Source organism: Spermophilus citellus (genome assembly GCF_964194105.1).
Source record: "Spermophilus citellus genome assembly, chromosome: 10".
Classification (NCBI taxonomy): domain Eukaryota; kingdom Metazoa; phylum Chordata; class Mammalia; order Rodentia; family Sciuridae; genus Spermophilus; species Spermophilus citellus.
Window position 1 is genome coordinate 93,888,261 of NC_138197.1, and position 251,590 is coordinate 94,139,850.

At 34.4% G+C, this 251,590-nt stretch overlaps 1 protein-coding gene and 2 pseudogenes across 13 annotated transcripts; 2 read left to right on the plus strand and 1 right to left on the minus strand.

Moving 5' to 3' along the window:
• Positions 1 to 9,350: 9,350 nt before the first annotated feature.
• Positions 9,351 to 203,622, minus strand: KCNC2 (potassium voltage-gated channel subfamily C member 2; the record flags this gene model as incomplete). Of its 11 annotated transcripts, none has more annotated exons than XM_081310923.1 (4): positions 9,351 to 9,460; positions 15,101 to 15,265; positions 17,335 to 18,262; positions 202,930 to 203,622. In XM_081310923.1, the coding sequence occupies 4 exons, from the start codon at positions 203,620 to 203,622 to the stop codon at positions 9,351 to 9,353; spliced, it is 1,896 nt and encodes a 631-aa protein (XP_081167049.1). The 11 variants fall into 11 exon arrangements, with proteins under 11 accessions (XP_081167049.1, XP_081167052.1, XP_081167048.1 ...); XM_081310926.1 differs by lacking the exon at positions 9,351 to 9,460 and adding an exon at positions 10,551 to 10,612; XM_081310925.1 differs by lacking the exon at positions 9,351 to 9,460 and adding an exon at positions 11,335 to 11,471 and having other exon boundaries at positions 15,101 to 15,214.
• LOC308658371 (protein tyrosine phosphatase type IVA 1-like) lies at positions 124,694 to 125,149 on the plus strand (annotated as a pseudogene). The gene is made up of 2 exons: positions 124,694 to 124,964; positions 125,038 to 125,149. The product of its transcript is annotated as a protein tyrosine phosphatase type IVA 1-like (transcript).
• Positions 203,623 to 233,428: 29,806 nt separating the features above from the next.
• LOC308658487 (oligosaccharyltransferase complex subunit OSTC-like) lies at positions 233,429 to 233,877 on the plus strand (annotated as a pseudogene). Its single transcript has one exon. The product of its transcript is annotated as an oligosaccharyltransferase complex subunit OSTC-like (transcript).
• Positions 233,878 to 251,590: the final 17,713 nt, after the last annotated feature.

Genomic DNA, 251,590 nt, shown 5'->3' on the forward strand with positions numbered 1-251,590 from the left:
AATTTACAAAATGTAACAAATTAACAAAAAAATAAGAATTTCTTTACCTCATTTTTTCATTATATGAAATACATAAAAAAATGAAGACACCAGTTCCATGGAATTATAATGCTTATGCATTATTTTACAAACAAATGTGCCTCAAATATGGAATCCCATTTGATAATTATGAAAAGAAAATAATTTTCTAATAAACATTTTCCCACTGGCAATTGATTGACCTGTATAGAAATTAGGAGCTTGATATTTCTAAAGTCCATAATGGTTATTTTGATTCTCATATCTTTTTGCACTTAAACACCATTAACAAATGATCACAGACAAAAATATATGACATTGATATGACAATTTGTTACATGCATAAAATTATTGTTAGCAAGAGTATATTTTCAAATTATAACAAAGCTAAGAAAGTTGTCTCAATAATATTAGTTTTGTTGATTTTTAATGAAATATAACTTTGACATAAAATTTTTATTTTTAATATATTATCACAAAAATTGCATATTTATTTGATGCAACAATTCCATTCTTAAGAGTAATTTTCAGGAAAAATACTCCTGCCAAAAAATAAAATGAATGCACAGAAAAATGATCCATACTTTTTACTTATTAAACAGTAAAAAGAAGTCATTAATGGCTTAGATGAATGGATAAGTATAGAACATCAATCTAATGTAATATTATGCTTCCTTTTTACATTTTTAATTGCTAAGACACTCATCTATGTAGTAAAAAAATATCTAGAAAAGAATTCTATCCTGTTACATGCAATTTCAAGTATCTCTTTTCCATGATAGGACATACTAAACAAGACAGACACCTGTGGATGATTTTTTGTTTGCACTTTTTCCTTTAGGTTGTTACTAGTATGTGTTCATAGACTTATTTTTTAAATAATATATGCCTAGGCCTTATTCAGATTCCCTTTATTTCAAAAGGATTTGAGTTGAGCACTTTTTTTACCTTAAAGGGCATCAACAATATTCTGATGTAGAGCCATGCTTAGAAACTAATATGATAGATGGAATTTTTCAGTGGCAGAAATTCACTGTTCAGCTGATCTGGTGTGCTCCCATGAGATGTATGTAGTTAGGATTCAGTAGAGCAACTGAGACTAAAAAGGTAGATGGAGACCAAATTGAGGCATGATGAATGATAAGTTACTTGTGCACACACACACATACAAACAAACATATATATATATATATATATATATATATATATATATATATATATATAAACAAAATGAAATAATGAGATAAAAACAAAATGGTAAGAGGCAAATTGATGAAATGAAAAATTATATTTTTACATCTCTTCTTAAAGGACAACTTTCTTTTTAAAAAGAAAAAAGTATGCTGGTGGGTAATAAGCCAATATATTTAATATAATATATTTAATATACAACCCACACAAAAGAAGATGAATTAGGAGAACTAAAACCTTGTTAACTAGATAAGATAATCAAATTTTTAAAATCAGTGTAAACTAAACATAATCTTAACAAAGGGTCCATCAGTTGTGTTTCATCGCAGCTTTATTCATAATTGCCAAAACTTGGAATCAACCAATTTCAGGAAAAATAAAATTGACATTAGTTCAAAAGACAAAGTAAGACTCTATGGAGTTTGGGTTTTCCTAGAATTAATGGAGCTCAGGTCCATCCTACAGTGGGTCTGGGGGATTCCTAATGGAATGGTTGTTATTTTTCCCGATCCAGCATGCATAATTTTAATAGATATGTTCAGTGGCTGGCAGAATCCCTACACTGATTACATGCCCTGTGGAGTAAGTGCTATGATGGTGGGAATAGTCAACTGGAACCCATAAGAACTGCTAGTAAACCAAAATCGATCCTGAATTCCTAGAGGCATTGCCACCATCCAAGAATTGAAAGTTGGAAGGGTGGTGATTGTTACAAAATCCCCTTTCAACTAGCCTGTATGGTTTATGCAGAAGAAAGATGGATCTTGGGCAGTAAACTATTAATATAATAAAGAATTATTCTGATATTGGAGGATGAGTTATTAATGTAACAATGAATTATTACTACCATGATTGCTTTACCAGATGTGGTTTTATTGCTTGTGTAAATTAATACATATCCTGATACTAAGTATGCAGCTATTATCTGACAAAGGTCTTTTCATCCATACTTATCGATAAGACCCATTAAAAGCAGTATGATTTCAGCTGGCAAGATTTAATCACTTTTCCCTTCACAAGATCACTGGACCATGACATCAATGACATTTTGTTAATTGGATCTTAGGGGCAAAATATCACCACTACTCTACACCTATTGGTAAGACATTTGTATGTCAAAAGGTGGGAAATAAATCTGACAAAAATCAGTCTTATACCTCAGTGAAACTTCCAGAAGTCTAGTGGTGTGTGCCATATCATCGAGATATTCTTTCTAAGGTAAAGGAGAAGTTGTTGCATCTGGCACTGCAACAGCTGAAAGTGAGGTACAGTGACCAGGGAGGGTTTAGATTTAGATTTTTGAGGTTGGTCCAAAAAGTTGCTAGTTTTGAGTGGCACCCAGAGAAAAAGAAGGCTTTGCAACAGATCCAGGCTTCTGCCCAAGTTATTTTGTCACTTGGGCCACATGATCTAGTAAATCAACTGTGCTTAAAGTGTCAGTGACAAATAAGGATGCTGTCCACAGCTTTTGGCAGGAAACTACAGACAAATCATAGCACAGGTTCTTAAGATTTTGGAGGAAAGCTGTGCTATCTTCTATAGATAAGTCCTCTCCTTTTGAGAAATATATGTTGGCCTGCTATAGGGCCTAGTAAAGACTGAATTTGGGGGCCACCAAATTACCCTGCAACTTGAACTTCCTATTATGAATTGAGCATTATCTGACACATCCAGTCATTAAGTTTAGAATGCACAGAAGTTTTTCACTATCAAAATCAAGCAGTGTATAAGGGATAGCACCCCAAGAGACCCAGAAGGCACAAGTAAGTTACATGAAGAAGTAGCTCATAAGCCCACTGTATCAGCTCCTGCTATACTGCCTTCCATCCCCTAACCTGCACATCTGGCCTCATGAAGAATTCTGCTGCTATTACTTAGCAGACAAAAAGACTTTGGTCTGGTATATAAATGATTCAGCATCACATGTGGGTACCACCTGCAAGTGGACAGCATTAGCACCACAGACCCCTTTCTGGAACCTCCCCCAAGGGGCAGTGGTAAGTGAATTCCTTCCAGTATGCATTATCTAGCAAATCTGGCTGTTCCTCTTGTTTTGAAGGAGAAATAGCCGAACAAATATAGAGTGATACGTGAGTTGTGAACCAATGGTTTAGCTGGTTGGTCAGGAACCTGGAAGGAACATAATTGGAAAACTGGTGACACACCTCAATTTTTTTGAATGGGAGAAAGTGTGAAGATACTTGTGTGCTCTGTGAATGCTTACCAATAGTGAACTCATCAGAAAAGTATTTTAATTGTGAAGTGGATAGGACTACTTATTCTGTCAATATCAGTCAGTCTGTCTAATGGCTGTCATTACCCATTGTGTTTCTGAGCAAAGATTCCATGGTGGCAGGGATGGAGGTTATGCACAGATTTCACTCATCAAGACTCATCTAACCCTGGCCACTGCCAAGTGCCCAGGCTCCAGCAGAAGAGACCAACACTGAGTAACTGATATAACATTATTCCCTGGGCTGATTAGCCAAGTAGCTTGTGGCAGGTTGATTATATGGACCACCACCATTAGGGTGAATAATTTATTCTTATTGAAATAGAGACTTACTCTGGATATGAACTTACCTTCTCTGCATGCAGTGCTTCTACCAACACTATCATCTGTGGATTCACACAGTGCCTTATCCACCATCATGGTATTTCACAGAGCATTGATTCTGACCAAGGAACTCACTATGCATCCAAAGAAGGGTGGCAACGGGCTCATTCTCATGTAATCAGCTGTTCTTTCTATGATCCCCACCGTCCAGAATCTACTGATTTGTGAGTGTGGCAAATAACGTTTTGATGTTTATAGTTCTAGCTATTTAGCAACAGCTTTCAGGGCTGGGGCAGATTCTGTAGAAGGCTTTATATGTCCTGAAACCATATCTAATTTGTGGTGATCTTTATCCTATAGGTAGGATACATAGTTCCAGGAAACAAGGAGTGAAAATGGAAAAGACACCATTACTCATAGTAGCCTATTAGCAAAATCTTTGATTCTGCTTCCTACAACTTTATGCTCTGCTGGTGTATATTTCTTACTTTTAATGAAAAAATATTTCTACCAGGCTCCATAATGAGCCAAAGACTACTGTCTAATCACTTTGGACTCCTCATGCCTCTTAATCAGAATACAAAGAAGAGAGCTACTGTGCTGTGCTGTAAGGCTGACTGGTCCTGACTACTAAGGGAAATTGGACTAAAACTCTACAGGCAAGGAGGAATATGTCTGGAAAACATCCCTTAGGACATCTGTTATTATTATATCTGGTGATTAAATTCAATGGAAAATTATGACAACACTGTCCCGGTAGAACTACTGAAGATCAGAGTTATCATCACACAGGTAAAAGAAAAAAAAAACAATTACCTTGTGGAAGGCAAAGGAGTATAGATTGAATGGTAGGAAAAGACTGTTACAAAGGTCAGTATGATCATGTCATTAGCATTCCCTCCTTAATTTGCAATGCCTGTGTTCTATATGTGTGTAGAAAATAGTTTTCCCTTCCTTATTCATTTATCATGCAATATGATATGCAAAGATTTTAGATCATATATTTAAGTATTATTGATTCTATGTTATAGTATCTAAGCTATTGGATGCCAAAGAGAAGAATAATTATTATTGAAGAATTTTACTTCCTCTTCTGGAGAGGAAGCTAGTATATTTTCAGATGAAAGCAGAACGGTTATCACAGTCAACTTCACAGATGGATGCAGAGTATCCATGAGGGACTGGTTTCAAACACTATGCCCCAGGTTACCAAAATCTGCATACGTTCAAGTCCCTTAGCGTCTACATATAACCTATGCAAATCTTCCTATGCAGTTTAAATAATTTATACATTATTTATATATCTAATACAATGTAAGTGCTATGTAGAGCATTGTTACACTGTGTTATTCAGAAAATAATGACAAGAAAAATGTCTGTACAAGCTTAGTAGTGAGGCTATTTTTCCTAATATTTTTTTCATTCTGTGGTTGGTTGAACCTATTGTTGTGAAATCTGTAGTTACAGATGTTCATTTTCATTATGTTAATCAGAATTACGATCTTTGTATTGTCCTTGTTTATAAATTAAGTACAACTTGTGGAGATGCTTCTGGGTGTGAAGGTAACAAGGATTGGACATGTGATTTTATGTGTCAATTTTACTAGGCCAGAAATCTGGTTAAACATTTTCTCTAGATGTTTCTCTGAGGGTATTTCTGAAAGAGATTAACATTTGAATCAGTAGACTGAATAAAGCAGATTACCCTCCCCAATGTGGGTGGGTATAATTCAATCTGTTGAGTGCTTGAATGGAACCAAAAGGTGGAGAAAGGAACAATTCAATCTGTCTGGCTGACGGTTTCATTTGGGATATCAGTCTTCTCCTGCACTTAGGCTGGGACTTGAATCACCAGCATAACTGGCTCTCAGGTCTTTGGATTTGGCCTGAAATTTACAGCATCAGCATTCCAGTCTTAAAGCCTTCTGACTTGGACTAGAACTTATACCACCAATTTTTCTTGCTCAGGCCTTCACACCCAAACTGGAAATACACTGCCAGTTTCCTGGATCTCTATCTTGCAGATAACAGCTCCATAATTTCATGAGCTGTATTAATCAGCTTTTCATTGCTGTGACCAAAATACCTGACAACTTGAAAATATTTCTTTGGGGCTCTCAGTTTCAGAGATCTTAGTTTGTGGTTGGTTGACTCCATTGCCCTGGGTCTGACATGAGACAGAATATCATGATGGAAGGGCATGAGGGAGGAAAGCTTCCCAGCTGTTGGCAGCCAAGAAGCAGAGAAAGAGAGAATATGGTGGAAGGTGAGGAAAGAACTTACGTGCAAAGAACCAGGAACAAAATATAATCCCCAAGAACACACCCCCAGTAGACTACCACCCTGAAGTTCATTCAAGCTATTAATCCATCAAGTGGATTAATCCATTGATGAAGTTATAGCTGTCATCATTGCCTAAAACTCCTACTTCTGAGCCTTCCTATATTGGAGATCATGCTTTCAAAATATGAGGTTTTCAGGGACCATTTATAGATCAAACTGCAACATGAATAATTCTTTAAAATAAATATCTTTATTTCCTATCTCTCCCCTTCTTCCATACACATACACAACACACACACACACACACACACACACACACACACATAAATATGTATATAAGAAGTGATCTAATTCTTCCAATTATGTTCCATGTGCCTAAATACCACCCCCTGACCCCCAGTAATCTATTCCCCTGGATGGATTAATCCATTGATGAAATAGGTGCCTCATGATCCAATAACTTCCCAAAGGCCTCACCCATGGACATTGTTGCCCTGGGAAACAAACCATAAGTTTTGATAGGACATTCCATAAAATGTACAACATCTACAGTGTACATAAACTGTGGACTTCGAAAGCAACGACGTATAAGAGCAGGTTCATTGCATTGCAATAGATGTACTATTGTAGTATGGGATATTCATATTGGGGAAAGAAGTTCATATAAGGGGCAAGGATACAATGAAACTCTGTGTATCTTCTGTTCAATTTTGTTGTGAAGCTGAAACTACTTTAGAAACTAAATTGTATTTTAAAAAGTGAATGTTAGGAGGGGAAAAAAGTGAATGTTAGGCTACCTGGGATTCTCAATGAAGATGGTCAGATTTTTTTGAAAATCTTAATGTTCAAATTGCATATTTAGTCATCAGTCACTTGCACAGTGATGAATAATAAAAGAAAGAATGTGATACTAAATTACATCATTTAATATTAGATAATAATGAAACATATATCTTCAAAATAAAGTTAGTGTAAGAGAGAATGGGAAATTATAAAATTTTAAAACAATATTAAGGATTCTGAACCATGTTAGAGAAAATTAGTATAGATCTATCATTTAATAATGCTTAATCATGTAGATAATTAAATTTGGGCTCTAGAAATTGGGAATAAAAAAAGGGAAAGAACTTTTTTAAGTAAGGTTATATTTTTAACCACATATTTTAGTCATTTTAAACTCCTAGGAATTTCAATACTTTAATGGATTCAGCTATCTCTAAATGTTTTTAAGCATGTAGTGAATTCTCTGGAGACCCTGTAAAATAGTCTATTAACATATTCATTGTCTTTCTAAGATAAGTTCACTATAGCTAGTCTATTAGTCTATCTTGTGATTTATTTCAAAGACAAAATGAATGTCTTCATTTTTCAGTCATGACTATTAAGTCCTGATTTTTAATCAGAATTTGAGAGCAATTATCATCTATTCAAATGCCTTCATTCCCTTTCCTAGATATTTTTCCTTCTGAGAGTAAATCCTACTTGACACCATCATTAGAAACAATTTATAAGTAATTATATTTGGACATATTCCCTTTTCTAATCTTAGTTTTTTAAAATAGTATCTTAATAATCAACACTGAACATTTTTAGATAAAGAAAAATTTTGCTGATGTTCCAGAAAAGGCTTGGTTTTGACATTTTTTCTCTTTCATTGTATTCTTCTCCTACTCCTGGATGTTGTCAAAGAATTTCACAAGGCAAATATACACATATCCTCACAATATAAATAGAATTCCATCTATGTGTGATATGTGGCTGAAACAGAGGTTCATATCCCAAAGCTGAGACAGAAGCCATCTGTATGATGGAGTATTTACAACAAGAGGCTCTGTAAATATTTAAATCATAAGAAACTATGGCAGGGACAATTATCTGTGGCAAACACATAAATAAACAGTGCTGCCTCCTGAGCCTTAACTTTACTAACAATAAGATGAAAGCAAAAATATTTGGCTCTAGAATAGTGATGATTAAGTTGGGAAAATTAAGTAAAAGTTTATTATTAATTATAAAATGCCATCTAAATATTGGAGAGCATAAGAAGTAATAGTTTTACAACCTGAGAATTGAGAGAGAAATTAGGCAGGCCAAGCAAGAGGAGGAAAAGGAAGAGGAAAGCACTGGCTGTACATCTAAGACTTGAATGAAAGTGAGGGCTGCATGAAATTCTTTCATCACAAATTCTTTATTATGTATGAGTGTCTGTTATGGTGCCATAAAACATAAAAATAGTAAAGCCTGTGAAAACTGCAACACAAAGAAAGAAGCCAAGGAAAGAATATGAATAATTTAATCAGATAAATTCAAGTTCATCCCCAGTTCATTTGCCTTTTATTCTTCATTTCAGTTAGTTACATGTCCATCGGTTATCACCAAGGTTGTGCATGCATCTTGAAATGTTCACAAAAGGTCCACGATACAGGGGGTCATATTTAGGTTATATATTATATTCAGAATCCCAGGGGAACTAATAGAGTCCAGAAATATTGATTAAGCAAGATGAAAAATTCTTATATAGTTTCAATTGCAACAGTTTTAAAGACAAGTACAAGCTTCATTTGCCACAAAACTCACAAAAATTAATTGATTGAAGAATATCTCTTTTATGCAAAATATACATTTTACGATATAATTTGATTAATATACTACAATATACTGACATTGTTCCTTGATCATTTAATAAAAAAATACTTTCATTGCCAGAATTTTATATTTCTTAATATTTATAATTGAGGTCACAACGACAAAAGACTTAAAACTACGAACACTGTTCATGAATTTCTTTTAAGCCATAACAATTTTCCAGAATAAAACAAATATGTGACTAAAAATAGGTCAGTTTTGATAAATAGACAAGTAAAAAGGTTGCAACGTAATTGACAAGCTGATAACATAAGAGGTTTATAAGAGAACAATATAGTCAATGCTTATGAATCCAACCCATACAGTAGAAATAAGAGAAATTAAAACAGACCTATACTAAATCAGTATTACTGCCTTGTATAATTCACAGCACAACCTATAGCAGGCCCATGAGGAGTAATTCAAAGCAGCATGGGCCTTACTTGAAGCTTCGAAGATGTTGATCATGAGTTTGGCTTCCCTTGACGTGGGATGGCCAAGGGCATTGACCCATGCATACGTGTTGGTATTTACAGTTGTTTCATGGACACTCGTCAGTCCTACAAGCAGAACACTCATATGGGGAGCACCAGATGAGTTCCAGCCACAGTCCTTTTATAAGCTTTAAATGCCTCGTGAAGATGCGAGGACCTCCTCCACGTATAACTTGGTCACATCAGGGCACATGCTGCAGCAGAAGCCTGTTTCCAGTACAATCCTTGGTATGGCTAAATTCCACTGTCCCTTTTTCAGCAGTCAAAAATCCATGATAAATTCTGTACAACACTGCAGTCAATAACAGCAGCACCAGACAGCATATTAATTCCTTTACCATAAATCTGTGGGTAATTACAACACTCTATGTATGGTTTTTATCAAAATGATCATAGTATCTCTAAATATAGATATTTCGTCTGGGTAAATACATTGTTGTACAAGATCTCTGACATGCAGGTCATGCTGTAGGTCTCAGGGATATAGAATATTAGATATTTCTTGGCCAATAATAAAAATGACAGTTGTCTTCCTATCAAAAAATAACCATGAGAACTAGGAATTACTCTATAATCTCAAGGATCCTAAGTGCCTTAAAAATATATTTTTTTAAATTTCTCAGTTTATCTTATGGCATTTTCTTCCCTCACATGCCCGATACACCAGACACACTAGTGCTATTGCATTTGGTAAGGATGTGTAAACAGACTTTCTTCTACTCAGACTAAGACTCCCTAGGGATTTTGTTGGCGTGTAGTGACGAATGCTGGTTGCTAGGTAGTAGAAACTGACATTGCAGCAGGCAACCAAGTGCTGTGGTGAGATTGCTGCTTAAATCCTGCTTGTCGAAAATTTTCACAGTGCGATTAGCTTAGGTAGTTTACAGGGCATCATTAATTTGTACACAAAGCAGAGAGGCTACTCCAAATAGCCAAGGAGACAGGGAGACTGGATGAGGGATCCACTACTGAAATCATGAACACTTTCTCAAGGCATTTCTACAATTCATGGAGACAGATGGCAAATACAGTTAGGACAGGGAGCTAAGACAGACGGAAACAACATACAAGACAAAGCACCTGATTAAACACTGCATGAAAATCTGATTAGTCCTTTGATTCAGAATTTTAAGGCTAGTCAAAAAAGCCTCCTGTGAACACCAGTGACCTTTGACATTTGCACAAAAATTAATAAGTAAAAATAAAGGAAGGGGCCAAAAGCTTTGGGTGATATTTGTCACTCTGTCTCTGAAAATGATGACAAATTCTGGGACAGGAAAAAAAAGAAAATGACTCCAGTACCAAGCAGTAATTCCTGACTAAACAATGCAAGCCTGGTTGGCAGTTACCTTTCTCTCATGTTTTGTGCCTTCCCCAAGTCATTAAGTAAGAGATCTGGCCTCAGCTTGCGTGTAACCAGTAATGACAACCTCTTTGCAGTTATCTGTGTACAAACAACCAAAGACATTCAGAACTCCAAGATAGCACTTTTGAAGTCAATCAATTAAGAACTTAAAGTATTTTAAACAAATATTTTTATCAAAGAATACGGAGAAAAGAAACATCAAGGAAAAATTCACCCTCCTTGTCCCACAATCCATGCAGAACAGTCAACCAGTGAGTGATTTCATATCAGGAGGATGGTTCGATGAACGTACACATATCCTGAGCCATCCACAGTTCCCAAACTGCAACACTGCTTTTCAGATGATAGAGACAAGATGGTCCATGTTTATGAGCTGACCAGAGTCATTATTTTGTGCAATCGAGATTGGATCCCGGACATCTTCAGAATGGTTTAGAGTCACAAGAAATGAAGTTCCAGTGAAGTGGTTGGCATTTGGATGCACACTGTTTTAAATATATCTCCCTGAAATATGTTTATGTATTAGTATACTGGCCAATACCTGACACTAGCTGTCATTTTATTGCAAACAGAAATCAGGGCAATTAATATGGAGAAGTAGTAGCATGACTTTAGATAATCGTTGAAGCCAGAATAAGATTGGTTAACTACTCAAGTGGCATTTCTGAATTCAAATAGTAGTATCATGCAGGACTTACACTGTATTAATGGAACCTGAAGTAACTCTACATTTAATTATTTCCATTATGGGGTAAAAAGTACTTGAGTTAATACAATTTAGCTGACTGGTGCAGTTTGGTTTACAAGATAGATGGGATGGGAGATCGAGAGCGCCTCAGAGGACAAGGAGAGTTGTAGGGTGATGTTACTGGAGAGAGCCTCAGAGCATTGCCTGCCAAGCCCGCTATGTTGTTTAAGCTTCGGGATTTTTCATAGCCTTTTATGAAAAAATGCACAGACGTCAGTTGAATTCAACCAGAAAATAGACAGAGACAAACAATACCATGCAGGGTATAATCAAACGTGCTATTTTTGAGCTCAAAGAATTTGTTTATAAAGAACTCAATATTGAGACAATTTATAAATCTAAAAAAAAATGAAATTCACTAAAGATGTCATCCCCCCAAAAAATTAAAACAGCTATCACAAATATTCTCACCCACATTATGGATAGTCTTGACCTAATTTTGGCAAATAGAATACCAGAATGCTTGGGAATTGGGCAAAGCAATATAAGTAAGATATGGACGTCATGTTTTTAAATTTCAGAATGTTTTTCTGAAAATAAAAGAAAAAAATGAGCTATTTTTTCTTTTCATTTTATTACTTAGTAAGCTAATAAATTATGCCTAACTTGAAGTGGACAAATCTTTTTCCAGCATATATTTTTTCAGCTTTATAGGGTTAAAAGGATGATTCTTAAATAATGGCATTCAGTGCCATTATCCAGGTGGTAAAGAATGGAATGCCCAGGTCTCATCATCTGGATGAAATTAAAAGTAAATTAAAAATGAAGTAAAAGAATTATAAATTGAGTCATAATTTCAGTGAAATAAATCTGAATTTGACAATATACTGTTTTCAGCTAACTTTTTCTCCTTCCCCTTGCACCCAGGAATTTTAAAAAATAATAATAATAGTTTAATTCACCTTTTCTTGCCATTATCTTTCTTCCTAATCTTTTGCTGAAAATTGCCATGGACAAAACAGCCTCTCACAAACATTAGCCCAAAGGCTTTCCTTACCCACTCAAGCAATCCCCATCAAGGGATTCATATAGTTTCTTTTATTATAAAATATTAGAGATAATTAAATGAGATGGGGAGTGCCTAGTATAAAGTTAGAAGCAGGACAGCTATTGACTAAAAAATAGCAATCATATTACACAGCTTCAGAAATGAGCATTCTTATAACTCTGTAGAACAATGTTATTGAGCAGGAAAATGAACATCCTTTTGGGCAACCAAAGTTGATCAAGTCCACACAATTCCAGTGAACTCTTTGCATCCTTAAGGCTACATAACACACTCTTTGGGTTCTCGTTAGCCCACAGTGTACTTGCTGATCATGGAAGAAAAAAAAATGAGTCTTGTGCTTATTTTTATGTTATTTGCAGCTACTTATTTCTTTAATTATTTTTCATAATCCCTCCAGAGAAGAACCATTGCTATTCCTCCTCCTTTTGCTGAAGAGGAGAAGTGGCTTCTTTGATTCATTGATATATGAGAGTCCAAGACAGATATGGATATAGATTGCAATATGAGCTCTATGACAGAGTAAAGCTGGACTGATTAGGAAAGGGAATATGAACACACTCTTTCCACATACACATCAGCATACATGACATGCATTTTATTTGGTTCTTAAGAGCATGTGCTTATTTAGAACAATGTAAAACTTACTATATATGTACTATCCGTGAATAGTTTTATTGTAGCTAATATGCTTTCTTTTAAATTAAAACATAGGTAGTAGGTATAAGGAGATTGTTTTTAAAGGAACCTTTAAATTTTCTTAAAACTTATGCCTAAATACCTTCATATTTGTAGGTTAAACAAATGTAATTGGAATCCAGTAAATTTTCATACACTATTATAAGGGGGAAGATTTAGAACTCTAAAATAAAATCAATAGAGAGACCAAATTTAAAGTTACATGAAGGTATTCTACACAAAATAAATTTCTGAGTAGAAAAAAAGAATTTATAACCTACATTAAAGGAAAAAGAAGAAGAAATAATGAATTTATGGTAGATATGAAAGATAACACACTAAAATGTTTAAGTAAGTTACCAGAAATGTTAGTAGGTCTGGAAGAAAAAACACATAGCTATTAAAGAAATAAGCAAGAACGAAAAAGAGTTGACACAATAAGGAAAGACAAAGCCGAAAAAGCTTATGGATAAGTTTCAGATTCTCACTGACAGAAAGAATCTGTGTTTGTGAAATTAAGTTGCATGTACAACTGTTCCATGCAAACTAAATATCTTATTAATTGCTTTGCTCATGAAACTTTTCAATTTTACAGTAAAACTTTAGATTTAAATCATACCTTATAGTTTTCATAATTTCTATAGACAGTTTAAAATACAAAATATTATCTAAAATGGAAGTAAAATTCTGGCAAGGTCCTTAAATACATAATCTTGGTATGAACATGGCATATAATACTTTATTGGATGATGCACAAGAATGTAGGTATTTTAATCACATATATATAAATATGTATTATATATGTACACAAATAAATATGTACATATACATAGTAAGTTAAGAAGTGCACTTCACTTAGAAAAGTATGTTCAGTATGTTAGTATTATTATCATTATTTAATGTATGTACATATATGTTGCTCAAATACTAGGGTAGGATACTAAGTATCTCCAAAAATATTTTAAACACTTTGCATTATGTAAATGTATAGTAGTAAACAATCAAACCCATTTAGATGATTGAAGTACATTTTGGTTTAAGTAACATATACAAACAATGAAAGTAATTAGAATGGAGAAGAATCCAAAATATTTCTTATCAAAAAATAACAAAAAAGTGTCCTTTGTACTCTCTTTTGAGCCTTAAAGATGTAAAAGCAAATGATCAGAAGAAATGAAAGAGGAGTATAACATAAGTAGTGAGATATTTAAGAGAAAGAGGCCATCACAAAATAAATAGTGTACACTTAAAAGGGTAATGAACTAACAGGAAAAACCAGAAATGAATAACAAATATGCACATTATTTTAAAAATCCAGTTGCACTAAAATGAAAGTTTGAGTAGTTTTTCATTCGAATTTAGTCAGTTTTCATAAGAAATCATTATAGATGTTTTCTTATTATGCTATTTAAAAAGACACCTGCCCCTCCATTTTTATTAATTCAACAAATATTTATATTCCTCTCTGTCAGGTCTTATTTAATGCCTATTAGAACTAGTAATTTACTTAAAATTATTTTTATTGGTCCTAAAGAAAAACTCTATATGCACATTTTCAAATATAGATGTGACTTTTCAAGTGATTGAAATATAGATATGACTAAGGATCTTGTACCTTCAAATCCTTGAGACATTTGGATAAACTATTAACAAAAACAACCCATGTATTGGATGAAAGATTTAGAGTATGCTCAGTACTTTGAGAAGAAAAATACCTTATAATTTTTTAGGCATAAATTGCCTGTCAAATTTATTCATAGAACCAGTTAGTGTGTTTAATTTTTCATAATGAAAAGATAACTTCAAAAGACTGTTGAATACATTATATTAAAATAATTAGAAGAGTGATTTAATATTTACATATTACATTACAACTTCTCCCATAGGCAAATGACAAGCCAAAGAAAGGAAGAAAAAAGGTGAAATGCCTTTCAGAGATGACAACCAAGTAGGTTATTATGATAGGTATTTCAAAATGTTTATAGGGAGGGAAGATGTAATAGAGGTAAAGAGCACCATATGCTGTGTCTTTCCCAGAAAATGATGAATGAGCATTTTACATCATTTCATATTATTTCCAGAACTTACTTAATCGATAGGTCACCTGTTAGGGTCTGATTAAATGCATGCCTACCTTTCCTGATCCCTCCATCAGATGCACACGTGTAATCACCTGTCGTCAGTAGGAAACATGTTTCCCCTCTTCTGTTTTTGTCTCTGGTACTAGAGCGTCTGATGGGGAGCCTTTCTGGGGGTGACAATGGCGGCTCACTTCCTGTACTGTCGTCACCTGATAACACTGGTCACAGCGCCATGCCCATTGACAGACAGTGACGGATGAGGAAATGAGACAGTACAAAGAGTTTACACTGAATGCCCATAGTACAGTCACTCGATATACAAAACACAATAATCACATCACGATAAGAAAAATAATTTTCATCACTCATCACAAAGAATAAAAAAAACTACATGGAGCAAATGGAAAGATATTGAAAAAGAGAAAAATGTTCTTTCTGCAATAGTAACTATTTTTTTGGATTTTGTCTAAAAGAAAATTGGCTTTCACACAACTGGTATGGACTCAAAATAACTGAGATAATGAATTAGCACACATATTTGTTATGAGCTAGCCATTTACTACGAATAGGAGTGTTTTAAAATGGAGTCTAGTTAGGGGAAAACTCTTCAAGTATTTGTTTTTGAAGTTCCTTAAGAGACATACTTTTATAATTTTTTTGAAAATTTCTTGAAAGTAATTTCCCCAAAAAATCTTAATAAAAATAATTCCAAAGCACAAAACTTTATGTCCAGGTACTCTATTTTGAAGTAGCAAAATATTTTTGAGCATTGAGTGAAACAAGATAGACTTCTTAATGCCCTTTAAATAGCTATCTGTTTACTTCTGTATGCTTGCCAAAGACTTTCACATCCTATCAGCCTGGATACTAGCTTGCAGTGCTTACCCAAGATGAGAGTGTGCCCTCTTTTCTCCATGCCCTTCTTAAGGGCTCTGCATATTCTGAGAACTGTCTAATGAGAGCAGAAATACCAACTAAACTCCCCCTTTCATGAAGACATTCTAAACAGTTTTTGTATCTATACTGACAGAATTCACATAGCAGTCTATTAAATGAACATAAGGACTCTGACTAAAAATTTTAAAAGGCAATTGAGCTCCCACCACAGTGATTTTCTGTTTGACTCATAAAAATTCATGGAAGCTAAGGAGGGGCCTATAAAAATAACACCTGCTTTTTTTATTTGTTTGCTTCATTCATTGGTATTATTTCTAAATGCTGCAAAATTATTCACGTGGGCTCATCATAAGTCACTTTTGCTACAAGAAAATGAAGAATTCTGCTTCAAATACAGGGAATGCATATACCTTAAATTTTCATAGTTGGATAAGAAACTAGTCAAACCATTGCGCTACAAAACCTTCCATCTGAACCAGGTAAAATAGACTAGAATTGACACTATTGACTATCACTTTGGCATACTGAATGTCACCTTAGAGTCAATTAAATCTAGTTTACCTATGGCAATGGAGGAGAGAAGGGATTCAGCTAATCTCAAGCAATAAATTATCCAAAATTCAATTCTGGAATAGAGTAGAGCTCAATGCATAGTGCATTAAAAAAGGAAATCCACACACACAAAAAAAATCATCTTTGTTCGTCCAAAGCAGGTCATCTGTGCCCAAATAATGGTGTGTGATTATATTACATATCATCATCTCACCTTACCAAAAGGGTTATATTTAGTTACCCTATCTAATTTTATAATGATAAAAATTTAGTCAATCCTTCAGAATATTACTAAAAAAGACATTTGTTATTGAAAGAGTTATCTTCCATATCACCTCTTTGGTGGTTGGGCCTTTGATATGCAAGCATCCATTTCTCTTAATTAACTGCTTCTTGTGAGTTAGGTTGAGATGCAGAGCACCATGTGGCAGAGATAAAACTGAGACAAACACACCAAGCCAAACGATATGGAGATCAACGTTTTGAGAATGAAGGATGAAAAATGGCCAATATCATACCATCACGTCGTGCAGAGAAACAAAGAAACATTGGCACAGAAGCAACAAACAGGCAAAAGAAAATATTGGCACCATCAGCAAAGGGCATTCCCACTAAAGCAAGAAAACTCTATAGACCAGCTATGTTCACTTCTATTGGGGGTTCATTTAGAAAAGCTGCAGTCTAGTTGTCTACAGGCCTGACATAAACACACATTTTATGAAGGAATAGGACTGAAAACTCATAAACATTTGCAGAAAATGAGAATAACTACCTTCTTCCTAAGGGACATACTGGTCTATAAAGTATTTAATGACATGCATTTGAAATTGTGCCTTACCTGATCTGTTATGTTCCAGGAGACGGTTGTCTTTGCCCAGACATGTGTCACTCTGTGTGCTATTGCAGGCCACATTTAACTCCGTCTTGCAAAATGTAGGAGAGCTTGCCTGAGGGGCAGGAGGAATGTGCTTCTTTCTTTTTCTTGGAAGTTTCTGCTTCGCCATTGCCAAGGAGTAGTACATTCCAAAATTGTTGACAATGACAGGCACCGGCATGGCTATTGTCAGCACTCCAGCCAGAGCACACAAGGCTCCCACTAGCATCCCTGACCATGTTTGGGGGTACATATCCCCATAGCCCAAAGTAGTCATGGTCACCACAGCCCACCAAAACCCAATGGGAATGTTTTTGAACTGCGTGTGCTCACTAGCTGAAGGGTCGTTAGGTTGAGCTCCCACTCTCTCGGCATAGTAGATCATGGTAGCAAATATCAAAACTCCTAGAGCCAGGAAGATTATCAGCAGCAAAAATTCATTAGTGCTAGCTCGAAGAGTGTGTCCAAGCACCCTCAGACCTACAAAATGGCGGGTGAGCTTGAAGATTCTCAGGATCCTCACAAACCTTACCACCCTGAGGAAGCCAAGGACATCTTTAGCAGCTTTGGATGACAGCCCACTGAGTCCCACCTCTAAGTAGAAGGGTAGGATTGCCACAAAGTCAATGATATTCAAGAGATTTTTGATGAACTCAAGTTTATTGGGTGAAAAGACAATACGGACTAAAAATTCAAAAGTAAACCACACCACACAGACTCCTTCCACATAGGTCAAGGCAGGATCCGTTTCAATTTCATACTGTAGAACAACACTTGTGCCATTGATGACTGGTTCTGTCTTGTTTTTAACGATATTGAAAGCTTCATGTGTCTCCAGGCAAAAGGTTGTGATTGAAACCAAGATGAAGAATAAGGAAGCAAAAGCAATAAACTGTAGAAAAAAAGAAAGAAAAAAAAAGAGAGATCTGAATCCTAATATACTTTGATCCAAATCTAAGTACATTGATCACTGGAAATAAAAACAAAAATCAGTATATCTGGGGATTTCGCTTAGATGCTACTCAAATAAAAGAAAAAAATGGATAGGCAACATTAATTAGAGTGCACATGCAATGTTTCAAGAGTTTTCTGATTATATGGAGTTTTCCTTTATGTTGGAAAATAATTTATTGAAACATTCGTATGAGAAAATAAAACCTGTTAAGACAGCATAAAAATGACTCTGAACAAATTTTTAAAAACAGCAGGCTGAAAAAAAAGAAAGAAATTTAGACAATGGTTCTAGATATTATTTGTGATCATAGAACTTGTCATATATTAGATCAAGTTTTAAACCAATAAATATAAGGTTCATCGTACACTGATGGAGATTTGGAAGTCACCCAAATTTAGCAGAATCTTTCTACTTATAAATAAAATGCTCTAGATATTACCGGGAATAAACATGAAAAAATGTAGTATATGGCACCAATTAAATCCTATCAACTTAAAGGGCAGACTTGTCCAATACAGCGAATCTAGTGAGGAAAAGTAAGGAAACAAGACTGAAAGGAGAGAAACTGAATTACAGAAGGAATTAAAAGACATTTGTCTTCTACTGAAAAAGAACCTCAAAGTGTTAGAGTCACAAAGTTGAAGTTTTTAAAAAATTCAATTCTGTATTTCATGTCTTCAGTCAATAATATATTAATGGTCACATACCTACTCATACAGACTAATAAGAAGAGATCCCACTTATAGTTCTACCATTACCAGGCACTATTAAAAGCAGTTTACATGATTTATTTATATTAATCTCAACACTATTATCACCCCATTTTACACTTGAGGAATATCAAGCCTGGAGAGTTGAAGTCACTCTTCCTAAGTCATAAAACACAAAATGATAATTCTGAGAAACTAACCTGACAAGCTTCTGTTCCCTTACCTTACCAAGTTCTCAAATGTAGAATACAAATGTGTTGGAATTCATTTACTTAGGCTGGGATCACACGCTTCTAATATTTAAGATCTGAAAATGTGAAACCCAATTGTTGTAATGAAAGGCATTGCTGTAGCAGTATTCGAAGCTTTCAAAATAACTGGCAGACTTCGAGTGGGCTCTCACAATGCTCTCAGATGTAGCATGCTAAATGAACAACATTCCTTGAACATCTAAACAAATGAAGTACTCACAAAAAGGAAATTGCCTGTCAAGTGGAAGGAAGCCTTTATTGAGAAATAATAGGGTGTATCCAAAACCCAAAGTGGAACCCCAGGATCTACTCTTCAAGCATTGCCACTGAGAAGAGATGATCCAGGTTTTAAGATGGAAATTGCCTCCTTTTTTACCTGGTTGAGTTTCTTTACGTGAGGGCTATGCAAAAGGACTAAATAACCAGGATTGTGCTACCCACCTTAAAGATAAGCACCCTAAACTATGGAACTGTTTCTGAGTTGTGTGCCAGTGGGTACATCAGGATTATGGAATCATATGACTGCCATTTTTATGGCTTTGACTTGCTTTCCCATGAACATCTTCTGTCTTTGTAGCATTATGATCCAGCCATTAACTTTTCCAGATGAATTGTGAGATAGTAAGTAAGTTTTCACTCAATTTTCTCTTTGTGCAAATAAGTGCACAGTTCTTAAAGTCAACTAGGTATTGTAAGACTTAGTATAACTAATATTAACACTTTAAAAGGTGGTATCTTTTAGGGAAAGAATCAATTATTCTGGATCATAAATTGTTTCTTAAACCACTCCTAATTTTGTCAATAGAATTTAGAGTTTCATTTATTTCTGATTCAACCCCAAATCTTATATTATTAGAATTCTAATGATACAAACTTACGGACCTTTCCCATCCTGGGTCCCTACTATTCACCATAGTCTTCAGCATTTCAGGCTAAATATCAAAACTTTTAGTGTACAAATTCTATCTGTGAGGCAATTGGAAAGTGTAAGATACCTAAACTTCAATTTTCTTTTATGTTTCTATTTTATTTGGTCATTATTTTTTTCCACTAATTCTGTGCTTTCAAACTCTGCCTACATTCTTATGGCGAATTTGAAACTTTCCAGGGGTTTTCTCTTTCAAAATCAATCTCAGTGTGCCTGCTTAGAAATAATTTTATGGTGCATATTGATACTTATAAATATAAAATACTGAGTGAGACCTTTGCTCATCAGAAAATTTCCTACCATTCATTCATTCAATAAATGAGTACCAGATGCCTATGCCGTAGGTTCTTAAATTAACAGCAGTTGATAAGACACAGTCCCTTCTTTTTAGAAATTCACAGTGTACCAGGGACATAGGTATGAAATTCATTCATCAACACAAAAGTTATATAATTATAATTGTCATAAATGTGATGAAGAAAAAATGCAGGGTACTTCGAAAGGATCTAAAAAGAACTTTATTTAGCCTGAGAGGTCATTGAAACCTCTGACAAAATGTCTACAGATTGAAATTTGAGGCATATATAGAAGTCACCCTGATGGAAAGGGAAGATTTGTACATCCCATGGTAGAAAAATATTTTTAAAAACTTCTAGATTTCTTTGATTCTACTTTCTCAATTGATTCTTGGCTATAATATTACAGAGCCCCAGATTTTTTCATATCTCCTTCTATTGTATAGACTGTGATGTATACATTCCAATCTAGCATGGAGACTCTGCCTTTTTAAAAGGATTACCCTATTCTTGAGGAAATTTTAATATATCAGAATTATTAGCTGGGTCTTAACATGAGGCTATAAGGTCACATTAGAGAGTCTAATTACTGGCTGTTGGGTTTTGTTGCACTATAGAATTCTCTTGTCTTAAACTATTGTACCAGCCACATTGTTTGATATGTGAAAATAGGAGGTAGCTATTTCAGGGGTTTTTAACTTAAAGCATTATACAAATTTTAGAACATAAGTATGTGTATATTTTTGATAGTTATCAATTCAATATGAGCTTTAGAACCTGATGTTTATGTTCATTAAAGAAGCCATTACATTGTGAGAAGGTCAACAGAATCTTTGTGGTTGGAATGTAGTATCTTGATTCATCTTATACTTGGAAACAATTTACGTTTTCTACCCTGGAAGAGCAGGGTGGTACAAAGGTTAGATTCATTAGAATATACCCAAAGAGTGTACACAAACGTGAATTCCTCACCCTGACATGAGACATCAGACCTTATTGTGTGGAGAGAGGGAATCTGTTTTAACAAGCTTCCCAAGGGGATGCTATGCATACTAAAGTTTGAAAACAACTTCTAGTGTGCTTTTCAGAAGATTGATAATATAAGTTATTAAATGCATTGGAACAGGTTTCAAATTACAAGCAATTATAGCCCCTTAAGAGAATCATCCTGAAGTCTTCATAGTAATAACTCTCCTCTTCCTAAGAAAATTGATGTTTTGTGTATGTTTATGTGTTCATGTGTATTTTGACCTATTTATGATTTCTACACAAATGCTTATGAGTGGAATACATTGTCTGAATAGCTTATAAATATATTCAATTCTAAGACACAAAACTTTAGAGGCCAAGTGTTGTCTGTTTTTGTAAGTCATTTGATACTTGTGTTTATCAATATTTGTATTAGTATTATTTAAAGAACCACATCATGTTTTTTTCTATTTGTATAATCTAATTTGCTATTATGATAGCCCTAAATATCTTCTGTTTTAAGTATTTATAAATCTGCCGGGCAGTGATATCACTATAATAAAAAAATAAAGAATGTTAAAGAAAAAAACTTTGTTTTTTGATGACAAGACATAATCATCTCAGAAGTAAATGATTGTTTTGATTAAACAAAAAACAGCTGGATGTATATTTTTCTCTGTGTAAAAACTAAGGATATTAGGCTAGAATGAGAAGGTTGTAAGACAGAACAAAAGTATGCTTCATAATAATATGATACACACTTGGAAGTTGGCTTCTATCAGCTTACGAGTGGGAAATTGCATGAGCAGTTAAAAGCTTGAAGAGAGGGAAGAAGGAAAGCTCTAAAGAGAAAGAACAAGAGCCCATAACCCCTCCACACGGTACAGAAGCCGAACTTTGGAGATTACTGAATTTTAAGATAATGCTTTACAGTTATGCCTTTATCAAAAGCAAATTGATGTTGATGATTGTGGGAGGCCATCCTTGCATGTGATTTGAGTTACCTACCTGGCTGGGTGAGAGGTGCTTAGACACAGCTGTGTCAGAGCTATTCCCCACCCTTCTCCAGGTCCAAGGGCTTGTCCATGCAGAGGCGTGTCTGGTCACTGTCCCGAAGACCCAGTCGTTGCCCCTGACCTTGGGACCTTGGGATGCTGCCCCCCTTAATCTTCATTGGATGGGATTTTCCCGGGAATTCTTGTTCCCCAATAAAAGTCCACTCCCTGGCGCGTTCTCTCTCTCTCTCTCTCTCTCTCTCTCTCTCTCTCTCTCTCTCTCTCTCTTCCCCCCCCCCCCTTCTGTAAACCTCGCTACCACATTAGGTGGCTGGAGGCGGGAGCTAGGAGAAGCCATCCTGGAGCTGGTTTAAAGGTAATTAAAAAAAAAAAAAAAAAAACTCCCTAGCGTTTTGCTCAGGGTTGGAACCTTCTTTAATGAAGCCAGCGCGGGTCGCAGGCTAGAGATGATGCTTTAAGTAATGAAAGTATTGAGTCAAAGGAGAGAAAAAAGAGAGACGGCAACCATGGTAGGCAAGACAACCACAGAGGTTAAAAAACATAGAAGAGAAAAAAGAATGAAAGTTATCAGAAGAAATTTGGCCACCATGAGAATCCAGGGAGATTTCAAAAGAATGCAGCCAGTGAAATATATAGAAAACCAGTTTGTTAGCAATTTAGTTTGAGTATGAAATAAATGGGCAATCATGGGAGCTTGGAAGACCTGGAATTAGCCAAAGACAAACACTTGGCCTGCATTAGGACCCTGCCCTTCATCTGAACTTAATTCTAACCTGAGTGAATATAGAAAATGGCTTCTTTTGTTTCTGGCTCACTGAATGGAGTTAAAAAAGGGAAATATGAGATTGGATAGAACTATCTTAAGAAAAATAGCCAATCACAGAGGCACATGCCTGTAATCCCAGCAGCTCGGGAGGCAGAGGCAGGAGGATCATAAGTTCAAAGCCAGACTCAACAACTTAGTGAGACCCTGTCTCAAAATAAAACATAAGAAAAGGGCTGTGGATGTGCCTCAGTGGTTAAGTGCCCCTAGGTTGAATCTCTGATGCCAATAAATAAATTAATTAAAAAAGAAAAGAAATGGAGAGGGGGGAGACTTTATTTCTCCTCCACTAACTGATAAATCATTAAGGACTGAATAAAATTATATTTGATTTTTTCATCTCCTGCTCCTGGAACAGTCATTACTATTTAGTATGGAAAGAAAAGTGAATAGAAGGATGGAGGAATTAATGAAAAAATAAGTAAATGAGGAGGAAAATTAGGTAAAGCATATTTTGGTAGGCATTAAAATGATGTGAACTAAAAGGAAATTATAGAAATTAAATGATAAAGTATGAATATTAAATAAAAAATAGCAAAATATATAAAAGAAACCAAGTGAACTGGTCCATTGGTCCAGATATTGCCATTAGCAGCTCCCACTCTTTCTGTTAAAGTATGTGTTAAGGAGAGGTTGGTTAAGAGTCACATTGCCATTTTTCTTCCTTTTCCACAATGGTAATACCACCAACTCCTAAAGGCATTACAGAATGAAATTAAGTGTGTTAAATAATTAGTATGTTACAAAGTAAGGTGTATGGTGTCAACTGAATGCATGAGCTGATGTATCAGACCAGAGCATTTCAGAATGGAAATATTCTATTAAGAAATGGGTTGTGAGTCCAATAAGTCCAGGCTTTTCTCTATGAGTCCTGTATCCATGGTTAGCTGCAGAAACTGCCTAAAACACTTCCCACCACATCCCCTCATTGGCAATCTGGGGAGGAAGTCTTCAGAGCCCATGGAGAGTATTATATCAACCCACCACAATGCAAATATTCAACTAGATTTCCAGTTATGAATAATAGGCAGAGAGAAAGTGGAGAAAAATGGATTTGTTTTTATTTTCCTTATTTTCTCTTCCTTGACAGCAGTAAAGTAAATAGCTCTATAACCTACAAATGCCAGACTTTCAAAACCGTATGACAAATTGATTAAGTATCTCTGTTCTGCGCTCCTGTAGAATAAGATCACTGATATTTGAACAGTTTTTACACAAATTTTTGTTACTGATTCCATATGACCACAAGTAACTCAAAGATAGGGACTGAAACATTTTATCCTCAGAACCGAGGACAGGAACTGACCAAAAGCAGTGTTTAGTTCCTTTTGCACAATTAGTAAAGGAATATATTTTTAAATATGTTGATTGAGTACGCAAAATTTCCATTAACCCCAACACAGAAAGTACTTACTCTCTCCCCCTCCCTCTCTCTTTCTCTCTCTCTCTCTCTCTCTCCCTCTCTCCCTACCTCCTTGCTCGCTCTCACTCTTGCTGTCTCTCATTCTTCTGTGTGTGTGTGTGCTAGTGACTGGGCATTGAGCCAGGGACACTTTACCACTGAGCTAATCCCCAGTTCTTTTTTTATTTATTCTTTTCAGTTATATATAACTTAGGATACATATTAACATAATCACAAAATCATGAAATACAATTTGCTCTAATTTGGTCTCTAGCACTTCCCACCTACCCCCTTCTCGCTCCCCCTACTCCCTTCTCTCTACTCTATGGATCTTTCTCTAATTTATTTATAATATTTTTTAATCAATATCTTGTGGGTATACTGGATGTTGGGATTCACTCTTCTATATTCATGTATGTACATACAAACCTTCTGCTAGATCCATTCCCTTGTTCCTCTCCTTCTTCCTGCTTCCTTTCTCCTTCTCAATCCTCATTGTTTACTGAATTTTCAGCTATTTTGATGATATTCCTTCTCCCTTCCCCCCCCCTTTCTTTTTTTACCCTCCCCTCCTCATTTTGGATTAGCTTCTACAGATCAAAGAAAATAAATGACCTTTGACTTTTGAGGATTGGCATATTTCACTTAGCATGGTAATCTCCAGATCCATCGATTTACCAACCAATGCCATAATTTTATTCTTCTTTATGGCTAAGAAATACTCCATTGAGAATATATGCCACATTTTCTTTATCCACTTGTCTGTTGAAGGGCACCTAGGTTGGCTCTATAGCTTAGCTATTGTGAATTTTGCTGCTTGAAACATTGATGTGGCTGCAACACTATAGTATGCTGGTTTTAAATTTTTGGGATATATACAGAGGAGTGGGATATCTGGGTCATATGGTTGTTCTATTCCTAATTCCATAAGGTATTGCACACCATTTTCCACTGTGGTTGCATTAATTTGCAGACCCACCAACATTGTATAAATTTTACCGTTTCCCCCACATTCTTGCCAACATTTATTATTATTCATATTCTTGATAATTATCATTCTGACTGGAGTGGGATGAAATCTCAATGTAGTTTTGATTTGCATTTTGCTCATTGCTAGAGATGTTGAATGTTTTTTCATTTATTTGTTGACCATTTTTATTTCTTCTTTTAAGAAGTGTCTGTCCCCAATCCTTTTTGAGACAGGGTCTTGGTAAGTTTCTGACAGTCTCACTAAATTGCTGAGGATGGCCAGGAACTTGCAATTCTCCTGCCTCAGCACCCAGGTGGCTGGGATTATAGTTTTGTACCAACAGGGCACAGAATTTGTCCTTGAAAAGTCACTCTTCATCCTTCTATTAATTCATGATCAGAAACCTTGACCTATACTATAAAACTTAAAGGGTTAAATATGAAGAAATATGAAAGCTACCTCTATTTTGTGAATTAAAGTCAGTGAGACAATTTTATATTTGAAAATTAACATTATTGGGAGAATTTTAGAGAGTTAGTGAAAATTCGTACTATTGAATTACCATTTTCATAATTCCAATGAGGTTCATCTATTTTTAGTTTGTATTCTAAGGACATTATACATTTTCCAGATTGGAATGCCTCACTCCTATTATGCTCATGCAATTTTTCTTTCAGTGTGTGTGTGTGTGTGTGTGTGTGTGTGTGTGTGTGTTCCTAGGAAAGAAACCCAGGGCCTTGCACATGCCAGACAAGTGCTCTTCCATTGAGCTATACCCTCTAACCCCAGATTTTCTTTCTTAAATAATGAAATAGAGAGATGAGAAGAAAATCAAGGCTTTCTAATACTGAAGTATGTGAAGCTAATGCAGCTCCATGATCCAAAATTTCCACTTCTAGAAATTTACTATGATAAAATATTTATGTAAAAATACAAGGATAGATATAGAAGAATATACAAGGAAGCATTGCTTGTATTTCAGAAAATATAAATGTCCATGAAATGATGGTCTGTACATAATGTAGCCTTAGAAATTAGAGGTAGCTCAACATGTATGGATATGGGATGATCTCCAAGGAATCATGTTAAAGACAAATAGCTGTGATACAGCAATAAGCAAGATCTAATCCCACATCTATCTTTATGCACAACTGAGGGAACAAATGGACAGAAACACTATATTCTTAGCAGTGCTTATTTCTGGGTGCCAGAATGGCACTGGATGGATGTTCTTAATGGGGAATCCTACCTGCAAAGTTTGAATTTTTTACAAAAATTTTAATTATATATTTATAAGTTAAATTTTAAAACAAAATTCAAGAAGCAAATAATGGTCAAGTGTGGACTTAAACTTGGATCATTCTGAAAGATTATTAGGCTGCTTTTATTAGTCCATAGAAATTATACATCAGAAACTTTTCATATTTCCTACAGTATCTTGAACTTAGCAGATGCTCTTAATTGTGTACATATTTCAGTCTCAGACACTAGCTTTGCCATAATTAACAGGAGTGTGGTTTTGTTAACAGAATTGTGGTCTCTAGAGAAACAAAGAAGCAAACAGAAAATCTCTTTTATCAGGAAGAATACCCTCCAGGGTCCCCTAAGCAGGGATAACTAGAGACCAGTGTCTACTTCCAGAGTTGACAGTTATTCAAGCTCCCTCTGAGGCTGGAAAAAACAAGTTTTCTTCATCCAAGGCTTATTATTTAAAAGTAGATCCACAGATTTTATGGCATTTGTGACATTGAATTAGATTAAAGGAAACTGACCATTCTTCAGCAGAATCAGCACATATAATTACCAAATTAAATCAATACAGAAGATAAGTATTCACGTATCTACACATGAACATGTGTGTGGCTATAACACATGCAGTTTTATCCATATTTATTAAAAGTCTTTACATGTATGGATATATTTATTATATGCACACATAGGTTATATACAGACATTCATATGTAATAGAGATAATGTAGAAATTGAAATGAAATGATGTAACATTCACTTCTCACATGAAGAAAATGCACCCAAATGTTGCTTTTGACCACTGACATTTATGTGACCCCGGAAAAATATCCTTCACTCTATTTTTTAAAATATTCTTATTCAACATAAGTATATCACAATCCTCCTATATTTTTATTTATAGTCCACAGACTGACTTGATTTACATTGTCATTATTTAGAGGTAAGATCTATCTACTCCCACCCAAGTGCAATTTTCTGTAATACAAGCAGGAGACATTTGCATATATTATTTGTATTATTACAATGAATTATGGCATACAAAATTAGGTAACTTGAATTAAATGTTATAAATCATGAATACACAGCACCATTTTACCTCCCTAAGTTTCATGGTGAAATTTAAAGTGTTTTTTTGTAACTAACGTATCTCATATGAAAAATCTTCTGATGAAGTGATTTTTATAAAATGATCCCACTGAGAAGGGTGGGATTTTAAACTGAGGAAAAATCGCCACCCTTCTCAGTGATAAGAACAATAGAAAACTATAGTAATTTCATAACATGAGATAGAATTGTAATTGCTACATTATAATTATTGAAAACTCACCCCCCCCCAATTTCTCTCTCTTAAAATTTTAATGTAAACTTATTTTTAAACAATTTGTCTTGGGATGATATGACCTACCCCATCACTATCTTGGGTTAGAAAGTCACATTATTATGCCCTACCTGCCATGAGTCCCAGTGTGTCTTTCTAGAGACTACAAATCACTTACCAAAATGAATTATTCAAGAACAACACTTTTACTTAAAGGAAGGTGAGAGAAGCAAAGGGAGGGTAAAGTTGAAGGTAAAGTTAGGTGACTACTTTACAAGCCCCTGCCACAGAGATGCTTTAATTCTGATAAATTGTTTCTTTCAGCACTCTGGCACTGTGGCCCAAGCACATCCTACACAGGGCCATGGACACACATTTTCCCTACAGGACCACCTTTGCTAATCCATGACCCTGTACAGCAAAGTATCCAAAGTTTCAGCTTCAAACACTATTGTTCTCTTTTTCCCTATCTCCTTGTCCAGTAATGTTTTCTACGAATAAGATATTTCACCCTGGTAACTGAGTCCTACTCAGCCAGACTCAGTCATAGCTTTCACAGAGCTCCACAGTTGCATATTTAAGTTAGTACTTTAGACATCCTAAAGAACAATAGGATCCTTAAGATCGTGTTTTTGTAGTGGGCATTTGCTCCTTGTTGCCAGTCAGCTTAGGTCAGGACCCCTCCTGGCGCCACTCCGACAGGTATCCTCTTCATATAGAAGGGTCAAAGACACTAGAGTCTTAGCTCCTCCTCTGCCTGAATGTCTTGGGCTCATTTACAAATAGTTGTAAATTCTTCCTAGAGGATAGAGGCAAATTTGTTGTGCATCACAAAAATAAACAAACAAACAAATAAATAATAAAGATTCTGCCTGCTATAATTTGGTTGCAAGAAACAGAAAACCCTTATGTAATAATTGGAGAGGATTGCTTGATTATGTGATTAGAAATCAAAAGGACAGGGCTTCTGGTGTTGCTCGTATTGGCAATTTAAATTTATCAACAGATATTACATTGCAGTCTGGGGACGCATAGTGGACCTGAGATCTTTATTGGGATCCATAAAGTCAAAGCTAGCTTTGTAGTAATACTAAAATATTTTTGCCTTTTCTCTCCCATTGCCTTAGAAGATTACACAATGGAGTTTTTTCGAGTTTGCACAACATATGGTGTTTCAACAGATTAAATATGAAGACAGGTAAGAGAGTCCATTCTTCCTCTATTAAGCCAGGCATGGAAAATATTTGCAAAAATTTAGAAAAATGCCACTCTACTCATTTTATTTATTTCTCTTTTTGAATTATTTTTCTTTTTATAAACTTTGTTGTTTTTCACTGAAAACATTGATCATATCACCAGATAAGCTCCCAGTCAAAGAAAATAAATGTCTCTTAATCCTTTTGTGTATAACTACTTGGACCAACTAATGACTCTATTATGATATTCATAATGTCTCCAAGTGATCTTAAACACTACTATAAAATAAACCATGCATTTACTTTGTTAATAATTTTTAAAATTATTACTCCATTATTAATTTTTACTCCATGAATGAAGTAAGCTCTAACCTAAGGAATGTTCAGTATCCATTGAAATATGGAATAAGCAGAAATGTCTAACCCACTGCTTCAATTTGTTGACATGTTTGAACTCATCTACATCCTTGAATCCAATTGCCATCAGAGCATCCACAAAAATACAAACACCAATCTCCAGTTTATACCTACTTTTGTGGTTTATAATCATAATTTCATACATAGGCTCTTCAGTCTCACTAAGTAATAAGTGATATAAAGAAAATCAAAATGGGAACTTTCACATTTTATGATTAAAATTCTTAGAAGAACTTCAAGTCACACGTGCCTAATATATTGTTCAAATGAGCCCTTCTTTCTCCATTGTATATTTCTATTCTTTTCAACTTTTTGGTAACAATTTTTCTTCCTCAAAATTTCCATATGTTCAGACAATGAATTCTGTAGATTAACAGCCTCTAAATATTTCTAGCATTTTTCTCTAGTCCCAGTGCCTATGGCTTGTACATCTTTATGTGGACCTTACCTACCTTTCCTACCATTAATACCACTGTCCACATGGTGTACCAGACTTTCTAAGTTATGTGCCTTTGTACATGCAGTTTCTTTTTGCCATACACCTCTTTCCCTTATATGACTGGCAAAAAAAAACTATATAATACTCAAGATGCAATTCAGAAAGCTCTCGGTCTTTGGAAAACAATCTCTGAAACTGAGGCAAAATTAAGCACTTTCATGTTCCTTATTCATGTATTTGCTATAGCACTTTCTTCACTTATATAATATTTAATTTCCTGATTGTTTCAGTGGCAGTTTCTAATTTATGTTTTATGTTATTAATGGTATTGAGCTAGTCCTTAGTAAATATTAAGAAACAATGGCAAAAACTCTGACCACATTGAACACACAATTTAACTCATTTTTGGTTCATTGATTCACAATCCAATCTTCCAAATGAAGTGTTAAGAAGGCTCCTAGAAACAGACACAATAGAATGAGAACAAAGTATAGACTACACAGAAAAACATAATGTCCTGCTAGTTAGGAATAAATTACTCTGTATGTGAAAGGAGCAGGGCATTATAAAAGTAAAAAGTCCTTCAAGGAGGAGGGATTGACAGTCAAAATACACCAAGACCAAGTAGATGAACATGTCCATTGGTAGATATGTAGGCCCTACCTTGGTTTTCTTTATTAAAAAAATTTTGGTAAAGAAATAGCAGGAATACAAACAGAGATACAAAAATTGTGGTATATATGTGTATTAAGAATTGTAATGCAAAAAAAAAAAAGAATAGTGTTACCTTAGATTAGGTAGAGGGAAGTGAAAGGAGGGGAAGGCAGGGGATATGGAGATAAGAAAGATAGTAGAATGAAACAGACATTAGTACTGTATGTATGTATGTGACTGTATGACCAATGTGATTCTACAATATGTATGCTCAGAAAAATGAGAAATTAGATCCCATCTATGTATGATATATCAAAGTATATAAGTGCATTCTACTGTCATGTATAACTAATTAAAACAAAAAAAATTTAAAAAAGAGAAAGAAATAGGAAATACAGATCTGAAAAGATTAACAAACTAGTTGGTTCTGAAAAGTCTCTCCTCTCTTTCTCTCTCTCTCTCTCTCTCCCCTCTCTCTCTCTCTCTCTCTCTCTCACACACACACACACACACACACACACACACACACAAAAACAACAACTAGATTCACAGGGATTAAATTGGCTTTCTTTGGGTCTGGGGATATAGTTCAGTTGGTATAGTGCTTGCCTTAAATGCACAAGGCCCTGGGTTGAATTCCCAGCACCACAAGAAAAATAAATAAATAAATAAATAGGCTTTATTTATAGATGTTAACACAAATTATTACAAAATTTTAGTTTTTGTTCTGCTGCAAAAAATTTTTTTAAAATGGTTTGATTCTAGCAAACCTAAACAGCTACTCAGGTAATAACAGCACCAGATCATATTTTTGAAACTGTAAAGTAAGAGCTTAGTGTGAATGCTAACACCAAATGTTCCCAGATGCTCTTACTAAAATTCCCTAAATCACAGAACTTTTCTTTCTAAACCAATCAGCAGGCCACAGTAGCTTTATGATTGGTTATTATTGTTTTTAACCAATCTACCCCCAAAATCTAACTGGGTATATTTTCTCCCGGGAGGCTTCAGAACAGTAAGAAATTCAGGGATATATCATTGAGAGCTGCTCTTCGGGATAAGAAAGTGAAAATAAACTGGTAATTGTTTCCAGATGTTAGTACCAATACTCCCTTGAAATGAGAGAGGTGGCAAGCTTAAAAAATAAGGTGCATTTTTCTTGTAAAAATAACAGCTAAAATTCAGTGAAGACTTCCGTCCTAAAGATTTATTTTCATCTTGTTTAATCCTACCAACATATTGCATAGCACATTCTAGTATCCCAAATATCCCATTTTGCAAGGAAACAAACTGAACTTTACAGACACGGATCGAACCCCTCTGTTTTATAACATCGTGTTTATTCTCTGAATGTGCATTTTGTTGTTTTGCTGCTTTTTTGAAACAGTATCTTACCAAGTTGTTGAGGCTAGCCTCAAACTCAAGATCCTCCTGCCTTAGCCTCCCATGTCATTAGCATTACAAACATGCACCACTGTACCAGGTTTTGAATGTACTTTTTATTTTTCTTGTTATTATTTATGTATTTATGAGTAAGGATTGAACCCAGGGGAACTCTACCACTGAGCTCTACCCCCACCCTTTTTTAATTTTTTATTTTGAGATACGGTCTTGCTAAATTTCTGAGACTGGTCTTACACTTGCAAGCCTCTTGCCTCAGCCTCCTGAGCAGTTGGAATTACATCCATGTGACACCATGCCTGGTTGTACCGTTTTTTTCTTTTTCTTTTTTCTTTCTTTCTTTCTTTAGAATTTCCAGCTCTATTGATCACAAAGACTTAGAACAGAAATACTAGAATGTTCCTACAAATGGTATTTATTCACATGCACATATGCTATCATGTTTGCATACATGCACAACTTTGATCATCAATAACACAAGAGCAATAAAGCCAGAAGAATGAAATTCCTAAGCCTTTAGTCATCACTTGGCTTATGGATTTTTTATATGTACTGCTTTTCAAATGGTATAATAACCAAATGCTGATTCTACATAAGCAAAGAAAATGCAACAGATGGAGATCAGGCTAAACAAGTGGTGTGTTCGTTATTTGGACAAAACTATACATTTTGAAACTAAAGCATCTAGAAAATTGTGTAACTTGCATGAATGGACAAGTCTGAGTTTGGTGCCTCTTTTCCTTTTATATATTTCTTTTTTAAGCTCTATTTTCTAGCTAGAGAAAGAAGGGGATGTTTTCATAGATTATTTAGCTCATTTCAGAGCTTTCAGAGCAAGGTTTATAGGACTTGCCCTTGGTATAGAGACAACAGAAGGAAAACTGTTGAATATTTAATAAAGCTAGAAAATACTACATTTAATATTCTCTTGAGCTTACACAGTGCTGACTGAGAAGGAAACCCAAAGTGTCTCTTTCACCTGTAGTATTATGACAATGCAGTCAGTAAATCATTCTCTAAGATGACATCCACAACTAGAAAGGCTACATTCTAAAATCAAAATATTTTTTTAAAAAATGGATGCTGACAGCTCTTGATTATTTTGGGAAAAGATGACTGTGAATTATGTTTTAGTGTTTCATTTATGTTCTTTTATAAACGCTTTATTTCTTCATTTTAAAATTTCAACAGTTTTGGCAACATCCAGAATCTTATCTAAGCTTTGTTTTATTTCATTCCACTTTGTCATTTTTGTTTTACTTTGTTTGGATAAAAGACAAAATTCGGAAATACTAAGAAGATGAGTCATCTAAGAATCTTTAATAGTTGTTGTACATACAATGTGCCTTGTTAATATTAGTTTTACAAATATAAAAACTCCTTTAAATAGAGTAAACTTTCAAAAAGTATTAGGACTTGAAAAAGGACCCTCCTATCTAAAATGTCCTTTTCTAAGATTATAGTCATTCACTGGATTTTTAAAATATCCTCCACATTTTTTTAGTTTCTATTTTATGCATTTCTTTATAGGCTGTGGAAGCATATGTAACTCAATTCAATAAATATTTTTTGTTCAATTATTAAGTTGAAGATTCTCTGTTTTGAGATTCTGGAGAAACCAAGATGAATTCCGATATAGAGAAATGCCTCAAATAAAGGTAGAACACAGTCCATGCAATAAGAGAAAAATGCTGGAAAGTTCACCACAAATTCACCTCAGCCTGTTCCATCCACAGTTCTCCATTTAAGGCACCTTACTCTTGAGGTCATAAATTGCAATTCCATCACCAAATCCAGGTTACAGATGCTATCTTTATGCTCATGCTATCAAAATTAGCAAGTGCTGAGGTTCCTTCCTGTTAAGAGACCGATCAACTTCCAGGATACCCTGTTCTGATTTTTTTCTCCAATTTCTCTGAGCAATATTTCTCAATTTCCTTTCCTGGATCCCCTCCCTCACCTGATCTCCAAATTCTAAAATAGCACAGAACTTGTGTTCAACCCTCTCTCTGTCTAGGAAACTGTTACAGTCCGAATATTAGAACCTACATCTACTTGTTAGTGATTCTAAGTTTGGATCTCCAGCCTGACCTCTCTGAGCTCTAGACGCTTTCTTTGCTCAATTGCTTTATTGTAGTTGTCACAAGCACAGGATGTCAAATAGGTTTACCAAACATTTTTTTTAATCATTATTTCCTCACAAATTTGTCCTTCCCTTCAACCTTCCTATGTCAGTAAATAAAACCTGTACTAAAGTCAAAACAGAGAGGTCATCTAAATGCTGCCCTTTTCCTCCCTACATTAGTGTCTAATTCATTAATTCACCTGAGTATATATGACAATCATTTCTTTAGGCAATTGCTATAGTCTCCTAATTAGTCTCTTCACTCCTGTGCTTTTGGAAATTGTGGTAGTTATATATGTAAATATTCTCACAAAATGAATTTAAAACAATGAACAATTATTATCCCAATTTTCATATCAGTCAGGATGGGTAGGTCTGGTTCGGGGCCTCTTCTGAAATTACAATAAAGATTTTAGCCAATTTATTTAGTCATCTGAAGTCTGAACTGAGACCATAGGGTCTAGTACTGTTGTAGTTCACTCATACTGTTAGCAGGAGAACTCAATTCCTCACTGGCTATTGGGAGAAAACCTCAGTTTCCTATCATGTACACCTTTCCTTTGGGCTCTGTATTAGAGAAATAGAATAGAATAGAATAGATAGATAGATAGATAGATGGCTCATTCAATTAAGAAAGTTGAGAAGGCCCATTATTTGCCTTCTGTAAGCTGAAGGTATAGGAAAACCATTGGTATAATATTCCAGTTCAAGTCTGAAGGACTAAAGACCAGGAGAACAAAGAGCTAGAGATAAATGTCTCCATTCAAAGGTAAGTCAGAGAGCAAATTCAGTTTTCACTATCTTCTTTTCTCTATTCAAGCCCTCAAAGGATTGAATGATACCCACTAATATTCCAGAGGGCCTTCCTTTGTACACAATGCCCCAATTCAATTGCTAACCTCTTCCAGAAAGACAACCCCAAAATAATGTTTGAACAAATAGCTGGGCATCCAGTGGCCTAGTCAAGTTGCACCTGAAAATAAACATTAAGTGTCTTTATCACCTTACCACATGACAGCTGCTCACCTCAGAGCAAGGGATTCAAGAAAGAGAATAAGGGAGAAAATAATGCTTTTTGTGGCCTAGCTTCAGAAGTTATAAATCTCCATCACTTCATCATTTTCTACTTGTATGCAATAAATCTAAGTCCAGTCCACATGAAAAAGGGGTAAATTAAATTCTACTTCTTAAAGGAATAAATGCCAACAATATAAAGAAATATATATTTTGCATCTCTTCATTTTTTAATTGACAGATAAAATTGCATGTATTTTTCATGTACCAAGAGATGTTTTGAAGCATATATACATTATTAAAAGTCTGAGTCTAGCTAGAGAACCTGCTTTACATGACAGTTATCATTTCTTAGGGAAAGGAATGAACTAGACACAGAAATAAATGTTCATGATCTCATCATATACAATCTAAAAATGTTGATCGCATGGAAGTATAGAATGGTGGTTACCAGGAACCAGTGCAGTTGACCATGGTTGGTGAAGTAGGTGCTGACAAAAGGACTAATTTCAGTTAAACAGAGGAATAAACTCAAGAACTCTATTGTACAACATGGCTACTGAGCAACATAGAAGTTAGATGCATTGACCCTTACACCATTGAAATTCCACATATAACTTCAATAAAAAATCATTTAAGGCACTTATTAACAAATGCATAAAATTTGTAGTCTTTGCTTGAAAAAGCCAAGTTGTAAACTTTTATTACAAATGACAAAATGAAGTTCCTAGCAATGTCAACCTGACCAGATATGGAACAACTTTAAACCATTTAAAGGTATATTGAGAAAAAGAAGGTGTTTTTATTTTTTTTAAAGAACAAATTTGTTGCTACCAGAAAGAGATATCTTTAAATGAAAAGAACTTAAAAACCATATGCTGCAAAGAAAATGCTGATAGTTTAAAAAGCAAAAAGTAAACACATAGGGTCTTCAGCTCTAATCATTAATAAATGATTAATAAATTAATAAATGGTGCTGGAATTTCACATTTATTTCTTGTGGTTATATGACCATATGATGGTGGCTATGGTGTGCTTATGTCCACTCAGCACCTCTGTCCCTATTCAGTCTAAGATGGGTAAGATGGGTGCATTCTTAGCTGGTGGACTGGCTTTTTTTTTTTCCTCTCTCTCTTTGCCATTTGTGATCAGGGATTTGTGCATGTCTGTGGTGGCAGCTGAAATTTCCAGAATAAAGATGTTGCAATAGTGGCTGACCCTGAGTCTCATTTCCTTTGTTTTCCGTCTCCTCCTCATTGCCATCCTCTTTATATTGAAGGGCCTCTGTGGAATTGTGGTCTATGAACCACGCTACATGCTCTGTGTCACTGGTCACCTAGGTTTTCTGCACCCTGGTTGTTAGCAACCTCCATCATTTCTCCATGCACAGATGGGTTGGAATCAAGGACCACAGGGTTTCTGGAGACAGTAAGGTGGGAACTCTTGCCTGAGGCAGGACTAGTGTTGTTAGGCCAGGCCTTTGGGATATTCTCTGATCCCTTGTCCTTTTCCACACTCTCCCTGATAATTATCTCACTGGTAATTTTCTACAACATGGAAAGTGTCCATTATGGTTACAGTCTATTGCTTATTTACTGCTTTGAACTGGAACCCCTAAAGGGCCTATAACATTTGCTGAATTCATACCCTTTTCTCTTTAGCAACAATGAATGCCACCATCTCTCCATCTTTGATTGTGAAGGTACATTCCAGAGTTGTTCTCTATGGCAATCAGATGTACAAATACATCATCCTTGGGTCATTCTGTTAATGAAAAGGCATCTGCTTCTTATACTGAACCATTTGGCAGTTCTAAAATCTTTGTTGTGCCTGAGGGAAGGTGCAGCCTCCCAAGTCACTCCTCCCTGGACCACTGTCCATGGTGCTAGGCTTAACAGGGGCACCGCTAAAGGCAGCTCACTGTCTCCACCTCGCTGTCCATGGTCACTTGATGGTGAGGGAGAACCCTGCAGGAGTTGTGGCTCCTCCACAATGTGGTTGAAATAAGACCTGTGGCAGTACTGGGGCTACTCAGGGGTCTCTAGGGCCTACTTTCCGTTTGCTCTACTAATCAAAATTTTTTATAACTTTTGAATACCCAAAAACCTACTTGCTAATAGCCTACTATTAACTGGAAATCTTACCAATAACATAAACAGCTGATTAACATATTTTGTGTCCTATGCCTCATATGAGGTGAAAATTATATGAGAACCAGGAGAGATTACTGGGATATAATCTACAGTTTACTGGAGAGCTGACTAGCTCACAGGGAGTGTCATCACTTGGCATTTTAAGTGAACACCTGAGCTCACTGCAAAAGCAACAGAAGGTGACTATGAAAGTATTAGTACAGGATATACTACAGTTAATTTTATGCAGTTATGACTTAATACTGCATGTTTATATTTGTTTACATTTCTCTTGGCTGAAAATGGTGCCAAGTATGGTTTGTGTTCATGTGCATGAGTTTTGATAAATTTTATCTCTTTATAAAATATTTGTGCATATTTTATGAAAGTAAATGATATTTTGTGCATTATGACATAATTAACTATTTCATATTTTTACAATGTTTCCAGGAAGCATTATGAGGTTTTTTTCACAATTTTGTAAACATCAAAAAATATCTGCATGTAAGCAGATCAGCGTAGTTTAAGCCTATGATGTCTGAACATCAGTTGTTTATTGTATTCTTGAAAAATGCTGAGAAAATGGATGGTAGTTAAATATTTAAAAATAAGTCTTCTTGGCCTAAAATGCAGGAACTTTGCCCAAAATAACTCCAAATCCACAGTGGCAGGTGGTAAAGTATAATGATAGGGTCAAGCAAGTGGACACATGCACTCCAGGAATTATCAATTTATAAGGATATTAATGTGGAGAACAGCATCTGAAAGAAATCTAGGTGAAAAAGATTCACTTTACTAGCAAGAATGAAGGAGATTCAGAAATTCTTGGGTAATTTACAATGAGAATAAGCCTAAATGGACAGACTGTGGGAACAAACTTTGCTTCAAATGAGGAAAGTTTCAGAACAGGGCCAGGAAGTTAGCAGCAGCCAACAAAGTAAAGAATCAGCCCTTTTCAACGAATGCTAAGAGGAGGCGCCTCTAAGTAAAAGCAATCTTAGGAAATATTATGTTTCACTTAGGCAAGGAAGGGGAAAGTGGTAGGAAAATTAACTCTAATATGGATGTGCTAGTCAGAATGCCATCACAGAATATCACAATTTAAGCAAAAACAAAAACAAACAAACAAACAAACAAAAACAACAACAAAGGAAATCTCTGTTTTTACACTTATGGAAGGTGAAAGTCCAAGATCAATGTGCTGATAGTGTTGGTATCTGGCAAGGTCCCTCTTCCTGGTATGAAGATAGCTACTTTCTCCCTGTGTCTTCCCACTTCCCCTTTTCTCTTCCTCTTTTTATCCAACAGCAGTCCTATTGGCTCAGCATGCTGCCCTTGTGGACTCATTTAATCTTATCTCCATCCTTAAAAGCCCTATCTCCATATACAATCACATTGGAGTTAGGGTTTTAACATTTACATTTTGTAATGTGACAGGATTTAGTCTGTAACACTGGATTATTTAAGTTTTAGTATAACACAGTTTGAGGGTTCCATGGGATCACGAAACAGAAGAGAAGAACGGTGTCCTACACTGTTGTAATCATGGTGAATAGTTACAAGAGACTATTAAGAGGGTGGGGACACAGAGTGCAGAAAGTGGACCTAAAAGGGAAGACAGAATCAGAATCAGAAGTGGAGTAGTTGAGGAAGAGTGGGGTGTTGGCATACAAGTAATGAACATTGGAGGCAATGCAATTTAGTGGAGAAAATTCCGGGTTGATTATTATGAGAAATTGAACATTTGAAGTCATTAAATTTTGTATATTTTTGTAAATTCTTGTATATTGTGACTTGGAATGAATCAGTGCCAAATAATTGAGACTTCCCAGGGTAACTCCCTGCCTTATCTGTCCCTGAAAGGTCAATCACTCTACATATAAAAACAATTTCCAACACCAGAAATGAGAAGCTGGACTGCCAGGTGTGTGTTCTCAATGGGCAGAGGATAATGGTGGAGCAGAGTTGAATAGGCAAAGCTTAGTAGAGAAGACAGATGGTAGACTGTGATTTTGTGGAGTAGAATACCTCAAACACTGCATTAAATAAATAATCATTGTCAAGTTGGTAGTAAATAAAATGTTTGCAATCCTTGATTTTCTTATTATACATTTCATCAGCAGAGCATGCACGTGGACCAGAGACAGAATAATTTTTTTCATAATTTAGGAAGAACATGTTTAGGCAGGTGAGAAGCAGATGAAAAAAATGTGATTCAAAGGCAGGACTGGTCATGTATGTTTACACATTCTTAGTTTGCCAATGTGTTAAATTTCAGAACCAATATTATCTTTTCTCAACAAATTATTTATCTCAATTTAGATGGTTGTTAAACTTTACAACAAAAAAATAAATAATTTTCACTTTCTTGGTGTTACAAACTGATTTATTAACTATGTGACTAAAATGGGGATACAAAGAAAATATCTCCTTTGGTTTGAAATTTTGATTTTGTTTCTAAAACCATACCAAACTCAGATATCTGAATACTGAGAAACTGGAGTTGATAAAAGGTTTGAATAATCTTTGTTAAATTCTGTTTTGAAACACCTTTCCTTGGCCCTTTTTCTTCCTTTGTTTCTCACTATACTACTCTTAAGCTACTATAATATAAAGTCCATTAGACTCTAGAAGATTCTAGTGCAAAATTTTAGATAAATATTATCATCTCCCTAAAACATCTTTTTTTTCATACAGATCTATTTCACCAATGTGCCTAGTTTAATAAGGCATTCCAATATTTTTTTGAAATAATTTTAACTTTGTACTTCCTGGGGAAAAAGCCTGAGTTTAGGGAATCCTCTTTATCAGAAAATGTAAGTATCTAATAATTGCAGTGGGAATACCGTAAAAATATCTCTCTAAATCATAAGGATTTTAGAGAGGATACAAAGATAACATTTCTGATTTTTTTTGTCATTTTTATTAGAAAATAAATTTAAGTGTCTTCCCATTCAGAAGCTTTGTTCTGCTACTGTCAATGGTGGCAATGGTTTTGAATAAACATGAATGCTTTCAAAAGTAGACTTTGATGCCATTCCATGGTGAGTGGTTATACTCAAAGCTGAACTTGCCTGAGGAGCAATATCTCAGATTTAGCATTATGTGTATATGTGGGGTGCATACGTGTATGTGGTGTGTGCATAGGAGACCACAGATTTCACTTAAGTGATCAGCAAACAAACAAGCTCCCTCAGAGATGGTGAGGTAATGCCTTGGTTTGAATTGGCTCATTCCATCTGCAAAGACAGAGAGAGAGAGAAAGAGAGAGATTTTTTACTCCGTCTCTTGCCATGTGATGATGCTCTTTGCCACCATAGGATTCTGCCAGCAAGGCACCATCATCAGATGTGATTCTTCAACCTTGGAACAGAACCATGAACCAAAATAAACTTCTTTACTTAAAAAGGACTTTGAAATGGCAATAGACTTTGAAATGGCAATAGAAACTGTGTACAGAAATGTCATTTCCTAGTTTATTTCTTGTGACAGGTTATGTTGCTTTTTAACTTTTAATTCAACCGATCAAATTTTTTAAAGTTTCATGTTGGATTTTGTGAAGTTAGCTCCATTAAAGTGTATCATTTCACTTTTAACCTAGAAAACATTTTCTAATATACATTATGTAAAACATTAAATTGTTAATATATATTCTACATATATTTGAAGCATAGCACCAACTCATATAAAGATTGATAAAACTTTTATGAAACTTATGTGCCTGTGAGTATATGTCCCTAAAATAATGTAGGCAATTAGATTGGTGAATTTCTTTATTATTTCATCATTTATCAATTTTTATTTACTAACTTGATTTTCTTATGAGGTAGAATTAACATTCCAAAATCAGAAACTAAAAAATTACATGTGATTATCAGTCTTTGAAAAACTGGAGTTCAAAGATAAAACAAGACTAAACTACAGGGATTTAATGGATGCCTGGTGAGAACTGAAATAATTCAAAGGTCAATAATTATTGGTTCAGTTATTTTCAAGAGACATCTAAGACTAGTAAGAGTGTACTAAGTCAGTATATTGGTGTGTAAAGTCCCAATTTTATCTCATTTTAGACATTCGTGAATATGTTACTTTTTAATTTAAGTTAAATTTTATCATTTTTATAAACAGTATAGTATTATAAGTATTATAGCTTTTATTAGTTTTTCTCTAAAATTTTAATTTTGAATTCTCCAAAGATAATTAATACACAATATAATCAGATTTTCCTTGACTTTTTTAAGAAAAATTACATTCATGATTTCAGTTTGCTACATATTACCAATTTTAAAAAGTAAAATATGCTATTAAATCCTTATCTTGAAAGACATTTAAAATATCAAATATATGTCTATCAAAAGCATAATATTGTTTTTCTTTTATAGAAATAGAATACTTCAAGGACAATAAAATTTATGATAGCAATATTCTCTTTACAGTCTCATTTATCATTTTCTGATTTCCTCAACGTTCACTCCATACTATTTTTACAGTTAACTAATGCTTATAGTGTCATAATAAAATTTCTGTGCTTTCTTAAATTCTATAATTTTATTATATTATTACAAATATATTCAAAATTCATATATTTCTACAAGAACTGAGCTATATAATGTTCTCCTCACACTACTGGAAACAATATTAAGCTTTTTGCTCAACAGAGCAGATCTCTTATAAGTTTGTATTATATGGATGTTGCAAACTACAACAAATTAAACAGTTTCCTAGGTAATTTAAACCTTTGGTTATAATTGTGTCCTGGTTGAAATAATTTATTTGCATATTAAAATTAAAGATTTAGATAGTAACAAAATGAAATAACTAAATTTCAATTAATTTTACTGAGATGAATAGGAATTTGACTCCCAGAATGACATAGTTGTATTACATGGGTGCTCCTTACGCCAGATGGAATGTCTCCTGAAGTATTCAGCCATCATATGATGAATAACATTTAGATATTAATTTCAGGAAATCCCTGCAGCCAGTTCAGAGATGGAGCTTTGGGGAAGTGATGATCTCTTGAGTGTGTTGATCAATTGACAGGAAAGGACTACTGGGAGGTGGGTTCTATTTGGGGGAAGTAGGTCATTCTGGGTATGAACTGGAAGGGTTTATCTTCTCCCCAGTCTCTTCCTCTTTCTCCCTCTGCCTCCTGGCTGCCATGAACCTTTCTATAGCTATGCCCTTCCATCATAATGTTTGTACCTAGAAGCCAGCCAACCTTGGATAACATTGTCTGAAACCAGGGTCCAGAATAAATCTTTCCTCCTCTAAGTGTATTTGTCAGGCATTTTGGTCACCACAACTAAAACTGTCTAATGCAAGAACTAAATCAAATGCTAAGGAATGCCTGATGGTACAGAACAGAAGGGCTAACTATTCTTCACAAAGTCATTATAACATTAAGATAAAATTAAAGGCAAAGTCTTGAAGGACTGGTACAATTGAAGGATAGCCTATTTATATTAGTTTTGATTTTGATCTTCTTTCAGCAGAAGATATTTTGAGTATATGTTCATAGACAGGAAGAAAGAAATCAGCAAAAAGGAAGAGTTTGAGTATATAGGATAAACACACATCTGTGAAAACATCTTAAGTGAAGTTAAAATTAAAAGACCATTGAAGCATGTCAAAGAACTAAAACACAGCTTCAATTACATATAATCTAAAAGTCAAAACAATTTTCATCTCAGGTTTCATATATTGTTTACACTGAATGACTTCAATAGGCTGAGATTTCACTACCCAATATAGCTGTTGCAGAATAATTTTTATGGACAAACTTTATAAGTTTACAGAGATCTTAACTGAAGTTGTTCCTATCTCAGCATAACTGGGCTCCATTAAACAAACTTTATTACCAAATACTTACAAAGAGAAAAGGAAACCCTTTATTGAACATATCCAGAAAAAAAAAAGAGCACAGCCTTCCATACTTTCAACCTCTATATGGAAGCCCCATGATGATCTAAGTTTACAAACCTTTGAAATAAATGAAGTCTCTAGTCCATTGGAGTTAATATCTCCTCCATGATGTGGGTTAACTGCTCACACCATTCCTATTTCAGGAAGACCAAGTAGAATATGTTTGGGTCAAAGAGTTGATAAACCTATAAAGTCAAATTCAGCAGCCCCACCTGTACACACTAACAATAACAACAATAATAATGATGATGATAAACAATAAAATTGACTCCTCTGCAACAAACTTCACAAGAATCGGGAGATTTTTCCCTCTAGTTTCTTTACTTTTGCATAAAACGAATCATTACCATATGAGTTAAATTAATAAAATAAACTTAATGAATAAAAAATATTGATAAGTAAAAATATTCTGGCTAATTTTTTGATCAGTGCAAGAGATATTTTGATATTTTACACACTCTTTAAACTCAGAGTAAAATATTAAAAATTGAAAAGGCAGAGTCTTTCAAGAGGATGAAATACGTTGAGAGGAAAATTCCCACATATTCTTTTTTTTTTAAGAAAGAGGAGAAGGAGAGAGAGAGAGAGAGAGAGAGAGAGAGAGAGAGAGAGAGAGAGAGAGAGAGGAGAGGGAATTTTTTTAATATTTATTTTTCAGTTCTCGGAGGACACAACATCTTCGTTTGTATGTGGTGCTGAGATCGAACCTGGGCCGCACGCATGCCAGGTGAGCGCACTACCACTTGAGCCACATCCCCAGCCCCAATTCCCACATATTCTAACATGTGCATTGCCACTTCATTTTGATTCTTGAAATAGTCACAAACAGAAATTTAAAAAATTATATACATAATCTCAAAAACAAATACTATAAAATGATATTCATATATGTTAATGCATAATAAATTCAATTTATATGCACCCTTTATAAGACATATGGGTCTTAATTTATTTTAAAGAAAACAAATTTATAAATTATAAACATATTAAAATGACATTTATGGGAAATAATTGAAGAGTACCAATATTTTGAAAAACTATTTTTCAGACTAAGATGCTAAAATAGGAATACCCAGAGACAAAAAATTACATATGCATACATGCTTTAAAATTATTAGTCTATTTTTTTGCTACAGATGTACTTTTAACATTAAATTTTATTTTTCTGAGTTCTTTATTTTCAAGTTTTTTGTGGTTTTCCTGTACCTAATTATGTCTTCATGGTATAGTACAAAGTAAATTTTACTGTAATGGGGTTGAATTATATTTTTGCCATTTGCCATTTGTGTAACTCTGAGCAATTTACTTAGGCTATTTGTGTCCCACTTTAAGTGCAGAGATAATGGAACTCTTTATATAGTTGCTATTTGATCCTGAGCATGACCTGATGTATGTAAAGGCATTGCATAATGCCAGGCAGGGTCTCTTCTAGCATAAAAGACACCTTGATAGCACTTAAAAAAAAAAACCTACATCACAGCCCTATAAACTTTAAAAATGTGTTCAATAAATATTATGTTTCATCTCTTTTTAGGTATACCAGATTTATGAATAAAAGGATATCCTAAAAATATTGGGATGCTTTTGTCCTATACCTTTTTATGAAAATGATTCAAAAGGAAAAAACACATTTTTTTAAATCTCATATGGTTTGGTATAGAGCTCATACTTATTGAAAATTATGCTCTATCCCCCATCTATACTATGTAATTTCAAAAAATTAGAAAACAATGAGCTATGTTTCCTATGAAAATTGTACCCCAAGGAATCATACTGAGGAATAATGTCATTCTTCAAGGCCATCATCAAGTGAAACAATGAACCCTCCACAAAAGTGAGTTGGATAATAGAATGGAAGATACAGGGAGTTTATTTATATAAATCTATTGGTATAAAATCTCAAATACAGTTTTTTTTCAATACAAAGTCAATCTGATAACGTGTAAGTTTATTGATATAGAATTTATATTCATTGGAGATAATGTGGTACTACATACAGCTTTTCATGTTTCTGTTGCTGCCTGTGTTGCTTTCTATTTGTAGCTATTCATAGCTGATAAACATCATCTAATCAAAAAGGAAGAACCGTGGATCTTGGCACTGTGAGCACTATGGTCAGACAATTGTGGTATGGCCTTTGATCCAAGTAAGCAGATTTTAAAAGATGGTAAACACTGGTAAGTTATCCAACATAGGTGATTAAAATTGATATTTAAAGAAATAAAGATATATAATGATGAAAGGAGAGGAATATTTTCCTCTAATTATCAGAAAAATGGTACTTCAGAGATACATCTGCAACCCTTCCAGGAGACCTGTTATTTAAATATGTGTTACAGAACTTTAATCTCTCTATATTGCTGAGGTCTTAAAAATAGAGAACAGTTGGGAAACCAAAAGATCAGAAAATGTTAAAATATTCAAATGTCAAAAACCAATAGAAAGCCTCAAGTAAGTCCTATATAGAAAAGGTTATTTATGATTAGCTTTTCAGGAACTTTTCCATAAAACTCAAAATTTCTCTGTATCTTGCTGAGTGCTGGCAAATGACAACCTTTACTTGCAATTTTCTTTCTCTTGTCAGTCAGTTTAAATCAGAACTTTAACACTATTTCAGTAACAGTTTTTGAAGTAGAGATCTTGAAAGGGCTTTGATCTGACATGATTTTAAGACACAAATCTGTCAGAATTGCCAAATAAATATAATTTGCCGACTATTATGGGATTTCGGATCTTTTCATAAGACAGTTTCCATTGAAGTGGGCAGAAGGGTGCCCATTCAAAAGAATAGAAATGCATCCCTTGTTACACAGATGTCTGTTTATGTCAAAGAAAAACAAGTATGATCTAAATTGCAGCAAACTGAATTGATAGATATAGCTCTCATTCTCTGGCTTCATAACTCTACACAAGTTGTTTATCTGCTGTGACCCAATAGTCTATCATCATAAAAGAGCTACTGCCATTTCTTGGATTATTTTGTCTATGTTCATATGACTCTAAGCTCCTTTGAAACAAATGCTACCATACCGTAACATAAATAATGCTGATAATGACTTATAACATTTAGCTATTTTAAAAATAAACTCAATACTAACAAAAGTTATTCATTGGCTAAATTCTGCTGAGATAACTTGAAATTGTGAAAACTACATGAAAAATGCTTTCATAATAAAAGAAAATTTCCATACCAACTTATTATATTTTTGTAAGTTTGTGAATAATCTTGTTTCTTTAGATAAATAAGGTTTTCTCTAAATTAAATATAAGATAGAACTCAATGGAGGGGTATCAAAGTAGTTAATAAAAATTTTCTCTCTATAGTTGCAACATTACATTTGTTTCAGATAGATATAGATTATCTTATTTTGGGAGTTTTGTTTATTTCCTTACTTAAAATATTCTGCACATTTAGAAAGACTGCACCTAAATTTAGAAGGCTGTGAATTATTCATATAAACTGTGCAATTAGGATATCTGTTTAGAGAGGAAAGACTATAAAATTCCAGAAATACAGATAGATGATTTTTGAATACTTTTATTGAATAAACCATAGAAAAGATTTAAAATTCTGCAGAGCATATAAATTTATGGTCTATTTGCAGTCCAGATAATAATTGGGTTTAAAATATTGCCATGTCTCATTTTATAATCTTAACTCAATGCATCTAAATAAGGCTAGATATCTGTAGCCTAATTAATGTTGTTGTTTATATTGAAGTTATCTCTAAATATTCTGAACTAGTGAGTTTTCCCTATGTCAATTTCATATACAACAGCTCTTGATCATCAATTAATCATTCTTTTTATGGCTCTGCATATTGCCTGCCTATTGAAATTATACACATTTTGAGATGAAAAATTGTCAAAAAGGAGACGTTAAAGAAAAATGGACTTATAGTTTACAATGGTGGTTTGGCTTGAGCATTGTTTTAGGAACTTGTTATGCACACACACACACACACACACACACACACACACATATTCTGTTATAAAACAAGTCAAAAGAAAAATAAACAGGAAATCAGCAAGCTGAGAAAGAAAGTCTAACCAAAGCCTCTTACAGACATCTTTTTGGTCATTTGGATAAAGTTCCTATTGAAATTCTGCAAAATTCATCAACTCCTGTTTCGAGGATAGAAACCATAGAGGAATGCCATAATCAGATTTGAGACCAGGGCAGGGAAGAAGATAGGAAGAGGAGGTTCAGATTCTGCATTCTTTTCCTGGAATGCTCATTCTAATACCCTAATCATTATGAATTTCCTACTATTTAATAAATTCTACTTTCCTTGACCTTCTGGATATTTGGTATTATGTCAAGTTGCCTCAAGGCAAAAATTGAACTAACTCATATTTTTAGCCTGACATAGAATTTGTTTTTGGTCTGTCACTGAAGTCCTGATCTCTTGGGCATTGTGTATAATTCAGAATTTGAACCTGATCTTGGAGACCATTTCCAAATTTAAAAATTTAAGCCTGGCCTAAGAACTGAGCTTTGCTCAACTCTTAATCATTTTATAAATATTAAATATCCGCCATGTTCCAAACACTATCTAAGACAGTGAAACTACAAAGATGTACATAACATATTTCCTATCCTGAAAGAGACCAAAGTGCTAGACCAAGAAGGCCGCTAAGTCTAAAGTGCAGTGGTGTAATAAATGTTATGCTGGAGAAACACATTGTGCCTGTGGAAGCACAGAAAGAGGCAGATCCATCCCAGCAGAGGACACAGGGTGGCCAACTAGAATTAAAGTTCAGATTAGGGAGGGAGAAAAGCATCTCCTGAATCAAGAAATTGCAAATAGATGGATGTGTGAAACAGCTAAATGCACAGCATTGTTGGATGAAAGTTCTCTTGGAGGGTAGAGAACTGTGAGTCTAGAACAATCTGACAAAGAGAAAATTGTTTAAGAATCTTAGTGTTAGTCAATGGATTCTGAATTTTATCCTTAAAACAACATTGGAGATCTGTGCAAGAGAGGGATAGGATAGGATCTATACTTTAGAACTGTTAGCATGTGAAATAGCTGTATGTCATCAGTTAACATTTTTTAACCTTGTTTTATCCATGTTTCCCAACTCACATCCCAGTAGGCCAATGTTTCTGAATAAGATTTTGCTCCATAAAGAGATGCTATGATTCTTCTTCTTGTCATTATTTTAGAAGAAAACACCATTTCAGTATCTAAATAATCTACTTAAACTGCTTGAAGAAAAGTTGAATGTCTCCAAATATTAAACCCAAGACAACAGAATGAAAATCTTCTAATCTGATGACTAAAAAGTAATTAATAGACTATTCATTAGAAAACAGTTGCAGAGCCAATCTTGACTCTGTTGGGGATGGTTGGATGCAGGTGACAGTTATGGCTACATTATCTATATCTAAAATGTTAGAGTTCTTGAACTCTAAAATGTTAAGAGTTCTAAATGTTGAGCCTTCAGACTTAGTAGTCTATGAAATAAATGAAACTTTTGTTGTATTCATACTCCAGGTAAAAAGAATGATACGCACATGCGCAAGTTAACTCCTCAACAAGTTTATCTAGGAAGAACCAAAGTGTTGGATCTTTTTTTCAGTATCCTTTTACAATGTCTCCTTTAGGACAGAGACATAATAAATTGATTAATTCCTATGTCAACCGGCCTTAGCAGAGATAATGTTTCTATTTAACCTTAGCAAATGACCTACTCTAACTGTAAAAGCAGTGGTAAAATCTCCAAGTGATAAAACTGCTAGTCCAAAGAGCTTTCAGACCAAAATGAAACAAATGCATGTTGGTTTAACAAACACCTTCTTAGTTTTAGGATATATAATCTTAATGTTTACACAAAGACACACATCAGAGAGAATGCCAGAGTAATCTTAAGAAAGCCACATAAATAGGCCTAATATATACTTAAACACTGAGACTCTCTACTGAAAATAGACTTAGGAATTCTGACATGTATAATCAATGCCATAATTTTTTCTTGAACAGTATTATAGACTCTATATAGCCATCTGTGCAAATATATTATAAGTATTATTAATTGCATCTTAATAAAATTTGGGAGTTTTTTATTTCCGGTGGAAAAAAAATTTTAAATATAATCTAGTCAATGATAAACTGAGTTAATGTATAAGAAATTTAGTGACACTAACTTTTAGTAATAAGTTTTTAACATAAGTAAATATGTTTTGTTTTCACAAGTGCTAGTTTCATTATTATTTTCTGGGGAAAAATCAATTTCGGCCTCATTACTTAAGTAAGAATGCAATTATTTCTGTTTCTATGTAGTAAATCACATGAAAATCAGTTTCCTAAAACTTAACAAACTCCTGTGTTTATGGGTCTGAATGACTCACACAATAATCACTTTCTACACATGATCATTTCAGTCGTATCTTATCTAGTGCTGTCTGAGAAAATTTAGGTTTGATTCCTAATGGGATATTCCACAGTTCCTAGGAACAAATAATTGAGAAAGCAAGGTAAGATTTCTGATGCAAATCACTCCTTGGCACTACTCATTTGTTCTTTTATTATCTGGTGTACAACGACTTTGAAGGACAAAAATTTCCTCTCTTCAAAAGGATTCCAAGCATACATCTTAATTTTTAAGTATGAATGTGTCAACTATCTTAAAATAAACATGCTAATCATGAGAATCTTAGAAGGTAGGCTTAGGCAATTTAGGACCTATTTGATGGGTAACATTCTTTATTAGAATATATAAGTTATGAAAGGATGAGATCTCCAAAACATATTATAAGAAAGAAAGATACTGGTTAAGGGGCAAATCCATTGACCCTCACTTCCTCTAATATTTCTGACAGGAAAGGAAAAGGGAGAATAGAATATTTAGGAGTAGCAACACATAATATTCTGGCATCCTGAAAGGTGACTGGTGTTGGTAAAAGTCTAAATATCACATATTTGGTCACTCTTTGAGTTACGCAAGTAGATCCCTAGTTAGAATTATTTTCACATTCGCCTTTCTACTGTGTGACTCACATTCTCTGGCTGTACTTTTTTGTCACTTATTTCTGTGCTCTGTGCTGTTACTCTTATACTTTCACTATTATATGAGCATCTTTAACAAAATATAATATATTCAGTCCTTCCTAGGCACCTTGCTTATTATATTCACTAGAGAGACTGATAAGAACAAGATGCCATAAACTGTGAATAAGTGTAGTGAGAGAGAAAGTAGCCTGAATGAAGACTGGAGAATGCTGAGTGTGTTCCTTCCATGTATCACAAGACCAGAGTGGTCCTGGGGGACTAACCACCATAGGAGACACCATATTATAACTCAGATTCTCAGGATACAACCATCTAAGGGAGTTCACCTCACAACCTCACTCCAACATATCAATTTGAATGTTCAGTTCAATATTTTCACATACATCTGTCTTCTATAATTGTAATGACTTTTAAGAATATGTGGTACTGGAATAGAGAAAGCAGTAGTTGTTGAATCAGAACAGCTGTTGCCTTCAGTATGATTTCTCTTTCAGGTCATAACACTCAAAACCTATAGATGAGGCTTTGGTATGGAAAACAGCTCTGTTCTAAGTGCTGCACATTTTTCATCCTAGGGCAACCCTAGCAGCACATTCTTCTCTATTTTTCATTTTGTAAATGAATAAAATGAGGCACAGAGAGAGTGTAACTATGCATAAACAGAAGACACATAGACTAGAAGTGGTGGAGCTGGGATTCTAATCCAGTCTGCTTCTCAATTAAACAGAAAAGTGAATCTGGAAAGCAAAAGAAATTAATTAATGGTATTGTGCGAATGATTTAAAAATATTTTATATTCCTGCTCTATTACAGTTTCAATGTTTTTCACTTGAGATCATCTTTGAAGACCACCAACAAATTGATTTGGGTGTAGCTAGAGAATACTTTAGTAAAAGTAGGATACATTTCCCTAAGTTCTGTATATACTTGATTTTAAGGTAAGGGCACAGTGGATTTTTAAAAGAATATTTCTTTATATTAGTCACATGAGTAAGTGTTTAAACACAAAAGATTCCTATTTTACCTTGGGAAGTCAAAGTTAGACTAGGAGCTCAGAGAAAGTAAAATGCAGAATTGCTTCTTTGAACATAGGTACTACTAGACACTGCCAAACGGTGTATGCAATGTGGAGAAAATTTTCTGGTGTAAATATAAGAATTTGGGAATATGCTAAGCCATATTTATGGTCTATGCATCCCCCATTAAGAAAAATTGTTAAGCGTGAACCAAGAGGAACCTTTAATCTTTTATGAGAACATATCTGCAAATGTCCTAGATTTCCCCAGAGAGTTTCCATGCCCATCCAAGCCTCTATTGCTGAACATAAAATGTGTGCACTTAGGTTTTGTGGGACTGGGGAGTTAGAAATCAAATGCAGGGCCTCAAACATCCTAGCCAAGTACTCTACCACTGAGCTAGGCCCCCAGCAGTGGAAAACCATTTAATATTTTAATTTCAAAAGAAAATCATCTATTCAAAAATCTAAAATTTAAAAATTTTAAGAACATAATTTTATTGTAATTTGGCACATTTATTCTAAGTGAACAAGTGAATGAATAAATCCAGAGTGAAACATTTTGATTTATTTGTTTTTAAGTCATACAGGTTTGTATGTGTATATACTTTTGAACTGTTGGATTGTCATCACTACCTTCAAGTTAAATGTATCACACAGTATAAATATAAATAGTCTCTATACAAGGCTGCAATTCTAAGTAGAAATAAAATTAAAACTCAGTCACAGGATACCCAAACCTTGGTTGTTGGTAAGTCTCTGAATGAGGAATAGGCATTTGCCACTTTTTGAATCAGTTTCTCAACAAAAAAATAACAAAATAATCAAAAGATAATTCTCTGATCATATTTTTTGGCATTTCGAGCTACAGAAAGAAAAATGAGCATCTAACTTTGATAAATATTTGAAAACATTTCCTTCCTAAGTGCCGTTTTCTAGGGAAACAATGTGTTCCCCCACTCCTGTTTCCAGGGCTTCCCGCAATGCATCAGCAGTAAGAATAAAAAGGAATGAATGAGATTCTGGGTCTGACAGTGACTGAGGAAGAAGGGGCTGAGGTCTGGAGCTGCACTGGTCCTTCAGTGAATACTTTCTCCTAGCAAAGGAGAGTTTTGTTTTTTTTTTCCTTTTTTAAATTTCAAAATGTCTTTGTTTTTCCTACAGCCTTGCTTAATCTCCTGTTCAGTTCTGTTGGCAATGAATTATTCTTCCAAAATAACAAGAATTTTATTGAATATATTTTTAATCACAAATGTACAAAAAGTTATCAAATTACTTTCTAAGAAAAAGCAGATGCACTGCTCAAATGTTCCTTTCTTGGGGGCATTTTACACTAAGAGTAAGGATTGATTTGTCTTGAATACATGAGAAAATGTGTGCATTCACAATCATGCATGCATAAGCCACACCTATTGTATTAATGTAAAATAAATAAAGTCTCTAGAAAACTGTGTAAGTCCTCTCTCAATATAAACCAAATAGCCAGACATAAAGGGAACAGAAAATTCAATCTAACACCAGAGGTTTTAATGTTTACAACAAAAACAACAAAGCTTTATTGAATGTGCATAATATCTTTATAATGGAAAGGTTATACTGGGATAGAATTATATCAAATGACACCTAACAGACCCGTTTTCAAGATCTAATTATCCTACCAGGATTAACTCAAATGCCAATTCTATACTGAAGCCTTCCCTGGTCCCTTTAGTACATAGAGTCTTTCTCTGTATTCCCCTCTAGCACTGTGCCATTTATTTAGCATGCTCTCTCTCTCCCACCTCCACCCTCACATACACAAACATGCATACATGTGTACACAGCACTTTGATGATCCTAGACTAAAATTTAATTCTTGGATAGCTGTTTGAGTTTGTAAATGACTACCCTTTGACAGCATAACCCTTAGCACATAGTGCAGAACTAAGCACATATCAGAAGTCACGCTGATTGACTGATGGATTTAATTATTATTTCTTTATTTTAACATGGCAAATTCCCCCTGGAAAAATGAATATGTGCTAGCACAGAACAAAATGTGTGATTTCCAGGGTTTTTCTTATTTTCTATATTTATATTCTATCGTCCCCCTATAACTCTACATAATGACTATATATACTCAGCATCCATCCTTCTAAAAGTTTGTCTGTTGTTTGTGTGTTTTTAAATCAAGTTTGGCCTAATAACCTCTCAAATCCCTGGAATAGTATTAAATAAAACCTACCTACAAAAAATATGTACATATCAACTTGTTTTAATAATTGATGTAATTGGTCCTATTCAAATTCTGGGAAATTTAGATTTTGTTTGCATCAATATGTTCCTATTAAAATAGATGCACAATAGAACACTCTTATTCTTTATCCTTTTTTCTTTCTTTCTTTCTTTCTTTCAACTGATACTTTTTTTTTATTGCACATCACTCCTTTATTATACTGATCTGGAAAAAAGATTTATTACAGTTATGCTAAATGAGTACTGGGCCTTTGTGGTAGGGCCAAGCAACTGGAACAAGACTCAGAAATCAGACACAGTAAAAGACACGCTTGGACATGATCAAGAGGCATTTCACTGCCACAAAACAAGGCAGAGGAGAGATTCTCTAAGATACATAGCAAGATACACTCCTGCACCTTATAGGCCAAGGAGCTTATCCCATATTGGTGTGAGGAATGGCTTAGTTTCTGGTGACCACATGTGGGATTAACCACCCCTAGAAAAAACCCAGAAGGGTTTTTTCTTAGTATTTATTTATATATATATACTTTTTCTTTAGTGAAAGTAAATGTAACAAAAGTTAGGGTTGATCCCAACATTCTGGAGCCAGCTCCTCTGGGGTCAGGGAGTTGTCTTTCTTAAATCACCATGCAGGTTACTTTCATATTCCACTGGAATGACTAGAGCACCCTGCTTCCCATCTTCCCAGTGACCTGAATACAGAAGAGTACAGAACTGGCTAACAGGCTCTCTGGCTTCTTCTCATTGGTCATGCCTTGCCACAATTCCTCCCTACTTTTCTCAAGAAAAAAAAACCCAACAACTACAATCTCAACTCTTCTGGATATGAGGAGCCTTCCTGGGCTTAGATTGAGAACCTGTGTCAACTGATACTTTTTAATCATTCACGTTGACTTTAGAAGACTCCTTGGCCAAAGTCTAGCTTTGTAGACACAATAAAGTATATTAACAAGACCTAAGGCTGATTTGACCAACCTAAAAAAGAAAATGAAAAAAACATTTTTTCTACTGATCTACAGTTCTTTCTTAATGTAATAATTTAGTTGATGGGGGATAGTTCATAAATATTTTATCTACAAACAGCCTGATTCACATCTAATCATAAATTTTATGAACTCTCCTAGAAAACATTAGCAATAAAAATCTACATTTCAGTTAACAGAATTATGCCTATATAATAGTTTGAAAATATAAGAACACAAAATAAGAACTTCTGTACCTTAGAAAGGAGAAGCACAAATGCTTCAGTGGGCAGACAAACTAATTGAAAATCATGATGTGTATCTGAGAAGCTTAGAAAGTAAATAAAACCTTTGTTAGTACATGTCTTCTGGTATAACTGGTACCTGGAAGTCTGTGCTATACTCAAAGCCAGTCTTATATGGGCCTTTCTGCTGGTTTCCTCTCATACATGTGTCTTCCAAATGATTATTTATATAATTATGTATACAAGATGATCACAGTTTCCTAGCTGAATGCATTTTCATACACTCTCCTGAGAACCACTGATTTTTTTTTAAGCTTAAATGAGTTGCCTTTCTGATAACTTTTTTCAAAACATGCAAGAGTCACAATAATACTTGTTTCTTTCTATTCGCTCACAGGAAGAGTGTGAAGATCAATTAAAGCACTGTTTGTGGACAACTTTGAAAAGTGCTATCTAAACACAAGGTACTACAATTTGAGGAATAATAAGTTATTTCAAGAATGTTTTAAATCTAGGAAATTAAAGATACATTAGAAGGTATAGGAGTTATCTATTTTAAAAATCCAATAATTTTATTTAAAATTACAATTTTTGCTGGTTTTGTTATTGTTGTTGTTCTTGTTCTTGTTCTTGATTTGCAGTGCTTGGGATCAAACTCAGGGCTTCATGCTGCTAGGAAAGCATTCTACCACTGGGCCACATACCCAGCCTAAAATTGTAGAATGACAATGGAAGTGAGATTTCTATACTCACTCCTATAGCCACCACCAACACCAACATTTTATAGTAAAAGGAAAGTTTTCCTTACAGAACAACTAAAAAATACAACAATTAATATCACTCTCAACAAGTATGGAGCAAGGTTGGACTATACTCTTTTTTTTTTTTTTTTTTTGATACCATGGATTGAACCCAGGGGTGCTTTACCACTGAGCCACATCTGCAGCCCCTTTTATAATTTATCTTGAGACAGGGTCTCACCACGTTCTTTGGGGCCTTGCTAAATTGCTAAGAGACTGGATTTGAACTTGCCATTCTCCTGCTTCAGCCATACTAATCTCTGGGATTACAGGCCAGCTAGACTGTATTATTTCTTAAGCACATTATATGCCAGATTTTTTTTCCTTTTTTGGTATTTGGGATTAAACCCAGGGATGCTCTACCACTAAGCTACCTCCCAAACTCCTTTATAATTTATTTTACTTTGAAACAGGGTTTCTCTAAATTACCAAGGCTGGCCTTGAACTTGCAATCCTCCTGTCTCAACTTCCAGAGTTCCAGGGTTATAGACATGAGTCACCTCCCCTGGCAAGCCTGATCTTTTAAAAATTTGTCTGATACAATGATCTCATTTGAGTTTTACAGTAAACCTTAAGGTGAAAATAATTTTAATTATTTCAAAAGTAGGGCACAGTCTGTCTCAGGTGTGTGCAATAATGTGCTCAAATTGAACAGCATTTAACTACTAGAATTTCCATACTTGTCTTCTACATTTTACACCTCACCATATCATGAACATTTATTTTTGTCAATGTTCAAAATTTTATTAGTATTTCTTTAATTTCACCTCCTAAAATGAGAGAAACATACATATGTAAGGATAATACTAACCTATGTGGAGGTGGATAGATGATGTCACCCTATATGTACGTAGATAATTAAAGTTTATTGTGACAGTCACTATGCAGTAGGACAAGTAAAATTGCTAACATCAAAAAAGTATGTATATACATATAATATATATATATTATATGTGTATAATATATATGTATATACTTATATATATATACATATTATATATTATGATATATCTATAATATATATAAATAAACATGACTGGAAGTACAAATCATATCTCAATTGTAACCTTAAATGTTAATGGCCTAAACTCACCAATCAAGAGACATAGGCTAGTAACCTGGATCAAAAAAACAAATCCAACAATATGCTGCCTTTAGGAGACTCATATGATAGGAAAAGACATACACAGGCTGAAGGTAAAAGGTTGGGAAAAATCATACTACTCACATGGCCCTCGGAAGCAAGCAGGAGTGGCCATACTCATATCGAATAAAATCAACTTCAAACCTAAGTTAATCAAAAAGGATAAAGAAGGACACTATATACTGTTAAAAGGAACCATCCACCAACAATTATCAATTTGTATGCACCAAACAATGGAGCTGCAACATTCATAAAACAAAATCTCCTCAAGTTAAAGAGTCAAATAGACCACAACACAATAATTATGGGTGAATTCAACACACCGCTCTCGCCATTAGACAGATCCTCTAGATAAAAACTGAATAAAGAAACTATAGAACTCAACAGCACTATCAATAACCTAGACTTAACTGACATATATAGAATATATCAACCATCATCAAGTGGATACACGTTCTTCTCAGCAGCACATGGATCCTACTCAAAGATAGACCATATATTATACCATAAGGCAACTCTTAGTAAATATAAAGGTGTGGAGATAATACCTTGCACCATATCAGATCATAATGGAGTGAAATTGGAAATCAATGATGAAAGAAGAAAGGAAAAATCCTACATCACATGGAAAATGAACAATATGTTACTGAATGATCAATAGGTTACAGAAGACATAAAGGAGGAGATAAAAAAATTCTTAGATTGGTTCCACAGTCTAGCTATTGTGAATTGTGCTGCTATGAACATCGATGTGGCAGTGTCCCTGTAGCATGCTCTTTTAAGGTCTTCAGGGAATAGTCCGAGAAGGGCAATAGCAGGGTCAAATGGTGGTTCCATTCCCTTCAATAGACGAATGGATAAAAAAAATGTGGCATCTATACACAATGGAGTACTATGCAGCAATAAAAAATGACAAAATCATAGAATTTTCAGGGAAATGGATGGCATTAGAGCAGATTATGCTTAGTGAAGCTAGCCAAACCCTAAAAAACAGATACCAAATGTCTTCTTTGATATAATGAGAGCAAGTATGAACAGAGCAGGGAGGAAGAGTAGGAAGAAAAGAGTAACATTAAACAGAGACTTGAGATGGGAGGGAAAGGGAGAGAAAAGGGAAATTGCATGGAAATGAAGGGAGACACTCATTGCTAAACAAAATTACATATAAGAGGTTGTGAGGGGAATGGGAAAATAAACAAAGAGAGAAATGAATTACAGTAGATTGGGTAGAGAGAGAAGATGGGAGGGGAGGGGAGGGGGGATAGTAGGGGATAGGAAAGGTAGCAGAATACAACAGTCACTAATATGGCATTATGTAAAATTGTGGATGTGTAACTGACGTGATTCTGCAATCTGCATTTGGGGTAAAATTGGGAGTTCATAACCCATGTCAATCTAATGTATGAAATATAATATGTCAAGAGCTTTGTAATGTTGTGAACAACCAATAAAAAAAATGTAAAAAAAAAAAATTCTTAGAGACAAATGATAATACAGACACAACATACCAGAATCTATGGGACACAATGAAAGCAGTTTTAAGAGGGAAATTCATTTCTTGGAGTTCTTTCCTCAAAAGAAGAAAAAACCAACAAATAAATGAACTCACACTACACCTCAAAAACCTAGAAAAGGAAGCGCAAAACAACAGCAAATGTAGTAGAAGACAAGAAATAATTAAAATTTGAGCAGAAATCAACGAAATTAAAACCAAAAAAAAACCATTGAAAAAATTGATAAAACTAAAAGTTGGTTCTTTGAAAAAATAAATAAGATAGACAGGCCCTTAGCCATGCTAACGAAGAGAAGAAGAGAGAGAACTCAAATTACTAACATACGGGATGAAAAAGGCAATATCACAACAGACACTACAGAAATACAGAAGATAATTAGAAAGTATTTTGAAACCCTATATTCCAATAAAATAGAAGATAGTGAAGATATCGATAAATTTCTTAAGTCATATGATATGCCCAGATTGAGACAGGAAGACAGACACAATTTAAACAGACCAATAATAAAGGAAGAAATAGAAGAAGCCATCAAAAGACTACCAACCAAGGACCGGACCGGATGGGTATACAGCAGAGTTCTACAAAACCTTCAAAGAAGAATTAATACCAATACTTTTCAAGCTATTTCAAGAAATAGAAAAAGAAGGAGCTCTTCCAAATTCATTCTATGAGGCCAATATCACTCTGATCCCGAAACCAGACAAAGACACTTCAAAGAAAGAAAATTACAGACCAATATCTCTAATGAACTTGGATGCAAAAATTCTCAAGAAAATTCTGGTGAATCGAATACAAAAGCATATCAAAAAACTTGTGCACCATGATCAAGTAGGATTCATGCCTGGGATGCAAGGCTGGTTCAATATACGGAAATCAACAAATGCTATTCACCACATCAATAGACTTAAAGACAAGAACCATATGATCATCTCTATAGATGCAGAAAAAGCATTTGACAAAGTACAGCATCCCTTTATGTTCAAAACACTAGAAAAACTAGGGATAACAGGAACTTACCTCAACATTGTAAAAGCTATATATGCTAAACCTCAGGCTAGCATCATCCTAAATGGAGAAAAACTGAAGGCATTCCCTCTAAAATCTGGAACAAGACAGGGATGCCCTCTATCACCACTTCTATTCAATTTAGTTCTCGAAGTACTACCCAGAGCAATTAGACAGACAAAAGAAATTAAAGGCATAAAAATAGGAAAAGAAGAAATTAAATTATTGCTATTTGCGGATGACATGATAATATATTTAACAGACCCAAAAGGGTCTACAAAGAAGCTGCTAGAGTTAATAAATGAATTCAGCAAAGTGGCAGGTTATAAAATCAACATGCATAAATCAAAGGCATTCCTGTATATCAGCAACAAAACCTCTGAAATGGAAATAAGGAAAACCACTCCATTCACAATATCCTCAAAGAAAATAAGATACTTGGGAATCAACCTAACAAAAGAGGTGAAAGATTTATACAATGAAAACTACAAAACCCTAAAGAGAGAGATAGAAGAAGATCTTAGAAGATGGAAAAATATACCATGTTCATGGATAGGCAGAACTAACATTATCAAAATGGCGATATTACCAAAAGTTCTCTATAGGTTTAATGCAATGCCAATCAAAATCCCAACGGCATTTCTTGTAGAAATAGATAAAGCAATCATGAAATTCATATGGAAAAACAAAAGACCCAGAATAGCAAAAGCAATTCTAAGCAGGAAGTGTGAATCTGGAGGTATAGCGATACCAGAGTTCAAACTGTACTACAAAGCAATAGTAACAAAAACAGCATGGTACTGGTACCAAAACAGGCAGGTGGACCAATGGTACAGAATAGAGGACACAGAGACTAATCCACAAAGTTACAACTATCTTATATTTGATAAAGGGGCTAAAAACATGCAATGGAGGAAGGATAGCATCTTCAACAAATGGTGCTGGGAAAATTGGAAATCCATATGCAACAAAATGAAACTGAATCCCTTTCTCTCGCCATGCACAAAAGTTAACTCAAAATGGATCAAGGAGATAGATATCAAATCAGAGACACTGCGTCTGATAGAAGAAAAAGTTGGCTACGATCTACATATTGTAGGGTTGGGCTCCAAATTCCTTAATAGGACACCCATAGCACAAGAGTTAATAACAAGAATAAACAAATGGGACTTACTTAAACTAAAAAGTTTTTTCTCAGCAAGAGAAACAATAAAAGAGGCAAATAGAGAGCCTACATCCTGGGAACAAATTTTTACCCCTCACACTTCAGATAGAGCCCTAATATCCAGAATATACAAAGAACACAAAAAATTAGACAATAAGATAACAAATAACCCAATCAACAAATGGGCCAAGGACCTGAACAGACACTTCTCAGAGGAGGACATACAATCAATCAACAAGTACATGAAAAAATGCTCACCATCTCTAGCAATCAGAGAAATGCAAATCAAAACTACCCTAAGATACCATCTCACTCCAGTAAGATTGGCAGCCATTATGAAGTCAAACAACAATAAGTGTTGGCGAGAATGTGGGGAAAAGGGTACACTTGTACACTGCTGGTGGGACTGCAAATTGGTGAGGCCAATTTGGAAAGCAGTATGGAGATTCCTGGGAAAGCTGGGAATGGATCCACCATTTGACCCAGCTATCGCCCTTCTCGGAGTATTCCCTGAGGGCCTTAAAAGAGCGTACTATAGGGATAATGCCACATCAATGATTATAGCGGCACAATTCACAATAGCTAGACTGTGGAACCAACCTAGATGCCCTTCAATAGATGAATGGATTAAAAAAATGTGGCATCTATACACAACAGAGTATTATGCAGCACTAAGAAATGACAAAATCATAGAATTTGCAGGGACATGGATGGCATTAGAGCAGATTATGCTAAGTGAAGCTAGCCAATCCCTAAAAAACAAGTGCCAAATGTCTTCTTTGATATAAAGAGAGCAACTAAGAACAGAACAGGAAGGAAGAGCATGAGGGAAAGACTAACAGTAAACAAAGACGAAGAGGGGGAGAGAAAGGGAAAGCATATGGAAATGGTAGGAGACCTTCAATGATACACAAAATTATAAGAGGTGGTGAGGGGCAAGGGGGAGGGAAAAAATAAGGGGAGAGAATCGAACAACAGCAGAGGAGGTAGAGAGGGAAGATGGGAAGGGAGGGGAGGGGAGAGGGGATAGTAGGGGATAGGAATGGTAGCAGAATACAATAGTCACTAATATGCCATTATGTAAAAATGTGAGTGTGTAACCGATGTGATTCTGCAATTTGTATTTGGGGTAAAAATGGGAGTTCAAAACCCAATTGAGTCAAATGTATGAAAGATGATATATCATGAGCTCTGTAATGTTTTGAACAATCAATAAAAAAGTATGTATATATATGTATATAATATATATGTATATACTTATAGATATATATACATATTATATATTATGATATATCTATAATATATATATATATATATATATATATATATATATATATATATATAAATAAAATAAACAACCTCAGGAGAAAATAATATTTTGCTACATTTACTATCAGTATTAGTATCCTTAATATACAAAGAACATTGCTTAATAGAAAACTATGCAATTTGTTAAAAAGAATATAAGTATTAAATTTATAAGAGAATAAACACAAAAATCTATTATATATAATTTAGTGTTCACTTCATTAGCAATAAAAATTTGCAATTTTTTAAACAATATTTGCCATCAATCAAATGCCTGTATGAACCATCTATGGGTGATAAAATGCAGAGATATTTGGTCTTCTGATAGGAGTGTAAACTGGCAATCTGTTTCAGAAGATTAATTTAATGACATGAACCCAAAATCTCAAATAGCTAAATTCCATTTGATCCAGGAATTCTTTTTTTTTTGGCAGTTTTTTAAAGATATTATTTATACATAATACATGAGAACTTATTCATACAAAACTTGTGCACATATGTTTATAGAACCCCTAATTATCATGTCCCCAAATTTAAAACAACCCATGTATGCATCAACAGATGAATGAATAAACAAATCGTGGTATATTCATGCAAAAGAATACTACTCAGGAATAAGAGAGATGATCTATTACTACACTGAACAAAATGAGTAAATCTCAAAATATCATACTGAAAGAAGCTAAATAAAAAATAATACATACTTAATGCTTTCATTTATATAATTTCAGAAAATGCAAATTAACCTGTAGTGAAACAAAAGAGATTAGTAGTTGCCTAGGAACAAGGCAGAAACATAAAGAGAATAAAAGAGGGAGTTCATAAAAGGGCATAAGGAAACTTTTAGGGGTACTGGGTATATTCATTATCCTGATTGTTTTCATGATATACACATCAAACTGTATAAGTTAGTTCAATTCATGTAGTTATATAGTACAAACTGCAGTGAAGAAATAGCTTTGGTGATAAATACAATAATTACAGATAATCAATGTTTGGTATCTTTTTCTCCCCAAATATTTGCTTTTATTTTTAGCAACAATTTCAATACCTTCATTTAAAGGAGTAACTAAAATTCAGTTTGTGATGAATTGTAAAGATGCTTAAACTTGTGCCAGAACCAGACTGCTTCGGTTCAAATTCCATGATACTCAAATTTTCTATGTTTTAGTTTCCTCATCTGAAAAGACACATAGTAAATAGCGATATAAATAAGCTACTATTATTCAATATATATTTCTTGAACATGTACTATGTGCCTAATTCTGTGGCAGAAAACTAAAATTCTTCTTAAAAAGCCATCTAGAGGGACTTATCATGGATATGTTAAAAAATAATTAAGCTATAAGAATGTTCACTGGGCTGGGGTTGTGGCTCAGTGGTAGAGCACTTGCCTAGCATACGTAAGGCACTGGGTTTGATCCTCAGCACCACATAAAGTAAAATAAAGACATTCTGTTCACCTATAACTGAAAACTAAATATAAAAAAAAGAATGTTTACTGCAAAAATACCAAAATAGCATGAATACCCATGCAATAAAGAACAATTTAGGTAAATTCTGGTGCATTCATATGTTGAACTACTTTGTTATCAATTAAAGTGATATTCTGAAAAAATATTTAATGATATGGAAACATGTTCATATATAAAATGAAATCTCAGGTCACAAAAGAGTATTGAGGATAATTCTATTATAATTTATATAAAGAGTATATGTGTTTCATTTCTGCATCTAAAGATAAAGATATCTGTAAGGAGAGATACAAATAGGTATATACAGATAGAAAGAGAACTAGAAGCCCAGAGCTGTGGCTCATGCCTATAATCTCAGTAGCTCTGGAGGCTGAGGCAAGAATATTGCAAGTTCAAAGACAGCCTCAACAAATTAGTGAGACCCTAAGCAACTCAGTGAGACCCTGTCTCAAAATAAATTATAAAAAGGACTAGGGATGTGGCTCAGTGGTTGCATTTCCCCGGGGTTGAATCCCTGGTACAAAAAAAAAAAAAAAAAAAAGGAAAAGAAAAGGGAAAAAAAAGTAAGAAAGAACTAGCCATAGAATAAAACAGACAGGGGCTGGGGATGTGGCTCAAGCGGTAGCACGCTTGCCTGGCATGCATGCGGCCCAGGTTCGATCCTCAGCACCACATACCAACAAAGATGTTGTGTCCGCCGAGAACTAAAAAATAAATATTAAAAAATTCTCTCTCTCTCCTCTCTCACTCTCTCTTTAAAAAAAAAAGAATAAAACAGACAGACGTATTACAAAAGTGGATGTAGAGATTAAAAATAAAGATAATTACATAGAGTAATAGAAGTACATGAATAGCAATAGACTATATATTCATATACATATGGATTTATTTTTGTCATCATATATATTATATATACATATAACTTTTGAAAATGCTTATCTATGAGAAGTGAGGATTAACATTTTTTATGTATGTGTTATTTTTAAATTTATTGAATAAATATGTAATACTTGGTAAAACAAAGTTATTTTATATACACACACACAAAGGTCATAATTTTAACAAAAACAGTACCACTCCTATTTTCTTTTAACTATTTTAATTCATAGCAGGAAAAAGAAATTAAGATTATTTTAATCATCTCCAACTACATTTTAATTTGTTTATTAGTTGTATTCAATTTATTGATAACATACTTGAAATTTTCCAGATTTACAGATAATCACTTTGGGTGCATTAACTGGTCAATGTGTCAAGAATGTAGGGATTTAGTAGTTAATTTGATCTGATCAGTAAGGGTTCAAATTAAAGCTAAAAGAAAATAATAAATTAAGAGTCATTAAGATAAAATTTCTATTTCTGCTATTTAGTAAGCATAAAGACTTTAATGTTTTCTAAAAATCTCCAAGTCTAAATTTCTTTTTTTTTTAAGAGAGAGTGAGAGAGGAGAGAGAGTGAGAGAGAGAGAGAATTTTTTTAATATTTATTTTTTAGTTCTCGGCGGACACAACATCTTTGTTGGTATGTGGTGCTGAGGATCGAACCTGGGCCGCACGCATGCCAGACGAGTGCGCTACCGCTTGACCCACATCCCCAGCCCTCCAAGTCTAAATTTCAAGAGGAATGTGGAGCTCTCAAATCAAAAATCAAGTCTAAATTTTAAAGCTAAAATCAACTGTTCTTCTACCTTAACAGAGACATTTGAATAGTTATTCTGATAACATGCATTAAATCTATGGCTTATGTAAGCATTACGGTGTGGTTATTATTATTATATTATTATTTAAACTCAAACCAGAAAATTATCAACTCAAGTTCATTATATTTGTAAATCAGAATAAAAGAATTAAATCCAACATTTTTAAGCCTTTAGGCTTAATTTTCTTTAAGAAGATTTTACTATAGTAAGTATATAAATTTTGTACTTTTTCATGCTCTTACTTTTCTATTTATTTTTAATTTGTCCTAATTAGTTATAATGACCATAGAATGCATTTTGACACATTGTCCACAAATAGAGCACAACTTCTCATTTCTCTGGCTGTACATGGTTCAGTCACACAGGTAGTGTTGCTCTTTTTTTTTATAAACTAGAAATGCACTTTACTGTAAATAGGGAAAAAATCAGAAATAGCAAGATAGTTAAAATAAAATTACATTCACTAAAACTCAAAGAATAAATATATTCATTTTGTTCTCTTCATTCTCTCTTCTTGAACAAAACAAGAGTATGTGTAAGCACTGATGTTCCTAAATTGGGTGCATCCTTTTGATTAGACTCTTCTGCTTAATTTCCGACTTGAGAGCTCCACACTTCTCTTTAAGTATCCTAGAATTAAACCACTTCACATATTCACAATGACAGAAAATGTAGAGGTCAAAGAAATTAATTTATCCCCAAAGTATCTTAAGGGCATCTCTCCTACCAAGTACAATATAAAATTGAAACCCTACTTTATGGAAGGGCTCATAATCTACTTGATTTTACACATACCCACACACATACACACACAAAGATAGAAGAATATATTTCAATATACAGTATTGCAATATACAATTACATATATGTTTACATATGTAAGTTAAAAATAAAGGATTAAAATCCTACACATTGTCATAGGAAATCACAAAAACAGGACATCAGGTGACTTCTAGCATTTTTTAATTGATTAGTATCACCCTGGTAATTGTCAAGTTTTATGCAGTAGCTCTTGGTCTTCTTGGCTGACTTTCACCAAGAGTATATTTAGTTGTTTAGCTGCCAAGTGCTGCAGTCTGGCTGGGCACAAAACCACCGAGCCACCACAAAGCCTTGTAGATTCAAACAGCAACTCTTTATTCCCGAACTCTCACCGAAACTCTACCCACACTTCCCGTGAACATCTTGCCTTCACGGGCTCCGTGCACCAATTCTCTCAGAACCTGGGAGAACTCAAGGGGAACTCCAAAGGAGCCTGAGGCAGCAGGATATGCCCTAATCCCAGCAGGATCCGCCCTAATCCTGGAGCTGCCCTATTCCCAGCAGGATCCACTCTTAACCTGGAGCTGCCCTATTCCCAGCAGGATCCACCCTAAACCCTAAACCCAGAGCCACCCTAATCCCTGAGCAGGGTCACCTTTCAACCCAAAATGCCATGCATCATTCCTACTTGGCTATGGCTCTCAGCAGCCAGGTTCTTACAAGTGTGACTCATGCCTACATAAGTGAATCTCAAATTATTTGCTGTATGCTCCTGATTAGGTAAAAGTCTGTTATGATTTGAATATGAGGTGTCCCCCAAAAGCTCCTGTCTTAATGTAAGAATATTAAGATGTGAAATTATTGGATTGAAAGAGCTGTAATATAATCAATCCATCCGAGTTTGAATGGACTGATGAGGTGGTAACTATAGGTAGTTCCAACATGGTTGGAAGAGGTGGGTCCTTAGGGGTGTTCCCTGAAAGGGTTCATCTTCCCTGCTGTGCCTTTCACTGCTCTTTGCTTCCTGGCCACCTTGAGTATTTGAGCACTCTCCTCTACCATGCCCTTCCACCATGATGCTTATCTTGGCCCCAGAGCAATGGAGTAGACCAACCATAAACTGAAACTGTGAGCCAAAATAAACTTTTCCTTTTCTAAGTTGTTCTTGTCAGGTATTTTGATCACAGTGATGCAAAGCTGACTAAAACAACCTCTCAAATCTGAGAATCTTTTCTAAGCATTCACATTCTAGTGATACCAACACCATGATCACTGCCACTACTACCATTCAAAAAAGAGGAATAAGAAGAGACAGGAGGAGGAACTGGAGAAGGAAAACTGTAACAATGAAAACAACTTCTAGCATTTATTGAGCATATACTGTGTGTCAGGTCTGATGTATTTTATCTCAATCACTTTACTCAATATTCACAAAACTATTTGTAGGTACTCTTACTCCATTTTACAGATGAAGATATGACTTAAGGCTCCTATAATTTAGGAAGTGGCAGAGCCAGAATTTGAAATCAACACTTAGATGATATCTATAGATATCTATATATCTATAGATATATCTATCTATATATATATAGATAGATAGATAGAGATATCTATATATATCAGGGTGTTTGTTGACCTGTATCAAAAGATGTTTACTCCCAGTCTCTCATAATAAGTCTCCCAGAGACAGATTCCTTTAAGATGGTTATGCTCTTTTATCTACATATTTCCTTGTTCTTTGAAAATATAAAGAACAAGGGAATTAGAAAATTAAAAAATGACTTTAGAGTTGTGGCTTCATGGTAGTGATGGGAAAATACTACATTGAGATTCAAAAAACCCGCTGGGTGCTAGAACACATGCCTGTAATTCTAGCAGTTCAGGAGGCTGAGGCAGAAGAATCATAAGTTTAAAGCCAGCCTCAACAACTTAGGGAGACCCTGTCTCAAAATAAAAAATAAAATGGGCCAAGGATGTGGCTTAGTGGGTTAAGTGACTCTGGGTTCAATCCCTGGTACAAAAAAAAAAAAAAAAAAAAAAGATTAAAATAAACCAACTTCCTGCCCCCTCGACATTTCTCAGTTAAATTTATTTTCTACCAATGAGTAGGCACCTCACTCATTGTCCTGCCAAGTTCTAAAATTTATAATTTTAATATAATTCAGCTTCCTAGATATATATATAACTTCTTAGCATGCTCCATTCATGTTTTAGTAAAGATGTGGCTGTAAGAAACAGCAAAGTTGACTTGAAAATGTCTCTACTCCCAAATTCAAAAAACTAGTACTTTCCTTCAAAACCACCTGAACAAGCTTTCTTTGGCATGTGTAGGAAAAATGGGGGAAGAGGAGTCAATAGGTCAGAAATCTGATCATTAAAGGACAAAGCCATGTGCCAAATTAGTTCAGCTGCAAATGGCTTAGGGCTATTGAGCCATCTGCAGTCCCTGTCACCTATCACTTGTGCAATTTAGGCCAAGGTACCAGGACATGCATAAGGAAAGAACAATGAAAATAATTTAGTTGACACAAGAAATAAGATGCATTTTTTTGTACTTTAATTTGCTTGCTATATTTTACTTCCTTGGTGTTTCTTCTCTTGGAATACTAAAATACATATGAATAAGACAGATCTTTCTAATTTATTCTCAACCTACATTTGGTCATGTAGTAGACAAGCTCCGTGAGTCAGCACCAGGCTTCAGAGTTAAGAGGTATTTTTAGTTCACCTTCAAATAAGTAGAATACAGTGTCTTAAAAGCTAAATTCACTAAGGAAAAAAAAAGAAAAAAGAAGAAAAATTTTATTTTAAGATAAATGACAAATTTTAAAATATGAGCAGTTTATATTCCACATATTAAATAAGATATTAATATATAAATCATTTATATTCTTAGTAAAGTGGGATTTCTTAGTAACTAGATCAGAAGTAAATTGGAATCAAATTACTATAATACATATTTTTAAATGTTTGCAATATTCCAAATCATTTTTGATTCATTTCAGGTCATTCATGTAGTTATTTAAAATATTTATTATGTAACCAGCAGGAACTCAACATTCATACAGTCATTCATATAGTCATTCAAAATAATTATTATAGTTCACTGCTAGGTACAGAGGATGCCAAGATTAATGACACTTTGTTAACCCTGCCCTTATGGAATTTGGAGCTTGAGAAGTAAGATATATAAACAATACCTACAACTCCATCTGAAAAATGGCATAATGAAAGAATGTTCATGATGTTGAATGACTCTGTTGTCACAAAGACCTGTGAGCTAATGAGGGATATTATCTATTTTTCTGTATGAAAGATAACGTTGGCATCCAGGTCATAGAAGGACTTCTCTAAGGCCTCTGAGCTAATTAAAAGCAGAGTGATGATGAGAATCTCTTTTCTAATCACTCACCTTAGCAATAGTACTTGGCACCTCTTCCAATTAGTCAAGATCATATTCTAGAGGTTTCAATTTATAAATACTCTGCTAATATTTTAGGTGAACAGAGTAATATATGTTGGTGTTTACAACATCCTCTACTGAGTAATTGTTCCCAAGGTTGATTATTTCAGTAATATTTAAATCTCTAATGACCTTGTAGACTTTGTACATTTTCTGATTAATTATTTTCTACCATGTTTTTATATTCTGAGATTCAGGATCTGTATTCAGGATCTCCTTTAGAAAGGAGGCTGTCTGTATGACAGACTCATGTCCTTTGGATGAAACCATGGTCCCCAATCCCACTCTCTTCTTCCTCCATCAACTCATGATTGCCACAAGTGACAGAATCATAAATTTCATAACAGACATTGGTTCTGGAAAGAAATATACCTAACAATTAATCTAACATTTCTTATAGATCTGAATTTGTATCTAGTTATGATCTACTCATAACACTCATGACAATCATCAGGTATATAACAGGGCAACATATTTATCTTCAGCTATAAACTAGAGACTTAAAAAATTATTGATTTACTAGGTATATTATAAGGATTTAATGAGGAAATGCACAATTTTATTAGGTGCAAGTTCTGGCATGTGGTGAAATAAATAGTGTTCACCAAATAGTATAATTATTAAGTCTGAAGTTTTAGTTTTCTCACCTATGAATATTTAATCTACCTCTTAACTGCCAGTTCATTGACTATCCTGGTTAACCAAAACTTCTATTTTTTGTATAACAGATATGAAATGATCCATGTACAAAATATCTGAACATCAAGGCTAGAAATGTACCTTTCAGTTAAGGTAAACATAGGTCTCAGTTTGTCTTGGGCAGTCATATAGTTATGCCATCTTTCACTCTCAAAACAATCTAAACTTGTATGATAAATTATATGGTCATTCTACAAGTACACTCAAGACCTCTGTCTCTGCCCAAAGATCTGCATGCTTACCTATCCCCCCCCCAGTATCAATTCCCAGTGGTGTTTTTGGCAGTTTTACTTATTATTATAACTTCGTGATTCAATAAAATTTTCATAATCTGGAAAAATATCATGGAAATAGATACAGTGGAATTAAAAATTTATAGAAATTAATGAAAGTTCTATATTATTGGACCTCAGAGAAACTTTAAAAGATTAGGATGCAGGACTAAAAGTATTTTGAAACATAGATGTCTGCATTCATATTATTTTGCAGGTTTCTATAAGTCCTTGCTCTGACTCAAAATTTCAGAGAATGAAAAATAGAACATGTAAAATTTGTTAGTAGATATATACTCACATGTATTAGACTTCAAAATAAACTTGCAAGGAAATAATTTGCCTAAATCCACTAATCTAATAAATAACAATGCTGAATCCTAAACCAGAATATATCTTAAACAGAAGTTCTTGCTTTTATTTGCAAGATAATATTCCCCACATGCCCATATGAAGAGACATTATAAAGGCCAGAGTAGGCAAGAAAACACAGGATCCGACTTAGATATTAACCCCAAAAGTTATGAATTAATCCTAGAAGATCAACTGCATCACAAACTAAGGATAAATCTTTATGATCATGCATTGAAATTCCTTTGAAATATATATATATATATATATATATATATATATATATATATATATATATATATATGTATTTTTAATTACTAAAGAAAAAATTGAATAGATTAGGTACATATTGTAATTTATTATCTCTAGTTATAGTCTACTGAAAATGAAGTGCCTGTATATTTCTGCTGTAACACACTAAGGGAGTGTATTTAATCTGCAGTCAATCAATGCATGAAGTTTTGTTAAGTAAGGAGCTGTCATTGCTTTCTCAGCATTCACTATTTAATACTCCTAAATTGGTATCTTCTCTGAGAACACTGTGCAATGTAACTATAAAATAGGCTTCTGTTCCATCAATAATTGAATTGAGTTCTTCTTTGAAAGATTATCTTAATTATAGTGAAATGAGGAAAACAAATTGAAACTTAGATTTAAAATATTATTTATGAATTTTAAAATATTAAACACTGTTTTATACATGTTTCATTAACATTAATGGGAAATATACAGCTAAAAGAACATGCAACATCTACAAATTTTACACTTAAGTGGTTACTTTTATTCCCATTTTTGTAATGAGTGGGGAATTTGGTAGGATTATTTCAAATGGAGTTGGTATCCAAAATGCAAATAATGTGTTCTGCTCCAGATAAACATATCTACACCTATGTTATTCATCTTGGTAGCCACTGGCTACAGATGACTATTTAAAGAAATTAACACTTAACAAAATTTAAAATTTACCTCCTGGGTTGCATTATGCAGATATCAAGTTTTCAGTAAACACTTGTTGATAGTGGCCACTGTATTAAACAGCGCAGATATTAAACACTGAAATTTCTATTGGACAGCCTTAAACTAGGTTTTAGTGGAAGCTGCTGATAGCTCTAACTTGTTCCATATCTAATATCCAACATAAGACCTTCTAATAAACTGGAATAAAGTATTTTAAAATAACATATTATTTTATTAATACACCAGTCTATTTGGGGGTACTGCCTTATAAGGAGTTCCAAATCCTCATTTCAACAGCCTCTATGACATCTCTGCTAGAAATTTCTATATGCTTCAAACACATTGCTATCAAAAATTTTGCTCATCGTCTACATAGTTTTCTTCAAAACTCGTTTTCTTGCTTTTACTCTTTGTATTTATGCAACTGCCGTCTCCACAGTTCAAAAAAGTCTAGAAAGTCATGTCTTTCCTTTCTTTTTTTTCTCTTCACTTTTCTATATGACCAGACTTCATAAATTTCAGCACACTTTATGTGTGTGTGTGTGTGTGTTGTGTGTGTTGCTTTGTCTCTTCCTCCTCCTACTCTCCTAGCCTCTAGCCTAACAATCTCATTTTTGCACACCCATCTTCCAAAGAAAAGACAACACAGCCTTCTGAGAGCATAGATAAGAGGACAGATCTAACTAAAGTGTGATTGCTAACTACCTAGGATAGCACTAAGCAGCTTTATAATCATTTTCCCAATGCCCCCTCATTATGCCTTGAAAAATACTGTGGTGACTTTAAGGAATCTCAATGAACAAGTTTTAGAAGTCTTTTCCAAGTTCTGAGTTCAGGGTTTTTAATCTTAGTGACCTTCAGTCCCTGCATCTATAAAGTGAACAAAAGAAAACTTACTTTTAGGGATAACTTAGAGATCAGAACTAGAGCATGTAAGAAATTGTTGCTGTTAATTTCATCAACCACAGTAGTGGCAGCAGCCTTGTCAACAATTTGACGCTAGCCTCCAAGTCTCTAGTCACATTCTCAAAGACATTTGAATAGACAAATTGGTAAAAAACCCCTGTGTTTCATTTCACTGGAGAAGGAAAATGGATCAGACAATGCCCCATCCACTTGCCATGACCAATCATATCAATAAGGAGTAGCCTCAGGATACCAATTACCTTCTCATTACCAGTAAATATTACTCAGTAGTTGTATAAACCAAATATAATGAATGACCTTAACTTGTTTTTATAATATTTCTCAGCTAAGTGCAAAGATTTCCATTGTACTCCTTCTACATCCTGATACAGATATAGCATGTACAGTTTTCATGCATGTATTATTGTTGCATTACTGAGGCTGCCCAGGTGATGATATCCCATTGGTACTAAATAAAGTTTAAATGAAATATTACTATAAGGCTTATTTCCACTGGCTTCACACATGTACTTAGGGTAATGATGTTCGTCTCATTCCACCATCGTTTCTATCCCCATACCCCCTCCCTTACCCTCCTAACCCCTTTCCCTATCTTGAGTTCATCTAATCCTGCCATGCTCCCCCTCCCAACCCCACTATGAATCAGCCTCCTTATATCAGAAAAAACATTCAGCATTTGGTTTGGGGGGATTGGTTAACTTCAATTAGCATTATATTCTCCGACTACATTAATTTACCTGCAAATGCCATGATTTTATTCTCTTTATTTCTGAGTAATATTCCATTGTGTATATATACCACATCATCTTTATCCATTTGTCTACTAAAGGGCATCTAAGTTGGTTCCACAGTTTATCTATTGTGAATTGTCCTGCTATAAACATTGATGTGGCTGTGTCCCTGTAGTATGCTGATTTTAAGTCCTTTGGGTATAGACCGAGGAGTGGGATAGCTGGGTCAAATGCTGTTTCCATTCTCAGTTATCAAAGGAATCTCCATACTGCTTTCCAGATTGGCTGCACCAATTTGAAGTCCCATCAGCAATGTATGAATGTGCCTTTTTCCCCACATCCTTGCCAACACTTACTGTTGTTTGTGTTTTAATAGCTGCCACTCTGACTGGAGTGAGATGGAATCTTAGAGTAGTTTTGATTTGCATTTCTCTAATGTTGATCATTTTTTCATATATTTGTTGATTGATTGTATATCATCTTCTGAGAAGTGTCTGTTAAGTTCTTGGCCCATTTATTTGTTGGGTTATCTGGTGTTTTATTTGTTGTTGTTGTTGTTGTTTGTTTGTTTGTTTTTGGTGTTTAGCTTTTGAAGTTTTTTATATACCCTAGAGATTAGTGCTCTATCTTATGTGTGAGGGATACAAATTTTCCCCAAGATATAGGCTCTGTATTCGCCTCACAGATTGTTTCGTTTGCTGAGAAGAAGCTTCTTAGTTTGAATCCATCCCATTTATTGATTTTTTATTTTAATTCTTGTGCTATAAGAATCTTATTAAGATCGTAGAGGCCTAATCCAATATGATGAAAATTTGGGCCTACTTTTTCTTCTATTAGGTATAGGGTCTCTGGTTTAATTCTTAGGTCTTTGATCCATTTTGAGGTTGAGTTTTATGCATGGTGAGAGATAGGGGTTTAATTTCATTCTGTTGTATATGGATTTCCAGTTTTCCCAGCACTATTTGTTGAAAAGCCTACATTTTCTTCAGTATATGTTTTTGGCAAAATTGTCTAATACAAGATAACTATAATTATGTGGGTTAGTCTCTGTACCCTCTATTCTGTACTATTGGTCTACCAGTCTATTTTGGTGCCAATACCATGTTGTTTTTGTTACTATTTCTCAGTAGTATAGTTTAACTTCTGATCTAGTGATGCCACCTGCTTCACTATTCTTGTTAATAATTGCTTTAGCTATTCTGGGTCTCTTATTTTTTCAGATGAATTTCATAATTGCTTTTTCTATTTCTATGAGGAATGCCATTGGGATTTTGATTGGAATTGCAATAAATCTGTATAGTGCTTTTGGTAGTATGGACATTTTTACAATATTAATTCTGCCTATCCAAGAGCAAGGTAGATTGTTTCATCTTCTAAGGTCTTCTTTGATTTCTTTCTTTAGCATTCTATAGTTTTTTGTAGAGGTCTTTCGACTCTTTCATTAGGCTGATTCCCAAGTGTTTTGTTTTGTTTTGTTTTGTTTTTGAGGCAATTGTAAATGGGGTAGTTTTTCTTGTTTCCCTTTCACAGGATTTATCACTGATATACAGAAATGCCTTTGATTTAAGGGTACTGATTTTATATCCTGCTTCTTTGCTGAATTCATTTACTAGTTCTAGAAGTTTTCTGGTGGAATCTTTTGGGTCTTCTAGGTATAGAATCATATTGTCAGCAAATAATGCTAAAAGTTCTTTTCCTATCTATATCCCTTCAATTTCTTTTGTCTAACTGCTCTGGCCAGTATTTCAAGAACTATGTTAAATAGAAGTGTTGAAAGAGGACATCCCTGTCTTGTTGAAGTTTTTAGAGGGAATGCTTTCAATTTTTCTCCATTTAGAATGATGTTGGCCTGGGGCTTAGCATAGATAGCTTTTATGATGTTGAGATATGCTCCTGTTACCCCCAGTTTTTCTAGTGTTTTTAATATGAAAGGGTACTGTATTTTGCTGAGTGCTTCTTCTGCATCTGTTGAGATGATCATATTATTCCTATCTTTAAGTCTATTGATGTGATGAATTACATTTATTGATTTCTGTTGAGCCAACCTTGCATGAATCCCACTTGATATGTTTTTATATTTGATTTGCCAGAATTTTGAGAATTTTTGCATCAATGTTCATTAGAGATATTGATCTGAGGTTTTATTTCTTTGATGTATCTTTGCCTGGTTTTGGAATCAGGGTGATATTGGCCTCATACAATGAGTTTGGAAATGCTCCTTCTTTTTATAGTTCCTGAAATAAATTGAAGAATATTGGTATTAGTTCTTCTTTAAAGGTTTTGTAGAACTCAGCTGTGTATCCACCCTGTCCTGGGCTTTTCTTGGTTGGTAGGCTTCTAATGGCATCTTCTATTTCATTGCTTGAAATTGATCTGTTTAAATTGGGTATGTCATCCTGATTCAATTTGAGTAAATCATATGACTCTAGAAATTAGCCATTGCCTTCAATTTTTTGTATTTTATTGGAGTACAAGTTTTCAAAATAATTTCTAATTATCTTCTGTATTTCTGTAGTGTCAGTTGTGATATTACCTTTTTCATCATGTATATTAGAAATTTGAGTTTTCTCTCACTTCATTAACATGGCTAAGGATTTGTCAATGTTATTTATTTTTTCGAAGAAACAACTTTTTATTTTGTCAATTTTTTTCAATTGTTTCTTTTGTATTGATTTCAGCTCTGATTTTAATTTTATTTCCATTTTCATTCTTAACTTTCACTTGAGGTTTTTGATTCTTTGACTTCCCTACCAAGATTCTCCTACAGCAACACTTAAGGAATGGTCTACCACAAAAGTTGTCTTTAATTTCATAAAGGCAACTTATTATTAGCAAAACTGGAGAATTTGCTGAATGATAACGACATGTTTTTGACACTATCTTAGCAAGTGCATCTTCTTGAATTTTGTCTTTCCTCATATCCAGTTCTATTCTAAGAAAGAATAAAATAATGATTCAAAAAGCAGTTTTTAAACTAGAAGTTTCTGAAAGTAGTACCTTCATCTTCACAGAAAATAGGGGGAAAATCTGGTATTACATTGCTCTAATTTGAAGTGTCTAACATGAAAATTATGTCTTTATTTTGTCTCATTTTGTTTTTAAAACAAAGTTTAGAAGTTGTTACAATAAGTGAAGAATTCTCTCTCACTGATAATAAAAATATTTATGTTTATCAAAAATAAGCTACAAATGAGGGTTATATATATATGGATATATATATATATATATATATATACACATATATATGGATATATATATATATATATAGAGAGAGAGAGAGAGAGAGAGAGAGAGAAACAGAATACTATAAGAACTAAAAGATTAAATTGTGTTTTTTAAGATATATATGCAAATACTATATATTTTTCCTGCAGGCCAGAACCTATAATATCTTATTCATTGTATATTTTATGATAAATGATCAAGAGTTCAATTATTGTAACTAGTTAATTGGAGTTCCACATGATTTTCTATAAATATTAGCATCATTCTGTTATAGCCATCTGTCTCAAACTGTGTTCTCTGGGCCAACAATATCAAATCTACCTGAGAGGTTTACTTAAAATGCTGATTCCTGGTTTAATAAGAATTCTGAATGTGTGGCCTGATCTGCATCTTAATAATATCTTCAGATAACACTCAAAATTTATAAACACTACACTGCATTATTTGAAATCAGAGCAATTGAGTGGCAAAGCCAAAGGCAGTTGAGAGGCCACATGGAACTTCATCTCTGTCCCAGAAATCATACTGAAAAAATAAAGCTTTACTTTAGACATAGTACATAATCAGCCCGTATAATTTCCCTTTCTGATGACAGATCTGGTTTTCTAATTTTCTTGGCAAAGTTTTAATAGTTAAATAGAAAAATAGACTAATGCTTATACAGTAACATTTAATTTATAAAAATATTTTGATCAGCCCAGCACAGTGGTGCACATTGTAATCCCAGTGGTTCCAGAGGCTGAGACAAGAGGATTGCAAGGTCAAGGCCAGCCTCAAGCAATGTAGTAAGGTCCTAAGCAACTTGGTGAGATCCTGTCTAAAAATAAAAAATAACAAGGGCTGGGGATTCAGCTCAGTGGTAAAGCACCCCTGGGTTTAATATTCACTGCCAAAAAAATTTTATTCTTACTCAGTTTAACATTGCCATGGTGGGGGGAAGCTCATTTTTCATTGCTGTAAAAATATAGTCAAATATATTTTACTCAATTTTTCATTAAAATTCATTGATGACAACTTGTATAAATATCTTCAAGGCAAATTGGACGAACACATCTATTCAGGAAAAATAAGACTCCCTTGGGTAAATGATGACTATAATACTCAATTGTACAAACCTAAGCAACACAGAGAAAAGAAAAATCTTATGATTGACGAAAATAAATTACTAATTGCCAGTCTTACCTTTTCCTCGCATCTCCATATTTCTGCCACAATTTCTAACACAAGAAGGCAACATATCAAGTATTACATTTCAGATGCAAAGACAACATTGTTTCAATAAAAAGAACAAGTTAATGGCTTTGTTCAAAATTAAGCCTAATCCCAGTAGAAGTTATTCTTGCATATACTGCTTTATCAGCACATCCCAAATTTTTATCACAAAAATGACTGTGACTTTAAAAGACAATGAATCCAATATGTGATTATAATTTGACTTTTTAAAATTGGTTCAACAGTTCTGTATTCCTTTTCCCATATTTATACCTTCTCAAGAAATGAGGATGGAAGAGTGAAGGGAAAACAATGAAGCAATTTAAATTGTTCCTTTTTTATCATTTTATGAATTCATAGAACCAAAAATACTCTGGCAGTCATAAACATAAAAAGAAATGTGCATATTCAGATGGAATGGCAGCAATTCATAAATTAAATTCAGGAAAGTCTCCTTTTAGAGTCTGTTCTCTTTTTTTTCACAGCATTGATGGTCTCAGTAGTGTCAACTCTGCATATATTACAAGATCAGTTTACTTCCATAAAAAGAAGTACATTAAGACATGTTCTTTCCCTCATGCCATTGTGGAAAATCAATTTCTATAAGATGCTAATGGCCAAGCAAAGCCAACCCTCCCAGATGTGACATCCCTTCTTGTTGAAACCTGGCATAATCACCACTGATAGGATCACCCATGGATCAGGGGGATATTAAAAGACTTAAAGCCCTTTTCCACTTTACTCAGGAATGAAAACATTCATCCAAAAGCACAGACAACATATTAAAATTTAAATTATCCTAAATTTAAAGGGTTAAGAAAGTTGTCAAAGATACAAAATTTGCAGTGGATGTTTTTTAGGCATCGTGACCAGAAGACACCTTGACATTGTCTAGAGTTTATTGCACAATTTAAATGGATAATGGCATTTACAACCCATAGTTACCCATAAACAAAAGCTCAAGATTTTCAGGAAAAAAAAAAGTAAGTTTAGAATTATTATTATTTGCAGTTGGAAACATGTTTATTGACCAGCAAGAAAACAGATAACATGAGATTGCTTCACTGGAAGGTTCCACTTCAAGAGTTCACTTTAATATATATTGAATTTGTAAAATTGCATAGGCTATGAAGTGCTTCACTAAGTTTTCTTTTAAAATTGATATTATTTTCAGTTAACTGAAAAGCAAACTCTTACCTGCTATTTGAACTGAGACTCAGGATATCAGGACTGCACATACAGGTAGGTACAACTTAGCTGCTTGTAAAAGTATATGATTTCTGTTTTAAAGTTGCCTTTTGATTTTCCATTTAAATAAAATGATAAGGACACACAAAGAATGCATTAAAATTTTAAAAATTTGCTCCTCCTAACTATTCCATCAACTTATATTTTATAAATGAATCACCATAAACACTGCATTACCTAGATACTGCATAATTAAATCAGTTGTAATTTTCAAGTTGAACAATGTAACAGTCTGATTTGTCTGACAGGTTATAATGATGTAGCAAAATGATTCTAGTCTTCCATGCTCATAAGCAAATGCTTTTGCTCTCATATTCTCCTAGCTTAAATTCTGAACATAAAGGTCAAAATTCACCTCCACCCCTCAAAGTTATATTCAGTAATATTTTGTCTTCTTATTTAAATCAGTTGGTAAACACAACTCCTCTCCCACTCGGGGAAATGTCTGACTTGTAAAGTACTTGTTTCTATTTAACAAGAGTTTTGACCTTTCTACCAGCAAGGTTTCCATAAGGACAATTCAAGCAGACATTGAAAAGTATCCAGGAATTTTTTAACTGAATCAGAACTGATAAGGATTAATTAGCTACATCTGTCCTCCTGACAGTCCTGATGTGGGAACAATAATCCAGTGAAAATTCTGTCAACAGAAGCTGGCAGCGATAAAGACTTGCTGCTTCCCTCTCGAACCCAAACCCACATGGCAAAAGCCTTATAGAAAATAATGTCATGATATAGAGGATGTGTAACCCACTGTTCTTGGAAACATAGGGGAGAAGTCTAGGAACATCTGGGTGTTTTTAAAATAGCAAAGATTAAAAATGAATTAGTAATACTGAATGTCCTCTTGATATAAAAAGAGTCAAAGTTATGCTGCCACACCCAAGATAGAGCACATCCAGCTACTGAGGATGAAGCTCTGTTCATTCATGTCTGCTTTACACACAACAGGATTACAAGGACAGAGAAGGACAAGGATGGAGAAGGCTTCGTAACTCATCATCAGTACAGAAAACTAGGCAAACATACTATTTCTCCTGCTATTCCTGATCTTCATCCTTAGTGAGAGCAAGCAACTACTATATTGCCTTAGGTTAAGATTCATGGGTTTGCTTGCACAGTGCCCAGGCTTAGAAGGGCCCCATGCTTGGTTTAAAATGCTTTTGTCACCGTCTTGAAATCCTTATCAACTTTTGGAAGGATCCCCACATATTGACTTGTCCCTGAGCCCAGTGTATGATGACACCTGTCCTGTTACTAATCAAGTCACTCTTCCATTCCCCCAAAGGACTATCTCATATCTTGTTTTCTTTCATTTCCCAAATACTTGCCCCTTTTCTCTTTTTCTCTTCTTGGTGATTTGGGCATATTATACTACCACAGAGAAAATGAAAACAATTGAAAGAGAATTTTCACCTTCCTCCTACAACTATATTGAATAATTTACTTATGGCTATACTCAAATAAACTCTAGTGTCCTGTTAAATTGGATGAATAGTTCTTTCTGTCATCTAAAGCCACATAATCCACAAGGCACATAAATTTTCTCAATTCCTAATTTATACAATCCCATGATAGAACAATAAGTCTACCTAATTCTGGAATACAATATTAGGAAGCCCATTTCACTTTCAAACCTGACCCACATTCTCTGTTTTAGCCTTTATTAGGACTAGAGGTAAAATTTTTGGACCTCTATCTATCTGTTAACTCTTTGCCTTCTTTCCAGGAAAAATATAATATATACTACATTTAGGTATCCTTCCAAGCCTCAACAATGATAATTTAATAAATATTTTCTGAGTAAATAAATGAGATTAAACATTTTCTTAAATATTTGCTTATTGAATCTACTAAATAACATTGAAGTTTGACTTTTTCTTAATCATGACTCTCCTAATGTAATTATGACCATTTATTCTCCACATCATTAGAAAGTGATGTGGACAGATGCTTATTTGCCATTTTACTATCCATAGAAATCTATTTCAAGTAAGATGGTAGTAGCCAGAGTCTCAGTTTTCTTGAGAATGTAATTTAGAATGGCTTGGGTAAAATGGAAAAACTATTAATGACTACAGAATTCAGGCTTCACTCTCCCTATAACACAAAGCCATCTGCATCTTCACTGAAGTCCTTAATTTCCCCAAACATTACAATGGATAGATCCTATAATTTGCATTGCATTATACCCCTTCCTACTAAGTCTTCTACAAACAACTTAGAGCAATCTTACTTTCCTTTAGAAATAAATATTCAGTTCAATATCCCCATGTCTATAGAAGATTCAATTTACATAAGAAAACTGGAGAGAATAAAATAGATGTATATTTTCCATTGTATTCTAGAACCTTTCATTTAAAAAAAAAAACACATTTTGGAACAGCTTTGGGGGAATTAAGTGGGAAAATAGAAGAAATCCCAGTGGCTTCCCCTCTTTCCTACAAAAATAAATCAGCATTTATCTTTCTGATGTATTAAGTTTTCTCATAACATTTTGTTCAAAATATTCTTCTGCTAAAAAAATGGTTTAAGTTCCCTTACAGTTCCAAACCCTGAATTAAAAAATTGTTTATTATTTTTTTTAAAAATCATATGATCAATTTGTTATTCAAAGGATCTGTACTGAAGTGAGACAATATGTTTCCTCAAAAGAAATATTGTGTGACAGTAAATCTAAGTAATTAAGCAGCTTTTCAAGGAAAGGGGGTAGGTAGTGAACAACAGAGAAATAAGAAAGTGGCAAAAATCAAAAACCCACAGACCCCCAGCACCCTACCCCCATCCTCAAACACGTAAGAAAGGAGCTCTCTCAAATTGAATAAATTCAAAAAGCCCTGAAATTTGTAGATTAAGACATAAAAGCTTATAATCAACTATCACTCATAATATTTAAAACCCAAATACACTCTCATTGATTTTAGACCCTTAAGAAATTCGACTTTAAATTAATGAGGAATAGTTTAATTTTGAAAAATAGTTTTTTGTTTGGTTTGAGGTTTTTATTTCCTTCTGTGTTTGCCTAGTGCTGGGGATTGAACTCAAGATCTTCTATAAACTAAACACACTCTCTACACTGACAAACACCCTCAGCCTGAAAGATTATTCTTTAAAATAAAAAATTTAATGAAGTAATATTCACAGTAAAGCCTCACATGACTTCAAGTAGCAGCTTTAATGATAATTACTAAAACTTGAAAACAACCAAGATGTCCTTCAACATATGAGTAAACAAACTACCATATACCCATACAGTAGAAAATTATATGGTGATAAAGAAAATGAATTATTAAGCCACAAAAGGGGACAGAAAAACTTAAATGCCTTTTGCAAAGTACAGGATGCCAATATGACAGTTGGGGGAGACAGAAGAAGATCATGGAAAGTAGGATTGGGAATAGAAAGCCAAGAGGTATAGGTAAGAACAGATGAATTCAAGGGTTGTGGAATTATTCTATATGGTGCTGAAATTGTGGATATATGTCATTATACATTTGTCAAAACTCATATACTATACAACATCAAAAGTAAACCTAGGATAAACAGGGACTTTAGTTAATATTCATGTGTATTCAATGTTGGCTCATAAACCATAACAAATATACCACACTAATGAAGGATATTAAGATCATAGGAAAATAGCTTCAGGAGAGTGAAGGGAATATATGGGAACTCTATACTTTCTGCTCAATTTTCCTGTAAATCTCAACAGCTCCAAATAAAGGTCTATTTTAGAAGGCCTATAAGAAATGAAAAGAGAAAACAAAAGTATACTAGTGAAGTAATTCTATCTTATAAAAATAAAGTATTAGGGGGGGATAGTAGAGGATAGGAAAGGTAGCAGAATACAACAGTTACTAATATGGCATTATGTAAAAATGTGGATGTGTAACCGATGTGATTCTGCAATCTGTATTTGGGGTAAAAATGGGAGTTCATAATCCACTTGAATCTAATGTATGAAATATGATATGTCAAGAGCTTTGTAATGTTTTGAACAACCAATAAAAAAACACAAATAAAAAAAAAATAAAATAAAAATAAAAATAAAGTATTAGAAGCCATATACATTTTTTTTTTTTATGGCAAAGATTTTGAAGACAGGTGGACCAGCATTTTAATTTAAACTTCACTAGTTTTCAGCTGTTAGAGCTGGAACAACAACAACAAAAAAATGTTTTTAAACGTTCAATGTCTAAGTCCCCTCGTTTACAAAACAGAGATAATATTTGTACTTAATCCTTGTTTGTTTTTCTGGGTGTAAAATTTGTAAAAACTTAATAAATTCCTTTTATTTGTTCTTATGAGAATAAGAACAGTATCAAGTTATGAGACGGTTCAGGTTGAACCATTGGTATAAATTTGCTACTTTCTACCTTCGAGTTCTGTAGTAAGAAAGCTTTTTTACTTACATTTTTATGAATGTGTACAATTAAGAAGTCTTTCTCATTTCGAAGCCTTAAGGAGATGGTCAGTGTATAGCCATAAGTCTTCAATCTGAACCTCTTTGTAAGTAGACACAAATAACTTAAAGATATGGTTATCTTGTTGAATGTTTTATGTTAAAACATATTTTCAACATTTAGTAGAAGTATTCTACTGTTTTCCTCAATTAAAAAAAAGAACAGCCCTTTAAATACTCACATATCTTCCTGGGCACTGGTATGACTGTGCAAGCTGTTGGTATTTGTCAAATATTTATTTCACATTACTCTGGTCGGTTGATTTAAGTTTTATTTCCACAGAGAACTGCAGAGAAGCTTTTCAAACATTCTAAACCTATCCTAAATCCCTTTTCTCTCTAGAATTCTTAGATGGTGTTGATCTGAGAGGAGAAATTGTTTCTAAAGTAATCATACTGGAAGAATTTTGAGGTTACACAAAATCACAAACAATGTGTGGTCTGAAAAAGGCTCAGAAACATTGCACCTTGACTCTGGAGGCCTGCTGATACCAGAGTGGGACTTTGCCCTCAGGAGAACTTGGAAATGTTCTCTGCTCAGTGTCCTGCTGATTCACTGTTTGACCTTGCTCAAGGACTCTCTTTCACTGTGTGTGGTAAATGAGCAAAAAGTGTCAATATCCCCTATGTTTCTTTAACATAGCTTATGAATTAATAACCTTATCACAAGACAGATCTTAAAAAGAATGCTGCTAAGAAATGCAAAGTATCACTATTATTTATGCAAAATGCAAACAGAGAATTGGAATGTATTCATCTAAAAAACCATGAATAGTGCTTAGAGGGCTGGCACAAATGCAAGGGGCCATTTGTTCTGACATAAATTTACTTTCTATTTCTAAGATTCGAATGAGAGAAAAAAATTGAATATTGCACACACAAACCCTCAACTGTACCATGCATTCAGGGGTCTTGGGGTTGAATTTAGTTCTCTTTCAAATAAAATTCCATTTTCACACACTTTTGTTTTGTCCATGAAAAGCCCAGCTGCTTGCCCAGCTGTCTATCAGTCATTCTTGACCATGGCTTTATTTGTGGAATTCTATACTCTTGCTATTTCCTTCAGAGCTAAAAATTATAGACATATTTTCTTCATTTGAAGGTCATACAGAAAAGTTTCTGATTCTATGAACATGAAGACTATTAGGGAGACACGATTTAGCTATACTTATAAAAACATGTGTATCAGAACTCAATCCTGATTGTGTTCTTAGGTTTTTATATCATAGCTGTCAAATAATCAAATATCTAAAGATAAAGAGCTCGGCTTTTGTTCAAATACTAGATTTCTATTATTCCCATTCTAATATCAAGCTTCTATTGAATAAATTAATATACCAAAATATGCACTGCAAAAAAAGAATGTCACATGTCTATGACTTACAACATTTGTCAGAATGAGCACAATGACTGTGAGCTATGGAATAGCAGCACCAGGGTTAGCCTTCTCTGACACCAAAGGATGGTCTGACCTTGGGAAACCATCCAGGCTTCAATTTACACATAAAAATTGAAGGAAATGGACTAGATCATAGATTTCAAATTGTGTTACAGAGTTTCTGAGTCCTAAGAAGGTATTTTAGTGAAGATTAAGGTGAAAGAAAAGAAAAACAAAAGAAAGTCAGATAGATGGGGTTCTTACTCCCCTAACTACTAGTACAATTCTGCATGTATTTATATTGAAATTCATAATAAGACTTGGTTTAACAAAAATGCTTCCTCTTCTGAATATACTTTAAATAATTGGAAATTATTTGATAAATATAAAATCATATTTAAATTGATAAATATATTTGATAAATATTTAAAATTATGATCTTCTGTTGTTATCATGGTATTATGCAGTTATATAAATTCCATCATGTTCACAGAGAAAAACATTCTGACAGTCCAAACCAATTGATAAAGTCATCAGGAAAATGTATAAAATAATTAATTAATTACTTAATTTTGTATGCTTACTATAATATGATTTTATGTGGAAATAATATTTATAAAAACATATATGAACAACTAGTTTGGAATCTCATTGACTACTCTATCATGTTTTCTAGTGAATCATATTGCTACTACTATTTCAGTGTTTTTCATTCTTGATTTAATACTGAGAGCATACATTTTAAAAGTATTGATAAGGATTATAACAAATCTAGAGTTACAATAAAAATCTTGACAACATATTTTAAATACACTTTGGTCTTAGGAACAAATCTGACAAAAATACAACATAAAATAGTATTTTTTTTCTCTTTTTAGATCATAAATAACAGGCAGGCTGTATGCACAGTTACTGATGAGAGTGAAACTAGAATTTCAAGTAATCAGATTTCAAGAGACATACAACACAAAGCACAGTGGGATTAAGAGGCAGTAAAGGTGTTTAAATAAAGCAGAATCACACATACAAGCATCAACTTAATTAGGATCAAAGACCTAAGTCAAAGCCTAAAGAAGAAGAAAATATGGAAAAAAGTCTTTGTGAAATTGCATAAGGAAACTTTTTTTGGATAGTATGCAAATCTTGTTACAAAATCAAGAATTTATAATTGTACATTATCAAAAATAAAATCTTGTTTTCTGTTATATTAATAATATGGTTAAGGTAGACAATCTAATATAAGAAAATATTTGCAAAATACACATCTTTAAGGACTTGCCACCATGATATGTAAAGAACTCTTATAACAATAAGAAGAAGGCTAACAACCCCATGAAAAATTGGACCAAAGATTTGAACAGATAGATACTTCACCAAAAAAGAAGAAGCATGTGATGAACAGACAAAAAGATGTTCAGCATCATTAGCCAACAGTGAAATACAAATCAAATCACAATGAAATATTACACAAAACTCCTAGAATGACTGGAAATGGCAATATGTCTAGAGTGGCCAAACTGGTGCTTACATTAAAATTATGAGAGAAAATCAGACGTTTTTTCTGTCTTCCTTCGTGCAAACACATGCAATCACACCATAGTTTTGGGTGGAGTCACATAAGCAATTTGGTATAGGCCCTACATATACATTCATAGCAAATTATTTGCATTAAGAGGGAATATTTATTCTGGAATAAATGAATCTGGGTAATTCTGTACATATAGGATCATCACACCAGTGTGTAATTAGTAAAAGCTAAATGGTTAAGTGGTAACTCATTAGCAACTCAGTGGTTAAGCGATAGCTTGAATAAAATTGTATTTAATTTATACAGTTGACTCTCTGTTGTATTTTTTTATGAAACCTAGATGTTTCACACTTTGCATTCAGTCCCTATCCTTCTCTTATTTATGGGTTTTCTAACCTTGAGTCGAGTCACAAGTGAAAATTATACAGAAAAAATACTAAATGGGTGTCAAGAGACTAAAGTCCTTATAACCTCTGTGAATCTGACCTTATAACCTCTGTGAATCAATTAACCACAGTGACACTCAATTTCTTTTTAAGGGCTCTTTAAATGTTAAAATATCTAATTCCACTGGATGACAAATGAAAAGAAAGGAAATGTAGTTACCCAAGCCACTTATGTCATGACATTTAATTTATGTTATTAATAACATTTTAAAATTTAAAAACCTTTAACTTTTTAAAATGTTCCTCATATGTTCTACTTTAGTCTACAAAGCTACTATTTTATATATCATTTCAAGTTGTTTTAATTTCATATATTCAACAATGTAACATATTAAGGTAAACTAATCCATGCTGTATACAAGTAAACAAAAACATACATTTATCAATGTAACTTGCTACTGAAAACTCTCTAATTAATAGTTTAAAGAAGAGTAATTTTATCCATATATTATTAATTTACTAAGATTTATAACATTTCTTGATTTTTCTGGTCAACTGTAGTAAGTGCTATCTTTGCCATAGATGAATATTTAACCAGATTCACCGCATACACAATTTTCTACTGTAATAGAAGAGGAAACCAACCTCCAAAGTAGAACAGGTTGAAAGATATTTGATCGTATTCTGGTACATTGGTTCATTAAAATACTAAATTATGTATATTAATTCACTTATGGAAAAGAGTCACTTTAAAAGGCATGATATTTGCTCATACCTAATATAACAGTATTGATAATTTTAAATTAGTACTTAAATTATGACTTGTTATTTTCACTGAAGACTTGCTCGCCATTTCAGATATGAAAATTGTTCATATCCAATTTGGCCCCTGGTGTGGGATTGCGGGCCTAATTCATATTATACAAAATTGATAAGACAAACTTTCTAATGAAGGAGATATCTAACCCATGCCTAATTGTTTTTCTGAGAAGTAGAGTTAATTTTCAGGTTGCCCAATGTTCATTCTGAGGCAATTTCACAGGTTGGATCCAGTCTGGGAACATCTACAAAAAAAATTTGATGTGATATACCAAGAAGCCACATTTTGTTTCAGAGGTGACTCTGGGGTCTGTTACAGACTCTAAGGATGCAGTTTTGGATACAACTTGGCAACAAATAAAGAATTTGCTTCAATTTAAAAGTATAAAGAAACCTTGATTTCCACAAAACGAATGTCTCTGAAAGAGAAAATCTGGCTAGTCTCTAAGATTACTTGTTTTCTTCCTAAGATTTAACTGATACCTTAGAAAATTGAAGCATCAAAAAGGAGAGTTTTATATTATCCACACAGGTTTCCGAAAGCTTCAGGTGTAGTAACATGCTATGGGATTCACTCTTAATCTCAATACCAGGGGAAAAGAGTGACAGCAACCACAGAAATAGAAATAAAAATTCCTATATATTCCTCTGTGGCTAAAATTAACAAGCCTTGAAATGGCTAGAAAATGAGATTTCATTTAAGAGGAAGGAACAGCATTTAGATTACCCAATCATCAAGTTCAAAGCACTTATCCTAGCAATGCGAACTGACAGCACATGCACATGCATAATCAAATAGGAAACAATAATGGTACACCTCAACGGACCACCCAGCAGGGGAAAGTCAAGGGCCCAAGGGACATGTCAAGAATAATTTCTTTACAATAATGGTCTCATGTTGCATTTTGTCACATGGTAATTTCATCAATGGAGAGTGTATGAAGATCTCAGGCAACAAAAAATCTTTATTCTCAGCCAGGTTTTTCAGTGGGGAAAGAGGTGTCCGGTTATAACCCTTCTAGTGGTGGAAGCTTTTGCTAAACAGCCATATTTTTGTGTATGCATAGGAATGACGAGAGAATGAAAATGAGCTATTTCCAAAAAGTAAGTAAGGACAAAAGGAAAAAATTATGTAGTAAAGCAAATTTCACTCTTGTTTTTTTCCCCCAAAGGAAAATTCCATCACTTGGAATAGCTTTTCGAATATAATCATTAGATGCAAATGAGATGACTAAGGTGACATCTGCACTGGTTGCATACTTCTAATTTTGGAGAAGCCCAGTAGCATCATACCCAGGAAGAAAATATGCCTGTGGCCAAAATGGCGCTCAACAAAAAGCAACCGTAATGTAAATGTCACCTGGACGCTTACACCAGCTCTGTATTCCGTAGAACTTCCTGCATAATGACCTCTAGCAATGGCCAAAGCCAAGTAAGTAGGCATCCTAATTATGCATGTGTATATGTACACACACATATTCATGCTTCTAATAAGTATTTTCATTTATTTCTAATTACATAAGCATATATTTCTAATTATATATGCATATACATCTATAGTTTAGCTTTTTGGTTTGGTTTTGTTTTTTAGATCAAAGTTTCATCTTAAGTAAGCTAATTTAAAGCAGTAGAGAAAAAAGAAGTATTTTCTCACCAACATAGTTGAGGAGCTTTCAGGGGGTTTAGAAAGTACCACTGCCCAGCAAATACAGCCCCTCCCCTGCAATATTACAATCATATCATTTGTTCTAAATACTTTTCAAGTATCAATTTATTTATGGCAATACAGGAGATAGAACATTTGTTTGAACCTCCCATGTGGAGAAAAACAAATTGTAACTAATGCTTTGTTCAGCACAGGTCTTCACAGCAGGGGGAAGGTCATTGGATGACTCAGATAGGCACATGCATGACAGAGAAAGGATGCCAAGAGTGGATACTGGGAAGGATGAAGGCAATTTTCAGTTTTCCCTAAGAGGGTGCTGAATTGTTTGCAAAATAATCTCCAAGGATAAGTCATAGACTCTGCAAGTGCAGATAATTAAAAGGGTAAAATAAAAACTCACATGGAAAACAAACAAGCCATTGAGTGTAATTGGAAATTTCCAGCCATGAGTCACACTAGGCATATGGGTTCTACATCCCCACTATTATGTCTCCCTATTATGCATGGCTTATTTTCTCCTTATTTTTGTTAAGTAGAATTGTTAAGGAGAGCTTCTGATGTGTTCTTATCCATTATCTTGAAATCTGAAAAAAATAGCCACTCATAAAATTCCACCATAACCTTGCATAAGACATAGAAGCAAGATCAAAAATTATATGGAAAAAAAAAGTTGTATGCCCTGGGATTGATTCCTATTTCTTCACTGCCAGTGTTATTTATATAGTAACCATTCTTCTGGATATGCTAAACCTGTTTCCTCATTTGCTTATTTGCCTGCACTAAATGGTGCATAAATATTCCCTTTTAAGATGAGGTGAAAAAAGTTTGACATTAGTAACTTAAAGCAAGTAGAACTGAGAACACAAATTGAGACTCCAAAAACCCATTTCCACTGTACAAGGTGATACTCATATAGAGATCAACATCACAGGTTCCCTCCAAAGACATTATCGGAAAGAGACAATATTAATGACTGAGTATATCTAAACTAACTTAGTAACCAGAAAAGCATGGTTTTTTAATGTCTCCTTCACATGTAAATTTAATAGTCATAATAATAAACTTTTACCTAGTATTTACATATTCTGAGTCTTGTTCTAAATACTTTTCAAACATCATTTTATTTATAATATATTTGTGTAGCAGATACACATAGGAAACTGACACCCAGCAAAGTTAAGTAATTTGTCCAAGGAAATACAGTTAAATAAATGAAAAAGTCAGAATTCAAACTCAAGCAGTAGAACTTCAGATGCAAAGCATTGTGCCATCAAGTAGTGATTCCTTTTAAGTAATAAAGACGTTTTCTCAACACCAGTGACAAGGATAACAGTCCATTTATTCAATGTATGTATTTTGAGCATCTATCATATTGGGCATTGATTAGATGCTTGATGTGAGGCAAGAATCAAAATGTGTCAAACTCCCTGCCTTCAAGAAAGGTATGTTTTAATGCTGAAAACAGAAAAGAGAAACATAGGCAAGATATATATTAGTCAGTTGGAAAAAAAAAATGAAGCAAATAAACAGACCAAGAAAAGCTAGGTACTATTTTAAATCTTTTCACGGCAGAGATGACATTTGGGGAGAGAGCTGAAAAAGGTGAGTGGAAAACAGACAATCTAGCAAAGGAACAGCAAAGCAATGGCTCTGAGGCCCAAGAATGCTTAATCGTTTTGAGTTGCTGTGGCAGCTGAATGAACAAAGGGACAGATGGATAACAAGGGAGGCCAAAAATAAGTGGAGGCCTCCGTCCCATGAGCTTGGAAGAATTTTGACTTTTACTTTGTGAGTGATTGGAAGTCTTAGATGAATTTGAGCTGGAAGATGTTTTTGTGAGTGACAAAAGAGAAGGCAAGGAAGACCCATTGGAAAGCTACACCTGCACAAATGCAGGTGAGACAACACTGGCTTGCCTTTCAGCAGTGGTGATAGATGGAGAGAGCATCCCATTCTAAAGACTTTCCGAAGGCACAGACACAGAATTTCCTAAAGAATTGGATATAAGGATTGAAAAAAAGTGAAGGATAACATGTGATTTGAAAGTTTCTGTTCCACACAAATCAAAGGATAAAGCTGTTCTCTAATGAGATGGAGAAGATTTTTAGAAAAAAGTGGGTTAGAGATTATTGGGATTTCATTGGGGAGGATGCTGAGTCTGCAATTGTGGCTCTAAGGCAACTGGTAAGACATGTCCATTGAAGAAGTCAAGTGTATAAATCCTGTATTCAGGGAAGAAGAATCAGACGCATTGTCATAGAGATGTCATTTATATTTCTTATACTGGAGGAGATCACTTACTGAAAAAAGTGGGAAGAGACAGACATACAAAGGCAAAGAGGGGGAATGGGTTTTGAGAACGGAGTTCCTGGAGGATTCATTCAACCATTAGGGACACTGAAGAAGAAACAGCAAAAATGACTTTGAAGAAGCAGATAGAAGGAAAAGGACAACCATATGACACGGAAAACAAACATTTCAGGCAGAACAGGATGATCAACTATTGAGGCTTATCAAATGCTGTTAATAAACCTATTTTGTCGAGGATTGGTGATTCGGTTTTAGCAACATGGTAGTGAGAGGTGAACTTGGAAAGAGCCCTTGGGATGAAATTGGGAGGGGAAAGCCTGAAAGTGATGGGTTCAAGCAAGACTCAGAAGACAGTCACCAGAGGGAGGGCTTTTGGACCAGGCTCTGGAGAAGTTTCTCTGTAAAAGTGAACAAAGAAATAAGATGGTGGCTAAAAGAAATTACTGTGCGTTTATATGCTACTACGAATTATCCCAGAGGTGAGTGAGGAAAAAAATGGCCCCCAAGAGAGAAGACAGAATGGCTAGAAAGATGACACTATGGAAATGAGATGAAGCCAATGTTTGAAGAAAGAGCAGGGATTGTTACCAGGCAGGAGGAGTAAAAGTTCATTCATAGAAATGGGAGAGAAAGCAAAGAATGAAGATGTGGGCAATGAAGGCAGACAGGTGGGTAGGAGCATATAGAGATTTCTTTCAAATTGACACTAATTCCTCAATAAAATAAGAAATGAGAGAGCTGGAGATGTAGTTCAATGTAGAGCACTTGCTTAGCATGTACAAGGCCCTGGATTTAATCCCCAGCACCATCAATCAATCAATCAGTTAATAATACACAACCACTAATATGGACTGAATATTAACTATATGGCAGGCACTGGGTTGGGCCTATTGATTATGCCTTAATTACTCTTATAATTTATATATCTACATTACTATGGAGAAAGTCTCAGTAATGGCACAATTCATATACTCTATTTCAAAAATATTTTAAAATTCAACACACTATTATTTAGGGAAATTCAGTATTAGTCAAGTACCAATAAACTAATGGATATTTTTTAGAATCAACTTCATTTTCTCTCAGCAAATTTAAAATAAATTCTGCTTTTTCTTTTTGCTAAGATCTGCCAAAAAATAATACATGAGGCTATGAATAGAGTTGAAAGGGTAGAGATAATTGCTCCTTAAAACAAATCTATAATTTATTATAAAACCAAATAGAAGTAATAGCACTAAATAATTTATATCTTCTATGTGTTTTCTGAAATGTTTAGTCTATTTTACTAACCTCTATCAGAAAAGGAAAGATTTCTTTAATTTCCAGTGAATGACATGGCCGGTCAATCTTCTCAAACCATTGTTAGATTTATGGCTTCAATTGAAGGGCAAAAGAAAAACATGAAATGCATTGGTTTATTTGAATAAATTTCTTGCAAAACTTTCAAGTAACAAAACTGTAATTTTCAAGTTTAAGAATCAGAAGAGTAAAAGGAATGTGTTGGTGACAACCCAAAAATATATGTTTTAGAATAAACTGTAAGAGCAAACAGAGAAAAATAATTCCTAAGTCATTAGTCTTACCTTTTCTAAAATATTCAGGATAAACTGAAAAAGAATTACTTTTACCTGATGCATATTAAAATATAGGGTTCTCTAGATATTCTTATTTTCTGAAAGTAGCAAGTAGAATCCTGGTTATAAACCTAATTTGCTTTTAAATTCTGTATTCGAATCAGAAAAGATTAAAAAAAGAAAATAGGGAAAGGAATTGCCAAGTTTAAAAATGAAAAGTCACCAGAATCATCCCTAGCAATATCACCTTTGGGAGCTGGCACATTTCAATCGATAGTAAGAAAGAATGTAGAATACATCAATAAATAAATACTAAGAAAATATTTAGTACAATATTTTGTATTATTTTTACCCACTTTTTTTTACAAAAAAATGATATATTTAGTTAGCTTCTTTCCAAATATAACTAAATATATCAAAATAATGATAATAATTAATTAACAACATGAATTTTTGACTCAGAATGACTAGTATTTAAATAAGAGGCATGCAACTTGCTAATATGACTTGGGGCAAGTTACTTAGCTTCTCTGAGCATTAGTTTCTACATCTATTGGATAGAAAATACGTATTTCTAATGTGATGAATTGTTATGAAATAACATGACAGTATACACAAAGCATTTAGGCAAGGAGACTGGAACATCGTAAAATAAGAGCTACTGTCATGATATTCCCTGGCCTGGTATTACATTTCCCAACCTCATAGTGATCGTGTATGTCTCCCTGCTCCTTCAAAATTGTTAATGGGTTCTGAAATATCCATGCACATTCTTTAGCCATTTACATCCTCAAATATATAGCTTCTTATTATATCACTATGTTGTCAAGTTTGAGAAAACATGTTAATAACAAATTAGAGGAAAAACACAGGATAACTTGGCTCTGGTTAAAGCTATATATAATCGCAGTATATTATATATTAGAATCTATAAAATAGATATACTTATAGATGCTTATTTGTCTTTGTCCTCTTTTCCATGCCCAATGGGGGAAAAGGAGACCCTGCCTTTTTTAACCCTTCATAGTCTCTAGATCAATTTCTCTAATAATGTTGTTTAACCATTCACCTTAAATGAAATTATTTTAAAAACACATTCAGAGTTGAGACTATGGTTTCCACAACTAAGCCTTTAACTGCCTTTATCCATTCCAAAGTAGCTGCTGAGTTTCATAAACCCAACAATTACTACTTGCTTCTCATAAGCCCTCACAGCTTCTCACAAATGGATCTTTATTTGCTTAAATCTATGATAAAATAAATAGGAAAAAGTGTTTTCATGAGCCACTGTGGTAGCTCCAAGGCTAAGATGGTTTTGTTGGACAGGAAGAATTGAACATTATTCTAAGAAGTTCAGCTGAAATTCACACTATCACATAGCAGTTCAACTTTGAAATATATATACCCCACTCCAAAATAGTATTTTCATATGCATCCTGGAAGAAAATAAGGAAATATGATAGCAACTTTCACAATTTCTCTGCTATCAAGTTCAAGGTAAGATGGAAAGTAATAGAGTTAAATGCTAGCAAAGAAAGTTTAGAGTCCAAACAAATTAAAATCAATATCTTAGGCATTTACTGAAGCAACTGTGAGCAAGTTATTAAAAATGGATATCATTTAACACATAGCAAATTCATAAATGGAAACATCTTTTATGTGTAACTGATCAGAGTCTTACAAAAAGACATGGAAGATTCTAGAGAGACAGCATGAACTGAACATAACCTCAAGACACCCCTCCTCCACCCTCATGATTTATGGCTCAAGATAGTATCTAAAGGAAGACAAACTGGATGTTCATTTTCCTCTGAACTTGAAGGGAATCCAGAAACCAGGGTCTTGTAATTTTTTGCAGCATGGTACGCTGACAGATAACTTTTGCCTTGAAGATCTTGAGTGGATTTCAGGAGGTCATGATTATGTGGCATTTGCAAACCTACAGAGGAACTGTAATTAGGGACACATTGCTAACCAAATTTGAATATAAGCAAATATTTAAGGTTGCATGGCATCCTAGCAGACACGGAAGAATCAGAGAGCTCCTTCAGAGTATGCCACATCAGAAGATTTCAAGTCCCCTGAACATTCATCTCAAGCCAAGAAGAATAAAAACCAATTGGACTGAAACTCTCTCCTAATTTGTCAGCACTTATGAGATCCTAAAATCCTGACCTGATGTCTTCTAATAGGCAATGGAACCCAGGAACTTGTGAGAAAACTCTCAAACAGAAGATCTCATAGCCAAGGCTTTTATTTTAAATAGTTCATTATGAAAACAGCTGGTGACAACCGGAAACAAATAAAAAGCAGTACAAGCATACAATAATATCCTTTAAATATTAAAAATAATAAGAACTTTTAAAAAATCAGTAAATGAAAGAAAAGAGGAAAACTTTTAGGTATTGGCCCAGATCAATAAACAGAAGTATGTCAAAATAATGGAAAAAAACATACAAGAATATAAAAGAATCATGAGAGAAAGGTTGAATCTGAAGAAAAATACAGGAGATTTGATATGCAAATAAAAAGAATTTCAGATGAAGGAAAATGAACAGATGGAAGAAAGAGAATAATCAAGCCAACAATAGACAAAACATTTTCTGAACTGAAGAAACACTTGAGCTGCAGATTGAAAAGGTTCACCATGTCCCAGAGAAGATTAATGGGAAATAAACACATTGTTATATGCATCCTAGAAAATTATTCTGCATTTCTAAGATGAAGTAACCTCTTTTAAGCTTCCGTGAAAAGTAACTTTTGAAATAAAGTGTATCAGTGTAGCATTCAAACTTATCTGAAATATCAAAAAATAGAAACTAATGTTCACAGTTGATGGTAGTCATGGCCTGGTACTCAAGGAGACACCTATAACCTGGGAAGATGAAAGAAGAAATCTTCAGGTATGCAGAGATTCTGAGAACGTGTCATCTATACATCCCCATCAAAGGAAAATATGTAAGAAGTTAGCAAATATCAACTGGCAAGACTGTAGACCCTGGAAGAGGAAAAAGATAGAGTGGCAAGCCACCTGCCTTGGAAAGTATATACATAGATCTATATGTATGATCTTTATTTGCTTAAATCTATGGTAAAACAAATAGGAAAAAGTGTTTTCGTGAGCCACCGTGGTAGCTTCAATTGACGTGTGGTATTCTAATTGTGGATTCCTTTTGGAAGTCTTTTTTTATGGAAAGTGTTTACTTATAAAATATGTTGCATATATAATATTTTATAAATGCAATAAGAATAGAATATCCATGATCCAAATGCCTGACTGTTCCAGTACCTTAACCCTAGACTGTGAACCTGTCTGACCACAGCAGCAGAAATCACTGTCATTTTCTTGCTTTTTTTGAATTTGTGCTTTTTAAAAAAATACATGGACATGTCTCTATACACTGCATGATTTTCTTGTTTTTAAGATTTACAAAAACTAGCATTTGAATGTCTGTGGTTTCTGGCACTCATGTTTTATGCAATAATATGCTCCTTAAATCCATTCATGCTTTTCTGTAGATGATTTGATTTCATTTCAGAATAATAATCCACTCTATCCACCCAATGCAGCTCATCCAATTTCCCGTTGAAGAACTCTGGGGGTCACCAGTTACAAAGAATATTGCTTCAAGCAATTTAGATACACTTCCTGATGAAAGATTTCTCAAGGAGTAAATTTAAATATATCAGCTTATTATATCCTGATAAATATCCATTCTAGAAGGTAAAGTTCCCTCAATACTGCTAGCTATCCTAGCAGAGGTGTTTGGAAAGGTAGACAATTTCTGAACACTCTCCTAATTTAAATAGTAGAGATTCTTTGGCAAGATAAAAAGTATGAAAATATTGAATGTTCCATCTAGTTTACACTAAATTTCATTCTTCAAACAATTTTTAGAAACCTTTTCTAGAAAAATACAAAAAAGGGTTTGTTACAATTTCTTTTTGGTTAAGTTCACTGTTTGTTTATAACTTTACTTAATATGAGAAATACACAAAATGAGCCAGCAAAAAAGATTACTAGAATCTTAAGAACAGTTATCCAAGTCAGCTACTTCTGAAGCAACATTCATAACTCAGCCTTGAATTATCAAATATCACAAAAAGAACCAAATTTTATTTTATCTTATTTTATTTTGGTACCAGGGATTTAACCCAGAGGTGCTTTACAACTAAGCCACATCCCCAGTCCTTTTCATTTTATTATTTTTGAAACAGGGTCTCACTAAATTGCTTAAGGGTCTCACTAAGTTGCTGAGGCTGGCCTCAAACTTGTGATCCTCCTGCCTCAACCTCCTGAGTCGCTGGGATTACAGGAGTACACCACCACTTCCATCAAGAACCCTATTTTTTCTTTTAATATTTAAAAGTTTTGTGGGGTTTTTTGTTTGTTTCTATTGTTAACTCTTCCTACAATTGTCCTATCCCTGTGTATTTTACTATCTCAAGTCTAGTCACTGCATTTTTATTCTCCCATCTAAAAATTCAACTATGTTCTTTCCCTACACATTTCTCCTTTTTGTTTTATTTTCTAAAACAGTACTTCCTTTAATAACCCCTCTGCTGCAAATTCCTACAATTTTCTCCATTTATCTCTAAGATCAAAATGTTCCTGGATTGGTTAATATAAGCTACTAGTTCACTCAGAAGCAATATTCCCAAGGTGTAGGTTTCACACATAACAAGCAATCAGAAAATGTAACAGCCATATAATGAAGCACTGACACCCACAATTTAGTAGAAATCTAGAGTACATTACTCTCAAATTAATTGCAAGCATAGAAAAGATGAACACTGATAAAAAGTAACTATGCCAACACTAAAAATTCAAAAACACAGGAGATAAGCACTAATAAATGCCTAGAATATACAAATATTCAGTTTCTTCTTGAAAGTCACCATTGCCTTGATATTAACATCATATGAAATGGGAATACCATAGAAAATTCTCAAACTTCACAGGCAGAATCAATGCAATCTAATAATCAGGTAAACTTCACTCAATTTACAGTTTATCTCAAACCATAAGCAGTAACAGAGTGTGATTCAGAAGATACCAAAAGAAAGAAGGACTTTATAAAAAATGGTGCTTGTAATTACTTATATAACAAACCTTGAACATCTGGAGTGTCCAAAGTGAACAAACACACATGGTGGTGCCTATCATTTGACAAATTCAAAGGTTTTCAAATTACAGCACCGACATTAATCAAAATGTTTGCCTCTAGGGATTAGGACCAGTAAGGTGAACATACTTAAGTTTCATAATAAAAGACCTCAGTACTCTTATCTTGAAAGTTGAATTCCAAACCTAGATGCAAATTTAGCAGTTATTTAGATATGAAGCTTCTGACCATCAAAACTTTAAAGTCAGTGTTTCTCTTCATAATTTTTTTTAAAAAAAATGAAAAATAGAGAATTTACTTCAGTATAACCTTCCAAAATATTCTTTCATGGAGGATTTGTATTTATAAGGAATCACACCATCCTGTGCCAGAAATCCTGGCCTGTTAACTTTCCCACACTGCAGGCCAACCTTCCTACCAGCAGCTCAAATGCCATCCCACCCTCTCTTCAAATGGAGTCAAGAGTGACTAAGCACACATGGGCTGCCCACTGGTTTATAAGAAACCATCAGCTAAATCTCAGAAACCCATTTTGCAAATTCATAATATAGTAGTACTGAGATGGGAGAGCCCCTGCTTAATTTGCATTTTGATTCTGAAGTTTAGTTGCCCTGTGTCCACAACAGTCTGATGATACCTTTTACCTTTCATCCTGCATCATAAGATTACTGTACTGTACTGGTAAGTCATGGAGTTTCTGGCCAGCTAAAGTCTCTTGAGGGAAGAGATTTGCTGCTATTGTTGTTGTTGTTTAAATCAAGAGAATCCAGCTTAACTATGAATTATTTATTGATAAGCCTATTTTCTTTCCTTACCCAACACACACACATACACACACACACACACACACACACACACACACACACACACACACACTTTTATGAAAGCTTAATTCCATAGACAATGGCTTAAGGTAAATTTAAGTTGTCAGAAAACTTAAGTAATCTAATTTACATTTTACATTTACATTTCACACAACTAAATTTTTAATTTGAAGCAGAATGCCTCTCAAAAATTAATGAAATAATAAGTAAAATATTCAACCAAAGTGAGAGTGCTTTTCACTTTTCGGTTTAGAGACTGAAAACCAGGTATAGCTTGGTACAATTTAATAAAAGCTATAATTAAGAAAAAAATGTTAGATAGTAGCCAGGTTTGACCTTTCCTCCTTTTGCATTTATAACCATTAGTGAAAAAATGTGGTAGGTGTTTTCCCTAACATCTTGTTGGCACTATTTATTTATTCAACAAATATATAATGTAAAACATATAATAAATATCAGGCACCCTTTCCAGCAATAGAGATATTGTGTTGCCCAAACTGGATTAAGATTTTCCATCTTGAGCCTGTTATTTCAATTAGTTTTAGTGTCTCTCTTACCAAAATACTTCAAAAGTACAACTGAAAAGAGGAAAAGTTTATGTGGGGCTCACACTTTCAGAAGTCTCAGTCCATAGACTGCCAATTCCATTTCTCTGGGCCCAATTCCCCTCTCTCCAAAGAAAACAGTATTGCCTTAACTTAAGCAGCATATCATCACAGAAAGGCCCAGTGAAAGAAAGCTGCTCAGCTCATGGTGTGCCACGTAGGGTATGGGTGTACTATATGGGGAACCCCTAGTGACCCACCTCCTCTAGCCTACACTTACCACCAGTTAGTCCATGCAAACTAAGATGAATTAATTAGGTTATGGATCTCATAATCTGATTGCTGTACCTCTGAATATTCCTGCATTAACACAGGAATTTGGGGGTATACCTCATATCCAAACTATAACAATGCATCTGCTACTATAAGTACTATCAAGAAAAGTAAAATGGAATGAGGAAAACATTGGAGAAGGTTAATTAAAGGATTAAAACACAAAGAGATACCACTGATCAAAGCCTGACTGATGTGAAGAACTGAGCCTTCCTCTATGGAATGTGAAAAGGACCTGTTTTTTTTTTTTTTTTTCTGTTCTTAGAGCTACTCATATTAATCCATTCATCTAACCATTTACTTGTATTGTTCTTTCTCTACAATATTCTAAACTCTTCTACTGTCTTTTGGAATCCAAGCAGTTCTTTGCATATCTCAATGCTTTCTCCAAAACCCAGTCAACATTCGCCTTTACCTCTCATGAGTGGCTGTCCCACTTAACTGGGATCTATACCAAATGTCATTGCACTTAGAATCTGAAAGAGAAAAGAACTGGTGCTTTAAAAACTTCTAATGTGAACCAGGAGATCCATATGTTATCTAATTTAAGAGTCATATGCTTCTATAAGAGATGTTGTCATTCAGTTTTTCAGAAGATAATTGAGCTTCCGAGAGATTCTGACCACATACCTTAAAAATGGCAAGTCCGAAATTCACATCTAGGATTTCATACAACTCTGAAGTTTATATATTTCATTTTATTTACTTAATTGCAAATATATTTAATTTTATATTTTAAAAATGCAGTTTGTCCCATGTCTTATTTTCAAGATTAGGAGGTGGTTGCTTTTGCCTACAATTTTGTTCCTCTTCTCCTTTGAGTATTGAATTCTTCAGGACCCAGCATGCCACAATGCTTTCCCAAATTAATTCAGGTCACAATGGTGTGTCTCCTCTGAACTCCTAGTACACTTGGAATCAGAATTGCACAAATTGGTACCCATTTATTGTATCTTCTGTTTGACTCTTCATCTTTCTTTTTTATTTATTTCTTTATTTCTTTATTTTTGCATTACAATTCATCTTTCTTTTAAGCAAAATTATTCAAGAATCTAATGAAAACTCTGGATAATATCCCCAGAAAAATAATGAGTATAATTACAATATTGTGCATATTTAAAACCGTGGGCTCTCTGTTTTGAAGCCATTTGTTTAAACTTCTGAAGGAAATTACATATTATTTGGGAGAAGCAACTATAATTTATTTTTTTCTTAAGCTCCAGCAGTGCCTAGCACAGTGCTGAATAAACACTAAGTGAATGGCCTGTTGCGTTAGGTAATTTAAAGTGATACTTGAAGTGATAGCTTTCCAGCATAAACTCATCTAATTCCATTTTGCTAAATAAAAATGTATGCATTTTGCAGAATCCAAAGTTTAGGGGATCATGATATTACAAAGGGAGCCCAGTTGGATTCAGCAGCATGGTTTCAGGGTCACCAAGCAGCGAATTCAGAAACTGGCTGCAGAATCTGGATTTACATGTTGCATAGCGATATCTGAAGGGAACTGCAGGGACAGCTGGCTCATCCTGGGCTTTCAAATTTCCTGCCTCCAAGAAATAATCAGAACAAAACTTCTTCCTAATGATATTCCATTTCAAACAAGCCTATAAATATTCCATATAAAAGCATCTAATAAAAATCATTCTTAATTCTTCTTCCAATTCATATACACCATTTTCTTCTTCAGATTTAAATAATGTAAACATTCTCAGGGAACTGGTCATATATACATATATTTTTTACATCTAGAAAAATACTAGAAGAGCAAATCAATATTTTAAAATAGCCAAATAGGAACAGTAGGAATAAATAACAGAAAGATGAAATGCAGATCACTAGATTAAAAAAAAAAAAAAGCACAATTAAAAGTGAAACAAAAGGGTAACATAGAAAAGATTAGGCTGCCAGATGACCCTGTCCCTAATATCCTCTGTCCTGGACCTCTCTATCCATACCCAGGACCCCCATCCTTAGAAGGCACTTCGAGCTGACCCTCACCCATGCACACACCTGCAATTCATAGTTGATACAACTTATTCCCTGCAGTCCCCTCCCTCCAAAGAAAACAGTCTTGCCTTAACTTCAGAGGATGATATCTCATCTGCTCCAACTATAATTTCCAGCTAGCATAAAAAAAAAAAAAATTCCTTTTACAATTGTTCCCCCTACAAATCCATTCACATAGCAACACATTTATTTTTTCTTCTGTTTCAGGCACAGTTACTCCCTGACTCTCATTATCACCAGTAATTGGGCTTTTTTTTTTTTTTTTTTTTTTTTTTTTTTTTGCATTGCAGTTAAATTTTTTAAAAGGAGGGGTGAGGCGGGGGAGACAAAAAGAAAGAACTTCCAGATTTAATTACACATTTGTCTCCGTACACCGAGAAGTTTCTGGGTTTAAAGGCTTAATATTTTTTGTGCTTTCTGATGCTCTGAGAAGGTTTTGTTTTGAATTCATTTTGCCTACTCCTTTCAAAATACACAAAGGAAAAAGTCTGGGGAAAATACAAGCTGCACTGTCAACAGGCTGGCCCAGTGCTGCTTTTATTATGCTGATGCAGCCACCAATAGGATCACAGATAATTTGCATAACAACCTGTTCCCCAAAAGGCTACAGCACTGACTTTCTTTTGTTTCTATTGTTAAGACCTTGGGAAGTCTGACAGAGTCCCAATGACTTTGGAGGCCAGGCACTATTTTTCCATATCCCAACTACCTTGCTGAAGTTTTCATCAGTACTCCTTATCACATGTAACGTTGACAAGTGTTCAGGATTTTTTTTTTGTTTGTTTTTAAAAAGGGAATTAACAACCTATGAAAATAAGCTAAAAATTTAGATAGAGTTTCTACATTAGGAAAGAGAAATCTGAAAGGGTAATAAAGCTTAAGCTTATAAAAATACAGATAATAGTATGTAATAACAGTTCATATTTCAGTGTTCAAAACAGTGCATGCTGTAATATAGGGCTATAAAGCTTGGCCATTACACTATTGAAGAGGTCACTGCTCACCCATACCACAAATTGAATGGCATCCCTGAAGCTGCACAACCCAGAGATCCACATGGTGATTATCATAGTCAATTATCTATACAAGTCTTTCATCTCTCTGTCTCAGTCCTCATACAAGATCTTAAAAGGTAAATGGTAATACTTTAAGAGAACTTCACAATATCTCTAGGGTCTCAGTAGAGCAAATATTATAATTGTAAGATGCCACACCGCACTACAAATGGAAGATACCACAGGACACAAATCACCGGAGAGGTTCCGCTTTATTACAAAAGGCTGTGGGTTTAGATAGATCTAAGGAGAGGTAGCAGGGCTGAGGTAGATAACGGGTCACCCGTTTATTGGCAAGCTCTTCCATATGTCAGTTCCAGAGCCCAAGAAGTTAATTCTAATTGGGGCTAAGGCTTCCCACCCACAGGATTTGAACATTGGAGCCGGCGGGAACGTTTGGAGCCAGTGAAAGAAAAAAGAGGAGAAAGAGGGTCGTTAGGCACCATGTTGGGGTTTTTCTCTGGGGTGCTGCTGCCGTTATATGTTTTCCCAACAATAATCTCTTTTAAACAAATCTCAGAGAATGCAAATGACGTAAGTTCTTTCTGTTAAATGATCAAAGTCATTTACTGGGCATCCTTACGAATAACTTGCAATGTGCCAGATGTCAAGGGTACAGGTGGGGACAATACATACTTGTCACTGTAGAAGAGCTAACATTCCAGTGGGAAAATCAGATAATGAACATGGAAACAAATATATACAATAACTTCAGGTTTTACCAATCTAACTGCTTCAAGAGATGAAACTATGGAATGGATAACTGGTGTATGTAAAGTACTTGGAGAAAGCCTTTCTGAAGGGTGATCTTTGAGATCCAATCTCAGAGCCCAGAAAAATCAGGAAGAAAAGCATTCCACGCAAGAAGAAATTAAGGATCAAGATGTGAAAGAAACTGGGAAAGAACAGAAAGACCAGGATGGCTGGAAATCTGTGAGAAAGCAGATCTTAGGAAGAAGTCAGAGGAAAGGTTGGATATTAGAGAATATGGTAAAGAGGACAGATTTTATTCTGGTTACAGTGCAAATTAAAGCAGAAGGCTTTAAGAAGGGAAGCAATTGCAAAATAAGATAACTACAGAAAATAAAAATACACTATATATTTTTTCAAAACTAGAAGAAAGGACTCTGAATGTTTTCATCACAAAGAAATGAAAAATGTTTAAGGAGATAAATATGTTTAACCCAAATAATTGTATAAAGTATGCAGGTTATCAAAATAGCACATAATACCCCATAAATATTTACAATTTTTGTTTTTATGTATCAGTTAAATATAATTTTTTTAAATGAAGGGAAGCAGTGATATTTGATTGAAGCTTCAGATAACACGCCAACTAATATGGAAAAACAAAATGAGAAAAGGACAGAGGTGTCAGCTAGTGGCCCAGTGTAGTAACGCAGGAAGGAGACTGAGGTATATATTACATCTCTTTCTTCCACCATCAGACAGAACACCTAACTGGGCAGAACATAGTACAAATTAACTCTGACATCCTTGAAGTTTATGCTCTCATGATTTATACACAGAAGAAAGCACACAGGAAAAGAGAAGTTTGCTTATCAAAACAAAGATGGTACCTCCGTTCTACTTTTGGTCAACTTCACTGTCGTTCTCCTGGCCCAGGAAGAATTCTCCTAAAGTATCGTGGAAACACTAAAATTAAAAATTAAAAAGAATAAAATGATGCACCAAGTCACTGAAATGTTTCATGGAATGTGTTTTCTGCATATCCCTCCCATTGTACCCCCCAAGGCATTTTCACTCAATGGCCCTGTCAAATAAATTAATATTATGTACAACTTGATAACTGCCAGACTAGGATCTAAGGATGCTCAGAGTTGTTTCAAGAATACAGCCTCTCTAGAGAGAGGCTGCCAAGTGAGCCATTTCATATATAATCTTAAAATTTAGGCTTTCTTTAACTTAAATTGCATGGATTTTCCCAAACCAGATCACTTAGAAACATGCATATTCTGTGTCTCTAATAGGGATAATGAAAAGGATTTAACTAAAAATAGCTAATACAAAATATCACTTTCATATTTATAAAATATTTTCTCATATAATGTATCTTATAATCCTCAGACTAACACTGTGGTGTGAAATTATAATAATTATTATTATCTCCAACATACAGTCAAGTAAACCGCTGCAGGGAAGTCGGCAGCTTCACCAAGAAAACTCAGCCAACACCTGCGTGAATAGGCCAGGATTTAAAAACCATTCTTCTGACTCTCAAGGTCATGTTGGCTCTATCATGCTATACTGTTGGCATTTGAAACAGACTCTTTCCCCAGAAGCTGCCCGGTGCCAGGCTAGAGAAGATAGACTTTAAAATAGGCATGCCCAGCACTTTGACACTTGAGAAGCTCTTTGTAACAAAATTTTCAGTTTCCTTATATAAACTTCACTTTACAAATATCTATTTTTTTTTTCTTTTGAGGATTAAGATGATATATTCGAAAAGTGAAGTATGATATCTGAAGCAAAAACAACTCATTAACTCTTAGTTTAAGAAAGGGGCTGACCCTTGCTGCGGAATGAAGAAGACACCCTAATTGTCTTTAGGATTAAACTGTAAAATCAAATCAGGCATGAGGGGAACCAGGAAGTTACCATGCTCTACATAAAGCTTTCAAAAACGATTTCCAGCCCATCCTCTCCATCTCACTTATAATAATTAATAGAAGACAAGAGATTTAAGTGTAATGAATACAGAATGAATAAAACAGAAGACTACGCCTCTCAGGAGCTTTAGTTTAATAATTCTAGTCATATGCACTTTAAGAGTGGGTAGAGCAAATCATTTTTCAATGTCCCCAAATGTTCTATTATTTTAATAGTTGCAGAGACTCCACAATATGGCAGCGCGGTGTTGTCGATACTTACAACGGATTTATGATACAGTATAGACCAAAGATTCCTTGGGCACCCTGGCAGTGAAGCCTGGCAGACAGCATCCTGACTGTCTTTGCAGCAGAAGCTGTAGCTTCCCTCTGCTGGCATCCTATAACCCTGTATTCTGAATCATGCAGGATTTACAGCTGGGAGTGCATGTAGCAGCACTTCCTCATAATGCCATTTCTTGAGTTCAGCCAGTTTTTCACACAGTTGGAAAAAAACCCATATGCTGTCTCCCAAGTCCTATGGATTGGCACTCTTATTGAGCTTCTGAAACTGCATGGACTGAGGCCACAAACGAGGCCAAAGCCATCCAAAGAATGTTCTGACCCTGCCACAGAAGTACTAAAGTTGATGAAAGACTTTGGCAAGAGGAGAGACTTTTATAAAACATTCCTTGGCATGTGGCTATTAATTACTCTGCCAGGAAAAGCAGTGGCTACTCAGAAGCTCTGGAGATGATTCTCTCAGTTCTTTGCAGTTTGCATCTTTTCGTTTCCTTTTAATTATTGTAATATGTTTTCTCTGATATACTAGGTTGGAGTATGAATCCACAAACGACTTACCCCTATACACTTTTTAACAATAAGTAATGCTTTGAATTGAAAATGACTGCCAAGAGCCGTGGGCTATATACGAGATCACCAGCCTGCAGGGCTATCAGGAGGTGGTGGAAATTTTGAGAGAGGGGCCTGATTGGAGGAGATGAGTGGCTAAGGGAATGTCCTTAAAGGTTATATACTCTCTCCAACCCTTACTGTTCCCCTGCACCCCATCTACTTCCTGACCACCATGAAGTGAGCAAGTTTGCTGGGCCACATCTCCCCCTGCCATGATGTTCCAACTCACCATGGCCCACAGTGATGGGGCCAAGCAGCTCTGGACTTAAACATATAAAAGTGTGAACCAAAGTAAATTCTTCCTCCTCTAAGCTTTTTTTTTTTTTTCCGGATATTTTCTCATAGCAATGGAAAGCTGACTATACTGTACATTTACTGTATTCCCTTCTACTCCATCTGCAGTTAATAGGTGCAACACCCCAACAGCAGCCTTCAGTGCAGTGTCTGCCTTCCAAATCCTCCAGTCTTCTATGTTCTCTTTGGGCCACAGGTGCATGCTAAAACTAGCCTTGATACCCTCATCATTAGCCCTTAATAAGATTCCCAGGTCTTGATGAATCCCATCCCTCGTGCTTAACACTAAGTTAACCTGTGTTAAGATATCCTGATTTGGCTTTTAAATACATATTTCATTTGAATGGATTTCCTATTAATTACACCTGATTGTTTCCAAAAATTTTTCCTTTTGAGTCTCATAAAGAAGCCAAGTGTTCTTTCTACCAGTGTCAGCTGATTTGGAACAATTGGCTAACAAGTCCCCTTTTTCATTCTACAATTAGTTACTGAGCACAGGGCCAGGCCTAGCGTGAGGTGCTAAGGACAAGGCAGTGAAAAATAGAAATGACTTCTGCCCTTGAGAAGGAGCTAAGCAAAGCAATCACACACACAGCTAGAAAATGTAAGTTGTCATATGTGATAGGAAAAAAAAAAAAGGGTGGTGGGAGGGAGTCAGGGAAGCTCCCTGGGGAAGTGATTGCCTTTGTCACGGGACCATAATCACTCTTTTTTGTTTAATTGTGCTTTTGATGAGCTATTGAAGGCAGAATGTTGTATGGGTTTGGTTAATAGTCACCATGTGATTCAGATACTCTGCAGCTGTGCTGGGAGAGCTAAGTTCTGTTTCTTTCTTTTGGAATTTCCTATGGAACAGAGCAATCATGCCCTTGGCATATTTGATGAATAAAAAAGAAAATGTTATTCGTTTGCCTGCTCAGTTATAATGTCAGAGCAGAATTCTCCATTCTGTTTCTGATGTTCTCCATGATCTTTGCCTACCTCCACTTCATACAGAAATAAAATGAGGCCCTTTATATTGAGTTCACCCAGTGATCTCTGCAAGAACTGGCAAAGAGGATAAGTCAGAACACAAAGTTCTGGATTATCAGCTTCACAAACACTGACTTGGTGTGGAGAGTGAGTGATGAGAATCTCACACCAAGGTGGTTGCTGACAATGCTTTACAAGTTAAACCAGGCAGTGACCTAGACAGAGTACTTAGAAGAATGGTTCAGGAAAGAGAAAGACCATTTGGGAAAGTCATCAAGGTCCACCACCACCAAGACAAAACTGTCAGTCTCTAACCAAGAAGAGTGGAGACTTTTCTATCCTCCTGCCTCCACCAATGCCAAACACAACTGTAAATCTCTTCCAAGAAGAATAGAGACATTTCTACCCTCCTATAGACCAATAGACATCTGCTAGTATGAAGGGGAAAGGGAAATGGAAATTGTTTTGTACCAGTCTTCACAGAAGATACCCTATAAAAACTGACATCCAAATGTCACAACAGTCCTATAGGCAGGCACTACAATTCTTATTTTGCAAACACAGACACCGAATCCCAGGCCACTTACATGGTTGAAAGAAACATCCATTCATAACTCACATAGGATGGAATCTATGGACAGTCATGTGGTAAAAGGACTAAAGAACTGGAGAGCAGAGGACCAACCGAGCACAAACTTTCCATCTATGTCTGAATGATCTTATGTACCTAATCCATATGAGAAAATCAGTACTGCTACATTTAAGAGGGCAAAACAATATTCATCTCCTCATGTTTTCAGTATCAAAGAAAATCATGTCAAAGCATATCAAAAGCTATTAAGCATGCTTTTTAGTAAGCAAAACAGAATTCAAGGACAAGGTTTTCTTAGTTCATCTCCTAGGGCAAATAAGGAGTAATACAATTAAAAGATATCAAAGCAAGCCAGCAAGTACAAACATTGTTTTGGGTTCATCTATGGAATATTCATTATCTTCTAATATTTGCAAAGGTTGTATAATGAAACATCAGATACTAGCTAAAATCAAAAAGCTAAAATATCAAGCAGTGTTGTAGGTCATAGTTTTACCAAAATAAATGATATTTTGGAACTTTTATTTTAATCAAAGAATGTTTTAATTCAGGCCTAAAGCCAATCTGCCTTGGTAATTTGCAAGGACATTTTATCAAGTATTTTAGTTTTTAAATCGGGTCTTTAGCAAACTCTAGGTAAAATAAAGTCTCTATCTAGACAAGTCAAATAATTACATTAATTGTATCCTTTTTAAAAGATAGTATGAATTTTGAAGAGAAAAATTTTAAGATTGGCATAAAGTCCTAGCTCATTTTTTAAAAAAATGAATGTTTCTCTATTATCATTAGATAAATTTAAGATTTGAGCCATAAATACAGGTATAAAAGAGACATGCATGTTAAAATATTCTGCTTTTCAAGGCAATTTTTACTGCATATATTAAACCTAAACACTAAGCTTATTTTAGTTGGCTTAGAATCAATGATATGTAAATCTAAATAGAGTATTGCTTGAAACCAATTCTATTCTTAATAGCACAAAAATACATACAATGAGATACTTCTCTTCTAATTAAATGTTTTAAAAGTACACTTAAAGAGGAGAGCAAACAAACAGCTTGGTACCCACCCATCATCCTATCCAATTACCTTTACCAATGCCTCTTTTGAGGCTATATAAGCCATTTGTAACCCTTAGTTCTGCTTTGGTTCCCTTCCGTTGTTGTTCTTTTTGCCACTGAAAACAATGTAACAATATCTCCTGTTCTTGATAAGGGAAGATCCTGAATGCATCTGCAAACAAGCTTGAAAGGCTTGATTCTGGACCAGTAGGATTCAAGCCAGCTCAGTCTGTCTCTAGGTGTTGGGGCCCCCCACCAACCAAAAACCCTCTAATTCTTTCTATGCATGGTAAAACAGCTGGGGACTTGATTGTCTTAGGAACCTCAGTTATCCATGAACATTGCTTATAATCACAGAAAAACAACAGAAGAAACTTCAAAACAAGCCAGGACTCAGTGCACTGAACACCGAGAAAATTCACCTGAAGAAATTCCAAAGATTACTTGTTCAAAACCAAAACTGGATGTCACTTTGGCAACAAAAACAAGTCATTCTTTAATGAACACTACAATTGCAAAACACTTGTATACCCTGCATTCATCTAGCCAAGTGAATAACATCTCAACTGAGATGACTAAAGGAAGATAATACAAAATTCCCTAAAACAACCCAAAGCTTTCAAATTCCACCACATGAATGTTTATATTGTGTTCTATATGCTCTTATATTATCACTCTCTTCCCAAATCAGTTTTTTACATTGTATGTAACTCCAGAAAAAGCAATATATATACTTTACTGATCAATTTTTATGCTTCAAAAAACAACAAAGATGTGATTATTCCCATTTTACAAAACATGTCCAGGGAATTTATATACCCTCAAAAAAACCTTTACTTTTTTTTTTTTTTTTTTTTTTGGTTGTTGTTGTTGTTAAAGGGCTGCAGGATTACTTGATCATAATCCTCAGGTCAGTGAAGATTTACTATAGAACAGATATACGATAGCAGCTGGTTAGCTGTTTCATACCTTCAGTGAGAGAAAAAAAATTTAAATTACAACAAGAGGTATTTTTATACGTGATGGAAATACAAAGTACTGCAGGAAGGACTTTTAAGATGTTTTTTTCAGGTTATTAAGGATTAACTCTCTAAAATAGTTTAAATACTTAATCATACTCAAAGACAAAATAATGAGCTTGGGCAATCCCTTGCAGACCTATGATTCTGCAGAAATGAGCCATGACACATGTGAGTCTTTGAAGATAAAGATATTTTCTACACATTTACGAGGGATAAAGCTGTACAATTTCCATATGCTGTGACTAAATATCCATCTCCCACCAAGCTCATAACACCTAAAAAATGAAATATATTTTGGTTTGTCATTAGTGATTACAATGTTTTATACAAATATTCATAATCCTTCCTCTGAAGTGTGGCATGCTTGATCTCTTCCTCACAAGGCCTATTGAGCAGACCTTAATCAGAATGGATCACAAATGGTTAATGGGATAGCAAATAACATCAAATAGGTTCAGGTGATTGGTGTAATTTCTACCATAATGGAAAATAATTATGACAACTGGGAGAGTCATGAGCCTATCAGTGTCCTGTAACTATTTGCTTATAAGTGTGACTATTCACAGTATCAACAAAGAATACAAAAGTACAAGTCTTAATTGAGTATTTTGGAAAATAATCTCTATGTTTTGAACTTGAGCCAAAATTAGAACCATTAATTTTGACCAATGAACCAAGCATTTAGGACCATATGATTATATTGTTATTCTTCTTAATAGATATTTTTCAATATACACAAAAAATATTCAATAGAGTCCCTCCAGCAACGATTCAAATCAAGCAGAGAAAAAGGAACAGATGTGTCTGTTGGCATATCTTTATGGAATGGTAGAATATTTCATGTTTAGACATTTCTTCTTTAGAAAATATTAATGCTGATCCTGAGCCACTGCATTCTAATTCTGTTTTAATATCACGTTTTAATATTACTTTTTTAAAAAAAAGATTTAGATATGACTATTAGATCATATACAGATAATTATGAAGTAAATAAGTTTTATGTTAACTGCCATTTTATGCACCAAACTTCACTTTTGGATTCCTTCTTTCCTTTTTATGTGCACCATTATCAAAACTATACACACTCAGACCACTGGCCAGCACCTTTGAAGAAAATTAATTTCTCTCTCTTATTCCTCATCAAAATTCTGGGTTTTTCCCTTTCTAGATTCATCCATTGGGAAATCAAATGTTTAAATATAAAATTCTATTACCCTTTAGACCTATAAAGTGCTTTAATATATATCACTTGGCTTTTTATAATAATCTCATAGTATGGATTTTATTTTCTTTCTTTTAAATAATGAGGGAACTAACGTCAAGATATGCATATCTAGTGAGCTGTTGAGCCAAGACTAAAACCCAAGTGCCTCTTTTCTCAATCTCATGGCTTGCCAATACACAAAACAGTTAATAAATTCAATTGTATAGCCTAGCACAGTGCTACCCAGACTAGTATAAAATGGATATTAACTTCACCAAAGAGAGTAAAAGTAATAGTAAGTTAACGTGTTATCTCACTCATATGATTGGTATTTTTCAAAAGACTAACTTGGAAAACTATGCTCTTAAGACAGTGAATTTCCATTATCAAAATATATTTATTCATTCACATGTTCACTCAGTAACCTTTAATTAACTAGTACAATGTGTCAGGCCCTGAAAGAAGTGCTAAGAATACAACGTGAATAAAACATTTTTACATACCCAAGTATTTCCTAAACATCATAGATTAGGGTGTGATAAATAATAAAAAGAGGTATCTACAGGATGTTATGCAATCAACAGTGGGGGAAAGAATTCCTTAAAGGCTTCATGTGTAATGTGATGAGTGAGGTCACATGTGTTTGACGAATTTGCTAAGAGGGGTGGAGGGTGTTCCAGGTACCTGGGACCTCATGAAGAGGACACAGGTGGAAAATAACATGAGATGTGGAAGGAACCACCTGTCATGCAGCATAGCTCTAACAATGTGCAGGACACATAGATGAATCTACAAATGAAGAACCTCATGAACTGAGCTGAAGACTGAATTTAACCCTGAATGCTATAAGGAGCCACCAAATGACTAAAAGAAGAAAGTTCAGCATAAGATTTTTGTTACAAAAATATTACGCTCCAAGAAAGGAAAATTAGAAATATCCCTTTGGAGATGCATTTGAGGCATGAAGGACTTCCCAGTATTCCTCCATCACATGGTAGACAATTTTTCCATCTGGCATTTTCATTGAATGACTCTGGCACACTAAAAGAAAATATTTCATAGTTTTGACTAAATCAATGCTATGTTAAACATGTCCTACATTATTGTACTATATATTTTAAAATATTTTGCTTTCTAATTTGTCTCAGTGTTTTGGGTTTGGCACTTGTCTCAAAGATTTATGAATGGGAACCACAGTGGAAATTATAGAACATAGGTACTAGCAATCTCCGCATTCTGGCAAAAGCCACGTTTTAACAAAGTGAGAATTAGTAGCTACATGGCAGCATTAGTTGAAAACGTAGCTCAAATTAAATTCAAGCAACATCGAAAATTACAGGATCTCTCACTTGCTTTCAGAGAAAAAGGTCAGTTCTCCTACTGTTGACAAGAAGAGAAAAAGGAGCCTTATATTTAAGGAAAATTGCCTAAGGCTTTATGGAACTGTGGAGGAAACTGGCACTTTCAGTGATCTACTTTATTTAATTCCAGTGTTTGGAATTAATAATTGAATATGCCAACCGCAAAACATGAGGGAAAAGGATGGGAAGAAAACTTCCTAGATCTTTCTCAGATAATCAAAACACATAGCGTCTCATTCCCAAACTGGAAAGCTTCAAAGAGGATCATGAAGCCAATTCATGCTTTGCCCATAGTAATGAGAATAATTAAGATCTGAGTTGCCAGAGAAGGCGATGTGGGGCAGCAAAGGGCATTTCTCTAAAATGAGGAGGCAGGTGAAATGAAAAAACGTAACATTTTAAAAAATGATGTAGTTGAGCATCTACATGGAAGACAAATGCAACAAGAGGAGGATTGAGCCCATCAAAAGAAATCGCAAGGGGAGATTTTTACCTCACATCTCAATGTAATTTTTCAAATAAGTTCTCATTATGGAACTGATAATGGAATCCTCTTCTCATATATAAGTAAAATATTAAAGATTTATACATGGTTTCTACATATAAAGGAACAAAGTCTATAGCCTTCTCTCCAAACTAAGAAAGAAAAACAAGCCAAAACCATTAATCAAGGTCACAATGATGAATACATTTTAGTATGAAAGTGGTATACAGATGAAAACATCTAGTAATAAAATAGGGTGTCTCAGTTTCAAATGTAATATTATAGAAAATTCTTATTACAGACTATCTCTTAAATCTATTTTCTACTATTTTTATAATGGATTCCCTTTTCTTGTTATAATATCTTACATCTGGAAATATTAACATTACAGATTTTAAAATGAGCATAAAATGATAAATAAAAATATTCCACAATCACAAAATTAACCAATGAAGAAAAATAACTCAAAATTAGCCAAAAAAGAGTAGTAAGTCAATTTGTGTTTAATTCTCTATGGTCTAGAAATCTACTCATTTGAAGGTAGAAATATATTCAACATAAAATTATGTGTAGATGAATGTCTAAACAAGCCTTTTCTCTGCAGAAAACTGTGATGAAAGCTGTGTAAGGTTGAGAAGTTAAATTCTCACCAGCCAGCTTCATAGCTGGTGTGCAGGAAGAAAGCATGAAGTGTACATTTATCGTATGTGGACCTCTCAAGGTTTCTCATTATTCCATGATTCCAACACCTAACTTATAAATGAATTAAAACTTTAAGTCAACAAATACCCCCACTAAATAAATGTTCAAAACAACTGAGTATTTGGAGTACAAAAGTAATCTGTCCTTTTAAGTTCAAGCACTTACTCAAAGAAGGGACACAAAGAAAGCATAATTTGTTACAAAGACAGCAGATCACATTCTCACCTTAGGAGTCGCAGATTTTTACATTTATTCAAGCCATACTCAAACTTCTTTGTTCAAGAGATCAAAAGAAAATCATACCTGGAGTTTTGTAATTCAAATCCTACAAGAGGAAATAATAAGCATTCAAGCCTCAGAAGGGTTTTTATTCACTGAGAAGTTAAGGTCTAACTTCATTAATTTCATTTGGAAGGCATGAGGAGATGCATAGTATCAGATACTGATGAGTGGAGAGACCCATTCTCTACTGATGTATGCTTTTTTTCCAGTTTTCTCCAAAGAAGATACAATTAGCCTTTCACCTGCTAATCAGATGCATGACTTCATGCCTCTCAACATTTTGATTGATATTGATTAATGAGACTAAGTTTAGGTTGTTACCAAATATGAAAATATTCATTGACTTTTACAAGCCAAGAAGGTGGTTGGATAACCTGTTAAAGCATAGTTCATACTGAGTTTACCAAGGTGCCAACTTGAAACTCCTATAGGCTAGTTATAACTTACTTACTCTGTCCAGTAGTAATGTGCTTCACCCCCAACTCCCATCAAGCTACTATGTCATAAAGGGGTCCTGAGTTTCAAATGCAAGTGAATGAATACAAACAAGCAGATCCTACTGTGGAATGGACTTCTCTTCAAGCACACTACACAGCCAGGAGCCAGGGCACCAACACGTGATGGAAGATTTGTCCCTCAGCCAATCAGATTGACTATGATTGCCAAGTTAGCCTGGGAAATAAATCAGGCAAATACCCAGGGTTTTGTTTTGTTGTGTTTCAATGGAGGAAGTGACTAATACTGAGCTTATCCTTCCCTACATTTAGTTTATCAAGGGCTAAGTATTAAAAATGTGTTCTTTCATTGGTTTTTATAATTTTTTTCTCACTCTCATACATTCTCATTTCCTTAAAGTCAGGGCTGTGCATATATACTCATTTGATTTTCATTCCACATGCTCGGCACACAAGAAGTATTCCATTTCACAACCAGAAATAGATGAAAGTGAGAGGGGAAAGCAGAAAAAGAACTAGGGGGAGAAATAAAACGATTTTCATCTCTTCCATGATGTGAATATCATGCAGGAAAATGATGGAAAGTGTGTTCTAGAGAGGGAGTGCTCCAAATGGCCATGGTAATCAGTACACCAACAAAATATCCATGAGATGATATGATGCCCAGGACCTTGCTGTACCTTAATATATTTTAGAAGGATGATAAATTTAGGACATATAGGTAATTTATGTATTTGCTTGACTGGATAAATATACAGAAATATATGCAGGCATAAATCTCATACACATTGTGCCAAAATCTTAGGTCTATACAACTATTTAAATTTTATGTAACACCATGATATGCCAGTAGCCTTAATCCAATCTATGAAATAGATCTTTTTTATCTTTATCCTTTATGATCACCTGTCATGTTTTAAACATGGGAGGAATATCCTAATTATGAAATGCTATTCCAAAATAGGTCCTATACACTATTCTAAATTCATGCATGTGTGTGCATGTGTGTGTGTATAAAATCACTAATCACAACACATTTTGAGTCTTAGTTGATATGACTTTATGAAGAGGCACTACATACATATTTCTTTCAAGTCATAAGCCTCAATTATGTCGATCTCCTCTATGTTTCTTTAATACTCTCAATGGCAGCCATATAACTATATATCAATCGTGCATTCACTTATTGTTCTTTTCAACTAGTCCATGAACTTTTGAGAATTATTTCTGTTTATCTATCTCACTGCAGGATCTAACCTCGACTAACACAACAAAGATCAACAATAACTCTGTAAAATAAATGAGTGAATGATGAAACTAAATAATCAAAAAGGAAAGACAGTGGAATGAATCTGTCACAACTTCCCTATGTACACATATGAATACACCACAGTGAATCTCATCATTCTGTGAATCCTCAAAAAAAATGATTTTTAAAAAAACTTCCTACTTTGTGCTCACACCAGCATTAGGAAATGGAAGGATTATAAAGATGAATGATATCTAAGTTATACTCTTAATGTAGTTACAGAAAATATTATAATATAGAAAGTGAGGGACACATCAAAAAGAATCTTGTGTAGGAATGTGGTTAAGAATTAATTCATTTTCACTGGTTTGGATGTTTAAAGCATGTGATCCATATTTGTAAAGGACAAAGTCTTTTCATCTCAGCTGGGTATCTTTACTTTTTGAATCATAAAGCATTGTCTTATCATATGAAGGATCTCCTCATAGTAAAAACCAGTGTATATGCTGAATATAGTAAAATTAGGAAGAAAAACAAGATAAGGAAGAGCAGATTTAATCTTTCCTTTAGCTCACATCAGCTCACTGGCAATACTGAATGACCAACATCTGCCATTCACAGACAAATCAGTCCCATCTGTTATGCCTCCTGAATTACTGCTATTTGGATGCTCCAATGTGATCATATAAAATACCCTTCAGGACATAACTAGAATAAACATATGTGGAGAAAAGGCTTAAGGCCTGGGAGCAGTTATGGCACTTTATGTATTATCCACCAAAATGAGCAAGACTATATAATTACAAATTATCATACATGACAGAAAAAGTCAGCTAAATCGCCTCAAATAAATACAAAATGACTCATTGCATGAAGAAGGAAACATTTTACAGGAAAGAGGACTACAGATTTATTGATATCTTGATATAATTGGGGGCATTCAAATTTTTTCCCAGAAATAAAAAAGATGAACTTAATCATAATTTATTATATATTTTCCCAAAGTATACTTTATTCATGCTATTATTAGCAAAAGTATGCTTTTAAAAATCGTTGGATTATCAGAAATACTTTTTTTAATGCTAAAGGACTACTTAAAGCAGTAGTACATAGTTGTGGTTGCAGTGGGTAGAAATGTTCCCCAAATAACATCTCCGGACTTATAACCTTACATATTCCCTTCCTTGGTAAAAGGTATTCTGCAAATGTAATTAAGGTTATAGGGCTTAAAACAGGGAGATTATCTTGGATTATATGGATAGATCCAATCTGATCTTATGAGCTCTTAAAAGCAGAAAACTTTAGCTAAAGGCAGAGACGGCCAGAAAGAAAAGTTAGAGAGTTCAAAGCCTGAAAGAATAATTTATGCTATCATTGCTGGAATTAGACTCCCTGAAAGGGGAGTCAGACAGACTCTAGGTGCAGAAACAGTACTCTCTTAAGCAGCAGACAATAAAACACAAGGGGAACTCTGTTCTGCAAAACAAGGAATGAATTCAACTAATATCTCAGTGAGCCTGGAGGTGATTCTTCCCCAAAGATAGAGCTCAACTATCTATCTTTGAGGTGACACTTTAATTTTGATCCTGGGAGAACTCGAACAAAGATTCCAATCTTTCTATAGCCAATCTCTGTATAGACTTCTGACCCATGAAACTATGAGGTAGTAAGTGGATATTATTTTAGCCACTAAGATCGTGACAATGGATTACAGAAGCAACAGAAAATTTATACAGAAGCCGCGTCTCTGAAATCAGACTTTCTGGGTTCAAATATCAGCCCCATCCCAGAGACATGATCTCAGAAAGATTACTCCTCTTACACAGGTTTCTTAAACTTTATAGCTGACTATAACTTCAGGAAAGTCATACCTCCACTTTAAGGCTCTGCATTTTCATTGGCAAAACTAAATTAACAAAAGCATATCTTCTTCATATATTTTTTGGGGGAATTGCTAAGTAAGCACCAACTACCACAAGCAAGGTGCTTAGTTAGCACAGTGCTTCATATATAAATATGTGATAAACAAAAAACAAATATTAATTATTTCTATTTAATATTGCATTTGTTGATGTATTTAACTGGATGGTACTTTTATCTGAAATGTACTTTGAAATGTATTAAAAATAAGTAGATTGATGGATTAAAAAGGTTAAATAGACACGTGACAGACAAAGTATGATATAATGTGAATGGTAGAATTGAAGTTATGGATGTGTGGATGTTTACTCTAAAACTGCTTTGTATAGCTCACAATTTTTAATATAAAAATTATATAAAATTGGAATAAAACAAAATTAATGAATGCCAGGGGCTGTGGTTATAGGAAAAAAATAACCTTATGTGGAAGTGAATCAGATAGTTGTTGTTGGCAACATTGCATTTTGAAATGAACCCTGGGTTCCAGCACTACCTCCTTCCCTCGCTTTTTCTATGCCCTTTTTCTGAGATGCTAAGAGAATTAAATTATATCAGGAATGTAAATTCTCAGTGTAGTATAAAAATATTACACAACTAATAATTCTTCACAAAGTGATACATTAGTATGTTTTAAAATAGATTCATTAAGTCCAATGAAATTATTTCACCAAACACATGAGAAAATGTAACATGAATTTCAGGACAGCTCCCCCACTAGTGTACATCCCCTCGATCTTCTGGTTGCTGAGCATTGCTTTCATTCCTTTCTCAATAATTGTCTCTCAAATTGACTTGTGTGTCCTCAGGTTGATTAATTCTTAAGTGAGTTTGCTTGGAATTTTCCAGCAAAATTACTATGAATTCTTGGTTACTAAAGAAAGGTAGTTACTAGAAAGATTGACTACCGATTTTACTAAATGTATTATGTACCTCATTTTTATCCAGAAACCAAAAATGTAATAGTTCTTTTTATTTTTAGTGCATTATATTTGTATAAAATAGTGGGGTTTACTTAGAAATATTCATAAACCCACACAACATAGTTTTCTCATTACAATCATCAGTATTTCCCCACTCCTGTCCTTTCTGCCCTCCCCCTAACCCTCTTCTCTAGTCTATTATTAGTTCTTTTGATAATTAGCTACTTGTAACCAAAGGTTTTAATGTAAGTTTATTATATACAGTTGGGTTAAGGATTCTGAAATTACAGGTATCTTAGCATGATACTAAATTCTTAAATCCAGACTACAGATGCAATTTCTATTGTTCAGCAGTTCTATTTCATATGAGTGTTCTCATATGCATAAAATGGAAATTCACTTTCAGATTTTATGAAATTCAATGTAATTTTTGAATTTACTTATTTAGAATGTAGAATTTATATCATATGCAACTGTATTAAATACTAATGATTGATGCTTGGAAAATATTCATAGGATTTAATAATCATATTCTGATTACAAAAAAAATTCAATCTATATGATTTCTATTTTGGGTACTACAATGAGTGATAAACAATAATGAGATTGTAAAAACAAGTAAAATAAAGATATGTAAGCACTGGATTTAATATGCATCTGGGCCCCACCAATAACCCTTAGAATAATATTGGGAAGACGTTGTTCTTATGTAAGTCAATTTTTAAAAAACCCTGTGTGTGCAGGTGTGTGTGTGTGTGTGTGTGTGTGTGTGTGTGTGTACTCCCCTCAGGTCCACTCAAGATACATGGGAAGGTTTACTTAAATTAGCATTTTTTAAATTCATCTATAATAAATTGCTAGCTCTCCTAGATGAATGCGAGAAGTGATATTTCTAGTGTTTATGTTGGAGTGGTTATGATTGATTATACACTATTTTCTTTAAAATATGCATTCTCACAGTCTGATAAAATATAAAGAAAAAAATTTAACCCAATGAACAATGTTTTTCATCATATTTAGAGAAGTATTGAGGAAACACATTGATTCAGTAAAGTTCAACTTGAACATAATTAGAAATAGACTATATACTACAAACTAAATGCAAAAAAGTAAAAATGTTTTAAATTTTCTCCTGAAAGCACAACTATATTGCACATTTACCACTGAACCATTAAGTCCATGGTCCATGTATCACTTGGACCATGAAGACCAAGTCAGTAATCATTCTATATGTAAAAAGATAACAGACATAAACTAAGTGAAGAAACTATATGTTGGCTCAACAGTATAACAACAAACAATAGGTAGAGAGAACAGGGGGAAAAACACAACTATAAGAAGGAACTGACTCCAGAAACTCTGTTGGCTAGCAAGTTGGGAAAAGTTTCATGGAATTAATATATTTACTTACATCTTCATTCTTCCATCATATTTTCACATGAAAAATAGCAAAACCAACATGGCTCAGATGTATTTGAAATTGAATTTAGTCTCTCTGCATATCAACTAGATGACATTCTAATTTATCTCTGTATAAGTTAGATGGCCCATTCAAACATTGATTAGTGAGGATCATTTAGTAAAGAAATGAGGTGTTTTTCATAGATGTATGAAGAAGATTAAGGAAACCAATGAGTGATGGTAAATAACCAAGGAGCATTCATGGTGGAAAGTGAATACCATCCCTAGGCCTATGAGACAAATGAGGGTGACAGTCACCAAGGAGAGCTGTAGCTCTTGAGATGCAGCCTTTGTTCAAGGACGATAGCCATTGCCAATTTAAGATCCAGTGAGGAAGAAGACAGAGGAGTCAGTACAGACACCCCTGGTCTCCTGGCACTTTTTCCAACTGCAGAATTCTGCTGGGATACAAAAAAATGTAGCCCATTATAGACCTTCTAGAATATAAGAAAATATAAGAAAAAGGAAGGTGGAAAGATGCTTGGAGAGACAAATAAAGACAAAAAAAAGACAAATGAAGATCTTTTCTATCATTCAATGTAATACATTCTTTTAGGGAGAAGACTGGCAAAAAAAAAAAAAAAAATTAAAACATGGCACTATGGGAACTCCATACCAGTCTCCGGCAGTGGCTGAGTCAGATGGCCGGATAATTCCCCTACAATTAACTGAACCAGGCCAGCCTTCCTCCAAGATAAAATATTGAAGTGGTCAAAGGGAACTGTTACCCATCTGAGGGGAAAGCATTCAGATTTTTTACCATTGAGAGTGATGTTAGGGTTTTTTCACTCACCCTAGCTTGTTAGGAACTTGTATTATAGAGTCATAATTCCCTCCCTCCCTCTCTCCTTCCCTCCCTCCCTTCCTTACTTCTTTTCTTTTCTTTTCTTCTTTTCTTCCTCCCTTTCTTTCTCCTCTCTGGCTTACTCTGTGAATATTACATTGTTTTCCTTTGTTACTTTGTTAATACAATGAATCCGTCAATTACATTGGTTTCCATGCTAAACAAATCTAATTTGTATTTCTAGAATTAAACCCAATGATCAATATATATTATGCTTTTTATATATTGTTAAATTCTATTTGCTAATATGTAATAGTTATTTTCAAGTCTATGTTCATAAGTGATATTGATTTGTAGTTTTCATATCTTGTAAGAGCTCTGATTTCAAATCACAATAAAACCATACAATGAGTTAAGAAGCATTTCCACTTCTGCTTTTTGTAAGTTTTTGAAGAATGTTATTATTTCTTTGAAAATTGTTTGCTAGAATCTATCAGTGAAGGCATCTAGGCCAGAGATTTTCTTGGCAAGAAGATTTTAAGTCTAAATTCAATTTCTTTAATAAATTTGGGGATATTCACATTTTAAATTTATCTTTTATTTGTTCTAGTTAGTTCTAAATGACAGTAAAATGCACTTTTGGCAAATCATACATAAATGGTATACAATTTGTTCTAGTTAGTTCTAAATGACAGTAAAATGCACTTTTGGCAAATCATACATAAATGGTATACAATTTATCATTCTTCTAATTGTATGTGATGTAGTCACTTATGTACGGGGTAATAATGTCTGATTCATTCTGCTGTCCTTACCACCATACCACTTCCCCTCCCTTCACTCCCGTCTACCTAATCTAAAGTAAGTCTATTCTTCCCTAGCCCTATCCCTTATTGTGAATTAGTATCTGAATATCAGAGAAAACATTTGGCCTTTGGTTTTTTGTAATTGGCTTATTATCAGCTCCATCCATACTGGCAAATGTCATCATTTCATTCTTCTTTAAGGCTGAGTAATATTCCTTTGTATATATATAATACATTTTCATTATACATTCATCTGCTAAAGGACACCTAAGTTGATTCCATAGTATAGATGTTGTGAGTTGAGCTACTATAAACATTCACGTGGCTGTGTCACTCTAGTATGCTGATTTTAACTCTTTGGGGTATAAACTGAGGAATGAGATGGTTAGGTCAAATGGTGGTTCCATTCCAAGTTTTCTGAGGAATCCCCATAACATTTAAATGGGCTCAATTCTTAACACCACAAAAGAAAAAAAAAGTGAAAATGGGTTTGGAAAATGAAATTTGTAAGGCAGAAATCATAAACACCATTCAAGGAATTATGTCTACTATATTTTTTAGCTTTAGTTTTTTTTTTTAAGAAAGGGACATAATTAATTATATAACTGTAACTAAATTAAACTACACAATTTATTTATATAACTTTATGTAACTATAGATTATAATTATTATTTTACATAATTATATAATTTATATAATACTTATGTAATTATTAAATTAAATTATATAACTACATAATTTTAAAAATCACCATGTAGCAATGAAAGATAATTTAAAAAGAAAATGATGAGAGGCAGAAACAGGAGGAAAATTATTGAAATGGTGAAGAACTGCATTTAAAAACAACTCTAGAAAGAGCTTCACTCTGCTGGGTATTCCACTGAATTTGAAAAACAACATGAAGGAGTTGTCGATGATGCTGGATTTTGTAGCTTAAGAATATAGATGATGATTTTTTCAAGCATAACAGTAAGAAAAGCATAAAGAAGAGGAATTTTTATGGAGAAAGAAACTAAATATATCACATTAGGGTAAGGTAAGGTGGCTATATGACATCCAACTAAACATATTATGATCCCAAAATATTTATCTTTGACATTCACAGCCACTATATTTTATTTGGTAATCCTACATTTACACAATAGAAAGAAGTTAAAATTTGGCAATCCATTGATTTTTCATTCCTTCTAAACTTATCTAAGTCATCATCCACATGTAACTTTCGTGTCATAATAATTGCCCAGTTGTTGGCTCTCCTGTTTGAACTGAAGCACAATTTAATTCTGGATCCATCAAAAATCTTCCTTGAAACTAGTGCAGATCTACTTCTTTCATCTCTCTTGAGTCCCTTTGTGAAGTTCAGGCAGAAGAGTCAGGATGCTTGCAGAGAATGTTAACATCTTTGAAGAAAAAAAATTAAAAAGTGACTTTTACTTGAGTAGATACTTACACAAAAGTTAACATAGAATTTTAAAATAAGCCCTTCTTTTCCCCTCTTGTTAGTGGGAAAACTACATTTTCACTGAAATTCTGGATAAAAATAAAATAAAGACTATATGATAGAGGATGAATAATACCTCAAACTGCAAGATTTCACTGTAAGTTAAGACCTGCTTCAGAATTAGCTTCCTGATCCTGATCTATACTTTTGTCTCTTATCAAAGGGAAGTGCGTTCAAATTATACTGAAACCAGAGTACAAAAACCTTTTCCTGACTTATCAACCATTCATTTCTTGTTGCAAAGCTCCTTTAAAGATTTTTCAACATGTCTAAAGCCCATGGAGACATCCATCCACAAATCATGACCTTTTAAACAAATAATGAGAATTTCAGTAGCACTGCATTCATAATATCCAAGAGTGAAATTTTTGTTTTTCTATTTTACTAGCTTTTATTCTTCCAAGTTCTTCAACTACCTAACAAAACAAGCATTTTCTTCAAAGTTATAAATGACTTCCTGACTTTATCCATTAAGAAAAGAAGTAGATTTAGATTTATTTTCAGTAATAACACTTATTAAATTAATATTTTCTTTTTTAAAGACTATATAAGAGGTGCGCCTGCTGCCACCTGCATTGCCACCGCTTTGGGATTGATTAGGCCACAATCTTCAATGAGTAAACATATTCCTCAGTTCTGTTGTGTTCTTGGTCACACATTTATGCAGTTTCTGAAGGGCAGTGGAGATTACAGACATAGCATGACCTCTTTGCAGACAAGTGAACTGTAGAAATTTGAAATTGATTACTACTCCACCAAGAGGCCCCCATAAGAGTGGTTAACCTGGACACAGACCTATTGAATTGAAAATCCACTGAGCATTTTACAAGAGTTCTGACCTGGATGGGGTAAACCTCAGTGCACTTCCTTTCTATTGCCTCAGTATTACTGGATTAAAGAATTGCTGCTTCTTGTTAGGAGGCTCACTTCATTTCCCATTACTCCCAACTTCATACCCGAAGCACTGAGAATATCAAGTGGAGTATACTGAAGTAAACTTCAGTTACTTTGCATCATTTCTGTATTCAGGTTTTTAAATTCTTTTATAACCCTATTGAGTGTTTTTTAACTAAATTAACGTGGCTCGAATGAACCACCCTGCTTCTGTGGAAGTTATGTACAAGAACATGAGATTTCTTATTACACATAATCCAACCAAAGCAACCTTGTGAAGCAACCTGTGACACTACTCTTGTGGAGAAAGAAGGCATCCGTGTTCCTGATTGGCCTTTTGATGATGGTGCACCACCATCCAACGAAATTGTCCATAACTGGTTAAATCTTGTAAAAATTAAGTATCGCGAAGAACCTGGTTGTTGTATTGTTGTTCATTGTGTTACAGGCCTTGGGAAAGCTCCAGTGCTTGTTGCCCTGGCATTGAGTTGAGGGAGGAATGTAATATAAAGATGCTGTACAATTCATAAGACAAAAGCGGTGTGGAACTTTTAACAGCAAGCAACTTTTGTATTTGGAGAAGTATTGTCCTAACATGCGGCTACGCTTTGGACTCCAATGGTCATAGAAACAACTGTTACATTCAATAAAACTCGGGCACCTGATGCTATTGCCTTAGAAGTGGAACTTAAGACAGTACCTAACTTGTAGTACATATCAGACAGCATGTTGGTGTGGTGAATAAGTCTGATGAAGCTTCCGTAGGAGTATTAGAAAGCAGTTTGACCAGGCCACAATCTTGACAGAATTTCAATCTCTATGTTTGGGTTATGATCAACTTGTTCAGACACTTAGCAAAAGATTCTTGCTGTTCACAATTTAAAATGTGCTTATCGTTTGTAACAGTTGACTTTTTTTTTCCCCTGAAATCACAGGGTACTGAGTTAATATCTTTAAATCCATTTCCATGCCCGAATCTTACATAAGAAACTTAAAAATATTAGGTAGGTGCCAAAATACCCAGCACAATACTTATATATTTTTAGTATCATACAAAACCAAAATTCCAGGAACTAAGAACACTCTAGACCTTATGTGATTTATCCCTTCAGTCATTTCAAACATTATAGGGCCTATATGATTATTTGCCTGCTCATTTTATATTTACATCTCCCACATTCATACATCAGATTTACTTTTACCAATTGGGGTTTTTTTGTTTTGTTTGTTTTGGATTTGGTTTGTTTGTTTAATTTTTACCAAGTCTTACAGCAATTATTTAATATCTTTCTATAAGTCTGATTTTTTGCTGTTATGGGAAACCACCATTTTGAAAAGCTAAGTTTTTACAGAAGCACATGTTTTTAAGTCTCCAGACCAAAAAAAAAAAAAAAAAAAAAAAAAAAAAAAAACCCTTACAGTTAATTTAATGTTTGCACCTTGAGGTGCAACTTAAGAGGGCAGTCCTGAAGAAAAGAAGGGGAGGGGGCTCTTAAATATTTTTAGTAAAAGGTTGCCTTTGTCTAGTGCAGAACCTGTAGAATATATGCTCTTTAATTTAGTAAATATTTTTTAAAAGGTAGAGATGCTCTGTTATTATAGCTAAAACACTTCTTAATTATAAAATTTCTAAAATTCTTGAAATTTTTTTCATAATTATCAGAAGTTGTTTACCAACTCTTTTTTTGTTGTTGTTGTTTGTTTGTTTGTTTGAAGTGTGATTTTTTTTCTTTTATTCCCAACCTCTTGGAAAAAAAAAGTGAGTTTCTGCTGACGAATTGAGCAGTTATCTAATATTTTATCTGCCTTTTGAGCTGTGTAACTTAATATTTGGATACTTGATAATTTTGTTTTATTACATAATTGATAAAATGGTGATGTGTATTAATGTTAGTTCAACCATATGTTTATACTCTCTGGGAATATGTGGTTATAGTTCTGTGGGATAAATAATTTGTCAGTGTTCAACAGCTTGTAAAAACTTAGTGCAAGAGCTTAAACATCTAAATAAATAATGAAATGCAAAAAAAAAAAGACTGTATAAGAGCTAACAATTTCAAATCAAGCAATCCAGACACATTTTATAGATAAGGAAAAGATTTTTATTCAACAGAAATCTTTTATATTTGAAAATATCTTGAAGATCTGACTACTAGATAAAGTACAAATTGAGAAATGTGTAACTGAAAAATATGTTAACTGAGTACTTGATAATGACTGAGTAGCGTTTGTATGGGTGATCTGTAAACTCATAGAGGCGCAGTGGCATTACTTCCCCATCAGTCAGGGCAGGTAAACATCCACTGAATTTCTAGTGATTTCCAGGAGTTGAAAATTTACAAGAATCCCTTAAAACCAACTCTAAAACTTACCCTAAGACTTGCAGGAAAACCTTCCTCGTACAACCATTCACATTTCTAATGTAGAATTCGATACCTTCCTTTAGTTTTCCTTCAGTTGAGATGACTAACTAAATACCTCTTCTTTCTTTATAAGAGTTTTTCATCAATTAAAGACCAGTTACCAAGGTCCACCTGTAAATTTAGTTAGCATTGAAGGCACTCTTTGAAAGTTAGACAGTGGGGGAAATTGTCCACAGAGAAAGGAAGTACATAAGACACAAAATAAAAGAAATGGATTCTGGTTCTGCTTCTAGATGAACTTAAAAATATTTTAATTTTTGGATAAGACAAAGATTTAATTCATCAAATAAGTATTATACAACACTTACCTATGCAAGAAACTATACCATAGCAATGGAGTAATGAAATAGACAAGGTTCTTGCTTCAAACAAAATAGTGGCAATAAGCAAAAGTGATCATTGGTGGAATAAGATGTCATAGTGCCTATCAGAGGGTGTTGATTAAAAGATATCTTGTATTCCTCAAAAGTGTATAATGATATGCAATATGTATAAAAACCTGAACCATGTCACACAAATTAAAAGTAGTCTGCCTATTATTGTCTCTGAAGGTGATTAAAATGTACCTGGGCCGTTGTTAGAATCACTTCACAGGCCAGTCATTATCCATTTAAATTTGTATAGTTAAAATTAAAGCATAATGAACTGCCTATGATGATATTAAGTGAATGCATGCCTAATAAAGTAATTTCATACTCCAAAGATATAATTATGTTGCATTTTCTACTCACACCATGAAGGCCGATGAATAATATGGAGACACACAGAATTCTTTGCAGCACAGAAGGTATGTCTGGATTCACCAAAACGAGAATAATATGGTTCAACTGAACATAAATTGTTCCTTTTAATGTGATGTTGGGATCACAGAAAAATAGGCATGGCAGTTTTTGTTATGACTTGGAAGTGCTTAAATGTCTAAGTGTTGGAAGATGTTTTTACGTACCACTAATTTTTATAGTAATGTTACTGGCCCCAACATCTACAGATCTACCAAGGGAAAGAGAACATTATTATTCTATTATTCTCTTTTCATAGATGAATCAAATTTTACATTCTGCAAAGCAATAAGATTTGAAACTTTTTTAAAGCAGTTGTTATCAGCCCTTCTAGAAACATCTATTCACAGATAATTATATAATTATATGTATAATAAGGTTTCCTAAAACCTACTCTTTTTTTAAATTTGTTTTAATGAGTTACACATGACAGTACAATGACCTTGACATATCATACATTTGAATCAAATGGGATATAATTTCTCATTATTCTGAGCGTACAGGTTGCAGAATCACTTTGGTCATGTAGTCACGTATATACACACAGCAGTAATAATGTCTATTTCATTCTACTGTCCTTCCTTTCCCCCTTCTCCTCCCCTCCCTTCCCATCACTTCTTTCTACCCAATCTAAGGTGACACAATTCTTTTTTTTTTCTCACATCTTCATACATGTATTCTGTATAACGATGAGGTCTCCTTCCATATTCTATACAATTCCCTTTCTCCCTTCCTTTCCCTCCCACCTCTCTTCCCCATCTAGAGGTAATCTTCTTCTCATGCTCTTCCTCCCTACCCCATTTTGAGTCACCCCCCTTACATCAGAGAAGACATTCGGCATTTGTTTTTTGGGATTGGCTAACTTCACTTAGCATAATCTGCTCTAATGCCATCCATTTCTCTGCAAATGCCATGATCTTGTTATTTTTTATTGCTGAGTAATATTCCATTGTGTATAAATGCCACATTTTTTTATCCATCAATGGATGTAATTCTCTGCCCACTTATTCCTTCAGATCCATTAAAGGGCATCTAGGTTGGCTCCACAGTCTAGCTATTGTGAATTGTGCTGCTATAAACAAATTGATGTGGCTGTGTCCCTGTAGTATGCTTTTTTTAAGTCCTCTGGGTATAGACCGAGAAGAAGAATTAGCTGGGTCAAATGGTGGTTCCATACCCAGCTTTCCAAGGAATCCCCATACTGCTAAAGCCTACTCTTAAAAACAGTTTTAGCATAATATGCAATGCAATGTACATTTGCAAGTAAAAAAAAATCATATTTGCTTTAAATGTTCCAGAATTCTAATTCAAGCTAGAGCTCTCCCTAGTTAGTTTAATTAACCAGGTTTTAAATGATTATAATTACATTCATAAAAAAGAATGACTTTTAGTAAATTCATTTATGACCAATATGATAAGATTTTACTCTAAATAAATACGAAATATTTTCCTATTTATACTCTCAAATGTTATATAGCCCAAGTCACTAAGCCAAGATTTTATTGATTCTTATGACTTAGGGTACAAATTCCTGTTCCCTTCACAATCCTTATCCACAGTTACACAGCAAATGGAAATCAGTTCAGGACAAAACAGATGGAAAATAGCTTAGTTCATTAGGCAACATTCCAGGTGTTTGTTTCTGGCAAAAAGTGTAAGAAAAAAAAAAAAGAAAAAAACCCACTTCTGAATCCCTGACCATTATGTATTCACAGCTGTGTGTGGATGTGATAATGATGGTAGTTAAAGTAATGTGTCCCTGTTTGTTATAGGGCTGTTCTGTGTTATGTCAATCACAGATTTAAACATTCCTACATGAAGACTCAATAGACAACTTTTTAAATATTGCCCTTAAGTTCTTTCTAGATAAAATAAGAGAAACAGTTAAATAAATGCCTATATCCAAACTCTACTTTTGAAAATAAATGTTTTTAGTCCAAGAGGGATTTTATAAATCAGTATACAATATTTATGTTATAATAACAGTTCTGTCATTGCAGACCTTCTAATGAAATTTTATTATGAAACTCAGAGAAATGTAAGAGCATTCTATATTAGTTCTCTGACTAATGGCCTCCTCTCTCTCCTTCACACCTTACAGAACTGGTGACTATAGCAATGGATGTAATTCTCTGCCCACTTATTCCTTCAGATCAATGGTTCTCTTAGCTCTTTAGAATAATAGTTTCATTATAAGTTCCATCTCCAGTCACCAATCGTGTGGTATATTTGTCACCTTATATGAACCCTGAACATGACCATCCTCTAATTTAAGGTGCTCTCTTTTTTTTGACAGGTTTGTAATCTATTGAAGAAGAGTTAAGAGTATTTCTTCCTGTACATCACACTTACCCTCTACTCCTTTTCTCTAATTTCAGAGCAAAGGTGCCCTTCCAGTTAAAATTAATCCTTCAATTTAAACACACAATGCAAAGTCTCTCATATCATCTGGACTCCACTCCATCTATTAGTTTTCTTTCTTCTACATATTCAACCTTTCTGTCCAATCTCACCTTCTCTGCAGCTTACAGTTAAACCCAGGTCCCTCCCATTCTTTACAATTAAGCAGTCTTTGCTTTATTCTGAATGCTCCCACCAGAGCATTTCCAGGCACCCTGACTTTATCTCCTCTTTCCTTATCCATCAAACCTGTAAATACAGCCACTGTAGCAAATCTTCCAATTTCTCCTCTCCTAACCTTTCTTCAGCCAACTTACAAGTAGGTTCTCCTGAAAATTGCTTTGCTGAGGTCACGTGATCAACACTTGCTAAATTAGTTTTAGGGCTTCTTTTTTTCCCCCTTCTCTTTGGCTCTCAAACAACTGCATCACTCACTGTCTCCCACTTAATTGTTTCTTTTAAATCTCTGTCAGTGATTTTTTTGTGTTGCTTATGAAAACCAATTCCTCAAGGATTTCATCTTCAAATCTTTTTGCATAATACTCTGCAAATATCCCTTAGAAGATTTCATATAATGTACTGATACATATATTTTAACTAATATATATGTGTATGTATGTGTGTGTGTATATATATATGTACATATAAAGACTTTTTATAAGTCTACCTGTAATATATCTTTTATAATAAAATTCTTTGTCAAACCAAAGAAGAAATGGATTAATTATGTTAGTTATGAAATTATGCTGTATGTTATGAAAAAACAGGATGGAAGAAACTTGATGGCATAATCACATCCATTAATAATAGGAGTAGTAAATATTTTCTCTCAAATAACTGTATTTATGTGGATCTTAATGATTAAATATTTCAAAACAGATCATCCATATGTCTGAGTGAGGAAAACTTTAGAGTCAATATGACATCTGAGACCAAAAAAGGATATAAATAAGACATAAAGTCAAATTAAATTCCCTTCCTTATTTCACACTTCCAACAAATATTAATCACCATCACATATTCTAGAGACTTCAGACTTAGAAGGAACAAAGTACCAAAACCTCTGATTTGATCTTAATACATAAAAGTGTGCTTTCTAGCAGTGTACATTTTATTTCAGTCAAAATTTCAAAAACAACAACCAAAAAAATACAGAATTGAGTTTGTTTCCTAAAGAGAAAAATCTGATTCATCAAGATTCTGAACACCACTGAAAGCCCACTGTGGGAACATAGTGGCTGCTTAGAAGGGCTGTCGTTAATCACCTGTCACACGTGGTGTGCCTTAGGGTTGACTGAATCAGGGGTATTGACATTAACAGACTCCTGATAATTCTGTTTTTTAAATAATACACACAGGTTTAATTGTAATATTTTCTTTCCAAAATTAATTTTCAACCTGTGAATGACAAATCTGTGAAATAGTTGAGCCAAAAAATTCCCATTTGCACATTCACACTTTCTGGGACTAAGGTTGACTTACTAGTTAAATCTCTGGAGTATTTCTTATTTCTTCAGCATAGCAAGTCTGAATTTCTTGATTTGTATTTTGCTTTTAGGAAAGGTGAAAAGACCACTGTAAACAGACTCATTCATTTATCTTGTACCCACAAAATACTCTACCACTAATTGTTCTCACTGACTTTAACTTTGGTCTTAAAATATCTTTTATACATATATGTGAATTAACAATCCCATGTGGAAGAGGAGAATGACAGTATAAATAGGCCGGAGGTTACAAGGTATAAATTTAGGCCACCTCTTTCAGAACCACTTGGCTACTTGTGTAAAATATATATTGAAAGAAAAAACAGATTCTTGGAGACCCCAGGAAAGCAAGAGTCTATATGTGTATATCTACAGGGAAGTGAATCCAGGAGTGCTTAAGCACTGAGCCAAACCCCCAGCCCTTTTTTGTTATTTTTATTTAGACACAGCGTCTCCCTGAGTTGCTTATGGCCTAAGTTGCTGAGACTGGCTTTGAACTTACGATCTTCCTGCCTCAGCCTCCTGAGCCCCTGGGATTACAGGTATGTGCCACCACACTCAGCAAGAGTCTATATTTTAATAGGCTCCCAAGTTGATCAAATGCACAATAAAGTTTAAGAACAAGATGCTGTTATTGTTTCTATTGAGTTGACTCTGAACAAGAAATCCAAAAGAGGCTTTAAGACATCAAAAATGCTTGTTCTTTTAAGAAAATGGAATACCAGTTCAAGAAGGCTGCTCACCTGAGGAAACATCGAAGCAAAGAAAGCACCTCCAGTGAAGTCCTAGAGACCTCAGGGACCTGATAAATCACATTAGTTACTGTCTACTTTTTTGAGATCCACGTGACTGCCTCTGTTCTCTTTAGAATTAAAATAACCAACTCACTTCGCTTCATTCTGCTGCACAATAAAGCATTCATTTCAAGCATCCAAGTTGGCCCAGATAAAATAATAAGGCCATGCCTTGGAAGTGAAATGAAAAAGAATAAAACATGAACCCAAATTTTAGCTCTTCCTCACTGGCTGGGAGACCAGTGAGCAACGCTGTCTTGAAAGCTGCTGCAGGTGGAAGCTTTGTGGCAACCAGGAGAGAGGATACGAATTCTTCTTTTAAAAGGAGCTCACACTTGAGTGCAAAGTTTTCTCACACAAACCATTTTTGCATAACTTTACTTCAATTATAACTGCTGTTTCATATTCCTAAATATTACCCACACTCTGTCTTTCTGCTCTTTCTCTAAGTATGTTTTCTGGTGGTGACTGTTATAACTCTTCTGCATCAAAGTCTTAGAAGACATATGTCAAAGCTATCTCTTCAACTATAAAATAAAATAATATTTGACTCAGGAAAGATGAGTCATACTTTTTTTACTTAGAAGTTTTTCTGAATTCCTGGAGCATCTTGTGAAATTACAATTTTTAGACTCTTTTTTTCTTCTAACCCTGATGATGAATGAAGTACCATAGTAAAAGAAAAATTAGAAGCATATTTGAGCTATAGATTCCTCATAGGTAAAACTGAGATCCCAGTATCCTCCTTAAATGATTCACAAGATTGATGATGGTAGGGGATCATCAATGAAAATACATGTTATCTATTGCTACCTAAGAAACCATCCTAAAATGTAGGAGTCTGAATAAAAACCACATATTAACTCAGAATTCTACAATTTGGACTATGGTTAGGTGAGAAGTTCTAATGGTCTCCCTTGTGGTCACTCCTCAGGTGAATCTAATGGGCTTGGATGGTCCACAAGGGTCTCACTGGCATGTCTGATGGTAAACTGGGGCTGATGTTCAGAGCAGTTCTGTTCTTCTCCACATGGCTTCTCCAGCATGTTATGAGAAGGCAAACCATAATATATAGCCATCTATCAAACCTTTGCCTACATCATATTTAAAAATATCCAGTTGGAGAAAATTCAGTTTTAGAAAAGTTGAGTAACTTGCTTAAGGCTATGCAGTTGCACTGTGGATGCCTGAATTCAAATTCCGGGTCACACTCTAGAAGCTGAGTACCTAACTTTTTAATGAACATCCTGTACAACCTCCATCAAAAAATCCTATAAAGGAGTTTTGGCCCCTATGTTGTAGATGAGGAAACTGTAGCTTAAAGATCTTGTTTTAAAATCTCACCATAAATAGCAGATCAAAGACTTGAACCTGGGCTGGGGTTGTGGCTCAAGCGGTAACACGCTTGCCTGGCATGCACGGGGCACTGGGCTCGATCCACAACACCACGTAAAAATAAAAAAAATAAAGATGTTGTGTCCACCAAAAAATAAAAAATAAAATATTTAAAAAATTCTCTCTCTCTCTCTCTCAAGAAAAAAAAAAAAAAAAAAAGACTTGAACCTAAGATGACAATCTGACGTCAGAGTGAAACAAAAAGCTAGTAAGTCAACTGTAATCCCAGAAAGTGCCAAATGTGTAAATGGTATTTTTGTTGTTGTTGTTAAACTATTTAGTACAACAAAACCTGTATACTACACAACATATAAAGCCCTGAATATATGCTCTCACTGATCAACTACCACTTAATAAGCACTCTCTAACATGACAATTCACATCCTAAACTTGGTGACTTAAAACAACAGTCATTTATTTTGCTCACGGACTTCAGTTTGGAGAGAAACAGGTCTTTCTGCTCCATGTGGCATCAGCTGCTGGAGGTTTGAGTGGACATGAGAATCCACTTTCATGATGGTCCACTCACAGTTGAAAATCAGTTCAGACTGTCAGCGGGAGTCAGCCAAGGATTGGCTAGGGTCCTTCACCCTCTCCTTGTGAGCCCCTTCAAGGACTGCTTGGACTTCCTCCTGGCATAGTAGCTGAATTCAAAAGGCAAACATCCCAAAACAACCACATAGAGGCTGGTCTGTCTTTTATGACCAGTCAAGCAGAGAAGTCACCCAGTAACACTTTAGGACAGTCACAAGTTTAAAGGAAGGGAGCACAGAGCAGAAAAAGTGTTTAGATACTAAAATAACCATTGCACTCATTTTACTTTAAAAGCTATAGTACTTTAACCCCAATTAATAACTTTTGGCCCCTCCCTAATTCTGGAATCTGAGAGCTTGTACAAAGTGCTTCATGATGGGTCAGCCTCAGAGGCCAACAGAAATGGTGATATTAAAAGACTATTATCCTGGAGGTCAGCAGAACCAAGATCTAATTCCAAAAGAGTCAAGCAACTTCTTGTACAATTAAAGCCTCCATAGACTTCAGCTCCCTCATCTATAAAGTGAAGGAATGGGTCTAGGTGACCTCCAAGTAATTTGTTGCGACTCAAGTGACTTGTCCTTGATCTGTTCTCCTGCTCTTATGTCTCACACCTTATACTCTAGTGCCCAGCCAGACACAGAATTTTTTTTTTTTTTGCCTCTGAAAATCCACTCTGTGAACAGACCCTCATATCTGCTGCTGCCACCCTCTCTGAAGACAATCTGCCATCAAGAACTTCCATGCAGTAGCACTTTCTCCCTCAGCTAGGGCAAGTGACAGGGAAACACGAGGTTTGGTCACTGATCTGGATGTGGTTGTAGCTACCTGCTGCTTCTGGAGACTGACTTCTTATTTTCAAACTTGAGCCCTACATTCCTGTTCTTGGAGTAACAGACCCTGTCCTTGATCCTAAGCTCTCCTTGAACTTCACGTGAGGAAAAAGATTTTAATAGAAGTGCCTGATCTTCTGACCTGGAATTCCTCACTGCCATCTGGTCCTTGGTACTCACATTTGTTCTTCATGATTTCATCTTTTTAACAAAAGCATCCAATAACTCCATCTATTTTTCACCTTGATTTTTGTTTCCATCGGCAAAAATAATAGCAGAACCTTTCCACAAAATCTTCTGTAAGCTCAAAAACTATTATTATGTATGGTATGTTTTGATGGGAGTTTTAACCAGACATATAAAACTAATTTAAGTGTCAGCAATATTTTTAAAATGCATAGAGGCATACTCTTCATCTGATAATAAAAATGACATGCAGAAGGTAAAGAATCATTGTGTGGGAGTAAAGATTGCCTAAGAAAACATTGCAATTCCTGGTGAATACTCACTTTATATGACTGACACTGCATTAGTAATCATAATAGTTTCACTTGTCTCTGAAAGGGAAGAAAAGCAGAACATAAATTTTATTGTACGAAGACAGATTCATCAAGTATATTGCTTGATGAGAGTTAACCATGATGTATTTAAAAAAATTATCATCTTCTTTTTAAATGAGTGTGTCAGGAGTATCTATGGGGCATTAAATATTCTGAAATACAAATTATTGAAAGACATAGATAATATCATTAAATATCTTTAAAATGCAACACAGTAGCAATCATCCTGCATTTGCATTGTTGTGATAAAGCAGATAGATTCAGTAAATGGGTAAAATATTGTCCCACCAGTACATTAGTATTTTATTTGTTAATTTATTAGACAGTGGTGACTGTGAAGAATTAGGGCTACTATAATTGCAAAACTTATTTTTACAACACACTGAGAAGACACTCCACAGTTCCCTCACCAATTTAACCTGTCCTTACTCTTACATAGACTATTTCATAAATACTTAAGCCCTGTAAATACTTTATAGACTTCTTTGGACCCTCAAAGTCCAGCTGGTGTTTCAATTGCAAAATGTCCCTGGTGAATGGCCTCCTCCTTTCAACATAAACACCACATCACCAAGATCCAGCAAGCAGTGTCTCTCTATTTTCTAAAACTGTGCCCACAGCTCCTTGCCAACTCCAGTCCCATTAAGCCTACACTACTACGGATGAGAGAGTCAAGGGAAAGGCTACTTACAAAAGTCCACCACAGAATTCATGCAAATCCATTGAAAAGTTCCGATCTTCAATGTGTTTGTAGTGGAAAAATTACTGAACCAGAAAGCTAAAGCCTTTAGCTGCAATCCAATTGCAAATCCAGAACCACACCATATGCCTGCCCACCTCAATCTTCTCATTCTCAAGCTGCAGGGGTTGGGCTGTCTTGCTTAGTAAAAGCTCTGGATCCCTTCCACAGAAATAAGCACCTAAAGCCATTACATTTTCTGGTAAACAGTACAATATATGTGTTCTAAGGACTTTTGTGGGGGATGGGACTTAAATGTGAAATATTTCAAGAATATAGGAAAATACCTAATAGAGTATAAGGAACACTTAAGGGCCCATCCAAAATTAATGTATAATAATATTGTATTATATTTCTTTCAAGTCTTTGGTTGTGGTGGTGTAGTTTGTTTAAGAAATAACACATTAGAGCTATAGCTAAAGTCTTGCTGTCTCACTGGTTTTTCCTTTCTCACCAGAGATAATCACTATCTTGTAATAGACGTATTTTCTTTCCTATGCAGGGATTTTTAACTTATAGATATGCCCACAAAAAAAAGAGATAGAATTTATATGATAGTTTCATGCGACTTTATAAATGGATATAAATGACACATCTTTTGATGAGCAAAATGATTACCAGGCTTCTGCAAATGCCTAATGTATTTCAAGGATAAATCCCTAGAAACAGCTATTAATTCACAGGCTATGTACCCCTTCCCTTCAGTAAATATTGATCCATTAATCCTGTGTAGCAATTGTAATAATTTTCACTTCCACCAACATCTTGCCAATGATTTATCATCATGAACGCATTAACTGGTTTTGATGTATATGCAGCAGAGCCACTAAGTGGTTTAATTTGTATTTACCTAGGAAACAGTTTCCACTGTCTCTGTGCATGGTGTGCTGTGGTCTGAACAAGAGAGATGAGAATGTCGTACAAACAAAATAAAAAGTACGAAGTGTTAAAAAGGAAAAAGGATTATTTACAGAAAGATTTTATACTAAGAAAATCCACACAACTGTAGATTTAATAGTTCAGCAAGTTTGCTGACTATACTCTCAATACTTGAAAATTCCTAACATCTCTATAAAAATAAAGTGTTAATTTTTATTTTAATATTTTTAAATAAAAATTATACTTTTGTCAATAATAGCTTTGAACACAATGTGGCACCTAAGGGACAAATAAAGTGTGTGCAAGACACAGTGAAAAATATTAAACTTTATAATAGTTTTAAAAAATGAACTCAATAAATGGGGAGAAAAATATTTTGTCATGGGAAAGAAAAAAATCTATCTCACATTAATCTATAATTCCGGTACCACTCTGATCACTATCCAAATAGGATTTTCTTAAAATTGTACTGTTTTACTATTCATAAGAAAGGTTATGTCTTTCACTAAACTAGGCTATGATCTAATTGATTTAAAGTCATTTCACATGAAAACAAAATTAAAATAACTCAAGAAATGATAGGTTCTAAAAGATGAAAAATTGGGGCTGGGGATGTGGCTCAAGTGGTAGCGCGCTTGTCTGGCATGCGTGCCGCCCGTGTTCGATCCTCAGCACCACATACCAACAAAGATGCTGTGTCCCCCGAGAACTAAAAAAAATAAATATTAAAAATTCTCTCTCACTCTCTCTCTCTCACTCTCTCTCTCTCACTCTCCTCTCTCACTCTCTCTTTAAAATAAAAATAAAAATAAATAAAAGATGAAAATAAGGAATAAAAGCTAAATTCATCCTAGAAAAGAATTTGCATCTACAGTGATGAAAAAATGCTTATGAAGTTAACGTTGGGCTTAAAATTTTAGGCAAAAGTTGAATAGATGGGAAAGAAAAGAAATTCATTCCTGTAAGCTGAAAGAGCCTGAACAGAGAGAATAGCCATGATCCGTGGCCTGATCAAGACCCCAAGCCTAGTCTCCAGGGGAATAGTAGGTAAGAGCCTAGAGCTTACTTCACCACATTCAAACATTTCAGATCCAACAATATGTTGCCTACAGGAGACGCATTTGATAGGAAAAGATATACATAGACTGAAGGTGAAAGGATGGGAAAAATCATTCCACTCATATGGACTGCGGAAACAAGCAGGAGTGTCCATACTCATATCAAACAAAATAGATTTCAAGCCAAAGTTAATCAAAAAGGATAAAGAGGGACACTGCATACTGCTCAAGGGAACCATACACCAACAAGACATAACAATCATAAATATATATGCCCCAAACAATGGTGCAGCTACGTTCATCAAGCAAACTCTTCTCAAGTACAAGAGTCTAATTGACCACCATACAATAATCATGGGAGACTTCAACACACCTCTCTCACCACTGGACAGATCTTCCAAACAAAAGTTAAATAAGGAAACTATAGAACTCAACAACACAATTAACAACCTAGACTTAATTGACATATATAGAATATACCACCCAACATCAAGTAGTTACACATTTTTCTCAGCAGCACATGGATCCTTCACAAAAATAGATCATATATTATGTCACAGGACAACTCTTAGACAATATAAAGTAGTAGAAATAATACCATGCATCCTATCTGATCATAATGGAATGAAACTGAAAATCAACGATAAAAGAAGGAAGGAAAAATCATGCATCACGTGGAGAATGAACAATAGGTTACTGAATGATCAATGGGTCATAGAAGACATCAAGGAGGAAATTAAAAAATTCTTAGAGATAAATGAAAACACTGACACAACATATCGGAATCTATGGGACACATTGAAAGCAGTTTTAAGAGGAAAATTCATTGCTTGGAGCGCATTCCTTAAAAAAAGAAAAAACCAACAAATAAACGATCTCATATATCATCTCAAAATCCTAGAAAAAGAAGAGCAAAATAACAGCAAAAGAAGTAGAAGGCAAGAAATAATTAAAATCAGAGCTGAAATTAATGAAATTGAAACAAAAGAAACAATTGAAAAAATTGACAAAACCAAAAGTTGGTTCTTTGAAAAAATAAATAAAATTGACAGACCCTTAGCCATGCTAATGAAGAGAAGAAGAGAGAGAACCCAAATTACTAGCATACGGGATGAAAAAGGCAATATCACAACAGACACTTCAGAAATACAGAAGATAATCAGAAATTACTTTGAATCCTTATACTCCAATAAAATAGAAGATAGTGAAGGCATTGATAAATTTCTTAAGTCATATGATCTGCCCAGATTGAGTCAGGAAGATATAGACAACCTAAACAGACCAATAACAATAGAGGAAATAGAAGAAACCATCAAAAGACTACCAACTAAGAAAAGCCCAGGACCGGATGGGTATACAGCAGAATTTTACAAAACCTTTAAAGAGGAACTAACACCAATACTTTTCAAGTTATTTCAGGAAATAGAAAAAGAGGGAGAACTTCCAAATACATTCTACGAGGCCAACATCACCCTGATTCCTAAACCAGACAAAGACACTTCAAAGAAAGAAAACTACAGACCAATTTCTCTAATGAACCTAGATGCAAAAATCCTCAATAAAATTCTGGCGAATCGGATTCAAAAACATATCAAAAAAATTATACACCATGATCAAGTAGGATTCATCCCTGGGATGCAAGGCTGGTTCAATATATGGAAATCAAACTCCGAACTCCAGCCAAGAAAAGACCAAAGTAACCTCGTTTTCAGATAACCACAATATATAGCAGTTTGTAATGGGGAAGATATTTCTAGAGCAACATCCAAAGTTTAGGATTTGAAGGATAAATATAAAAAAATATTATAATCCAACCTGTAAACACCAGACTTAGGAGCTTGGATTTCATTATAAACACAAAAATTAGAAAAACTTTATCTGTAGCTTAAAAAATTGATTGGAAAAAAAAAATCTCAGGTACAGTGACACACTCCTGTAATCCTAGAAATTCAGAAGTCTCAGGCAAGAGGATTGCAAGTTTGAGGACAGCCTCAGCCACTAAGATATTTTATCAAAATAAAACATATTTTTAAAAGTTGGGTGTGAGGGCTGGGGATGTAGTCCAGAAATAGAATTCTCCTGGGTTCAATCCCCACTACAGCAAAGAAAAAATCTGGTGAAAAACACGGTACTGATCAAGAATCCTTAGCATTCTTTAAAATAATAGAAGAGTCGAAAGTTCCCAGCCTAAAAATATGAAAATGTTGGCAGAGATGGAAATTCTAAACACCCTGATTTGATCATTACACCTTGCATACATGTATTGAGTTATTACATTGTACTCCACAAATATGTACAAATATTATGTATCAATTAAAAAGGAAAAACTAAAAATATCTATAGCATCCTGGTTGTAAATAAGACAGCACATCTCCCCCTTCGCTGTCTTCTTCTCCCACAATGTAAATATGTTAAAACATCACACTGAACTTCATAAATACCTAAAGGTATTATTTCTCACTAAAAAGAAAATAACATTTTTTCAGAGATGGCACAATATCCTCCAAGAAATACAAATCTATGACTCATTGTCACATGCAAATTTGACAAAATCCAAATTTTATCCTTTTCATGACTAGTAAAAAAGTAATTGGGATCATCTCCACCCAAACGGACAGAGGCCAGCCTGCTGCTAATTATATAGCTGATAGAGAGCAAGTGTTTCATTTTTTTTCTTCTATATACATTACTATTATTATTTTTGCCTTTTTACTTAAGTCATTTGAATAAAAAAACTAATTTTTTACTATAGTATATCAATATTTCCTTTTGGAAGATTAAAATGAAAAATAATGTGTATTTATGTTGTATTTTGTGGTAAAATATTCTTCCTTTTTCGTTTGCTTTTACTGAAAACATAATGAAATGCTCATTGCCAATCAATGCTGGAGTTTTAGTTACTCTGCAAACTTTGACCTAATTTCTTCAAAGAATATCAAAACTTTTTTCGACTTGATATCCCCACAAATTTTCATCAATAAATCAAGACTAAATATTAATCATCTCTCATATCTTAGCCTTTTGAAAATCAGATAATTGATTTCCCTCAGAAAATATCCCATTAACATAATGAAAACCAAGAAAATCTACATTATTGTGTGATAAGGTTTTAGGTTCACTGGAACCTTTACCTGTGGTAGAAAGTTTACTTTGCCAATCTTCTAAGAAGCCACACTAATGGACAATTAGTAAATGTGACACATCTGCCCATAGATATCCTAGTTCAAATCTCTTATTAAATCTCTTTAATTATCATTAGTGGTTCACATTTATAAATTAAACAGCCAATGTTTGTTTTCATTTATGTTTTGAACTGTGTCCCAGAACTTAGAGTATCGGTAAAAGGCATTGTAATTGCCTGCTTAGGAAAAACAACAAAAACAACAACAATCATAGTTATCTGATAATAAAAAAAGCAGAATAATAAATCATAATGCATATATATAATCATTAAATTTGGTCTTAGAAATACCAAACACATTCTTACTCAAATCTTGGACTGCAATAAAGGATCTAGTTTTATTCAACCAACAATGATTGCTTTTAAAATACCAAATTTGAATATCCTCAGATTGGGCACACACTTTCTAATTTTCAAAGTGTATAACACTCCTTGCCATCTTAATATCAGCCATTACTTGTTACCTTTCTGACCTGAACTCATTTTGCGGCAACAAAATCTAACATAAACTGCCAGAGTCTACTAAAGCTCACTTCCACTAAATGCATATTACTAACGCTAGTTTTGCTTACTCGTAGAACACAAAGCCATCACATTTATTACTGAAAAATTCAGAAGCCTACTCAGTCTTGACAACTGAAAATGACTAAGAAAACATAACCTCAATAACCTTTGTTTAACGGTTTACTCCACTTTTCACTCTACCCTTACTGTCCACACTAACAAGTTGTACATTGTATTAATAGTGAACTTATAGTTCTATAACATGTATCATACTGTCATGCCTTGACAAGGTTTGGTCTCCAAGCCAGAACCATTATATTCATCATCCCAAATTAATTCACTTGGGAGAATGTCTGTTGAAGGACAAATGTCCAGACCACTCTCAAGAGTTCCTTGACTCCTACAGGCAGATTAAATTGATCTTTCCTCTAAGCACTATCAATCTTTCGGGATTATACTGTACTTAGGTAACTGCATGGTCATCCACTTATAGACTGTGAGTTCCATCAAAACAAAAAATATCCAAACATATATATCTGCATATACTATGAAAAAGCCTTCAGAAAGAAAATGATACATGGACACATTACTCTAATCAGGATATTGCAGTCATATTTAATATAAATAACCTTTGAGTATTTATACATTATTTTAATAAGTAATGCATTTCTAAAGAACAAAAATACTTTATTTACTAGATTTGTCTTCTCTGGTTGCAAGGGTAAAATGCATACCATAAGAAACTCAGCTATATGAAACATGACCTGCAAAACCTCACAGTAAAATTTAGAGATTGATGCAGTTTTCTATGCACTTATAATTCTTAAATCAACATTCAAGATACCTATTTCCACCTTTATGGTGGATTAAATGTCCTGTATGAACTCAGGGAAATGAGTGAGTACCAAAGATTATTTTTACCTTGACAGTTTTTGCCTGAAGCCAAAAGACTTTGTGCTTCCACTCTGATAATTGGACACTAACAGGAAAACCTTGCACAGAAGATTAAGTAAAGTAGAAATAAACTCTTTCATTTGGAAAGGTACATCAAGCAAACATAACTGTCTAGACCCTTGTGGGTAAAGATAAAAATAAAATTCTTCCCCGAGAATCCGTGACCACAACCTAGCCTGCTCTCCGGTTTGCATGTCGGGATTTATGCTACTTGCAGTCTCTGAGTCCTGATCTAGAGAATTTAAACTAAGGTCGACCTGAAAAAACAAATGCAAATCCTCACTGAAAGAGGTCAGCTTCAAAACTGACTTCCCACACATGAAAATTCCAAGGGAAATGGTAGCTCACAGTTAAATTCACAGCCTGAATGAAAACCAAGCTATCATCAGTAATAACCAGCATAATGTAGTATACAGACAGGCAGGTATGTGTCTGTGTGGGTGTCTGTGAGTGTCTGTATGTCGGATGCAGAAAAAGAGAGAGACAGATTTTAGATAATGCAAAAAAATTAAAACATACAACAACTATTGGGATTACCTTATGATTATTTATTGCTTTTAATATATTTAAAATAATTAAATCTCTAAGCAATGCTTGATATTACCAGAAACAAACAGATTTGAAAAAGAACAAATAGAACTTATAGAAATAAAAAATGTAATAATTATTAAATGCATTTGGAGGATTGACTAAACATGTTACTCTAAGAGAAAATTAGGAAGTTTAGAATAAACATTTGAGATATATACAAAGGGTCAATGAAAAGGAAAACATGAAAAAATAATACTGACACAGAGGAAATGGAAGAAAGTCTAATACACCTGTGATTATAAGTCTCAAAAGCACCCAATGTCACTGTGAACCTCAAATTGAGTTTTAAAAATAATAATCCCCCCAGTAGAGAAGAGGGAGCTATTTAAAGAAATAATGCCAAATGCATTTTCAAGATAAGGGTTAAAAGACTCAAGTCTCAGATCTAAGGAGCTCAATGAATCTGAACCAAAATAAATAAAAAGAAATACATTCTTGAGCATATTATAGTAAAATAAGGATTGTCAAAATGAATAGAAGATCTTAAAACAGAGAACGAATATAGACAATCTTCAAAAATGGAGGGGTCATTACTATTATTTCTGGTTTCTGAACAATAATAGTAATCAAAATAGAATGGTTTCCTTGGTTAACCAAAAGAAAATAATTGTCAACATAGGGTTCTATTTTCCAGTAGTGTATAGGTCAACTCGTTTTTTAAAAAGCAGTAATTGAGAAAGTATATCGATAAAAGAGTCTCACTAAAGGAAATTTTCATTTAAATCTTCAGGCCTAAGAAAAAGTATCTCACATTTAAGATACGATATGTAAAAAAAGAATGATAAGAACTTATTGGTAAATACGTGGGTAAATCAAAATACACATTGTTTGCATGAATTGGTATTAAAGATGGTTAACTATATATTTGTGTGGGGTGGGAGGTAAATTGAGTGGAATTAAAACACTGAAAAATAATCATTCATAAGTGGTTAGAATAATCACCAAGTTAAAGATTCCAAGGTATTTAATATGTTGTGGAAAAGAAGAAAGACCCTTGTAATAATTTATATCCTCAAGTGAAATATATGTATTGTATGGCCTAAAGCAACCATATGAAAAAATTGCCATAGGTCCTATAACTTGCAAAATTTAAGACAGAAATGAATTTGAAAATAATTTATTCAAAAAGACTAAGGGCAGGGGCAGAAGAAAATGGAAAAATAGCAACGACAAAAACACAAAATTCTCAGAATATCATGAAGTCAAATACTGTATCATTTTCATTTATTTCAAGTCCACAAAAGGTCAACACTGAACTCCATATTGTTTAGAGATGCATGTAAAGGATCTGTCATGGATGGGGCACATTAAAGGAGATGATTCCTTGGGGTCCCTTTAGTCCCCGGTATTTAATAATTTAGCAAAACATGTAGCTACTGCATTCATTGTATCAGGAGAAGTGATTGTGAAAGTTTCACATGGGATCATCTGAAATTCTGGTATCTAAAAGAAAATTCTTTAGACCAAACTAGTACTTTTGGAGTGAGCTACCTAGGTTTGGGGAGGCATGGTTGAGAATTCTCATTCCCAGGGATCACACCTGTGTCCTCACAGTCAGGCTCCCAGCCCGATGCCCTCATAGAAGTTCACCAGCTTTCACATCATGCAGAGTTTACACTTCGGCAAATGTCAGGCGGGTAGGACTCTTCGTCACTGGCATTTACGCCATGCGGAAGATAAGCTACAATAAATCAGACTGACTAAACTCCCCAATACCATCTGGTGCTCCTGTAGCATAGATAGATGCCATCATGTTTTAAAAAAAGAAATCTGACTGCCAATGGTGTGTCTTGAGTCATGAAATGTGTGAGCTGGTCACCCAAATAAAGTAGGGGAGGAAAATCACATGAAGTTTTTGTAATTCCAAGCTATTTTCATTTGATGTCATTTCATAAATCATATGGTACTGGTGCTATAAAACTAAATACAACACATATAAATAGATAACAGAAAAAGTCTGTGGCTTTCTACAATAGCTACAACATGGTAACTGCCAAGCAAGACTTTTTTTTCCACTAAACATTTTGGAAACTATAATTTGTTTCTATGTTTCTGTATTTATTGGCTCCATTAAGAAGTATCTTTCACATTTTAACACATTTTTCACCTATATGCTGAACTATCTATTAAACATGAAGAAAAATTCATAATTATTATCAGGTAGATACTTAAACAAGTTCAAGGAAAATGAAAAATGCTAAATCCAATGCTGTCTTCAACCCCTTCTCCCTGTAAAATGCCCCTCTTTATTGTGTCTACATATTTTGGATTGAATATTGCAGTAACAACCAGAAATGCATAATTGGATTAGGAGTTTGTTCTGTAAAATGAGGAAATTGTATTCTGTAGTGCTTATAATGAAGAAATTTTTTCGAATGCTCTTTACTTTAATAGCTGATTTGGAAGCAATTAAAACAAAGAAAGCAAATACTAGCAATGATCCTCACCACCATCACCATCACCACCAAAAGCTAGCATTAAAACAAGTTTTAAACAAGAGTTATGGACAAGTAAGACAAAAATGAACACGTCATCATTCAAGAGAACAAGATCCGCCCTTCCATGAATGTACTTAGGATGGAGTCTCAAACTAAATTAACACACCTTTTCTTTAAAGTCAGAGCTCATGGCTAAGAAATCAGGATAAAAATGATGATAATTTGACTTTCTGTTGGCAAGGGTTTATATCTTACCTTATATATAAATCCACATGCTATATGTGCCCACTGACCTTCAGAGACTTCAGAGACTTTACCTGCTAAGTCTGCAGATAAACGTAACTCGAGACATTATTCATAGGGAGAGGACAGGGGATGAGGTAATGACCTAGACATTGCCCAAGAAACTGAGGCAAAGTAGGAGAGGTTAGGGAGACACAAATACTGGGCTAACAACTTTAGATAGAACTTATCATTTTATTTCAATAAGGCTTCAAGGTAGGTGTCATTTACAAGTGAGGACAACATGAAATTCCAAAGAAACAGGGCTGCTTACATTTGAAAAGGAAGAAAATGTTGTCATCAAGGGGCTGTAACAAAAATTAATTAATTAATTAATTAAGCACCTATGATGTGGCGCAATGCTTTTTAAGGAAAGTTGGGCTTCAATGTTTAGAAAGAATTCTCCAATGGTCTGATTTCAGATCACCAAGGGAGAAAGAGAGACATTCATTCCTCCGAGGTTGTGAGTGTGGAGATGTTGTAGTGCAAAGAGTGCAGACATCCAGGACATCAGCTTGATATATCCACAGTAGCTAGATGTCACACCAGGGCCAAATACCCAGGAATTAGAGCAAGAGTCAGCAACTGTGACCCGGGGGCCAAAAATGACTCTCTATAGTCTTTGTAAAACAGATAAGCTTAGAATGGTTCACCCATTTTCGATGGTTAAGAAAAAAGTTAAATAAAATTATTTCATATCATAAGAATCATAGGAAACTCAAACTTCAGTGTCCATAAATAATTTCTTTTTAAGAACACAGCCTTGCTCATTTTTCAACATGATGTCAATGGCTGTTTTCAAGCTAAAAAGCAGAGCTGAGTCTAGCTCTCACAACCTGAAATATTTACTATCACAACCTGAAATATTTACCATCTGGACCATTACAGAAAAAGTCTTCTGGCTCTGCTCTAAAGTCATTGGATATTAAATTCAAATTCTGATTTTTTTTTAGCAAGGTGATCTTAAGAAATACCTTAAGATAAGTGTTCTCATTTTTAAATAATACCTATCTTAAATGTTTACTGTAAAGCAAAATGTAAATGATCTAAATCACTTGATCTAGTGTCTTGCATGTAATGAAAGTTCAACATATTACAGCTAATATATCCCTATTTAACCACAGCCTATAATTTCTATAATATAGTTTGAGTCCTACAAGCCAATTTAGAATTTTTGAATATCATTATCATATCTAAATAAAGTCATCAAATTATCATTTTCCAGTAAAGCAACGAATGTGTTCTTGAGCCAGTGATTAGTACACCTGAAACTAATATTCTATAAGATATTGACTCTTCCATTGTATCAACTTCTTTCAAGAAATATTTACTGAAAATCCTCCATGATCTAAGGCCAATCCAAAGTGCTGTTCCAGTGTTCCTCACGCAAAGCCTGACAGTTGCTTCCTGAAACAGTGATTCTTCCTTCTTCCTCAACAAGAGAACTTCAGTTTTATTAGGAACAACAATATGCCCAGCTGAAACAAAGTAAAATTCTACCTTTCTTTATCTGTCTCAAAGCTAGGGATGATTTTGGTAATGAGAAAGAAGGGGAAGTTGATGGACAAGGTCTCCATTTTTTGGTTGGTTGGCCCTTTCTGTTTATTACCCTTAGTCCTTGTTCTTCCTCTTCCCTGAACTGTCAGCTCATGGCTGGAGCTCTAGCAGTCATTTTGTGCTTAGGAGGGAAAGGGTGAAAAAAACATTCATAGAAACCTAGGCCTTGACACTCTTGAGCTGCTACACCAGCAACAATCTACCTCATAACTTCTTGATAAAGCAGAAAACAAAGCCCTTACTTTGTCTTTTAGTTTACCTATTTCCTCTAGATTCATCTAATCTCTAACATACCCATGGTCCAGGAAATTTTTATCCATGTATTTCCTTTTTCCCATGCAAACATCAGGAGGACAGTTTAGCAATTTTAATCAGCTTGTCATTATTTGCCCCTGAATAACATTCCATAATCGGCTGATTCCCATGTGATGTAAAGCCATCAAAATTCCTCATGTAATGGAAAAAGATAGAGAATAAAAAAAGGTGAGCCATTGCTTAGAGACAAGGAATTTGAGATGGGAGCTTTATAGACTTCCTGCTATGCTACTAACCGCGATGATGTTAGCTGGATACATCTCTGATGTGGGAGCTTGAACTTTGTGCTGCAAATCTGAAATACAATTGCATTTGCACTTAAAGACATTTTAAATGGAAAATTAAAACTTAATAAACCTTTGGTTCACCCTATTGCTCTGGAAACATTTTCCCTTAGAAATATTAGATTAAACGGCAAGGAAGCTTTATTGATGTCAAGTCCATTTAAGTCATCTCTCATTCAGGCAGGTCACTGATTCAAGCTGCATTTGTATTTGGCAAACCTTTATCATGAATCTAATCCCATGGGTCTTACATGGACAGTTTACATTTGGAGTCATTTACGTTTTCTCATAGTATTCAGTAACGAATACATAAATTTTATCAATAATTTAGTTCGTTAATTTGCTATCTGAATAAGTCTGTCGTACACCAAAATTCAAGCTGTGAAATAAAACAGCAATAAAATCAATGTTGTTGCTTTGTAAAAACAACAAAAATGTAGTCCTAATTTTCAGAACCAATGGATCCTAATTTTTAACCTAAATTGAAAGAAAGAAAGAAGTTGTCAGCTTTGCTGACCACTTTAATAAGAATAAAACCACAAGTATATTTGGAAATCTTTCATTAAATCCCTGAAGATAATATTTTTAGATGTGCTTCAAGGGAAAGAAAGGAAACAGTCACACATTTTTAGTTAATAGGAAAAGCAAAGCAACAGCCTCCTCTTATCTTTACATTGGGTGTATCTTTGGTTGTTCCCTACCAAAGGGCCTGTGCTTTGAAATCTAAAGCAGGGTTTTTTCATGGCTATGACATTTCCCATGACATTTATTCAAAAAAAAATCAATCTGGCTTTTAAAGCAGTGGAAACAGGGTCTTGTGAAATGAGGAAACCATAACAAGGCTTCAGCCAACAAAGTTACTTTGATTTTTTTTTTCCCCAAAAAACCTTCTGAGAAGCTTTATCTGAAAATGGATCTGGGTAGTTACATTTCAAAGGCAAGGGCCATCCAAGAGGTTTTTATTAACAGCAGGGTTATCTTCTTCCATGAATTTTATTTTAGGCCTTTGAGACTTTGAATATAATCAAGTTACAAAGTCAACACTGAGCAAAATTTAATTTGGTCTTGTCCTAATCAGACTCAAAGGTTAAAGACTCCTGCGTAAAAGTCTTAGAGGCACAGGGTAAAAATATGACCTTGGTAGGGGCAGAGCTAAAGATTGGTGCAACACCTTTTAAGAAATAACTGAGTTATAAAGGGTCTTGTGGTGTTTGTTTTCCTACTGGTAAAGATCCCTGAAGTTCAGGTAAAACTTTTAAGAAGTATTCTACAGATGGCTTTGAGAACAGTGGTCTGAGTGATCATTGTATTCAGAACCTAGTCAAGTGAATTAATATGATCTCGCTAAATAACCGAAGATTTATTACCATGGGGGAAATGCAGAAGGAGGTTCAGGCCTACTCCTTTCTCACACCTGTTGTTTCAATCCTGGACAAAGAATTTGAGACTCTCAAGCCAAGTTTCTAATGTCTGGCTAGAAGGCAACATTCATTAGACTAGAAAGGGCTCAACTATCTAAAACAGCAGCTCATATATATGGTTACTATTTCCCATTTGATTAGTGGTGGTTAAACTACCATATCTTCTAAAGAGATTTTTATAATTACATATTCCAAGTCTATGCCGCAAGAATCTGATACAGGCAGAAATCTATATATTTTAAAGTCCTTAAGGTCATTTTGTAGTTCAGCAAAATTTACAAACTACAGCAAATATGAGTTAATTGAGGACAGGGACAGTTACGATCTTCGAATCCAAGTAGGATTTACAAAAGTGAGTGTTAACTGAAAAACATATAAATAAATGGACAGCTGTTAGGCTGAGTTGTGATCTCCCCAAATTCATGATAAAGTCCTAACCCTCCTGGGGACCTGAGAATGTGACTATATTTGGAGATAGGACCTTCAAAGAAGTAATTAAGTTAAAGTAGAATTATTAGGGTAGGCCCTTAACCAGTCTGATTGATAGATATCCTCATAAGAAGAAATTTGGACACAAAGAGACACTTGGATGTGCACAAACAGAGGAAAGAAGATGCAAGGACCCAGCAATAAGGTGGCCATCAGCAAGACAAAGGAGAGTGGCCTCAGAAGAAACTGACTCATGTAACACTATGTTCTTGGATCTCTAGCCTCCAGAACTGTGAAAAATCTAAATTTTGTTGTTTGATCTACCTGGTCCATTTTGTTATGGCAGCATTAGCAAACTAATACAGTTAGAAAAAGAAAAAAATCAAAACCTTAAAACCTGCATTAGAATTTACTATAAACTAGCAAAGGATCCTTTGCATTAATTAACTACATTAATCATTTCAACATGAGACAAAAGGCATTAGTATTTTTCCCAAGATCACATAGCCAGTAAATTTTGAGGACAAAGTTAGAACATAATTTTACCAGGTTATATGATTATAACTCAAACAATTTACCATAGCTCTGAAATTTCAGTGTTTTTTTCTAGTAATATATCCAGATTTACAGCTGCCCTCTAAAACAGCATCCACTCTATAAAAAAAAAAAATGAAGCTACATGTTTAAAAACAATTTTCTTTTCTGACAAATTCACATTGATTTCTTCTGTATACAGATGCCTATTTTCTAAGTCATATAATAAAAATACTTAAGGCTTAATTAAGATCTATGTGAGAAATACATGCATTTACCATCTCAGTTAAATGTACTAGGAGAGTTTCACAAGTGATATGTATAGTGGGTAACAATGATGACAAGAACCAGTTTTAACATACATAATTTTCAAATATAATATTTATTTTAAAATCCCATCTCACCTAAAAAGGAATGAAACAAACAAAATATTGAACAGAATATGTTCTTAAAAGAAAACTACTTTGAAAATAAAAATAAACAGAATATTTTATTTCCTTTTATTACTAGGTTGTATAAGGTGACAACCCTACATATTTGGATACTAATGAACCCATATCGTTCAAGGTTATAGATCTCATGTTGCATATATTAAATATCATAAATTTGGGAGGGCCTTTTCTTTAAAAAAAACTATAATAGGCACAATAACATTTGTCATGTGAAGCTTTATATTTTCAGAATTAAAATGAAGTCTTGAATCTAAATACTTTATAAATGTCTATAGATGTATTCCTATAAACACCCATTAAAAAATGTAAATGATATTTATACAAGTAAAACTGATTTTACCCAAAACCACATGGGAAGCTACTTTCAAGTAGCAGTTCAAAAACAAAAAGTACAAAGACCTGTGAAAATAGTCTGTCAAACAGAGCACTCTGATAATTTTTAAATGAGGAACTCACTTTGCCCAACAGCAGAATCTTTTACAGAAAAAGGTTCTACCAAGTGTTAAAATTATGAAATGGAATCATCCCAATTTCTGCTTCGTAAGGATCTTTCTCGCCATTTTCTCCTCCAGCAACATAAAGAAAAATTATTACTGTAATCATTTTGGTAAATTTTCCGGTTCAGCAAGTTTTACAATCCAGAGCTGCCACACACCGTCCCTCAGCTTAGACACTGCCCTGCTCTAGAGAGTATCAGTCTCTGGCAGACTGGAATGTGAATTGCGCCCCTCCAGCCATGTAACACTGTTTCTAACTAGGGAATGCTTTTCTGCTCCAAATTTTCATAGTAAGAAGAAACAGCCATATTCTTCCATCCTTGGTGAATTACTATGGAATCCTACAGTGTGAAAAAAAGGCACCAGCAATTATGAAGCAATATGCAGGCAGAAAAAAAAATGGGAAGTGATACATTAATAGAACTGAGAGAAACATAAATTAGTTCAAGATTGTGAATTCTGTGCTTATATTCCCAGCATGTACACCACCAATTCAATCAACCAATAATAATTAGGACTCACAGGGTACAGTATTAAGTGAAGTTTTCTTTGGGGATTATAAACAAACAAAGACATTAAAGTCTCTTGTCTCTCCCTCTCCTTCCTCCTCCCTTTCCCCTCTCCACCTCCTAATCCTAGTGAGTCTTTCTGCATGACCAAATATTCCATTGTTGACTCTTTCAAAAGTAAAACATTTGTTAAAAAATTTAAACATAGACTAAACATTTTTCTGAAATTTATGTAAAACCCATCTCAGCTAATTTAACTGAATACCCAATCTCCATTTCCTTATTTATGAAAGGTAGTTGGGTTCCAAGATCTGCTTCTAAAGTTTTATGAATGGCCAATGTTGTTGTCTTCCACTTAAATGATGACTTTGCTCTATGACCTACCAAGGTCACTGATTCAGTGTCTGCCTGCTCAAGATCATGGGACTCTGCCAGCACACAAGGTAGCACCTGATAGGTATGACGTTTAGGATTATTTGATTATTTCTAAAGTTTTGTTCTTTCTTCTCTTGTTGTCTGTCAGAGGCCACGTCTTGCTATTTGAACATGGTGATATTCCTTTACTCTGACTGATATCATAACTTAAATAACATGCGAATTTAAAATGGAACAACCAAAGCTTCTAAATCTGTATAATAAGAGGCTTTCCCTGTGAAGTATTAGGAGTGCCTACGCAACCTCAGAAAACCTCTTTTTTCTCCCTTTGTTTGGAGTTCATTTTTGTTTTTTTTAAAAAACCTTCACCCCTCACCCTACTTCCAGGTTAATGGAAGGAAATATTTTCAGCTCCTTTGTCAGCACCTATCTGGGGCATTCATGTGGTCTATGTATTTTACTAGAGTTTTCAAAGGCCAAGGCCATGACCTACTTCCTCTTTATTTACTGTACTTACAGTTGGGAAGATCTTCCCTCTTATAAGTTGTCCTCACTCTGAAGACCTATTTGGCTCATTGTAAAAGTGAATCTGCAGGTTCAGGCCTGACTCACTCTCTCTTTCTCCTGCAAGAAGCTTGGGCATGAGTCAGTGTCTGGATAGGGGCAAAGTGGTGTCCTCCCCTTGCCCTAAAATCTAAAGCCTCTGCTGCAGCTTCCCAAGCAGGGACGATCACAGGAGGTGAGGACCATAAGAAAAAACCCTGATGGAGGTGGTTGTTGTCAGGTGCTTTTCCATGATTAATGAAGCTGATGCTTTGTTTCCTTTTTTGTCCGGCCTTTCTTGTGTATCTAGCTTCCTTGGCCAAAATTGTGGTGAGAAAATGGATTGATCCAATTATCTCCAGATAAAAGAGATATTACTGTGAAATCATTACAGAAAATAAACAAAGAGTTGTTGGGAGAAATCTGTCCCTTAAATGGGACTCCTAATCTTAAAATCAACCATATGGTGAAAAAGAGCACATTTCAGGTGGAAAAGTTTCATTGAATTTTTTGCACATTAATAATTTGTTTTTAACACTGACTGATGACTTACGGTTAAAAAATACTCTAAGCATTTCATTTAAGAAGTTGGTAGGGGTGCTGTGGTTGTGGCTCAGTGGTACAGCACTTGCCTGGCATGTGTGAGGTACTGGGTTCGATTCTCAGCACCACATAAAAATAAATAAAGGGCCACCAACAACTAATAAAATATCTTTTTTTAAAAAAAGGAGAAGTTGGTGGCATATGCTCAACTGCAAGTTAGAAATATCACCACTGTCTTTAGAGACTGATTTCAATGATTTGAAAAATAGAGATTATGTAAAAAGGAAGTGAAAGTACTTTTCTGAAACCTAAAAGCTTGAAGTGCTAATTGTTTGTTAACCCTTACAGTTTTGCTAAAAACTGTAACTATGACTCTGTTTCAAAGCTGACGTTAAACTTGCTGATAAGTTTGCTGCTTCTACTGTGAAACAAAACATGCATGTTCTAAAAGTACCTTGAAGTAAATCCTACATTTCCTTTGCTTAAGAATTTGCAGAGAACTATATAAAAGAAAGGAAGCAGATGGGACCTGGATTCAGGAACTCTCTGAGCTCTCTTCAAAGAATTATCCTTAATGCATCACTTCAATTTCCCTGTTATGTGACTAGCTTCACTTTAAAAGAGAATGCAGACTCAGAACATAAACATCATTAACTTCCTATTTGGGGGAAAAGAGCAGTACCTTTTCCTATATTTTCTTTTATTTTTGTATTTTTAAAATTTTTTTGTTCTTTTTAGTTACACATGACAGTAGAGTATAATTTGACTTATTTATACAATTATGGAGAGTACATCTTATTCCAATTAGGATCCCAGTCTTGTGGTTGTATATGATGCAGAGATTCACTGTGATGTAGTCATATATGTACATAGGGCAGTTATGTCAGAATCATTCCACAGCCGTTTCTATTCCTTCCCTGGCTCCCTTCCCTTCATTCCCCTTTGGGTAATCTACTAAATTTCTATTACTTTCTATTACAATTCCTAGTAAGTAAATATTGCTTACATATATATGTGATATGTACATATATATGTGTGTGTGTAATGATGTATGTATGTACTTACATACGTATATATGGATATGAGTAAATTAATTGCAATTATTAGTCATTAAAATTATAAGAACTGATTATAACTGATTATCTGTTATGTCAGATAATAAATTAGTGAAAGTCAATTGTTTATAGACCTCTATTTGTAAATGTAGTTTTTCATTTAATAACTATCATTTCTGTCATTTCAGGAAATTCAAATGTATAGGTGTCTTTTCAAATATATGTTAAGTCATCAAAATGTAGAACAATGATTCAAGACAATGTGAAGTATTAGGCCCATGGTTATTACATACTATGGAAGGTGAAAAGGTAGAATATTTGAACATTCTAATTATAGCTTATTTAATTACACCTATTTTTCTTAACAGAATGTTATCTGTATATCCATGCACATTTTCTGAAATGCTTAGTTTATAATAATATGCTGAAATTTATAGTAACAGATATCAGTAAACTATACAAAACCTCTAACATATCACAATGAATAAATATTGCTTATATAAGAGAGAACTGATTCAAAGATTTAATTTGCCTGTAAACAAAAACAACATGACATGTCAATGGATTAAACACTCCAATCAAAAGGCAGAGATTGGCAGAAGAGATTTTTAAAAATGATTCAACTACATGCTGCCTCCAAAAGACACATTAGATTCAGAAACACAATGTTAAAACTAAAAAGATGGAAAAAGATAAATAGCAGATACCATGCAAAGAGTAACTAAAAGAAATTTGGAGTGGCTATATGTATATAAGACAAAATAGACTAGTAAGGCAAATATTGTTATGAAAGACAAAGGGAGGCATTTTATAATAACAAGAGAGTCAAACCATCAGAAAAATGGAAAAAGTATAAACATATTTACATCCAGCAACAGAACTCCAGAAAACATGAGGCAAAAACTGATAGAATTAAAAGGAGAAATAGACAATTCAACAACAATGGTTTAGATCTCAATAATATCCTTAGATAATGGACATAACTTCTATACAGAAAATCAAAAATGAAAGAGAAAACTCAAAGGACTTTAAACATTGAACCCAACTCTATATCCAACACCAATAGAATAACATTCCTCAAAAAAGCACATGGAATATTCTCCAGGCTATATTTTGTGGCAGAATAAAACAAAACTCAATAAATCTATAAATTTTAAAATCATACAAACTATGTTCACTTACTACAATGCAATTAAATTGAAATTAGTAATAGAAGCAAATTTGAAAATTTTTAAAATAGGCAAAGATAAAAGAATATTCTCTTAAACAATAAATGGGTCAAAGAAGAAATAATAAAATAAGTTAGGAAATACTTTAATGTGAACAACAACAACAAAAAGAAATACATCAAAAGTTATGAGATGATGCTAGAGCAGTCTGTAAAGGGAAATACAGCTCTAAACACAAACATAAAAAAGATCTCAAATCAATAACCTAAACTCCACCAAAAGAAGTAGAAAAATGAGCAAAGAAAGACTAACAGGCAGAGGAGAAAAAACAATGAAGATGAGAGTAGAAATAAGTGGAAAAGTATGAAAACAAGAAGGAAATCAACAAAGCTAGAAATTAGTTATTTCAAAAGAGCAAAACAAATAAACAAATCTTATCTAAATTTATCAAAAGAAATAAAGAGAATATAGACTCAAATGACTAAAATCCAGAAAGAAAAGTCATCATACTATACTTCTAGAAATAAAGATTACAATGGGATACTATAAACAAATATAAAACAAAAAATTAAATAACTAAAATAGATAAACTACCAAAATAAACTAAAGAAGAAAAGAGAAAATGCTGATAGATCTACCATAGGTAGAGATTGAAGTAGTAATCAAAAGCACCCACCAAGAAAGATGAACCTACCCAGCCTGTCTTACTAATGAGTTCTACCTAAGATTTAAAAAAGAATAAGTACCACTCCTTCACAAACTGTTCCAATACAAGGAAGAAAAAGAAATCCTTTTTAAGTCATTCCATGAGAACCTTATTATACTGATACCAAAATCAGAAGACATCAAAAATACTATAAACTAATATTCATTATAAATGTGGACCAAAGTCTTTCTCAAATACACTAATAAAATAAATCGAATAATGTATAACAGAATCAATCATAATAATTAATATACTGGAATTCATTTGGAAATGCAAGGAACATAGAAGATCCAAAACAATACTGAAAGAGAGCAAAGTGGAAGGTAACTTTAAGTTACTCTCAATTATTGATCACAAAATTCATTACAAAATTATAATAATTGAGACAGTGCAGTACTAACATAGAGGCATGTAGATCAATGGAACAGACTTGAAATTACATAAATAAACTCTTACATTTATGGTCAATTGAGTGCTAGGACAATTCAATGGTAAAAATAATCACCTTCTCAACAAGTGGTACTGGAACAACCAGACTTCTACATGCAAAATAAAATTGGATCTTTAACTTGAACCAAACACAAACATTAACTAAAAGTAGATAATAGACCTAAATGTAAAATGAAAAAACTCTTGAAAGAAAACATAGGGGTAAATTTTTGTCCTCTTGGGTTAGGCAAAATTTCTTAAATACTACATAAATCCATAGAAGGGTTCTTGTCATATAATTTCATCATGCTTCTTTATTTTTCAATCCAGTTAAATAGTGTGTATTTCATGTAAAATGTGTCTGCTGTTGTATTTTGGTTTAGATCTTCTTTTTTACTGTACTTCTTTGTCGCATTACTTCTTTATCCCTTGATCTTTTTTCCTGTCCTCTTTTAGATTAATTTAGTAGTTTTTAAAATTATTTCATTTATATTCATTAATGTTTTAGTTACACATTTTTGTGATTTAAAGTTACCCTCAAGATGCCAACATGTTGGCAACTTATTGAAGGACATCTTAAAATACTCCTTTTACCACATTCCAAGCAATTCAAGAATCTTGACTTGCATAGATTTATTTCTACTTGTTTATTCTTTTGTGGATATTAGCATACTATATTTTATATCTTCATAAATTATAAACCCTATAATAGATTTACAGTTGTTGCTTTATTCATTGTTTTTGATATTTTTCCTCATCCAATTCTCTTCATTCCTATCTGCAGCTCTGTGCCTACATTCTGAAATAATTTTCTTTGGTATGAAGAACTTCATTTAATATTTATCACACTGTTAGTATTCTGGTAATAAGAGCTCTCAGCCTTTGTTTATTTGAAAATGTATCCCTTGAATTTTTGAATGATATTCTTTTTTAATGTAGAACTCTAGGTTGACATATTTTGTTTGTCATTATACTTTAAAAACATTATTCCATTGTCTTCATTCTTCTACAATATGTTAAAATGGGAACAACAAATTTATTACTCCATTGAATTAAATAGTTCTGTATGCTTCTAAGAATTCCCTATGAAATTTTAAGAGTTTATTTTTATTTGTACTTATCATCAATTTGAATATGATGTGTGCCTAAATCTGTTTCCTTTTCTCACTTGTAGTTCATTGAAATTCTTGAGCCTGAAATGTATTCGTTTGGAAATGTTTCAGCCACTATCCATTTAAATATTGTTTATGGCATTCTTTCTCTTCTTACTCCAGTTTTACATTGTTTATACCATTTGACTATGTTCTAAATACCTCCTGAAATTTTTATGGCATTTTTATTATATTTTTTGTTTCACTTTGGATGATTTCCAATGGCCTGTCTTATGATTTCACTAAAACATTTCTCTGATCTCACCAATATATTGCTAATCTAGCCTAGTGACTTCTTAGGATCTACATTAGTAGAATATGCATTTGATTTTGTTAAAAATATAAAATTATATTTTACCCATTACCTTCATTTCTCCTTTGTTTACTTTAATGCGTCAGCTGTGGCTAAAATTCATGTTTGTTAATCCCAGGATCTGGATCATCTATGTGTCTGAAGAGACAGCCTTGTAGAATAGGAGAAGATATTTTCAAATGATTCAGAGGATTAGAAACAAAAACATGGAACTAAAATAATCCAACAAATAAAAAATAATAATATTCTAATAAAAAAATGACAATAAATCCAAATAGCCATTTCTTAAATGACATACAAATGTCAAATAGGCATACAAAAAGTGCTCAATATCATTAATCATTAGGGCAATGCAAATCAAAACCACAATATGATCAGACCACTTCAATTAGAATAGCCAAAATGTTGTTATGAATGTGAAGAATGGGGAACTCTTTTGGTACTGGGGAATGAACACAGGGGCACTCCACCACTGAGTCACACCCCCAGCCCTATTTTGTATTTTATTTAGAGACAGGGTCTCACTGAGTTGCTTAGCACCTCACTTTTGGTAAGACTGGCTTTGAACTCAGGGTCCTCCTGTCAACCTCCTGAGCTGCAGGGATTACAGGTGTAAGCCACCACACCTGGCAAGAAAAGAGAACTCTTACACATTGTTGGTGGAAATGTAAATTAGTACACCCTTTATGGAAAATATACAAAATTTTCCACCAAAAAAATATATAGTATAAAGAGAACTACTATATGATCCTGCAATCCCACTACTAGGTGTACATCCAAAAGAGATGGCATAATGTGCTGAAGAGATGTCTACACACTCATGTTTATTGCAACTATTAATAATAGCCAATATAATGAGTCAACTTATGTGTCCATCAATGGATTAATGGATAAAGAAAATGTAATATATGCACCCAGTGCCACAAAAAATAGAATCCTGTCATTTATGGTAACAGGCATGAGCCTGGAGGGCAGTATGTTGAATGAAATAAACCCGGCACAGAATGTCAGATATCACATGATCTTACTCATGCATGGAAGCTTAAAAAGTTAATCTTACAAATGTAAACAGTAGAATTGTGGTTATTAGCAGCTAGAAAGAATGAAAAGGGTAGACAGAGGCTGGTTAACAGGCACAAAATAACAGTTAATTAGGAGGAGTAAGTTCCAGTGTTCTATAGCACAGTACAATGACAATGCTTAACAATAACTCACTGTATATTTCTTAATAGCTAAAAGAGAAGATTTTTAATGTTCCTAACACACATACACACAACTGGTAAATGAGATGATGAATACACTAATTACCCTGATTTGATCATCATAAAATACATGCATGTATCAAACTATTACATTTTATCCCATAACTATGTACAATTATTATGTGTTGGTTTAAAAAGAAAAACTAAAGTTGAAAATCTTTTCCCCAGAACAGATTCATCCTTTCTGCTATTAGTAAGATAGTCTGAGAGACTAAATATTTACTTCAATAAGGAAATTAGTTGGATCAGAGATGTTTTATATTCTTGCATAATTCAATACATCTATGGATGAAAATGTCTAAGGGTAAGTAAGACCTGCAAGTATGTTTGTTTCAGACCTCTCCCTTTATAGAACTTTGTTGCTTTAGCAATGAGACAGTGTGTGAGATTTCTCTCTGCCTTTTCAGCCCCAAATTAAATGGAATCATACAGATGTTGCAATGCTTATCTTTACCTCATTAAACTCTCACAACCTGGAGATTATTATTAAAATTTCTGTTTTACCTATGAAGAAACTGAGCAACAGAATAATTAAGAAATTTCCAAAGAACACTCATTTGGTAGTGACAGAGCTAACATGTAAACCAAGGAAATTTCACCCTATTCGCCATGCTCTTAATATTTGCTCACCCATTCCTGCCTTTAGTAAATATCCTAAGTGTACAAAAGTGGAAATTTGTTAAATAAATGTACCACTCTATGGAATGTTATACAACCATTAAAATTACCATGAAAATCTATATTCTGGTATAAAAATTGCATTATGTATATATAGTTAGGTGGAAAAAAAAGAAACAAAAATTTCTTATGGTACAACTTAATTTTTAGAATATAAAAACTGGGCACTAAATGAACTCATGTACATGTTGATAAAAACATGAATATTTAAAAATATAAAACAATATACATCTAAATGGTACTGGTGCTTATCTGCAGGCATACATTTTTAGGTGATTTATTCTCTGTTATCAGTATTTTTATTCCTATTTCTCTTTTCTATTTCTATTTTCTTTCTGTTTCTATTTGACAACAAATATTGATCAGATATACATGTTTCTATTTGTAAAATGAAAACTGTTCAATAAATGAAGCAGGAAATAGATGGATTAAAAATTCCCTAGCATTTTTCTCAAAAATATAAAATAGTTCCTTAGAGTTTACATTTTTCTCTTTAGAAATAATGCAATTTGAAATATGAATCATTTATAAATGTAAAGCATGTAAAGAAAATTGTAAGTACACAGGAATGACAGAGCAAGGAAGTTGCACAAAGAAAAAAACTTGGAGTTTAGCACATACAAAGATCCAAGAAATAAAGTATAAATACATAAAGACTGATAGCTAAAGTCACCTTAGCAGAAGGGTCTTTCTTCCACCCAAACTGCTTTGTAATTGCATTATGTTTAAATAGCTCTATTATTGGTGATTTTGTTGCTCAGAAAGATTAAGTTATCAAATCATGTATATTGTCCAGCAAATTTTAAACTTTAAAAGTCTATTCCCAAAGTATAGTTTTCATAATTACTGTGGTTGTTATTTTTCTTTCTTTTGTTTTGTTCTTTCTTAGTGAAATTAGAGAAATAAAGGGGAAAAGAAATTCAGAGAATTCGAATTGATAGAAGAGGATAAAGTGAAAGATTTGCAAACTAGCATCTACATCTTTTTTTCTGCTAAAATATCTTTTTACTTTCAAAAGCATCAGTGCTATGAGGACATCATTGATTATTGTTGAGACCATAAGGTTCTTAAACCAAAGACCTGATCTCTTGTGATCATCAAATGTTCGCTTTTCCTGGGAAAGAAAGACAACATAACAGAATAAAAGGTAAAAATCAGTTACCTTGTCTACATTAAATTTTCCAAATGTTCTAATCCACTATGATCAAGTAAAAGAAAAACAATTTCATTTTCTGTTCTAAAATCATAACTACTTTCTTTTCCCAAGTCAAGGTCTAAGTGCAGAATATAGCAAAGAGGTAGGTGATGACCTAGAAGTAATTAGTACTTTATGCTTTTACAATGCTCTTTCTCATACAGTTTCAAACTTTCCTCTGAGTCAGCTGGGGCTAGTATCTATACTTTACAGAATGAAACAGGTGCTTAATTAAGGGTATTACTCAAGGTCACACAGGTAGTAGCAGAGCAGCCAAGGAGAAAATCTATATCTTCCAATGCTCTTTCCACAAAACTACCTCTAGTTACAAGAATTCCTTGATTTAGGATTCCCATGAATCAAGAATCCTAGAATTCTAGATATAGACAGACACAGATAGGTCATCTAATTCAAACCACTGCATTTAAAGATGAAAGACTCAAATGTATTCACTGCACTAAATATGTTCCATTTCTTAGAAAAACAAAACAAATATATATGTATATTATTTATATACGGTCTATAAAATTAGGTTTTCTCCCAATATATTAACATTACCCATTGTACATGAATTAATAAGACTAACATGTTATCATGATGCAGCTGGTTTTTTTTTTCTTTTTAAAAATATGTTGTTGATGTTTTCCTTTGTCAATAGTTCTCATATATGAGCTTATCCAGATTTCTGGGCAATATTCATTTATTAAAGTTTCTGTCAGTTAAAAGTCCTGGTACAGTCCAGGATCTGAGTTCTCTGCTCAGGATCTCTCAAGGTATTAGCTAGGCTGCAGTCTCCTTTGGGGTGTGAAATTCTCTTCCAAATTCATTCTGATTCCTTCTAGAACTCTGTTGCTATAGTACTGAAGTTCTCATTTTTTTGGTGTCTGTCAGCCTAGAGTCATTAGCTCCTAGGGGCTGTTCTCAGGTGGTAGCCATCTGGCCTTCTCACTGCATAGCAACTTAATTTCTCTTGATTTGAATGTCTCTTGAATTTTTCGATTATCTAAGATTTAGACTTTCTTTAAGGGCTTGCCTGATTTAAGTCTCATCTACCCTGAATAGTCACCCTTTGAATTAACTTAAAGTCTACTGATTAGGAGTCTCAATTACGCCTGCAAAATTCTTTCACCTTAGCAATATATAATATAACCCAATTACAGAAATGATATCCCTTCTGATTAACAGACCCCAGCCATGCTAAAAGGGAAGTGATTATATAGGCTAAGTATACCAGTATGTTAGTCATCTTTTTGTCACTGTGACAAAAACCTGACAAGAAATTAGAGAAAGAAAATTTTATTTTGGTTCATGGTTTCAGAGGTTCCGTCCATGGTCTGCAGACTCCATAGCTCTGGGTCCAAGGTAAAGCAGAACATTATGGCAGAAGGGTGTGGCAGAGGAAAGATGCTCAGGACCTGACAGTTAGGAAGCAGATAGAGAGTGAATAAGGTGCCAGTGACAAAATATAAATCCCAAAGTCATGTCCCTAGTGACCTACTTGTTCCAGCCACACCCTATCGTCCTACAGTTATCACCTAGTTAATCTATTCAAGTGGAATAATCCACTTAGGTTATTGCTTTCACAATCTAAGAATTTCACCTTGAACACTCATGATCTCACACATGAACTTTGGGGAGACGCACCATATCCAAACCATAACAACCACTATATCCAAACCATAACAAGCATAAGGCCATCTTAGAATTCAAACAAAAGTACTTAGCATTACAATATCATACTAATCCCAGTCTAATATACAAATAAGAAACAATGCATATTTTTCATTACACTTATTCATTTGTCCTCATTTATGAAAAATTTCCAGTGTCTGAAATAAGAATAAGCCTGTTCAAGGTTTCCATCTACAGAGCTCATATATAAATTGTGGTATTCAAATTTGCATTCTGTGGCATGTCCTGGCAAGAAAAAGTAAAGCAGAAAGTACATGAACTTTGCCCTGTACCTTCATTCTCCCAGCTGCTAAGAAAGCATCAGGCTATTTGTAAATCAATCTTTGTCTTTCTAATAACCACCAATAGTCCATCGAGTGCCATCAACCTGGAAACCTAATTTTAAAAATAATGGAAGCATTCTCTGCTACATGATGGCAACCGAGATCTTAGAAAATGCTGGACTTTTACACCCTTTTGTTGGCATTTAAGGGCATGAGTCTCAACCAAGTTCAAGCTTCAACACTGTCAGGCTGCAACTGCAACGATACAGTTCCACAAGATTGCTACCCAGCCCCATTTCCTGAGTGTCTTCTTCCTTCTAAATCCCTAGAGTACCAATTTAGGGTTTTCTAACCCCCTGATGGGAGCCAGCTTTGACAAGGTAAAATTATTACAACCACAGATCCAGACAGAACTGTGAGAGAAGCAAAAGTAGCAATTATTAAACCCTTTCAGAGATGCCAGACCTAACAGAAAACCATTTAATAACCAATTTCAAGTATTCTGTAATATGCTATATTTTTCTTTTACATGCCATCTATACTATTATATACCTACTACCAATTATCATACTAATAACTACTATCACTTAGAATACTGTCACTAGTAAAAAATGTTATATTTGCCTATGAAATTATTTACTAATTTTACTCCATAATCATTATTTGAGCCTTCTTTTATCCTTCATTATCCATCAAAAGCAAAATGCTCACAAGTCAAAGAAGAAACAAGCATTTTTCTACAAGACCATAACTAAGTTATTTAAAATGAAATCCATCATAGTTTTAATTTCACTCATTCTACATTCCTATGTCTGACATAAAAGAAGCACATCAAAGGAAACTAATTATGAGAGCTAATTTAAACAATTGAAATTATTTTACAATTTCCCTGGAAAATAGTGAGAACTACAAGTGAGTCATTTCTGTTTCCATATTTGGGGCTATAAAATGCATTTCCCACCTCTCCAACTTTGCTCATTCTTTTACAAACAAATTTAAGTGGGGTCGGGTGAAATGCATATAAAAAATATCACATTCTTTAGAAATCCACTTCCTGTTTTTCATATTGTCACAAATCAAGCTTTTCTCACTAGAGCAATCCCATGCCTCTGACTGATTGCCTACTCATTAAGACTCTATATGAATATATATCCTTTTGGAAATACACACAATATTTCAGAATAGGACTTGGTGGTGCACATAAAAATGAATTTTGAACAGAAAGTTCATCATAATGAAGGAGTTTTCTAAGATGCAAAAAATCAATTTAAATTGAAGACAAAAAAATTCACATAAACTTGTCACTACAATATTCATCATGTTATTTGAATATTTAATTATTTACAATGTTTTGGAGTTCAAGTATGCATAAAAAATCTGCCCCTTACTTCAGTCCCATAACATTATCCTCATATATAAATCTCTTAATCAATCAAACTTTATTTGTACTTTCTCTTCACTGAGCAACAGGGAAAACTTTAGGAGGATTTTAACCATTACAATCTGAAGTAGTTCAGGGTATTTTCATTCCCCATCTTCTGAGTTTCATCTTTTATCTTTACAAAAATACTTTATTCTTCCCAATTAAAAAATCATTTTAAAAACAAATTTCTTTAATATGAATTCTGATTAAGTTTAGATTAAATACTGTTCTTCTTCACATTTCTAACATTTTTTGAAATGTTAATGTTAAGTCTGTTAAGCAGACAATTTAAACAACAGCAAATCTGAATATTCTAGATCATTAATTAAACCTTATCAGAATTCTTGAATATCATTGTGACTAAAATGTCATGAAATGAATGCAGATATATAAAACTAATATTCAGATGTTCTAGAATATAATAAATGAATGACATCTTGATCACTCTTGATGCTACGGCACATGGATTCCTCTAGTAAAACTAAAATAAATAACAACAAATAATCTATTAAACCTTGCTTCATTCTCACTATGAGAGAGATGGAAACTAACAGCAGTGTTGTATAGCCAAAAAACATTTCTTATTTAGACACAAATGAATTTTCTCTGTGAAAGTACATGTTAACTCTGATCCACTCCTCTTCAGATATTAAAATGCTCATTTACTCCAACCTTCATTTGGAGTTTAAATACCATAAAAACATCTTTTCCTCCATTCTTTTTATTTATTAAAAATGCGTCTGCTGAGTTGTACATAAAAGGTGATCTATTTCTGGCAGGCATCCACCAAAATTTGGTTATTTATATCAAATGAATTCAAAAGAAATCTCCCACTTGAAAAGTGAATATATTTTATTGAATTAACTATGGTTCTACACGTAAGTGCTTATCTATTTATGTGAATAAACATCTAATTATCTGACATGGTTGAAAGGATAGGGGAAAAGAAAGAAATTAATACCACATCAACTCCTCCAAGCTGGTGAAAGTAGAGAATGTGGTGTCTGAGAGCAGAGAAACCTGCTTTCTGCCTGCTCTATAGAACCTCCAGGGAGATAGCAGGAGAAAATTAGAAAGAGAAGACAGCCTTGTGGAAATAGGCCAACACAGACCACAACAGAGACATCTCCACAGCAAACCTGGGAAGAAGTGCCACACGCAGAGGGCCAGGATCAGAGTGAGGTGAGCGAGCAGTGACCTCCAACACAAGACGCAGCATCTGCTGGTGAGGGTCTACTCTCTGTAAACCCAACTATAGGACCTGATTTTCCAATAATTTCTATCCCACAGGGTAAAAACAAGTAAACAATAATTAAGTTTGCAAGTTAGAATAAGATAAATATCATTATAGAATTGCAAATAAATTCCTATGGGGGCACAAGAAAGGGTGGATTACTTCTATGGTGAACTCCATTTAGGGATTACATTATTAGTGCTATTCTTCATGTAATTCCAGGACCATTCTCAGGATATTATGGGACTGCATGCTTGGTTCCTCTTTAACTGATGGATGCCAGGGACTCTTTGCAGTCAGTAAGCTACATGGGACAGTAATGTGTGTCACTTTCAGATCAGCGCACTTAACTGCTCATGTGAGAGTCCACAAAGCTTTTTCCTCCCATTCTGGAATAGTAAAAAGCAACTTTGAAATGGTAATCCCCAAATTGCTACAATTTTTGGGCCTTCTCTGTTACCCCAAAATGGACATAAAATATCAATAGGAAATAAAACTTTGTCTTAAACTACTAAGACTCAAGAGTTTTATTTAATTGCAACATAACATGACCTATCCTGAATGAAATGACATCTAATTCAAATGTTCAAACACCATTTTTAAAAAATGTATTTATTTTTTAGTTTTAAGTGGACACAATATCTTTATTTTATTTTTATGTGGTGCTGAGGATCCGATCCAGTGCCTCATGCATGCTAGATGAGCGCTCTACCTCTGAGCCACAACCCCAACCCCTCAAACACCACTTAAGGATAGGATTGGCAGATAAATGCAATGTCCAGTTAAATTTGAATGTTGCTATAGAATTTCAATAGTTTTGTTTATTTTTATAAAATATACATTTTTAAAGAATTTGTGAATTGGAATGAAATTTTGGCATTGTATTACCTAAAGGTGCTGTCAGCTACAATCAACAAGGAACAGCAACTCAAATTGGCTTAAAGTATCGAAAACTTTTTTTCTGAAATTTTATAAAAACCAAAGGAAAAGAGGTCATTAGATTTATTGACTCATCAGTTCAGTCAGGTCATCAAGTTGCCAGGTCAGTTCAACTGTTCTGCTCTACTGGCCTTGTTATTTCATCCTTAGTCAAACAGCAATCTGTTACCATATCCAGATATAGTGTCATACAGAAATGGAAAATTAAGTTCTTTTTTTGGCAGTAGATGGCTTTCTCCAAATGTCGCCTTGGAGGCTTGCCTTGAAACCTGATTGTCTTATTGAACAATTCACTGAGAAGAGGAATGGGATTGTTCTTGGACCAGTCAGGTCTGCCACTATCTGGGTTGGAGTAGCATCATTTGAGACAAATATTTATATAAGGAGATGGGGGCTACCTTAACAAAGTTGGGAGTCGTCTTCCAAAGGAGGACATGAAAACAGAGGTGAACAGCACCTGTTTCATATTTTATATATTAACACATGAGTTGATATGAACACAGACTAAATATGTTCTCCTAGAATCAAATGCTCAAGCCTCACCTTGATGCCTCCTTCTTCTTCTATGTGAAATACCCAAGAGAAATACTGATGATCTTTTCAACCTTTACAATAAAACTTATTGCCAGGAACATGCTGGAAGCATGGCCAAGATTTGGTGTACGGATGAAGTCGTCAGGAGACCCTTCTATATCACAAGTGAGTTAATGACTCACAGCAAGACATCTACATCTATGTTTAGTGAGGCAGCTTCACTGTACCACATAACTTAATGCTCATGGAGAGATCCACTAGCTCTTATGAGAAAATTGACCTCTTGTAAAAGAAATCAGGTGGTAGGTAAGAATGAACTGAGAATTGTTCCACAGGGATGGCAACATGACTCCTGAAACTCTGAATACAATCAAGATCAAATTCATTTAGCAGAGTTGCTGTTGGTATTGAAGGCAATGGATATTTGTTTCTTGAAATTATGTTTTGTAGACTATTCAAAAAAGTATCCTAGATTTGGACTCAAAAATTCCAAGTTTGGAAACTGGATTTGCTGCCTACCAACTGTGCAAACAAAGACTTCTTCAGAGCCCTAAAATTCTCAATTGAAGATCAAATCGAACAGAACAATAATCAAAATACACTATCTTTTTTAAAAAAATTACATAGGATTGCTATGAAGAACAATGAGATAACACACATGAAACCATTCAGAATACAGCTTCACACAAAGATATTTCTGTCTTTGATATAAAAAAAATTGTACTATCAGTGTGAAATAACAAGTTAAGACTGTCATTTCATAATGGTGCAAGCATTTAAGCCCTACTTATTCAAGAGGAGAAAAGAGCCTGAACAGAAAAGCTATGGGACCTATCAGCTAATAGATTAAGTAATAGACAACAAATATATGACTACTCTCTCTTTGGGCTTGACGGTTTCAACCTTATAGAAATGAACCAGGAGGTGGTCTCACTTCAAGGTTAAATATGAAAAACAGAAATATTCTAAAGGAAAGAATAAGAGAATAAGAGTTAAATCTCATTGTAAAAAAATTTACCTAAATGTTCCAACAACATTTTGTGCATATACCACTATGTAATTATACAGTTCAACTGCAAAGCTGAATCAGAGCATTAGTAAAAAGGAGGCTTTCTGGAGGAAATGACAGACTATTTTACTGATCTATAAGCCATTCAGAGGGTAAAGGATATTTAAAAGTGAAAATCAATTGGATCTCAGAAAATAAATATGATTCTTTTATCATCTTCATCAATTTTAGTGTTTTTTTTTTCATTTTGGACAGAATTTATGAGGATTCAATCTTATACACACTTAAAGAATTGTTCCTTATATCAGAGAAAAAGAAGAAACCAACAAAGCTTTCAAAAAATTTCATACAATTGAATATCAATCCCAATTATATGAGAAAAAATATTTAACCCATTTAGCCCCATGATTCCAGATGTAGAACATGTATAAAAACTTTTGTACAGTATATAATAAGTAATATATAATTATGTAATAATAAAAATATAAATATGTTAATATAATATTAATTAATATAAGATGTATAAGCTCTAGATTATGATTTTCCATCTATTTTAATACATCTGTGTCAATTTCATTGAAATACTTGCAGAATTAAAAATTTGGGACTTAATGGGTTATTAAAACCAACTTATTTTTTTCTCTAGACTAATTTATGCAATTAAGTTATCATGCTTTCATCTAAACAAAGGTGTAGAATAAAGCTGTCTATTTGTACATTATAAATGTTAAGTTTTTATTACTAGTGTCATTGAAAATATATGAATATTGATTTTTCAAAAGACATTTCTGCTACTGTTTCACTAATAGACATAGTTTCTTCAATTTAACATCTGTACAAACTCCCAAACTACAAATTGCATTGTATCTTTACCACTAATAAAAAGAATTTACATAATATCATATATTTTCATATTTTGTGCTAACTACTAAGAATAGAAATTGGCATAAATGCACTAAATTAAAACTCCAAAATTTATGATTTTATTTCTTATGTTTTATTATCAAAGGAGTAATAATAATTTTAAAAGATAGATGTTTAGAAAATGTTAAATTTTCATAAGTTTGTTTGCTAATTTTGGCATATAACCATTCCATCTAGTTTTAACAATGACTATATTATGTTATAGGCATCACATTCATTTTCTGTTTCTACTACTACATATTCCATGAGAAGACCACATCTGTTTGTTTGTTAGAAGACCACATTTGTTTTGTTTGTTTGCTTTTATTATATAAATAAAATTCTTAAAACATATTAGAACCTTAAAAATGTTGAGTAGGTGCCACTAATTTTTAACTATATCAAGCCTCCTTTAAGGTTCAGACTTGTGCATAAACCAGGTCTGTTTCATCAAGAGTTTTGCTGATATAAGGAAAACCAGCAACTTTAGTATGGGCAATTTATTGGTAAATATTCTTAGTCCCAGTTTTAATTTTTTTCTTTTAGTTTCAGGGTATATTATTTCTTATTTTGTATACTGACTGAACTTGTCTTAATAATAAATTTTCTGATATCACATATTTTTTCTGAGGCCTAGTGTCCTAATTGAAGGTGCTCAATATTTTAATATAGACTTGAATTAAGTTTGGTAGGATTATGTTTAGTAATCTGGTATTCTATATTTATAACTAAATTTGATATACAGTTTTGACTATCACATTCAGAACAAGTAGACGTTCATAAAATTTACGTGAAAGCTTTTAAAAAATTGCTTCCAATGCTCTGAATACATAGTATATTGTGAAAATTGTCATTCTTTGAACAATTTAAAAACTCATTATAAAACTTAACAGGTTAGAATCCCTTGGTGGAAGCTGAAGTAACTTCCAATGTCTTCCATACTTAACATTTTTGATATTCGTGCTTTTCAAAAAACATCAATTTCTTCACAATTTTCTTGTTTACCCATATATTTGGAAGCAGAATTGTTCTCATACTTTTTGTCTTTCTTCAAACACATTCAGTACATGCTTCAGAATAAATACCTCAAAAAGAGCCTTATTGAAACAAGGGAGTCTCATAAGAGACTTCAATGGAAATTGAAGGGGAAAACTCAATGGTTCCATTCATTTGAAATCAATCGAGTTATGATTCCAGATACAAGGATTTAGAACTTCATTAAATTTCTAAAAATACCAGTAATTCACCATCCTCATTTTATGAATTAATAACTCTGATAACAAAATTAAGTGCTTTCCCACTTCCAACATTATTTTTTTTTACCTTTCCACATGCTAACATCAGTTCTTTTTCCATTCTCTGTACAGAACACATCTGCCTATCTACAGCAATGACGATATAAACAATCCTAAGCAATAATGGAGAGTAAGCAGAAGTTCATATTACTTTCATCTGTGCCTTTTATTTCTTCCTCCTGCAACTTAGCAGACAGCACCTGGCTACTGAGGACTCCCCGTGGGAGAATCCTTACTGCCTGACCTTCTTTCAGGCAACCCCTTATTCTCGCAACCTTCTCATTCACATCATTAAACCTCCTGCATCTGCAGAAATATAGTAGTATATAAGGGCAAAAAAAATTTTAATTTAGTAACCTTACAGATACAGATTCAAGCCCTTCTCAGTGACTTCTAGATATTTGAGCATGGGTAAGTTATTTAACCTCAACAGATCTCAGTTTAATGGGTAAGTTACTTAACCTCACAGATCTCATTGTGTCAACATCACAGTTTTACCACAATGATTAACAATAATAATTCTGGGTAGGCACAGTTCCAAGGACTTCACATCTCTTAAGCTATTTAAACACCATTACATTCCTATTAGGAAACTACTATTATTATCTTCCACTTTCAGATGAGAAAAAATGAAGCAAAGGGAGGAAAATGACCATGTGCAAAGAAATACAGGTGGGTAAGTGATGGAGCTGGAACTGCAACCCAGATAGGCCCACTTTTAAAGCCCTTCCCTTTCCATCCTCTAACTTCTGTCTCTCATGACTGCTGCAACAAGGGGTTGGGTATAAAGTGCCCAGAGAACTGCCTGGCTCTTGGAAAACCCTGAGTACATGGGATTTTCTTCAATCTGTTACTCAAAACCCCAAAGGCCAGAAGTATTTCAGAATTCCAAATTTCTCAGATTTTATAAAGGCAAAACAGTATCTAAAACATGTTATGCAACACCTCCAGCAGGGTCTGGGGCAGCACCCCATAATCAAGTACATTAATATTTCTACAGCAATCAAAACATTCACACTAAGTGGGATAAATAAAGAAGACTAAAAATAGGCTCACCTCACTTCAGGACAAGTTTTGCTACAAATCAGTTACTTTCAAAATGTGCTATTTCCAGAGCTTTTTAGATTTTGGTATGGAGGACAAGAGATTGTGGGCTTTTCTGTGCCATGCACTGTACTGGGTGCAATGGGCATGAGATGGATGAAGCCCGGTGAACCTAGCAGCTGAGCTGGGGAGTCAGGATGAATATATTGTCATCCAAATCACCTCTCCCCCAAATTGTTCTCTGCCTCTGACCTTTTCCAGACCCTCCTTAATGGAGTGGTTAGCAGTATAATCACTCATTCCTGATAGAGTTATATGTCTGAAAAGAAATGAATGAGACATGGTTGCATGCTAACAGAGACATTCTGAAATCACATGCATTAACTGACAGGAGTGATTTCATTACTAGAATTTTCTGGTTTCTTAGAAAAACCTGAAATTCTTTTTGCCAAGCAAATAGTGCCTCTACAACCAAGGTAATTTCTAAATTACTTACATTATATTATATTATACTACTATATTATAGAAGAGAACCACCAAAATAAAAACAATAAAAATTTTCAATGTCCAATCTAAAATAATATTAACAACAGAACTCATTGTGCCTAATGTACTAAAATTATCAGTTATACTCAGGAGGGAAGTAACCAGTTTCTGGCTCTGGGAATGACAACACCCTAGAGATGAAAGCAATCTTTACATTTGAAATTTTTGCAAGGCTTTGATGTATCTTGGAAATATTATCTACATGTCAGGAATTTTAACATAATGATTATGCTTCTTTCCAAGTCCAAATGAATAATATCTCTCTTCTCATCATAAAAGGGGCATGAGGTTATGAACTATTGGCTCCCCCTGAGATGTCCCCACATCTTTGATGATAAAAATCTGTTTTACTCTAGAATTTGAAAGTACGATTGAATATTATTCGTATTTCAGAATATTTTCTCTAATAAGGAACTTGAAGCTGCTGTTCTTTCTATGCAAAATTTAAGCTAAAAGTAAAGTGTAGATGGTCCAATAAAAAGTTGTTTTGCCTTTGAGAAAACCTATAGTTGCTCAAGATCGCTATTAACTGTGAACATTTCTACATAGGCAAAAATGACTGTTGGGTATTAAGGGAAGGTTCCCTGTGTTGTTCAAATAGAAGCATATCGTTTCTATTCATGTAATGTTTCTTCAGCCGGTTGTTCCATTTCCTTTTTTACTCTTCTATCCATTCTTCAAACAGTATTCAATGATGGTTCTAAAACTAAAAGTCTGTTTAGTCATTAACTGCTAAAAACACTACAGGAACTTATCATTCTTAAGATAAGCCCAAACTACTGAATGTGATTTACCAGGCTCTCCATGATCTCCATCTGCCTTTGAAATCTCTTCTCTCCCTCCATTATGCCCTCAGATTCTTAGAGCTCTAGCTATATTCAAATCCATGTACCTCCTGAAGAACTGCACACTCACCACTGTCCACCTGAAACCCTTCATTTTACAAATCACATACATCCTTGCCACTGCCCACTTCTCCAGCCTGATCCACCTTCCTTCAGTAATCTTTACAAATTTCACTAAGTTTTCTCTGATCATCGTGACTTGGTTGGATGCCCTTTCCATGTTTCCTATATACCTCCTATTATATTACCTATATTATTTGATAGTAATGCTGACTTAGATTTTTTAGATGTAAACTCTACAAGGATATGTGTAGACTCTTTTTTTTTTAAAGAGAGAGTGAGAGAGGAGAGAGAGAGAGAGAGAGAGAGAGAGAGAGAGAGAGAGAGAGAATTTTTAATATTTATTTATTTTTTAGTTCTCGGCGGACACAACATCTTTGTTGGTATGTGGTGCTGAGGATCGAACCCGGGCCGCACGCATGCCAGGCGAGCGCGCTACCGCTTGAGCCACATCCCCAGCCCATAGACTCTTACGAAGCTCCATCAACAAACATAGAGCCTTCCACTTGACAGAAACACAAATGTTATGGTTTGGATATGAGGTATCCCTCCAAAACTCCAGTGTAGATGCAGGAATATTCAAAAGTGAAATGATTCAATTGTGAGAGCTCTTACTTAATCAGTCCATCTTAATTTCAACTGAGTGACTGGGTGGTAACTGGAGGTGGGTGGGTGTGATTGGAGGAGGTGGGTCAAGTGTTTCCTGGAAGGTTTCATCTTCCTGTGGCTCCCTCCCTTCTCCCTGCTCTCTCTGTTTCCTGATTTCTATGAAGTGAGAAGCTTTTCTCTTTCATGCCGTTCTGCTATGATGCTCTGCATTACTTTGAGTCCAGAGCAATGGAGTTGGCCATCTATAAACTGAGACCTCTGAAACCCCAAATAAGCTTTTCCTCCTCTAAGTTGTTCTTACCCGGTATTTTGGTCATAGTGATGCAAAGCTGACTAATGCAACAAATAATGCATTAACTTTAGCAATTATGCATGCCATGCCTTTTTAGGATCTGGATATTTTCGGTACTATTCTAGAGCAGATACAATACATATTGGTGCCCAATCAATAATCTCATTCAGAATTTCCATAGATATAAGTTAGCTGGATAAGAAAACCTGATATAATATCTGTGGATTTAAACATTAAGAATAGTACTTACCATTGGATGAATGATTTCTAAGGGAAAGAAATTTATGCATGTTTTTTCACTTAACCCTTACTGTTTCTCCCTTTTCAGCAAAGAAAGAGGAAACTGCATAGAAGTCATTAACTGAATTGACAGAGCTGGTACAAAAACCCAAGTCTAATTTCCCCAGGCACTTCTTTTCTCTGCCTTATTTCACTGGATAAAACACCCTGCCACACAGTATTTCTTTTCTAAATTAAGGAAAGATAGAGATCACCAATCACAGTGATCTCTTTTAATTATTTTATAGCACGTGATGAAGTTTGTGTGAAAAATATTATTCTGGTCTTATATGATGCATTGATGGAAGAGCCACTCATGTGTCTAAGGCCTGCTTCTGAAACGATCTGCAACTCCCCAGAGAGACATTAAATATTTGCAGTGGTTATGTATCCAATCCTCACTATTCAGAATCAGGACTGAAAATGATTTTGACAGTGATATCCTCATAAGAGATTTTTAGTATGTAAGTATTCATTAATGAACATGCAGATACAGGCTCTAGCTAAAGGTAACAAGAGGTATAGGGATGGAAAGATACACAGAATCGATTCTGGAATGGAAAGAGTAGATTCTGATTCTGAAATTATTTAAGATTTGTCATATTCTCATAGATGGAAGAATATAATAAAGGGTTTTAAAAGGACTTGACTTGCAACCCTTTATTGGAATGGTAAGGAATTCCACACTGAATCAGATGATAGAGGATAGAATTACGAAAGACATCCTTAGGCTGTAACATTGATAACATGTCCTAAGCTTATATGATAAGTTTGCAAGCTTACTCATTTTCTATAAATTAATGAAAACAAAATACTAAAATGTTGTGGTTTGAATGTGTCCCACAGTGGTCTTGTACTAGAAATTTCATCCCCAATGCAGTAGTATTGGGAGATGGAGGAATTTGGAATTTGGATCATGGGGACAATACTGTCATGTATGGACTAATACCATTATCTTGCATTATCTTGGGAGTGGGTTCCTTAATATAGGAGTGGGAGTGGGTTTCCTTATAAATGAATGACTTTGGTGGGCTCACTTGCGCTCTCTCTCGCTCGCTTTCTCTCTCTCTCTCTCTCTCTCTCTCTCTCTCTCTCTCTCTCTCTCGTACTTGCATGCCCTCTCTTTTCCCTTCTGCCATAAGATGATGTATTGAGAAAGCTTTCACATGATGCTACACTTTGCCTCCAGAACCATGAGCTAATCTATTTCTCTTCTTTATAAGTTGTTCTGTCTGTGGTTTTCTATTACAGAAACACAGAACAGACTAAGACATATAAAATCCTCAATCTACTAAATAAATGTGCTACTACAGTTTTTTGTGTTGCTTTGTTTATTCACCCAATGGATTTCCAATTACAAAAAAAAAATACAGGACTATATTTTGGTGGAGTTGCAATACTTAAAAGCCTACAGATAATACAATTTGAGAACTTTTCATTAGGTTTCTTTGAGAAACTTTCTTGGAATTCTTGAACTATATAGCACATTTTCAAGAAATTCATTTGTTCTCCCTCACTGCATATTCTGTGCCTCTGCACAATACTCCAGTCAAAAGGATGACTTATAGAGCATGTATTGAGGCATTACTAGTGTAAATACCTTTCTTCTTATTCCTCTCTTGCCTTACAATCCTGCTCAGTTCTGGTATCTAAAGGAAAACTCTTCAGATTTTCAGGTCTGGATTAGATGCTCATTTCATGAGTTTTTAAGGTATTCTGTGTATCTCTCTCATGAACTCATCAATCTGCCTATTTGACTGTTTACTTGTCTGCTGCGTCCTAAACTCAAATTTGACTGTATGATTCCTCAGAGCAGGAATAATCTACAGAATCAAAAGCACTTCACAGGAATAGAACTCACTAAATATCTAATTAATGAATAAACGAAATTGACTTGGCTATTTAATTTTTCTCATGGATATCGCCTCTCTGTGGTGTTCATTACAGTTTAGACATTAGAGATGAGATTTTTGGCAATTTCACTCTTCCTTTAAAAACTGACATGGACTTCCTGACCTGAAACACCTTCAGTCCTAGGAATTTTATTTGCAAAAGCTGCTCTACCTTAGCCCTTTAAAGCAGTTACAATGATAAATTTTTATAAATTTAATAAATGACCACTGGACAAAATTTAGAAATATGGAATTTTAGGACAAAAATAAGTGACCTCAAATCTCCATAATTTAGTTACATAAAGTATAACTTTTTAATAATTAACATATTTATCATATATTTATGTAAAATATTAATAACATACCAAATAAAGCTTTTTATGGTGTTTCACAATAAGTATTTTTCCACATCCTACTTTTTTCCTAAATAATTTTCTTGATAAAATACAGTAAGTCTTCAGTATCCATGAGAGATTGGTTCCAGAACCTTATGAATACCAAAATCCATGGCTGCTCAAATTCCTTATATAAAGGAGCACAGTGTTTGCATATAGCCTAAACATATCCTCCCATGTACTTTAAATCATCTCCAGATTATTTATAATAGCTAATACAATGTAAATGTTATGTAAATTTTTATTGTACTGCATTGTTTAGGGAATAATGACAAGAGAAAAGGTCTGTACATATTCAGTACAGATGCAGTTTTTTTCTGAGTATTTCCAATTCTCATTTGTTTGAATCCACAGATACAGAACCTATGATATAGAGGGCTTAGTCTATTTCTTCATACAGATTGTCATATTTTACATATGTCTATCATCTCCTATTGGAAATTAACATGGCTATTATAAAATATTCACTATTACAAATTAAATTTTCAAGGTCTATTTTATGCAAAAAAAATTGTTTTCCTCATATCAGATATACTTTCTTATAAACAATTCCTAAAAGGATTGTGAAACAATTTTTCCAATTACAAAGCTAATAGCACTTCACCCCTCTCCAGTGATTGAAAGGACTGCCTTTAACCTGCTCAAAGATGTCTAATTTTCATGTTATTGTTCTCAACTATTAATTCCCTAGCTTATTAGTATGTTTTCATTAGTAGTGGCCAAATCCATAAGCAGACAGTGTTGAGCTAAATCATCAGTTCACAAAACTAATATTTTCCCATCCTAGTCCTGAAGTTAGAACACATAACTCACAGGTGTTCTTTTCCATTTCCTTTGATCAGGAAACCTAACACATTACACAATATGTGACTCTCAAGCAGTGTATTTAAACATACCCAAATCAAACTCAGATAAAAATTTATTCTTAAAAGATGCCATAAGGACAGTACTTTACAAAAGATATTCCATGAAATCATGTTTTCTAAAGGGAAAAAATGAGATTGGAAAATAAGCACTTTTCTTTTTTGTTTTAAATGATATTTCTCAGAGGCTTTAATATACTATGCACTGCAAATCTACAAATGGAGATAAGGTGTCATTCATTACTCAAACAGAATTTGTTTTATATGATGTAACATCTCAAAGGGCTTATGTACTGAAGAACACACTTCTGCCTTGGGAGGTTATTCCATTAGTATGATATTGTCACTGTTTAAACATTTTTGATGTTCCCTGCTGGACCTGACTTCAAGAGACAGTCCCAAACACTAAAAAATCAGTCTCACTGAGTTATATTTACAGTGTATGCTCCTTTGTGCCAGCCCTTTTCTTTGTCCTAATTTTCTCAGGTACATTCTTTCAACTGACGGTTCCTCTTTACTTACTAAATCACAGGGAGCTACAGTGGGACACACAGGCACTGCCTCAGAGGATGGTTGTTTGCAGAAGACACACTGTGAAAGCAAGAAAGTGACTGTGGGACCCAGTTGAAGGTAGTGGAAAGAAGCAACTTTACCCAGAGCATGCCACTGAGCCGACTGCTTAATTAAAGTTCAGTTGCCCACTTACTATTGCCTGCCTGATACTATCACAAGTAATAACATAAATAGAATGAACTAAGGTCTATAAAAGAAAATTATGAGAACTCAAAATTGCCTGAAGTTAGGGATGCATATATCCATCCATATATTTATAAACACCCATGTAATTAAAAATTTTTCAAAATATCTCATAGGTAGTTACTAAGTTTTCCTCAAGTTATATAACCTGTGTATATAATCAATCATAATTAGAATCCCTCTTTTTGGCACTATTTTTTAGAAAAGTATTTTAAGAACAGGTTATCAACATGCAAACAGAAGTTGTATAATAGCTAGTAAAAATAGGAAAAGGTTCAGGGTCATTTGAAATATTTTGGTTCAATAATGTTTTAATAAAATGATATTAAATTTCACTTTCTGTAGCCCAAGGACTACATAAATCCCCTCTGGTGGGAACCCAACTTTGTCTTCTTTTGCTCTAGCAGTAGTGTCACTAGGTAACCAACTGCTTCAAAAATTAGGGTTAGAACTACAGTAGGCACTGCACAGAACCATGAATATGTTTAGTCAGAAAATGTGTATAGTACTAACATTAAAATAGTAACAAGGATGCAAAATTAGAGTACCAGAAATTCCTTTTTGAATTGCCTTTAAAACACAATGTAGGGTTGCCAAATTTAGCATACAAAAATAGAGCATCCTGGTTAACTTGCTAATTTCAGATAAGCTACAAATTATTTTTAGGGTGGGTCTGACCCATAATTTAGTATAATTATATTATACAGATATATAATATATAATTATATTATATTATATTATTAATTAAAAATTCTTGTTTTTTATATATCTAAAACATTCTAACTGATAGAATTTTATATATCTAAAACATTCTAACTGATAGAATAAAACATAAAAACTAATAACAAGGGTGACAAACTACAAGAGCCCAGGAAGTTAAGGATAAAAGTTAACAACATGCCAGAATCCAGTATGTAATTCATTGATAGAAAAGTTATCTCAGTCTCCTCTGTACCATTAGGTCATTCATTCCCTACATCTTGTTCAGAAAAGTAGGGAATATTATCTCATTTCTATACAGGGACCACACCTAATTCAGCGATGGTCAGGGCATTGATAGAGGAGGATTAGCTCTGCTTTACCAGCTATTGACAAAAAAAAATGTAAATAGTTCTCAAACTCTTTCCCATACCTCCTGGATTTTCTGCAAATAGAAAAAAATGTTTTCATTTTCCCAAGCCTAGACATACAACAAGGCTTTGATAAATAGTATTAATTATCAAGACAAAAGATTCTGAGCATCAGCCTGCCCGTTAGCTTCACATAATAGTAACTATCACTTATAGAATGTTCACTTTATGTAAAGCACTCTGGCATGCACATTAAATACATCATCTCATTTAATCCTCATAATACCCATGTTATAAGGAGGTTCTTTTACAAAAAAAAAAAAAAAACTGAAATAGAAATTTAAATCATGGAAGGTCATGAGACTAACATGTTGTAAGGTCATATCCAAACCCAGCTCTTTCTGATGCTAGTATCTATACTCTTTGCCATCACATGGTGCTACTTTGGAAAGCATGATTACACAGAACATAAAGGAATTATGAGGAAATTCAAGATAATTCTTAGCCTTGCTGCATCCCAACAGTAGAACTAAGGATGGGGAATCTAGGGGAAGAATTCCAAGACAAATGTAGGATAAAACTGGGAGTAGAATTAGAATCTACAGCAAAAAAAAAAAAAATAAGTGAAAAAACATCCTGAGATTTCATTGTAAAGACTTCCCTTTAAAATCACCTGCTTTACATTTTCCACACAGAGAAATAGATATTGACTCAACAACAAAACAAATACAAAGGAATTGAAAATTAAGGGAAAAAAAACTTGGAAACAAGAATTGACCTAAATGAGAAAATAACCAAGCTATCTAATGCCATTTTAAAAGATTTTGAGGAAACTAGACTTACTTTAAAGGCTTGAGAAAGGAAGAAAGAAGAAAAAGATATTTGTACATGGCAGATTGAGACAAAGCTTCTTAATGGAGTAAAAAAGAGCCTTTGGTTGAAGGGCAGCCATGTAAACTAACATTAAGCGATTTAAACAGAATATAAGCCTCGTTTAAAAGAGTAAAGCTGTAGGTGGTGAAAAAATACATTTAAAAGTACAGTATAGATGATAATTGGAAGGCTTTAAAAGGTTAAATTGAAGGTGGTTGAGATACCTTCATGGTGGAAAAAAGATTGCTTTACTCATTAAACTATTAAAATGTACTTATTAAACCAAAAAGAGGGAGATGAGATAATCTTTGTGTGGTAAAGTAAAAAGTTGTAAAATGTCTAAATAAGTTGCAAAAGGCTTTTAAAGGTTAAATTGAAGGTGGTTAAGATGCCTTCATGATGGAGAAAAAAAACCCCATGAAAATGGGAAGATAATAAGATAAAAGATATTTAGATAAAGAAGATTAAAAATTTGAAGTGAAAAACTTTAAAGACAGAAGTACAGAAAGGTAAAAAAAGAGAGAGAAGATGTAGAAAGATAAAAAAGATGTAGAAAGATAGAAAAGATATAGGAAGACAAGAATTTTAAACCCAAAAAATAGGAAACAAAAGAGAACTAGGAGGGAAAAAAAAGCAACTAAGGGTAAATATAAAAACCTTAGAAGAAAACTAGAAGATAAAAACAAGATAAAAAAATGGTTGAAAATGTCAAATAAAGGTATTTCAGATAGAAAATGCAAAAGGCTAAGATAACTATTAGATACAGACATTCAAGATAGAAAAAGGTAGAAGAGAGAAGTTTAAAGTCAATATTGGATAAAATAAAAGAACAACGAGATTATTAGTAATTTTTTTCAAAAAGCCCATCAACTTTAATTTCTGATGGTGCAGAAATTAGAAGTCTTAGATGAGGGTGTTAAAATTTATAGACAAGAGTCAATTTAGAAAACATTAAACTAGAAGGAAATTAGTTTAAAACCACATCAAAAAAATTAAAAGGACTAAAGTAATTCTAAAAAACTAAGGCAGAATGCTTTTGAAAGACTTAAATTTAAAAGGATCTTAAAGGGGTATATATCCCCCAAAGATAAACTTAATATAACCCTTTTTACCCTAAACCTTTTAAATTTGGATTCATCAGGTCTCAGTGCTGCAGAAAGACATATGCATCCAAAAAATGTACATAAGCCTAAGGTACTTTGGAAAGATATTCTAACAGGACAATGGAAAGGTCCTGATCCAGTTATTGTCTGGAATCAGGGTTCCGATTGTGTTTTTCCACAGGGAGAACAGCAGCCGATTTGGATTCCAGAGAGATTAACTAAAGCAATTTCTACAGAAAAAGAAGATGATTTGACTCAAATCCATAACAGCTGATATCCAGAGCTCCAGCTTGGCTATTCTTTTTTTTTTTTTTTTTAAAGGAGAGAGAGGGAGAGAGAGAGAGAGAGAGAGAGAGTTTTTAATATTTATTTTTTAGTTCTCGGTGGACACAACATCTTTGTTGGTATGTGGTGCTGAGGATCGAACCCGGGCCGCACGCATGCCAGGCGAGCGCGCTACCGCTTGAGCCACATCCCCAGCCCCCAGCTTGGCTATTCTTACATCTGCGACAGTGATTAACCAGGGTGCTTTTTTCAATATCTATTTTATTATTGCATTTTTCCCACATCATAAAGTTCTATTTTATTTTTGAGCTCATACAAACCTAGGTTAATGTTTTTCTGATCAGTTTTATTTTTTGACTGTGGAGTTTTTAAACATTGCAATGGAGATTTCACCTAGGTAAAACTACAAGGCCTTTATCATTGTCTTATGTTTTGTACGTTTGTGTGCACATTTGTGTTTTGTGTTGTATGTCTGTATGTGTGTATGTCCATATTTCTTATATGAGGAGCGCTCATGAAAAAATGGATCCGAATTTTTTTATTCACGTGATTTAAATGGTTTAATTTAAATTAGGTAAACAGCTGTTAATGATTGTTTTTAAAGGTGGTTGACAGATCTGTTTGTTTACTAATTTAAATTAGGTAAACAGCTGTTAAGGACTGTTTTTAAAGGTGGTTAACAGATCTGTTTGTTTACTTTCACCTTTCCTTTTCATTATATTTAATAATTTTGTTCAGGATAATGTCTCTTTAGCATCATTGCCAGAATTCCCATCTCCATCCCAGTGCCGGTGAAGACTGAGATAAAACCAAACTACAGCTTCTATGATAGCTATCACAGTAAACTGCATAAACTGATACATCAATGAATATAACTCAACAAGTAATGCTCAATCGAGGACTTGATTTACTTTGGGAGGAAATGGACATATTGATAGACTCTTCCACTTTGAACTGCTTGCAGAACTTGCCTGGACTATATATCAGTTGCATGCATTGTGAACTATCGTCTGGTGCAGCGAATTGTGGTAGTGCTGGCATGTCTTTGCTGATGGTGTCACCAGTGACGCAATTTTTCCAAAGGAGCCGTCAATTGGCTTGGTGTCGTGGCATTTCTGTATCCTCCTCCCTTCTACTAGTGATGGTCTAAAATTTGGGGGCCAACAGAGGTGAGGCAAAGAACCTCACCCCCCCACTGGCACCAAGGCTAAATTTGGGGGCCAACAGAGGTGAGGCAAGAACCTCACCCCCCCCACTGGTGCATAGACCTATCCACAAGTATGGCTGAATGCTGGACCGGTAGTCAGTGACGGGTTGATCTGATTGCAGTGGTGTCAACCTAAGACAGGAAGCTGACACCTAAAGGTCAGTTTTCCCATGACGGGTAAGAACCATATGTTGAATTGGACAACCTACCAGGCACGGTCCTTAAGCCACATTGCTTGTTGTTTAATTAATCAGAAGGGGGGAGATGCTGAGGGCCTTTGCCAAGTAGGAATGACGCATCGAAATTTCCTTGCCAGCATACCCCATGTTAAATAGACTTGCCTTGGAATTTCGCTGTTGACATTGTATGTAAGGTGACCTTGCTCAAAGACCAGGGCGGATCCGGGTTTAGAGCTGATCAGGTTTGAGGAAGTATCCCGGTCCTTGGGTTTAGGGCGTTCCCGGTTTAAGACAATATGGGTTTTAGGGAAGTTGGAGGTTGAAGATTATTGCTGCTGGAAATAGGGCATTCCTGCTACCTGAGCTCCCGTTGAGTTCTCGTGAGATTCAGAAAGAAAGTATATTGGAAAAGAAAGCCTCGTGGAGTGGGTGAATTGGGCGGCAACAGAACTTGGATTTCCCCAGAACGTGTGTAGAGACCGGTGTGAGTTCGGGAATAAAGAATTGCTGTTTGAATCTACAAAGCTGTGAGTGGCTCGTGATCTTGTGCCCAGCCAAGACTGCGGCAATCTAATAATAAACTGTACAAAATAGAAACATGGTATAAAATTAAAATATCCATTGGGTATAGCAAAGATCAAATTTGACACACAAAAATATATCAGAAGACAATCTAAAATGTAGAAGGCTATAGAGTTTTCGCAAGAATGTAAAATGGGAAGGAACAACACAAAATTGGTAAGATGAAAATGGAAGACAGTAAACCTATAACAATAGGTGTATTAATTTTAAAAAAAATAAGAAACACAACAGGGGACATTTCACTTGGCTGTGAAGTTTTCTGATTTCACCCTAACTTACCAGTCTGGTCTTTTTCCGTAGCTCCCCACACCCTTCTACCCCTAGTCCCACCTGTCTTCTCTTAGTTCTTCCAACCCACTTTGCCCTTGTCTCTCTAAGCCCTCTATTCTACCAATTAGCTTTTCTTAAACACTCCTTTACCTCCTTTGCCTCAATTCCCATCTCTATTTATGTCTTTGCATAAATGTCATGACCCTTCTTGGGGTCTTTTTAAACCCCAGATTTAAGATTCTTGCCTTGGTTCATAATACATAAGAATTTTTCATATACTCTTTTATTCTCTACACTTCATTTTTATTTCAAAATATCAGACAGAAACAGCAGTCTTTAGGAAATACAATTGTGCATCCAAAAAACTGCCTTAATAAGCCAAGATAACTTTCATATTTGAATGCAACAGAATGATACCCCCTCAATTACATGAGGACCCACAAAAATACATCAGGCTCAAGCCCTTCCTAAAGAATAAATTCAAAATCATACAGCATTTCACATAAAGGTGTCTCTAAATTGACTCAAAAATGAGGAAATAATGTCAGAAAAACAATTATGATAGTTAAATAAATAGATGTAAATATGTCTAATAATCATAACCACAAAAATAGTTACAAGTTATATGTTTATAGCAAAACAAAAAAATGTAAAATATAGATTAGTTACAGCTAAATTACAAAATGAATTATCTTTTATGTATGATATACCACAAAAACTAAGAAAATAAACTTAAGGGTTATTTCAATCAATGTGAATTTGGTAAGATTACTATACATTTGATTGATATGCTAAAAACAGCAGTTTACTCATATCATCCATAACTAGATAAAATATGTTGGTCAGCAAGGTAACACTCAAAAAAACAACTAAACAGAAATTGTTCAAGAATAGCCTAATGAAATGGTACATGCCTATAATCCCAGCAGCTCCAGAGGCTGAGGCAAGAGGATAGCAAGTTCAAAGCCAGCCTCCACAAAAGCAAGGTGCTAAGCAACTCAGTGAGACCCTGTTTCTACATAAAATACAAAATAGGGCTGGAGATGTGGCTCAGAAGTCCAGTGCAGCTGATTTCAATCCTTAGTACCAAAAAAAAAAAAAAATGGTCAAGAATAATGTTTAAAACAAATATTCAGAACCTATATTTAATAAATTATGAAATCATGTTTTGAGATTTAAAATCAAATCAGATTTGAAGAAAAAGGACCATTTTCTTCCTCAGACTATTCAACATGTCTTTAATGATCTATCGTAAGAAGTATTATTCTTATGATATAAGAAGACCTTTTGTTTTTAAGATAATTAATTAAACTACAAAATTTTCTCATTTTAAAACCATGAATTTTCTTCTAATATTCTTTTGAATATCAATTTTATTCTATAATTTTTATTTTGTGTACTATCTTGCAATGGCTTTTCCTAAAAACAACAGTTTCACTCCATCTCTGTTATATACACATAGCAAGTTTTAATAAATGGAAAGTTTTCTCATTCCCATTATAATGTACATATTTTTCTTTAAATGCTTTTCTCTGTCCTGCTATTGGCCCCATCTCAGATGGACAATTTGGGCATAATTCGGTTTTAGATGTAATGGTCTCCTTCACTGTGTTGGTCTAACACAGTATATTCTAGATTGTATGGGGGGGGGAATCTACCTTTAGATGTTCATAATTTATTAAATAAAACAAATAACAATAGTACAAGGACAGCAATCCTTTTTCCTGCTTTCTTTGTCTCGATTTCTTGCTGCTGCAACATCCATTCTTTAGCATCTTTTCTTAGTACACAGCACCCTTCAGTGAAGGTCTTACTCCCATATAATTAGGACATTATTGTTGGTCAGATGTTTGTCTCCCTAATGGGGATGTGGCATTTACTCCCACTGGCAATGTCTCTACGTAAAATGTAAAGCATACTAATATGTAAATATTTTTTCAACTTAAGAGTACACTTTCTATGAAGACTCAGGAACATCTGCTAGAGGATCAAAGTTCATGAATCTTACAAATGTGTTCTCAGTGGGTAGGTGACAAAGTGTCACTGTTGTCCAAGTGTTAATTTTCAAGAATATTTTAATGTTAGTCTCACAAGCTTCCATGGCAATGGTAAAATCACGCACTATACATAGGCTTTGAATTTTCTCACTTGGATTGTATATTTGGGGACTAGAGTACATAAAAAGTAGGAAGGGGGCTGGTTGTGGCTCAGTGGCAGAGAGCTTGCCTAGCATGTGTGAGGGACCAGGTTCAAGCCTCAGCACCATATAAAAAATAAAATAAAGGCATTCTGTCCATCTACAACTCCAAAAAAAAAAAAAAAAAAAAAAGTAGGAAGGGAAGACGGGATCAAAGAAAACAAAAAACCTTGCCTTGTGGAGAAGAATCAGAGAACACAGCTCTGTAGGCAGGGAAAATCATGGAATTATTCAGATGGTGATTAATACCTGCTGAGAATAATAAGCTTTAGTGATCTATTACACATAATGGTGACTACAATAAATAATAATTCATTTATATTTCAAAATTGGTAAAAGAATAAATTGTAAATGTTTTCACCAATTTGTTAATTGGTATGATTTAATCACTCCACATTGTAAACATATAAAAACATCACACTGTACCTCATAACCATATACAATTATTCTTTTTAAAACCACTGAAAATTATTAAATAGTGTTCACAACTCTGGGAACCAACAAAAAGAATGAATCAAAGGCCTGTACAAATTACCTTCATACACAACCCATTTGGGTCAAAGATGAACTCCATGTACAATGGTGGTCCCTTAAGGCTAAAGAGGAGCTGAAAAATTTGAATCACCAATATTGATGGCAGTACTGTAGCCATCATCACATGGTAGCACAATCACTCAGGTTTGTGGTGACACTGACGTAAACAAACCCACTGTGCTGCCAATTTTATAAAAGTACTCTATGTACAATTACATTTAGTACATAATACTTGATAATGATAATAAAAACCGTTACTGGTGTGCATACTTCCTATACTATACTCTACCATGGCTTGTTGTCATAAGAAAGGGCAGCTCCATATGTGTTACTGCCCCTGAAGACCTCCCAGTAGGACAAGATGTAGAGCTGGAAGGACAGTGATATTAATGTTTCTCACCCTGTGGAGGACTAGCTTAACGTATGTGTTTAGTTTTCAGCAAAATTTTGGAAAGGGAAAAAAACACAATAAGAAAATTTAAAAAGAAAAATAAACTTACAAGCTAAGTATATAAAGAAAGAATCTTTTTATACAGCTATACAATGTGTTTGTGTTTATTACTAAGAGTCAAGGGTTTGAAAATTAAAATATTTATAAAATAACTATTGCCAGGCGAGCATGCTACCGCTTGAGCCACATCCCAATCAACAAATGGGCCAAGGACCTGAACAGACACTTCTCAGAGGAGGACATACAATCAATCAACAAGTACATGAAAAAATGCTCACCATCTCTAGCAGTCAGAGAAATGCAAATCAAAACCACCCTAAGATACCATCTCACTCCAGTAAGATTGGCAGCCATTATGAAGTCAAACAACAACAAGTGCTGGCGAGGATGTGGAGAAAAGGGTACACTTGTACATTGCTGGTGGGGCTGCAAATTGGTGCGGCCAATTTGGAAAGCAGTATGGAGATTCCTTGGAAAGCTGGGAATGGAACCACCATTTGACCCAGCTATTGCCCTTCTCGGACTATTCCCTGAAGACCTTAAAAGAGCGTACTACAGGGACACTGCTACATCAATGTTCATAGCAGCACAATTCACAATAGCTAGACTGTGGAAACAACCCAGATGCCCTTCAATGGATGAATGGATTAAAAAAAAATGTGGCATCTATACACCATGGAGTATTACGCAGCACTAAAAAATGACAAAATCATGGAATTCGCAGGGAAATGGATGGCACTAGAGCAGATTATGCTTAGTGAAGCTAGCCAATCCCTAAAAAACAAATGCCAAATGTCATCTTTGATATAAGGAGAGCAACTAAGAACAGAATAGGGAGGAAGAGCATGAAAACAAGATCACCATTAAACAGGGACGAGAGGGGGAAAGGAAAGAGAAAGAGAAGGGAAATTGCATGGTAAAGGAAGGAGACCCTCATTGTTATAAAAAATTACATATAAGAGGAAGTGAGGGGAAAGGGGAAAAAAACAAGAGAGATAAATGAATTATAGTAGATGGGGTAGAGAGAGAAGATGGGAGGGAAGAGGAGGGGAGGGGAGGGGGGATAGTAGAGGATAGGAAGAGCAGCAGAATACAACAGACACTAGTATGGAAGTATGTAAAAAAGTGGATGTGTAACAGATGTGAATCTGCAATATCTATACGGGGTAAAAATGGGAGTTCATAATCTGCTTGAATCAAATGAATGAATAATGATATGTCAAGAGCTTTGTAATGTTTTGAACAACTAATAATAAAAAATAAATAAATTTTAAAATAAATAAATAAATAAAATAACTATTGCAATAAGTGAAGTTTAACTTATTATTGAAGAAAATATATTTTATAAATTTCGTGAAGCGTAAGTGTGCAGTGTTGATGGAGCAATGTTCCAGGCATTCATATTCACCAGCATTCACACACTCACCCAGAGCAATCTCTAGCCCTGCAAACTCCATTCATAAGTGGCCTATGCAGGTGTACAAGCTTTTATAAGTTACATTATATTTTTACTATACCTTTCCTATATTTAGATATGTGCAGATAAACAAATGTTTACCAAGGTGTTACAGATGGTTATCATGCTCAGTACACTAACATGCTGTAGAGGTTGGTAGCCCAGAAGAATCAGGTTGTAACATACAGACTAAGCATACAGCAGGCTGTACCAACTGGGTTTGCGTAAGTATACACTCTACAATCTCCCCACAAAGATGAAATCGCCTATAGGATGCATTCCTCAGGATTTATCTTCTGTTAAGCTACATACAGAGCCGTAATCAAATTCTAGCTAAAAAAAAAAAAACTTATCTTCTTACCTAAATCTCATTAAGACTGATGAAAAATATCACAGGAATGAAAAAGCAAGATATGTTGATATCTCTGGACCAAAAAAAATGATATATAAAATAAATAGGATTGACTAGAGGAGACTCAGGTTTGAGAGTGGGGTAATGTCATTAAATAATAGGTGCAGGAGAGAATATTTCTTGGGGTTGAGCCTTTTCTTCCCAAAGAAATCTAGAGGAACCTCAAATTCAGAATCAATAGGCACTAGGAGAGGGAGCTGGCGGTAGGATAAAAGCTCAGGAGCCCCCACACACTTTTTTTAGTGGCTGGCTACTAAATTTGCCCTCAGGCTACAGTCCTGGAAAACAGCTCTCTAAATAAAGTAAGGAAAAGAATACAGTTCTTAATTAGGTATGTTGATGTGACAGAGAAAAGTGGAGCACACTTTAATTTACCTTTGGATTTCCTGAAAGTGAATGGAGAAAAAGAAAAAGATAACTCTACATTGACTAAAACACTATAAACACTCTAAAGTCTGTCTCAAAGAAATTTCTTTCTTAGACCTCCATAGGATCCCCAAGGTTGCACATGGGCCCTTATGCACCCATCCTGAAGGATATCCCATGTTTCTGGATGATCCTGTTGATACCCTCAAACACTATACTATCATCACCCACACCCTCTTTCGAAGGAAAATATATTGAAGGCAATCAGTAATATAAAATACAAGAACCAAGGTAAACAAATCAAAAAGCATGTTCAGAGAGGAATTAGAGTTAATTTCACAAAAATTTTCAAAATTGACCAATTCATATCTTCAGAAAGATTCAAAAAGACATCTTACCTGTTAAGTTAGTAGTAAGTACTGATATGGAAAAGGAAAAACCAGAAAATAAGAAAGATATTTCATATTTTATTAGGATTGGGATTCATAATTATTATATGACAATTATATTACAAGAATGGAAAATTGAGCCTATGAGGTTGAATAAGTTTCCCCAAGTTTCATGTTTACCCCCAACCTCAGAATATGATCTTAGCTGAAAGTAGGATATTTACATATGTAATTAGCTAAATTAAGATAGAGACCTAAGATAAGGATGAACTCTCATCCAGTAACTATTGTCCTTATCAGAAGAGAAAATAGAGACTCATAAACTGAAAGCCTGAACAGGGTTCGAGGCAGTGCTATGTGAAGAGAGGGCTTGAAGTGTCAAGGATTGCTGGTAAGCATCAAATGCTAGCAGCAAGCCCCGAAACAGATTTCATTTCAGAACTTCCATAGGAAACAAATCCTACTGATACCAGACTTGCAACCTCCATAAGTATTAAAGGGTAAATTTCTATTGTTTTAAGTCTCCTATTTGTGATAATCTGTTTGTAGTGATTTGTTATGGCAGACCTAGGCAATTTATTCAGTGTTCCAATATCATGTCTCCAAAATGATATGGAAACTTGCAGAAAGAAACTAACTGCTTTGAAGAAAGTTAAAGAAGTGTTAAATAAGATTCGATAGCTGTGCAGGGTACTGAAACATGTTTGAGTCACTCAATTGAACCAAAGAGAAGAACTCATTCCAGACTGTGGGAATAGTATATGAAAATACACAACAATGTAAATACATTCCTTATATTCAAGAATGGAGGGAAATGTAGTTAGAATTAAACTATATGATTGGTGTTGAGTTCTAAGAATGATGACTATGAATATAAGTAGTAACAGGGTTTTGAAAAGTCGTGCTGTGGGATGTGAATTTTAGTTTGTACACAAAGGGAGAGGACAAAGGCTTTTTAAACAAGAAAATAGTGTAGTGTGCTTGTGTTTTAGAAGGAATTACACTGCCTTAAATCTGAAGGTACCATCTTCTTCCCAGTTTAACTCTTTGATACCTATTTTCATTTTTCTTTTTCTTCTTCATTAGTTTTGCTCCTTCCTAGACTTTTCTAAAGGGAGGTTTCATTTTAAGCAGACTTCTAACGAGGATTTTAAACCGCAAATTTTTATTGCCACTTCTTAATCCCTAGTTCGATTCTAGTTTCTAGCTTTGAAATCCATATAGAATACTACATTTGAGTCCATTTTATTCTGTAGACATTATGTAAAATAAATATTACTTTCTTAAACTTTAAACACAAAAGTAGTTGTAATACAAAGCCTGCATTTCTTGGAGAGAGGACCACTAATACTTCACTAACTTGTTATTGTGCGATATTTTAGTGAGCTCTTTCACCACTGTGACTAAAAGAACCAACCAGAAAATTGTAGAGGAGGGAAAGTTTATTTGAGAGCTCATAGTTTTGGAGGCTTTAGTCCATAGAAGGCCAGCTCCATTCCTAAGGGCTAGTCATTAATTAGGTATACTTAGATGGAAACTGCTAATTCTAAAAAAAACTGAAAAGAACAATCCAGTTATTACTAATTGAGAGTCTTACATCTCAGCAGGAAATCTTATTTATATGCCCAGCAAGTCTTTTGCTCTCAGTTTCCACTCTCTCTACCTCTCAATTCATCCATCTGCCTTTACTGTACTCTCTAACTTCTGGTCTATTACATGGATTACATGACATGATATTCTCTGTCAAGCCTCCATGTTTACTCACTACTCTGTTGACCTTCCCTTGGTTGCTGGGAAATGCCCAGGTATCTTATGGGAGTTAACTAAAATGTCATCCACTCATTTAAGAGTCAGTTCCTCCCTATTCTTTGTGTCTACCCAACACCAGTTATCTCTATTACAGCACTAATGTATTACATTGCAACTATGGATTTATAGCTCTTTTCCTATAGAATTCTAGTGCTCTGAAGCCAAATGGCAAATATTAGTATGTTTTGTAATCTTATTACATAACCTAGACCTGGCCAACAATTGGAGATCAGTAACTGTCAGAACTGACATATTCAAGCGTATTAGAATCATTGATGATTGGTTCGCTCCCAGTTTGTTTAATTAAGAGAGAACTGTACATATGCTTGACAAGAACATGCTATTTCATTAGCCAATTAATGAAATCCAAACTAGAGGAAAAACAAAAAGGCTATATTAATAAAGAAACCCAGTGTTGAAGTATAATGTCAAGCACAACTGCATTTACTTCTAGAAAACAAATGTCACCAAGAAGCCTCCTAAGAGATAAATCTGAGATTAATTAAATTGATGACATACAAACAAAAAAAGAAACAGATTTCAAAAATAATTACTAAATTTAAAAAACTAGAGATCCAATAGTACATACATGATACAACTAAATATCTAACAGCAGACAAACAGAGAAAATTGAGATAAGTAATTAAAGTCAGCCTTGCTTTTGTATTAAGGCAGAGACACTTTGAATATCTTTAAAATGTAGTAGTGTATTAAAATATATTTGATGTCACTAGTAGCAGTGTATTAAAATAGTTTGCTTGAATTTTGAATCTGTAGAATTGTACTCTGAATATCAAAGCAGAGACAACACCATTATGAACCTAGGGATGAACATTAATTTCACCCATATTTATCCATCATGATACAGACAAGACTTGTTGAACTTGAACTTTCCACTACACATATTATATGACTAAGACAGATTCCTTCAGGACTAATAATAAAGTTCTAAAAACTTTAAAAATTCAAAGGTAACTGATATTTTTTTATTCTTTTTGCACAGACAAGAACCATTTAAGGTTAAATTCTGTGCACTTCCTACTCAATCTACTTGAAAAACAGGTTATTACATTAAGGATATTCTAATAACTTTTATAACTGCCCTGTCATTGCTCACCACAAGAAGCCTAAGGGAAGTAGGACAGCTTAAATACTAAGCTAAAATGTAATAACTATAGTTTTTTCTTAAATACTATTGTTACTGGTTTTATCCAAAGTTAATATAGCAACATTAATAAAAAGCGTATTCCTGCTATGATAACTAGGCCATTTCTAATAACTACATAATGTTCACTTTTAGCAAATAATATTTTATCCTAAATCAGTAAACTTAAAAGTACCAAAATAAACAATCTGTATTTGAATGTGCTATATAATGTGCAAATGGAGGCATAAATATTACATGAAATCTGAATAAGATCTGACTTTTTCTTTGGACAAAGCACTCAAAAAATAAGTTTGTATTGGTCCAAGTCATTTCACTTAAGCATAATTTATTTTTAAAAAAAGTACCTTTAAATGGGAACTAATATTATTTTAATGTGTTGATAATTTTATTTTAAAAATTTTTATAAAAAGATATATTGTTGAAACATGGACAAAATATTGGTATAAAATAAAAGAATGTCTGTGATTGAAAGTTGGTAGTTGATTGTCTCTAGGTCTCTTTCCATAGATAAAACAAAAAATCGTCCTTCTATTGCTGAAACCAAATCATAGAAAAATCTTTCAAAACAGACAATCTTGGCTTTTGTTCCAGTCTTTAATCATATCAATAATACATTCAGATTCGTGAAGAATGGCAAAGTTCCAAGATCTAATAGCACACCAACTGGGGTCTTCACAAGAAGAATGAGGAACATGCTATTAAGTTATCTTAAGTTATTTTTTGGACACACAAAGAACTAAAGAAATATCAGATTCAAGAGAAAAGAAAGACTTGTGACTGCAACAATCATGGAGTAATTTTTTTTAAAAAATATTGCCAATAACATTTTGCCCTGAATTCTGTTTTGATTCCTGTAAAATGCACACTGAGAGTCCCAAAATTACACCACTGCTTTACCTTCTCATTATACTGGCTTCTACTAACTGTTAAAGAAAAGTTCAGGGAGAAGTTTGACGGCATTGTATACACTGATCTCACAACACATCCAACTTCATTTACAGATATCCTATAGCTCCAAACATATTTCTCTAATTCACCAGTTGTCCCCATGTAATCCCACCATGACTTGGTTAATTATACCTGAAAAGACAATGCTCTCTAAAACTCATTATCACTAATAAGTTGAACTCAGATTACATTAATTTTAAAAAAATAGCTTGGAAACAAAAAACATCAACTAAAAACTGAACACGGTGGCCCACACCTGTAATCCTAGTGGCTTAGGAATTTGACATAGAAGGATCACGAGTCAAAGCCAGACTTGGCAACTTAGCAAGGCCCTGAGAAACTTAGTGGGATCTTGTCTCTAAATAAAATATGTTTTAAAAAGGGCTGGTGATGTGACTTAGCAGTTGAGCACACTAGGTTCAATCCCCTGTACCAAAATTAATAATAATAATAATAATAATAATAATAATAATAATAATAAAAACAAACAAAATAAAGGTAGAAAAACATATTGTAAAAGACATAAATGCAAAGACATGAAGGATAAGATAGGTATAATTTCTTAATTATTTAAATATCTCCTGGAACTTATTGTACATGGCTTAGCTTGGAAACTAAGAGGTCTCTGTAGATTCTTTCAGAAGGATTAGCAGTCTAAGGGGAAAAAAAGGGTGGGGGGAAGTGCTTAGGCAGGTTGGCTTTGAGACTTTAAAGGTTATGAGATAATGAGATATAGATCTGGGGAGAAGGCAGCTCTGGAAGACTGCATCAGGAGGTGAATATGGAAATAAAGAACACACCTAAAATAATAACAGTTTCCTGACATTGTTGAACAATAAAACATGGAAGAGAGCGGAGCCTACCCTAACTCTTCCTAACATGCTTGCTGCCTCCCAACTGCTCCAATGTATGTGCTTAATGTTAAACACAGTCTAGACTGAGTAATCAAGATTGGATGGGAAAACACTGAGCCCAAAGTCAGAAGATCTAAATTCTAGCACTGCCTTGTCACTAACTAGCTGAGCCTCAATTCTCTTTGAATTGAGACAATTATGCCAGAAGATTGCCAGTTTCCTTCTGATGCTTATCCTCATGAACACTAAAACCCTATCATATATCCCTGTCACCAATCTCATTAACACAGTTTATATTTTGGATATATGTAATACAAGCACATATACATACTAATGTTCTTAATCAAAATGTTAATCCATATTCTCACAAGTCTCTTCCATCTCTTATTCATATACAAATTTTATAAACTTATTCCTCTAGTATGTATCTATGTTATGAATAGTGAATATATCTTTTTATATGGATACATATACCCTGATATAGAAAAACTATTTTCTCAGAAGAGAAATATAGAGCACTATACAATACACATACATATTCATTTTGAAATAGTCATTAATGAGCACATTAAAACTTAAAATTTATGAAGCATGCTAGACAGTATACTATTCTCCAGGCTTATTCTGATGAGACTGGGTTATGAGATTAGAGCTGAATAATTTGACACTATTTTGTAAACATTTAAATGTGTTAGGCATATCTGTAAATCCTCAAGTGAATAAGACTTTCCCTTCTGTATAAAATATGGGAAGGGGAAAAGGATGGTGTCTTTGACAAGGCACTTTTCAAATGGAAATAAAACTGAGATTATCTAATCAGTTACCCTTGTGGGTGGATGGATGTACACCTGCACTGAATCTTAGACCTAGGAAATGACAGAGCTGATCATCTTTATGGGTTTCATAACATAGCCACAGCAAAATGATTTCCTGAGATCAATATGTGGTTAAGAGAGAGCTGTTTTCAATGGAAACAGGAAGCTAGGAGCTAACCTGTTTCTATGGTAACCAGAACAGCAGTTACCCAACAGCTGTAGGGAAGAAAAGGGCAGAAAGTTACAAATGAAAAAAAAAATCAATTCTGGTTTACATTATTAGTGTGATGGTCCTCAGAGTGCAATCAAGATGGGTATGGACATGTTGTTCCTTCCCTAGCACCACCTAGAATCTTTAGCAATAATTATCTCACATTCAAGAGCTAAAAAGAAGTTTGGATACTATCTGGTCCAACATATTTCCTTCTGGAGACTAGTGTCATCTCTATTTTAAAAAAAAAATGTTTTCAAGACAAAGGAAATCAAGACTTGGGAAAAATGAAATAAATTCTCCAAGGTCATTCAGGAGTGTTGACATCAGGGTTGGTGCACAGGTTTCAAGGGTCCCAATTCAGGTGGGTTTTTTCCCAGTTCTGTTTTTATATATTCTCTACTTTTGCTTTTTCCTCCTCCCAATACCTACATTTTGTTCATCATCTGTGAGAATATTGACTACCTAAAGAATTAATATTAATTACCATCTTTTTAACCTGTAAGGAAAGTATAAAGCAGTGCTATTCTGTCATAAAAGAATCCATTGACTGCTTTTCTGGAAAAAAAATCCTTTCATGATTCAAACAAAATTAAGTTTATGTAATATATTGATGACTATTGTTTAGACTATTTTGCCACTACATATTTCCTTCTGGAGACTAGTGTTTATCTTTAGTGCTGTTTCCTATTTCATTTAGACATATTTTTAAAGGTTGCCATAATAAAAAAATAAAGTATATGACTCAGAAATTTTAAAAATATAAGACTTGAAAATCACATTTACTTTATTTGTAGTAGTAAAAATAAATGATAGTGATATACATTTTCAAATGGGAAATGTTGGTCTGCATCTTTATATAAAATTATACATTTCCCTATTTTCCTTTGCTTTGGAAATGAGCTTTCTGACAAGGAAGAAAAATTTCCTTGTCATGCATTTAATTTAGTCAACTCAAGACTATCAATATATTCTTAGCAAAATATTAGAAAAGAAGTCAGACTTAATCTGCCCAGTTGCATTCACCTTTGGCATGCCTAATGCCCAGAAATAAACAGATCAGATCACCTACCGTGTGATCAAATATATTACTAAAAATACAATTGACAATTGAAATTACTTGGGTCTTTGACTGAGAATAAGGTGTTCTCTGATTCTACTCAGTGCTCAGGATATATTAACTTAATTAGAATTAAATTTATTTATAAACTCTACCGTTAGTGGCCTGGAAAAGGTCAAAAGACACTTAGATACTTCTTGGGCAAATAAAAATACACCAGACTATTACAGGAGACTCTTTCCAAGCATATTAATCTTGCATTTGAATTGTCATGTGGTTGGCCATGGTTTGCAATTAATATCAAAGGAATTTTAAAAACTTAGTCATACCCCGAATTGTTTAATTGTTTGCTGTAAGTATAGTCTTCATCATATTGGAAAGGGAGAGCTTACAAATTACTTTTCAAAGATTCAAAGAGCCCTCAGATTAAAAGTCTTAGGCTCTACTGACTGATCTATCCAGATTTCCCATTATTTGTCAATTTAATATCAGCTAATTATTTTTTTAAAAGAAGTAATGAGACATTGAAGTTTGAGAAGAAGACAAGACAAGTAGCAAAGGTCTTATTTACCATATTAAAGAGTTTGAATTTTATTCTCAAATTTATGACACCAATTAAAGATATTAACTAAGGAAAACTATTCTAGAAACAATGTCAGGAAGATTAATTTAGGAGTTTGAAAACAGCTGAATAGACTGATGCCTAGAGATATGGGCTGTTAACAAGAATTTGAATGGTATGTAAATGAACTCTTACTCAAGCAGAAACACTGGAGTAAAGAATATGTGGCAATATTAATATAACAGGAATAGATAGGCATGGGTTTTTCAATCAAAAAAATTGGGGAAGATGAGTGAAAAGAAAGGTAGGTTAATGCCCAGGTTTCTACCTTTGTTACAGGAATAAATAATGCTACAATGCACCAAGACATGCAACATAAGGGTGAACAAATCTGACCCTATATACACAACATTGCTCAAACAGATCTAAAGAGAAATGGGAGCTGGAAGAGTAGGACTAGGAGTAATTAAAATACAGTTGGCACTGAAAACCATAGTACATGAACTTGACCAGAAGAGTTATACATTAGAATGCAAAACAAAGGAATCACAGGTTAAACCCAGGAAAATATCAATGTGTAAGAGGTTGATGGAAGAAAAGGAATTGAACCATGATGAAAAGGAAAGACCATTTTTCTCTTAGGAGAAAAGTGAAGTGAGTAGGAACCCAAAGAAGAAATGAATCTCAGATGGTAAGTTGTGTCAGAGATCACAAATCAACTAAGAAGAAGAAGAAAAACAAAAAATGAAAAGAGCTTTAACCCTTTATAATAGAGACCAGTAGTACTTTCACACCATTGTTTCTAATATGAATGTTTGATTGTATTTGTCAGACAATATTCCTGTGTAAGATTTTTTTGAGCTAAACTTATCTTTAATATATCTGGAATTTTGTTTGCAGTTATTTTGTTTTCTTTTTTTAATTCAGTCAATATTGCATTTAGGAAATGTTTTATTATAAATAAAATAGTGCACTTACTGAGAGCACCTATATCTTCTACATGCATTCCTGCTAATATACACAATTTCTAGTCTAAAGTGACTGCAAACCAATATTTGTTGAATAAAAAGCCATTCTAAAATTTTTATAATTGACAAAAAATTATTATGACTACTTATATTTTTCAATTAATTCCTTTATTTGGAGCAATATTTATAAAATAAAAAGTAATGTTTTATTTCTTTAATTTTAATATATGATGCAAATTACCCATACCTTATTATAATTTTTCAAAATGAAACATTACATTTAATGCTACTTATCAGTTACTTAGATAATTTCTTCTCTGCTTTGTTTGTGGTTTGGGGAAGAGGTAAATATGATCCGTAAAAGTAAATTTAATATTTGAAATGTGGAATCCAATTCCAGATATTGAATTTAAATTTTAAGGGCTTTTAGGGAATATATTTTAGTAAAACAGTGAAGTTGAAGCAATCTAAAATGATAAAAAAATGAATATTTCAAGATTTTTAAAAATGATGGATTTATCATTGCAATCCACATATGGTTAAGGATGACTGTACAGTGTGCAGTAATGTACATTGGATAAAGGTCAGGGGAACATATGTGAAATAAATTAGACCCATGCACAAGCCAGATCTTAAATGTTTTCAAATCCATGAAAGTTTACTTTTGTTTTACCTATTTTAAAATGCTCTTTGAAAGTAGAAATTGAAAGCTCTATCTGGTAGTCAATGATATGCCTAAATCACCAAAAAAAAAAAAAAAAGAGTCACACTTTAAACTAGAACAGAACTCTGCCAACTCCTTCTCTTACAGAAAATAAATGAAAAGAGAAACTCATACCTGTTCTCAGTTTTTTAACAAAAGGAACAAAATCTTTGGTTACAGTGTTTCATAATCATACTATTTTTTTAACTTCTAAAACATCAGGAAGTTCTATTAAGAAATGTCTGCCAAATCTGCAGTCTTACTTAAGACAGTGGGTCTTCAGAGAAAAGTACACAGAAACTCCGCCTTCTCTAAAACTTATATATTAAATTGGAAACATATAGTGCATACATACATCTTTACAGATTCATCTATGCATCCCTGCTTTTTACTACTTGTAAAAAATCATCACTGGGATCAACAGAATAATCTCTCCTTTCTTTCCTGATCTCATTTTCTCCACAACAGGTTTCCATGACAACTTATATTTGAATATTTTTGAAAATTCTATTTTTGAATACTATTCTTAAGTATAAGAATCATAAGTATAAAATATAAACTTTTTTTACCAAATTAACTAGAACAATTTACACCTCTCAAATATGTATTTACACCATAAGTTAAAAGCCATAGAAGGAGATATGCCAACTACCAAAAGGCAAAAATTCAGTTTTGTAAAGCTGAAGTAAATATCCAGTTCCTATCACTAGTGTTTTGGCAGTTTAAGTCATGAAATTTAGAAATAAAATACACCTATTTTATAACTAAATGAATCTTCTTCTCAATATTGGGAAAAGATAAAGAAAATAAAGAAACATACAACAATTAAAAAAGTAATTCAGACTGTTAATATTGTTCATTCAAGTGTTTCAATAAAAGATAAGCTAATGTAAAGAAAAGTTTTTAAAAGTTTATAAAAGTGTAAATACATGACTTTTATTGAGAATGAAACTTATAGCCAGGCACAGTGATGCACGCCTGTAATCCCAATGGCTCTGGAGGCTGAGGCAGGATGATCAGGAGTTCAAAGCCAGCCTCAGCAATGGCAGGCACTAAGTAACTCAGTGAGACCCTGTCTCTAAATAAAATACAAAATAGGGCTGAGGATATGGCTCAGTGTCTAGTGAAGAAAAAAATAAAAGGATGAAACTGGTGACAGTAAGCCCGTAGTTGAAGCAAACCACTTGAAAATTGATTTATGTTTCCTAGAATCATGTTCATGAAAAATATAATTTCATCCCATGACCTCCCAATGTAATTCTATTTATCAAAGTAGTCAGATAACATTAAGCCAGATCATCTGAACTGCAAGCGAAGATATGAAATATATTAATTCACTCTTAAATAGAATGATGTCTTATAATTTAGACAACTCTCTGGTTATTTGAAAAAGGATATCCTGAAGACAAAACCCACAAAAGAAAGCAAAACATTAAACAGACTAGTCAATAAAAATGGAAATTTCAAAGAGGGTTCATTTTAAGAAGTTTAATCAAATCCCATATATTGATTCTATTGTTGGGTAGCACAAGTAAAAATTTCACCAAACTCCTAGAATACTATTTTTAAAAATTATAGTTTTCCAAAGTTTGAACTCTAGTGAATATGTTATGTGCCAATCAAAACAGCAATACCGTCTGCAGAGATTTCACAATTCAGTCAGTTATAATCAATGGTTTTGGTAGAAAGAGCCTGGAAAGGGCATCATGAGACCTCTTGAATAAATTTGATTCTGCTATTAATTTGATCTCTGATGTTGTCCCTCACTTAGCATCTGAGCCTTCATTTACCTCATCTACAAAATAAAATTAACTTATTTAAAGGTGATGAGGTGGCTTTGAAAACATTTTTCAGATTAGTGATTTTTAGCTGATTTTGCTTCCACTTGATCTGTAATCTGTGTTAATCTCTAAAATCTATGTCCTTTCCTCATCTAAAATAGATGCAGGCCAAATCCTCAATATAATTATATTAAAATCTAAGTAAGATTTTTTTAAAAACAAATTATTTTCACACTGTTGATCAATAATCAATAGAGTTAAACTCCACAGCAATGATAAAGCTGAACACCTATGTAACTTGATGACAACAAAATATAACATAAAACTTGAGAATATCATGTTATTTTATAAGGAAAGATAATAAAACATTCCATCTTTTTTATAGCACACAATCTGGAGAAGAAGGAAAAAAACCACATGATGAGCCTGAAAACAAATTCAGATTATCTTTTTAACAACCAAGTGGAAAGAACACCGTAATACTCATCTGGAAACCAAACAACACTGATAAAAGGGTCATAAGCCTGTGATTTAATTTAAATAAATATATACATTTTTCTGAATGCAAACTGTTGTTGTTGGGTTTATAGGATGGTCTTAAAAGAAAGATTTCAAAATTGTATTAATCCTAAATTCAAATTTGAGAATGTAGACATGCTAGAATTTGTGTATGCATTCAATTACCAGATCCAAGAAAGTAACAATGTTTTAAATTGTCTCTTTTATATTCTACTTTTCACTAAAAACAAAACACATCTGAAGACTTCCAAAGTGGTATCAAAAGTACATTTTCTGACATGTTAGTGGATAGACAGCTTCATAATATTTAAGATGCAGGAATTTCTGACATGTAGGGAAAGACAATAATTAGGAGAGAGCCAAAGTAAAGCTGAGAAAATTCCCATTCTGCCCAAGGGGGTGTCTTTTCTGGGTGGTATAAGCAAACCAGACACAAGCAATTGTAAAGATTTAACTAAGTACAGTACTCTGTTCTCATATATAATTAAAAACCATTACATACTGTATAATTTTTGGTTATTTATATTTCTTTTATTTCCTTTAAACTGCAGAAATCATTATTGGTTACTTTTATAGTCCCTTCATGGGATTTTGAAGAATTAATTGGGAGTGTCAAGGACTAAATATAAGCTGTCACGTAACCTAGAAACAAAAAAAAAAAAAAAGAAGAAGAAGAAGAAGAAGGAGAAGGAGGAGGAGGAGGAGGAGGAGGAAGAGGAGGAGGAGGAGGAGAAGAAGACTTGAGGCTAGGATCACAATACAAAAAGTAAAGTTTCCTACAATCTAAATCACTCAGACCTAGAGAATAGGATCATCAAAGTGAGTATTTTGGTTCAACCTATAAGGAACTTAGATATCACCCAGGAGGAAAGGCACAAGGCTTAAAGCTTCAGTGAGCAGGTGGGCTTTCTCAGAGGTCAACTCACTGAGGTAAGTAATCCCAATACCAAATTCCTCCCCTTTTGAAGAGACAGGTTAGACGGTATTGTCTTCACAAGATGAATCTCTAGTATTCCCTCCTTCCACCCCAGTCACATACATATATTCCATTTCCCCTTCCTCTGTCCTCAGATTAGATCTCTAATTAGAGCCACTGCCCTGGGTGAGTCAGATATGAAAGGGTCAGGGTCACTGAAAAATGTTACATCAGGATGACCAGGAAATTAGAGACATCCAAGCTAAAGAGAAAAGTTGGAACAAAAGAATAAGGAAAAACACTCAAGGTGAAGGTGATACTAGTTGGAGGACAAAGTTTCAGAATTGTACAAAGAAGTCTGCATGTGCCCTTTAGGTCCCATCTACTAAAGTGAATCTCAGTGTGGGTTAGGCGAAGAGGAGTGGAATGGTGGGGAAGGTGGGAAGATAGGGCCCAGGGTCCCTGGGCTTACCCTACCCCAGATGAACTTAAAAACTCATCTTTAGGGAGCCCCTCTTCTCTCTACCCCTCATCCCAGAGGCCTTTGGTGAAAAAGAACAGAAGTTGGAAAGGGAATTGGGGGAATTTGAAGCAGCTGGGAAGGGTCAATTCTGGCCTTACCCTGGCAGCTCTGGATGAGTAGGGGTCCTCAAAGAGGGCCCACATGCGGGGCTGCAGCCTCCTCCAGCGGCCAGATTTGCCGTCAGGTCCCCCAAGCCCTGCCGCGTCCTCGATTCCTAGCCTCTTGGCCGCCAGGTCCTCGTCGTCGCCAGGGTCGCCACCGATGAGGTCAGGAGTCTCAAAGATGTCCAGCGCCTCTTCTGCGTCGCGGTGCTGCCGGTAGGTCATCCAGCAGCAAGGCTCCACGTCGGTCTCGTCGATGCCCCAGAAGGCCAGCTCCTCCTCGAAGAGTGGCCCGCACACGTCGGCGGGGCAGTGAAGCTTGCCTGTGCGGTAGTAATTGAGCACATAGGCAAAGACTCCTGGATGCCGGTCAAAGAAGAACTCGCGGCCGCCTGCAGGGTGGTCGCTGCCGCCGCCGCTGCCGCCGTGGGAACTGCAGTTGCCCGCGCCGCCCTCGAAGCAGCCACCGGGTCCCGGGGACAACGGAGGCGGTCGCGGCGGCGGCGAGAGCGGAGGGGGCAAGGGCTGCAGCTTGTCTCCAGCCGCGGTCAGGCAGTCGCCCTGGGGCTCCGAGGCGGCGAGAAGAGCCAGGCGCGTTCCTGGCAGGGTCTTGAGGGTGCTGCGGTAGGTTTCGTGCCGGGTGCCCCCGACATTGAGGATCACCCTCTCGTTGTTCTCGATCTTGCCCATCTCTGTGGCTCAGACATGACTGGGGGAGGCGAACACAGCGCCAAGTTAAAGATCTCGCTGTCAGAGACACACCATGACCCCCACCCCCACACCAACCCAAGAGTCCCAAGATGCAGAGTTAGCAAACAGGCCAGGGGCAAAGGACCTTCCCAAGAGAGAAGCGTCCAGCCCTGTCCCCGCCTCTTGCATCACACCTTTCCCAGATTTCCAGAGAAGGAAGATAGCAGTAAAAGTGTTTCTTGACCTTCCATGAAACCTTTCTCCCTGCCTCACACCTTATTCCCTGGGCTCTAATCTCTCCTTCAGCTTTTCATCCTCCACTCTCCCACCCCTTCATCCCCTGTCAATTTTAACCTATCCTGAGTCCTTAAACCCCTCCTCCCTCTCCAGACCCCCCACGCACTCACACACACTTTCCTAAATCCTCTTTCTCTCCCGTGGATACCCCCATTATTTCCCCCTCCCCTGGATGGTCCCTCCCTTCCCCTCTCCTAGATCCCCTCTCTCCTCCTCCACTAGCCTGGATGTAATTCCTTTAGGCAGGGAGTTCTCTCCCCTAAGGCTACTTGACAGTGTGGGGTGAGGGCCCCCGGGACCCTGCGGAGAGTCCCTACTTCCTGCGTACCCTTGGTCAACCCTGCACCGCTGCTCCCTAGCTAGCACTCAAGGAGTGCCCTTTGAGCGACCTGTTCTTGGTTCACTCCTGCTCTCCCTCACAGACCAGGCAAAAAGACTGAACGCAGAAGTCAGAGCAGAAAAATATTCCCTGCTGTTGTCTTTTGCCGAGGAGACCTCTGACTAATTTCCTTATCCAATTTCCTTTTCACATTATTGTTGTTGTTATTGTTGTTAATGTTATTATTACTTGGGAAAGGAAACGACTAACTAGGATCCATCTTTGAGAATACAAGTGAGCAATGCCTCCCACCCATCCCCCCTCTCAAGAAAAACAAATGCTTGGGGGTGGAGAGTAGGGGATTAGCGTTCTAGGAGGGGCAAGGCCCAGGGAAAAGCCCCCGGAGGCACACCCCCTGGATCCGCGAGCTGGAAGTCTGGCTGACAGTGCCCCGGTTTCCAGCCTTTCAGCTACCTCTCTCTCCCCAGCGCTTCATCTCTCAACATTCTCATTGCCTAAAGACCTGGGGGGTAGGGATGCCCGCCTGCGGGGTCAACATGCCCTTCCCAGGAAATCACCCCATTATCCCCTCCTCATCCACAGATACCTTAACAAAACCGAGAGGAAAGTGGTTCTGCTTTGGTTTCAGAAGGGACGAGGTTCTCCGGGCAGCTGGACCCAGTCTTGGTGGCCAGCTGAGCCTCCCTTCTCCGAGGAGAAACTACTTGTTGGCGTTTTCTGGGTTCAGGTGGTAGGGCCGCTTCTCTGGGCGCTGAGGTCGGGGAGACAGCCCCAGCCGGCCGCCGGCCGCGCTCCCCGCCTTCATTCTGTGATCTGTGGGTTCGCCCATCGCCAACCTCCGCGCCCAGAGTCACCATAGCGCAGGGCTGGGCAAACCATGAGCTCGGGGCGGGTCCAGCGGGCGCTGCCCGATCCCGCCGGGAACGGACAGATCGGCTGGTGGCGACAGGAGTGAAGATTGGCCGGAGGTCAGGAGAGCTCACCCACGCGAAGGTGAAGGCGCCCAGCTTGGATTTTGATGTGCAGGTTTTTGTTTCTCCCCCAAAGCAGCAGCTGCTGGAGCTGTCCCTTCAGCACCACGCGCCGTCAGCCTCCAGCCGCCACTCTACCCACACGGATCCTGAAAGGGTGGGTGGGTGGGTCTGGGGAAGCTCTGTTGTACCAACCAGGTTCATATGTTTTTCTTCCGAGAAGCTCTGTCCTCGCCCTCTCTGGGGCTTCTGACTGCTTTATTTACACACCACTGTCCACACCCTTTATCTCCCCAGTGCCCCACCCCTCCCAACAAGTGAGAGAATTTAAAACCCATTGCATTTTCTTCTTAATGACAACTAATTGGAGAGAGAAGTCTACTTATAGGTGACAGTGATTCTTGTTTCTTATGCCTTGTACCCGGCTTTGGCTTGCTTTTTTCAGTCAAATGTAAGGAAGGTCTTCAGCGACCACTTCATGGTTATATAAAGCAAAACAAGTTGTAAAAGTTTATTCTAGGAATGCGATGCTCTAGAGTGCAACTTTAGGTTTCTTTGTCATGAGCTAAAGACCTGAGCTGTACATACCCAAATACCAGAGTAATTCTCTAACAACCCAATTTCTCCCTTTCTAACTTTCTAATGTGCCTTGTTTTAGTTTGCTAATACTGTCATAAATAAGCACATAAACTGGTGGCATATACAGAAGGAATTTATTATCTATTAGTTATGGAGGCTGGAGGTCCAAAATTAAGGTATTGTCAGGGTCAGTTCCTAATGAACACTGTAAGAAAAAATCTGTTCTAAGACTCTTTCATTGGCTTATAGATGGCCATCTTCTCTGTGAATGTTTTCTGTGTCCAAATTTTCCATTTTTATAAGGACAGCACTCATAATAGACTTAGGTCCACACTAGTGACCTCACCTTAACTTGGTCACCATTATAAAGACTCTCTTTGCAAATAAGGTCACTTTCTGAATACTGTAGGTTAGAACTCCAACATATCTCTTCTTCAAGGTTGAGGGAACATAATTCAACCTATAATAGGCCTCACCTCTAAATACAGAGCATATGCATATTGTGTGTCTATTTAGAAAGAAGTAATAGAGAGAGAGCCCTATTTTACAATTTCACAGCCATAGTATGTTAGGATTATGTCTATCAAGTAGAAAAATCACCAGGAAGTAAATGGAAAATGATCTTTTTGAAAAACAAGTATTAATATTGATACCATTGTTTGGGAAGAGCAAGAGTTATCAGTTATTAAGAAAGTTTTAGAACTATAAAAGACTATGAGGTAGGTGTGAAATATCAGCAATTCACTGAATAAAACACCTATTTGTTATGACATGTTACATGATTAAACAAATCAAAGAACTAAGGCATCATTGGAAGGTCATTGATACTTAGGAAAGAAATATGAGAAAATATGATACGTACTCAGTTATAAGAAAATCATTGGCAATATGACAATAAATTCATAATAATGTAAATAACAATATGAATGTAAATAAGAACTCAGAATTTCAATTATTAATACATATACAAAAACATAAACTGGAATACTGATGGAATGACTTTAATTTGCAAAGTTATCAATCACTGAGGAATTTCTAAAAATACCAGTGATATTAATTTTCAATTGCTAGCAGAATTACAAAAAAAGAATTATTTCCAAATTCTAACATGCATTCTCCTATTCTCTAGATATATATATTCATATATTTCTTAATGTTATAAATTTGGTAGAAAAGGGGGGCAAGTAGTTTGCTTTAAAAATAAATGTAGTGCAAATCTGTATGTAATCCCAGTGATCCAGAGACTGAGGCAGGAGGATGGAAAATTTGAGTCCAGCCTTGGAAATTTATCAAGCCCCTGGCTCAAAATTTTGTAAAAAAAATTAAAAACATCTGGGGATGTACATCAACGGTAAAGTGCCCTGGGATTTAATCCCTAGTAACAACAACAACAACAAAGATATAAATTAACAATAGTAAAGTAGCAATACAGTATTTATAATAATTATATATTTACTGATATATTATATGTAAAATACTTTTACATAAATTATCCTTTTAATTTAAATGGGGAAAGTTTTCACATTAAATTTCAAGACTATAGAAAGATAACTCATATGGGTTACAGAAAACACTAAAGAAAGCCTATAGTTTTATAATATTAAGTTGCATTATAAGGGATATATGGAGAATCAAAAGGAACGGAGAAACTGATGTCAAGAGCTCATGAGGGGAGAAATAAAAACCTAATGAATCCATTTGGGTCTAAGAGTATTTAAGTTATCTAGAAATGATCACATTGATGGCAGGATCATCTTTCAGAAAAACTCAGACTTTTCTTGTGATTCATAATGGATCAGATGTGAAATTAGAGAACATGATAGCTAAGTTTGAAAATAAGAATGTGGGAAGATAAAAGGAGGAGATGTACATGTCAAGGCAGAATTGATACACAAAGCAATGAATGAAATACTGTCTCTTCTATTTTATTTTTTTCTGGTCAATACAAGAAGATCCTAAGAAAAATATCCAGGTTTCATTATATAATACAGGAGAGAATAAAAACCCCCTCTAGTCAACTGCTGCAAAATTTAGATAAAATGAAAAGAATACAAAGCTTTGAAAGATGGTGTTGAAAAACTGAGGAGAAAAAAATAGTTGTGGCTCCTTTGTGGATTGCATGGAGCCAAGATTCAAAAGACTGTATGGACACTACCCCTTGCAGAGAAGAAGTAGAATGTAGTTTTCCTCATTTCCAGAGTCGGCATCACAGAAGATTATAGAAAAGGAACACTGCATCATCATCAGAAGCAAGGTCTGATTTCCTGAAGCTGTACTGTGATTCTGAACGCTAGCCTCATAAAAGTGTAAGAATTCTAAAATATTTTACCCTTATAAATCGATATACTCATAAGCAAAATTCCTCCTCACTATGTTAAAAATGATCATAATTTCCTATCCTTTAGATACAAAACTAGATCAATTAGGACCTATTCCATGGAAGTGAATCTTAACTGAAACTTAAGAATCCTTGCAATAAATCTGCATTCTTCTCAAGAAATTTTCACTTATAAACATGGCTTAACCATGTTTCAGTGACCTAGTTTGTTATTTTTGTCTGTTTTAAGCTAATTTAAAAGAATGTCTGAGACTGAGTAATTTATGAAATACAGAAATTTATTCGCTCACAGTTCTGGATGGGGAATTTCAAAATGAAGGTGCCAACATATGAGATGGGCCCACTTACTGCATCTTCACATAGCAGGAGAGCAGAAGAGAAAGAATCTACTCCCTTAAATCCTTAATATCATATCCTCACAATCTGAACACCTCCCAAAAGGCCTCACCTCCCAAGGCAACCACACTGGGGAAAGAAAATTCAACACATTAATTTAGGATGACACGTTCAAACCATAGCATTTATGCAGTACACTTTTTTCTTACCCAAACTAATTACTTGTGATGATTATGATAAAATAGACTCACATATGATGAATTCATACCCTACAAATTCTACAGCTTGGCAATTGATTTGTAAGAAGTACATGTTGCATTGGTTGTCAAGAACTAGAGGCTCTGAATAAGGATGTAACATAATGTACATAGTTAGCCAATTTGAGTTTACTGTATACTTGGAAAATGAGTGTTCATGTGTACTGAGAAAAGGCATTTTAGGTTGAAGGAAGAAAAAAAAGCCTCAATGTATATAGGGTGATGCTAACTGATAAGTATTTAAAAATGGGAGCTGAAAATAACCTTCTCTTGATGAAAAATTTTAGATCATATTCTTCTGTACCAGCCATTCATTTAAACAGATGACAGGCAGATAAAAGGTAATAGATAAACTTGAGTAAGTAGGGCAACCCATTATTAACAACACAGTATTTTAAAGTCACTATGACTTACAAAGAGGGAAATCATCAGTAATTTTTCCTAGAGTGGTAGCCCTACCACTAAGGTTAAATTATTGGCAGATTATCAATGAAGTGAACTCTAATTTCTTATTGTCCTTGTTCCTGAATAGGTCATGGATTCTACAGAAAACACCTGACAAAAATTTGATGATCCACCCTTTTAGTACTTTCCTGGTTTCCACTCTTAATTAATTCATATGTTTATGACTTACTCTACTACATCATACAGTCTTACAGTTCCTCTCTCTTCACTTTTTCTTTATGACCTCCCATCCATAGTTCTGTGCTTTAAAGGCCAGCAGACTCCCCTGAGAAGTTTTTTTAAACTGCTAAAGTATCTACAATGTGATTCTGATTCAGTTCATTTTGTGCAAAAGGTTGTAAATCGGTGTTTTCAAAAAGCATCCTGCATTTCATGAAACATTATCTATAGGAAGTTGAATTGAAGCAAATGTTTATGAAAATATGGCAAGACATGAGCTGACTATTCCATCTGCAGAATATATTAGGGTGGAGTGGGCCAGGAAGAGAACTAACTTCTATTAAGGACAAACTATTATGCCAATTACTATCTATCTTTTAATCTATTTATCTGTATGTATGTATAGATAAATGTATATAAAGGCATATATGGTTTTATTACTTGTTAAAATAAGTCCACCAAGGAAGTATTAAAATAGCCATTTTTTTCCTATTTGGTAAATGGTTGAAGGGAAAAGTATTAGTAATTGCAGCTGTCAAAACTTACCCAAGTGATGAAGTGCAAATTAAAAGGTAAAAATTTTGGTTTTAAATCACTTAATCCTCAACCTAAAATTTTTACCAACACTTTATTTATGGGGATACTGAGATTGAAATTTTAAAATAACTTCCCCAAGTTGGCATAATTAATAAAAGACAGCTGGTACCATTCAAGCCCACAGGTGTTTATTCCGATGTCTGTGTCCTGGTCAGAGAATAAATAGTAAAACCATGATTTGAATATGTAGAACATAATTTGAATAGGAATTAGAAGACAATAGATATAACAAAAAGTAAATAACCAACTTGATGTATCACAATTGTTTAGTGAATTAAAAAAAACCCATTGTCACAATAACTCAGAATTCCATCTCCTCCCTCTAATAAACAATAGCAATCAAAATAGGCAAGTAAAGCAATTAAAAAAAAACTCTGAATTCATTTAGTACAAGAGGAGAAGAATAGAAACTATGAGTCACAAATATTGTTCTTAGAAAGGTTGGAAATAATCAGGTTGGTTTCCTTAGGAAATAAGTGGAAGAGCTTAAGGAATGAGGAGGCTGGAAGAGCCTACAAGAAGACTAAAGTATGTCTAAGAACACGGGTTTAGTTTCAATATTTAGAAAGACATCTAGACAGGTAGAAGAGCAGGCTTCTGAAAAGTTACTCTATGCAGCTTTCAAATGGAATTGAGGGAAGTAAAAATAACATTAAGGCAAGTAAGCATCTCTAAAGAGAAACCACACTGAGGCAAATGTTATTGGAAATTCTGCTCCTTTAACCAGACCATGGAAATTTGTCTTTTGATTTTATTTTTTAATTATTTTTAATTGGACTGTGAAATAGCATTGATTTGGGAAACAGAAATGAAAAATAACATAAAACTGCAATATGCATTAGCACAACGAAAACAACCTTCCAAAAGAAAAAAAAAAAAAAAAAGCTTTAAGCCAAACAGAGACATAAACAGGAAGTGTTTCCAAAAGATATACAACACTTTTCAAATTTCTACCAGGAAAAAAAAAAAGACACATCAATTTTGTGCCCTATTTATACATAAAACCTTAAAAAGTCCAATATTCCCTGAGTGTCCTGAACCGTTTTATTGCCATAATGAAATTTGGACGTTCAATTAAATTGATACAAGAGCATCTTTCATTGGTTCTATAATCTGAATGTGTCCCCCAAATTCCCAGTCTGAAACTTAATTGCCATTATGATAATCTTAAGAGGTGGGGCATTTAGGAGTTGATTTGATTAAGTCATGATGAGGGTAGAACCTTCATGAAGTAGAGCAGGCTCTTATAAAAGACTTTGAGGAAGTGGGTTTGGCTCCTACTCAACATTCAAATCTGAGCTTTTTAAACATTGTTACCTGCTCCACAGCTTCCTCTGGACTCTAGAATAGACTGTTCTCTTCATACTCAGCATTATTCATATACACACAGCACCTTTTATTTCCTCTATCAAGAGAGTTGGAAATGCAATTAATCACTTGCTCATGTCCCATGCTAGATTGTTAAGTGCTGGAATTAAGGATATCTGGGCCACAATCTTATATTCAATGTCCTGTTCAGTGCCTGATTTACACATTCAGACAGGATCAAAATGAAGATAATGATGGTGGTGATAAAATCACTGCAGTTGTGTTTATATTGCAATTAGTGATAACAATTATCATTTTTGTGCACCTATCATGTTCCAGGTTTTGTGCTAAATGCTTTACATATATTCTTTAATTTAACTGTCAAAACAATGCAATGGGATATAGGATATGATTGTTCCTATTTTATAAATGAGGACGTGTAGGTACAAAAAGTTTACTTAACTTGCCCTAAGTCAAACCCCTAGTAAATGAAGGCAATAAGAATCTAATTCAGATGTTTGGCCTGCAAAAGTTCTTTTTTCCAATAACATTAGTGTTGAATTTTATTAAATGTTGCAGGCAATGTGGAAGAAATTGGTTTTTATGAGTTTGAGTCTCTATAACTGAGAATTTAACATACTGGATTCTTATCTTATTGGATCTCTAATGTTTCTATCTTTTTCATTCACAATATAACTCCTCTGATTTTAGTTCTACTTCATTTTCTTCAGAATTCTAAATGCATATTTCTTTGCATAATTACACATCCAAAAATATACAGATGGTCTGGGGTTATGGCTGAGTGGTAGAGCGCTTGCTAGCATGTGTGAGGCACTGAGTTCAATTCTTAGCACTACATATAAATAAGTAAAATAAAGATCCATTGACAACTAAAAAACATTTTTTAAAAAAAGTACAGTAAATTTACAAAATTTAAAAATTTAAATGGATATTTATATATTTACATATCAATATCCTCCTAATTTTTTAATTAATTTGACATTTTTTAAAATTAATGCTCTGTTCTATTAGCAATATATGTTAAGGAGAAAAACATCATCCTGCATATGAGAAATCTTGGCCTGTTTTTTATCTGAAATAAGTTGGAATCCAAAAATCTCTTTTTACTTTGTACTTTCTCTGTCCCTTCCAGTCCAAGCTGATGTAATTCCCTTAAAATTTTTGTGTATCAAATTATAAGCTACTCTATCAAACAAAAGACATATTCATAAATCTTTTTCTAAAAGCCTATCTAAATCTTGGGACCCTTGTGAGGCTGCTGTGTTACAAAATCCTTAATAGCCTTAGGAATCTTATTGTTTTATCAGGGAAGGGCTCTCAGGCATGCCTTTAAGTTCTTTAGATGGCTTTTTTTCTAATGAGAGTGTCTATCAGGGAGGTTGGAGATTTAGCTCAGTGATAGAACTCTTGCCTAGCATGCACAAAGCCCAGAGTATAGGCCTAGGCCTTAAAAAAAAAAAAAGTGTCTGTTAGATACCAACATCTGTCTCTTTAAAAAATTTAAGTGAAGGACCTTATGGCCATATTCAGATTTGATTTCTTACTTTGATATTCTATTTTTGGGGAGAGATTGAAAAAAGAAACAGTTGTATTGTCAAATTAAGCAAGTTCTGGCTCATATAATTTCTCAAAATTCTGTGAAAAACTTAACTGTTTTTTCTTTGGTGTGTCTTTTCATCTCATATTTTATCACAAGTAGCAAAAAAAGCCAGTTGTCACTTTCTACATTCAGCCTGAAAATCTCCCCTGCCAGATCCATGAGTTTATTAGTTTTCCTTTTTTATTTCCCACATTATTGTAGCCAGAAATGTTGTCAAACTTTCTGCCACTGCAGAACAAGACTCCCCTTTTTATCAGTCTCCAGTAGCATTTTTCTCACTTCCTCAAGTCCTCAAGTGCTCTTGATGTTTCCTCAGGTTTCTAGCCTCTACTAACAGTCTTCAGAAGATCCTCTCAGCTTGGACAACTACTGGATTCCAAAGGCAATAGCAAATGCCTTCAGTTTTTATTTCAGTAGCATCGCACTTCCAGATCCAAATCCTTTCTGATTGTAGCAAATTACCCAGAAGCTCTGTGTCTTAAAACAAGAGCTATATTGTTATTCCAACAGTTCTGTGTATCAGGTACTTAGGTAGATGGTGGTAAAGGTGGCTTATCATTGCTCCATGATATCTGTAGCTTCACATGGGTTAACTCACATGGCTGTGCTAGGGCTGGCTGAGAATCTGCCATCTAAGTACATTCAGGGTCTTTCTATGGGTGGGTTGTTTCCATATCACATCTCCAGTATGGCACTCCAGGTCAGTTGGACACTTTATATGGAAACATGGGTCCTCAAAAACAATAGATACAATAGTTCATGTTTAAAACTATAAGGATTCCTATAATGTCACAAATCTGAACTTGAGCTCCCGTTTCAGTGAATTTATTTCTATTTCTTAATGTTCTAAGCTAGTTCCTGCCTGCCTTGAGACCATTTTCTTTACTGTTTCCTCTGCCTGGATTGCAAGTGTCATGGATCTTTTCTTGGATTGCCCTTTATGTCATTCAAGTCTGCTCAGACTTAATGTCATGCAGTGACTGCCCTGACAAAGCCAGCTTCTGCATCAGTCACCAGAATCCAGGAGGGATGTCACTTTTCTTACTGAGATGGAGCGTGCACAGTGGAGAAGTCAAAAAAAAAAAAAAAAAAAAAAAAAAAAGAGAGAACCCTCTTTTGCAGGTGGTAAGAAACTATAAATACTTACAACTCTGTTTTTTCCCCCTAGCATATTATTTCCATTCTTGTCACTTTGTGGTCTTCTGAAAAGCAAAGTTATACACAGTCTAATCAAATGCCTATTTTTTTTTCTTCTCAATCACCTCTAGGTGTAGTGACTATAAGGTATCATTATAAGGTGAAAAAATATATGAGGAACACCACACAGAGGATGGAGAAAATTTCCAGCATATTATTATTTTAAAATATCTCAATTCTCATTATTTTTCACTGAACAACAGAATACCAAATGAAAAGGCAAATTTAGGAGTTTCCTATTAGATTTAGGAAGAACATTCTGTGTGCAGTGATTGTAAGAAGTGAAATGTGTTGCATAGTCATAGCAGATGCTAAAGAAATTATTAGAAAGCAAAGCTTGTGTCATATTGTATGAATTCTTCCTCTAGGCAATAAAGAAGACTAGAAATTTAACTGTAGTCTTGTCCCAATCTTAGAAATGTGCATTCCAGATCTCAAGGGAATATCATTAAACATCAAGTTTCATCACTTCTACTAAGAGTTAGAAAAAGCAAGTTAATTTCACATGCATTTTTTCTTAGTAAGGAAAATGTTTCCTTAGAATCTAACTCATGGGAATCATATTAGAATCTATTACATAGTGAAAAAAGCAATACAGAAATATCTTTGTGCCATTACTGGACTAAAAAAGCACAGGAAAGGCAGGTAACTTGCAGAATCCATTAAGAAAGAGAACCCAGAAGACCTGTTCTGAGGTGAGTGAAATAAAAGTCTTCAGTCTCTTCTTGTGGAGATAAAAGTATTTTATTGGAACAGAAATACTTCCATTGAAAACTGAATGAAGGACCTCTGGCCATAAAGGGCAAGAAGACATATACTTTGCTTAATGGAACCAAAACATGTCCACCATACCTATGCTACCCTTCCCTGAAAGAGAAAACAGAGTTCACAGGGTTGAATATTTCACTTCCAGGAAAAAAAGTAGCAATTCTAGGTTAAAGTGCAATAAAATCAGAATTTCATTTCTAATTTAGATAGCTAAGAAATGTTCTTTATGTTTACATTTATAAACAGTTGTTTTATTTACAAAAATGAAAACTTATACTGGAATATTTTTTAAAAAGCTGTCCAGAATGTATTCCACATATTCTTAGGGTGAGAAGTGTGAAAGAAGCAAATTTTATCCTCTCTATTAAGATAAGTAAAAATACTATATTATTGTTTTATTATGTTGTGTTCATTTGATTATTGGTGACCATAAATTGTTGTATATGCACATGTATTTAAATATGCATTTAAGTTATGTGTAAATACACACAATTACATATGGGTATTTGTATGTATACTACCAAATCAATTGAAAATAAGGTGTAGATGGCTTGATATTTCATCTCTATTTCATTATATATTTCTATTTTGGGGGGGTACTGGGGATTGAACTCAGAGGCACTCAACAACTAAGCCACATCCTCTTCAACCCTATTTTGTATTTTATTTAGAGACAGGAGAGCTACTTAGTCCCTTTCTTTTGCTGAGGCTGGCTATAAACTTGTGGTCCTCCTGTCTCAGCCTCCTGAGCTGCTGGGATAATAGGCATGCGCTACTGCGCCTAGCTATATTTCTTAAGAATGAAAATATTCTCGTATATATCCATAACATCTAAGAAAAATACTAATTCAATAATATATAAATACAAAATAAATTTTGACATCTTCCACATGTATCTATTAGGACTGTTATTTTTTCCAGTCCAGAAGCTAATCAATATTCACACATTTGCATGTGTTCTTTCATCTCTTATATATCTTTTCATATGGAACATCTTACTCTTCCTCTGTTTCTCAAAATTGTTTTAAAGAGGCCAGAACTTTTGTTTTGTAGTGTGTTCCACATTCTCAATTTTCTTAATTGTTCTTGCATTTTTATTTAAGTAAATATTCTGAAAAGAATATTACACATAGCATATTGTGTACTTTTTTACTGTGTCATGTCTGAAAACATAAAATTTCCAGGTGTACTAGTATTGATGGTGATAAGTTGGTCATTTGGTAACCAAGAGACACCAAATCTCTTCATGTACAGCTACATTTTGACTACTGTAATTAGTAATTAATCTGTGACATTACTCTTCAGGATCACATGAGAATTCTTTTTTCTAACCTTTCATTTGTTTTAGCATCCACTGGTAATTCTTATCTAAATTAATTATCACATTTGTTGGTGTAACAAGGGAGACACTATAAACAAAAAGAAATAAAATTACTAAAATTAAGAAATTGTTGCAAGAGTTTAACAGGACATTAGACACAGATGATGAAATTATTAATGAAGTAGAAGGTCAATCAGCAGAAAATATCAAGTCTGAAACTGGTAAAAGGAGTGGAAAGAAGAAAAAAATGTAAGAGATATTTGAGACACTATGAAAGATCTGACATTTATGTTAGAAGTCCTGAAGGAAGGTAGAAAAATAATTGGCCAGAAACAATATTTAAATAAATGATGGTTGACAATATCTGAAATCTCAAAAGACATTAAGTCACAGATTGAAAATATACTCCTGTATCTAAAACAGAATTAATAAAATGATAAGCACACCTAGACATTTTAGGCTAAGGGAGGAAGAGAAAATGTTTTTAAAAAGACAATTCCTTTCAAGCCAATAATAAGACCAATAGATGAGTTATAAACAGAACTGCCAGAATAAAATGACATCTTCAAAGTATTAGAAGAAAAATAACTGTCAAACTAGAATTCTATATACAACAAAGATATCCTTCAAAAATGAAGATGAAACAGATATTTCTCTCTCCCTTTCATCACCCCCCTCACACACACATACACTCTCTCTCTCTCTCTCTCTCACACACACACACACACACACACACCCCAGAGAGAATTTGTCAACATCAAATCTACCTGAAAAAAATAAGGAAGCTGCTTAAGTACATGTAAATCAATCCCAGATTTAAAAAAAAAGAAATGAATAAAGATGAAAAATAAGCAATAGTAAATAGGTAGCCAAATCCAAATGAATGCTGACTTTATAATAATAATAATATACATTGTAGAGAATGTATACAGAATTAAAAACAAAACAAAATACCATAAAATATGGGGTATATACAAAATCATGCATGTTCTAATGTCTTTCAGTTGTCTGATATATGGTAAATTTATTAATTTATATTATACTTGAATATGCATATGTTACAATGCATATTATAATCTCCAAGGCAATTCATTTACTAATAACAAAATAATTTTTACTAAAACAGAATGAAAATGAAAAAAACTTGATTAATCCAAAAGTGGCTAGGGGTATAAAGAAACAGTAGAAAAACAATATAAAATTTTAGAGAAAATTTCACCTAGTAATTAAATCATATTCTTGCTTCATTTATACTTGTCTCGATTCCATCTCTTTCACTCTTTAATTGTATAGAGTCATAAAATTCACTTGAACTCTGTAATTCTGACCCCATTTGTAAAGTGAGAATGAAATTTGTACTAGTTCAAGATATTTTTATAAACAATAAATGAAATAATGGAAATAAAATATGAATAAAGAGTATGCTATAAATAAATTCTATTGCTAATATAAGGTAAAACCAATGTCCATTTTTCTAAATATGCTTAATACTTATCTTAGTTCTTACAATTCAGAAATATAAAATTTATGAGATTAAAAGTCCCATGGAATACTCACATTTGAAATTGATTTGCTGTATACTTCAATAATACGTTCTGTTTTAATAAGAATATAATATAAAAGTTGTATTGCTATTGATGGGTGGTAAAATAATATGATCCTCTTATAATTTTTTAAATTAAAGTTATTTTTAACTTACACATAAAAACACATAAATTTTTATGTATTAATGGGGGCCCATGTGAGGTTTAAATACATGAATATATTGTGTAATGTTTGAATCAGCTTAAACATGTATTCCTATGTTTAAAATGTACTGTACATTATTATTATTATAGTCACTTTGCTGTACAATAGCTCAAGGAAACTTCTTGGTCCTATCTCACTATAACTTATTACCCTTTGGTTAACTTTTTCCCATCTCTTTCTCCTGCCTCTGATAACTACCATTATACTCTTAATGTCTATGAGATCAACTTTTTTAGGCTCCACTTGAGTAAGACTATGTAATACTTGACTTTCTACACTCACGTATTTTAATGATCTCTAGCTTGATTATGTTGTTACAAATGACAGGACTTCATTTTTTTTTGATGGCTGGGTTGTATTACAATGTGTATACTTACAATATTTTCTTTTTTATTATAATTTTTGTGGTACTAGGGATTAAACCCAAGCCCTCTTTCATGGTAGGCAAGAGCTCTACCACTGAGGTACATCCCCAGTTCCACATTTTCTTTACGGATCCATCAGTTGATAGACATTTCAGTTATTTCTGTTTCTTGGATATTGTGAACAATGCTCAAGCAACATGGAAGTGCACATTCTTTGATATACTGGTGTCATTTCTTTTGGATATATATCTAGTAATGGGATTGCTAGATCGTATGGCAGTTCTGTTTTTCATATTTTAAGAACCTCCATACTATTTTCCACAATAGCTTTACTAATTTATGTATCTGCCAATAGTGTGCAAGAAAATAACTCTTTTTTAAAAGCTGTATGCAATAGTTGCCCCAAATTAAATGACTTTATTGCTTCGAAGAAATTCTAGACCAGAAGTTGAAAGAACTGAATCCTAGCCCTGTCCCTACTAGTACTTAATCATGATCTTTATTCATTCTTTATTCATTGGACATGACATTTTGCATTGTTGGTCCACAATATTCCAATTTTTAAAAATCATGGTAATAAATACCTTTTCTGCACATCTTCTTCAGCACTTATTATCTTTACTCTTTTTCATAATAACTATTTTTATGGAAATGAGAGAAATATTCACTTTTTATATAAGGCTGTCCTTGAATAACCAAGCCTTGATCCATATACATTAGGGAAGGCATTATGTGGAAAACAAACCAGCTTCATCAGAACTTATCAGAATGATAAAACTGTTTACAAAAGAATCTGTATGCAAGTTTCTTCTCTAAGAAAAATAAGAAAGAAAAAACAATTAAATGGTTATGTATACATTTACTTTTCCAGTAATATATCTTGCTTTGAAGTGTTGAAGTAATGAATGGTTCAAAAACTATATGTGTGTGTGTGTGTGTGTGTGTGTGAATTTTATTACTATTGATGTTATTTTAATCGTTAGGGATTAAGAATACCTTTTATTTTTTCCTTAAAAAAACACATAGTTTTGTAAAATCTTTTAAAGTCAAGGAAAAGATATTGCTAACATCCCCCAAACATCCCTCTTGTTATCTGCAAACACTAAGTTTATCTCTGTTATTTTTTGAACTTTCCATGAAGAGAATCATTCAATATGTATCTTTTCTATTCTAATTCCTCTTCCTTTATACTATCCTTCACTTCTAGTTTCTTTTCCTGTATAGTATATTTGCGATATTTGTTCATGTTTGTAAGTGTAGCTGTAACTCCTTTATTTTAATTATTTTCAGTGTTTACTATGCAGAATGACTACAGTTTGTATATCAAACTTTTGAATCACAGCTCTATTGCTTCTTCCCCAACTTTGGTACATTTTATTTACCTTTTTACTTATTGCACTGGCAAAATGTGCTCTATAATGTTCAGTGAAAATGGTAATAAGAGCCTTCCTCAGTTTATTTTCCTTCTTGGGGTTTAAATTTTCAGCATTGATCAGTAAGTACATGTTTTGCAGGTATGTTAAGAAAATTTTAGTCTCATCCAAGTTAGCTTAAAGGATTTTCTAAAAACATAAAATCATACTTAATATTATACATGTTTTCTCTGCTTCTGTGGAGATGATTCCATTGATTTTGGCAAATGTTGCATCTTCCCATTGCATCACATCAGAGTCACATGAATAGACATTTTTCCAAGGAAGATACAACCGGCCAACAGGTATATGCAAGGGTGCTCAACATCACTAATCATCAGGAAATGAAAAATCAAACCACAGTGAGATATCACCTCACATCTGTTAGGATGGCTATTGTAAAACGATAAGACAGCAAGGGGATGGAGACAAGGAAACTCCAGTACCTTGATGAAACAAATACACATTGGTAGAGCTATTATGGAAAACATTATGGAGTTTCCTTACAAAAAACTAAAAATTAAATTACCATATGACTCATCAATCCCACCTTTGGGTATATATCCAAAGAAAATAAAATAAGTATCTTGATACCTGCAATCTTATGTTCACTGTAGCATTATTTCCAATAGATGATTCATGGAAACATCCTAAATGCCTGTAGGTGATGAGTAGGTAAAGAAATTGTAGTGAATACACATGCAATGGAATGTTATTCAGCCTTAACCAAGAGGAAATTGTGTCCTTTACAAGTACATGATAAACCTGGAGGACAAGCTGGGTGAAATAAGCCAGACACAGAAGGGTAGATAACTGCATGATCCTATGTATATGTAGAATTAAAATAGACTCAGAAACAGAGTAGAACAGGGGCTATCAGTGGAGGGAGGGTGGTAAGGGAAAGGGGAGATTTTGTCCAAACGGTATGAAGTTTCAGTTATATGAAATGAATTAGTTCTGGAAATCTAACGTACAGCATAACTATGGTTAATAATACTGAATTGGATGCTTGAAATTTACTAAGAGAACAGATCTGGCCCAGGATCAGATTTCTAGCACTATCCCTTCTTAGTACCTTCTGGAAACCAAGTTTTTCCCCAGAGTCCTCCAAGTCTATCTCAAGCTCTGCTCAGCTTTCACCCTGAGAGACCCCATTTCCAGAATTGGCAAATATGTCATGTTGAAATACTGTACCGACGTCAGGCTCGATTCTGTGAGTTTCTGTGTATTCCCGAATCTTGGCTTCATAATTCTTCACTACCTTGTTAACTCTCTGTGCCTTCAAGCAATTTCATGTTGATATTTTGTCATTTTTTTTTCCAAGATGTTCTGAATGGACTGCATTTCTTTGCCTGACATTTTTTTCTGTGACCTTTTGCTAAAAGTTATTCAAAATAAGTATGGATTGGCTGCTCTAATTTAGTAATTACATATGCCAAACAGCTCCTTACAATTTTGTTTAATTCATTTTGGCAAAGAACTTATTTTAATTATCTTTTACGGACCTAATGAACAATTATTTACTGAGAGCATACAATGCATGAGGTACCACCTTAAACCACAAAATGCAAAAATGAAAGACATGAGTTTCCTACCTTTTAGCACCTACCTTCTCAATGGTATAATAGAATAAACAAATAATAAATAAGCGTATATTAGCATGCACACAGCCCTAGGTTTCTCCATGCACCACAAAAATAACAAATAAATACATAAACGTGTAACTGCTGATTGAAATAAGTGGTACGAAGAAAATGAAGATTGGGTTGTTACAGAAAAGTCAATGGCAAGCTGCAACTTCAACACCAAGAAGAAAACCCTGGTGAAGAGCAATAGGAAGACAGTGTCCAATGGGAGGTCGCTGAATAAACAACTGCACCTAGGAAGAAAAAAGCTTGTTAGCAGATCATGACTAAGTATGTCATGTGAGCAAGGAATTAGTATGAGTTAAAGCTGGGGCAGAATGCAGAGTTTCAGTCACATAGAATCTCATGAGTTTTAGTTAGAATAAGCTTTCTTTGTGCTCTAACTTGTTTTAATAGAACACAGCACAAGTTAAGATGCTATATTACAGCTAAATTCACTTTCATGATATTTCTATCCAAATGATGACAAAAAGGTGCTCTCAGCCCACTAAACTCCTAGGAGTGCCTGGACTGTCAAGATAGTAACTAGATTGTTTCCACTGACAATTTTACCTCTGAGAGGGTAGTGGAAACAACTTGGCAAATTGCTACTCTTAACTTAATAATGACCAAGAAGAAAAAATTGGTTGGAAAAGTAGAAGTGACAAGAACCTTGGGGAAGGAAACTGTGCTACTTTAGAGTGTAAAGTCACAACCAAGGAGAATCCTAGGCACAGCTAATGTTCTTTAAGTCTTGAAGAGAAGTGTTTTTTATTAGTTTGTTTCAAAGCAAAGTGAAAATAGACTCAAGGCATAAGAACAAAAGAGGGAAGACTTCAAGCATATTTAGAAAGGTCACTATATGTAATTCTGTGTATGTGATTACAGAAGGAGCTCTGATGAGGAAGAAAATGAAAGCAGAAGAAAAAGCTGGTATTTCTTCCAATACACTCAATTTCAAAAGACAAATTACCAATAATTATAAAACAGTGGCATTCAAGAATGTTTTCAAGAAGTCTTGCTCATAATGTATTTAAACTTATAAAAATATTGAAAGCTAAATCAGAGCTTCAGATAGACTTGGAGGACTCTGGGGAGGGAAAGTCAGTTTCCAGAAGTACTAAGAAGGGATAACAGTAGCAAATATGTTTATTTGGGGAATAAAAACACAAGCAGATTTCACATTCCATAGTGGAATCCTTCCCTGACATTTCATTTCATGCACAAGAGCAGATACTGGTCAGATTCCCTATTACATGTTGCATGTTCCTTTACAAAATGCTTAAGTCTAGAAGTATTTTCAATATTTTCAGATTTGGAATATTTACCCCATTTGAATCAAATGTATGATATGTCAAGATCATTGTATTGTCATGAGCAACTAATAATATATATATAATTTACATACTTCTGCCAGGCTAATGGCTACATTTAAAGAGCAAAATAAGCAAGAAAGACGAGTTGAAAGGCAGAACGTATGATATTAAGAGAAAAACAATAACATCTTGTACTTTAATTTGGTGAAAGATATATAATGGCATAATTTGGCGTGAACATACTTTATATACAGTTACGAAAAATTGTGCTGTGAATGGATAATTATGAATGTAATGCACTCCACTATTGTCATGTATGTAAGAAAGAAATTTTAAAAACATACTTTATATACAACCAAAGATATGAAAAATTGTGTTGTATATGTGTAATAAGAATTGTAATGCATTCCGCTATCATTTATTTTTAAAAAATCAATTAAAAATACTGAAGTTCTCAACTAAAATTAAAAAATTTTAAAAAAGATATATAATGGGCATTTTTCACTTTAGAAATTCTAGAGAATGGATGAACTAATGAAGCTTAAAGAAAATCTAATATATCTAATATTCAAAGTGGAAAAGAACAAAGTGAAAAATCTTGAAGACTCTCATGCATAGAAAGAACCATCAGAATAGGTTATAATGAAGTAGTTTATGAGTTTTCTGAAATGAAGTTATTATTAGGAAATAATTTACTAATGACAAGTGATACCAACATACTTTTTTTCTTTCTTATTTGATCTCTATGCTCCAATAACAGAGCATAGAGCCATTCATCCAAAAACCTGGCACATAAGAAACATAGAAAATTTTTGTTGTGTGGACAACTCAATTTTTTCTAACATAACATCCTCCAAAAGATTTTCCCACACAGGACATCTGCACATGCTATCCCCTATGCCTACAATACTCTCACACTCTTGGTATACTCTACCTTAAACCCCACAGCCTTATACTACCCAACTCAATCTATCCATGTGTCAGATTTCACATTCCATAGTGGAATCCTTCCCTGACACTTCATTTCATGCGCAAGAGCAGATACTGGTCAGATTCCCTATTACATGTTGCATGTTCCTTATACAAAGTGCTTAAGTCTAGAAGTGTTTCCAATATTTTCAGATTTTTGAATATTTACATTAATACAAGAATTCTTGGGGATGGAATCCAAGTCTAAACATAAAATTCATTCATGTTTCATATATACTTTATTGACATACCCTGAAGGAAATTGTACACAATGTTTTCAGTGTGTCTATATTTTGATTATGACCTGTAACATGAGGTCATTTGTGGAATTTTCTGTTCTGGTGTCATGTCAGTGTTCAAAATTATTAGATTTTGGAACATTTTGAATTTCAGATACTTTAGGTAGGGATGCTCAACCTAAATATTCTTAGTCCTTTTTTATAATACTTATCATAATTATAGTTAATAATTTATCTAGATAATTATTTGTTTAATGCTTACCTGTCTTGTTCAATTATAACTTTTATCAAGATGAAAAAAACATATCTGACATGTTTATCTCCTACTCCAAGCATTCAGGTCAGACAATTTTAGCCATAAATTATTTTTAAGGAAGTTTGTAGGTATAGGCAAGGTCTTTTATAAAATCCTTTAAGAAAAGATGGAGAAATATGAGCTGGTCATGGTTCAGTTGAACTGAATAGCAACCTTGGATTAAATGACTACCTCCAAAAGATAGATATTAAATAGAGTACAGAGACAGTATATATTGTGTGTTTAGTGCCACATCGCATGATAGAGCAGTGATTTATTATCTTTGATGTGAACAAAAATCACCTTTGTGCTCTCCCAGAAAAAGGTAAACTTTAAGGTCTCACTACCAGTTATTAGGGTTCATGAGGTTCCCTGTGCTCCCCATATAAGAAAACTTTCCAATGTAATATCACAAGGAAATTATTTTTCCCATTGGTCTTTTGTTCTCAGGTATATATTTAGTTACCAACTTCATCAATAAGAGTATATCTTCTGTTTTAGATGTATATAAATACAAGGATAGAATTTCAGATAAAAGAAAATCTATGAAAAAAACAAAACAATTACATCTGCTGCCGATGTTTTTAAAATAAGCTTTTAGTTCACAATAGTTTTAGATACAGAAAAATTTAGGAGTTCTTGGGCTGGGGATGTGGCTCAAGCAGTAACGCACTTGCCTGGCATGCGCGGGGCCCTGGGTTTGATCCTCAGCACCACATAAAATAAAGATGTTGTGTCCACCGAAAAACTAAAAAATAAATATTAAAAAGTTTTCTCTCTCTCTTTTTAAAAAAAATTTAGGAGTTCCAATGCACCCATACCTAGTTTCATTATTAATAATATTATGCATTATTATGGTATATTTGTCAGAATAATGAACTAATATTAACCATTATTTTTAAACTAAAGTCTACATTTTATTTATAATCCTTACGTTTTACCTAATGTCTTTTTTTGTTACAGGATCCTATCCAGGTTTTCCCATTATATTTTGTTGTCATGTTCCTTTAGGTCATTCTTGCTCTTGACTACAGTCATTTTCTCAGGCTTTCTATATTTTTGATGTTTTTGGCAATTTTGAGGAATACTAGTCATGTATCTTGTGAAATGTCCCTATATTGAAATTTGTCCAATTTTTCCTCAAGATAGGGCTAGGGTGATGGGTTTGAGGGAAGACCACAGAGGCAAAATGTGATTCCATTCCATCATCTTAATGACACATACACACATTCCTTGAGCTGCTGTTGTTAACTTTGATCGCCTCAGTGCTGGAATATCTCAGACTTTTTCATTGTAAAGGACGCCATTCTCCTCTTTACATGCAATACTCTTTGGAACTCATTTGTGCATAGCTCACACTCAAGTACTGAGAAATTATGCCTCAACTCCTTGAAGGCAAAGTATCTACATAAGTTACTTATAGTTGGAGATTTACTCTTATCCATATTTCTTTATTTAATCTCTATATAATCATAACTAGTTCTTTTATAGTTCCACTTATAATTTAATACTTTCTTATTTATTTCATTCCTCAAATTGTTCCAGCTTGAGTATTAGGAGCTACTTCCATCATGTGGGAGTCTTCTGTTAATTTGTTTGTCTGTTTATTAGGAGGGAGGAATTCGGTTTTGTTGTTCTTGTTAATATTCCTTACTTTCTAGTACAACCAGATGCTCTAAGATTATCTCAAATATTTACTGCACCACTCCTAGAATCAGCCATTTCTCCCAAGGAGTTCTTGTTTCTTTTATTGGAGAATGGTTTTCAAAATCCAGATTCGGATGTACTTACTACTACTTCAAAACCATTGCTCTTAGACTTCTTCAACTGACAAAATAATACACACACACACACACACACACACACACACACACACACATATATATATATATACACATATGAACCCATGCATATGCACATATTATAAATATTTTTATAGGTAACCATCTGTATCTATATTAAGCCAAATGTGAGTTCTTATTGAGGTTTCCAACTTCAATTCATGTGGATGATTTTAGCTTCTTGTTCTTGATTAATAAAGTTTATAAATATCAGAAGCTGATTCTTGAGGGCAATAGCATTAAAATTTAAACCTTAAATTATCAAGAATAAATAAACAACTAAAATTTCAAAAAATATGTCAAGATTTTAAATTGTGAGAGTTACTTTGTGCACAATTTCATGCTAATGAATCTCTAAACAAAGAGATTTTTAATGATAAACTATTTCTGAAGAATTAGAAAACTTTAAAATACAAATTGAGGTTGATAATGAAAAGCTAAGGAGAAAAAGTGGTAAGCAAAAATACACTCCAAAAATTTACAAAGACCTAAGGAAAGAGTTAGACAAAAGAGAAGTTACCATGAGCAGTAGATAAAAAAAATTAAATAAATCTATGTTTAATACTATGTAAATCCATAACAAAATAACTCCACAAACTAAAATATATGACAAAGAACATCCATAAAATATCCATAAATGAATCCACATATATAATTAAATTTAGTTTGATAAAGAAAGTATTGTAAAGCAAAATGAAAATATGTACTAATATAATTGTTTAACAATTTGAACAATTAGATTTGTGTGTGTGTGTATAAATTCCAGGTCAATTAATATTACAAAGATTGAAAAAGAAAGTATAAGTTAATATTGGTGAGATTATTTTCTAATTAAAACACAAAGCCAAAGGATAAGGGTCACAGACTTTATTTCAAACAAAAACCTTTCTAAAACAAAATTTACCATAAATAAAGTTATAATCCCAGAAAAGTTTTACAAAGAACTTTCAATGTGTTTCAAAGAACACAGAATACATATGCAGAGTTCCTAAAGTCTATATAAAAAAAATCAAAATAGAAATAATGGACAGAACATGAGCAGGTGAATCACAAAGAATAATCACAAGTGGCTACTAGATATATATTAAGGTACTCAAGACTCAAAAAGAAAAATGCAAATTAAAATGAATTATTTTTCCTAAGATTGGCAAGAATCAAAGAGTGAAAATATCAGACTTTGGCAAGCATACAAAGAAGAGTACTTTTTTACACTTTTAGTGGGAGTTATAAAATTGGAGAAATCACTCTGGAAAACAGGTTGACAGTCTATCATAATAAATTGTACATCTCCAGTGATTCAGCAATTCTACTTCTAAGAAACTATTCTGAAGGAATCGTCATAGACGAGAGGCAAAATGTATACAGTAAAATGATTTTTTTGTTATGGTGATGAAATTTGGCAACCTAATTGTCCAGGAATACATTATTTTTATGATATTGCAATATACTACATATCTATTTAAAAGAATATCATAAGCTTTTATGTACTTATATACACCTAACCCTAACTCTGCAGAAATATAAGTTAACAGATTCAGGGACTAATGGCATAAGTATCAATTTCCATCTGATAGAAACCCCAGAAAGAAAAAATTTAATAGGAAAATGAGGAGAAAATTTAATAGGGAGAAAATAACTGAAGATATAACATTCATAAATTTGACATAACTAAAGAAAGATGTAAGCTGTCAGTTGAAAACCTTCATAAAAGTACAAAATGGAGCAGAAAAGACAAAATTAATGCATATTTAAACATAGGACAGACAGTAAACATTGACCTCAAAGCAAAATCCCTAGAATGAACGAAAGCAAAAGCTTGCATTTAGTTCATTGACCTGAGGTTTCCAAAAAGGAACATTAGGTGTAAAAAGATAAAGAATAATAGAGCATACAATTGATAAAGGAAGGATTCTCTTATTAAATAATATCAAAATAATTGATTCATTATATGAAAAACACAATTAAATTATAATTCTGTTTCACAACAGATAAACTTTATGAGTTAAATAAATATTATTAAAAGAAAAAAACAGAAAAAGAAAGTATATTTTCCCCCTCTTTTTTCTTTTTTTATATACCTTTATTTTATTTATTTATTTTTATGTGGTGCTGAGGATCAAACCCAGCGCCTTGCATGTGCTAGACAAGCGCTCTATCGCTGAGCCACAATCCCAGCCCAGAGAATGATTTCTAAATAAGAACAAAAAGCATTAATGAAGGGAAAACCATGTATAGTAATGTATCAAAAATAAAGTTCTGGGGCTGGGGTTGTGGCTCAGGGGTAGAGTGCTCGCCTAGCACACATGAGGCCCTGGGTTCAAACCTCAGCACCACATAAAGATAGAATAAAGATATTGTGTCCGATTACAACTAAAAAATAAATTTTAAAAAAAGATTTCATCAAAGATTTCTCATTTGACATTAGCAGTAAAAATGTATTTGTAACACTCAAAACTAAGATATAGAACATACAGGCAACTCTTAAATATTATTTAAAAAAATGAAAAACAAATAGAAAGCAAAGGATGGGCTATTTACAGAAGCAAGCAATAAATAAAGAGATAACCAGCCTCAGTAGTAATCAAAGAAATGCAAATAAAATAACCATGAGAAAAAAAGTCCTGCATGTTCATCATGTTAACATAAAATTTAACAATAGCAAGTGTTGTCACAGACGAAAGGGGAAAATATCCTTATGCACTACTGTTGAGTGTAATCAGTGGCATTCATTTTGGAGAGAAAAATCAAAAAGTGAAATAAGGATACATACATGTCCTATGATCCAAAATGTTCTCAGGAAGTTTTTGCTCGAGTACACAAAAAAAGATGAGTATTAAAATGCTTATTAATCATATCAATTCCCATAAATGCACATCTGTATCAAAGTCTTATTTCTGTTTCAACAGTAGTAGTAAAAATAGTAGTAAAATACTGGAAGCAATTGATATTAATCAATTATATGGTTTAGGTGGGTACTAAAAAAGGATAAGTCCAATATAGTTATAAAAAATATATGTCCAGTTCTATGGGGGTATAGTAAAAAATACAATGTAACATATATCTATGTATGAATCTGATATTTACATGAAACTTATGCAATTCATATCTACATATATAAGTATAATGTGTATTGTAAAAAAAAACAATACTGTATATTTTACATGAACACACATATGTAACTAAAGAAATTTGTAGAAGATGAATTGGTACTACATGAACTAAGTGCAAAGGAGAGAGGAAGTTTAAGGGAAAATCAGATCAAAGTGTTAAATGAATACCATAAAAATTATTATACATTATCATCCATTGTCTGATAATGTAATGAGGAATATACCTCAATTTAGTTGAGTGTACCTGAAAACTTCAAGTTATTACATTCATTACCAGCAAGGGCATGGGCAAAACAAATACTCATATATGTAGATAATACCATTCAGGATGTACACTCTAATTTTTATGAAAATTTACTTTTGGCGTTAGGGGCATATACATAATAAGCTTCACCACTCTGGGCTACCAAGGTCATTTTTTAAGCACTTGGACCTTACCTTTTATCTGGTTTCTAAGATGTTGCTCTCGTTCAACAGTTGTTTACAGAACTCTAAGTACATAACACAAACTCACTGACTATTTGCTCTAATATTTTACTGATTCCCATTCCATTTCTTTAATTCCACCATTACTTTATTTTTCAAAGTGTGTTTATCCCTAAATCTGAAAATCTCCAAAGCTCAACCAGTAATTTTTTGCCTAGAATATTCATTACATCCCTCCTCCATTCTCATGCTTTTTAATACTATTAACTTCATTTCCAAATCTGTTTTTTCATCTAGATATTTTTGCATTCATATTTCACTGCCTAAAAATGAACATAAGTCAATTGAATTCCATTATTTTCTCCCCTAAGTAGTTCTCATTCCCAATTACTATTTACTTCTCTGGGTACATTGTTATCCCAACGACCATGTAAGCTTTACAACTAAATTGTATATTTGTTTTACTGTTCTCTTCCATGTATTAATCACATCCATTCTCATAAATTTGCATCCATGTTAATTTTCTACTGCTAAATTGTAACAAATTGCCACCAAATTAATGCCTTAAAAATAACACAACATTATTATCCTGAAGTTCTGGAGGACTAAAGCATGAAATGGATCTCACTGAACTAAAAGCAAGACTTCAGAGGGTTTTCTCCTTTTGGAAGATTCTTGGGGAAAATTAATCTTCTTTCTTCTTATAGTTTCAAGATGCTACCCTCATTCATTACCTCGTGGTTCTCTTTCATCTTCAAAGTCTGCAATGACTGTTGGGTTTTTCTTATGCTGCTACCTCTCTGGGTTTCTTATTTCTATAGGTATCTTTCATTTTTAATGACCATTCCAATTACTTCGGTCCCAACTGAATAATCCTGAATAATATAATAAATAATATATGATTAACAACATTAATTCTGTTTTCAACCTTAATTCCTCCCACATTTCCTACGTAATATAGCATATTGACAGAATATTGGATTAGGATATTGTTGGGGAATCATTATTCTGACTACCCCAATATTCAACTCACAGCAATTCAAATATCACCTATGTCTTATTTATTGTTTTTCTTTCTTCATAATTTAGGATCAAAGCCCTGATAAACCTTTTCCTCCCAAGTATTTCTAGGGTCCCTACCAGATATCTTGCATGTACTCAGATCAAGTCATTCTTGGAACTGCACCCACATGTCTCTTCCTTTGGACTTTTTGGTTCAATATGAGCATGTCCTCCGGTTGCTGTTAAAATCTTGCAGATCACAGTTGTCAGTCTTGTCCCACCATTTCTGCTACTGCTGCAGCAGGTGCATTCAAATACCAGAAGCATCAAACCTTTGCACCAAAGGGAAATACTTCTTTCCATATTTTGTTTCATGTCATACTAGAAGATACCAAAGCAGAGTTGCTTGCTCCCATCTTAGAGACTTTTAAATAACATTCAGTTTTTACTTTAAAACATAGGTCCATCAAATCCAACTGGCAAAATTATGTATATTCAACAGCACTATTCCTAAAAATAACAAAAGTTTCTTTTGCTTTCTAATACCTCACAGTTAACATCCTTTTCTTATATGTTGAATTTTCATCCAGGGAACTTCTTAGTGCCTTGTTCAAATAGACTTTTGGTAGAACTAACCATTATCACTCTTACTTAGCAGACCTGTCTGAATCCAGTGGTGTTATACTCAACCCGAATGCAATCAGTTGCAACCTCAGCTTCTCATGCCTATTTCTTCTTCACTTTTACACAACCACAAAACTAGCCCTGGAGGGAGGTTTCATTTCATATTTGGATATTTAGAATCACCACCACCATCCCACCAACATCCAACTCAACATGACAACATTGATTAAGATTCCTAAATCAATGCTACTTTGTTGAGAGCCACAGCTGAAGGGGCCTCAGCAAACTTCCAGCAGCCAGCTGATGATTGGCTCACAGCGGCCCCAGCAAACTTCTAGCTGCCAACTGATTGGCTCCTCTGCAGTGATGCTCATTGGGCTGTTTCCCCGCCCTTTCAGACCACAGAGCTGCTCATTGGGGGACTTTTTTTGGCTCCACCCAGGTGACCCAGAGCCTCAAGAGCAAGAGGAGTGGGGGAGGTTGAGAGGCTTGTGGGAAGCCAGTGGTGGCAGTTGGGCTCTGAGTGTTTTTCCTGAGGAGCTGTGTGGTGTGGTGTGTGTGTTCTAAAAATAAAGTTCGTTTCTTTTGACAAGTGGCTCCTGAATTGTGCCCAGCCAGACTGCAGCACTACTTCTACATTTGAAAATGTTTGGCAGTTTTCTGTGAGCTTGCCAATGAAGTACTACCAATCAATCTAAACATTCAATAATCTTCCTAAGATTTATGATATGACTTCCATTTTTGTGACTTTTGTTCTTGTCTTTCTTCATCTTAGCCCTTATGTCATAAATGTCCTTCCTTTTCAAACTAAATCACATTGTTTTTAAGTATCTGTTACAAATTTCCACCTCTTAGAACAGTTTTGAAATTATCTAAGACAATTTCAAGTTATCTGGAAATTCAGTAAATCATTTGCTGCTTAAATGATTGAATGCATTGAGATTATGTTTAATAAATGTCAGCTTGTGGTTTATGTGCCTATGTCCAAACATTATCTCTTGAAAGTAAAACTAAATAATTCACAAGGTTAGCACAACTTTTTTATTACCTACTCAGGCTAGCAAACCACTAACAGCCCCAGGTGGTACTCTGTTCTTTCTTGCTAGACTTGTACCCAGTAATTCCATATTAATCTTCAACCAGATATTGTTTTTAAAAAAAGAGAAGGAGGAGGAGGAAGAGGAGCAGGGGAAAGAGGAGGAGGAGGAGCAGGGGGAAGAGGAAAAGGAGGAGGAGCAGCAGCAGGGGAGGAGGAGGAGGAGGAGGGGAAAGAGGAGAGGGAGGAGCAGGGGGAAGAGGAGGGGGAGGAGGAGGAGGAGCAGGGGGAAAAGGAGGAAGAGGAGGGGGAAGAGGAAGAGGAGGGGGAAGAGGAAGAGGAGGAGCAGAGGGAGGAGGAAGAGGAGCAGCAGGGGAGGAGGAAAAGGAGGAGGAGGAAGAGCAGCAGCAGCAGGGGGAGGAGGAGGAGGAAGAGCAGCTGGAAGAGGAGGAGGAGGAGCAGGAGAAAACGAATAAGAGTTTGACAATTCTATTATTTCCTACCTTTACCAGTACCTCTAGTAATTCTCTTCCTAAAGCCCCTACCTGCCTTCTTAAAAAAAAACCCTTTGCCAACTGCTGCAAACTCCTAATCTTTTTCAATGGCTTGTCTTCAGGTTCCTTTGATGCTACATCAAAACATAATTCTTTAAATTTCAGAATTTCTTAGAAGAATTTCCTTTGTTTCACCATTTATAACTTTTCTGGGTCAAATTACTGTCATATCATCCCTACCAAATCATGGAACCCGTTTATCCAGAGATGAGGTGAACATCTCTCCATTAAAGGGGACTATCATTCAAGACCTAATAACACTAGGGAAGGAAGGATCTCTCCACAAAGCTTTTCCAGATGAAAAACGCTGTATAATCTCCAAATAACAGAATCACTTTGGGCAACGGAGGAAAATAGCTTCAAGGGTTCAGAGATGTCTTTACTCTGATGCAACATTTTTATAGAGATCTCAAACGAGGTAGAACTTATGGGGGTGTGGGAAGCACCAGTGTTGCTGTAGGTGCTGCTGACACTACATAGTTCCAACAAAGGAACTAAGATTTAAGACACTGAACAGACCAAAAGAGTCGACATTTGGGAACGTAAATGCTGTCGTTGAGTTACTCAATGTTGCTTGGTTGGAATACATTTAATTGTCCTAGAGAGCTTCGAGAGTTAGGTAGGTGACATAGAAATCAAATAGAAAAAAAAAAAGTAGAGGCCCGAGAGCTGCCCCAGACACCACCAACATGGAGACTTTGTACTGGGTCCTGTTCTTAGTGCTCGAATGTCCCAACCTGAAGCTAAGAAGCCGCCCTGGGTGCACATGTTGTCGGCCAGGACGGTGTATACTCTGGTGGTGGTGTCTTATTTCCTCATCAGCAGAGGAATAATTTATGATGTTATTGTTGAACCTCCGAGTTTTGGCTCTATGACTGATGACCATGGGCATCAGAGGCCAGTAGCTTTCTTGGCCTACAGAGTAAATGGACAATACATCATGGAAGGACTTGCATCCAGCTTTCTGTTTATAATGGGGGGTTTAGGTTTCATAATCCTGGACTGATCCATTGCACCAAATATTCCAGAACTCAATAGATTTCTTCTTCAATTCATTGGATTCATCTGTGCCCTACAGAGCTTTTTCATGGCTAGAATATTCATGAGAATGAAACTGCCAGGCTATCTGATGGGTTAGAGTGCCTTTTGAGAAGAAATCAGTAGATTCTGGATTTGCTCCTGTTGATGAAGTTGTAAAGGCTATACCAGTCCTCTCTTATGAAATGTGGAAAAGAATAAAAAGCAGTAGTAAAAAGTATCAAGTGAAAACATAGGAAATATATGAAAGCTTGGACTGGAATTTCTTGGTATCAGAGATAAGTTTATTACAGTATTTTTTTTCCTGATGACCTGTTGTGCTAATGATGTTAAGCATCATTTTCTTAGTTTTTCATTTCATAAATATACTGTTCTTCTAAAATTATAATATTGAATAAAGTGATTATTTTTTACAACCCCCTTTAACATTTTTTTGCAGATATTTCTGATTTTCAGAAGTTAATGTAAAAATCAGGAAGCAAGATCTCTGAGAACTCTGAGAACTGAGAACTCTGGACTCCTGATCTTTATTTCACATATATATGCAAGATTGTTTCCTCAACAGTAAGATGTATGAAAGGAACAGAAATAAATAATTTTTCTAATTAACAAAAAAAAAGAAAACAAAAAGAAGTAGAGTTCTGTTTGGTAATCTTCATTTTGATCTGATAGGGAAGGGTTTCTGAGCCAAATAAGTAATCTTGTCATCATTTGAATTAATAATAAGACACAGGGTAGGTTGAAGAAGGGATTAAATTAACAATTCATGACTGATTCTAACCCTATTAAAAAAAAGCCTGGGTTTTATCAGAATTCTAGATGCCTGCTGAAAATTCCTCATATGTAGACCTTATCACCCTGTGACAAGTAAGGGACATCACTGCCTGCAGAAAAATGACATGCAAAATTTAGAATGGAAAGCATCTGAGTACAGTCACCTGTGAACAATTCTCACTCCTACTTTTCTTAATCACCTACAAATGTCAATACTGTACACTCTTCCTTTTTTCATAGCACCTCAACCAGTCCTGCTTTCAGACTCCTCATCGTAACCTAATCTCTCTACTAAGCAACAAAACCCTCCTACCATATCCTTTGCCATTTTTGTATGTCTGTAATAACCTTCCCTGTGTCCTTTAGCTTTCTTTCAGAATCTCTTATTGTCCTTGCCTTAATTTCTGTATTCTACAAGTCCAGAAGACCAGAAAGGTGAACATACAAAAATTCTCACCTGAGACTTTATAGTCAAGACGTATACCATATGCTAAAATATTTTGCTTGTTTGTTGATCTGACCCAGACTAATTTGCAACCAGAAGATCAGAATTGGACCAATTGCCATAATTGAATTCCTTTTCTACCTCTGGACTGTGCAGCAAACAGATCATAACTATACTAGCTATCCTCTAGAAAAGTCCTGAATAAAAGAGAAGACAATAGCCTCTATCTTTATTAGTTATCATACACTCCATCAGTTACCGTATACTTTAATCTATTGAGAAACCATCCTTGACCTTTTATTGAAGTTTGTTACATTCTAACAGATTAACCAAAGGCCAAAGAGTCATTTGGTTTATGATCGATATGAATGGCACAGTGACTCTATTTCACTAACTAGAAGAGACATAAATCATGACAAATGCCATATTTGGCAATGATAGTCACTGAGATTGATAGTGTTGCCTCTCTTACCCCATATAGATTTCAAAACAAGTATATAGCTAAATTATAAAATAAGCAAAAAATTCAAAAAGATTTTTATTTTTTATTAACTTTACTAACATGTAAACATAGTCTTTTTAAAAATTTGATATTGAATTAATAATCTTGAGTATAAATATGTTTGCTTTACTGAATTAATTACCCATCAATATACTAATTATATGATTTATATCCATAAGCAGTCATAAAATAAAACATGGAGAATATGTGAGGCTTTGGACCTGTGAAATGTTACTAACCAAAATTTGGTCCATTCTCTAGACTGCTGGCTTCTCCAATTATGAAATAAGTATCATAATCATCCAGTATTATATAAGAATGTTGTTTGATTGAAATATATTTTGTGCCAAATGATCACATACATTTATTTAAATGTATAATTTTTTGTAGATATTGCACATATATATAGACAATAATTATTTTTAGGGACATATAGAGAAAGTAAATTCTGTCAAAGTAAAACATAAAAATGGGTGAAAACTACTATATATTGGATCCATTAGATAAATTTTAGGCTAACAAAATAATGTGTAATATCAATAAAATCAGCACAATATAAAAGTTAGATTTAAGTGGTTTTTAAAAGCTAAAATACTGACATTTAATTTATTAATTTTTGACATAGGTAAAAATCATAGAGTATCAGAACTCTATATCAAAAACCAGAATACCCTATACCATTTTTTCCCAACCCTAGTGTCACTCTTCAGATGCATTCAACAGCTTTGTTCCTCTAGCATTGACTTCAGTGCTTCTAGATAAACAGTTATAAGTATTTTCTATGGTTTTTGAGGAATTGCTAACTAAATCGCCACCTTTTGCAATTTATCCTCACCTGGCCATCCTCTAACATAGTTATTAAAGAATCGTTGCTTAAATTACAGACATTAACACTATAATGTAAAATTTGTGTACACTGAGCCAAGTAGTCTACTAAGATTGCATGTCTTTTGTCATAGAACTCTTAGTCTTTGTCAAAATGATCATCTCTGCATCTTCCTTCCTTGTGTTTAGCTTTCTAGATTTTCACTGGTGATTTTTTTTCAAAGAAACTGTAATATGTCTGTCATGTGTTTTTCGTTCATCCTGTGGTGAGTAGGGTATGACCTTCAAACTTGGTTCACATGGATTAATTCTAAGAAATTGCTCTGTATTATTTTTTTCTTAATTCTCCTGATTTCTTACCCCTTCTGTTTTCTAATGCCGTAGCAAGATTATGAGATTAATATATATATTGGGATATCAATATTTATGTTTATCTTTTTGTCCTATTCCTTTTTTTGGTTTTTCTTTCTAAACTTTCAAAAGTTATATTATTTTATTTAATTATCCATTTATGCTACATTGATATTCTATTGCTATGTAATTTGTTAACCATTTTTAAAAGATTCTCTTCAGAGAAATATTCAATGTGAACCCGAACCCAGGTGTGCTTTGCCACAGAGCTACATTACCAGTCCTTTTTATTTTTATTTTATTTTATTTTATTTATTTATTTATTTGTTTATTTATTTATTTATTTTGAGGAAGGGTCTTGCTAAGTTCTTAAAGGTCTGACTAAGTTGCTGAGGCTGGACTTGAATCTGCAATCCTTGTGCCTCAGTCTCCAAAGTTGCTGGGATTACTATTGTATGCCACAACACCCAATTCAAAGGGTCATATATTTAAAGCTAAATAAATATTGTATGGTTCCAGTTATAAGATATTTCCATTATAGGCAAATCCATCGAGACATAGACTAGTAGTTGACATGGAATGGGTGAGGAATTGGGACTGACTGCTAATAAGCATGATGTTTCTTTGGAAGCATGATTAGAAATGTTTTGGAATTAGATAATGGTGAGGATTACACAAAATTGTCAGAGCAATGAACTGTACACTTTGAAATGCTAAACTTTATGTTTTGTGAATTATATTTCAGTTTTTAACAAACCATACCCATATTATTTTTAGGGACATATAGAGAAAGCCAAGAAAAACTAAACTGATATTTTTTAAATGGAGGTGGAGCATCCAAGTGATGATGACTTATTACTGTGAAAACACATCATCAATATATGATTCATGGTACAGAAACATAATGATTTATAACTCAATTCAATGGCAAGACTCTTATAGACATCAGGTTAAAAACTCATATCTTAAGTTAACTTATAAGCTTCATATTTTACAGACATTTTATAAATTTTTTATATGCACCCATTTTCTGTGTAATACTTTACATATACTAAGTTCATATGTCACTATTTTTAAGACTCTAATGAAAAATATGCTTAAACCATAACATTCCAAACACCTATTTTTATTTGTAATTAATATTAGCACTGATCTACTCGCATAATTATTTTTGAAATACTAATTCCAAAGTAAGTAAAATGCAATAATGCGAATATAGTATTTAATGAAAGAAAATTAGATAAAACTAACTAAAACAATATTTATAAATTACAAAGTTATCCATTTCTGATTCAGTTTGTTGTTGTTGATGTTGTTTTGTGTTTTTTTCGGGGATTTTTTGCAGAGTTTTGCACATGTACATGCAAATCTAGTCGCTTGTCAGGCAGTGCAGAGCCACTGGTAAGGCAACAATCTAACAGCCTTAGCCTGCCATTTACTTGTGCCCTCCTGGAAACCTCCATTAAGATATTACATTAAAAAGTCCACAGAAATGTCAATGTTAAAACTCCTAAGTTTGTAGGACCTGAATCAGAAAAACCAATGAGCATTAAATTAAAGAAGGGACTTCTTATAATTTAATAGTATATTCTATTCTGAGACATGAGATTGGAGAAGGCAGTTAATGGAAATCTAAAATAAACCATGAAAATATAATCAGTTCTTTCTCTTACAGAAGCATTGCACAAACCTAATCTGTTTAAATACAGATGTCTGAAGATGCTGCATAAAGTTTAGGAAAAGCTACAGTATTCATTTTATAAATCCTTTTGATTCACAATAAATTGAAAGTATCAACTCCTGTTCGCCCCCTCAAGTAAGGAAAATTTTTATGCAAAGAGTAAAAAGTGGAAATATTTAAATTATTTTCCATTGTTTAAGAGGCCCTAACATATATGATTGCTTAAAATAGGAGAATAGTCCAGATCTGATTTTAATAATACAAGACAGCAGGTATTCTAACGTTTGGTATTCCTGACTATGTAGGGAATGAATGAGAAAACTACTCATTATTTTATTATTTTTAAACTTATTGTTTATAAACTTACACACTCTGAATTCTGATACAGGACAGGACAATTAGAGTTCTCAACTGGGAAGAACAGAGCCTGCACATCTTTCAAGGCGAAAAAGCCCTGTATCTTTGCCACTGGATGGACAGCTGCCAAGGCTTCATTTCCCACCACTCATATCTTCAGAGTCTTGGCTTCCATATTCCTCATACAGAAACCTTCAGAAACTCCATAGTACCATCTTAGAAAGTCTGAACCCCACACCTAAACAAAATCCAAACCAATTCACTGCCACAGTTAAGAGGAAATATTTACCTAGACATTTAGAAGCTACTTCCTTCCAATTGAAGAATTCAGTATCATTAATCTTTCAATGCTTTATAAAAAGCAGGAAATTTTCAATAATTCAATGGACCATGACATTTCTACCTCCAGGTTGAGAAGACACAAACCTAATCAGATGATTTTACGTTTGAAAAGGCTGGTACAAAATTGCAAGCTTCTAACTGAGCTTCCAGTTTATAAAACTCAATATTACTTTTCTTCCTATTATATCAAGTATAATAGTCTTATGTAAGCAAAAAAAAAAAAATGTTTAATACAGCAGTAGGACCCAATTCATAGCTCTGATTTTTTTTTTTAAATTATGTTTTCCATTTACTTTCTGTCAGAAGAGGTACATTTACATTAACTAATCCAGATTACTTCATGAATAGATGAAATATTGCATTATTCTTCAACAATTTTGGCAACCAGCAAAACAACAGACTCCTATGCAAGACAAATTTTGTTTCACCTTCACAAGAGCCAAGGATCTGTCCAAAATATCGGCATCCAAGACAAAAGTTTCTTACAAGATCCAAAAAGAAAAAGTTGGTTAAATCCGTTAGATCTTAGCACTTCTCCATTTCAATATGTTGTGATTCTCAAGGGAAGCCCCCATCAAGCACCACCCTCTTTTCTTGTGATAGGAATTTATATTCCTGTTCCAGATAAAACTTTAACAACTCAGACTGCTGGACCCATTCCAGACTGCCAGGACCTATGATACCAAATCCTTCACCAGATGGGAGATGCAGTGTCTGGCCTAAAGAAAGCTAGGCACAGAGAAATGAAGGAGTCTTTCCTCAGTCAAGGACCTTCCAGCTCATCAGTGCCTCCACCAGGCACACAGCCCCCCGCTGCCACTGCCACCATCTCTGCCTCACCACCCAAGCTTTATGTCACTGACATACCTGCCCTTCTACTGGCGTTCCTGCTCCTCCAGACTGTGGTCTCTCCGAAGCTTGGTGGCCATGCCATCCAAAGAGGCTGAAGCACACCTCTTCTGGTTTTCTTATATTTTTAATTTCCATAAGCTGTGTTGGCCTCATTTTTTTTTTTACAAAGACAGATTATCCTTGATATTATTAACTATGACTTTGTTTGTTTGTTTGTTTCTGTTTCATTGATTATCTTTGTTTCTCTCCAGGAGTTTTTTTTTTTTTTTCTTCCCCCGTTTGCTTTTAATCTCTGTCTCACAAATTTTCTTTTCTCAAATGTCTAATCATTAGTTGCCTTTTCATACGTGAAAACGAGAAGCAGATTGGTGTGTATTGGTGACAGGAAGGTATAAAACCCACTGACTAAGATTCTATCTAGGATTCTGGGAATAAGGCAAGGGAAGCAGTCTGCTAGTCCTAAACTTCAATATACATATTTTATATGATCTATTTTTAGCTCAGAAACTCACCTCTTTATTTTTTTTCTTTTTTAAGCTATGCCTGTTGTCTCTGGAATCAGAAGCTCTCTGATTTCACTTGTCCAGACTAAGCATTCTGTTAACTACCATGGATGGGGCTTGGGTAGTTTCCTGTCTGCCTCAGGAAAATGATTTAAGGGATGAGGGAAGTCCAACTACTTTGTGCATAGATTTTCATCCAATTGTCTTATCAATCATATACCCCACCCCATGTTCCAGGCATTCTGCAAGGCAGATTGATTCTTATAAGTACTACAGGCATTTGAATTCCTGTTTTTTATATTCTGAAAAGTAAACTATGCTTTCTTCATTTGTTTACTGTCTCCTAAATTTTTTGAAGTCTTATTAACCACTGTTGTCTTGTATTCTTTTTTGCCCTTGTGAAGATATATGAATATATTCAAATATATATTCATTCTTCACTGATCCCAAATATACATTCATTCTTCACCAATATCATATATATATACACATATACTTATATACATAGTCATTCTTCACTGATAACCTTAATGAAGTTTGTCGAGGGAGAACTGATAGACAAGGATTGTCAATCTGCTTAATAGTTTTCTGTTTATACTTCTTTTCACTTATTTATTTATTTTTGTTGCCAGGGATTGAACCTAGGGATGCTTAACCACTGAGCCACATCCCCAGCCCTTTTATTTTTTATTTTGAGGCAGGGTCTTGCTAAGAAACTCTCTAAATTGCTGGGGTTGACTTTGAACTTGTGATCTTCTTGTCTTGGCCTCCAAAGTTACTGGTATTACGTGGCTGGCCTTATCTGTTGATATTTCTATAACATTGGACAGTATCATAGGCATGCATATGGTTTGGGGAAATACGTAATGCAGTATAACAAATGTAGCATTGAAACATACTTTTGTCTATCTTAAATGTATAATTAGAATCTGAGCTTCTAGCATTTTCTTCCTACTCCAGCAATACCAACCTAGACAGGGCATTACCATCTAGCATGCAGATTGAAACAATGTTGCAGATGACAAGAGCCAATCTGGATTTCCCTTGATGCCTGATGTCTGGCAAATGTCTGACTTCACCTCCACACTATGCCTGCTAGCATTTGAAGGAGAGATCCAACATCACCGTTGTACTATTCAATAAGTAAATGCCTAGGAGTCATTTTAAGTAATAGGCTTTCCATTTCTTCCCAAATTTATATCTGAATTAACAATCCATTTACCACTGTAATACATACTCGCCAGCCTCTTAACTCCTGCCACATCTGCCTTCTGTGGTTGGAGTCTAGATCACTGACAATGCTGTATTATATGGCAAGTAGAGCTGTAGAATACAATAGAGAAAGAGTCTGCTGAGCTTCTACAGACAAGAAAGATTTTGTTGACTATTCTTATATATTGTTTAGTTGTAGTTTTTGTTTTTGCTTTCAGCTAATACAAAAAAAAAAGGCGGGGGGGGGGGATTTGGACTCCCTGAAAACAGGGAGCTGATCCAATACCAAATTTAGGACCTAATCCTTGAACAGCTGATCACAAGCAGAGTTAATGAACCTAGACAAATAGTCACATGAGGACAGTGACTATATGAGTCATGTTTATATACTTAGGTATCTAGCACAGTGCCTGACATATAATAAGTATTCAATGTACATTTGTAAAAGGAAAGATTAAGTTCGAATAACTATGGGTTTGCTTAAGGATAAAAAGTAATTAGTGCTAAATACTTTTAATTAAGATTAGTGCTTATCTATACCTTCAGAATTAGTCAACCATAAGGAACACTGGTGAGACTTTTAATAAACTAGAATTCAATGTTCTAATTGGAAAACGATACTGAAACAGGGGTATACAAAACAGATAATTATGCACATATTCTTTTTTTCAATTTTCCTACAAGGTAACTTCTCATTGAGTTTTGAGTAAAAGACTGCCTCAAGAGATGCAGTTGATGGGATCTAGCTTAAGGAATGGAAAGGGAAACTTGCAAGGTAACAGAGGTAAGTGGAGAAACACCAATCTGACCTCACTAAGAAAGAAAGATCTTCAATACAAAACAAAAAATTTAAGTCACATAAATAGATGCCATTTATAAAAAAGCAGATAGATTCAAAGAAAAGATATAGAAGTATAAAAGTGTAATGTGGGTTTAAATATGGATAATAAGTCATTGAAATCTATTCTTAAAATATCTTACAAAAACACCTGAGTGATGGAGCAAACTTGATAATCAACATTGTAATGTAAAAGTACTGGAGTTAAAAATAAAGACGAAAATGGAAAAAAATACATCTGGTGTCAAATGAGTCAGTGCTGTGATATGCTCTAGTAAAAAAGCTCAAATTCCAAGAATAAAATGATGAAATCACTAAACCTCAAAAGTGAGGAGAAAGTAAATAGGAAGTAGCAACAGACCAAACTTCAGAGTGTCACACTGCCAAAAACAATGGAGTGACATATACAGAACTCTTTAATAAATACCACGTAATTCAAGCCTACCAGAGTATATTATTAAGTGGCAACTATCACACAGTGGTCAGAGTGGCCATTTTAAGGTAGGCCAACTTCCAACTTCTTTGCCATTCATGCATCTTTCTTCAGAGACACTAGAACACCAGCGGCTGCAGGATTACAGAAAAACTCAAAATTTGGGGTATGTTCTGTAAACTGTGAAGTTTAGTAACACATAAATCTTAAGAAGAAAGAATAGTCATGAAAAAGGGTAAAACACAAGCACCAAGAAAGAAAATTTACTTTATGTATTTTAAATAACTGCAATAAATTTTAATTGAAACCATGCTTTTAAAATGTCAGTTATTCATACAGAATATAGCATAAGATAAGTTAAAGACAGAAAAGATATAATGCATAAAATATCTAACAGAAATGATCTAAAACATTAGGATTAATTAGGCAGATGCAAGTTTTTATATTTATGACAGCCAACTAATTTTTATTTCTCATTTATGGGCCAGAAACATATCCAGGAACTTTACAAAACAATGGGAATATAGTGATCAATAAAAAAGAAAAAAACCAATTACCCTATAAGGAAAATAATAATTGATATGAAGATATACAAGAGGCAAAGGATACTCGGAATGCAATGGAGAGTATAAGAAAGAGACCTAATATTCATGATAGTACACATGAGACTTGAAAACATGTTTTGAATTGCTTAGAAGAAATTTCATAAATAGAACCTTCTGACACTTAAACCCAAATAAACAAATAAAAAATGCATGGAAACCCTGCCTTCTGTCTGCCCTCCAGCCTTATTTCCCTTAAGTAACTCCTCCAAAGATTACCTCAAGCATCATCTTCCTGTCTTTTCAGTCATTTTCATCACACACACACACGCACGCGCGCGCGCGCACACACACACACACACACACACACTAAAGCATTATTTCTTTATATACCCAGGTTGCCAATCACTTACCACACTTAGTCACTGACCTTCACCTGTACTCTCCAGGACTTATATTTTGAAGGCATAAAGAATGTCTTATTCCACTCTGCAACACCAGGGTCTAACAAAGTCTTTCACATGCTGCAGACAACCATAAATGTTTATCAAATAAATGTATGAATGAATGAAAGAATAGTAGGTAGCTCTTAAAGAAGAGATTCAGAGATTCCACCATGATCGATGCCCACGACCTCCCCTTAGTTCTCTGACCAAAATGTCCTACTCTGCCGACTCACTTAGTTCTAGCCACACCAGCCACCTCATTGTTCCTCAAACACACCAGGTACACTCTTGCCTTAGGTCATCTATACCTGCTGTTGATTTTCTTCCAGGTTCTATAGAGGTTATTTTCTCATATGCTTTGAGTCACTTTCTCAATACCAAACTTGACCAGTCATGTTTAAAATTATGCTCAATCTCATTTCATATTGCTCTAATCCCATTCTATTTTTTCTTTTACATTTAATTTCCATATAATATACCGTTACTTAATTATATATTACATTCATTACAAATATCTTAAACTCTAAAGGACTTAAATTTTTCACAGGTATGCTTATAACAAGGACTGGCTCATCATAGATCCTAATAAATACTTAAATAAATCAAATAATAAAATTAAATGCTACATATGACAAAATTACATATGACAGAATTTTAAAAATGTGTTTATAAACCATAGATTTAGTATTAAAATTATAACATTGAGAGGCTGGAGGTATGGGTTAGTGATAGAGAAATTGCCTATTATGCACAAGGTCCTGGGTTCTATCCCTGGCACTTTAAAAGAAAAAAAAAAAGTGAGTGGTGTGTGTGTGTCTGAAAATAAAGTACTTAGGAGTAAATTTAAGCAAGACACTAAAATATTGTTATACTAAAACCCACAAAATATTAATGATGAAATTTGAAGAAGATACAAACAAATGCAAAGATATTATGTGTTTATGAGTTAATGTTTAAACTATCCATATTACGCAAAGTAATCTACAGATTCAACCCAACTTTTACCAAAATACCATGACATTCTTTGCAGAAATAGAAAAATCCATCCTCAAATTCATAGAAATCCACTAAATGCCTCAAATAGCCAAAGCAAACTTTTAACAAAAGAATAAAGCTGGAGGCATCAGCATCACGCTCACTTCAAAATATGCTACGATGCTTGAGTAATCAAAACAACATGGTACTGGCATAAAAATAGACACATAGACCAATGGAACAGAATAGAGAGCCCAGAAAAAAAAATAAATCTCCACATTTATAGCCAACTGATTTTCAACAAAGGTACCGTGAATACACAATGAAGAAAGGACAGTCTCTCCAATAAACTGGACTGGGAAAACTAATCAAAAATAGACAATGGGGTTATGTCAAATTAAGAATATTCATAGCAAAGGAAATAACCAACAGAGTAAATAGAAGGCTGCAGATTGGGAGAAAATATTTATAAATATTTTACAATACAATAAATGGTTAATATCCCAGAATATATAAAGAACTCAGACAACTCAATAGCAAGAAAAGAACATGGCGGCGGGCATGGAGAGATCAAGTCTCTGACCTCTTCAGCTGTTCCAGCATAGGGAGTTGTAAACAATTTAAATTCTGTTTGCTCAGGATCACTAGGCAATGCTGAGCTGACGTGGATCTGGGGCGAACAGTCTGGGCCTCTCAGAACACACACTGAGCCCAGATCGGCTGAATTCAAGCTCCCGTTCGCCTGCTTCCCGCAGACAAACAGCTGTGACTCAGCACTAATCCATCCAGCTGAAACAACTGGTCAGCCCTTCTGATCCTACGGAGGTAAATGCCAACCGAGCCTTCATAGGTAGTGGCCACAGGTTTGAAACGGGGCTTGGGAGAGACAGTAAGGACCCACCAGTTGCATTGGGAAACGAACTGTCGCCATTTGCAAGAGATACCACCATGGCAGAGAACTTGAAACCTGCGGCTACAGGTGTGTAATTCCCTACCCTTCCCTCTCCACACATCGGGGAAACCTAAGGGCCCCTCCCAGCTCTCCCGTGAGCGCAATAGCCAGACCGAGGGAATCAGACGTGGCGCAGGACCCTCGGCACGGAACTCCCGTCTACCGCTCCCACCAGTGCTTACAACTGAGGTCTCTTGCACCAGCTACCCGGGGCGTGGCTACCGGAGGGCAAGTAAAATTCACTGAGGATTCTCAGCCCCAAGCTCTACAAACTTAGGGTCTGAGGGAATGGCAAACTGGGAGAGTGTGCCCAGTCGTTCATGAAAACAGGGCTTCCAGGAGCAGCAGACCTGGCGTGTAGCCAGTATTGGGGTGAGCGGCACCCGTGAGAGGGGCCTGGCTAGAGGAAAAGTGGGGAAGTGACTAAACACAAGAGGAGGCCCAAGGCACTCAGGATTGGAGACTCGCCCAGTCTGGGAGGAGGAGTTGCTGCACGGTGATTGGTTCCCGCGTATTGACAGGAGAAACTTGGCCTGGTAGGCACAGTGCCACCTACTGGAAGAGAAGTTAATCAAACTCTAAGACTGCATTTATTAGTGGTTTTTTTCTCTTTTTTTTTTTTTGATTTGGGTTTTTTCTTTCATTTTCATTTTTCTTTCTTGTTTTTTAAATTTTTTTTACAATTTTTTTAAATTTTTTTCTTCTAATTTTAATTTTAATTTTTTTATTATTATTATTTTTTAATTTTTTTCTTTTTTTATTTCCTATTTTTTTTCTTCTTTTGTCTTTTCATTTCTTTTCAATTTTCTTATTCCCCCTTCCTTGAATTCTACCTGCTTACTCTCATTCTCTTTAGTGACTTCCTCCCTTCCCTTCTAATACCTTTCCTCTGAAGCATCAAATAAATTTATAGGAGTAAACAGTAACTCAGCAGTCAAACAGAACAAGAAGTAACACGAGCAGCTTGAAAAAGCAAGGAAGAAAAGGAGTACAAACAATGCAGGACAGCCTAATATTCAGGAGGACCTAGAGTCATCAGAAAAATGGTCATATAAAGAACTCAAGAAACACCTTAGACAGATGGAATGGAACCTTAAAGAGGATACAAGACAACAAATTCAAGCAGCAAAAGAACACATTGAGAATGAATTACATAAACAGATAAAAGAAGAAGTTAAGCATCTTTATCAGGAGATAGATATTATAAAAAATAATCAAACAATAATTCTAGAAATGAAGGAAACGATAAACCAAATTAAAAACTCAATTGAGAGTATCACTAACAGAGTGGAGCAAGTAGAAGCCAGAACGTCAGATAATGAAGACAAAATATATCATCTTGAAAACAGTCTAGCCAACTCAGAAAGGCTGGTAAAAAATCACAAGAAAAACATCCAAGAGTTATGGGATAACATAAAAAAAACACTTACGGGTAATCGGGATAGAAGAAGGTACAGAGATTCAAACCAAGGGAACGAGTAACCTGCTGAATGAAATAATTACAGAAAACTTTCCAGAAATAAGAAAGGAAACAGATATACAAATTGAAGATGCATACAGGACACTGAACACACAAAATCACAGTAGACCAACGCCAAGACACATTGTTATGAAGATATCCAATATACAGAACAAAGAGAAAATATTAAAAGCTACAAGAGAAAGGAGACAGATTACATTCAGGGGTAAACCAATATGGTTAACAACGGATTTTTCATCACAGACGCTGAAAGCAAGAAGGTCATGGAACAATGTATTTCAAACACTGAAAGACAATGGATGCCAACCAAGAATTCTGTATCCAGCACAATTAAGCTTCAGGTATGACAACGAAATAAAAATCTTTCATGATAAACAAAAGTTAAAAGAATTTGCAGCCTGAAAACCAGCATTGCAAAGCATTTTGAGCAAAACACTACACGAGGAAGAAATGAAAAACAATAACCAAAACCATCAGTGGGAAGTGCCTCGGTAAAGACAGAGGGGGAGGGGAAAGATAATCATGGAGAAACAAACTAAATTTTTTAAAAAAAGGATAAATAATCAAACATGGCTGGAAGTACAAACCATATATCAATAGTAACTCTGAATGTTAATGGCTTAAACTCTCCAATAAAGCGACATAGGCTGGTATCATGGATTAAAAAAACAAATCCAACAATATGCTGCCTCCAGGAGACACATCTGTTTGGAAAAGACATACACAGGCTGAAGGTGAAAGGATGGGAAAAAATATACCACACACACGGTCCTCGTAAGCAAGCAGGGGTGGCCATCCTCATCAAATAAAATCGACTTCAAGACCAAGTTAATCAAAAGGGATAAGGAAGGACATTATATACTGTTAAAAGGAACCATTCACCAACAAGACATAACAATTATCAATATTTATGCACCAAATAATGGTGCTGCGACATTCATAAAACAAATTCTCCTCAAGTTCAAGAATCAAATAGACCACAACACAATAATTATGGGGGACTTCAACACACCTCTCTCACCATTGGACAGATCCTCCAAACAAAAGTTGAATAAAGAAACTATAGAACTCAATACCACAATCAATAACCTAGACTTAACTGACATATATAGAATATATCAACCATCATCAAATGGATATACTTTTTTCTCAGCAGGACATGGATCCTTCTCAAAAATAGACCATATATTATGCCATAGGGCAACCCTCAGTAAATATAAAGGGGTGGAGATAATACCATGCATTTTATCTGGTCATAATGGAATGAAACTGGAAATCAATGATAAAAGAAGGAAGGAAAACTCTTACATCACATGGAAAATGAACAATATGTTACTGAATGATCAATGGGTTACAGAAGACATAAAGGAGGAAATAAAAAAATTCTTAGAGATAAATGAAAATACAGACACAACATATCGGAATCTATGGGACACAATGAAAGCAGTTTTAAGAGGAAAATTCATCGCCTGGTGGTCATTCCTCAAAAAAAGAAAAAACCAACAAATAAATGAGCTCACACTTCATCTCAAAGACCTAGAAAAGGAAGAGCAAAACAACAGCAAATGTAGCAGAAGGCAAGAAATATTTAAAATCAGAGCGGAAATCAATGAAATTGAAACAAAAGAAACTATTGAAAAAATTAACAAAACTAAAAGTTGGTTCTTTGAAAAAATAAATAAGATAGACAGGCCCTTAGCCATGCTAACAAAGAGAAGAAGAGAGAGAACTCAAATTACTAACATACGGGATGAAAAAGGCAATATCACAACAGATGCTACAGAAATACAGAAGACAATTAGAAATTATGTTGAAAACCTATATTCCAATAAAATAGAAGATAGTGAAGACATCGATAAATTTCTTAAGTCATATGATTTGCCCAGACTGAGTCAGGAGGATACACACAATTTGAACAGACCAATATCAATGGATGAAATTGAAGATGCCATCAAAAGACTGCCAACCAAGAAAAGCCCAGGACCAGATGGGTATACAGTGGAGTTTTACAAAACCTTTAAAGAAGAATTAACACCAATACTTTTCAAGTTATTTCAGGAAATAGAAAAAGAGGGAGCTCTTCCAAATTCATTCTATGAGGCCAACATCACCCTGATTCTGAAACCAGACAAAGACACCTCAAAGAAAGAAAACTACAGACCAATATCTCTAATGAACCTAGATGCAAAAATCCTCAATAAAATTCTGGCGAATCGAATACAAAAACACATCAAAAAAATTGTGCACCATGATCAAGTAGGATTCATCCCTGGGATGCAAGGATGGTTCAATATACGGAAATCAATAAATGTTATTCACCACGTCAATAGACTTAAAGATAAGAACCATATGATCATCTCGATAGATGCAGAGAAAGCATTCGACAAAGTACAGCATCCCTTTATGTTCAAAACATTAGAAAAACTAGGGATAACAGGAACTTACCTTGACATTGTAAAAGCTATCTATGCTAAGCCTCAGGCTAGCATCATTCTGAATGGACAAAAGTTGAAGGCATTCCCTCTAAAATCTGGAACAAGACAGGGATGCCCTCTATCACCACTTCTATTCAATATAGTTCTCGAAACACTGGCCAGAGCAATTACACAGACGAAAGAAATTAAAGGCATAAAAATTGGAATAGAAGAACTTAAATTATCACTATTTGCAGATGACATGATTCTATACCTAGAAGACCCAAAAGGGTCTAAAAAGAAACTACTAGAACTAATAAATGAATTCAGCAAAGTGGCAGGATGTGAAATCAACACACATAAATCAAAGGCATTTCTGTATATCAGCGACAAAACTTCTGAAACGGAAATGAGGAAAAACACTCTATTCACAATATCCTCAAAAAAAATAAAATACTTGGGAATCAACCTAACAAAAGAGGTGAAAGACCTATACAATGAAAACTACAGAACCCTAAAGAGAGAAGTAGAAGAAGATCTTAGAAGATGGAAAAATATACCCTGTTCATGGATAGGCAGAACTAACATCATCAAAATGGCGATATTACCAAAAGTTCTCTATAGGTTTAGTGCAATGCCAATTAAAATCCCAACGGCATTTCTTGTAGAAATAGATAAAGCAATCATGAAATTCATATGAAAAAATAAAAGACCCAGAATAGCAAAAGCAATTCTAAGCAGGAAGTGTGAATCAGGCGGTATAGCGATACCAGATTTCAAACTATATTACAGAGCAATAGTGACAAAAACAGCATGGTACTGGTACCAAAACAGGCGGGTGGACCAATGGTATAGAATAGAGGACACAGACACTAATCCACAAAGTTACAACTATCTTATATTTGATAAAGGGGCTAAAAGCATGCAATGGAGGAAGGATAGCATCTTCAACAAATGGTGTTGGGAAAACTGGAAATCCATATGCAACAAAATGAAACTGAATCCCTTTCTCTCGCCATGCACAAAAGTTAACTCAAAATGGATCAAGGAGCTTGATATCAAATCAGAGACTCTGCATCTGATAGAAGAAAAAGTTGGCTCCGATCTACATATTGTGGGGTCGGGCTCCAAATTCCTTAATAGGACACCCATAGCACAAGAGTTAATAACAAGAATCAACAAATGGGACTTACTTAAACTAAAAAGTTTTTTCTCAGCAAGAGAAACAATAAGAGAGGTAAATAGGGAGCCAACATCATGGGAACAAATTTTTACTCCTCACACTTCAGATAGAGCCCTAATATCCAGAGTATACAAAGAACTCAAAAAATTAGACAATAAGATAACAAATAACCCAATCAACAAATGGGCCAAGGACCTGAACAGACACTTCTCAGAGGAGGATATACAATCAATCAACAAGTACATGAAAAAATGCTCACCATCTCTAGCAGTCAGAGAAATGCAAATGAAAACCACCCTAAGATACTATCTCACAAGATTGGCAGCCACTATGAAGTCAAACAACAACAAGTGCTGGCGAGGATGTGGAGAAAAGGGTACACTTGTACATTGCTGGTGGGACTGCAAATTGGTGTGGCCAATTTGGAATGCAGTTTGGAGATTCCTGGGAAAGATGGGAATGGAACCACCATTTGACCCTGCTATTGCCCTTCTCGGACTATTCCCTGAAGACCTTAAAAGAGCATGCTACAGGGATACTGCCACATCGATGTTCATAGAAGCACAATTCACAATAGGTAGACTGTGGAACCAACCCAGATGCCCTTCAATAGATGAATGGATAAAAAAAATGTGGCATTTATACACCATGGAATATTACGCAGCACTAAAAAATGACAAAATCATGGAATTTGCAGGGAAATGGA